This window comes from Cygnus olor, chromosome 1 (assembly GCF_009769625.2).
Source record: "Cygnus olor isolate bCygOlo1 chromosome 1, bCygOlo1.pri.v2, whole genome shotgun sequence".
In the NCBI taxonomy this organism is placed as follows: domain Eukaryota; kingdom Metazoa; phylum Chordata; class Aves; order Anseriformes; family Anatidae; genus Cygnus; species Cygnus olor.
Genome location: NC_049169.1, coordinates 74,366,515 through 74,654,872, shown reverse-complemented (window position 1 = coordinate 74,654,872; position 288,358 = coordinate 74,366,515). Strand labels below are relative to the sequence as shown.

Sequence of the window (288,358 nt, the reverse complement as noted above, 5' to 3'; positions counted from 1 at the left end):
CTGAACAGGCCTAGCTCTTATAAGCCTTTCTTCATAGGAGAGATGCTTCAGTTCCTCAGTCACCTTTGTGGTTCTGTGTTGGACTCTTTTCTCTATCCCGTTGTCTGTCTTGTACAGTGGGGCCCGTAACTAGCCACAGTAGATGCCAGAACTGGACACAGTAGCATGTAAAATATGTCTGAAACAGGCAAAGACAGATTCCTCATGTCTGAACGTGCCACAGAGCAACAGCTCTCAAAACTTTGAGCATTAGAACATTGTCAGTTCTCAGAACTTCTGACAGGAGCTCACATAACAGAGCTTACAACTGCAAATACTGTTTGAGCTGTCTGGTTGCACAGAGCAGATGCAGACTACTTAACATTGCCTAGCAGGTCACCAGTGAGCCACACTTATGAAACTGTTGAATATGCCATGCTGTACTCTCTCTGATTGTTATGTTCCTGGTTAGCTTTTCTGTTTATACTTACGGTATAGTTTGCCTCAGATTTCCTGGTGTGGAAAATTCATAATAGCTTTTCATAAGGCAGAGTAATTTGTCTGATGAACTGGTGTCTGGTACATGCATTTTTGACATGCAAAAGCCTAAAAGTGTAAACATCTAAGTAACTGAACTGTTTAATAGAATAGCAGGCTTTAACTAAAAGGTTATTGGGTTTTGTTTGCTTTTTAAGACTTTGAGAATGCTTTAATATGCATGTACTTCAAGATGATGGCTAAAAAGACTTTTACTGATAAAATTCTCTGTTATTTGGCAAAGGAGTTAGAGTAGGACACTAGAGTGGTAGACTAAACTGCATATTTGTAAGTGGTAGTGTAGGAGACAGATCTTGCTGACTAGCAGCAACCAGATGAAAGGAGTCCAAAACCTCTGCAGTTGTACTGGATACTGCCTCAGTCAAAACATCAGTGAATTAGGTATTGTGTCAAGAATATAAATATATGTATGTAATGTATGTATATATATCTGTTTTCCTATCATTGCTGTTGCCAGCCACACTGCTTCCTTTCATGTCCTATATTCTGATGATTCTGTTTTATTCTGATTATTCTGTTTTAAACCCAGTCATGGCCAGAGTGACAAATGCAGAAGACTTCAGTAACTTACACTCTTCCTGTCAAGGAATCACATTTACCTCAGGACCTCAGTCTATGCAAAACAGAGCATTGTTGCGTGGCAGCAAGCAGCACTCTATTAAATCAGTTGCAGGTTTGTACTGAAATCTAAATTTTCATAGTCCTGGGACTCTGAGCAATAGAAGGATTTTGATTTAGAGGGCAAGATCTGTGTAATTCATAGGTAGTCTTGTCCACGCAGTACATTCTGCCATATTTGCATCAGTCAGTGGTGCATTTTAGGGTAGCAAGCTGCAATAGCCAAGGAACACTTGTGCCATTTGGCATTTGGGACACAGTTCCTTCAGCACTTTGAGAGAAGTCATCCCACACAAGTATACCATATTTGCTGGATCCTGTAGACATTAGATCCAGATTGATTTTTTTTTGTACTGATGGAAAGAGGGTGGAAGAGGAAGCCATGTCTCTTCTCACCCCACACTTGTTCCACTTGTTTGTAGGGAAAGAGGGTCTTAACTTTATTCCCTTCTCTGAAGTCTATTGGTTCTTTGGACTATTGTCTCATTTATATTCTTAAATCACTACAAGTTCACTGTTGCCAGTTAAATCATATTACCAAACTTGATACATGCCTTGTTGTTTGGGAACTCATTTTTAACGACTGTAAACTTACCACAGAAAATTCATTTTCTGGAGTTCTAGGATTTATAGTTTGTGCCAATCAAGTATGAATTTGCTGTTAATCCCAAAGTGGACATTCCTCTTGCAAGTAGTTTTTAATTATTATCATTCAAGGCTTCCTCCTTCATGGCTCATGTCACTTTTCTTCCTCTCCTTGCCATGTAGCTTAAGATTTAGGGTTAGTCATAGCAGAGGTAAGCTGTGACAGCTCTATTGAATTCATCAAAGCTGTATCCAGCTGTGCATTTGAATACCTTCTTTTGTCAAAAAGGCTTGGAGTCAAAACAAAATGTACAAGACATACATGATCGTATCCTTTCTGTGCAAGAAAGGGATGAGCATTAAAAATAAATAAATAAATAAATAAATGAAACACTTGGCTCCCATAAAACTGCAGCAAAGCTGTAAATAACAAGAAGCTGTATTTTGCCATCTTGCTTCTTGTAAACAAATCTTTTGAAGGCAGTTATGTTTTGTTTAACAGCAGATCCTAGATTAAACTTTGGAAAAAACATAAATGTATATGAGCTGGTCTCTAGGTTCAGATTTGTGCACAGAACCTCCATTGATTCAAGTGGTAGGTAATTAAATGCTCATAGCTGTGGCTGAACTTGGCTCGTGAATCCGAAAGAAACAGACAAAACCTTCTGGGCCTTATGTAGTTCTCATTCAGGCCCAGCAAGAGTGGGAGGTGTAACACAAGGTATCTCTGTAAGCTGTGCTGCACTGTCAGGTACATCTACTCTTTCTGTTGCTTGGCCTGTTTTTTGAAGGAAAGAGGCTGATGTGCACTAATATACATGTCGACTGTAGGCTCCACATATGAACAACAAATGCTGAACCCACTAGTATGTGATACCTGTACCCAAATCTCAGTAACCAAATAAAATACAGGGCAAAGAGATCCTGTCTGAGGTGGCAGGACACACCTATGTGTTGTACTTTATAGATTTTTAACTTTTAAAACTTAAGTTTTAAACCCTTACTATTTTGGTTGTAGTTGCAGAAAGACAGACCTTCGAATCTGATGATTTTCTTAGAATATGATGATTTTATAATAGTAATGTCCAGAAATGTTTTTTATTCTGTTGGAAGGCAAACAAACAAACAAAGCCAGAAGACGGTATATACTGCTTTCAGGAATGAAAGATCTCTTAGTAAGCCATTACAATTGTGTTTGTTTATTTACTGCCTTCAAATAAGTGGACAAGCAGCAGCTGATTTGCTTATGTGTCTGAAAACTGATTTTGTTGAATTCTCAGAAAAAGATGTGACTTTGCCAGGCTTAGGAGAATATGATGACTACCTAATATACTTTAAATATATTTTACAGCTATGTCTATGAGTTTTGTCCCAGATCCTACATTATTCTCCTGGGACTTTGGGCAGATCTTACTTCAAAAGACAACTGAAAAAGATGAACTGAAAAAAAAAGCATTTTAAATGCTTGATGTTGCTCAGACTCTGACAGTCACAAAGGATGAATTCAGGAGAGTGATTGAAATCTTTCTTTTCTGTCTAACAGAAGCTCAATTTGATGCTGTGCTGGCAGAGGTATGCTAAGTCATTGCTGTTTATAATAATTTAGAGACACTTCCTGTTTCTTAGGTGCAAAATTTCCCCATGTTTCAATGGGAGCAGATTCAAGACAAATATTATTTAAAAGATGTTAGATATGGTTGAAATCTTATATGAGTAGTTGAAGTGAAAGTAATAGGGAATTTGCAAAAGTAATGTGAACTAAATTCTAAAATTTTGTTCTAAGAGGATTTTGTCTGTGGCTTGTCACTCTAGTTGAAAGAGTTGCCATTTACTACCAGAATTTGCAATTAAAACCAAGGACACTACTCAAAGCTTAGTCATAAACATGCAGTGTTATGAGTGTGCATAGATTAGGTTGTGAACTCTAAGACGTACCAGCTGCTTTTTGTCTTGACGGGGGGGGGGGAGGTTCTTAGCACACTTCTCATACTTGTGAATTTATAAACCATAGTCAGAGATAGGACTTGAAGGAGTGTTGGGCATTTATATGGTAATGTAACTGACACACTGAAAAATGGGGAGGATTCTCATGCACAATCTGCACCAGAGTTATTGTACACCTAAATTTTTGTCCTGAAAATGTAGGAAACCTTTATCTTCCGCGCCCCCCGCCCCCAGTCTATCTGCTTTGTTTTTTGTAGTTTAAAATGCAAACATAATAGCTCAGCTCACCCACATTAAGCAAATCAGTCTGTAAAAGGCTAAGCACATTTCAGCTAAGCTTGATGTTAAATTCTTTGATGATATAGTCCCTAAATAGTCTTTAGGGGGACATATGCACCTGAAACACCTTAAATATTATTTTGGATCAAGAGAAGGTGCTGATGAGAATGAATATGCTTTCATATACGCACATGAAAGATAAGAGCTAGAGATGTGAGAAATCTCTATTTCACACTATGAAAAAACTTGTAGACTTTCATGGGGGGAGTGGTTACCAAGTTCTGCTTAATTGTAGACAACTTGCTGAGAAGCAGTCATGCAAAATATACATAACAAAAGCACAATTATAAGATACTTATTTTTCTTAAGGAAAAGAATAAATTAGTAATGCAAATGAAGTATTTAAAAATATCTGATATCACTATAGCACTCACTCATGTATTTATGCATGTATTGATCTATGTATTTTGAAATACAGATTCCAAGTATTGGCAAAGTTACTGTGCCCTATCTTGACTTCCTGTCAAAGTTCACTAAAGTTGCAGAAAGTAGCAGCGTGCTAAAAAGGTAAGTGTTCCATATTATGCAGTCAAATTGCTCCTGACTTGTAGTCACAAATCACTTGTGAGTTTTCTAGCTCTCAAAGCAGGGTCTAGCTGCTGATGTGAGCATCTAGTAAGGTAGACACTCAATAAGTTCTTTTCTAGAAATGTTTTTCCTGTATGTGTAATTGCCATAGTTGCCATAGGAATGTTGACTAATTGCCAAAGGGAAAGGAATGCTCTGCTAAGCCACTGATCTGCTACTGGAAAAATATGAATCTTTAACACTAATCCACCTGTTAACTAAATTAACATTGTAAATTATTGTGTATGAAAGAAATCATAGCCAGTGCAGTTTGATAAGGATTCAGAAACATGCCACTCAACTTGAAATGCCTTTAAGTGAGACACAGAAGCCAAGATAAGAGACCCAGTAATGGGAAAGTCAGGATGTTTCAGAGTTCAGACTTTCAGGAGTAAATAACTTGATTTTGTCATCATTTCCAGTGCAAGTAATTTTTCTACAATAAAACAAATAAGATGCCATCTATGTGTGAACAGGGGTTAAGTTTGGATTCTACCTTTTAATGAAGGATTTTACTTCTTAAGTAGTAAAATGAAAAGTAGACCCATATTCTACATAAAAATAATAATAAAAATAATTTAAAAAAAAAACACATTTGCTCTCACAGCAGCTTTCTTAGTGGAGCACTAATATTTTTTCACCACCACCCCTTGCTACTCCCCCCAGTGAAATATAAAGAATGTAGTTTTGAAAAGGGATCTGCAAGGAAATTGTTCTTCCTCCAAAAAAAATTTTTGTAAATTCCAGTCCAACTTTATTCCCAGCAAGTGCAAAGCTAAGAAAACTCTCAGACAAAGAAAGAATGAAGGAGTGTAATACCAGGAATACAAAAATAGGATTAAGACTTTGAAAGGAGGCAGGAAGAAGAAGAGGAGCAGCAACAGAAAAGCAGGAAAAAAAGGAGGGACTTTTTCCTAGAGAGACAGAGGAACCTAAAAATTGTAATTAATTAGTGAAAACTAATTAAATAACAAATGGGGGATCTTTTCTGGAATAAAAGGTTAATCTTTTCTTTATTACATGGGACATAATAAAATGGTAAATCTTTTTATACACTTAGGGTTGGATTTTCCTCCAACATTCAAGGAGAATAAGATGTTACTCTTGATTTCCTTTTAAACTCACTAAAATGTGGACCGGATCATTGTTTGAAGATTTGTTTTTTGGCCAGATAGAGATTTTTTGTCAGAGATCTTTTCTGAAACTCTGTGCAGTGTAGAGAAGTAAACATAACGGTAGGATTGTGAAAGCTATCAGAAACAGATATCTGTACTTCGACCACTGGAGGGCAGTACAGGTGCTGTTTTCCAGAAGTTTGCTAGGAGGAATTATGAGATACATTATCTTCCTATTTAAAACTCGAGCAATTCCACTGAATTCAGAGGCTGAAAATATAGCAAAAGCTGGCTTTGAGGACTCCATACCACAAAACCAGATATGAATAACATTGTGCAAAGCTTTTCAGAACCAGTTACTTAAGGCTGAAAGCAGAGACAAATACGCAGAGACTAGAATTTTGCACATGTAAAGCCAGCTGTAGAAAGTAGACTTGGCTGGTATTTAACTCTGAAAATGACCTGGCCTGTTGCAAGTCAATGGGATGAGGAAATGGAAGTAAAGCAAGGTAATATATCTTTTTATTTTTAAAAAGATTTTTCAATTTTTCAAAGTTACTGGTGACAAATAGGTACAAATAGATTTCAGTTGTGCTCGGGGAGAAGGGGAGGAGGCATGCTTATAATTCTGAGGAACACTTGATGAGAGAGAAAAGAAGGGAGAACTAGCACTATAACTTTCTTGACCTTGGGACTCCTGTAGCATCCCAAGGGCCAAATACAGCAGCATATACATATAGATATAACCTTGAACAAAAAATATTCTACACTAAGTCATCACACTGGTGGAAGAGGGACAGCTGTCACATCTCTGTTCTGCTCAGGGATCCAAATTAGTGATTTTTTTTTACGAGCAGTGCAAAGCTGTGAGGAACAGCTAGAATGAAGGTAGGATCGAGCCACTTTCTTGCATTTGTAGTTCTTTGCATGCCAAGCAAAAGCTCTCCCATTCATGTCCCTACAGTGGTCTTCGACAGTACTATTATGCACTTGTGGTTTATGTTTATCTATCCTTTTTTTGTGTTTTCAGATCAAACAGCCAAGGTTGCCTGACAATGACATTAAGGCAGCTGGAATTAACTGCTCAAGGAGAAAGTATGTTGACCAGGGTAACAGCAGAAACCACATGCTGGTATAGTAGTTCACTTCAGATAATAAGTAGATGGTGCTCTTGATTTATTGCTGTCAATTTAGTAATGTGCATAAATGGATGTTGCCCTATTGTTGCATTATGAAGATCTTGTCATTTAGGTATGCTTAAAGTGTTGGGTTTATTATTATTATTATTATTATTATGCTAAAGTACAAAGTGTTTTAAGTCTCCTCTCTCTAATCTATTCTATGAATCCCTTTTTAGCATCAAAAAGCTAAATACTCTTCTCTTTCAAGCAGTCTCGTAACAAATCTCTGGCATAGGACTGGCATAGTCCTACTGTGATTTTATTTCTTCATTACTAGATGCTTGTGGCTTGAGTAACAATGCTTGTTTTATAAAAGAAACTAGATTCTCCATACCAGTACAATTTCTGAAATCATTTAGCTCTTTGCAAGACTGGTATAAAACATTCAGTCACATCACAAGAATAGTATTTTAACCATTTTGTACTCTTAAAATTATTCATCCACCTGAGAGCTCAGGCTACTTAAATCTCAGACAGTGTTGAACAGCATCAAAATACTTCTTTAAATTGGGGAAGATGTGGTGGTGTGACTATGGGAAACCTAGACTTATTTATTTCACAAACTGAGCCACAAAAACCTGTCCATCAGTGTCACGATCTTATTATATTTGGACATTTTCAAGTTAACCTGTAACCTGATGTCACATATCATGTCTGACTGAGAGAGGGAGTTAGGAGAATCTTATCAAGTAGAGACAGAGCGCTGACAGTATTAAACTAGTGGATGCTACTTAGTGTCTTTGCTAACTATTGTACATTGCGCAAATTAATTAAAGCAAGAAGCCTTGGGCCCCTTACCAAGGTTAGTCTCTTGATAAGAGTGTGAGCCTGTCTTAAGAAACTGGCAGAAACCGGTCCTGCGGATGGACAAGAGCCAAGGAGCAACTGAGTCTGTGCAAAGAAAAGAGGTCAACCAGAGGTGACGAGGAAGAGTCACCAACTTTCATCCCCATGACCCCCGGCAACCACCACCAGGAGATACTGAGCAAGCGCAGATGGAAGGAGCTTATGGAAATGACTTCTTGAACTAATTTTAATATGAAGCGGGGACAGGTTATGCATATGTATAGGCGCATTGTGAAACTTCATGCGTATGTAATGCTTTACTGCATATAACCATGGCAAGTTGCCGCATCATGTGTGCACAATTTTGGTGGGACTGCTGCCCAGCGCTGAATAAACATACCTACTTTACAGTCTTACTGATTGTGGAGTCCGTTTTCTGCTAGTCAGTTTGGCGAGCCAGCCAGGAGACGCCCTGCTTGGCTGCGGGATTGACTGTGGAGCGGACACCCCTAGGTGCACCCCAAGTATTTTCCTCGGAGGAGCCTCCATTCTCAGCTGCTCACCACAGGAGCAAAGACCTCCTGAAGCCATGGACAAATGGTATGTTTTACAGTACAAAGGGCCTGTTAGTTATATGTGTGGCCGGGGCAGCTGGTAAATTGTGCAGAGACGTTTGACGTGCAGCATAGTCCCCATAAAGGAGGAGGGTACCCTATAGGCTGACTGATAGAGCAGTCAAGGGGGTTTTGCTGACTGGCAGAACAACTGCTTTCAATCTTGGGAGTAGATTGAGCAAATCCAAAGTTACTACTGCATCAGTTTTGGGAGCCAGGACGGACCTGCTAATGACTGTATAAGAAGCAGGAGAAGGGTAAGTGGGCCCTTCACAATTGTGACAAGGTTACCTGGGTAATATTTGAAGCTGCTGGAGAGATATTAATTGGAGTGTTAAAAATTGTATGTCTTATTTGTAGATGTTTGGGTATCTCATGTTGAAAGCATTTGTGTAAGTGTATGTGTTTGAGACAAAGTATTGTTGTGAAGTGAGTGACTCTTCGAGGAACTCGGCCAGAGACAATACAAACAAGTTTGGTTATTGTTTTAAGTGATATATTCTTGTGGTATGAACGAGAAGTGCAAGGGGCCTCTTTGTGTGATTGTGCTGTGTGAGTGAGATGCAGCATGGCTGTGAAGCAAGTGTGCAGTTCTGATCTGTGGTTCCATATTCTCCGCGAGGGGAACAGCCGGAGATGAACGAAGCGCATGACAGACCAAAAGGAAGTGTTGTTTTATCCAACTGTTGACTGGTGGTGCCCAATATACGGGCCCGGAGGTGTATCTTGTAATCCTATTTTTGTTCTTAAATGTTTTGAGTGTGACAAGGTGACAAGGAAGAAAGCAGGAGCATTATCTAAGTAACAGTTTAGAAGTTTTGATATATTCGCTGTGGTGTTTGGTCAGTTTGCCAAGTATCAGGGGTGGTGGCTGACTGATTGGACTGACTGGTGGAACGGAGAGAGTCACTTCTTTGGTGGTTCAGGCTTGAGTCTTGGGAATTTGGTAAGAAGGGGGACAGCAAATGTATTTAGGAGGAGTGTATTTAACACCCAGCAGACAGAAAGTGGCCTTAGATTGGGAACAACCTATCCTTAATACTTTTTAAACCCTAATATTGGCGGATATGTAGGAGTGATTCCTTGTTTTGTGTGGGCTTACTAACAAAGTCCATGAGAAAAATTGGCATTCGGCTTGGGTCCTGTTGAAATGTAAATTTTGTGAAAAAGGTGGTATTTTTTGTTTAGAAGACAGAAGGATGAGTGCTCCAGGTGTTCTCCCGGAGTCCCATGGGTTTATGGTTGGAACTGGGCTCATTAAGAATCTGAAATAGTAAAGTTTGTATGTGGAAAGAAGAGTTTAATCCTGGAGAATTGGGACGTTTGGGAAGAAGATTAGGAAAAGATAGTAAAAACCTGCAATAAAAAGGTTTGCGTGGAAATTGAAAAAAGGGACAGTAACTAATAAGGAATAGTAATAAACAAACATGAATAAATAAATAAAAGGGAATAGAAAATCAAGGAAATGGGTAATTCCAGAACAAAGACATTTTAAAGAAAGCCTCCTTGGGTGCGTATTGGCACATTGGAAGGATATCGTTGGAACTGGGGGCACAGAAAGTGCCCCCCTCCCCTGACATTCAAAAGCAGCCCCTAGGGAGCACAAGTGACCAGGAACACAGTGACCAGGATGGGCAAACAGGGCGTGGCGCATCAGTCAGGGCGTTGCGTGGCAGTTTGCGCAGGCAGGGCGCACTCAGGCAGGGCAGAGCGTTCTGCCCCACTCACAAGAACAACTCATCTACCGGCTGTTTACCTATAGTTAAACTGTCATGGTCTCCACTAGGCAGAAAGCTCTTTCTAGAAAGTCTGTGGCCACCCAGATTGACTGCCTGCTAAAAAATGCGGCAGTTCAGGTCTCTGGATGCACGGAGTGCCTGAGTCTGTTTCTTCCATCTGAGGGCGGCAGAGACACCATGTGTGTGAGGTGTGAGCAGGTGGATGACCTGGTCAGCCTGGTGGCGGAGCTCAGGGAGGAGATGGAGAGGTTGAGGGCCATCAGGGAGTGTGAGCGGGAGATAGAGTGTGAGTAACTCCCTGCAAAGCCTGAAGGAAAGGCACTGGAGTGAGACACCCCAAACAGTGGTGGACCCCCTGCCCTGCCACTGTCATGCAGAGGGAGGAGACCTAGGAGATGAGGAGGAATGGAAACAGATCCCTGCTCGGTGTTGCAGGCAACCTCCCTACCGGCCCCGCCTTCCCAGGTGCCCTTGCACAACAGGTTTGAGGCCCTGGAGCTTGAGAGACCGGTGGGTGAGGATGAGGTGAAAAGTCTACCCAGAAAGATGCCTAGGGTGAGGAAGTCAACTCCACGCCTCAAGACTGTCTCCACTAAGAAAGAAAGAAGGGTAATCGTTGTAGGCGACTGCCTTCTCAGGGGAAAAGAGGGACTTATTTGTCGGCCTGACCCTACCCATAGGGAAGTCTGCTGCCTCCCTGGGGCCAGGGTCAGGGACATTGCCAGAAACCTTCCTAACCTGCTTCACCCCTCTGACTACTACCCTCTTTTGACAGTCCAGGCTGGCAGAGACGATATTGAAGAGAGAAGTCTGAAGGCTATCAAATGGGACTTTAGGGGACTGGGACGATTAGTAGATGGAGTGGGAGTACAGGTCATGTTTTCCTCCATTCCTACAGTGGCAGGGAGGGGTACAGAGAGGACATGGAAAGCCCACCTGATAAACACATGGCTCAGAGGCTGGTGCCAACACAGAAATTTTGGTTTTTTTTGACCATGGGGTGCTTTACTCGGCACCCGGCCTGCTAACTGCAGATGGGTCCCACCTGTCTCTAAGGGGAAAACGGACACTAGCCCAGGAGTTGGCAGGGCTCATTGAGAGGGCTTTAAACTAGGTGAGAAGGGGGACAGGGATGAAACATGGCTCGTTAGAGGTGTGTCAGGGGAACAAAGTCAGGGCCAGGGGCGAAGGCAATGGCCCAGCTGAAGTGCATCTACGCTAATGCATGCAGCATGGGCAACAAACAGGAGGAGCTGGAAGCCATCGTGCAGCAGGCTATGACTTGGTTGCCATTACTGAAACGTGGTGGGACACTCCCATGACTGGAGTGCTGCAATGACTGGCTATAGGCTCTTCAGAAGGGACAGGCAGCACAGAAGGGGTGGTGGTGTGGCTCTCTATATTAGAGACTGTTTTGATGTTGTGGAACTCGAGACTGAGACTGGGAATGATAAGGTTGAGTCCCTATGGGTTAGGATCGGCGGGAAGGCCAACAAGGCAAGCATCCTGGTGGGGGTCTGTAATAGACCGCCAAACCAGGATGAGGAGATGGATGAGGAGTTCTACAGACAGCTGGCAACAGTTGCGAAATCATCACCTCTTGTCCTCGGGGGGGGACTTCAACTTCCCTGGAAATGCAATACAGCTCAGAGGAAGCAGTCTAGGAGGTTTCTGGAGAGCGTGGCAGATAGTTTCCTGACGCAGCTGGTTAGTGAGCCTACCAGGGGAGGTGCCCCAGTAGACCTTCTGTTCACAAACAGAGAAGGACTGGTGGGAGATGTGGTGGTCGGGAGCTGTCTTGGGCAGAGTGACCACGAAATGGTAGAGTCCTCTATTCCTGGCGAAGTCAGGAAGGGGATGAGTGAAATTGCTGTCTTGGCCTTCCAGAGGGTAGACTTTGAGCTGTTCAGGACACTGGTTGGCAGAGCCCCTTGGGAGGTAGTTCTGAAGGGCAGAGGAGTCCAGGAAGGCTGGGCACTTTTCAAGAAGGAAATCTTAATGGCTCAGGAGCGGTCTGTCCCCACGTGCCCAAAGATGAGCCGGCGTGGAAGAAGACCGGCCTGGCTGAACAGAGAGTTGTGGCTAGAGCTTAGGAAAAAAAAGAGGGTTTATGGTCTTTGGAAAAGAGGGTGGGCCGCTCAGGAGGACTATAGGGACGTTGCGAGGCTGTGCAAGGACAAAATTAGAAAGGCCAAAGCTCATCTGGAGCTCAATCTGGCTACTGCTGTAGACAGACAGAAAATGACAACAGAAAATGTTTTTATAAATACATTAACACGAAAAGGAGGACTAAGGAGAATCTCCATCCTTTACCGGATGCGGGGGGAAACTTAGTGATGAGAGATGAGGAAAAGGCTGAGGTGCTTAATGCCTTCTTTGCCTCAGTCTTTAGCAGCAAGACCAGTTGTTCTCTAGATACCCACTACCCTGAGCTGGTGGAAGGGGATGGGGAACAGAATGTGGCCCTCACAATCCACAAGGAAATGGTTGGTGACCTGCTACAGCACTTGGGTGTATGCAAGTCGATGGGGCCGGATGGGATCCACCTGAGGGTACTGAGAAAACTGGCAGAGGACCTGGCCAAGCCGCTTTCCATCATTTATCAGCAGTCATGGCTATCCGGGGAGGTCCCTGTCGACTGGTGGCTAGCAAATGTGACGCCCATCTACAGGAAGGGCCGGAAGGTAGATCCAGGAAACTATAGGCCTGTTAGTTTGACCTCAGTGCCAGGGAAGCTCATGGAGCAGATTATCTTGAGTGTCATCACACGGCACTTGCAGGGCAAGCAGGCCCAGTCAGCATGGGTTTATGAAAGGCAGGTCCTGCTTGATGAACCTGATCTCCTTCTATGACAAAGTGACGTGCTTAGTGGATGAGGGAAAGGCTGTGAATGTGTTCTACCTTGACTTCAGTAGGCTTTGGACACTGTTTCCCACAACATCCTCCTCAAGAAACTGGCTGCTCATGGCTTGGACTGGCGTATGCTTTGTTGGGTTAAAAACTGGCTGGATAGCCAGGCCCAAAGAGTCATGGTGAATGGAGTTAAATTCAGTTGGAGGCCGGTTACTAGTGGAGTCCCCCAGGGCCCAGTACCAGGGCAAATTCTTTTTAATATCTTTATAGATCTAGATGAGGGGATCGAGTGCAACCTCAGTAAGTTTGCAGATGACACCAAGTTAAGTGCCTGCGTTCATCTCCTCAAGGGTAGGAAGGCTCTGCAGGATAGGCTGGACTGATGGGCTGAGGCCAACTGTATGAAGTTCAGTAAGGCCAAGTGCCGGGTCCTGCACCTGGGGCACAACAACCCCAAGCAGCGCTACAGGCTGGGAGATGAGTGGTTAGAAAGCTGCCCGGCAGAGAAGAACCTGGGAGTATTGGTTAATAGTCGACTGAATATGAGCCAGCAGTGTGCTCAGGTGGCCAAAAAGGCCAACAGCATCCTGGCTTGTATAAGAAACAGTGTGGCCAACAGGACTAGGGAAGTGATTGTCCCCCTGTACTCAGCTCTGGTGAGGCCACACCTCGAGTACTGTGTTCAGTTTTGGGCCCTTCACTACAAGAAGGACATGGAAGTGCTCGAGCGAGTCCAGAGAAGGGCAACGAAGCTGGTGAGGAGTCTGGAGAACAAGTCTTATGAGGAGCAGTTGAGGGAGCTGGGATTGTTCAGTCTGGAGAAGAGGAGGCTCAGGGGAGACCTCATTGCTCTCTATAGGTACCTTAAAGGAGGCTGTAGCGAGGTGGGGATTGGTCTATTCTCCCACGTGCCTGGTGACAGGACGAGGGGGAATGGGCTAAAGTTGTGCCAGGAGAGGTTTAGGTTGGATATGAGGAAGAACTTCTTTACCGAAAGGGTTGTTAGGCATTGGAATGCCCAGGGAAGTGGTTGAGTCACCATCCCTGGAGGTCTTTAAAAGATGTTTAGATGTAGAGCTTAGTGATCTGGTTTAGTGAAGGAGTTGTTAGTGTTAGGTCAGAGGTTGGACTAGGTGATCTTGGAGGTCTCTTCCAACCTAGATGATTTTGTGATTCTGTGAGAAGATTGAGGATGGAGCTAAATGGCCACTTTATGGATTAATCGACTATAACACTATCTTGCAATTAATGTTGGTTTTGATGAGAGAAGGAAAATGGGATGAAATGTTGTATACTGGTATGTTGTTTCAGCATCCTGGAGGGAAAAGGTATGGAATCAAGTTGGCTCCTGATTGAGCCTTTGGTGTTAGCATTAGAAAAGTACATGCTGGAGAAAGATAAAAAGAAGTGTTAAAAGGGTTGTTGAAGGTGTTAAAGGTGTGGCATGTAGTATTTGACTGAGCTGTTTGAAGTTGAATGAGCAGGGAAAGAGGATGTAGGAATGTTAGTAGTTCCAGGGTTGAGGTGGAGATCTCAAAATCACGGGTGTGAGCCCTCTGTGGCAGAGGGATCATGATGGGTCCAAGAGAGTTGTCATGGAAACAGAAAAACAGCTAACTCTTAAAACAACCTGAGTTCATGTGCAAGCTCAGATTGCCAATGGAACCACTCAGGGAACTGTGAACAATTGCATTCCCCTGACCAACCCCCCACTGAGACCCTAATCACCCTGGAAATTATGAACAGTTACATAAATACCAAAATCTGGTTAAACTGGGAATTGAGAATCTGTTCCAATAAGGTCCAAAAGAAACCCCTATGGAATTTTTGAATTTTTGGACCAACTTTGAAATGCAATGAAGAAAAAAAAAAAAAAAAGACAAAAAATTTGGACCTGGCTTCAGAAAACAAACAGAGGCAATTGGCTAGCCTCTTCCTAGGGCAATCAGCCCCTGATATCAGAAAGAAATTGTCTTAGGTTGCAGGATAAACTTGCAACAGTCGCGAATGACAGGGACCTGGGGCATCTACCCTAGCAGGTCCACTGGTTGAAATAAAGCTAGGAAACAAAGAAAGGGGCTTGAATTTTTTGTTGGTTGCAGGAGCTTCTTTCTCTGTATTAATTCAAAAATTGATTCTGGAAAAACGTTGAGTCTGTATATGTAATAGGAGCAACTGGCCAACAGGAAAAGGCGTTTTTTGCAATGCTTGATATTTAAATTGGGAAAAATGATTGGAATTCATCAATTTTTATACTTACCCAGTTTGCTAAGGCCCTTATTAGGAAGGGACTTGCTGGGAAAATTGGATGCAAAAATTTCTTTTGAACAAGGAAAAATGGAAATCATATTAAACTCTTAAATCTATGTAATTATGAACCAAGTGACCAGGAGTCCGGGCTACAGGAATACCTGGGAGAGCAAAGAATGTAGTACCTGAAAAAATTGATTTAAAGGAAAATACTCCCAAGACATGCCAAAAGCAATACCCACTAAAGGTGGAAGACGGAAGAGGAATGGAAGGAATAATTAAAAACTTTCAGAATATAACACTTCATATAGGCCTAGTTAGAAAGGCAGATGGAACATATCGTATAGTCCAGGATTTAAGGATACTCTGTAGTAGCCAACCCCTATAACTGTTTGACAAAAATGGAAAACAGTCAAGTTTGGTTTACGGTACTAGATTTAAAGGATGCCTTTTTCTGCCTGCCTGTGGCAACTGAAAGCCAGAAATTCTTTGCCTTTGAATGGGAAAATCATACTAAAGGACAAAAAACTCAGCTTACTTGGACTGTGTTACCACAGGGGTTCAAGAATAGCCCCACCATATTCGGGAAACAACTAGTCTGTGATCTTGAAGCTTGAAAGACCCCTTCGGGAAAAGGGGACACTGTTGCAACTGAAGAAGAAAAAGAATGTGTAGAATGGACCATTAGTTTACTACATTTTTTTTGGCACTAATACTGTGAACCCTGCCTCTTAGTAACAGAGTTTCCAGATTACCCATTCACGATTGCATCAAGACCATGGACACAGTATACTCCAGCTGACCAGACTTAAAGGATACATCCCTAGAAGAGGGGGAGGATTGGTATATAGATGGCAGCAGCTTCATCTGCTAGGGATTTCACCTCACAGGATATGCGGTAACAAACATCAGCCCAGAAGGTGGAAAACATCGCCTTGATAAGAGCTTTTGAGCTGGCCAAACATTTGGACAGATTTGAAATATGCCTTTGGTGTGGTGCATGCACACGGGTAATTTGGAAGGAGAGAGGACTTTTATCTTCCTCGATTAAACATGCAGAAGAGATACTGAAGTTACTCCAAGCAGTATACCTGCCTACTAAAGTTGCCATTTTGCACTGTAAAGGACATCAAGCAGGGGATACTGATATTGAAAGGGTAAAAAGACTGGCTGATGCAGGAGCCAAAGGGGTGGCAGAACGGGAATCTGAGAGTCAGATTTTGGCACTAGTACCAGGAACAGAAAACCAGGCATTAACAAAAGCTTTAGAAAATGAAGTAGAATATTCTAAGATGTAAAAAGAAAATGTTACCTACAGGTTTAATGTAAATAAATGATGGGAGAATTGATACCATATTAAATTGAATAGTAATTGGAGAACATAATAAAGTATGCTGGGGAGCTGAAGTAATGTAACAGTTTTTAAATAGAAAATGGATAGGACCTAATTTGTATACCGTTGTTAGACAGGAATCAAGCTCCAAACAATGGTAAATTAATTTTTTTTGAAATCCCAAGAAAAGTGGGGTATCAGTATTTATTGGTATTAACTTTTTCCACCTTTATTAACCACCTTTTCAGGATGGCCAGAAGCATTCCCGACCAGAACAGGCAAGGCTCGGGAGGTAACTAAGATATTACTACAAGAAATAATACCTCGTTTTGGAGTTCCAGCAACTATATCCTCTGGCAGGGTACCACACTTTATCTCAAAAGTGGTACAACAAATTAGCCACCATTTGGGTATAGACTGGCAACTTCATACTCCATATCACCCTCAGTTGAGTGGCCAAGTAGAAAAAATGAACCACTTAAACAACGAATTGTGAAACTGGGACAAGAAGCAAATTTGGTCTGGCCTCGGTCTCTTCCTTTAGCCGTTTTGCATATACCAAGGGCAAAGGAAGGGCTAAGCTCCTTTGAAATCTTACATGGACAACCCTATGGAATACAAAGAGGAATGTCCTTGCAAGCTGGGGATGAAATTATGACCTCCTATATGGTGGCCTTAGGTAAACAGCTCAATGAAATTGGAAAGCATGTGAGTGGGACTCGGGGTAGAGGGTTGGATGGACCAGTGCACAATAGACAACCTGGAGATTGTGTGTATGTAAAGTCTCTTGCAGAGAAGACTTTGGAACCACAGTGGGAAGGACCATTCCAGATACTCCTTACCTCTTTCACAGTGATCAGAATCAAGGAGCAGAATGCCTGGATCCATCACACCAGAGTGAAAAAGACACCCAAGACCCCATGGAAGGTTACTCAGGTGTAACCTGGAAGGTGTAACCAGGTGTAACAAGGAAGCTGGACAGTGGGAGCACAGTACCTAAAAAGTGGAACATGTCCATTTGGCAAGGTCAATTGTGAACATCTAGGGCAGAGATATGAACTACTCCCACTTGAAAATGTTAACATATACACCAGATGCTAACTTCCTGTGTATATGTTAAGAAACAAAAACAGATTGAGGCTGCAGTAGCTCAAGATGATACATCCTGGGGATTTACAGATTTGGTACAAAAATTGACTTCCTGGTTGCCAAAATTAACATGGCTGATGCAACTGTTTATCACAATAATCGTGGTCGTATTTTTATCCATGGTTCTTTGCGTGGTGAACCGATGTACCTTATGGTGTTTTAAGAGTACAGGAAACTCCTACAGCAAGTGGAAAAAGAACCAGCTCAGACGGAAACTGGAGTCTAACAAATATTTTGAAAGAAAGTTAGATAGGGAAACACTGTATTGAACCTAGAAATAGTAAAAGAATTTACTTTTTAGAAAAGGGGGGACTGAGGGAGTTAGGAGAATCTTAGCAAATAGAGCGCTGACAGTATCAAACTAGTGGATGCTACTTAGTGTCTTTGCTAACTATTGTACATTGCGCAAATTAATTAAAGCAAGAAGCCTTGGGCCCCTTACCAAGGTTAGTCTCTTGATAAGAGTGTTAGCCTGTCTTAAGAAACTGGCAGAAACCGGTCCTGCGGATGGACAAGAGCCAAGGAGCAACTGAGTCTGTGCAAGGACAAGCGGTCAACGAGGAAGAGTCACCAACCTTCATCCCCATGACCCCCGGCAACCACCACCAGGAGATACTGAGCAAGCGCAGATGGGAGGAGCTTATGGAAATGACTTCTTGAACTAATTTTAATATGAAGCGGGGACAGGTTATGCATATGTATAGGCGCATTGTGAACCTTCATGCGTATGTAATGCTTTACTGCATATAACCATGGCAAGTTGCCACTTCACGTGCGCACGACTTTGGTGGGACTACCCCCCTTGCTGCCCAGCACTGAATAAACATACCTACTTTACAATCTTACTGTTTGTGGAGTCTGTTTTCTGCAAGTCAAAACCACCAACCTTATCAGTCTCTGTTAATATGTCAGCCTGTACATTACAGCAGCTGAGGAGCCAGCACACATTTGTGTCTGCTGTCACTCCTCCATGGTGGCCATTTCTGGCAGGGAGGCAGAGGACAGCTGGAGGTTGTGGCTTCTAAAATTGCTCTAGTGTGCATTGCCAGGGCTTGTCATCTGTGCACAGGGAGAACTCCAGCAAAAGTTGTTGCACGGCATAACAATTTTACTCACTGATAAGTGGCAAAATCCAGAAAAACAACACTGGCAGTTTGTTACAGGAATCTCATTTAGGTCCCTGCATTAGCAGGGAGTACAGAGGCTTCTCCTCCCTCTTCTCCACTCCATTGGTGTAAACAGCTTCACTGTTTCTGAAGCCAGTTTATAGTAAGGAGTCCTAAGTTACTAACAAACAGTAATTCCCACACATTGGAGTCATAAAGTACACAGAATTTTGCATACACATACACTGCATTTTTGTAAACTTTTCTTGCATTCATGTATTCTTGCAAGTCCACACAGCTCAGATGTTATCAAGACACTGGATATTATATGCACCTGTGTATAAGTTGAGCCTGGTATCTGAAAAGAGGCTTTGTTCCAGTCTGTCTGCAGAATCTGCAATCATTCTTCCATCTTTGCGAAGGATAATTTATATACAGATAAACTAGAACAGAGTGGAATTGGTGTTGTTGACTTCCTAGCCACTCCCTGAAGAGAGAACAGCAATTTCCACTGGAGTGGGACTCAGCATTTGAGGTCTAAACCTCATTATGCTGATATCTGTGCAAGTTCTATTTTTAAATGAAGGCATTCATTTTTGCAGACACCCTTTCCATCGTCAGAATAAAGCACATAATTGGTTGCAATTATTTCTGTCTTATCTGATATACATATACACCATCACAGGTAGCAGAAATACTCATCTGCATGTTTTGTGATTCAGACACTAGGAGACACTGGTCTGCAGATCCTGTGGTGAAGAAGAATGGGTTATTTCCAGGTCTAGAAAGCAGATTCCTAGCACACAGCAACTTTGTCTAAAATAAGGAGCTACAGTATAGCTGTAGATACACAATAGATTGTCACAGAGGCTATTCCTGTTACATTAAGTAAAGTTTTTTGGCTTGTACTAGCTGTTCCTCCTCCAGCTTGGTAGCTGGTGGCTCTCATTCAGCTAGATTCGGCATTGGCATGTATATACACTTGGGTGTTAAAAACATGGCCTTAGACCCCAACAGCTTTGCCTTTAGGGGCTGGCAGTGGTTTTCTCATGCAGCAAAGGAGACAGACTGTGCCTAGGAATGGGAGTAGGATTCACTGCTGTCTTTTGAAACTTCAGAAGCCTTTTGGGCAGGTGGTAAGGATGTATTGCTCTTATGCCCTCAGGATTAAACAACTTCAGTGGATTTTTGATGCCAATGAAGTTTTCTGACTCACATTCACAGGAACGGTGGGAAAATTCTGTCTTCCTCTGCAGAACTTCCACTGCAGATGTCTACTCTCTCTAGTCGTGTCTTCTTGTGGCTTAGCACATTTTGTAGGTTGTGGTTTTCTGTATGACACAGACTAGGACTCCTCAGCATGGAGCTGCTGAGAGCTGTAAAATAGAAGTCTACAAAATCCCAAGTGAACAGTGGATGGAAGAGTGACTGTATCATCTGTTGCAATGCAAAAACAAAGGAACATCACATTACACTATCTGTTGGCAGCCTCTAAGAAGACAAAAGGAGTCCTTTTTCACACAGTGGGTATTTAGATGAAGAACTTAGGCCATAGGATGGTGTCAATACCAGCACAGGGGAAGAAAAAAAAATTAAGTACTATTAAACACAAAGATACTCACATAGTCCTGTGCTCTCAATTGTATTCTTGCACAAGCATTTCTACTATTCCCCCTCTACTCTGCCCTGAGGTCAGGCCTCACCTGGAGTACTGTGTCCAGTTCTGGGCTCCCCGGTACAAAAAAGACAGGGATCTCCTGGAAAGAGTCCAGCAGAGGGCCACTAAGATGACACGGCCTGGAGCATCTTCCCTACAAGTAAAGGCTGAAAGACCTGGGTCCGTTCAGCCTGAAGAAAAGAAGACTGAGAGGGAATCTTATTAATGTTTATAAATATCTTAAGTGTGGGAGACAGAGGGATTTGGCCAACCTCTTTTCAGTGGTTTGTGGGGACAGGACAAAGGGTAATGGCCACAAAATGGAGCACAGGAAGTTCCGCACCAACATGCGAAAGAACTTCTTCATGGGAAAGGTGACAGAGCACTGGAACAGGCTGCCCAGGGAGGTTGTGGAGTCTCCTTCTCTGGAGATATTCAAGGTCCATCTGGACACCTACCTGGGCAGCCTGCTCTAAGGAACCTGCTTCAGCAGGGGGGGTGGATCCGATGATCTCTCGAGGCCCCTTCCAACCCCTACAATTCTGTGATTCTGTGTGATTCTGTGATTTGTTATAAGCTGCTGTCAGAAACAGCTCACTGGGTCAGACAGTGGTTTGATTTCATGCCATCTATCTGCAGTTCTGTCTTAAATTAGGAGGTGTGGGTAGTGAATAGGACCTGTGTCTGAAGACTACAAGGCTTGAATTGGAGGTCTCCAAAATGAGCAAGCCATAATGCATGGAACACATCTTTTATTCAATAAGCAAGCAAGCGCAGAAGTATAATGTGTAGTGCTTAATATTCATACAGTACTAAAAATATAAAAATAGAAATAAAATTTCACTGAAAGCATTTTCACTCACAAATATACAAGGAAAAGTGCTGTCAAGCCACATCATGCTACACCACTTGCCAGTTAAACTGACAGTTTGTTTCCCAACAAAACTGAAACACCAAAAATCTGCTAGTTTTTCCTCGTGGCTTTTGGTGAGACTGAATATTTGACTAGCAAAAATGGGCCTCCTGCCACTGAGAACCTAAAAGGCATTGATGTCATTACCTAACAGAATAAAATAATTCTGTAAAGTTTTACAGTAATAGGAGCCTGCTTCAGGCTGTTTGTGTACCTGTCATCGAAAATAAAAAAAGAAATCAACTTTCCTCCTGATCACAATCCAGACCAACAAGCCATGGCTAACAATTACTGAAACTATTCTGCATGAATATTTGTACAATACTCCCACCTGGTGGTGTATTTTTAAACTCTCTTCCCTCATTGCTGCCATTTCCTCTGCCTGCTTACATTGTCACACATATCCACTTTATCTTAGGTCTGAGGGAGTCCAGTAGCACAGAGAACAGTGCTGAATGCCCTTAACTTTTGGTGGAACAGGAGGATATCCAGCACCTTATCTTCTCTGACTGTATCTAATCGGTGAAATTCAGGTCTGCACAGTAAACCAACATGAGTTAGAGACTGATTCCTGAAAAAAGACCTCTGCACCAGATGCCTTGGTCCCCATTTTGAGGGACTAAGCTAGAGCTGCAGGCTGAAAGCTTCTGTTTGCTGACCTTCTGGATGGAGCTGAACTTCTTCCATCAAGAAGACTGCTGCATGCAGCCATCCATGAAAGCATGCATGAGCTTGGGGATTAGTGACAATCACAGCTATATTTCATAACGAGGCCTGTCTTGCAGAGTGCACCAGTACACAGAACCTACTCAGAAATTATAGAGATAAGGGTGTGCAGAACTTAATGTGAATCCGACTTTGATCATTTATTTTGGAATGGGATTTATTTATACTTGATTTACCAGCTATAAAAATAAATGTGATGATTAACCCCTGAGATCATTCTAGCATACAGTTTTGGCCTGTTACTTGTTCCCCTCTGAAATAATTTATTTGGTTTATGGACATTTATTTAGGTCTTCGTGAAAAGCTTTATAAAACATTAAATAAGCAAGATGGGCCTGAAAAGGTGTACATTCTAGTTGCACATATGATACATACCTTATACATAATACAATTTCTTAACAGCTGAATGTTCTAGTGTTGTCTAGGAAGTTCTTGCATGTGGACAACTAATTAAAATACCAGAAAATGAACAGCTGTTTAGGATCAAAGATAATCATATCTGGTTTACACTTAAATTGTTTAAGGTTTTCTTAGATTGTTTACTTGATCTACGGTTTATTTTGATTGTTTTTCTTTCTTTAAATCTTGTTACACATAATAGCTACAGTAGTTTGTCCAGCAGGTAATAAATGAATGCATAAAGCACTTCTAGCTACATTTGGATATCATATGCATGCATTTTTATAAATAAAAATCAAATGTGAGGTCACATTTTCCCATCTTCTGTTTATAAACTAAATCAAATTTCTCATTCATAGAAACAGTGAAGATGTCTTTCCATAGCCCAACTCGACCTGAAACACAGAGAGGGAACAGTCAGACAGTGGAGAGAACACCAAATTTTTACAGTCTAATTGTGCAGGGCACCAAGAATAATTTGTGAGAAGCTGATCAGTCTTAACTTTCACTGAAACCTCAATGAGACCTGATACTATTCATTATCTTCCCCAATCACCCCTGCCATAACCTTTGTGAGGACTTAAAAAAAAAAAAGTGCCCTATGCCTTGTCATCTGCACTGGAAGAGTATTATAAAAGAAAAATTCAGATTTTTATGAGATACTGCTCCAGCCTTAATTAACTATACAGACTTTGTTTTGGATATTAACTTACAAGTTGATTTCTGGTGTCAGTTCAAAATATGGATGCTTAATAATGCCATCAGCTAACAATACATTTCAAAATGACCATGCCTTCACCATATACTCATTGGAAAACAATTCAAAAGGTGCATGAAATACAGAACATTAAGCTGATTATTGAATTTTGATCACTGAGATAAAATACTAGAAATCAACTATGCTAAAATTTCATGTTTAAAGGTAAGTTCAACAGACGAATTTATGTTTCTTAGAATGGAAAGAAATGATTTGTAAAATACGAGTGAATGTCCAGATTGTATCTATTGACAAGATATTGACAAGAACACATGCCATGCAACCAGTTTATGACATTTAAGTTTTAGTTTTGTACATGAGGAAGAGGAATCTTTTGGTGGATACAGTATGGACACTGAACACTTTTACCTTGTATGGAGTATTCTTCTACTTTACTGAACCCAACTAGTAATACAACCTGATGACATTGCTGAAGTCACCAGTCAAAGGCTACAGTCCCCTTAGCAACTGTTACTCTGCAACAAATTTTAACTTGTATTCTTGTTGGGTTACTTATTGATGAATAAGCCCCATGGAGTAACCAGAGTGAGATAAACAATTCTCTTCTCATTTATACTGGGTATAAATAAAGACAAAATCCAGGCTTGTTCAGCTGGAATAAATTAAAGGAAAACTGAGACTATGCTACCACAGTTTAATCATAACAGCAAGAACAAAACTACATGCAGGGAACTTAATTAAACATCTGATGCATAAGAAGAACATCTATTTAATTAACATTGCTTTTATGCAGCAACTCTATCATTGAATCCAAAGACAAAACTGTCTGAAACTTCTATAAATTAGACATTAACATGATGATATAGTATGTGTGACAAGGGCCATGTAATGAAATCAGGATTTTCCTATAACTCCTGAAGGTATGATAATGTTGCGGTTTGTTTCAGGATCAAAAGGGTCAAAAGAACCTGAAACTGACTAAAAATGCATCATTTTGTTTTTGCCAAGTTTGTCCTGTATCAAACAGACCATTAAGAAATGTCTTGCAATCAGAAACATCTGATAGTTTTATTCTGGTAACTCTAATTGCATAAAGTACAGCAGAAAACATAAAAGCCTGTATTTATCTTTCAATAATGTTAAGAAGTATTGTCTTCCTCTACTTGGGAAAGAGGAATGTTTTTATTTCTGAATCTCCCTAATAGCACATATGAACAAATCACAGGTTTTACAAAACAAATGCAGTGGATTATTTGTAATTATTTTTTTTTTAAACCACATGAATTTACAGGTTGTCAAAAAAAGTCACCCACCTGGTTTATGATTTGAATCATGCAATTGTGTAACATATGATGTGATATGAGTCAAATGTAAATAATATATCTAATCATTGCTCTGCTTTCACAGCAGCTCATGGTTATCTTCAGAGTATAGATCAATGTGCTAAAAGAAAAAAATGAAGAACTAAAATAAAGCAAAATAAATGTAACTAATGACAAATTAAAAATATTTGAAACAAATTCCAATAAACTGTCATGTAACCGCCACAATTGTCACAGAAATGAACAGAAGAACAAAGCACTGTTAATGAAGCTACATTCTGAAGTAACAAAATATTGTAAAAGCCAGAGACAAGTGAACAAAAGAAATTCAAAATAAGGATTTATTTTTTAAAAAGCACACAGTGAACAAGTGACAAAATATTAAATCAGCTGTTGTAGCTCCCTTCCTTCTTTATTACAAAATGGAAGTATCTGTTTGAAAGGTTTGTTAGAAGAGAGCAGTAAGAGGCTCTGACCCTTGACTGGGGCTTGCAGGCTCCACTACAGAACAATGAACACTAACACCATGCACAGAATGGTACGTGCAAAAAGTGGGCATCACCCAGTTTATCTGGATGGAGATGACCTGGGGAGCAGTGGCAGTGGTTGACCTTTCTGCGTGTTGAAGGACTCAACAGCAGCTGTGTTCCCTTCTCTCTGGTTTCTGATATTGCAGCCTCACCTTTCTCTCACAACTGCCTTGCTGGCTTTCACTGGGCAAAAAGGAGGGATTTTAGCTGTGCACAGCATGTAGCTGTGCTGCTGCTCCACAGATCTCCAGGTAGCAGAGGTTAGATACAAATCTAGGTTTTTGTGTTACTTCATACAATTGAACTGAAGAAAATGTGGCTCTGTTGTTTGTAAGATCTTAAACTTATATCAAACACGTGATCTGAGGCATTCAAGATGCCTTACCAGACTCATTTTTTGATCTTGCCTTCACAGCAGAGAAGTGAGATGATAATATGAGTTTGGTAATCTGCTGTAAAATTCTATGGCAAATGAGATGGTCTCTGTTTTTTATACAAGATACAACCTGTATTACATGTTGAATTTTTCAGTTTGAAAAAGCAAGAGGAGGGCAGGATGAGAGTTGAAAGTAAGATACCTAAGAGCAGAAAAACACACTATGCAGTAGAGACTACCAAAGACTACAGAGATTGTTTTCCAGTGAAACTACAAACTTCTTTGTCTTCACCAAAATTTTTACCTCAAGCCAGCAAACTTCAGATAGTTATTTCAAGAACTAATTATTTATCATAACATAACTGAACTGGGACAAAAAAAGAGGTGCCACATCACAGTTATGGCAGAACCACCCACAGGAAACCAGGTTCCAGGTCCTACAGTACTAACTGGAATGTACAGCTCCTATGTAACATACAAAAAGCCTTTCCATACTATTTTTACAAAGTCACAGATAAAAGCAAGGAGGTCTGAGCAATAGCTTTTGTAAAGTGTGACATTCTGAAATGTTTGTGCCAACATACAAACAGCACAAGTTACTGAGGGGCAGTTACCCTGACCACAGTCTGTGCAGTGGAATGAAAATTGGCATAAGGCTCTGCCAAGAAAGACAAAGGTCAAAGAATAGCAGTGATCTGCTTCTATGGGAAACAGATCCTCTCAAACAAACCTGACTGAATGTTCATAAGATTACAGTCTGACTGAGTAAAGGTGAATGCAAAGATACAATGGACTTCTGTAAGGCACGTGATGTGTTTTTTTAATGCAATTACATAATGTTGTATTGGATTTACGTGGAAAGGTTTGGGGAGGGTGAAGGGGGACTGCAAGGCTGGCTTCTGTGAGAAGAGATAAGGAGCTGCCTGCCATGTTGGACAGAGTCAGTTCCAGCTGTCTCCAAAACACTGTTGGCCAGAGCTGAGCACCATTAGCTGGTGGTACCTCTGTGATAACATTATTAAAAAAGGGATAGAAAACTGCTGTGAAGCAGCTGTGAAAAAAATTAGAAAAATGCAAGAGAACCAACCTTGCACACAACAAAGTCAGTGAAAAAGAAGGGGGTGGAGGTGCTTCACATGCCAGAGCAGAGATTCCCCTGCAGTCCATGTAGAATACTGTGGTGAAACAGGTTGTTCCCCCACAACTAAGGGAGGACCATGTCGGAACACTGCCACGCTGCAGCCCATGGGTACCCAGTCTCTTCCTAAAGGACTGTACCCAATGGATAGGACCCATGCTTGAGCAGTTCTTGAAGAACTGCAACCCACTGCAAGGACCCATGTTGGACCAATTTGTGAAGGACTATATCCTGTGGGACAGACCCCACACCAGAGCAGCAGCAAAGTGAAAGGAGAAAGCAGCAGCAGAGAGGAACTGTTATGAACAGACCACAACCTCCATTCCCCCTGCACCACTCAGGGTGGGGAGGAGGTAGAAGAGTCAGCAGTGAAATCAAGCCTAGGAAGAAGCAACAAAAGGTAGGTTTAGTTTTGTCTTTGTTTCTCACCATCCTACTCTATTTTTAACTTGCAATAAATTAATCTTCTCCAGGTCAAGTCTGTTTTGCCTGTGATGGTAATTGGTGAGCAAACTCCCCAACTTGATCTTGACCCACAAGTTTTTTCATCCTTTTTTCTCCTCCTGTATCACTGAGAAAGGGGAGTGAGAGAGCAGCTTGGTAGGCATCTGGCAGCCAGCCAAGGTTAACACTGCCTCCCCCCAAGTCAATAAAATGCATGATAAATGAATAAACAATTGGCTTACTCAAAATTAGCAGTGAAGATGGACTAATGATGTTTTATATTCTTATCAGAGATTTGAGAATTATAAAAATTACAGCTAATAAAATTCGCACATAAGATTGGCTGCGAGAAGTAATATGGAAGGGGCTCCTACACAGAAGCTTAAGAACAAAGCATTCAGGTCATGCTCCCTGAATAAGGGACAATAACATTTCAACCAGTTCCTCTGAAAAGACTGTGTGGTCACGATAAGCGTGAGCTTCATGTTTGATGCTGTAGCAAAAAGTGCTAATGTGGCCACAGATGGACAAAATAGGGAGAGGGAAACAAAGTTAAAGTTAAAACTGAATTAAATCAGTGGATAAAGTGATTTTTATCCTGAACAAGGCACTTGTGACAATGACATAGGAAATCTCCATCTCATTCTTTATGCTCTTGTTTTTAAAAAGAGCTCTTAAGTGTTGTAATGCAGCCCACAGAAAATAAGTAGAGGGAGACTTCTTGAGTCCACTTTCCTATGCTTATCAGAAAGAAGACTGAGAAAGGACTTGATTTCTTGGCATTGTTGAAATACAGATATATCAGCAGATCAAAGGACACTTCAGGTTCCTAGAGAAAGGCCTCACAAGAATAAACATCTATAAGCTACAAACATTTTAAATAGCTGAGATAGACAATGAAAAACAGACATAAGGAAAACTAGAAGTTCTTCTCATTTGATACCTTGAAACTAGAATGATTTACTATTCTAGAAAATCTGATATAACGAAACAAGGGTTTAGGCCAGGACAAATGAAGTTGTATGGGCTTTGGCATACCAAATGTCAGAAGGAGCCAAGCAATCTTCCCAGCATCAACAGCTCAATCAGTTGAAGTAAACCAAAGACATCTTGTCTTCTCCAACAGAACAGTTTGGATGATGCTCAATATGCACTGTTGATCTTGAATGTTTCCATTCTTTTAATCACTTCCACCTGACTTTATTCCGAAACAAACCTCAAAATTGTACCAGTTTCCTCACATCATTTATAGAGCAATATTTTGCAAACATCTTAGAGTATCTTGGATGTTACTAAGCTGTCAGATGCTTCTTGCAACTTCCACTCTTAAGTTTTACTGTGGGTTTTAAACATACCCCTGCCAACAGGAAGCGCTTCTGCATTACAGCACTGATCGATGAGTTGATGGCAGTGTTCCACCATGGATTCCAACTGTGCTTTGTCATAAGAAACTCCCAAAAACCTCACCAGTTGCTCAACCATTGTTGCTAGGTCCTGTAAGAGAGCATTTAAAGATGAGTTTATTTTACAGTATTTTAAATGATTTTTTTGTATGAGTTTAAATACTTCAAAGTGAATTACGTCCTGATGAGTGGGAAAAATATCAATGAAAAAGTTGCAGAAACATCACCGTAAAAATTTTCCCACCTTCCTATTTGCTGAAAGTAAACCCACATATTCCAAGTAAATAGGGGAGAACAGATAGAAAGCGGAGTGATGCTGTGATGCCACCAGCTTTCAGCAGCATCCCTCACTGAGGGGTTAGGAATATACTGTTATTCAAAATAATGGGTTTGAAATCATTGTTACTGAATTATTATTCTGATTATATTACAACTTTTAGCATCCAACTCCATGAGAAGGTTTAAGAAAAAATACAAGCTGGAATTTATATAAATGTGCATTTTGAAATATTCTCACTAATTCTCAAAAATATATTATTGCAATAGGAAATGGAAATTGATGTTCTATGTAGTATTTCCATTACATTTCTGATTTAAAATACAGTGGATTTGTTAGCCAACGCACTGTAAGGACGTTAGAATTATGTTCACCTTATGCTACATGATCATCCCCAATTAAGACTGATTCCCATATGACAGTAAGAACAATCAAATAATCAGAATAAGTGCCAAATATATAGGATAAACCCCCTGATGAGAGAGTGATACCTCTGTTCTCATTGATACAATGCACACAGTAAGACATTTATTTTAAGTGAATGCCCAATGTTGAGGGTACCAAGCATTGAGCAGTTACACCTCTCTGCCTTCTGTGCGAGCAACGGAGCACCTACACATGCAGGTGGATTCCTGAGTAAATTACTGCTTCTACAAAAGTGCTGACAGTACATGGAACAAATTGAATGCCAGTGCTTTAAAAATGGTATCAGACATTAGGAAGCTCAACTATGGAAACATGAACGATTTTTTTCCCTTCATATGTTTTAAATGCTACAATGCTAAAAAGCAATTAAAATACCTCTTTGCTACATGTAACCTACCTTGTGCATATCTTCATACTTGAGGAAAAGCGTGTTGGCATCCATGTGATGTTCCCAAAACTCTTGGACATGTTCAAACCAAGAGCCATATCCTACTACAGGTACAGGAGATATTATGATAGGCATATACAAAAAAAATACTGTTATTAATTCCTCTTCAAAAAGTGAAAAAAATAATTGGAGAGGTTCATAGCCCCAAAAGAACCACCTAGTTTTGACCCATTGCCATGCACATCAATTAATTTAATTGAAAAAGAGTGTTTCTATCAGTTTGGAATATTCAAAAGAGCTAACCTGTCATAAAAAATGTTCAACTGAAAATGTAACTATATTTCACTATGAACCTCTCTAGAGCTCAGTATTAGTTATGCTTGACTACTACACAGAAGTGGAGCCAACATAAACAAATTATATAGATAGTTTTGCAGAAAGCAGATTTTCAGTGGCTCTAACCTGTGTGAATTCCTGCAATTAGCATTATCACACTGCACCTTCCATCATCTAGAAGCTAGATACTCATTAGTGGAAAGTTCCATAGAGCATCTTTTATGATGGACAAAAAACCTGCTAACAACCATTATCTTTTCTTAATTAGTTAAGTATTGAGGAAAGAGACTTAAGTTTTCTTCACTGTCATTCTCAGAAAACTGAAGATGTACTGACAGAATATTCTATTTATCATTACATCTTTTGTCCCCTCTAAAATTTAAGACCTATTCTCTTCTGTTGTAACTTCTAGTACTTCCATGCAACTGACACAGTTATGCCAGAACATGGTCTCAGGTATACTGTAGCCAAGGTGCTACACTGGGAAGGCCTACGTTCCCAGTTCTGCTCCAGCAGTGGTTACTAGAAATTCTAACACGCACACTACCCCAAATTTTCTTCCTTTATTTTCCTATTCTGATAAAGTCCATATTTGTGCTGATTTCAGTCCATCTGCATGTGTGTAGCAGAGGTACAGACACTAGCATTTATTACCCAGAGAGTATCTTTTGCTGCTAATATTACCAAAATGAAACCTGGAAGAGAAATGCATTCTGGATATTACTTTCTTACCAGTGATAAATTCCCCAAAAGTATGTCAGATAATCAAGGCAGGAGCTAAGCAAATACGGTGAGCAGTTTTACACATTTTCTCAGTATTTTTAGTCACGTTTATCTCTACAGCAAACATCACTACAAAACATTTAACTTTTTAGCTTTGTATTTTGAAGCCACCTTTTCCCTTTGAAAAAGAACAATTTCATTTTGGTATATGAAAAGTTTTCAATGCACAGAAGTCAGTTTCATATGAAAAAGAATACAGAACTTCCCTTCTATATTAGGCCTTTTAATATATCTTTCATATGTCTCCAGTCTAGAAGTTCCTGCTCACAGGCTACAGACAAGATTCCCATTCCTGGGGAATGTAGAAGAAAAAACTGAAGGTGCACTAGAACAGAAGGAGATCATTCACCCTCCCTGCACAAAAGAAAATGACAAAGGTTATAAAGCCTGTTAACTAACCTCCACTGGCAGGCTTTTACTTTTAAATTCCCTTTAGTATTATATTGCTTCTTTAGCATCAAGTCCTCCATATTCCAACTTTAAGGAAATTTGGATCTAGAAGAGATCCTGGTCTCAGAGCAGATCACAAGGTGTTGGGTGGCTTCTTAGCATCACATTAGGGTATCATAGAGAAGATTTTGTAGAAAAAGAATACAGTAAAAAAATTGCTAATTTTTTTAATCTCACTAGCTACATGTAGCAATCCACTGGCAAAAAGCCCAATGATAGCCAGTTATGTGAGAACATAGGGCTTGCCCTCCCCCCAAGTTTACTGAGTTGGTGCAGAGTACTTATGGTAGTGCAGTTGGAATGGGAACAGTTGGTGGGTGTGTCACAATACAGCCCTTGCTCAAAGGAGTTACTGGGTATCCATCTACTGAGCTGCTGTAATGCAGGTTACTGTATTCTCATTTCAGTGGTATATTTTCAGACAGTAGCAGCCTACAGCTGCTTTCTTACAGGGGCTCACTTCAACTTACTGATATATTTCTACTGATGTACTCCATGCAGTCTCATGCAAAACTAGACATTTTTGTGCATTAACTGATATCTTGCTAGCAACTAATTTCAAGTTCCAGAATTAAATAAAAATATTAAAGGAATTACCATGGCAAATGTTTCTTGAGGAGCAGAAAGACTACTGAAGTAGGTAAGCATAGAGAACTGAAAGCAACAGGTGCCAGACACATTCACCACTTTTCACAGGGTACCTGCTGCCTTGCAAATGGAATTTTAAAAAATAGAGTAGACCAGAATTTGCCTGAGTGAAGTAGAATGGTATTAAGCCCATGGGGTGAGTAATTGTAAGGCAGTTATTAAGAAGGCATGGCCACAGTCCACATGGACAAATCTAAGTCTATGCAGCACTGTATCTGTAGCAACCTCCCTACTCTATAAACAAAACAACTGCACCTTTATCCACTTCATTTCTGTACTTGCAGAGGGAATGCAGAGATGAAAATACATGTGTAACAGCATGTGCACGTGCTCCTTACACTTGTCATTCATAAACCTTCTGCAGAACTCCTGAAATGTTCCTCTGTAGCTCATGGTTCTTAGGGAGCGGTGAAACTGGTAATAGGACACCACCAGGTCTTTGGGGTTGCGAGCCATGTATATTACCTACAACAGCGAGAGAAAATCTTAAAAGTTTTTTTTCCCCCCCATTTCCCAAAGCACATAAACAACTGCTGCTGGTTCAGTTAAATAAACATGAATTTTTACCTTTGAATTGCCATTATGGAGGTCTGAAGGCAAAAAACGATATGGTAGGTGACTTTTTATGAGGCGAGGAGATGTTAGTTCCTAAAATAAAGCAAAGAAACATTTATTGTGTGTTAGTTCTTGGCACATCCTGAGCTGTCCTGAGCCGTCATACTTGACGTCCTTTACCGTCCTGAGTCACATTCACTAAGTCACTTATTAAGTTAATAGGGGTCTGCGACTAGATAATAGGTCAGGGAATTGCATCTTTTTTTTTTAAATCAAAAGGATGGATAATGCATATGTGCAGAAATTGTAGAAATTGTTGTGTGGGGTTTGTTTTTGTTTTGTTTTGAAACTACTTCCATTTGTAGGACCTTCAAGAAGAGTGTAACTGTAGCATTATTGGTGTAACACTAACTTTGTTTCCTCTGATACTTCCACTAAAATTCTGTGAAAAAAAGAAGCTCTAAATAAGGAGCTACAGAAAATCCTTAACTTCTTAACTTCAAAATTATAACCCTGCAATTTTATCTTCAAAAATAGGCCTAGACAGTCGAGAGGTTTATCTTGAGAATATTAACACTTTTCAAACAGAAAGCACTTTTCTATCATAATTTCAGAAAAAAATGTCTTATGACACAATCTCTCAGGAGTCAAAAGCTGCATAAACTGGTATTAGATCAAGTTGCTAGCACATAGTATTCATGATGTGTAACCTCAAACTAAACCGCTCACTACTGCCACCACATATTTGCTGTGAAGTAGCACTGAGGTTTCACTGGAATAGGGTGACACAGTGAAAAAGAAAAGCAACCTCTGACCCCTAAATGTTCTCAGCTTAAAAGCAGGCTGATGCTGCAGTTGTCAGTGACCAGAACTAGCTTAGATCTATCCATGCCAGCCTTAGCTAGCACAACTCATTAAGCACTGTAGAAGTTCTAGAATGGAGCCTAGTATTTTGGCTAATCATTCCAATATATGACTGTATTTAAAGTAGTTACAGCAATAATAAAATCACACATGCCATGCCACTAGTCTGAATAATTCTTAATAACATGGAAATCATTTCAAGGAGAATATTCCAAACTCCTCTAACTACACTACAGAGTCTACAGACTCACAGACCCTGGGTCTCTAGGGACCTAGATGTGCAAATCCAGAGTACAGGGTCTATAGATCCACAGATCTCTGTATGTGTAGTTCTTTTGCAAATTCAAGAAAGGAATCAAAGCAAATCAGTCTTATTTGGGGAGCTTCCAAGGAAAGGAGGCTTAGAACTCTTATTCAAGAAATCCATTCTCAAGATATTTAGGATGTTGAGAAACATGTTTTAAGACATTACATAGAGTATAAACAAGCTTAATAAAAGCAACTTCAAAATAACCCAATAATATTCTGAATCATTTCAACAAACTGAGCAAGTCCAGTGATGAAAAGGACAAGGACACAGGATGAGATGAAGTGATAAATATGGAGCCTACAAAAAAGATATCCAAATGCTGAAAGACTCTTTGCAATACATTGTACCTTGATGATGTCCAGACCAGGCTGAGGGTACTCTAGGACTGGAAGTTGTTCATCTATATTCATTAGTCCAATCTCATCTGGATCAGCTCCCTGACTCACTAGATAAACCACTTCCTGTAGCAAGCCTGTGCCTGCATAAACCAAACAACGAAAGAGAACAGATTGTATTACAGTTCTTATCTAAACAGAAGCATATGAAGGGAGACCTAGACATAGAAATAACGATAACTTTTGTCCTTAAGAGTCTGCTCTGAACTCAGTCCATAGCTACTGTTTTAATGTAGTATGTCTGCTCCCTTTGTTTTTTTGTTTTGTTTTTAAACACATGAAGATCTTTCACATAGAATATCTGAGGTTTATCTTTGGTAGTAACTTAAATAGAACTATATTTTTGTTTCCCAGTCCTTTTACCTGACTTGGAAAAGTATTTTTCCTGAATTGGAAAGCATTTTACATATACTGAGTCTTACCCTATGAATGTTAGTTAGGCAAATACTACTATCTCACTTTTAGAAATTAAAAAAAATGAAGCTGATAGAGGTCATCCAAGTTCATAAAATGCATTATAGTGGCCATACCAGGAAACAGCCACAGTGTCCTCTATTCTAAACTGCAGGCAGTTCTACTGTTACATAATTATTTGAGTCTATTTATACTTCCATTTTATAGATTGGATAAACCACTGACCACATCAATATGTAGTGAGTTAGTCATAAGCTTTAGAAGCCCTAATTATGTACCTCTCTCCGGTCTGAAGACACTTACAAAGCAACTAATAAATAATATAGCCTTAATGACTGCACATTGGAAAGTTAAGAGGTATTTCAAACATAAGTTTGAACAGGAAAAATATTTCAACTGATTTCACCTTCAGGCAGGTAGGAACACTCTAAACAAACTAACAAAATTCAGAGATATTCGCCAAGGCCTTAAAAAGAGAAAGGCACGGGCTTTTGGTGAGATGGAAAAACAGAATGAGATGAGATCAAGTTGATCTAACAGGCAAGGGACCCCATGGTTTAAAAGACAAGTCACATGGATGCGGGAAATCCTGGATACTGTGACAGACTTATCAATTCTTTAAGAATTGTGAGTAGTAAAGAAAACGAGACCAGGATTTATTCTCTCATGTTACCTAAAGGACCAAATAACCCAAACCTATCTGCTTCATGACCTTGGAAAGACTAGCTGCAAATCTAGAAATCATGCTTTTGGTCCCATTTATGTTGAAAATAATTTGCAAGTTGCAAGTAATTTGTAGATTCATTAAGTAATTCATGTTAGCTATTATGACTGTACACATGAACAAAGATACATTTTGCACAAATTCCTGTATGTTCTTCCAACAAAAAGAAAATTGCTGTATTATTCAGATTTTTTTAAATCTACACTAGGAGTAAGGAAAAAAACAGACTCACATACTGTAGAGACTGGTTAGAGTGAACACAGTTTGGATGAAATATGAAAGAACACACCTCTCTAAAAATTGCTTTGGAAAATAAGTACTTTAAGACTTTGTTTCCTGACTGATTGGTGAGTAAATTAAAATTGCTTGAAAAAAAAACTTTTACATTATCATCACCCAGAGACAGCTGTCACAGACTTAATACACACTTGCCCTTGAGGCTGTTCACTCTACATTTTTAAGTCCAAGCATATATTTTATGTATTAAAATTAACATTCATAGGGTACTTCAGTATCAGTCCTTGTGACTCTGAATAAGCACAACCCTTGTTCTCATTAAATATTTATTCTGACAGAAGACATCCTGGTTCTCTATAATTTATTTCTGTATTTCCAATTCTGCTTGCAAAAAAATGCTATTACAGCAACCTTGTTCCATGAAAGGAAAAGGAATAACTGTGTAGGGATAAACACTAACACCAAGACTTTCTAAGTCTCAATCTTTCTCCTCTTAGCTGCTCTCTAGACAAAAAGACGCCATTTCCACTGTGCCCCTGAATACAGGATGGATGCTGGGTTGAGGCAAGACTATGCTGAAAAATTCAGGAGAGCAGCATGTTCCCACTCAGCTCTTCACCAAGTCAACCAGGTAACTAGGAGGTAAAGGCTGCGAAGAACATTCCCCATGGCCTTACCTAGTTCTGCTCAGACCTGTGGCCATGTACTAGACTTGCCTTGGTTACCAGCAAGATCCACAGAGCACTGGAGAGATAGGAAAAGACCTACTAAATGTCTTAAAATCCACACAGTTTGTAGGAGGCATGGGGAAGAAGGTTTCTGATTTGGAGGAAAGTGAGCCTCTGGAAGCTCAAAAGTCTTCACTGTTTTCATCTAAATGTGCTTCCATCAAAAATATTCATTAAGAGTAATGCTGGGCACATGGCAGACAAAAATAAAAATCTTGATCAAGTACGAGTTCTTTAAAACAGTACTTTGAATCTATGAACCTCAGTGCTAATAATAAGCACCCACATGCACATATACATAAACTACTGTAGCTATGCATGATTCTATGATTCTATAGAATGCTGCACATACTCTAGCATCCTATTCTAATTCATATAGTGATAACTTTCTGCAAACTCTTCTACAACAGGGAGGACTGTAAACTGATAGCATAGATATTTGGCTTCTGGCCAACCAGCAGGTTAGTTTCTCCTCCCTACAGATGCATTAGGATCTCTGATCCTGAATCATCCCACCCGTGAACTCTGTGCTAGTTTTCACTTTTTGTGTAAAAAAAAAACTTGTTTACAGAGAAAAAATAGCTAAAACCATTTATATAAAATTATATATATAAAACCTCTTCACATCTCTATTAGGATTAAGAACAACTCAAATTGAAATTACAGATATCAGAGCTGAACATTCTTTTGGTTTAGAAATGGTGGCTTAGCTTAGCAAGAGACAAATGGCAGTCCAAATTCCAGACCTAGATCCTAGGGCAGGATCTTCTACTCCATTTTCTAGATGCCCAAGCCTAGACTGGGGCTAGCAAAGTTTATTAAATTTGCCACCGTGGAAGGTGAATGCGAGTCTTCCATTGTTGCCTCTGACTTCCCATCTGGGTATAAAGCATATAGAAATTGTCTGTTTAAACCAACTGACAAACTGATGTCTGAAGTGTGAGAACCGCCATTTTATGGGGTTGGACCTAGAGTAAATTGCTGAAAATGAGATTTTCATAAGAAATTATGTGAATTGGGTATTAGAGTTGATTTAATCCCTCTGATAAACCCTGTGTATCACCAAACTTGGGCAGATCTAAATGATACAGAAAATTTCTTAGTAAAAGGGGCAATAATGACACTTGTTTGAGAGAAGAAGAAAGCTAAAGAAAATTAAAGAAAAGAAAATAAAGGAAGCTAAAGAAAAAATAAAAGTGTAGAGTTTACCTTTATACTCCCCAGATTTCTGGCCTGGCTGCCAACCATGATGCATTGTCACTTGAGGGCTCCTCACTTTAAGTGAAATTAAAGGACCAGGTCACTAAGTGGAAAAGCTATCATTTATGTACACAAAGCCAAAGTTTTTTCTTGGAGCCAATCAGTGGATCTTGTGAATTCTCTAGTATTTTCCATCACCTTCTCCTTATGTTTCTGAATGCATGCACTTGTACGTGCATGCCTCACCTGGCATGGTACAGAAAGAGTGAACAGTCACAGACAAACAGGATTAATCTGTCAGCCTTTGGGCATGAATGTTGCATCTGGTGCCTCATAAGTACCCAGTGATTCTATCCTGCCTTCTTCCAGCTGCTGCAGATCCACATTTCATCCTGGAAGAAGACTACTGTCCCTGCTAACTCCAAGGTCATATTGCCAAAACAGACGTGGAATTCATTAAAGCCTATCCAATTTCAACTAAAATGAACCTAGTCAGCAGAGGAACTTCAGAGCGCTGTATCCGAAAAACACTCTTCCCTGAGAAGCTTTTCTGTTATGTCTATACAATGCCCCAGGAGAAGTAGTGTTCCAATTTATCGTATAATATCTGGAAAGAGATGGGATGGGAAAACAGCAGCAATAAGCTACTGCCAGAACCTGCAGGTTTTTAAGAGATCCTTTTAAATTACCTATGAACCTACATTTCTACTCTGCATAAGGGCATGTACAAAAGAAGCCCCATCACAGCAGTTTGAAACTATGCTAGTTGGGCTGTGCTGTCCTTTGCAGCCTAATGATATACAGAATCAGGACTCACTAAGAATCCTTCCACCCCACAATCACCCCTACAATGAATGGGAACCCTCTTGCAAGGCCAGTGCCTCCGCAACACTAGCAAGGTTAGTTCATGGCCATAATGTCTCTGCTTATCAGTAAGCCTAACTGCTCCAGCAGCAACCAGACAGCATAGCAAGATAACCAGAACTTTGAAATACCTCGCAGCTATTCCTTTCTGTTTCTATACGTTATTTTCAACATCAAATACAGCCTCTGTAAGAGAGAACATTATTTTTTAGGGCAAATGTTCTCTGGCTCCTCTCAGTACTTTCTGGCCACTGGCACACTCACATGCAGCTATTGCACCTCACAGATTTGTTCCAAGTGAAGTGGCAGATACAAAGATGGATGCCTCCTGTGAAATTTTCCTTCCCTCCATTGTTTCTACTGTAGTTTATTTCAGTTTTCTCCCCTCCACATCAGCTAACATGGGACAAGCCTGCAACTCAAAGATGTGAAGGTCTTTCTTGTAAGGAAAGTCATACTGAAAAACATAAATACTAACGTTAATACTAACAATTTTGTAGCACTCCCAATTAGTTGCACCTCATTTGATCTACCAGTGCTTGATCAAGTTTCAACTAATACAATGCAACAGACCCATTATGACTCATAGGTGTTATTTTTTTTATAGCATTGGTAAACATAGCGTGCTCATTAAAAATGAGGGCTGCAAAAGCTGTTACAGATTGGTCTAGCAAGTGCTGTAAACCAATTCCCCACACAATTCTAATTGCCTGCAAGGTCATTCCCTTTTCACCAATTTCAGTGTACATCTGCAGGTAAGTATGGCAAATTCATCTTTGTCCTACAGTAGTGGAGGGAAAGTTAGATTTTTCCATTAGAGGAAAATAAATAAAAACAAACCATAAAAATCTCTCTTCTTCAGGTCCATATGTCCTTGTTCTCCTACACCTTGGAATTCCAACTGTCCTAAGAATATGGATTTTTATTTTTATCACTTAGGGTTTTAATAATAAAAATTATATGTAGACCTTGATACCATATATTCCAATTCTTCTGTTCCTAGATGAGACTCATGATTCAGAATGAAGGCTGAAATTATAGTGTTATATTGCCAATATTTTTGACTGCCTCATTAAGGTGCTGATTTTCAGAAGGAACTGAATACTCATGCTGAGATTAATGCCCCCTTTACTTGGCCTAAATGCCTCTAAATTCAATATTCACCTGTCAAAGCAATCTGTGGAACATGAGGAAACTGAATCCAGATCCTGAAACTGATAGCAACAGCTTAAACATATTTGGATTTAAAACAAATGTTAACTATATGATTTCCAATAACATTCAGTAAGTAGGGTCTTGGCTTTTTAGACTTATTAATCAGTTTACTTTTCATTTAAGCTAATGGCTTTTAAAAACAAAACTAATAGGCTAAATTCTGCTCGTCTTTCGCTAGACTTATATCAGAAAATACAGAACTGGGTCCATTAGGTCTGAACTGTGTTTTTAATGTGCAGCACCAGAGGCTGTAAACAGTATTCTATAAAAAGTGTATTCTACTTGGAGCTAAGAGGTACTTTTATTTGGTAAAAAAAAGCTATTGCTGAACTGTTTACACACATTATCCTTAGAAGCATTACTACCATGTATAAGACAATAAATGGTTACAAAACAGTGTTATTTTCAGTTCATGCATTAGTACTATTTTTAAAAGATGGCCCAAGTCCTAATTCTCCCTTACGTTAGGGCACTAACTACTCAAGTGAGTGTGGGATGAGAAGTGCAGAATGAACCACGGTGCATCCCAGACCAGGCACCGACTGCAAAGGCTTCACCATCGCCAAAAGCAATGCAGACGATGTGGTGTTTTCCACTCCTAGCAACAGCAACAGGAGCAGCTCAGAAAAAGGCCTCCTTACACTAGGAAGTGAAACATGCCAGGGCCTGTTCTCTGGGAGGACATGCTGGGCAGCCAAACCCGCATCCATAGAGATGAATTTCCCAAAAAACAAGACAGCCTCATCTGTAGCTTCCTGGGACCTGTCCCTGGCTCCAGCTACTTCCCACCCCATGTTGGGGAGCCTACTGTCTGGGAAAGGGCAAACCGTGCCAGGGAACTGGCTAGCAACAAAGCTATGTTGATGACAGCCTACCACTGTTGGAGCCTCTGTCTTAGGTTTACCAGTGTAGACATGGAGAGCAGAAAACTGGATTGTCTGTGTTCCCTACTTTAGGCTTCATAAAACCAGAAGAAAAACAGCTTGAGTCACAAGCTCCCTAAAATCTCTATCCAAACCATGGTTATGCCAATCCACTCCAACAGGCAGTGGACCACAAGGCAAAGGCCTCTTGCTGGGGACAGTTGGGACAAAAAAATATTTCTCTTTCCCTCTCAAAGAAGCCACAACATCCTCACAGCCTCTGGAACTGCAGCAAGGAGTAGGTGCATACTACCAGCACTACAAACCAAGAGACAGGTCCACAGATTGTTTTTTTATCCCTAGATTTTGAGTAACAAGACAACACTGGTTTGTCTCTTTGCCTTTTGAATGATGAGTCAGGATTTATGCTCTCAAGCTTGTCCCCATATCCATGATTTTATCATACCTAGGTGTCCCAGAATTTGTTACAGGTTCTTCACTGACAGCTGATACTGGTTAGTAGCTGAGAGGGGAGAAGGACTCCACTCATGGCCATTCTCTTTAGGCCTTAGCTGGTCTGGTAAAATATGTCCATGTCCACGGATGCTTGTCATGTCAGTACCAGATGTCATCACCAATGGAGCAGCTTGTGTGAAGTTGTCCCAATTCATGTGAAACCACATCAGCCAAATTAGCTTAAGGAGTTTATCTTTTTGGCATAAACTCACCTACCTAATTCTCCTTGGGACAAATGAGAACACATTCACACAAAATGCTCTGCAGGCAGTTCTTTAAGACAAACAGCAGGCTAAGGACACTAAAATCCTGCACTACTGCAGATGCTTTTAAAAGAGGTCATCTACCCATATCCTTAGATTAATCCTTGCTTTCTGTTTCCACTCACCAAATAAAATGTGCTGCCATGGTACAAGATACCACAACACCCACCTTGTTAAAACAAAAAGAAAAAAATGTATGGTATAAATGTATGGTATAACATCTCTGGAAGGAATATTACATGTTGGGAACATGGAAATAACACCTAGATCAATTAAAGCTGCAGTCTTGCTTGCTGCCTTACTATCTGACAGAATTACATCCCTCTTTACCCTTTCCACACTTATTCAAGGTTGACCAGGTCTAAAGTCAACCTAGTCCATTCAGTTGTCACCTTCTTTCCTTGGGCTTCTCTCTGAACATCCTACTTTGGACATCCTCATGACGCAATTCAGAGAAACAAGCCCCTTCAAAACAGCAGTGCGAGCACCGGATCATGCAGTCATGCCAAAGGGTAGGCCACCAGGAGAGTAATTCATAGAGGAAAGACTGCTTTTATTGCTTTTATTTTATGCTACCAGGCAGATTCTGTCTCAAACATCTGGAAATTATCTGGCAAACTCTGGCCATATAAACTAGCAATGATAATTCTTCACAATGTGCCAATGGTGTATTACTAGACTTTCAAGTCCCACTTTCTCCCTGGAGCACACATAAGATACATGCAGTTACCTCAATCTTACCTCAGCTATATCCCAACCCCTGCTTTCTCTGCAGTCCTATTCCCCCAGTCTTTTAAAGCCTACATGAAAAAGATGACCCAACTGCACCACTCGTTACCCCAGCAAGAGCTCAACTTAATCTCCAGCAATAAGTCCCCCCATAGCATCAAATTCACCTCCATTTTCACACAGGTGACAACACTGTACCAAGGATAAGGCAGAAAAGAACACTGCTGTAATGACAAGTCATTGTTTTTTAAATCACCCTGAAGGTAATCACCTTTAATCATATTAAAGAAGTCCTTAATTACCCTTAGCACCACTGATTTCTAGGACAACTATATCACTTTGTCTTGTAATGTTGTAATACAATACAATGTTGTAATACAGACTGCAGCTAAATGCAGCGAAGGCAGGAGACAACAGGGCTTCCATATCAGAAACTTGTGTTGAGGTTGTTCTCATAGCATTTGTGGTGACTCACCTCTTGAAGTGCTTTGGTTGGCATTCAGACTTGTGTAGTGAACAGAAATGCAATTGTATGCCTCCGTTTCAATCCCTTCCAGGAAAATTGTTGGACAAAGCTTGCCTACACATTAATGTATATTTGCATATATTAGGTGGTTAAATCACAAGAAGGCAGCATACAGTGTCACGTGAAAGCACTGAAAATACGAGCTGTATGTGCAAAAAAAATGGAAGAGAGGCATATTGTTGTTTCAGAATTTCTCGGAACATTTTTAACCTTCCATGCATGAGACTATGTAGTCTCTTTAGTCAGCTATTACTTGTATAAGATCAGGGAGTAAACCATTTTGTCTCAAACAGAATCACCCTCAAATGAACGCTGCCCATCGTAAGAGCTGCCCTGAGCAAAATCATTCTTTGCAAGGTACCCATGCCCCCACTCATATTTAACACACTCTCATTCCCTCTATCTGCTGAACTGAAGTTTTAGGCAAGCTACAGTCATTTCTATTCTGCTATTGCTCTTCAAATTAGAAATGGATATAGATCTAATCGGGAGTACAAAAGGGGATCTGCCAATCCGTATCACCATGGGTTCTCTCAGTATTGCTGCAAAATCCTTGAAGAGAGCACACTATTTCTGATAGAAAGCGCTGTTGATCCAACAGAAGCACTCACATTGATCATTATTAATGTGCACTTCAACTACATATGCATAGAGCAATCCAATTTTAGCAATGCCTGCAGCAGTTCTGTGCTACTCTGGCAACCCTGATCAGCAGTAAACAGGCTTTTAACTGGATAGTTAACCTGGGTTTATGATTGCCTTGCATCAGCAGGACATTGCAAATCAGCCACTGTACTGGCAAATCTGAACTGCTGTGTAGGTAGTCAGTGTGTATCTTCTGAACATGTGTCTCATCTCGTCTGCTTCACATTTGTCTCATTTTGTTGGCTTGGATGAATTGATTACTCACATACTTGGACACAGTGAGGGGCTAATTCTGCACCCTTGTCTGTATCCCATATGGTGATCCGATATCATTATACATCATCCAGAACTTGCAGCCTTATACAGGATGATGGCCTTCACATCCTGCACTATAAATGGTGGGTGGGTAAAAGCACATGAAACTAACTTGCATTTTTTAAATTATAGATGTACTGTGGCATTTATTAACAAAAACCTCTTGGTAGGTGGTTCTCCACTGCTCCTCCTTTCACTTTATATCCTCTACTATCTCAGCCACTGCCTCAGACTTAGCTAGCTAAACATTTCTTACACACTTTCTGCCTCTGATATGCTTCCTTTCTGCCATTTCTCAGTACTGTGCATTTTCCTCGCAGTGGGTCTCATAAGCCTATAGTCTCATTTGACCAAAATGAGATAGATGAATGTTTCCAAATGTTTCCTCTGCCATGCCATGTGTGTCTGTGCATATATTGAGCAAAACATTCTTCTTGCTACTGAATCTGCAATGTGTTACAGGATTAATATATAACATAAATGGTTTATATGGTCTGTATCAGTCTGTAAAGGACTTTGGTATACAGAACCCTAATTATTTCAGCTCTTAAGCCCCATCTCTCCAGATTCTCCAAAGTGTTACTGAAATTTTGAACAGGCTGAAAGTGATTAGATGCTGGGTGCTTCATGTTATTAATCCTTTGTTTGTTGCTCCCTTCCACCAAGCTAAAAAATAAAAACATTCCCATACAGTGGTATTATTATATGCTCAGCTCTAATACCTAGATGTTTGATTCAAATTTAGAGCTATAATTTGCTAGTTTATCTACAAAAATATAGATGGTAGATGATACCTTTTCTCTAAGAGAATTTCTAGTCATTATACATGAAACAAATTCTGTCAGAGATGAAATACATCCATATGCCTCCAATGGAAAATGCAGACAAAATGCTTAAATAACTTATCCAAGGTCAGAGAATCTGCAGAGAAATCATACCAAATGTCCAGCATACAAAAACTTGCATCACTTCTGAAGCAGCACTGATGGGACAATGCAGGCAGTAGTTTCTTCTCTCCAATATAGGGTGTTCAGTTGAGTAGTAATTTAAAGAAGAAAGAAGTCGTTTAATAAAAGATTGCATAATAAGAATGAAGAATCACGTGTGCTTAACCTAATTCAGTCTAATGTTCAAGTATTTTGCTTTCCTTCATTAACATCTTCACTATGAAAGATGAACATTAATCACACAATCACAGAATCGTCTAGGTTGGAAGAGACCTCCAAGATCATCTAGTCCAACCTCTGACCTAACACTAACAACTCCTCCACTAAACCAGATCACTAAGCTCTACATCTAAACATCTTTTAAAGACCTCCAGGGATGGTGACTCAACCACTTCCCTGGGCAGTCCATTCCAATGCCTAACAACCCTTTCGGTAAAGAAGTTCTTCCTAATAACCAACCTAAACCTCCCCTGGTGCAACTTGAGCCCATTCCCCCTCGTCCTGTCACCAGGCACGTGGGAGAATAGACCAATCCCCACCTCGCTACAGCCTCCTTTAAGGTACCTATAGAGAGCAATGAGGTCTCCCCTGAGCCTCCTCTTCTCCAGGCTAAACAACCCCAGCTCCCTCAGCCACTCCTCATAAGACTTGTTCTCCAGACACCTCACCAGCTTCGTTGCCCTTCTCTGGACTCACTCAAGCACCTCCATGTCCTTCCTGTAGTGAGGGGGCCCAAAACTTAACACAGTACTCGAGGTGCGACCTCACCAGAGCTGAGTACAGGGGGGACAATCATTTCCCTAGTCCTCCTGGCCACACTGCTTCTTATACAAGCCAGGATGCTGTTGGCCTTCTTGGCCACCTGAGCACACTGCTGGCTCATATTCAGCCGACTATCAACCAGTATTCCCAGGTCCTTCTCTGCCAGGCAGCTTTCCAACCACTCATCTCCCAGCCTGTAGCACTGCTTGGGGTTGTTGCGCTCCAGGTGCAGGACCTGGCACTTGGCCTTGTTGAACTTCATACAGTTGACCTCAGCCCATCGGTCCAGCCTATCCAGATCCTCCTGCAGAGCCTTCCTTCCCTCGAGCAGATCGACACACGCACCTAACTTGGTGTCACCTGCAAACTTACTGAGGGTGCACTCGAACATGAAATGAGAATGAACTGGGTTGAGCTGATTTACATAATTTTCCTAATTCTTTAGTCTTTGAGGTCGTTATCTATCTAACCCAGTCAATACTGATTTCACATACGGGGAGGAGGTGGGCAGGCTGAGGAGCATTCGGGATTCGGAGAAAGAGGTCAGCTGGTGGGATCATACTCTTACCATCCCTGAGACAGAAGCATCAGCTAACCACAACACAAGAAATGAAGGATCTCCTACTCTCTCACCACCAGGCAGTAGAAGGGGACTTAAGAGATGGGGAAATGGAAGTAGGTTTCTGTTCAGGGTGGCTAGTGAACCCCACTCCGCTACTTCACCTTCCCAGGTGCTTTTATCCTACAAGGTATTAGGCTCTGGAACTTGATGGACATGCAAATGATGATGTGGATGAAGGTCAATCCAGGTTAGAGGGATCACCTGGGGCAAGTCAGCCTACCCCCAGTATCATGACTATCTCTGTCACAAGAAAAAGAAAGGTTGTTGTCACAGGTGACTCCCTTATGAGGGGAACAGAGGGCCCCATATGCCAACTGGACCCGACCCATAGGGAAGTCTGCTGCCTCCCCAGGGCCTGGGTAAGAGACATTACTAGAAAACGCTAGCCCGGTATGGCCCTCTGATTACTATCCTTTATAGTTTTTTCATGTCAGCAACGAGAACTTTTTTCATGTAGCAAAAAGAAGTCCAAGGACAATCAAAAGGGACTTCAGGGCCTTGAGGCAATTAGTTAAAGGATCAGGTACACAACTAGTGTTTTCTTCTATCCCTCCAGTACCAGAGAGCAACATTAAAAGGATTAGGCAGACCTAATACGTAGCTCCAAGGCTGGTGTCACCATCAGAATTTGGGGGTTTTTGATCATGGGATGGTCTGCACAACACCAGGCCTGCTGGTGCCTGACAGGACACAGGCTTCTCAGAGGGTGAAAAGGATGTTTACTCAGGAGTTAGCATGGCTGAGTTTTAAACTAGTTTTGAAGGGGGAAATGGACAAAAACAGGCTTGCTGGTGATAAGCTACAGGACAGCATGCCAAAACAAAGTGTGGGGTACAGTGAAGCACATTTGAAATAATTCTACACAAATGCATGCAGCCTGAGGAACAAGCAGGAAGAGCTAGGAGCCTTGGCTCTGACCCAAAGCAAAACCTGGTGGGAAGTCATGTGACTGGTGTGTTACAACAAACAGTTACAGACTCTTCAGACAGAACATGCAGGACAGATGAGACAGGGGGTTGGCACTGTATGTAATGGAGGGCTGGGCTGTACAGAGCTTGCCATTGGTGATGACAACATAGTTGAGAATCTCAGGGTAAGAATTAAGGGACAAAAAAGTAAAGCAGATGTCACTGTGGAAGTCTACTACAGACCACCCTGCCAAGATGACAACACTGATGAATTATTCTTTAAGGACACCTCTAGATCTGCCACCCTTGTCCTTCTGCGTGACTTTAACTTGGCAGATATTAGCTGGGAATACCACACAGCTGATACAAACATATCCAAGAGATTCCTAAAACTCCTTGATAACTTATTGGCACAGGTACTAAGGGAGCCAACCAGGAAACGTGTCCTCCTTGATTTGTTGCTTGTAAACAGAGAGGGTCTCATGGGTGAAAAGGCAATTGGTGGCTGTCTTGGCCATAGTGACTATGAAGTAGTTGAGTTTAAAATCTTTGGTGATAGGAAAAAAGCTGCCATGACAACTTGAACCCTGGATATGGGAAGAGCAGACTTCAGGCTCTGCATGGAACTAGTTAGTAACATCCCTCAGGCAACTGCTTTTGAAAGTATTGAGATCCACCAGTGCTGGTCACTTTCTAAGTACAACCCCTTAAGAGCACAGGAACAGACAATTCCAAAATATCAGAAGTCAAGCAGGTGGGGCAGAAGACTGGCTTGGCCTAGCAGGGATCTTTTTCTAGAGCTTAGGCAGAAAAATAAAGTGTATGGCCACTGGAAGCAAGGTCAGGTGACATGGAAGGACTACAGGGATGCTGCTTGCATTGTAGACACAAAATTCACACAGCCAAAGCTCAGAGTTGAAGTTGGCCAGTATCACAGGAGACAATAAAAAGAGCTTTTTAAAATATGTTAACAGTAAAAGGAGGACCGGAGATAACATTGGTCTGTTACTTGATGAGAATGGTCACCTCATAAACAGGGACATAGACAAAGCAGAGACATTTAATACCTTCTTCACTTCTGTCTCTGGTACCAATGATGGTAGGACCACGACTGCAGTAGTGATAAACTCCCAGTGAGCCCCCAACTTGTGCAGGATCTACTGTTCCAGCTGGATGCATTCAAGTTTTTTCCTCTTCCCTGAGTCTTCTTTCACAAAGCAAGTCACTTGAGTTTTACACTACTTCACAGTAGGGAAGCAATTATGCTAGAGACCCAGCAATACCTATTAGGTAACTAGAGAATTCTTCCTCTTCTGAACCATTTGTTCTTTCTCTAGTAAGATCTCTTCACTGTCTTGAAGAATGACTCATGAGAGAAACATGAGAAAAACACTGCTAGCTAGATAAAAAACAAGTTTTCCTAATGACAGATCTTTCCTCACCACCTTTAGCTCCTGCTTTACGCGTGTAAGGACCTATTCAATTCTACTCCCACTGAAATCAAGTCAAATGCATCAGTGGCAAACATCTCATTGTCTTCAATTCCTTATTATTTGACATTTTTATTTATAATTTCTTTGCCTAGTAATAGTTAGGACTGAGTCAATACCAGATGATATTATGAGCTATATACAAATAAAACAAAAGATAATCCCACTTCAAAAGGGTTTTCAAAGCGCAGGAACCCAATGGCCCTGACCCCTACAAATAATTGTGTATTGGTCTTGCTTTCCTGCACCTGGGTGATCCTCAATGGAGTGAGCTTAAGAAGCAGTGTACTTACTCTTTTAATTGTTGGAAAGAATAAGGCTTCAGTCACCAAAAACCAAGAGCATGAAATCAAATTCAAATGTACCCTATATATCAGTCCCTATAATGACAGCTCACAGAACACTTCTCCATCACCCAATGCAGTTTGCTGACTCCTTTTTGTTTGCGCAAGAAGTCCATTCTTTCTGACTAGCTGGAATAGAACTGAAGCACATTCATACCGCATTAAAGATGTTGGATATCTGAGCTTTACAAATTACTTAAGATAAGGAGAAACTGAAAAAATATGATGGGATTGGAAGAGAGAAATAGTAAGTACCACCATTCTGACTTCCAAAATATTAACTTGTTCATGAAACTAACAGAGGCATGGTATCTTTGTAAGTCACAGGGAAGAGCTTGTAAGCATGCATAATATTGCCTCACAAAACAGAGGACAAAGGAAAAAAATCCCAAATGTATTTTGTGTAAAAATCTCTCGATTTTTAAGCCAACCTCATGATTTCTCAAGGCATGTCTCTGGGCCAGTAACACTTGAATTCCTTCTTAAAACATAAACCAATTTAAAACAAACTGATTAAACTCAAGTGACCAAAATCCTGCATAGAGAATAGGACTATAAATCCAGAATAGCAGAATGTGGCTGTTTTGCAAGATAAGAAACTGTTGTCAAAAAAATATAACAAAACTCTTGGGAAGAGTTCCTTATGAGAACACTGGAAATTAAGGCAAATCAACCAACTTAATACACAAAACATCCACGTGGACGCCCTTGTTCCCTGAGGAGCCTTACTCCAACAGCATAAGGCTTTCTTAAACCTGCTATTAACCAGGGTAAACCTCTGCCACCCACTGCAGCTGACTCTTCGCTGTCTGACAGCTCCCACCCCAGAAACTCCCACAGACTGGGCACATCCTTGGGCAACCTTTCAGCCTGATCCTCCTCTCGTTTATGTCTGCACAAATCAGGACTGTCAGCAATGTTGGCCCTGTGTATGTCTGGGTCAGTGTGAAGAATCCGATTCCTTGTGCTCAGGCTTATCAGTCTGCCACATTATGCAGGGGCAACTGGAATGCGTTAGCCAGCGAGGCAGCAACATGGGTACCTCAAAAAAGTACAACTTACCAAGCCACAGCTGGGGTATGCTAATGGGCAGGTAAGAGGACACAAACACTCTGATTCCCTGACATAATACAATCACCGCAGCTCTGTGCAGACCTGCCACCTACTCACTGATTGCTATGTCAGGTCACTGCAGATACATTAGCTAGTGAGCTAGATGTCTGCAGAGTGCAGGACACCCCTACAAGCACAGCTCATGTGCAGCCATGTAAACCTTGCCAAGCAATAATGCTCTTTATATTGAAGGGTATTATTATGCAGTACAGTAACGTTCAAATACCTGAACCAGAAACCAGCCTTGCTAGTTAAGTGTAACATCCCTGCCAAGAAATCACATAATCTGAGGACAACAAGAAGGATGGTATTGGAGAAGACAAAGCACAATTTCCACAGGAGACACAGTCATTTGGTATAATTTTTACAGTATATTTATTAAAGACATTTTTCCACTGTATTTTATAATGTAGTCCCACAGACAATTGAAACTGATCAGAAGGTGAAGGGGAAAAAACAACTGCCTAAAAATAATAAGTCCCTGAATGAATTTCACAGCCAAAGAAAAGCACATGAATCTCCATCCCCAATGGTTCAAGCCTCCCTTTGCCTGAAGTGTAGCAGCGTGAGTGCTGGGTCTGATACAAATAATATTCTAGATGTTGATTAACAGAAGGCTGTTGATTTTAAGAGGAAAATCAGACAAGCAAGGAAAGTGGGGGTTACACTGAAACTTCTATGTCTGGTTCACAGCCCAGAAGCTTCTTCCACTGCTCTAACCGTCAAAGGATCTAAGAACTGTTTTCCCTACAATGAAAGAAAAAACATGAGGCACATGGAAAGAATAACAGATTACACTACAAGGGAAATGGAAGAATGTAGACAGAGCCCCAGCACGTGGCAGGGAAAGGGGATAGACAGAACAATAAACAGAGCTCCTCCCGGCCAGGGAAGGGAGGATGGGAGGGATATCACTGTCCCAGCAAGAGGTGTTAGATTCAGGAGCACTGGAAATAGAAGAGGATAAGAGACTGGCGTGCCTGCAGTGGGAGAGGTATATACAACAGGAGGAGGCACAAAACCCATGATGCGTATAATGCACTTTATCAGCAGGTACAATGAGAAGCAAGACTTTCTTCTGTACATACAGAATCTTTTATGCAAATAAAATAATGGCAAACTCAAACAAACCTTCTCCAGTTCATTTCATACATGACTGAAGGTAAGTGTTAAGAAAGAATTTGAAAGATGAGAACTCAATGAATGTACACACAGGAAAGCTGTCCTTGAACTGATGTGCAAATTTACTGTTGGTACTTCATTAAGCCTAAGGCCTGAAGTCAGCCATCATATTCCCTACAAACTATTGGGTAGTTACTGAAATTCAATGCTGCAAGAAAAATTCAGAATGTTGTCTATAAAAAGACAGACCTACAGACAGCTGAAGTCCATATCCAGCACTCACATTTCACAGAGGACAAGATGACAGAAGAGCAAGAGCTCTCAAGAACTGACTGGACTTAAAGCTGATACTTGCCCAGCAATTGACATTTTCCCACACAGAACTCCAGAACATTTGACAAAATAATCAAAATTGGAGAGACAACTCTGCTATTAATGTAAATAGCTCACTTTAACAAATTACCAGTTTTGCAAAAAGGCATTAATTTGTGGGCTTTTACCCAGGAACATAAAATGCACACTGATGCAGAACAGGTACAAGAGGGTATTAAGAAAGCTTGCCACTGCACATCAGTTATGATTAAAGCAAACAGAAAGATCTACAGTCAAGGGTTAGCATCATAAGCCACAGCAAAATACCTAAGTGAACTTGGAGTCAGTACTATACTTTAGGTGCTGATTTAATTCCACTGACATCGTTGACCTTAACAGACAGTCTAACTCTTGGCATGGTGACTGAGGAAATACCATGAAAGAATTTGCTTGTTCATTAATTCTGTAGTTTATTACATTCATAGAAAAGAATTTTAATTTTCAAGTAGGGTACAAAACCCCCACAGTATGAGAGGGTTCCAGGAAAGTTATTACAGAGGTACAATGTGCTTCCTCTCTAACACTGCATCTCATCTGTGAAGCAACCTGTTGTGTGGGCTCCAATTATTTAATGCTATATAGAATAGTATTACTATACACTTGCAGTTACCATAAATCTCATTGCACCCTGCTCAGCCTGCCCCTTCTACACTACAAACTTGCATGAAAAATGAAACCTGTGACTTGATCTTTTCAACAGAGCAGAAGCCCACCTGATTTTAAATTATGTACCATGACAAAAAGGGTTTCTGTAATTACAGTCCTAATATATACATATGTAAAAGCATACATGCACACTGACATATTTACATATGTCTGTTTAAATGGGTCTCTGGGTTTTAGGCACAAGCTCATCCCACTCCAGCAGCTACCAGAAGTTGTTACCATTGATTGGATGCACGTGTTAGGATTAAAGATGTAAGCAGTATCATTATTTAAGCACCCATCAGTGGAAATCACATTAAAGCAGAGTCATCTTCCATTAGGCTTATTACATTACTCCCAGTAAGGCCACTGGTACATTCAGTTTTCTACCATTATTGGACCAGCTTTTTCCTGGATCACTCCCAACTTGTCAATATCCGTAACTATTTCCAAGCAATGTCTCCATCTCATGTTTAGAGCAGCAGCATCACCTAGTTGTGCAGAGCATGTCTTCAAAATGGCATACATACTTCTACATCAGTCACTAGGAATACTGAAGCAGTCCTGACACCCCCACCCCACCCCCCGGAAACATAGACCATAAGCCACTTGTATATTTTCTTTGCCAGATAAACCAACACACAGTCAAAAGCTACTGATAGAGCCTTTTGATATTAAGTTATGGTACAGGGCTCAGTAGGAGCTAGAAACTCTTGCCTCTCTCACATCTAGCAGAAGGGCTTGTTTGTGTATTTCTTCCACAATTTGAACAGATGGAAAGGTGGTGAAACAATGAACATGATTTACTTTCATAAAAGTTTTCCATTAAACCTATCCGAAATTGCTGTATTTTTCTCTTCCTGAATTTCTGTTGTCAAAAATACTCTTGAAATTTTGTTCAAATGTAATTTATTAACAGAAACTAGGTAAGTGGGTCCCAAGCATGTTTTACATTTGAAGATTCCCCAAGAATGCTGAGGTATTTCATCCCTATTAACTATATTTTGTGCATGAAACATGTTTTGTAAAACTACTTTCTTCCATTATGAGAATTCTGATCAGCTCCAGTTAACAAAAATCTGTCAATGCTGTTGAGAGACAGGAGGATGAAGCTGTAGTTAAGGTAACGGAGAAGAGCATGTGGTTCTGGATTCAGTTTCTGGCTTTGATGTAGACTTCCTCTAGGGCCTTGGGTAAATCCATGGAAACCATATTTGGGTTGTCTAATTTCTAGTGACAGGCCTGTCCCTAGTCAGCAAACCCTTTCACAGTTGATTCAGAAACCCTAAATAAGGCACCAAGCCATAAGCCATGTAGGATCAGTGGACAAAACAAGTTCCAAGGGTTTCAGAAGACCTCAGGCCACCTGAAGGTGGACTGTTGCCTCCTGGAGCTTGCAGACATTCATTGTGTTTTAAAGCCTACTCCCATGACAAGAACAGACTCAAGACCCATCATAAATATACTCTGTCCTAGCAAGTAAAATACTATGGCACCTATTTTATCACAAGGTGAGGCTGCCCCTCCAGTTCCTCCACACAACTCTGTACCTCCAGCTTTGGTGCTCCAGTCCTCCACCTCCCTTTTCCTCAGCTTTCACACTGTTATTAAACTCTCCTATAGTAAAGCACTGCCTCTAGCTTTGTAAGTGAGCAGTTGCTTGTCACTGACCTCAGCTGGGGTCCTGAGGGACCTACTCTATTCACAAAATAATAGCAAATTACACATGATTATGCAAGTTGGCTTTCCATGGCCAACTGTATAGCCATCAAAGCTAAATTATTCCCAGGTGATGTATTACAGCTATTTTGTGCCTGGCTGCTAGAAACTGAGGTTAGGTGAGGATATTTAGCAATTTGTCAGTGCAAGGTTGGGGTGCTGTACTAACAGAGGTGCACAGATTCACAAAAATAAAGTCTTAAAACTGAAAGAATTAAATTGTGTGCTTCCTGTACGCTATATAAGTCTTTACAAGAACAATAAGGATGCTGTTACCTTGTCCTAGTATTCTGGGGGCCATTTGCCAGCCTACAAACTAGCCCTATCCTCTCTAATGCATGCATCTGTCAAGCTCTAGCTTGTCTTTAATAGCATAATTTTTAACTAAATGTTAAAAAAAAGTGAAGATATTTAAAACTCCTTGAGAAATGGCATCGTAACAGATGTTGCTTTTTTGAAAACGTATTTGTGAGGCAGCAGACTGAGGAGAAACAGCAAAGAACCCTTTGTAAAGCGAAATAATAAGAGCTAGTCAGTAAGCTGTGATACTGAAACATTTCACAAGGGCATTTACAGAGCTAACATCTGTTATCTCCAGTGGACTTTGAATTTTCTAGAAAGCGATCATCCTGTTACCAGGAAAAAACCTCACTCAAGAAAGGGCTTCAGCAAGAACCCGTTGTGTTTGCTGCTGGTTTGCTCGGCCGCCTCGCCGAGCTACCATATTTCCGCCTCCGTGAGGGCAGCACCGCATCCCCCCGCACCACTTTTAGCCGTTTCTGCACAGGAATCCCGGAGCTAGCAGCAGACGCCCCGGCGGCGTGGGGCCGTGCCGGCGGCAGCGCAGAGTGCCCGGGCACACGTCCCCGGGGGGCTGGTGCCCGCCTACCTGACTTAGGATAGGTGACGATCCAGACGTCGCTGTCCCTCACCGGGAAGTTGGCGATCTCCTCCATCTTCCCCCGGCAGAAGGGCGGCAGCCGCACGCCATTGTACTCGAAGTACTTGCTCTCGAACTCCCCCGGCGTGCTGGGGGTCTCAGCCTCGCTCTCCGCCATCCTCGCCCTGGCTGGCAGAGATGGAAGGGACCGGGAGGGAGGGAGGTGCCGGAGCTCCTGGCGGCAGCGGGCAAAGCGAGGACCAGGCCCCGCCCCCGCCCGGCGAAAGGGGGAGCGGGAGCGCGCGCTGATGTCATGCGCGGCGCCGCCAACAGCCGCCAAGCGCCGGCCGCGGGGCCGCACAGGGGGATGGGGGGTCCCGTCAGCCCTGTGCCGCTGACAGGGTGCAGGCCGTCCCCCTTTTCGGCAAGGCAGACCTCAGAGAAGTGGCTGTCCGTTTGCATTCCTCGTACTGCCCAGGCTGAGCCCCAGAATTGTTTCTTACACAGCGCAGTCTTCATCCTGCATCCCTTTTCCCACTCCTTAGGTGCCAGCTCTGTAGGGCAGCAGCCCAGGGGGGTGCTGCATACTGGCTCCAGCCTGATCCTGCCCCAGCAGGCACAGCTGCCCCCAGCAAAGCCCTTTCTGACTCGCTCCCTACAGCACAGCTTACTACCAGCACCGCTGGTACTGCCTGATAAAGATACAGCCATTATCAGCTCCCACTTGACCCCCACCCCGAGGGGCAGCCCCATCCACACAGTTCCTAACACCTCAGCTGATGCTTGGGCCAGAGCTTAAATAGCATTTCCCTCCCTGAGCCTGTGGGTTAGCACCCAGGTGCTGCTGTTCAGGGTATTTAAGGCCTGCTGGCACCTGACAGGAAAGTATAAAAGGTCTACCCCCCAGTTAAACTCTCTTTATATTAAAGAAATCAGGAGAATTTTAGCTCTTTTGCCTGGTATGGATGAAAAGCCAGCAGTTCGATAGACTTAGGCCTCTGTTAGTTCCAGGAAGGTTAGTAAAGAATTTTTATTTGCTTCTTTTAATAGCTGTTTGGCTGTGTGTATGCTTCTAAAATGATGTTAAAGTATAACATTCTTTGAAAGCTTCAGAGACAAAGTGTCTACAATAAGTATAAACTTCCAAAAAATCATAAAGAAACAGGAAATTAGGGGAGGAGGGTGCAATTGCATAACAAATACGTTTCTGAGGGAGTAAAATATAGCTAACTTCAAGTTAATGCACTAAACTGTGAACAGCAACCAGATGGAAGTTGTCAAACTGTCCCTACTACAACCTCAGGAACCTCAAGGAAAACAACAATACAAACAGCTCAGAGCAGTAACTACTTTGAGCCTTTATAGTTCCATCTGTTATTGAGTAGAAATCAGTATCTTTACTGTAGTTTACTTGTTCTTGCCACTACTAAACTACAGGCATTAAAACTATAGGTGGAGCAGGTAGGAAGAGTTCACAAAAAGCTATTATCCAAAAAAAAAAAATCTCTCCCTTGAATGAAAATAATTTGTAGAAGTGGGTCAGTTTAATATATATATATATGCGTGTGTGTGTATATATATATATATATATATATATACACTTAGAGTAATTCACCCTGGAGTGTTTTGACTAGTAAGAACTGCTCTAGAAGTTGATAAAACATGTTTAAGTCCCTGTGATGCCAAGGTTAGTTTTGAAACTGTTCCTTCAAGATACCAAAGTCAAAATTCTCTCTAGAAATCTAAAAGAACTTTTCCAGCTTAAATAAAGAAATACATATTTGTGAAAGGTGGGTTAACAAGATTGGAGAATCCAAGGAGCTGGGTGGTTGGCATTCTATATTTCAAGATAATATTGTAAACTTAGAAATAACTGGTATTCTGGGGCTGGTGCTTCTTATTTTCTTCCCAATGGTGTTTCAAGTGGTCTCTTTTCTTTTTATTCTTCCATTGCTTAAAAAAAAAAAAAAAAAAAAAGTAGTTCAAAGCTGCAATTTTCTACGGGAAGCTGAATTGTGGGGTTTTCTAGATAACCATCAAGGCAAGATTTATTAATGTTTTCTGATGCTTAAAATCATTAAACTGTATCAGTGATAACTTCAAACCCCAACAAAATAGACAAAGACTTGAATTCTAGACTCTGCTGCTATTTATTGATTTAATTTTGCTTCTAGAATTCCTAACTTAGCCCCCAGGTGTTCACACAGACCTTGCTGCATATATCACGTGGAGGGAGCCATCCTGACAATAGAAAAACTGTGTTTCTGTTTTCCCTTTAAGTTAATAGGAGTTGTCCACATGAGTCTTGGGGTGGAATTCCTTTATGTAGAGCAAAAAGCCCAGCAGACATTACCACAAGGGATACAGCAATAATTGGAGCATCCTTCTAGCACTGAATGCTTTCACTTACCTTCTGTTTCGAATGAAAGAGCAATTGGAGCCCAATGGGGATGAGAAATTGGCTGTCATGGATTAACTGTCCTTGCAAAGATCAGGTACGGTGAATCCTAATGTAGGCACATTGGACCTATAGTGCACCAATTGCACAGCCAATGTATGCATGTGAATATTCAACATACTGGATTTGCTGCAGGTATACAGATCACCTGCCTGGCGCTTACCAAGGTCTGATGTATGAGATGTGCACCAGACTTGTTGGGAACTCAGACTACTGGACTACAGGATGTTTGAAAGACTGTCACTAGAAGTCACTGGACCACCCTCTGTATAAAACTTGGATGAGACTTGGAAAAGGAGATCCTAGAATAAAAATGAAATGCTGACTTCAGGGAAAAGTTTTCATTTTAAGATCAGAGGAAGCAGGATTCAAGCCTAGAAACAGATTAACTGTTCCTATGCTGTTTAGGTATGTCTGTATTTTTGTGTTCTGTCACTACAAAAAGCACTTCTGTAACCTTTGTGCTCCCGAAGCGTTAGATGTCCTTGTCTTTGCTATCAGATTTGCGTACTTATCAGATGAAACTATTGTAAAGAACATTCCCGTCTCAAGATGTGCGTATACTGTTGCAGACACAAATAGTTCTTTCAAAAATCTATCTGATGAAAAGATAAACTTGGCAATGTTCTGCCTTACCTTTTTATTAAACCATTGTAACAGCAACCCGCATCAGGGTTGGAGAGATGAGCTTATTCAGAAGGAAAGGGTTCAGAGGAAGCTAGACCGCTCCCACATGTTGAGGTGCCAACTACTGTTCAGTTTTAGACCTGAAACCTATAAATGCTGTCACAAGTATGTGATGCTTATAAAACCTTGCTTTCTGAGAGGTGCTTGTTTGTTCAGGGAATACACATGAACTTTCAGGAATGTTTCTTACAGTCTCAGCCCATATATGAGTGAGAGCAATGTGACCTTCAAGCACACAGTCCTAGTCCAGCATCCTAGTTATTTTAGTGAATGGGACTGAGGAATAAGCCATTGATCGTCACTCACTGTCTTGGGTTTTGTCTCTGGTACCCCATGAAGAGTGAACACTCTGGCCTCAGCCAGGACCCTAAGGAATAGTATCTCTTTTCTGCATAACATTAACAAAGTCTCCCTGTGCTTAAATTCCCACCTCTAAAACAGTGCAAGTACTCAAGCGCTATCTGAAGGGATCTCTTATTATTATCCAAGTGCAAGATTCAAGGTCTTTCTAGGAGACAAGATTGATGCAAAGCATACATTTCCCTGATGTAATCCTGTTCAATACAGTCAGAATGCGAGGGTTTGTATTTAAGTGTTCATAGCTGATACTTGAAAGAGACCGTTGCTCAGTGTCCCAGGTTGTGGAAGACCACTCAGCATTAAGTTCAGAAGTATTGCAAGTCACCTTCTGGTGTTTCACTGAGACAGGTCCTTGCAACATAGCATTTTTTATTTTTATACTTTTTACAAATTTAAAATGCTTCTAAAATTATAATATGGAGAGTTTCAAAGTTAGCAGACTTGTATCATGAATACTGGTAGACTTAATGCGTAATCTTTATTCTTAGCACTACACTTCCCAGAAGGCCATGTAGGAAGACATGTAGACAATAGGAGCCTGTCTTACTGCCAGCTTAAACAGTGTAAGAAAGCATGTGATCACTTTGCTGATGCGTCATATGCATTAAGCTTGAAATGAGGACAGGGAGACAAAAGGCAAGTGACTAAAACCAATCATCGTGCTGTGGGATCACTTCAAAAGTACAAATGGAAGAGGTGCACCAGTATTTTGGGTGAGTCAAAGCAAAGATCACATGAGAAGATGATGAGCAGGAAACAAGTCAACACTGCATATTAATGGCTTTCCTTTCCTGAAAGGTCAGAATGGGAATTTCGTAAACCAGCATCATCACATCACATAAATTATGCAATGATAATTCCACCAGGCAAGACAGTATGGGATATCTAGCATGCCTCAACTAGCCACGCTGCAAATACTTCCCCAGTGCGCTGTAGATCACTTTAGCTATCAGCATATTTCCAGCTGTATTCCATCCTCTCAGAATTTTGAGCTTGGAGCTGTTTTTAACATAATTTTTTTTCAAAAAATGACCATTAGGGATTATTTTTGAGGCACAAATGTTTGTCTGGGACTGAGCCATAAGGAAAAGCAGATTTCTAACTTAACATGCTCTATCTTTCACTGGAAATCTTCTTGGAAGCCAAATGGCCTTGTAGGCACAGTGCTGGCCTGGGACATAGGAATCTAAACTCTATTGCAAGCTCTTGGTACTTCCATAGGTGAACGTGGATGTGTAGCTTCACCACCTTTAGCTTCCATCAGCCTCCCTATAAAGGGGGACAGCAACAGTTGGTCATATTTGTTCGTGGGAGAAAGTATAATCTGATATCAATATATAACAAGGCTATCATTGATGCTTAATTATGATTATGCTTGTTACTTATGGCATTATTAAAGTTGAAGACATGGTTTGCGGATAAATAGTCTCTTTAGCAAGATGAGGGCACTGGAGGTAGATGATCATTTCAAGACAGCAATTAATGTGGCTTTCACTGTATTCTTATGGTAACTATTTCTTAATTCTCAGTGTATTAGGAGAGGCAGACAACTGAGTAGCCTTTGGGTATACTAGTTTCACTATCTTGGCATAGTAAGGGTAGTGTATCTATATCTTATAAAATTGCTTTACTTTTGAAGGACCAGATTTGAACATCTCCAGTGATCCAACACTACAGATCTACAGGATTTCTTGTATTTACGGTTGTAACCCCACAGAAACGGTAGCCAAATAAGCAGTGAACTGGATATGGCTGCTTTAGAGCTAGGGTCTCAGATTTACTTTCCTTTCTGAATGCTTCTGAATTTAGCTGGAGAAGTTATTTCTCAAAGCAATCTGTTCTAGAAATGGCACAGTTGCTGTTGTTCCTGATGAGAATTAATGAGAACATTTTCATATGTTTTATGCTTCTAAAAGTATATTAGATTTTTTTCATATCTAAACATTGGCTTAGAGATATGATGGATAATCTTCAAATCACAGAACTTAAACACATAAGACCCTATGAGTTCCTGAATGGACTTCATAGTGCATGCTTTCATATCAGTTTTCTGCTATTCAAACAGCTGCAGAATGTCAAGTGCAGTTAACTGGGAGCATGTGTAAATGAAAAGACAAATTTGAGCTGACTCCACACAAGCCAGGCGGTGGTATAGTCAGGTTTGTGTAGTGATACAGGGAAGTTTCAGTGCTCTCAGGCAACAGCTCAGCTTTCTGCTTACAGCTAAGCAACTGTGTGGATTTGAAAGCTTGGGATGGTAGTGGATGAGGAACTCTGCACTGTGCTTTGCAATCCGTACCCTTTATGCACTTCCATAAAACCACTCTGATATCTGATGAGTGTCTAAGCAACTAGAGCTTAATAAATCTAGCTCTAGACTAGAAAGTTGAAAAGATGTGTTAAAAGGAATTATCTGCTCTTCCTGTGTAGTCATTTTCACATTGAGGATACAGATATCAAAAAGAAGGCCATAGCAAAGAAGGGAGTTGCCCACCTGGACTTCTCAGGAACGTCCAGAGTTGCTTTAATCGTCAAAACAGGTGTTGATTGGGGTTTAGACTATGTACCTCAGAAAGCAGTGAATGTCATCCTCCACAGTCTTACATGAGTTCAGAGAGGTGAAGAACAGTCTCCACTACACGTTAATTACAGATACTGCCTCACATCAACACAGAAAACAAAAATGGGTATGCACAGCTGAGAGTCAGCTTTCTACCTCATTTCTTAGTGAATTAGTGGGAAAGGAAAGGGAAGAAGGTATGTATTAGATTGAGGAGAAGGCATAAAAATAGAGAAACTGATCTCTGCTACTGGGGTGAGCAAGCTTGGATGACAGGGAAGAAACAGGATGACCAGAGAAAGGCAATATGAAAGTAGTCAGTGTAGGAAGAACAGAAGTGACTTACGAGATAGGGATGGAAGAATCTGGGTGCTGAAATGAATGTGCAAAGTTGCTTGCAAGTCGGTGATGTCATGGTGTGACACCCTGCTGTAGTCAGGAGCATTAAAGGTCTCAAATGTAAGACAAACTGAGGGTGGTGGGAAGTGGGAGACCACACATAGGGCCTGAAAGAAGGTAAAAATGGAATGATATAGTAATGTGATCTCAAATTGAACTAGTCTGATGTTGACTAGGACTGTAGATGCATACAGTGAAGCACATGTGACTTGAATTACATAATCCCCATCATCATCAATATGGCTATTTATACATTTAAAATGACCATGTGCACCATTACTTTATTGCATTGGTGAGTTAATAAAGGCATTAAAATGTGCAAACTTGAGTAGAAATTGATAACAGTAATGTCCTGACACAACTGACATAGTATTCTGTATTTTCATACATACATGTATCACATACATACACACTTAACTAGTCATCTACTACTTCAGAATGGATTTGTCAAGTTAACTAATGACCAAGAAAATAGTTGCTGTTGGTCTCAGTCCTGACAGTCCCTCTGTCAAGTCACTGTCTTGTTGCTCTACTTTATATTCTGTGCGTGAGCATGTACCTATGATGGTTGTCAAGGTTAGATTCATTCTCAAAGGCTTTCCCAGAGAGTCTGGTATTGTAACTTAAATCACCTGAGCTGCAAAACATACACCTCAGGGAGTGTGATGAGAACCTTTCTCTGGGACACTGAGCAACTGGTTCACATGGTTCTCTCAAATATTCTTGCTTATTAACTGCTGGGGTAAGGATTCAATCCTGGGGTAGTTTCATTTCATATGTGGGATGCTAAATAGCAACAAAACACATCTATCATGTAGACAGCCTGTTTGTGGTGTAGTAGAAAACAGAACGTAGCTCTTAGAGACTAGAATTGATGAAAAATCCTCCTTCCTTCTCTTTGATCAGCATCTTTGGGGCAGGTGAGGCCTGATACGTATTACCTGCAAACTTTAGATACAACAGTGCCTCCATGCAGCACTGTTCTCAGCTGAACATCTCACATTCTCAAGAAAAAAAAACAGGTAGTACCATATATGACTTAATCATACACCTAGAGTACTACTTTCCCATCCTCAGAGGCAGCATTGCTTTTTGTTGCCTGAGGCCAAATTTTGTCTCCTGAGCTGTTTTCTAGTCACTCGTTTGGTTCATAGGTGCATAGCAGAGAAAGACGATTTGTAAGGGACTATTTTTATTTCCTCTTCTCTAATTCTAGGCGGTCTGGGATGACAACCTCTACAGGGCTAAATATCCTGGAGACCTACCAAATTGCTGCTACTGCAGCTAATTTGAGGAAAGGGGGCTGGTAGATTCTAGCAGGAAGCTCAACAGCAGGGAAATGGCATTTGGAAAGAACTTGAAAAGGCAGAAGGAAATGTGACAGGTGCCTGGAGGAAAGATAGTTGCTCAAAAATGTTCATACTAGAGTTCACGCTAGAGAGTACAAGTTGCAGGTGTGGACTGTTACCTTGCTGCATGGTGAACACAGGGCAAAGTAAATCTTCCTCACAGTTGTTCCAGGCATTGGTGCAGCAGCAAGCATATGCTGCTGAAAGGAGGAAAATATTTTCTCGTACAGTTGTTTGAACTACAATTATGTAAATAACAACAGATAGAACAGCTGCTAGCACATGAGAAACCGTATGCTGGGCTTCCCCTGTGCTTTGCTACGGCAGCTTGTGTGAGTGGCAGTAGACATTTCATGACATCTCCTTTCTGATCCTCTGTTGCATCTCCTGCAAAGTGCACTCCCTGAAGGCCTTTGTGGAGCAGGAAGCAGAAGCTAGGCTCTTCCTTTCTTCCTACCACAAAGAATCTGTTCCTCAGGGAGCAGGACAAGCTGTGAGCAGTGCCTGCATGGATTGTGTAAGGCACAGGGGGAAGAACCCACAGGTTCCTATGAATAACTACACAAACCTGGCAACCTTCCGTGTGTAAGAGATGCCATGACTGGTTCTCTAACACTAGCAGCTTTAATTCATGGTGGCCTGATTGTGGCCAGGTGTATGTAATGGAGACTAACAAACTGTACATGGCTATATGCCAGGCTTCAAAGCCACTCTGCCCCACAAATTCTGAAGTGATATATGAATGGATGAGCAGGCTGATTTTTTATTTTTTTTCAATGGCACTGTTTAGATCACAGGCAGCATTTGGAAATGAAATAGCTCATCTTTCAGCTTCTAAATCCACATGTTGACTATTGCAAAGCTCAGAGATTTTGGTTGCAAACCATCTTCGGCTACAACCTCATCCTAATACTTACAGCTAGCGATATGGTTCTTCAGACCAAAGAGTCACAAGGACTACAGCGCAGTATCTGCTGGCATGTTGGCGGTATCATGATAACACTGGATGTATCATCAGCTGTGTCATGAAATCACCTGTAAATAGTTCAGATGTAATGTCTTCCGCGAATGGCTACAGTCGTCTCTGGTGGGTGGACCTTTAGTGAAGGCAGAGGTCACAGTGTTTCAAGAATGTCATCTGTACAGGTGTAATATGACTCAACAGGACTTCTTAATTTTACTGACAAGTAGATCTATGTTTTTCTGAACGCTGTGCATTACTGTCAGTAGCAAGCCTAGCTGTTAGGTATAATTTAGAGCCTTTGGAATATAGCAACCTGGTATTCTTCCTAACTACCTTTATTATCATTGTTTAGGTGCTGAGGACTAAGAAAACACAGGTGCTGGGTTTAAAAAACAAACAAACAAACTTCAATTTAAATGCTTAAACTTTTTTCTCACTAGTTTCTGTGGAACTCTATCATACGAATTAGGGATGTAGACTTAATTTCTAGAAAGAGAAACAATACAAATCAGTTATATTCCAGGAGACATAGTATTTTCCTGAATTTTAAGCACATGGCTGGTAAAAGGAACTCTTAATTTCTAACCCCAGTTTTGCTCTAATTTACTTGACTTTTCAACTCAAGTTCTTCAACCTCTTCTTTCCCTACTTATGAAATACACTGAATGCATTTGTCTCAGGAGTCTTTATGATGGATTTGCCAAAGCCTCCTCACTTACAGCAGCCTCTTCAGAGCTAAATGTAAGAGTATGTTTACCAGAATATGTTCAGTGCGAAGTTCTTTCCAGCACAAACTAACTCGCAATGTTTCATGGTTGTTCAACCTTCAGCTATGTGGCAGGGCAAAATGGAATTTAAACTTGTTCGTATCAAAGACTGCCACAGAGGACAATTGCTAGGGAAAGAGGCTGGTAAAGAAGCTGTTGCCCAAGAAGTTCTGTATTAACAGGTTTGGGAGTCTGACATCATACTTCAAGCTATTCTGGTTATGTCCAGTACCTCATGTGGTTTGTGCAGGAAGCTGTTTGAGGAGTAGAAGGCAAGGTGTGTGAGTCTGCCTGTGTTCTGATGCCATCTAAAGCTACTACATTAAGCCTAAGAAGCATCTGATTTTCTTGCAGATGAGCCTTTCTTGTGCTTACGCTGAAGAAATCTGAATGAGGGTCTTGGTAAACAAAATGCAAAACACATTTGTGAGATGTTCAAATCCCCATCATCCACCTCCTTGGATTGTGGCCTAGTCATCAGATTATAGACTAGGTAAGAATGGACTCCCATGCTTTCTGTGGATGCTGTGAACTAGAAAATTCTTTGGGCTAGAAGCAAGAAAAACTTCAGAAGCGTATCCCAGGAGTCTGTCTTCTTTCCCCTGGTACTGGGCAAACAGAGTGCTGGGGATTCTTGTGTGTTTTAGTGACCTGATTCTGAGCAGGTCGGGACTTAATACGCAGCTCTAGGGCTCTCCAGGTAATGCTTTTTATAATTTTAATTATTTTTTTTTAGTTCTATTAAAAATCATGATAGAGTTCCTCAAACTGAATGTCTTGAATTACACTAAATAGAGTCCTAACAAATACAGCTCAGATCACAACTGCAGACATTCTATATGTAATTGAAGATGGTCTACTCAAAGTATTAAATAGCAGGTAGAAATCAAGATGAATAAGCTGTCACTGAATCTTTCTCACTGCTTTGAGACAGGTAATAAAAGTGATTTCTTTGGATATGCATGAAAAATCAACATGAAGTAAGACAGCCTTGAAGGAACTATGTGCAGATGAATACAAAGGGCTTTCAATTGCTGTTAGTACAGATAAATCTCCTGGACAACATAGCTCCAAGCCAGTAATACTAAATCAGTAACAAGCATTCTGACAGGCAGTGGCAGATGGCTATGATGGGTGATTTGGAGAGAGGTTTTCCCTAATTGCAAAACCAAATCCAAGGGTCTTCTCTTCTGAATCTTTCAGAGTCAGAAATAGAATGACATGAACTTCTTAACCCTGGTTATTCAAGCTAGCACACTATGGAGAAATTTGTTCTGTAAGTCTCTAAATACCAAGGTGAAGTGCCTTAATTTTTCATATTGCCGCTGTGAAATTCATATTACTATGAGGTAGTGAGGTGCAATTGGCATTGACATGCACATCATTTTATGCTTTACAGCAGCTCGTTTGCTTTTTTGCTTTTTTTTTTTTTTTTGTAACAGTCATTAGGAAAAGGGAAGCTTTAACAACAGTGAATTTGCTCAAGTCCTTACTGTTTCCTTGCTCAGCCATAGTTTTTCAAAGTACAGTTCTCCCCTCCCCAGAAGCTCAAGCTGAGGTTAATGTCCTGGACTGCAGCTGAACATAAGGCCTTCCTTTGAAACAAGGGTAAGGGCTTCAGCTGTGGTGGTACATCATTGGGCAGGAGATGCTCTTTGGGTAGGTCTGCTCTGCCTTTCACACATAGGCCCAAATTTATTATTGAGCTTCAACTTCTTATTCATAACGGAGGGCTATACATTCAAAAAGCATTCATGTTTCTTAAACTTTTTAGTATTTACAGCATGAAACAGTGAAAACTGTAGATAGCCTGTACAGAATTTCTGGAGCACCACTGTACATTCATTACAGGCTGTGCTGAACAAGTAGCCTGCATTATTCTTGTCAAAATTATTTTTTTCAAATGGAACTGTATCTTTGATCAGTCATTCTTTATTCATTCCTGATGTGACCACCACCTGAAGAAAGAGCCATCTTTCAAATGATGGAAAGTTGCCATGTTTTGGATGAGTGTTCCTGTTCCCCTCAGCAAGAGGTTTCCACCGTAGCAATGTATGTTCACCATGTGAACTCTCCTCTGATCTATTTTACTACTAGGTCATCCAGGCTAGTTCAGTCACTCTTGTGCCTGTGTAGCAAATAAATTAAAATGAGTCACTTTGCACTGAAGCAAATAAGGTATGCTTCCACTCCTCTCAACAACTTTGCTGTGGGAGCATTGGCCTTCAGAAGAGGATGACAGAGAGAACTGCTCTGTAGATTTATCACATGAACTTGTGGCCAGGCTATTTTACAAATTAAGTAGCAGGTCCTTGTTCTTCATTTTTTGGTTTGCACTGAAAGTCATTACCAGAGTCAGACCTGAATGTTTCAAAATGAGTACTTTTTTGATTGCAAAAATAATCAGGATGTACCCACTACTCTTATTTAATCTGGTAATAATTTCCAATGCTAGAGAATTCACTTAATACTAGTATAACTCCATGCAATTTAAAAAATGTGTTGCAATTTCAGACAAATCAATCTGCATTCACAGACTGAAATTGTAGTGCCTGATGCAACTTTAGATGCTGCTTTCTTTTTCAGTGGGGTGGTTTCCTGTTGAGGGTACAGATGTGACTATCATATGCCTTAACACTAGGGATGCATATTGAGCATAAACTGCATTGCTTTTTACCTCTCCTGTCACAGGGATGAAGAAGTCTTGGATTTAAATATGGTTTTCATTGTTTTTTTCCTTAAAAAAAAAAAAGACTCATAAAGTAAGCAATATGTGCAAGGAGAAAGCAAATGAAAGAATGGAGCTTTAGCTGTAATAGGGAGTCTGTTTTCCTCACTAGTTCTAGGTACTGTGTGACCTAACCCTTGTAACTCTTGTTCAAACTATCCTTTAATTATATTGTTGCACTTCCAAAAGCCAGTCACGTGTCAAATGGGGCTGTCAGAACATCGTCATGCAATCATTTAGCAAGAAATTCAGCCTAATGGATTTTGAAAATCTAACCTAAATGGGAATGTTTTTTCTTTCACAACAAGCTAAATCCATTTCTTAGTCCTCTTGCACCTGTTTTTTTCTCACATGCTTAAACCAGCATTACTTTCCATACTGTTACATGTAAATGAAGCCAGAAAAAAAAAAAAAAAAGGGAAAAAAAAAAAAGGAAGTAAAAATTTGTCTTGATAGATCTGTTTCTGGAACTGAGAAACCAGAAGACCTATAGCCCATGTATGGGCCTTTTAGCTACTGAGTCTGTAAACTCTGCTTTCAGAGCAAGACTGTGTTAATCTGTGTTATAACTACTTCCTAGATTACTGTTGTTATCCTTACAAAGGAAAAGCTACAGAATTAAACAATGGTGGTTACTGGAATACCTGTCACACATTTACCTGTAAATACTGTAACACCATTCACTTGTATGTTCTATGCCAATTTAGCTCCTCTAAATACTTGAGCACTATGTTTTCCCCCCTGTAAAAGTGTAGTGATACATTGCCCATCAGATCATACCAAATCTTTGATTCAAGTAAAGCCTAAAGCAACAAAGGTCTGTTTGTGTGATTCCTTGTACCTTGCAAGAAGTGGTTGACTGTTTAAGTCTTAGATGTGCTTTTTTGTTCATTCTCTGTAAAGGAAGGTAAAAGGGTTAGAACTTTTCCATGCATGTATTAATAACAAATGCAGAGGAAACATTCTGTGGCTCTTTGAATCTGCATTTAGAAACCTAGAAATCAAACTGCTGAAATTTCAGAAAATGGGCTACATGTCTTACAAAACATTCAGAGATGTAACTGGTTCTTATGATCTGCAGCAAGTTTTTTTCTGTTATTCTGTAGATTGTACTTGCAAATTCATATATGCTTCAGATGTATGCCTCAACTTATGAAAATGACTACTGCAATGCAGTGTTCTCAGCGCAGTGTTCTCCTCTGCTCTATCATCTGTTTCCTGTTATTTTTAAGAGTTGTTTCAAGATATAAAGGTCACTCTGCTTTGGTCTTTCTTTATCCTGTACTCTTCTAATTATGAAATGGACATTTGACAGATGCAGTCGCATTGCCAAGATGTGTAGTGTTCTGAGAATCTAACTCATTTTGCCGTTTCAGGAAACTGCAAATTAATTAAAGTTGACATTGGGATTTTTTAAACAAAAGATAAAATTTTCAGATAGAGTTAGGATGGTTTATTAAACTTGAAGCAGCTGTTTTATGTGCATTACACATATACACATACACATACCATTTTTGTTCTGAAGCCGTTTCAGACTGCCATTCCACCATACTTTCTCTTGAGCAGCTACTTCCCCATCTCCTTCCTTTACCCAACCTCAGCTGTTCATTCTTGCTTATTTGCTTCTGTGCCAGCTTCTTGGTTATTTTGATTGCTTCTGTAGCTGCTCTTTTGCCTTACAAAACAGAAAATGGAGAGGATAAGCTGCAGTCTTCTGTAAATTGAGAGTTTATTGGGAGGAGGAAATAAAAGGTTCAAAGATGTTGATAGTAAGTGCTTCAATGAGAATTATTTTCAATTAGGGAATCAGGCTTGATGTCAGAATAGCAGTATATAAGTTAATTATATGGTATAAGAGATATTCCTTTACAAGAAAAACAAATATATGTATTAGGAACAATGCAACGTAGAAGTGGTTCCTATAGCTGCTGCAGGGCTCTGTTTCTTTAACCTAGAGCCTGTGTGCTACTGACAGTCCCCAGTACATGAAACCAAATGGACAAAATCTTGGCATAAATGTAAACAACCTCACATTAATTCTGTTGCGGAAAATAAAGATTTTCTAGTCTAACATTTACTTGACACTACCTGGTGACTATGATGGCAATACTGAAAAAATTTCCTTGGGTTTATTTTGAAAACAGCTAAGTAGTCATTCAGTTGTTTCTTGGCATTTTTAAAGGTGATGGGATCTGAGGAATTAGTCATTTAGCTGCAACTTGAAATCACAGTGCGATCTAGTTTTCACTTCCTTCTTTCACCTTTTTCATAGGTGTTTTCATAGGTGCTGAACCTGAAGTGTGCACACTTTCTTCAGAACTAGGAAGTAATATGTTTCTAGCTTTGAAGTAATTGCTTCAGTCAGGAGGTTTGCTATAATCTGAGGACAGACAGCTTTGATTTGATTCCTCAGGACAGAAAAAAATATAATGGAGTTGGCATCAAGCAGGAGACTGGAACTTAAAGTTCTGGGATTACTAAAGCTAAAAATAGGTAACAAGGAAAGGAATGGATGCATCCCCTTAGGGGACACATCACAGCCAGCTCACAAGATTAGGAGCTGTAGGAATATATATATTGGTGTTGATTGGATTTTGAAAGGTTTTGAGATCCTCGGCTGAGAGCTGGCTGAGTTCTCTACAACTGAGAATCAATGAACTGCTTGGGCAGCTTGGGATATATACTAGGCAAGATGTGTGCAATAGGTTTCCTTCATCTGACATTGGACCTCTTATACTTTTAAGATTCATCAGTGAGTGATTAACAGCTGGACAACCAAGAGCTTCCACTAAGGCCTTCACATCAAACTGTAGGGAAAAAACATTCCATGTACTCTTTCTGTTGGACATTGCATTTGGAATGTAGATTACATGAAATTGTGTTTTATGAAGTAGATGGTAACTTTAGACTTGTCTAAAGACTGTTTCAAACTACTTGCATCCCCCATCATCCTGATTTAAATGCACATGTATGTGCACGTGTTTTAGAAATGGAAAAAGAAATGTGGCTTGTCTCCACAAGCTCCTTGAAAGAATTACAGAATTATAACTAATCTGAGTTGACCCATCACTGGTGACCTCCATGAAAATATATTTAGCTGGAGACTGAGTAAACCTGTTAAGGCTTAAAAAAAAAAAAAAAAGTCCATGTAAATTTTTTTCTGGATTTTGTTTTCCATGCGTTGGACAGTTCCTGGAGTATTGATGTTAGGGTGTAGCTTTCACAGTTCACACATTGCTAATAGACATTTTATATAAAGAGAATAGGTTGCTTGCACCTGACAACAGGAGAAAGTCCTATCTTTATCAACATTTTCTCTTTGAAAAGCCTTTTGGCCAGATTAACAAGGACAGAACTGTAGTGTGTGCTAGAGGAAGGCTGGAGGGCTGCCTCGTGTTACGGCAACAGAGTAAGGAGTCTGCTCCCTACAAAGGCAAGGAAAAAGGGGTGTTCAAGGACAGGCAGAAGTACAAGAATTAGCAGTCCTAATGCCTGCAAGAATGCAGACCTGGTAACAAAAGCCCAGCTGGTGTCACCTCTGCCAGCAGTCACTGTAATGAGTCACCAGAAGAGCAGCTGATGAGCCTTGAGCAGGTGCTGCAGTTTGTTCAGCTGTCTGAAGTCATGAGGAGTCAGCCTGGTTGGCTATAGCAGGCTTCATGAGCCTAGAAGGCAGAGCCAAGGGTCTGCAAAACACAGGGCACCCAAGACTCATATTTGTTTCCAGTCTCACCTTCTCTGATTTGCTCTCTGACCTTCATCCTCTCCCTTGTGTAGCTTTGCCTAGATAAATATGCCCCTAAGCTAGCCTTCTTACTTCTTACACGCACCAGTGTGCCTTAACTTTCTGACTTCAGAGCACACAGGTGTCAAGTGCCTCTTCAAGAAATAACCTCTCAGGTTGGGATAGCAACTAGAAACTGGAACCTCAACTTCAGTTATTGCTTCTTAGAATGTTAATTATGTTACCCAACATACCTCAACCTCAGTAACTACCTGATGGGAAATGCAACCATTAGATAGATGTTTATACAGCTCTGGATATGAAAACACTTGCTGTAGGGTGCAGTGTGGTCTCCTGTCTGCCTGTATGGCTGTGGTCAGGGAGATTTGCCAAAACTGAATTAGCTGCCCAGTAACAGCCAACAGGCGTGGAGTGAGATGAATTGTATTAATCTCTGTGGCAGCTAATCCCAACTGAATCTTGGTGGTTTTGGATGCTGCATCTTGCTGTTTGGGACCAGGTTCTATGCTTGGAACACAGAGCAGCATTCTCAGTACTCAGAAAAATATGAAAAAAATGTAAGCAGACAAGGTTCAAGGTTGAAGCATTCGTCTATAAGTACACAGGCACATACATAGTTAAAGCATTTATGCTAATAATCTCAGATCATACAGCTTGTCACACAAAGTTTACACAGGTATTTGAATGCCCAGAAGGAATTAATTTGTGATTGGGTAACACCTCAGCTTATAAAACTGGGGCAGGGAAGACCTTAAATTGTACTTCAGTACTTACGCTGCTAGTTCTGTACAAGTGTGCATTTCTATGGTACAATGGAGGTGGAAAGCCGTATGGAAGTCTTCTCTGAGTAAAGAGAAACAGCTTACCCTGATATTAGACTGAAACTTTATGCACATAATCATGATTATCTAACTGAACTTTGAAATAAACCCATGAAATCATGCAAAGCTTCTAGTTCTGCTTGGCAAATTTAAGGCAATATAAAGATAAAAGCTACCAAGAGTGTTTTTGTCTTCTGAATATGCAGAACTTGTACTTATGTTGATCTTGGCAACAAATGAGATTAGAAGAGGTCATCTAAAGATAAGATTCTTATCCCAACTACCTGTATTCTTTCTTCCCCCTAGTCTCCCAGTTAATCTTCACTTGTATTGCTGCATGTCTAGGGGAAGGAAAAGTAGTGGTGTTTCTTCTGCCCTAGTCTAGAATTGGGTCCCCCTTTCCATGGAACATCCAGAAATGTTGAAGTGTTTTTGCTGTGGCAGGAAAAAAAAATGCTGCAGTGCTGGGGGTGGGGGTTGGAAATGTAAGAATTTGCTGTAGGAGATTGAATCCTCTTCCTGGCATGTGTTGTTGTGTTTACAAGCTTCCTGTGACCTTGTGTTTTTTCTTGGGAATAATCAGTATTATCTTCACTTAGTGTGCAATGAGATATGTTGCCCCTTTTAGAGGTGGCAAAGAAGGGGTTAATCTAGCAGGACTGTATTACTCTGGGTTTATCTTTGGTTGAAAAGAGAAGCACAGTTTACCTCTAGGTTTTAGGGGTTGGGGACTGCACTGTACCTAGCTGTGTGCACATCTGGAGGGCTGAGTGGGAAGTCAATGGGTAGCAGACAGATACAGCCCTGCCTCAAAGTGTGGATAGAAACAGGGAATTTTCTTATTCAGAGCTTCACTTTGGTGAGACTAAGCTGCATTCTTTGCTTTTGAAATTGACTGAACGAAACACCTTGTTCTCGTGTTGACCAAATCAATGCTGTAGTATTATTTGGTTAGAGAGAGGTTGTTGTCTTTACTTCTGTTTCTGGAGTAGTATAATCCATTCCATGTGACAAGTCAGGACCAGTCCTATTAATGGAGTAAAGTTAAAGATAGGAGTTTCTCTGAATCTACCAGCTAAGAACTGAGATCAGTTCTGGCTGTTTCACAACCTAACTGACACATCTATCACTCCACAGTCAAATTCCCTTTAGTAAGTCAACATTTGGCAGATGGGAAGCTGGGGAGGGGTGGGGGAGAAACAGTGATCTAGATTAGTAAACAGGAATGGATTATGGGAGGGAAGAGATACTGTGCATTCTCATGCCTTAGATTCTTTTCCACATACTGAGAAGACGATGAAAATTACTGTGTTGTATATAACTTAAGACTTAAATTTTACACAGGGTGGTCCACTGCAGTATTACAGCCATCAGAAGTGCATAGGGCTGCACCTGCATGTGCCTGGGTTAAACAATGGATTTGGGGGTGCAAGGGAGGGATAGACCAAAACAAATAAAAAAATCCAAATTATTTTTTCACAACTCTTTTGTCATGGCAGAAATAGAAACAAACAACAACAACAAAAGGCTTCTGAAAGAATTGAAGTCAGATACAACAGCCGTCTGTTTTCAATGGCATGTTTTTTGGGAGTGAAAGAGGGCAGAGGAGGTAAATGCCAGTCACTTCTCATACCAGACGCAGCTGACTGACCCACTGACCAGCTTTGGCTGGCACTGTGCTGTGCCTTTTGCCCCTCACACCCGAGGGAGGGAAGGAGGGGCTGTCCGTAGCTCACAAGATGAGATCACTGTAAGTGCATCAGCATCCCTAGCCTCACTGCACTGGCCCGAGTCTTAAGGTTAAGTTGTGTTAGACTGAGTCAACCAACCAGTTGGCTCCTGACAAAGGGAAAAGACTGTCCCTGTTTGTCTAGTTCTTGCTAAGCCAATTCATCTTTTTAAACCAGCAAGCTATTCACTCCTGTTGTTCTGAGCTTACATGGCTGAACTGGGTAAGCATAGGATCAGAGAAGTGGCAGAGCAGTGACAGGAGGAGGAAAGGAGACTGGGGAGCATGTGAACATGGAAGCAGAAGAGGAAGGAACACAAATTGGAAGGATGAGGGGCAAAGGGACAAAATATGGAAGCGCCAGGAAGCTGAGAGTCCTTGGTCTTGCAGTAGAGCAGAGCTGGGAAAGATGTCAGTACTCCTGGTCCAAAGGAACACCTGCCATAAGCTACATAATTACTTGTTTCAGAATAAGAAATCTTACGAGGATGAAAAGGTGAGGAAAGTCCATGAGCATGGGGTGTCCTTCTACATGAGGGGCTTGTGCAAATCTGAGAAAATGGACAATGAACCATTATAAAAGTGTCAGTGAAGTGATGATAAACAACCACCCATACGTTCTGGGATACATTCACGTATTTCTATTATGAAAACTATTGTTGTCCAAAGATGCCAATGGCCCCTTTTAGTGAGGAAAAAACAGCTGAAGTTGAGTGAAGGCGATGGCTTGCTGAATGTGGCTCTGAGCTAATTGTCACTGTTCTTGTCTATCAGCACAAGTGAAGATCAAAAGCAAAAGTATGAGTAGTTAAACATTATCAATTTATATCAGTTTCAACTAAATAACACACAACATAGCATCTTTCAGAAACCCAGCTTCATGGAAATACTAGTAAATCACAGGAATGTGACAATTTCAGCAGTATTCAGTGGGAAAAGAACAAAAGAATTGCTTCTACACTTACATTTAACTTCAACAACCAATTCATTTCCAGTAGGGTAAAATATTTCATTTAAACTTATTTGGTTTTAGTTGCATATTACTCTTCATACAGCTTAACATTACCAAAATCTGCTTATTCAAAGGAAACACTTGCATTTTCACACTGAAGTATTTCCAAATAGCCGTTTTTTCTGCATTGTAAAGAAAAAAATAATCTGGGTTTAAATTCTGAATCAGAATGCAAACACAGTTAACAATACTAGACTTTCTCAGAAAAAAGGAAGCTGTAAAATCATTAAAAAGGAGTGTGAAACAGCCATGAGGGTATGCATTCATTCTGTTGTTATTTTTCAGCTTTTCTTTTGGTGATACAAGAATAGGTTTTATCAGATATGAGTATCAAGTCAAGAGGAAAAACATGCCAGGGAAATGCTTATACTGAACTGCAGCACATACTTCAGTGTAGCATCTGATCTTCATTTAAATAAATTTAGAACATCAGCTATAAAAAAATAGAGCATCAGTGTATGAATTGACACTGCTTGCTTGGGAAATCTTCTGTATTAGTTTTCAAGAATTTAGCCAAAACTTTGATGTATGAATCTATTTCTCTAGTGACAAATTCTGAACATATATGCTTACCAAAGTAAAATCTGTACTATAAAAGGTATATTACTGTGGGAGATTCACTTAACACTAGTCAATGAACTGTGCAGTATGAATTTAGGACTGAAATAACTGCATGTCCTGGTTTCAGTTAGGACAGAGTTAATTTTCCTCCTAGTAGCTGGCAGGGTGCTATGTTTTGGATTAGAATGAGAAGAGCGCTGATAACATGCTGATGTTTTAACTGTTGTAGAGCAGTGCTTACACCAAGCCAAGGACTTTTCAGCCTCTCTCTGTCCTGCTAGCGAGCAGGCTAGGGATGCAGCAGGAGCTGGGAGGGGACAGACCCAGGACAGCTGACCCAAACTGGCCAAAGGGGTATTCCATACCATCTGACGTCATGCTGAACAATATATAGGGGTGGCTAGCTGGGGTGGAGGGGGGGGCCGGCTGCTCGGGGATAGGCTGGGCATCGGTCAACGGGTGGTGAGCAATTGCATTGTGCATCACTTATTTCGTACACATTATTACTATTAATACTATTATTATTATTATTATTACTGTTGTTATTCTTTTCCCTGTCTTAATAAACTGTCTTTATCTCAACTCACAGGCTTCACTTTCCCGTTTCTCTCCCCCATCCCGGAGAGGGAGGGGGGAGGGTGAGCGAACGGCTGTGTGGTGTTTGACTGCCAGCCGGGCTAAACCACAACAGTGCATTAGAAGTACAAAAATAGCAAATGTACAATGGAAATGTGCATGCAATTTTTTCTTGAGCAACAGCAACAATAATATCTGCAGCAGGCAGTACTGACCGTTTAAAAAAAAATTCTCTAAACTGAACTCTCTGAATATACAAACTCAAGCTCCTGGATCAGTTACAGGAATTAGTTTCAAAATGATTCAGTTAGCAGTTAAATGAGATGTTTGTATTTTAGCTGAAGTATCTTGGGATGGGCTCTAATCTAGATAGCTTTGGCCTCCCTGGTGTGTTAAATGAGGCCTTCAATCTGTTCCTGTGGAGGCCAATAGAAGTTTCCCAAATGATACAGGCTCTTACCATTGCTTATGCAAATTGTCTTTAGCCAAAAATGTAACCCTACTTACATTTTGATTATAAACACTAACGGCTAGAAAAAGTCCATCTTTCAGTTGTCATCTTACATGCTCTGAAATCCTTCATTAATTTGTTCAGTTGTGTTACTTACAAGACTGTTGCACAACAGTGGGAGAAGTGGCAAGTCCTGACAAATGCTTGCTTTGTCTAGAGATTAGTTGTTTAACTGCTTCTTCACCATCACATCCTACATTTTTGTCATGCGAAAGCCAGGCTTTAATCCTCCAAAGCCCTATGCCTCTACTTAATGGATGTGTTCCAGGGTCTCTAGTTAAAAGAAAGAGTTTCACTGACTTGATTTATTATAGGATTAGAGTGAGCTTGAGTACCATTAGAAATTCCTTCTCATGTTTCAAAATTGATAAGGGGCTACATAGGTCAAGCACACTAATCATGGACTAGGGACATTGGGCAGCTCTTCAGTCTTGTACATGTAGGAGAGAACTGATGTGACTACATATGTTTTTTCTCTCTCCCCTTTGTTTCTTTTTGCTGTTTTCTTTGAGGGAAAGTGGACCTAGGGTCCCTTTCGCTGGACATATTTGAATGGCAGTAGTCCCCATGCTGTCATTCACCATCTAGGACAGCATGTTTGCTCAGCATCACAGCTCCCTCCTCACCTCAAACTATAGCACAACTACATGCAGCCTTTTTTTTCTAGTTACCCCTGATCCTCAGCTGAAGTTCTAGCAGACATACCATGTAGGTGGTAAGTCTCTTTTCAGTTCATCACTGCCATCCTATTTTATGGGTATAGAACATTTTGTCTTTCTGGCACAAATTTTATACTATTTTTTCTCAGTGAAAAGCATCACTGAAGCGAGGGGGAAGCACTGAAAGTAAAGGTGTTACTCTAGCAGAGCAGTTGGCCAATTTCTAAAACTAAATGCAAGTTTGCCAGAAGATCTGAACTGTGAGTGTGTTGGTTTGCATCAATGGAAGATCTGGACCTGGCAATACAAACAGATAACGAGTTGTTGATTTAGAATGGCACTCAAACAACCAGTGACATTGGAAGTCTAGAGTAAAATTTTTGCTGGTAGTGAACTTCCATAAGATTCCAGGGAAGCTGGGAGCATAATAGGTTCCCACTTTCTGCTGTGCATATCATTTGCCTGTTGAACAGCTAAACAATTAGCTATTATCTAGTGCCAGCTAGATGAAAATGAAATAATTAGACCTGCAAAGGGAGATGGGTGTTCTGTTTGCTGTTTCAACTTGAAATGCTTGATGCCTGGGGCTAAAATTTACAGCACCGAGTTAAAGCTAAGCCTAAATTTCCTATGCAGCAAGAATTTTGAGGAATTGTGAATTCTTCAAAATGGGATTTATAATAGCCAGACCCCTGCACAGTTAACTGCCTGAATTATCTGACAGGAGAATGATGAGGGCGGATGTTTACTTTAAGCCAATGAGACATGCATAGCTTAGATGGCTTCCTTGATGAGCTTAAATAACATCTTTCCTCTGTAAACAAAAAGGTCTCTATTCCTGTTAAAGCATAGCTGCAGGGAGATGAGCCTTCCCCATCATCCTCCTCACACTAATTCAGAGATTAAAACAGAGGTCCAGGCAGAGGAAGGTCACCGAAGATCACTCCTGTAACAGCTTGTTGACCCACAGATGAAGCTGTAGCCAACTGTGATGGCTTCAGCCACTTTCCTCTAGCAGTATTCTCCACTATTTGGTCCAAACTTCCAGCTCTGCAGCTTATGTCAGTAACAGAGTCTATGGGTGACCCGTTCGGTGATAAACTGGAGCTGATTGATACGGCAGTGTGCTAAGGGTTAAGAAGAAGATTACTCAGGGGCATAGAGTGGTAACCAGGCTAGAATAAGAGGAAGTGGGAACCAATAAGAAGTTGCTAGGCTCGGACGGGCCTATAGAGGGCTACGCGTGATCAAAAGGAATGCACCAATCAGAAGTCTGTAACTACGCTCGCTAGCCGCGTGCAGCGCGTGTAGCTGGCTCAGAAAGCTATGTAATATCTGGCATTAGAACAATAAACATGAACAGCAGGTCTAGTGGGGCATTCTCCCAGTAGGCTCACTAACCACCTGAGTTGGGAAGCTGTCTTCCACATACTCCAGGAACCTCCTAGACTGCTTCCTCGGGGCTGTATTATATTTCCAGGATCTCCATTTCTCGACTATCTTGGAGTCCGTGTCCTCATTCCCTTCAAGAATCCTCCGAGACCTTTTGGGAAAAGGCAGACCCACTGAGTTGTCTTTGCTTTTTCATCCCCATTTTTAGGAGAACTAGAAGCCTCCAAGTTGCAGCACTAAATTAGTGTGAGTAGTCATGATGCATACAGAGTAGTTGTCCAACTTCTCCATAACACAAAGATAAGCTAAGACCCCGAGCCTACAACGTTGTTGTTTTGAACAGAAGGGTCCCTAAACACTGTGCAGCATAGCATACATCATATCCACCTAGGCTACCCCCAGCCTCAACTTCCTTCCCCCGTTGTGTGGTGAATGCTCCTTCCTTCTGGGGTTCTTGGCATGGTCCCTTTTCTCCAGGTCACCCATTTTACAAAAACAGCACGGAAGCTTGTCCACAGCAAGGCCATGGGTTTAGTTGTTGAGAAGCAGAATTGTTTAGGTTGAGAAACACCCCAGAGGAAAGAGTTATTTCTTGGAAGATTAATTCTTCCAGCCACTCCACTGTGCGTAGATGCTCATACGAGCACAGCAAAGGGCAGTGACTGATCAGGTTGGTATTACTACCCAAAAGCTCACTAGGAGTCTTTACTTTGAAAGACTAAGACCATCTGAACTCCTTTGGGCAACCTTCTGTGGCACCTGAAGTCCCTGCTCCTGCTGTGCTGGCATTACATAGCTCTCATCCAGTCTGTGGTTTGGTTTAGCCATCTGCAAGGTACAACTGTTTGGTATCAGCTTCTTCCTTTCTCTAACTGCAAGAAATACAGAATTTTTCAAATCTCTGGTATTTAAAGAATCAAGGGAGCCATGACTACTACTATAACAAAGACCTATATTCATGCACCTTGTATATGTTTGAATCCCACTGACATACTCTGCTAATAGCATCTTCACCTGTGTTCATCTCCTTAATCCTTTCACCATAATTTCTTACCGTATATTCAAATGTAAAGAATAGGGCTAATGCATGCTAAGCAGCTTACTAGTTACTATTTACACAAGCAATATTTTCCTTTTATTACAAATGTTAATTCCACAGTTTTCTCTTTCCACCTCTCAGTGGTGCTGAATGAAGGACCAACTGTTTCTGTGACCTGTTTCTATATAGAATGGAAACCTCTGTAAGTAGGTGAATATAAAATAATCTTCAATCTTGTCTTGCAGCACAACAAACCAACCATCAGTAAAGATTCCAAATGTATCATAACTCTGGGGAAGTTTTCTGCTAGAGAAACAGTTCATTATCTACATATCTATCTCTAGATCAATTCTCTGAATATTACTGGTCTTGGAGTTGGGAAGACAAATATCTAGTCTTCAGAGCAATAGCAAGTTTGAAGTCTTCTCTTAGGTCAAGACCACAGAGGGAGGCTTTGAGTATCTCTCAGTTGTTGTAAGGTGCTGATTATTAGGCCTTTTAATGATAAGATGTTAGGTCTTTAAGGTACATTATTTGCCACAAAGCAGTTACCATATATAGTTATATCCAGAATTGCCATTAAATAATAAATATAGCTAATGTAGAAACAGCCGAAGAGGAAACAATACATTCTAATAGCCCCACCACAAACAGAAAAAGGAACTCTTTCTCTACAAGACAAGATTTGAAAAATCTTACTCTGGTGGCTGTCTGAATTTTCCTCAGAGTTTGTTAGCCATTCTCTTTTTTTTTCCTAGCATCCTGTCTTTAAACAGTTCCAAGTACTTTAAAAATAACTAATAAGAAGAGCTAAGGTTGCAAATTGGCAATGGGCATGGTCATTGCTGTATCTCATTTGTAGGATATATAAAGCACCAAGGGGTCTTTGGCAATAAACTATTGCTACATACAAATCAGGCCACAAAGTTGTGAAACAAAAATGCTGTGAAAATATAGCTGAGTTAAAATTTGACCTTGTTAATGTGAAATAGTTTAAGCTATTTGTTCTGTGCAATAGTTATGAAGAGTAAAGGCAACAGCTGTGGTATCAGACCTGAGAAGCAAATTGTTACCCTCAAGATTTAACTTTGAGAATGAAAACCACAGATTGCACCAAGGAATTCAAGATAGGAAATTTCATTTTCTTCTACCAGAACCAGTTACACTGGTTTCCGGACGCCCTCTAAATATGAAAATATGCTATGTGCAGGAGAATTTCTATTGACTTTTAGAAATAAATTGACAAAGCAAGACTCTATAGTCACATAGTTCAGTCACTGTTTTAATTTCTTTAGCATGCAGTGGATAGTTCTACCTTTGATTATAGCCACCTCTTGATTATCAGTGAGTGGGTTGCATGTGCTGTGGGTTAACAAGACTCCTGCTAGCAGCACAGTGATGCAGCGTGCATGATGGAGTGCTTAAAACCTGTTCTGTTCTTCATAGAGACCTATTATCAAACAAGATGGTCAAAGCCAAACGCGCTGAATGTTTTGTTACTTAGCACATACTGTGTATTATCTTTTCAGAATTTGGTTTGCTTCATTTCCCCTTCCCACATTGCTTTAAGTGAAGGTTGGCAGTAGAATTCAGCATTTCAACAGAAAGCATTTTTAGAACATGGGATGCACCCAGATCTAAGAATCTCCTGTCTGTTTTGAGGCTCGGTCCACTATCAACTGAAAATCAGAACAGGTCTCTTAGCTTTAGTTCAAAGCATGCATTAGGATTATCCTGTGAAGTTTAGAAGCTGCACTGAAATTGCTCAAACTATCAGCATCTGTGTTAGCTGCATACAGCACAGTTTTTGAGAACATACTCCATAATTTGTACAGTTTTACTACTCCCTGCCATAATAGCTTAGGAACATAATTACCAAAACATTAACCCAATCCCAAAATCTTTCCCAAAGGATAGCAGGATCAGGCCCAAGGGAAAAGCAGGTCAGTATCTTTCACTAAAATGACCTACTTTCCATCTCTTGCCAATGAAACCAGAGAGTAGTTAACCTGAGATGTCTGCAAGCTTAATGAGCCATGCTATGACATGTGAACAGAAAAAAATAACCACACAAACTGCCTGTGTCTTTGCTCGTTGATACCACTGTTTTAGAAAGAACTGGAAGCCAGTTATGGACCAAGAATGATATTTTTGCCAAGAGCAAATTCTCTGCAAAGGCTAATATAGAGTAGAGGATATTTCAGGTGGTGCTGCAAACAGATGATAAAGTGTAAGAAGCTATACTCAGGAAAGTTTAAATAATGTTCTCTGTCCTTGCTCCCCAGAAATGCAGCCCGGTGGCAGAAGTCAGGGAAGAGAGCAGCACAGTGTGCATGTGGAGCCTTGGCATGAGGAATGTAATGGGATTCCTTGTCCAGGTTATGATTAGTATTTGTCCTCAGCTCACCTCCCTCTGTAATTCAACACTCTTCTGTCCTTACCCTGTGGTTCCTCATGCATTTTTAACAGTTAAGGTTTCAGTCCTCTGGCCACCGATGTAGTAGGTATTCCCTTAGGGTGTGCCCAAATAACACAGGATGACTATAAGAAAGAAGTAAAATTCATCTGTAAAAGATTTAAATTATTCCTCTGGTAAATTAGCATATTCAGGGGTGCATAAAAAGGAGTCACCTGAATAACAAAGATACCAGGGCTCATACCCTTTCTTCCCCAAGATCTCAGACCTTACCACTTGTCACCTGTCCAGTAACGTTCCTTTGTTGCCTCCTATTTGTGCTCAGTCCTATGTGGTTCCTTTACCTATAAATTATATGCCTTCATTAAACTTAATACTTAAATGGTATCTTTCTTCTAAGGAGTTAAAAGCACTTTACAAATGCACTATTGCTTTTCTCTCTTCTTTTCCAATATATTTAATCAGTATCTTAGGAAAATGACATACCTAAATCGTAATTAGTATTGTAGCTACATGGAAAGGATTAAGGGAGAAGCTTTCAGCAGCTAAATGATGGACAGATGGCACACCTGTTGAATTTATATGCTCAGCCCCTTGACTGGGCTGGGTTGACGTCTGTTTACAGATGTTTAAGCTGCATGCAGGTTTCCTGGTAGATTGTATCCCCATCAGACTTCACTAAATTTCTGTTAACTTGCTTGAGGCTTTACTTCATTTCCTTGTATTTACTGGGAAATTATTATGGAGTAGATTCAGTAAAGGATTTAGTATGTCTGCAACACTGATTGCAGCACAGTGTATGTAGTGATATGTGAGATAAATGAGACAATTTTGAAACCATGTATTGTACAACCACAGTAGGGTTAGTTGGTAGTGCTTGTGATGGGTTGCATCATCTTTCTCGGATGGCCCAGTTTTTAGAGCTAGCTTGAGGATTTTTATCCTAAACAGCTGTGTGGTGCAGGATGGATAAACTTGTACTTGGAATTAAATGAGTAAACTAAAAATGTGAAAAACAACAACAACAAAAAAGAATTAGAATAGGTTTTGAGAGGAAGGACAATTATCTTTATAGGCCTGGAGATAAAAGGGAGGTGAAATAGACAAGTGATTAGCCAAAGGTTCAGTGTGTCAAACTAATCTATGCTTTTGATGAAACAGTTGGTTTTCCAGGCAAGGGAACTAGCAGCCATCTTGTCTGTGTACCTCTGGTGATATTTTGCATGAAAAACTATGCACTAAGCTGGAGATGATGTAGTGGAGAAATTGTAAGATCTGTTATGGAGCAACCAGAGGAGATAAAAACTGGTACTGAAAAAGAATAAGCATATGCAGGAAGGGGAGTACAGTGTAGAGAGAAAACTTGGTGTTGTGTACAGGGGAATTGAATTTAAAAAAAAAAAAAAAAAGCAGAGATGAGGAAGGACCTGAATTTATCAGCTGATCATAATATGACTATAACTAGTCAGAATTAGTGATTCAGCTTCCCTAGGCTGTACGGCTCTAGTGATACCCCATCTGAAGGACTGGTTACTGGACTGGTCAGGGCACATTTGTAGTGCCTTTCTGGTGACAGAGGGATGGAGGAGCCCAGCTACCCGAGTGTCATGCGTGAGGGCTGGCTGAGAATAAGGTTCATCGCTCCAAGCATTGCCAGTTAAAGAAAGGAGTTACTAAAGTCAAAGGACAGTGAAAAAGTAGATGGTCATGAACTGGCTGTGTATCATTTTATGGTAGAAATGCAAAGACTCCTCCCACCTATTAAAGAAATGAGGTTCAGGAACAGCTTTCTAGTGACAGGTTAGGACTAAAATTATTTTTTAAATGGAGTTGATCTCAGCCTGCAAAACAGATTAGTCACGAAAAAACTGATGTGATAATCCTTTGAAAATCCCCTACCGTTTAACTGGCTCTCCATATCTAATTAATGAATCAGGTTGCCCAGAGAGGTTGTGGATGCCCCATTCCTGGAAGTGTTCAAGACCAGGTTGAATGAGGCCCTGGGCAACCTTATCTAGTGGTTGGTATTCCAGCCCATGGCAGGGGGTTTGGAACTAGATGATCTTTAAGGTCCCTTCCAACCTGAGCCATTCTGTGATTCTATGCATTTCTGCAGTTGGACAGAACTGTTCCTCTCTGAGCACCTCTGTGCCTCTTTTCCAAAAGTATGGATTGAGAAATGGTACTCTACTGTACATAAGCTCTGAGTAAATACACACATATGGATAGAATACAAAATACAGGGGAGCTGGCCTTTTAGAAGAAAATGGAAGAAAGAAAGAAAAAAAAAAAAGGTGGTCACTATTTTAATTGAAATAGGACTCAGGAACTGTGGGATGTGGCTCCCTCTTTATTTACAGCTCTCTCCTTCCCTGTGAGCTGAAATGGGTTCAGTCTCACACCTTCTTCCCTAAATGAAGAGAAATGCCTCAGTGACAGACATGTTTGGGATTAGGACACTCTGCTCTGCCTATTGAAATGGTGAGATGACGAATGGATGAAGATGCATGCCACAAATAGATGTAGGTGGCTGGAGAGCTAAGTTAGAGACAGGAAAACTGAAGGTGTGACCCAGTGCTTGTGGTGTTCATTCAGACAAAATCCAGAGTTTCTCCTGATAGTGTGTGTTTTGTCCAAGGATTATTCAAGATCTTGCTGGTAGAACTACCTAGTAATTTTTCAGCATTGGCTTCAGGCCCACTCAGACTGAAAAAGAGCTCGATTCCCTGCTCTCTCTCTCTGGCAGTGTGCCCTGCAAATAAAAAATTGCACAACACAACCTCTCTCCTAGGTGTATTTTGGAGGTGTGAGCTCCTCTGTGTCTCTTTCAAGATGTTTTTGAATTCTGTTGTTAGGATATGATGGTGTATGCAGATAGCTAAAGAGGGTTTCATTAGCCCTGACCAAAGCAATTAAATCCTGAAAGATTTCAGATATGTTGTTCTGTTTTTCTCATAGTCCAGCCCTGGGGAACTCTGGGATTTGTGGAGAGCTGTCACATACAACTACCAGTTCCTCTTAAACTATTAGAGGAAACCAGCGCCTTTCTCCAGGGGGATAAATCCTGCCTGGAAGCAGTCAGGTGCATTTGAGACTTCCAGAGCACTTGTTTTCTAAATGTTTCTGTGCACCCCTCTGGCCTGCAATGGCCTACTCCACAGAAGTATCTGGGCTAGCAGGGAAGGTGGTCTACAGAGCTGACACAGTGGCATTGCTACACTGGTGCAGACCAGAGTCAGGGCTGGCTGACACCTCTTCATAGGTGTGTTATGTGGCTGTGAGACAGCTCTTCCATAGCATGTTGTCCTGGTTTCAGGTAGGACAGAGTTAATTTTCCTCCTAGTAGCTGGCAGGGTGCTATGTTTTGGATTAGAATGAGAAGAGCGCTGATAACATGCTGATGTTTTAATTGTTGTAGAGCAGTGCTTACACCAAGCCAAGGACTTTTCAGCTTCTCGCTCTGTCCTGCTAGCGAGCAGGCTAGGGATGCAGCAGGAGCTGGGAGGGGACAGACCCAGGACAGCTGACCCACACTGGCCAAAGGGGTATTCCATACCATCTGACGTCATGCTGAACAATATATAGGGGTGGCTAGCTGGGGTGGAGGGGGGGGCCGGCTGCTCGGGGATAGGCTGGGCATCGGTCAACGGGTGGTGCGCAATTGCATTGTGCATCACTTATTTCGTACACATTATTACTATTAATACTATTATTATTATTATTATTATTGTTGTTATTCTTTTCCCTGTCTTAATAAACTGTCTTTATCTCAACTCACAGACTTCACTTTCCCGTTTCTCTCCCCCATCCCGGAGAGGGAGGGGGGAGGGTGAGCGAACGGCTGTGTGGTGTTTGGCTGCTAGCCGGGCTAAACCACAACACATGTGTTGGTCAACAGGCCCGTTTGCTGCTGGGCTAGATGTGGTGACGTGGTGGGGCATTAAGCAATTCTGTACAGGCAGTCGCAGGTGACCCTATGGGGAGGGAGGTGGGTTAGCGATGGAACGTGGTTGGATGTGTGGATGATTGGATGTATCCAGCCTAGATGGTGCTATGGTTCTCTGTTAATCACTGATGGCCCGGCAAGCTGTCAGCACGTTCCAGGCTTTCTGGCAGCACTCAGGCACCTGAAGATGCCGATGTGAAACCTCCGGAGAACCCTCTGTGCCTGGCTCCCGCGGTCGGTCGCTCAGCCCGCCGGGGACTTCACAAGCTCCATCAGACGATGCTGGTTGTTTGGGCTGGGAGTGGTATTTACCTCCTCTGCCCATGCTTCTGTCCCTAAAACGCCGTTGGGGCGTGCCACCTGAGGCTCTCGGTGCCGAACGCAACCTGTACGTCCATCCTCCCTTTACTATTTAGCCCGTCATCCCCTCAGCCGGGCCCCGCCTCACAGTCGGGTGGGGGACGGGGACACCGGGTGGGGGCGGGGCTTCATTTGCATCCGCCCCGGGGTTGGCTGGGCCGCCGCTGTGCCATGGCGAGGCGGCGAGCGGCAGCACGCCATTGGCTGTCCGGCGGGGCTGGGCGGGGCCGCGGCGGGGAGCCGCAGGATAGCACCGCAGTCGCGTACCGCGCGGGGTGACGGACGCTGCGGTGGTTGGAGCAGCGGCAGCGCGAGTGGCTGTAACGGCCGCAACGGCTAGCTGCTGGTGGCCATGCTGGACCGCGAGCGCGGCTGGAGCGTGTCGTTCGCTGGCTGCGGTTTCCTGGGCGTCTACCACATCGGCGCGGCCACCTGCCTGCAGGAGCACGCCCCGCACATCATTCGCGACGCACGGCACATCTACGGCGCCTCGGCCGGAGCGCTGGCCGGCGCCGTGCTGGTCGGAGGCGGCTCGCTGGGTGCGGGGCGGCGGTGCGGGGCGGGGGGGGGAGTTCCTGGGCAGCTGTAGTCTCTCTCGGGAAATAAGCGCTCGTTATCTGGCGGGAAGAAAAGCCGTATACCTTACTTCAACTTATTTGGGGCTGACGAGAACCCAAATAGGTGTTTATCTAGTAAATTTGATGTGCTAGACGTTAAAGCAGCCTGATGCGTGAAAAATATCAAGCTTGTTTGGTAGTGACTAAAGTGCATTTTAAAAGGTGTATGAAACATCTGAAAATTATTTTCCTTTTAAATCAGAGATCCACGGAATAAAGGCTTGGGATGCAAAATTGATAGTTTTTGTTCACAGGAGCCATAAGAGGTTTAGAACTAGGAGGCTTTTTAAGTTCACGTTTCATCTTGCTCAGAGGTAGAGGAGGAAAACCACTTATGTTGAATTTGGAAAGGGTTTGTTGGTGTTTTTAAACTTCTGAGCTCATCGCTAAAATGTGAAGAAGTTCTCTGTACCTGTGAGGGACTTGTGCTGTGAAATGCTTGTCCCTGCTGCTCGATCACTTACCTGTCACTTACGCTGAACTTCTTCAAAGTTTTAGCAATAAACTTGTATTACTTAAACATTTTAATTTAAATTTACTTGAAGGTACTAGCACAGCACGCATAAATTGTTATGAGCCTCGTACCGGCTTTTAAAACAAGCCATGTTTATCCACAGTAGCTGTTTAGTTTTAGTACATATCCAGTGCTAAGTTTTAAGATATTGTAAATGATTCAGGAAGACTTGGAAGCTGCTATAAATATAAGAAGTATTCTAAAGCACACAAATATTGTTTACCTGGCCATATGTGATATTAACAGCTTTAAACATTTTTAGTATTTTAATAATTAAGAGTTGTAAACTTAAAATTATTCCAACGTCTTTCTTATATGCCAAGTGGAATTTTCACTTTTCTATAAACACTAGATTAACTAGTGTGTTTGTCACCACTGCCCAAGGTATTATATTTTATGGACAAGTGTATTTCTTCTGGAAACATTTTTTTAAGTCACTTGGGAGTATTACAAGACGATTCAAAAACAGCCATATTCTAAAATCTTTGAGTTATTAGCAAGAATTCAGATGTTAACTCTGCATCTTTTTAGTTGTTAATTTTATGTTAATTGATATAACATGCAGTATTTATTTCTGCACTTATGGTTCCAAGTCCCACCTATTTTCACAGTTGCGTTTCCCTGTGGGAAGACAGGGCCAGGCTCTTCTTGGAGATGCCTGGTGGAAGAATGAGAGGCAGCAGACACAGTGGGAAAATGGGAAATTCTGATTAAATCAGAGGAAAAGAAAAATGCCACAACGGTGACAAAATACTGGAATAGGTGCACAGAGAAATTGTGGTATCTCTATCCTTGGAGGTGTTCAAGACTTGACTGGACCCAGGTCTGAATTACTATGCTTGTCCTCACACATAAAACCACAAGTGTGTATATGTAGCTCTGAACAGGGTTTTTGACTAAACTTGACTTGCATTTTTTACCTCTTGGAGGTTTGTAGCCAGATGTTTTGACTAAAGGGATTTCTTTTTGTTACCTGTTGGAAAGACCAACTTAGAGTCTGTAGGTTTTCAAGTTTGACTTACTGTGAACAGACATTAAATAGAGAAAACAGAATTGGACTGCTCTAGACTGAGGGAGAAGCTTCCTTCATTGAATTTATGGGAAGATTAAGGTAGGAGCTCAGAGGTGGCTGTTCTTTTGAGGATGATATGCATTTTGGGCTGATCCAAATTGGAACTGTTGAGGTGCGCTCATCTTAGATCTTCTCCATAGATGTCTTTGGACATCCAGTATTTTTGTGGTGAGGTGGTAATCCGTTCTAAATCTATTGGCTCAGGTTTTTTTGGGTGTACTCTGTGAAGCATAGGTTTTTGGTTTAGTGTGCTAAGAAAGGCTGAGGTGTTCCTACTCGAGAGGAAAAAAAAAAAGCTTTGTAGAAATACAGTATTTTCAAAAATAAATCTGAACTCAAAAGCAAAGTTCTTTTCAGTGCAGTGTTCGTGGTTAGCTTGATAAGTTGAATCCTATCTATTCCAGAAAGAAGCTATGCAAGTTAAAATATGCAAATTCTGAACAGATTTTTGAATGACCTTGTAGTGTATCACTCAGGTTAAACCTGTTATTTTGACCTTCCTCCCCCTCTTCTTCCAAGTTGACTTGCTTATTGGGCAATATCCACAAAGTATGCCCTGGAGAAGCATAATACTAAATATTTAAACAAAACCTTGACAGGAGGATGAGCTGTTATTCTCATTAAGCATGACTAGGTTTCTGGCTGATAGAATGGTTTAGCTGTTCTTCAGGAACAATCATGTCCTCTGTAGTGGTTTGATCTAGTTCCTAAATGCTGATTTAATTGAAGAAAATTTAATTATGTCTGTTACATATTGGTAAAAACACCTATTGAAATGGAGACCTGTGTGAGAGGTGTTGCAGATCTCCCCCACATTCCTTATCCACTAAGCAGTGGGTAAATTTTTAAAGCTAAAAATTTCCCTCTTGAAGCTCCCTACTGGAAGTTCCCATGTAATGGTTCCTTTATTGTGTTTATGTATAAAGGAAGATAAATGATGCCCTGAAATTTTAAGTTGGGTTAAAGTCCAGCAGGTATTACTAGTGGTGACGAACCCAGGCTGTGATGAACTTCTTCAGCAGAGATACTGTGGAACTAAAATCCGTGCATTGTGTAGTTTTTATGGATTTTTTTTTATGGATGTTGCATGTGGAATACTTCTATGCATACATGCTTATGGAAGGTTACTCATCTTTCTTTCTTCTTAAAGAACATGTTTCTAGAATTAATAATTCCAAACAGAAGCATATTATATGGATATTCTATACCTATACTCAGAAATAACAGATATAAATAACTTAGTGGCTGGGTCTTCATGAGAACAAGTTCTAACTATTTGAAAGTCTTAGGTGACTACTTTTTTCCTTCTCAGAAGACTTTTCAACTTGCAGTTAAATGCTAGTGGACAGTTATTTCATGTATTAAAAGCTCTTGAATTTTCGTATTGGCAATCAGAAAGAAAAGTTGGAGCTCTAGAGATGATTTAGTTATAAAAGTTTGGTTTGGAGGGGTATCTTTTTCTTTCTTTTTTTTTTTTTATTGGCATATTTTCTATTAAATGAAATGCATTTTGTTTGCAGCTGAAGCTTGTGCAGATGTTCTGGCATTAGCGAAAGAAGCTAGAAAGCGAAATCTTGGACCTCTTCATCCTTCCTTCAACGTGATAAAGATAATACAAGATGGACTGATGAGAAATCTTCCAGAAAACACTCACCAGTTGTCATCAGGCAGACTGTGTATTTCACTAACCAGAGTATCAGATGGTAAAAATACATTGATATCTAATTTTAACTCTAAAGAAGAAGTTGTCCAGGTATGTTTATTTTGGCAACTTTTTGACGTTTTTGTAATCTCAAGTCCATTTCACATCTTCCATTGGGTTTCCATTTTAAAAATTTAAAGACATTGTTACTTTGAAAGTATTTTAAAAATTAATTCAATCTTCATTATGCCAAATTTATTCTGTTTTCCCAGTTAATATATCCGTGAACTGAGGGAGTAGGTATGTGAGATCAATCTTAAAATGGACAAAGGCCATTTTAAGATTGGACAAAAGGACAAAGTGCTGTGTATCTAATGACAGTGTCTTTCATGAAGAAGGTTTTTTAAGGTTGTTCTTATAAAAGCAGTCATCAGGAAACAGTCAAAAATACCTTTTTTTTATTTCTTAATATCCATGAATAAGCTAGTTCTATATTATTACTCTGGGATCATGCTAGTGTCCCCAGTTAGTTACTTTGGTTACTCAGAAGAGTGCTGCTTCCGTGCCCAGGGAAGCAGTTGAGTCACCATCCCTGGAGGTATTTAAAAGATGTTTAGATGTAGAGCTTAGTGATGTGGTTTAGTGGAGGACTTGTTAGTGTTAGGTCAGAGGTTGGACTAGGTGATCTTGGAGGTCTCTTCCAACCTAGATGATTCTGTGGTTCTGTGAAAATGTGTAGCTTGAGGGAATGATCATAAACTTTTTCTTGCTAATTAGCATTTCTACAAATGGTCTTTTAGTGAGTCGTATCTTTTTTTTAATGGATTGGGGTTGCATTCCATAAAGAAGTTTGAACACCCTCAATTGTCTATGTAAAATAATGCTTGTTAATAATATATATTTTTTTTTATTTAAGAATACTTCTGTTGGTTGTTTTTTGATTCAGTTGTTCTTGCCAACAGCTAAAGAGATAAAGATAAATGATAAATTTAATAATGGAACAGTTACCATTTAATTTATATAATCTCATTTTTCTACAGGCTTTGATCTGTAGTTCATTTGTCCCCATTTATTGCGGCCTAATTCCACCATCATTTAGAGGTGTGGTAAGTCCTAGTTTTTGATTTTTAAAAACACTTGTATCTATTCAGAAAATAATAAAAGACAATGTATATACTTTTTTGTTGTTGTTATCCTACAATAAAATAAATAAGCTCTCATCAGAGCTTTTAGTACTGTAGCTGTATGTATGTTACTACTTTTCAAAAGAGCAAGGGAACAGCAGATGTGTTGGAAGTAGAAGATATGTATGTCTTCTCCATCCTGGAAAAAAAAATCCCCCCCTCAAATGTCTCATTTGCTGATGTAGTAATTAAAATAGAGTATTCTAAGCTAGCAAAAGTGAACATTTAAGGATAAATATTTAATGAAGACAGTGATGCTCACTTACATGCATGAATTGATAGGAAGGATCACTTTTTTATTTTGGGGGAAAAAAAATCTGAGAGATTATATTGTATATCTGCATGTTCTTGGTATAGATAAATCTGCCTTAAAACTGAATTTCAATTCAATTAGATATAGCCAAAGATTTTTAATGTCTTGTCATTGGTGTTAAGTGTGAAAGAGATTGCTCGTCAGTCTGTTCCAATTACTTCACAGGAACTCTTGGTTACAAAACCTCTTAATACTTCATGGCTGTACTGGGTTTTCTAAAATCCCACATTAAAGGGGCAACAACTGCAAAAAAAATCAGTATAGTTTGCAGATGTTTTGATTAACAGGTCTGAAAGCGGGCATGCACTTCATCATATTAATGGCTTTTTTTTTATGGTGTTGCACTAACTTGCGTTTTCTTTCCTTCCAAATTTGATGTTCCTTACATAAGGAGAGGGGAAGTATGTTGAAAGAAAACTCAAAACTTCCTTAACATTGTTTGATTACAGACTGTTCTGAAGGCTATCTGGAAGTGCTAAAAGGTCAAGGATAGCCATGGAATGTATTTTCTTCTGCTGCTGAAATTAAAGCAAAAGTGATTAGAACTGTGTAGGGATTTATCTTTATCTGTATTTCTAAACCTTGTATGTCTTCTTAAAATCCTCCAGATTAAAGGTGTTATGAAAACAGGACGTTGGACTGAAGCCAAGGTTTAGGTGGATCCAGGATAATCTGGCTACTCAGTCCTTGTCACCAGACAACAATGTTATTTTAAAAGGCTTAGTTCAGAGTACAAAAACATACAAGAGATATTTGATTTGGTTCTGTTTTGAGGCAAGGGGAAAGAAGGAATCTTATCGTTTTGTTCTTTGCGATTATTTTGATATGATTTTAATGCATAGAAGTCATGTTGTAACATGGTAATAGTATTACACTTGTGTATGCTTGGTATGAGTCCTGTAGGGTGTAAACACAATGGAATGTCTAGTATTTAAACTTTGTAGCATCTTGCTGTTTATTGGCTTGACACTTTGTGCCTATATACCCTGTCTTCCAAAGACTTGAGGATAACTTCCAATAGATGTACAATACTAATAATATGCAACAGCTCTTCTGTGTGCATCTACTGCAACAACTGAAGCTCAGAGTGTTTATAGAGCATTACTTTGCAGACCACGTTGCATTCAATAGCATGGTAAGCGTCAGCAAAAGAAACAGATTTGCTGAAGTTTATTATATAACACAACTTCAGTTCTGGACTAGCTATTCTGTAAGCAGTAGAAATGCCAAAGGCTAGTTTCTGTTGGATTTGAGGTGCTTCTCCAAGATGAACTTTTTCCTTTTTTGCGAAGTGTTTGGGTGATGTGTTTGTTTTACACCTTTCAAACACAGTGTTTGAGATTAAACATTTTGTGAGGGAATAAATGGACAGAAACTGAAGAAGGAAAAAGGCAAAAAATAACAAAACCACAACCAACAAGTATTTATGTAGAACAGTAAATCAGGTGTGTGCTTCCATCCTTGAATAATTTAATGAGAAGACTGCATGCTATGATTCCACCTTTGCTTCTTGACCAAACAGCTTGTATGGTGCTTGATAATTCCACAAAGGACTTGGTGATTGCCTGAGTACCTTAGTGATTGCACTATACACCTGGAGAAAGTTTGTCAGCAGCTGCATACTGCTGAGTCTAAAAAGTGTTTGAGAAAGCTGGTAGGTAGGAACAAGCTGCTCTAAGAGTATGTTGGATAAATTGCTCTGAGGCTGTCCTCTTCCTCATTCCTAATGTGTTTCTCAGAATGCTTAGGGAGCTAGTATCAAGACGGATTAAATGGATAATCCAGGTCGCTCCTGCTCAAAACATTACCTTACTTTTACATTTTATAAAGGACCTTCAGTTCTCTCTGACGCCTAGTTAGGAAGGAGGAAAATGGAGCCAGTAGAACAGCAAAGTTGGTAATGAGGAATGGGCTTTCGACATTGTCAGAACAAACTGGCTAAAATTCATCCTACTGGAAAGAAGGCTGTTGTGAGTGACCCAATAAGTTGTCTTTGGTCATAGCAGCTGCAGCACTATAGATTTATTACCCCAATATAGAACTCCTCAGTTCTTGAGCCTTAAAATGTCTGAGATGATGATGCACTAAAACTACAGGCATGGGCAGTTAAACACAAAGACTAAAGGATAACCTGGAACAGCTTCTGAACTTGCATGCAAAGTGGAGCGGATACCCACAACTGATGTCAGGAATCCTGAAGCTTTTTTTACTTGCTGTTTCTTCATGTACAAATATTTATGATGCTTTTATATTAAATTCTAGTTACTAAGAGCAATTTTAAGTAACTCATATTCTAACTATATGGATTAATATCGAGGAACTTGAGATTCAAAGTGTAGAGCTATTCTTTTACTTGTGTTCTTTCTACAGAGGCACCCAGGAAGCTCTTAGTTTTGTGCTGTCCTTTGAGGAAGACGAGACAGTTGCACTAATATTTTTAGTGCACGTTGTGTGGGATTATCATCCCTAAAATGGACTTTTTCTTTCTTAAACATCCAGAAAAGTCACAAATAGAATGCTCTTAGACTATCTATGGAGCTACAGGTACAAATGTTTAAGTGACATAAGAGGACAAAACATACTACTGAAAATGTTTAGACTGGGAGCGTAGACAGAGACTGTACTATTATTCTTAAGTGATATTTAGTTCTCTAATGGGAAATCTGCTATTTAGAAAATTTCAATGTTCTTTTTACTTCCTTTAATATTTGTAGCGCTATGTGGATGGAGGAATCAGTGACAACTTGCCTCAGTATGAATCTAAGAATACAATCACAGTTTCACCTTTTGCTGGGGAGTGTGATATCTGCCCAAAGGGGAATTCAGCCAATTTTCATGAAATGAACTTGACCAACACCAGCATTCAGCTCAGTTTGGGGAACCTTTATCGTTTAACACAAGCACTCTTTCCACCAGAACCTAAGGTAACTTCATGTAGTTACTAAAACATTTTTCCAATATATAGGCTTTGTTTTTGCAGAAAGCTACAGTAATCTTAGCACTTCATCTAGTCATATAAAGTTTTCTGTTGACAACTTCTCTTGTTTCTATTTTATTCGTAGCCTGTCTTCATTCTAGAAGAATGAAGTTAGAACTAGATGATCTTTGAGGTCACTTCCAACCCAAGCCATTCTATGATTCATTCTCCTTATTTTTAGTCTCTCTGACTAAAAATGGTATTGGCTTTCTCTGTTTATTTAGGAATTAACACAGGATTCTATCATAAAATCAACACTGGTAAATTAATAACAGGCAGTTTAGAGTCCTTTCATGTTTACCTGCTAACCAGGTTCTTCAGAACTTTGCAGTTCTAAAGCAACAGGTCTTTGTAAACTTAATACTTGATGCAGGCAGCTTGCCTTTAAATTTTGCTAAGCACTTGTAATTGCAGATCTGATGAGGGAAATAGCTTGAATTGCAGTTGCTGAAGCTGAAAAAATGAAAACAGACTTTGCCAACTGGCTTGGGATATACTACAGAGGAGAAATGTTTCTGACTACTATAGTTGTGTTTTTTTTTTTTTTTTTTAATTGGGAGGGTTTTGACCATTTGGAAAAAAAAGTTAAATTTTACTTATGTATGTGTTAATTTTTTTCTTTTGTCTAGGACTACTGTGTACATTAGTAGGTGAGCTGGTGTTGCATCTGGTGAAAGATGTTTTCATGTGGAAGGCTAAGTTTGAGCTTGAACATGCGAATTGCACAGCTGACTTCTCACTGTTTTGGGAATTGGGAAGCACAGGGAGGGAACGGGTGAATTGGCATATTCTACTAAGCCACCCTGTTACATTGCTCCTGACATAGACTAGCCAAAGGAGGAAACTCTTGTGAACAGTTAGAATGTTGTCCTTTAAGCTGAGTAATTCAGTACATCTATGATAGTTGAAAAATAAGCTTACATATGCATGATCACATGTGTGTCACACAGTAGGTTTCTTGATGTGAATCTGTTGAATTAGAGCAATTGTAAGAAACTTCTAGAATTATAAGGATGAAAGGTAGATGTAAATGGCTTTGCATTCTGTGAACTCTTGATCTTAAATCTCCTTTTATTTGGCTGACTCATTTACCCTCTGCTTGCAGGTACTTGGAGAGATTTGTGAGCAAGGATATTCAGATGCTTTTAAATTCTTGAAAGAGAATGGTATGTTACACTTGTGGATAATTACTGATGATATGGTCTTAACCTGGGTTTAAAAATTAAAAAAAAATGGGTGAAGCGGTTTTAAGTAGCTAAGAGGGGCTAAGTCATAGAGGCTTTTTGAAGGTAAGTTATATTTTCATTCTGAATTTCATTTGATAGAAATCATAGTAGTCACTAGTCATCTGAGGCAGTTGTGCTGTCATGTAGAAATTGCACTTCTGGGGTTTTGTCAAACTTGTATGAAGTGAATGTTACGGTATTGTTAAGTGAAATAACCAGGGAATTCTAATTCCAGGAAAAATGTATTACTAGTTTCTTCTGTGTTATCCTTAAAGGATAGGAATAGGCTATTGTTACCCACTCCTCTGTAACCTGCATCTTACCGCTTCCTCGTCTGTATCATCCAAATAAATTTGTAGGTGAACTCTTATAGTCCAGAACTGGGAGCTGGCTAACAATATAAAATCAGTAATGGACAAATACTTTGTATTATGAAAGACTTTAAAAGAAGAGGACTTGTACTGTAGCAGTAACTGGGATCTGGATAAGTTTGTGAATAAGAATTAAAACCTGCTTCATTTTGCTCTTCAATTCTAGTAACATAGTTTATATTGATAAATGCTATTCCCTGATCAACTTGGGGACGGACAGGTTAAAGACAATAACTTAATATTATCATGAAATTAACCATATGTAAGGTATGCCTACTCCCTATATTTGTTGGAAGCAGAAGCAAATTGGAGATAGTACTTGGTCAGATTAGAGGAATGGAAATTGAATTGTGATACTTGTACTATTAAAGCTAGTGCCACCTGCAGTGCTGTAATGTAGTCATAGCTTAATGTGCTCATTACTCATTCTCTGTTATAACTACGTATTAAATATTCAAGTCTCCTTGAAACAATTTCGTCACTGTTAAAGAACATCACAGTTCAGGTTAAGAGTTTCATTTCTAGTAATATTATTATATATTTACTGAGAGAGTCCCACTTTAGATCCTTTATGAAGTGATTAAAAGCACAACTTTTACAAAAAGAACCCGGCCTATAATTTGAGGTTGCTTGTGCTAAGATGGGCTGTGTTGCTGTACTGTTTCACAAGTTTCCTGTGTGCACATTTCCATCTGACACTGTCTGAGATTGCTTGCAGGTCTTCCATGGTGTCTTTCCCACACATCTTCTCTGTATTGCACTATTGTCCTCCTTCTCGTACTACTGATACCTTTGTCCTTATTCCGTCACAGGTTTGTGAATCAGTGATAACTGTAGCCTCTCCAAACTCATTCATTATTCATATCCGTTCTCATTGAGCTATTTCAACTGTAGGAGCTATTTCCCCCTCCCCCCCCCCAAAGAACACGTTGATTTAGATAACTCTCTGCTATATTCATTGTATATTCTTTTGACATTTATCTTTTAGGAGTACTTGTAAGTAGGATATAGATTCTATTGCATGTAGGTGTGGGTCCTAGTTAAATTTGGTAGTCTTTATATGTAGTAACTTCATGTTGTTTTTCTGGAGACTGAATGTAAATACTCTTTTTGTTATAGTTCACTTTCTGCTTATTTTCTAATCCTCAATTCTAAGGCAATTAGAAGTGCTATTTGTTAATCGGAATCCACCGCTTTTGCAAGGCAACCAATACTGATTTATATCTATACTTCGAATATATCTTTAAACAATATTGCACCCTACTTGCTTTCCTTTTTTGCTTTATTGTGACAGTAGCTCAGAGTACTCTTGTGAAAACTGCCACGTCAAATTTCCCAAATTGGTCTGATGTATTGAGGATGTTTTCTTTCAAGTAAAAACAAAATCAGTTTTCTTCTTTTCTAACTATTTCCTTTGTTGCTGGAAAACAACTTTGGCAAATGACTGTGTTTCCAACGCAGTTTCAGTTAATTGTTCACTTTTTCATTTTCTTTAGAACTCATTTTAAAGTAAGACCTAAACCTCCAAAAGAGTATTCATCAATACGACTAAATGTTTGTAGACTTATAAGAGCAAGTGTGTTGGACATTGGGTAGATAATGTTTCCTCAGGATAAGGACTTCTGTAAAGATACAGAGTACAGGTACTCTGAAGACCTGTGGAGTGAGCCTAAGTGGAAGCTCTTGACTCTTTCAGGTATTCTGAATGACTCAATTTATGTCAGCTTGTCCTTCACAAAAAGAAATCCACATGAGGCTGTGCAACACGTTGACTATATGAAGAAAAAAAATATTTCTGAAAACAACAGAGTGGAAACTTCAAAAGTGGAAGTACTCAGTAACCAGATAAAACAAAATTCATGGCCTTTGGAGAAGAGCATATTTGAGAGTCTACCTCCTAGGCTTCGTAAAGGTATGTTCTTCAGACTGTTCTGTAACTTTAAATGACAAACTTCGATTTCCCAACTTGCCCCCCTGCCTTACTCTTATCTTATAATTTGCATGAAGTGTTTTTTATTTAATCTTGTAATTCCCTATGAAATTAGAGACTAGCTCAAGCCAAAAATGTTGCTTAAATGCTCACAAAATGTGAACGTGTACATCTTGATTTAGTTACAAAAATAAGATTGAGCTTAGAAGGAGCTACTTTTAACACTGTGGAGTCATGAACAGGATTCTTATTTGGTTTTGGATATATTTTGCTCATCCACAGTATCTTTATAAGTGTATATTTCACAACAAATTTGAACCTCAAATCCAAATACCAGTTACCACCATCTTATTTTTAAACCATACTTCAGTAGATTTCTAATTGTCTGTTTTTCTTGACTTTTTAATAAGATGTTAATAGACCAGGAACACTTCTAATATTTCTTAATCTGTAATTTTTACCAAGGTTTTTTGTAGATGCTGAACAGTATTTTCAAGATCAGAAATTCCTAGTTCCAGTGACCTAGGAGAACAAAATCTGAAGTGTGAAACTTCTGAAACCATATATATAACAACTAGAACGTGTGGAACTCTAGAATTTAAACTCCTTAAAGTTACACAGTCTCAGATAAGACAAGAATGCTGTATAAAATATATAAGTATTTTTTGGAGAGGGGAACCTTACATCCTCTCATCATAAATTAATACTTATATTTATTGCTTAAAATTTCAGGGTAATGCCTTTTTGTCCCTGTGGTATTAGTCAGTGCTTCACATATTTTAAAGTAGCATAGAGAAGGTTTATGATAAGAGTGCCTTGAGATTACCTTTTTTAGTTTCTGTCTGAGCATTGCTCAGTAAGACTTCACAATATTGACTGAAGATTACCAAACCTTGAGCAAATTATTTAAACAATTTTCAAATAATCTTTTTTTTTCCAAAACAATTATTCTTAAGCACTGCAGGAAGCCTGTAAAGAACCAAATGGATTCTATGCTCAGTTCTCTAAACTCTTCCCAATACGAGTGATATCTTATCTGATGCTACCATATACACTGCCTGTGGAGTCTGCTTATTCTGCTGCTTTACGGTAAAACTTTTTCATGAACAATTTTATATTTATTATACTTGAGTATAAATGAATGCTGATTAATTTTTTGTAGGCACTCTGGTACTCTATAATTCAAGTGTTAACTGTCTAAAGTCCATAATTTCTACCTACGTAATATATTCTCCTAAAACCTGTATAGTCTAAGGCTAGATAAACATATTAAGACTTCTAAAAACAACAACAAACTACTAAAAGCTGTCTTTTAATTGCTCAAAAGAAGTCCCCTTAATTGTGTTTGCCAGGAGCAGATTCTTTACTACTACTGCTATATTGTGCAGTAAAATATTTTTCTCTGCCACTTAACATGGGCCTTCTGCATCATATTTGACAGATGAGAAGCAGTCAACAGAATTACGTGGTGTTCCCCTCTCCCCCCAGTGTAACTGACTGAGGTTAAGAGCATTATAAGGAAAAAGAATGTATTTGTGACTTTGTTCTATTTCTGCCTTACTCTTGTTCTTCCTTTCCCATGTAACATTAAACTGACAACCAAGTTCCTACTATGCAGAAAGGTCTCAGAGACCGAAAGTTTCCTTCAGTCTTCCTAAAAGTTGGTAACGTTGTATAGAATACACATACTGGTCAGACACTAAGCATAGATCAGAGACATAGTGCTGTGTGCTGCACTTCTTTTCTTAGCTTGTAGAAAAGAGATGAGTGAGATAGATGAAAATTTAGAGAGGTTGAGAAGACCTGGAGATATTGGTAGGGGAGTTAACACAGCTTTCATTCTCGCTGAGTTATTTTGTTGGATGTGGGACTCGGTGTGTGGAAATATAATGTACGTTAGCTTTACTGCTTACAAAGTACCTTGCGTATTTTGATTTTGATTGTAGGTTAGTGAACTGGTTTCCTGACATGCCGGCTGATGTTCGATGGATGCAAGAACAGTTTTGTCAGATTGCTGGTACAGTTTATTCCCAGGCCAAAAGGAGGCTTTTCTGTACATCCAGGTAAACTGGTGTGCTGCTGCATGTAAACGATGTATTTTTTGGAATTCTCTCTTATCAGAGTTTCAAGAACTACTAAGTTTCCCCCTTTAAACAGGATTTAATCATTTTCTCCAGGGTAGCACAAAATGGTTCTCACTGCTTCTAACCCTTATCTTTGTTTTTTAAGAATATTGTGTGGAGTTTCTTGTTTATAAGTGATCAATGACTGCTACATACCTGAGATGTAGAGGTGTTGCCTGTTGGTATGCTTATGCTTTTGGGGGTGTTACAGAACAAGCATTGGACTGGAAACAAAGACCGTGTTTCTGCTCTGCTCCATAGCAGCTGGAACAATCAGTAAGAAAAGAGGAGAAGGTTGCTCAAGAAATTCAGATGTGGGAGTTTGGAACTGGAAAATGTTGGGAGAAAGGCTTTATGTGGAAAGAGCAAGCTCTTGGTCATAAAACAGGGCATGGTGGTCACATGGCTTTTCCTCCATGCTTTTATGGTATCTTAAAGGTGATTGATTGATTGTCCTGGTTTTGGCTGGGATAGAATTAAATAATTTTCTTCCTAGTATCTGGTACAGTGTTGTGTTTTGGACTTAGGATGAGAATAATGTTGATAACACCTGTGTTTCAGTTGTTGCAGAGCAGTGCTCACAGTGAGCCAAGAGCTTTTCTGTTTCTCTCACTGATGTGCCAGTGATGAGGCTGGGGGTGCACCAGAGGTTGGGAGGGGACACAGCCAGGACAGCTGACCCAGGATGACCAAAGGGACATTCCGTACCATGTAATGTTGTGCTCAGCAATAAAAGCTGGGGGGAAGAAAGGGGGCGAGAGGGGGCGGACATTTGGAGTGATGGCATTTATCTTCCCAAGAAACTTGTGTAATGGACCTGTTTTCTAACAAATGGCTGAACTTCTGCTTGCCGATGGGAAACAGTGAATAATTTCCTTGTTTTGCTTTTGCTTCACCTAGTAAAGTGTCTTAATCTCAACCCACAAGTTCTTGTGGCCTCTGACTTCTCTCCCCCATCCCACATGGGGAGAGTGAGCAAGCAGTTCCATGGTACTTGGCTGCCTACTGGGATTAAACCACAATAGTGATCAACTCCCACAGAACTGTTTATATTGTCAAAAACTCTCAAAGTTTTCTGACGCCTTTCTTTAAGTGGATTTCATCTTCAGGTAGCTAGGTCCCAAGGCTCTGTATGTAGAATCCTGCACTGTATTCTATAGGCGACTGTGGGCATGTACTGTGTTTCAGCATCCATCAAGAACTTATTGCTGCTTTTGCAGAAATACCCCCACTGTTTTTTTCCTCTCTTCTTGTTATGTCATCAGATATAGATTCTCTTTTGCAATCAGACCTAAATCTTGTGAAAATTTGAGCTGTTAACAGTTTGGACATCCTCTTAGTAAACCTAACCTTCTGGATGGTATCTCCTAGTGCAAGTGAAATTCAAGTGTGGAAACTGAAGTTGAAACGTGTGATAGGGAGGGAGTTTGTTTGGAGGGGGGGAGTGGTGGTTTGATATGTTTTTATAGTTGTTGGGTTTTTGTGTTGTCTATTTGCAAAGACACTGAAAGAGAGAGAAGACAGAACTTTTTTTGAAAAAAAGATGTGTATTCTTGGTGACAACTTCAGTTCCTGCTTCTCAAATTACAAAGGACTAACCTGGTGGTTCAGGTGCTGTTGTAAAGCTTAAAGTTCTGTTCCAGCTATTTAAGTTGGTGATACTTAGCTGGTTGTGAAGTGTAATGCAGAGATGGTGTTCATGAAGTCGAACAACTATCTTTGCTTGTGAATGTTGAGACCATGCTAATTAATGTTTGCTAACCACTGTGACTGGTAAGTGACCAAATACTCCAGGTGGATAGCTGGGGGAGATCAGAACTCCTCAAGTGGTAATGTATGAGGTATGAGCTGCGTCTCTCCATCTAAGCTTATCAGAACAGTACGATGATTTTTAACGTAACAATTTTATACCTATTTCTATGGACAATACATAATGGTAGATTGCCCTTATTCTAGGTAAGATTGCTTTAAGATTATTTTCCTGTTGTCCTACGTCCTGACTCATTAAATGCATTTAGTATTAACCATTTTCCTGTAGTGTTCTTCCTCATGGAGATTCCCTGTAAAGTATCTGAACAGTAATAGAATTGTCATTGAAACATTAGTAATCTTTTTTTTTCTTCTTAAACAGGAAAGACAATTATGCATCGTTAAGGAAATGTCGAACTGCCCCATCTACTGTGGAATTTCATTCCTCATACTGTCATCTTAAAGTGTCTCACTCTTCTGTGGACATTGAAACCTGGCTCTGGGAGTCTTCACAATACATGGACTCAGTTATGAAACATGTTTCTGCTAATCCAAAGGAGCAGTCAGACTCCTATCCTAATTTTCTCCCAAATTCTGATGAGTCTGGACTGGAAATAGATTTTGACTCTTCCTCAGAGACAAGTTTCCAAACTTGTCCAGAATTAATTCCAGAAAATTAATGTGGAAATAGATTCCAAGCTTCCAAAATTCCAGTTTGGCAGAGAAATTTAAATCCTAAAAGACTAAAGGTCACTTTCTTTATTGCCAATAAGTCTTGGAGTATTGTTTACAGTTTCCTAAAAAATCTGCCTTTAGAATTCTTATATTTTATGGATTATAAAAAAAAAAAATAAAATGTGGTTGCTATTACTAAGTAACAGACTGCATGTCTGTCAAAGCACCAGCTCAGTGAACTATAGTAAGGCTTGCAGTAAACAGTGTCTCTCTGGAAATTAGATTTTAAAAAATCTACTTTCAGAATAAAAAAAATCAATTCTGTAAGCAGCTTGTTAGACAAACAAACACTGAAAACAAAAGTTTTTTTTTAAAATACAATTCCTAATGATATGTTTTAGGATTACTTTTATAGCACTTAAATGAAATTGGATGTGTACTACATAAAGGGAATTACACATCTGAGCTTTTTAGTGGCTTCCTATGTCTGTTTGCCTTATGTTTGAACATACTGGTCTATTTATGGAAAAGTTGTCTGCATGAGATACTGTGGGAACAGTATCATTCTAGGTTATTTTACATACTGCACAGTTCATATTACTGCTCAAGTTCCTCTATGGCTCTTCCTTGTTTTAAATACTTCAATGGAAAAAGTTGTACGAACTGGGACACTTTCACATGAAGTGTAAACAGGTACAGTTTCAGTGACTTCATAGGACTTTTGTGTACTTAAAAAGAGCTTAATACTTGACTAAGTATTGAAAAGTAGGTAAAATAGTGGCTGTGATTAGTAGCACAAAGTAATTTGAGGTGTTTAACTTTATGGCAAATGTTAACGTACATCAATGTATAGAAAGTGGTAGATGTTGTTTTGGTCTTCTAATTGCTACCCAATCATTCTTGATAATTTCCTCCCCCCCCTCCTTGCTTGAGATATTTTTTCTCTCCTTTCACTTCCCTCTTGCTAGAGGGGTGAAGAAAAAAAGGTCTTTTCTATCTCAGTGAGGTATGATAGCCCAAAGGAAGTTTTCCAAGAACAATTGCTGGAAGAAGCAAAAAAAAATTATTGAAGTAACAATATCCAGGGCCATGTGCAAAGGCCTCAAATAATGATTTGAAAATCAGCCAACTCTTATCTGTGTTGAGTGATGAGGATTTTAAATACCCCCCTACAAACATTATACATGATTTTAATAAAGACAACATATCAGTGTATGAATACTTCAGGAAAAATAAGTAACTGCTGAGATTTAACTACCCTTTTGATGTTTTGGTATCATGTCTTCGACATAGTTGTTTTTACAGTAGAAGGAAACAACTGTGTCTTCAGAGGTCAGGTTGTGCATGTGGGATGGGGCAGGTCTGTGACATTTGAAGGCTTCTCTTTCAAGAATATGAGTTCTGGGCAGTCCAGGGAAGAAACTATGCATGCTTACTGAAAGCATCCTGTAAAAGGAGTAGCAGACTTCAGGAATGTGATGCTCAGGAGAGAAGAAAAGGGAATGTCTGTTGCTGTAGCGTCAACTATGCTACGTAGAAATCTTTCAGATAGCAAAATCTAGCATTTCTGAATTGGACCAGCATTTAAATGGTTTATCAGTTTCTCAGATTTCCCTAGGCTCGAAGTGCTAAATTTTACAACATTAAAATGATTAAAATGAATGGCGGGGGACGGGAGAAACTGTCAAGCTATCAATTTTATGTTACGGAAGACTTTTACTTCAACTGCTTTATTCATTTATTGTGTGTATGTATTTTTAAATTTGCAAGAAAATTTGGAAGTGTTATTGTAACCACAACTAAAAGATAGAAGTTCTGAGTTTTATTGTCTCAAGCTTTTTGTAACATTTAACAGAATGTTATACAATTAGTTTTACCAGTATCTTTTAGAATTTAAGCATGATTGACAAGTTCTGCTTTCTGTGTACTGAGGTAGTTCTACTAAATACATTTAAATCAATATTACCCCCTTCTTCCATTCTGCATAGCTCCAATTTTCTCTAATTTTTCTAAAATAAAAAGACAATCTCTTTTGTTACCACATTTTCTTGTTACCAAGCTTTCTGGGGTATAACTGACCAACTACAACTTAATGCATTTTGAGTTAATTTCATAGAATCATAGAATGGCTTGGGATGCAAAGGACCTTAAAGACCATCCAGTTTCAATGCCCCTGCCAGGGGCAGGGATGCCACCCACTAAATCAGGTTGCCCAGGGCTTCATCCGACCCGGTCTTGAACATCTCCAGGAATAGGGCATCCACAGTTTCGCTGGGCAGCCTGCTCCAGTGCCTCACCACCCTCTGAGTGAACAATTTTCTCCCAAAATCTAATCTTAATACACCCTCTTTTAGTTTAAAACTAATCACTGTTGTCCTGTCCGTTATTTGCCTGAGCAAAAATATGCTACCTACATGCCCCCTTTAAGTATTGAAAAGCTTCAATGAGATTAGCCCAGAGCCTTCTCTTTCATGCTGAACAGCCCCATCCCTCTCACCCTTTCTTCACGGGAGAGGTCTCCAGTCCTTTGAGCATCTTTGTGGGCCTCCTCTGGACTCACTCTAACACCCCCACATCCTTCTGGTGCTGGGGACCCAAAAGCTGGACACAATACTCCAAGTGGGGCCTCACAAGGGTAAGGGGGATGATCCCCTCCCTCGACCTGCTTCTGGCCACCCCTCTGTTGCTGCAGCCCACAATGCAGTTGCCGTTCTGGGCTGCAAGCATGCACTGCTGGCTCATGCCAAGCTTTTGGTCCACCAGAACCCCCAAGTCCTCTCCGCAGGGTTGCTCTTAATGAGTTGTTCTCCCAGTCTGTGCTCATGTGTGGGATTGCCCTGACCCAAGTGCAGCACCTTGCACTTGGCCTTGCTGAACATCATTAGGTTCATGTGGGCCCACTTCTCAAGCCTGTCTCTTTGATAGCATCCCTTCCTTCTCTTGTATTGACTGCACCACTCAGCTTGGTGTCACCTGTGAACTTGCTGACAGTGCACCTAATCCCACTGCCTATGTCGTGGATAAAGATATTCAACAGTACTTGTCCCAGGACAGACCCCTGAGGGACACCACTCATCAGCCTCCACCTGGACACAGAGCCATTGTCTACCACTCTCTGGGTGCGGCCTTATGGCCAACTCCTTGCCCACTGATTGGTCCTCCCTTCCCATCCAGATGAGAGATCAGGTTGTCTTATGGGATTGTGTCTAAGGCCTTGCAGAAGTCCACGTAGGTGACACAGGTCGGTCTTACCTTGTCCTTGGAGTGATGCTTGGAGTGATGCTGTCACTCCACCACTGAAGGCCACCAGATCGGTCAGGCAGGATCTGCCCTTGGTGAAGCTTTGTCTTGCATGTACCTTAACGTTGCCTCTAGGAGGATCTGTTCCATGAACTTCTCAGGCACAAAGGGGAGGCTCCCCGTCTGCAGTTCCCCGGGTCCTCCTTTCTACCCTTTATTAAAAACGGGAGCGATGTTTCCCTTTTTCCAGTCATCGGTGACTCCACCTGACCGCCACGACTTTCCAAACACGACGGACACAGCCCCGACACCTCCCGCAGCCCGTTCTCCCCACCCCCCTCCCCATCAGGCCCCACGACCCCGACCCCGCCCGTTTCCCGTAGGCGCCGAGCGCCGCCATTTCGCGACATCCGCGCGCTGCCGGCTCCGCCCCGCCGCTTCCCCCCCCTACCACCCAATGAGGGCCGGGGGCGGTGCCGGCTGGTATGGCAGCCCAGGCGCCGCGGCGTTGAGTACCAAAGGTCACCGCCGCCAATCCTGCCGCTGCCGCCGCCGCCATGGGCACCGTATACGCTCGGGTAGGGGCTGTGCCGCGGGCAGCGGGAGGGCAAGGACCGCGGGAGGGCGGCCTCGCTGCCGCCAACAACCTCTCCCTTCGGCGACCTTCGGGCGGGTCCGGGCGGCTGCACCCGCGGGCTGAGCGCCGGGGGCGGTCGGGTTCGCTCCGGGGGCATGGGGACATGGGGGCGGCCTGTCCCGGCCGGGGGCTGCCGGCGCTGACCTTGGGGCAGTCAGCGGCCCCGCGGAGCGGCCCAGCTGTCTTTCCCCTAACGCGGCCCCAGGGAGCCGACCTGGAGGTGCCTGCAGCCGCGACATGAGTAACTGTGGTTGTAGTCCCAAATCAGAGGTGCTTCAGCCCTTTGCGCGTCTTTGTGGCTCTCCTCTGGACCCGCTCTAAGAGGTCTACATGCTTCTGTTGCTGGGGGCCCCAGAGCTGGCTGCGGCACTCCAAGTGGGGCCTCACAAGGCAGAGCAGAGGGGGGACAATCCCCTTCCTCGACCTATATCTGGCCACCCCTCTGTTGCTACAGACCAGTATGCAGTTGGCCTTCTGGGTTGCAGGCATGCACTGCTGGCACATGCCGAGCTTTTGGCCCACTAGAACCCCCAAGTCCTCTCCACAGGGCTGCTCTCAATGAGTTGTTCTCCTAGTCTGTGTTCATGTGTGGGATTGCCCTGACCTAGGTGCAGCACCTTGCACTTGGCCCTGCTGAACCTCATTACCATGACTTAAGTTATATTTTGATATTTTTCTCATATTTTTGGTTTCACATTCATCTGTCAATTGCTATTCAGTATCATGTGGATGCAGAGCATTCCATGTTTGCCTTAGAGCTATCAGGAGCAAGAAAGGACTCTGTTTATTTAACTTGTTTCTGATGTGTAACAGGAATTTGCCATTCCAGCAATCCTTAAATAATGCAGCAAGTACTGTATTAGTGACTTAAGACTAAAAGTGTATTTACAAAGTTACCCAATCCTGATTTCTGCTTTTGCAGGTAAACCTATATTCGCTCTTGCTCGATTCCATTGTCTTCTGTTAAGAGTCTTATTACTTTAGGACTCTTTCAAGTATAGTAAATAAAGCCATATTGTATTGCAAAACATTTTGATTACAACACTCACCTGAAGAGCTCTGATGGATGGGGCCTGAGGTTCTCAAACACTACTCAGAAGGATGCTTTTAAAAGACATTAAAATACAAAAGTATGTAAAAATGTACGTGAAGAAAAGTAGCGCACTGAACACACCTCTTTTCTTCATCGTTCATCATTTGCACTCCTCTTGCTCCCAAAAACCCAAGCTAAGTGTTGCCTCGCTTATTTTAAAATAATAACAAAACAACAACAAAAAAATGATAGAGTTCATATTTAACACAGGATGCATGCTTTAAAAATAAGGTTATTCTTGGAAGAGAGCAGTATTATTTTGATAAATCATGAAAGCTATTTAGCTTTCACTAAAATTGTCAGCAAGCATGTAGTTAACAAGTGTGCTGGTAATTCCCCTCACTTTAGTTGTTCTGTTTAGCTTTTTTGCCCCCCTGTGACCTGATGAACACAGGGTCAGAAACCATCATTTTTCTTTACAGAAGACAACTTGCAAATCATGGACTATATTAAATGGAGCTTTCTTGTATGCTTTCAGAGTTTGGAGCCCCTTCCAATGAGTGGGCCAGACTTTGGTGCCTTGGGAGAGGAAGCTGAGCTGGTTGAAGTTGAACCTGAAACCAAGCAGGAAATTCTTGAAAACAAAGATGCAAGTACCACATCAGCATCCTGATGTTTTTTTCTCAACAGAAATGTCTTAGTGCACTGGCATGTTTTTCCTGAGGGAATTTTCTAAACTGTGGTGTGAGACGTGAAAGAATTAAATTTAGTGCTGTAAATTTAATCTGTTGTTCTCTAGTTTCTGTCCTTTTTTAACTTGCCACAGGGATTATTATTAAGCTTTGAGCTAATAGACCTGTTTCCAGATGCTGATTTCTCCCTTCTTTCATAAGAGATTTCTGCCCTGCAATACTGTTTAGCAGCAAACTATGTAACAGTCCTTAATCTGCTTGAGTGCAGTATTAGGGGCATAGTTTAGTGGGGGATATTGGTGGTAGGGGGGTGGTTGGGACCAGATGATCTTGGAGGTCTTTTCCAACCTTAATCATTTTATGTTTAGCCATGTTTGGGTAAACTGCCACTGTGTGAATTATGTCACGATGGTAAATACTAACTTAAGCAAAAGATGTTTTTCTGTTCTGTTTTGCTTTTTATTTCATATGTAAGAGCATGTCTGCTTTGGCCCATAATAGTTTTAACCATACTAGTGGGAACAGATATCATGCATCATCGTAGTTTCTATATAATTTTCCTTATTCAATTCAGAGTTATTCCCCCTAGAAGCTTGGTAATAATTTTTTTTAATTATTATTTTGTTTTGTTTATTACATATTTATTCTGATAGCTTTTTAATTATTATTAAGTTTTAATTTAATTATTAATTTAATTATTATTTATAATTATTAATAATTAATAATTTTATAATTTATTTAATTGATATTATTATTAATTTAATTATTATACATTTGCAGTAATGGTAGGTTGTTCTTATTCTGCTATCTTATTCATTACAAATACATGAAGCATTTGCAGAGTTTTTTGGTAGTTATCCCTAAAATTATAATACACTGAAAAGATTGGAAAAATAAGGAAAATACAAATGCACTACAGTTATTGCATCAGCTAACCTGGAATCTGTTGTAATTTTTAACATAAAATGGTCTCAGATGATGAAACAGAAAGGCGAATATTTTTAAGAAAAGAGATAATGCTGTGATATTAATATGCACTTTAAACTACAAAGCTCCAGTGGTAGTAAGAATTTTAATAGTTTAAATATATATGATTTGAGGTGGGTTTTGTTTCATTTTTTTTCCTTATGTGTAGCTGATACAAGAAATGGCTAACTAAAGGCAAAGCATGTTGTTAGCTGAAGTGTCTAAATATGTTAATATGATTTCTGTGGTGACTTATTTCACCGTCTAACACTTGAGAAACCCCAGCAGCAATACTCCACTACTGTCTCTTCTGCTCTAAACAGTATTAGATTTGGTATTAGAGTTTTTTCTCTTTACTTTTCTTGTTAAAGGAACAGTTTTCCAGAAACGTAGATAGCACTGATTTCTCATGATGTAGGCTAGCAGTAATTAACCTAGGAATCTTCAGGATTTTTTTCACTTAAAACAAAAAAAAAAAAGTTTTTTTTATGTATAGCTGTTTTTGATGCTCATTGTTAGATGCAAGCTCAGTATTTGTGTTTCAACATGTGTTACTTTTAGGTGGTTGTTCAGCATGTACACTTAGATGGACTTGGAAGGACCAAAGATGACATTATCATGTATGAAATCTCTGATGTTTTCAAGGCTAAAAATCTCATTGATGTAAGTACTATAGTGAATAACACCTCGTATTTAAAAATTCAGGTTATGGTTTTCTGTCTTCCTGCATTGGGCTACTCTCCTCAGATGTGATGCAACTTTGCCAAGTTTTGTGATGATTCTAAACTTGTCATGTGGAAGACAAACTTAAATGTGCAATACTGGCAGATATTGTATTTTCTGATGTGTTGAGCTCAAAGGCATTGAGACATGGCAGACAGTAATCGCATATTTTCAGCTTCACCATTCCTGTTTGAGAATTGCTAACTGTGTAGGGGACATTTTCAATTAATTTGCTTAAGAAAAGTTACTGGAGCTCAGCAAAAATGACCAGTGGCAGTCTCCACAATGGATGAAAGCGTAAGTTAGGCTGTGTGTCCTTGCACTTCTAGGTGGTGATTTCTTCTGGAGTGCAGCTGGCAGTAAATTATCTTGCTCTGGCTGTGCAGGTCAAGTACACCATGAAGACAAAATTCTTGTTTTGTGTGTATTTTCTGAGTATATGTCCCCATGTAGTGCTTGATTATGCAACTGAATTCATCATGAGATTCACTGGGTTTTATCTCCAGTTGGGGCAGAAAAAGAGTATGTGTGTGAAATTACGGATGAAGTGTGCATGCCAACTTTTAATTTAGACATGTTTCCTTTTAGTACTATAAGAAGTGCAAAGGAGTCATCAAGTCTTTACGTGTAAGCTGGTCCAGATTTTAATAGATTAGGATGTGTTTGTTTTGTTCTGCTTTTGTGAAAAGCATGGGTCCAGTAAATAGATGTGTAAGATTTAAGTACTGAAACCAATTTGAATAATAGGTTTAAGCATCCTAACAATTAGGATGCAAGCTAGGTAGGAAATTAAGCCAGATGCTCTGGGTTTAATTGCTTGATAGATTTGAATGTTAAAGTGGGTTGTGATTATTTTGAAGGCACATATATATATGTATATATCTGTGCATACAAAATCTGTGAATATTGCGTGACTTAGCAGTATCTTGTTTTATACTAGTTATTTTAGTAAGCTGAAAGACTGAGCTTCTTATCTCATCCTGTAGGTAATGAGAAAATCACATGAAGCTCGTGAAAAGTTGCTTCGTCTAGGAATCTTTAGACAGGTAGAGGTTTTGATTGATACCTGTCAAGGTATGTATTGCCTCATTAATTCTCACCTTTTTTTCATACACACATAGACACACACATACTTATAATGTACATTTCCCTGTGCTATAGGTCAGGCATTTTTTGTGTATATAACTTACAAAGGTATATGAGAGAGCTTTGTATATTTTAGGTATACATGTAGGTGTGCTATATATAAGGATGTATGTGCCTACATCCGATATCTGCACGAAAAAGATGCATTTGCCTGTGGCTGCATATATGCGTATGATTATTACTTGTATATATGCAAAAATGAGTGAATTTCAAGCATTGAAATAATTACAGTACACATCCCTTAATGCAAAATTTCAGAGGAAGGATAAATGCTTGAGGAAAAGCTTGAAAGTACCTCCTGTACTTCCATGTATTAAACTCACTTAAGTGATATTATATCAACACATTTGTTGTGCTTAATGGAAATACTAGTACTTGTATCAGTGCTTGTAATTAAAAATGGTCTTATACATATGGGGCAGCTGAGTGTGTGCAGGTTGCTCAATAAGGCTAATTTGGCATGTCCAGTCTTGTAATTGCTTTGCAACCTCAGTGTTCTTTTCAGCAGAACAAAGTGGCATTATTGAGAAGGAAATGCAGTGCAGTTGCACAGGCTGTTAGTGATGGGCTGCTGTCCCAGTTGCTTCAAGCAGAATTAGGTACCCCTGACAGCTGTATTTTTTGAACAGCTGCCTCAGCCAGAGTCCTGAGGGAACTGGATAGCTTGTGTTGTCCAGCACTTAGCCACAAAGTGCTGGGAGCTCTGCTCTAGTTGACAGCATTATTCTTGACATGTCTGGACCACTTTAATTTCTATTTCTTGTAACATAAGAATTTGTGTATGGCTTTGTTTTTAGTGGCTAGGTAATAAATCTTGCTAATTCATTATTAAATTAGCATGTTGATGATTAAAGCCAGACACGCTTTGAATGAACGAAATTCTGAATGCACATCCAAACAACATCTCAGAATCATAGAATATCCTCAGTTGGAAGGGACCCACAAGGATCAGTGAGTCCAACTCCTGGCTCCACACAGGACCACCCAAAAATCAAATCAGACCCCATGTCTGAGGGCGTTGTCCAAATGCCTCTTGAACTCTGGCAGGCTTGGTAGTGTGACTGCTTCTCTTCCTCATACATCTGGCCTTCTAGACCCTTCACCATCTTTTCCTCGATCTGTTTATCTTTGTAATGTAGGGGTTTTATTATTGTTCAATTCAACCAGTTTTCAAAAAAAAAAAAAATCAAGGAATCTTATGTCTGTGGGTTTGGTTTTTTAGTTGGTTGGTTTTTTTAAGTAGCCCTCTAGAGATGATGCTTTTTATTTATTTAGGAGATGATGCCCTTCCAAATGGTTTAGATGTAACCTTTGAGGTAACAGAATTAAGAAGACTAACTGGAAGCTATAACACTATGGTTGGCAACAACGAAGGCAGTATGGTATGGATCATTTCAAATATTTATTGATTCCTTTTGATATTCCTCTTACTTTCATGCTTCAAACCTAGCAAGGAATTTGATGATTAAATAAGTGAGGACTTGATCGAAGCCAAATTATTTTCTTGATCCAGCTTTACTAAGGCTTTGTCAGACTTTTGTCTGTAAAGAGCCTTTGTATTAGTCAGGCTTTCACTCAGCAAAAGCCTGTTTCACATGAGGGAAGAACTTCGTATAAACACAAATTAGTTATTCCACCTCAGTATGTTATTTTTTTTAATTGTTAAAATTACTTTGGTTATTTATTGATAGTATTTAAGATGCTTTATCTACTAGAGAAGCCATTAAGCAGTTTGGCATCTAGCTTCTATGAGAATTATTTAAATGTTTTTTCTTCTCAATCAGAATGCTTTAGGTTTGACTTAAAAATTGTTCTAATTTTTCACTTATTTTAGCTCAGTAGCAGTTATTCTGGGTTGCAGAATGCTAGGTTTTTCCATGACCATTATAAACCATGGAACTTATTTCCATTTTATTCACTTAAGAATGCATCAGATTAAAATACGGTGTGAGAAGTATTTACCAACTGACACTAAAAGTAACAGACATACTGTTCTGTTAACATGACTTTAACAGTGGCGCTAGTTTAAGTAGATCCTGCTTTCATGTGCTCATTCCTGCACCTGTTGTGCCTTCTCATGTGCACAGTGCAGCTCTTCTTGGGCCTGCTAGATAAGCCAGATCAAGGGACTCATCCTTTTCTTCTGAGGGGTATTTTTAACCTGGATAAGATACTGCACAAGTCGGGTAATGGTGTTTTGTGAGTGCAGGGCAAATAGTAACTGAGTGAACTGAGAAACGGTTATGCAGTTCTGCCACTGAGATCAATGCCCAGGATATCATGGTCTGAATGAAATTGGTACAGAATTCTACTGGAACTGGCTCTTACCTGATTTGGGGCAGCTCCTGGTCTTCTCTTGGTGAGACCACCCCTGCAGCCCCCTTGCTATGACAACCTTGCCACATAAACCCAATGCTCGGTTCTAGTGCAATTTGAAAACAGTCTGAAAACTACTTTGGTTTCTCTTTTTTTACTCAGCTTCCCTATCAATTTAATTTTTATTTGTTACAGAGAAGTAAAACACTTGAATAATATAAAAGCATGTTCATGTATACACTAGTTGTGGCAGCAGGGATTGTTTCTTTAAGAGTTAAATTGATTTGACATCTATTCTAATCCCTTAAATTCATCTGAAGTCTGTTGATATAATATTTTGTACTAATAGCCCTTTGGATTAATGGTTTCTGGTTGGATAATTGCATAGTAGCCACCATCACAAAGTTCAGATGACTGATTTCCTTTCAATAGCTGTTAGCTTTAAAAACCTGATCGACTTTGTCTTTTTATAGTTATTTTAAAATAGCGCACACAACAGAACAATCCTGGATGTATCTGCGATTGGGGGAAACTTGTTCCATCATTTCTGCCAAAGGGCCAAGTACTGTGAATAGGATACAGGGAATTTTTGTCTGAACAAGAAAACATTTAACTATAGTTTCTGGAAAATTGTGATGGTACGTTGTGCTGCTGTCAGGACTGATTGCAAAAATATTTTGTTTCTCAAAACAAAAATACCAGGGAGTGGCTCTGTATTGATGATTCTCCATCGGCTTACTGATGTGGTACCAATGAACCCTACCTGGCAGGTAGTTTTCCTGATGATCAGCTGGAAACTCTGCAGTTGCCAAATACTTGTTATCCTGTGCTTCCAGACTGGCTGGGAAATTTTGCTTGAGATAACAGCAGTACTGATGATACAGTGAGAATGCAGGTTATGTCAGCAGGTATTGGACAGCACTAAAAATTGGATGATGATACTAAATGTAACTTGTGCTACTGCGATGGCTGCTGCCAGTGCAAAGAGAAACCTAATTTACAAGAACAACACATTCAGTTACAAGTATTTTTTAATGTCTTTATTTCTCATTCTTAGGGTAGATGCGCATACCTTCAGCATATGATTAAGACACAACTTAGCGAACTGTTAACTATGTAATGTTGGTTTTTTTTTTTTAATTTATGTAGGTACTTGGGCTCAAGTTCCCCAATCTCTTTGGACGTGCAGAAAAGGTAACCTTCCAGTTCTCATATGGAACAAAGGAAACTTCATATGGCCTGTCATTCTTCAAACCACAGCCTGGAAACTTTGAAAGAAAGTAGGGAATGCATTTCTAAGTATTTCTTTTTTAATGAAGAAATATAAAACAATTATTAAGATATTTCATTGAGTAATAACTAAAATTATTCCTTTGCTGAGGGTCTGTTAGTCTTTAAGTAATGTAGTAGGTCTGGTTTCTTAATTTTTTTTGTGATAATGTAAAACTCCATCTACTTAAGTAGTTTCACTTTCAAATCTACCACTAATGTTGTTTCAGTTTTTCAGTTAACCTGTATAAAGTAACTGGACAGTTCCCTTGGAGCTCTCTTCGTGAAACTGATAGAGGAATATCAACAGAACTTAATGTAAGTGTAGCAGAGGCGTTTGTGGAATACATGCTTCATTTACATTTAATTCAGCTCACAAATATTTGCAAATATATTGCAAATATTTGCTTTACTTTGTGAAAAGTGACTGAAACACTTGTGCACAGGGCAAATTTGTCATTATTTAAAAGATGTCAATAATTTTAAAATGGCAGAGGTAATACATTGTAAGTCTTTCTTAGAATGTAATTTTATTTTCGCCATATAAAAATGCCCAATGTGTTTTTCTTCACATTTTTAATGTTTAAAGCAGCATTTTAGAAAGGCAGGTGGTTGTCGCACTCAATCCAGTTCAAGATATTTTTTTTCAAACTCTCTTGGTTGGAGCAGAATTATTCCCACATGAAAAATTATTTCTCTCTGATACGAGAAGTTTGGAAAGAAAAAGCGTAGACTCATGTATAAATAAGACTTGAGAGAGGGAGATGTTTATTTTAATTTTGTAGCAAAATTGCCTTTTTTTTTTTTGTAGTTTCCAATCTGGAAGACCAATCACACACTGAAGTGGGAGGGTGTGTGGAGAGAGCTTGGATGCCTTGGTAGAACAGCATCCTTCTCTGTTCGAGAAGAAAGTGGACACTCTCTGAAATCTTCCCTCTCTGTAAGGCTTTTACCCATTTTAAACGTGGCATGTGTTATTGTGAGTAATCTCATATTTTGAATGATTGCAAAGGAGCTTTTTGTCTTATTTCCTAGTAGGTAGTATGTTTTATTTCAGATGTCTTCTGCCATGTTTGGTCATTCACACAGAGTCATCCAGGAGGTCCAAAGAGAAAACACTTTGAAAAAATGACTGTTGCATTTTAACTGTTACATAGGCTGGCCCATTCTTTCTTCGAGGCTGTATAAGAGAACCTCCTTGTCATCTGCCATCTATTTTTGCAGTATTATCTTACTTTGCAGAAGACAGGATCAGTAATGTTCTTCATCCTATGGTTGTACTGCTGTTTCTGAATATTGTTCTGCTGTTTCTAAAGACAAGCAAACAAAAATTGCTTGTAATCTTTGATCTGTAGGTCACATTGTAGGGGATGAATTTTGTGACGGTAACTGCAAATAGTTTGTGATACACACTGAGGCGTTGTTGCCATATTTCTGATGTTTACCACGACCCAAAGTTATAAATATATATGATGTGGCCTCTAAAGTCAAAACGAAGTTATTCTGTAGGAATATTGTTTCCAAATCCACAGAGTTACGCAAGCCTTAGCTGGAGCTGTGGTTGTCTTCCACTATGTGCACAGGTTTTGACTGAAAATAATAGTGTCACTATGTGGTATTCAATAGATAAGAGAACTGAAAAATAATCAGTTGATTCTTTTCAGCATGCCATGGTAATTGATTCCCGGAACTCTACAATCTTGCCAAAAAGAGGTGCTTTGCTGAAAATTAATCAGGTAGTATTAAATCATTTATACATAATTGGATATTTTATGTGTGTTTGAGTAACTCCTATTTTATCTAACTACTGTTCGTATTAAAAAATGCCTAAAGTTAAATTAATTGTAAATTGACTAGGATACAGTGAAGGCTAGTAGTTACTTTTTAAAAATCATGATTTTTTTTAATGGAAGCAAATTTTCATTTGTATACCATTGGTAAAACAATGCAACTCATTTCTTGCCATTAGCACTAAATTATTTATTAGCTGAGATGCATTATCACTGACGGTTTCTACACTCGATGGCAGATATTAGTCTCCTGTTTCCTATCACTGCATTGCAAAGCTACCAGACTGTGGTCATATTGCTACTTAGGAAGTTTGCAAATCTTAGAATTACAATTGAAAGATAGGGTAAAAATAACTCTCAAAGGCATATACACATGTATCATTTTAACACAGAAAATGGCTTTTACTCTTGTTATGTTTAGAGCTTTTAGAAAAGCTGGCTTTTCTGCTGTATGGGTTAATGCTTCCAGAAGCATTAACTTCTGGAGTGTTTCAGAAGCAGACTGCTTTGAAATGCCATTGGAACTAGAAGTGCTGCTGTTCTGTAAGCAGCAGTGAACTATTCTGATTGAGTAAGAAAAGGTGGTTATAATTCAGGATTTAGTTAGCATATTGTTACGTGCTGCCTGTACGCTGCTTCAGTCACTTATTCTATTCAGCTAGCGTTGGTGTAATACAGTCATTTGTCTTTGGTTTTTCAGTCCTGTTTTAGTGCGTATGAAATCTCAGGTCCTAGGTAAATAAAATGAGGTTTGATTTCAGGTGCTGAATTTTCAAGCTCTATTCTCTTGTGCCCTCATTTGTGGAAATGGTTTAGAAAGCAATAGCCTTGCACAGTATTTGGGGGAAAGAAAAAGTTCTGAGGGTTATGCATGTTTTTTCATTGCTCCAAAACTCAGGTGTCTCAATATCCAATGTCTGTGTTTCTTATTCAGAAAACACTGCTTATGATGATGCAGGCATGATGAATTTGTGTTGGAAGAAACACATAATACCCTTTACAGCTTTAAATTTCTGTCTTTGCAGGAGCTGGCTGGCTATACAGGTGGAGATGTGAGATTTCTGAAAGAAGATTTTGAATTTCAGTTGAATAAGCAACTTCTCTGGGATTCGGTAATTTTTTAAAAAGATATCTTATTAATTGAATTAACAAATGAGGTTATTGAATCAGTGTCTTATGATGATTTTCACCATGGATTACAAAATATGATGAAAGTGAAAGATTGATGATGTTGATACTTTGATTTGTATTTTTGGAAATGAAATACTTTTATTTTATATGTTTTAACTTTTATATGTTATAACCATGTACAGTCATGTGAGAAGTGGACAGTTTGTAAAGGGCTTGTCTGACAGCTAACAGTAGAAACTATTTTCCTTTCAGAGGGAATGCTGGGCATGTCTGTTTTTTGTAATCATTCGTTAGAGTGATTTTTGAAAAACTGAACTACAGCCTTTATTCTGTCTTTTTTACCTGCTTATATATAGTCTGGCTAATCTTGATTTAGTTGGCTTTTGTCATCGTAAATTATGAATATATGCCTACTAATTCTGGAAACATAGTGTGTATTATATGGTAATTATTTCTTCTATGTAAAATTATCAGGAAGTAGTGGGAAAACTGATTTCACTACAACACTAAGCATGAACCACAACGTTTTGAACTTCTTCGTATTTATGTACAGTGAATGATAGAAGCTTCAATAAGAAAAATACATGGAAGTGTAAGAAGTCTGTGTTAGACTCCAGTCTGCCACCCTGTAGGCAGAGCACATTTTATGGTCTGGTATCTATATTAGTTCTTCGGTTTGGAGTCACTGTGCAGTTCTGAAGCAAATTCCTGTATCATCCCCCCTTATGATGTCTTGATTAGATTGACAGAGCAGTTCTTGTGGACACCAACCAGGTTCTCTTGAGAGGAAACTACACTGGATTCTACATCAAGTTCACGCTTTTGTATTCTAGTTTCTTATGAGAACATAGAGCTCTTAAGTCCCAGGCAGCTTTAACAGTATAGACATAATATTAGGCTGAAATGGGTGTTTTTCTATTTACTGAAATAAGAATTTCACTATGTCCTAGAAATATTTCTGTCTGTATATAAAAAGATGTTCTTTATCACATGGAGATTATGCAGTATGTTCCTGATAAATGGGTGTGGAATTAACAGAGCAATTTCCATTGTGAATATTTAAAAGCAGAACTAACAATAATTTCTACCCCAGGATCCAAAAATAAAAAATAAAAAATGTTGAGACAATCTTTGCCTCTTAATAGCATTTTAAGAAATATTTGAATGATGAAGAAATTTTAGGAGCCTGGGAAAATGTTAACATAATGCCAACACAAACTGAAAAACTCAAAGCTACTTCTGTAGTGCGCATATTTATCAACCAGTGCTGTAAGGAACTGTTGGTCTGCTCTTCCATGCTTTTATTCGGAGTAGACTCTGTGCAATGCAGTTTTAAGAATTATCAGTGAGACCAACATGAAAGAGCATTTTAAGGCAATTTGCTATACCCTTTTCTTATCACATCATTATATGCGCACCTTTCATGTGATGGAAGAAAGGGCATTGCCTGATGTGTACTTCTAGGCATTTTATATATATTTGCTGACCTTCAGCTGATCAAGACAGGATATCCTACTATGAAGTAACTCAATGACTTCTTGGTTACGTAAAAAGGATTTTGTTCTTTCCCATGGCTACTAATATGGCTACACTGTGAATGAAAGTGAAGCAAATCTCGTCATAACGTGTACATAATTTTCTGTAATCCATTGTCCATGAGTGTGGACTTGGGTACAACTGGCCTTTGCATGTGCTGTGTAATGAGATGTGCTTGTACCTCATGATGAGTTCACATGTGCTTATGACAGGGGAGGTGTCTGGGACTCTCAGGGCAGAACATAGCAGGAGTGGTGTGTAGACCAGGGGAATTATCCAACACTTGTAGCCTTGGTATTACCAATAGATCTCACCATTTGGTAGTAGTACTTCTACTTTGTACACAGACAAGAGGCAAACGATTAAATGTGTTTGTTAGAGTGTCTGGCCCCCAAGAACTAGATAAATAAGCAGTAATTATTTATATGGAATGTATGTCAACATAGTGAGTTATGGAAGATAGTTTCATTTACTTACAAGGCTAATTTGCAGGCAGGTAATAATTGTACTTTACTGGTAGCTATTTGCTTCTACAGGTTTAACGTTGCCAGGAGTAATTTATGTCAACAGGTGTTGTCTTATTTCAAGGCATGAAAATTGTAAGTAAGTAGGAGCTGCATGAGCGTTTCCTTAGCTATTGTGAAAGTAGCACTTGGTTTAAAAAGTCCTACTTCAAGATGTAGCACTGCATAGTGTAGAAAGAGGGCAGCAACGATCAAGAGTTTCCTGAAAATACAGTTATTGAAGGTGTGATATCCATGCACGCACTGTGATCATTTATAACTTTCTGTCAGACTAATCGGAGCTCTGCCTTCACTAAGCAATGGAAATTTACTAATACCATTTTAGGGAAACTAAATAATATGTATGTGTTAAAAAATAATAATTTTTTTTTTTTCCTCCAAAGGTTTTTTTCGGCATCACTTTGGGGTGGAGTGGTAGTACCTATTGGAGACAAGCCATCCAGTATAGCTGATAGGCAAGTTTCTTTGTTTGTTCATTCTAAATGTTTCTTAATTTCTTGCAATCAACCCAGGTAATGTATGAAAAAGGGTATAACAGAAGAGAGAAGCAGAAGTAGCTCTGACTTTGAGGATAATAAAATAAACTTAAAATTTGCTTTAGTTGCATATTAATAATCAAACAAGTCTTCTGTTTTCATTTTCATATTGGGGAGGGATAAATTTATAATTTGCTAACTAGTAGCTCTGTCTGCCAATGTTTGCAATTGCAAACGAGTATTTACCATCTCCAAAATTTCATATGGGCATAGTTAACACTGTAGGTATCTTTACCTAAAAAGTCAAGTTACATTATAGCTTTACTTCTAATTTTGCCCTCCGACACCTCCTTTTAAAGATCACTAGCAGAAAGCATTTAGACTTAAATTATTTACAAGAAGTGCTAAATGTCAGTTGTGTTAACTTTGCATGTAATGGATCTTAACTAGAGTATTTCTATCAAAATTCTTACAACAGACTGAGATTCAGGGTTCCGATTCTTCGATTCTTCCGATTCTGGGGTACCTTCCATTTTTGTCTTTATAAACGATGGAAAACTAGTTTTGATGTTTAATACTTGATTTAGTTTGAAATTTTTGCTAAATGTATCAGTATTTGATTTTTATATAATTTCTTTTATTCTTTAAATGCACTTTACAACGCTTTTTATAAGGTCACCTGTAACTCTGAAAAGCAATGTTAAAAGTATGAGTAGATAGTTTCAAATACACCCTTACAAGTAAAGCATTAAACTAAATCTGACTGTATTCGCTAGGTTTTACCTTGGTGGACCAACAAGTGTGCGAGGATTCAGTATTACAGCATTGGACCCCAGAATGAAGGTCTGAAACATTTATATCCCACTCTTCTAACAATACTGAAAATATTACCATGTAACAAAGACATAAATTCTATCCTTAGCTTTTCATAGCTTTAGAATAATTGCTCCCTTTCAGGGCTTGTTAGGTCTTTGATCTGTCATTATATATTAGTTTTCAGTGGAAAAAAAGTCCAGTAGCTCTTAGTTAAGACATAGTTACTTCTATAAACCACCACCTGTGTTGTACTTGCATAGGTTACTGTTACATTTGTTTCTCTTTGTACTGACTTTTGTGTATAAAAAAATACACACCATTTTCTAATGTTTCTTAAGGGAATTTCACCAGAGCATATTTTTTTTCCTAAAATAAGTCAAGTAGGTGCCAGAGCTCCCTCTTCCCCCTTCCTTCCTCCCCCTTCCTTTAGGAACAACTCGGGGATGTACCTTCCTTTAGGAACAACTCGGGGATTGTACCTTTAAGAGCTGGGTCTTTTCGTGTATTCCACAGTAAATGCTTTGATTTCTGCATTTCCATAAATAGGTGATTACTTGGGAGGAGATGCCTACTGGGCTGGAGGCTTGCATCTGTACACTCCTCTACCTTTCCGGCCTGGTCGGGGAGGTTTTGGAGAACCTTTTCCGAACACATTTCTTCCTCAATGCTGGAAACCTCTGCAATCTTAACTATGGTAAAACTCAGTAGACTTGTAAAGTAGAAGAGGACTGTTTGAGTATTTATTCAAAAGCAATTTGTTTACTACCCATATTTGGAGGCTGTCAAAAAGCTGTTGCTGTTAACTTGTATGTTTGACAGATTGCCAGTGTTTTGTTTTTGTTTTTTTACTCCTTGCATAAATCATAGCACAACTTAATATGAAAGAGAGCTAGGATGGCAACAGCAGAATCTGTGAATTGGTGGTGTTCATAAACTAGTGTGGGGTAGTTGATTCATGCCTGCTATTTTATAACATTCTAAAAGGAGACTGGAAAGTGATGTTACAGTGATACTCTCATGTTTTTGGGGATGGACTAAATAAAAAGTGGTGGCATTAGAGGATAGAAGGAGGTATGGTAGTTGAAGGGATTTTTCTTTGATGCTCAGCTAGGCCCCAAACAACAGTAACACTGGGCAAACTTCAGCCTAGTTTTATTACTGAGAGTGATGTTACATGGTACAGAACATCCCATCAGTTGGTTTTGGTCAGCTGTCCCAGGTGCTTTCCCTCTGCTTCTCATCCATTGCCCACCTATTTGCTGGGGGGAATGACAGAGTGAGATATGGAGAAAGCCTTGGTACTGGCGTAAGTAATGTTCAGTAATAGCTGAAACATCAATGTGTTATCAACACTGTCCTGGTTACAAATCCAAAACATAGCACCATAATACCTGTATGGGCTGCTATGAAGAAAATTAACTCTATCCCAGTACAGGGATATTGTGATATTTGATAAAGTTTCCTTTGCTTGATGAAGAGAGGTGGCATCCATGTGGGAGGGTTGTACTTTATGCAGTGAAAAAAAACAGATGAATCAGATTTAAAACTAGCAGAGAGATGCTAAAGACTTTTAGTTCAGTTTTAGTACTCATTTCTGGATTCATGCAAGTAAGTGCCCTGTGGTGGGAAAGGAAGCTCAAACAGAATCTTAGAAGTGGGTAGTTTGAGTCCAAACTACTTGGCATTTACAAGATTCGTGGGTAATAAATTTGTAATCTGCAGGAGGTGCTCCCAAGTAGTCTGTTTCCTAGCTCTGGCATTGAAAGCTTGTCTTTGAACATCTTGGCAATCTACTTTGATTCTTGTTCTGCTGGTCTTTTGCTTTCAGGTGATGGTCCCAGAGCTCACCTGCAGAAGCTGGCAGAGTATATCCGATGGTCTTATGGTGCCGGAATAGTGCTCCGACTTGGAAACATTGCTAGATTGGAACTTAATTACTGTTGCCCCATGGGAGTACAGTCTGGTGACAGGTTTGTTTTTTACACCAATTTCTTTAATAGTAACTAGTTTTAAAAGTGACTGCACTTCTGTATGGTTTTGGCAGAGAGAACTGCTGTCTTTTGTTTATTCAGTGACAGTTTAGAGATTTTTTTTCAGTACTTGATGCTCTTTTCTTTCAGCTGGTTATATTATGTTGGTTTCACAATACTTCTTAGCTTAAACCTGTTTATATCAGGTTTTAGAGTTCATTTAACTTGAGATCAGGTGTTGAAAAGTATGAATAGCTATGTAGCAGGTTTAATTTCTTTAGGGGAAATGATCACTCAAACAGCTCATGGGATTTTCCTAAGCCTTCCAAAAACAAATGATTGGATAAATAGCAAGGTCACGTCTTTGCTTGAAAAATGAACGCAAGTGTAACTGTATAGATAAAGGGAGAACAAATTAATTTGTTAGCAACCAATTATCCTACACCAAGCAAATATTAAAATATGTAATAGAAAAGCTTCATTGGGGTTGCTCTTGCCTGCGAAGTACCATGAATATTGTAGGAGAAACTCTGTTTTGTACAGGAATCAGATTATGTTCCTACTTGTCATTCATGTGAAATGTGAACAAATAACAGCAATTTGAAAATTATGGGGCTTTATTTACAAATGTAAGCGCTCCATATGGATGACAGATTGGCAAAGCATTTATTTAAAAGAGCCTTTGTCAGCTGAAGTTTGAACTGTAACTTTCCAGAGACTGAAAGCCTTGGAAATCTGTGGGTAAGGAGAATTAATTTTAATTTCATCAGTACGCTATAAATCACTTATGTTGTTTATTATTTGTGTCTTTCAGGATATGTGATGGTGTTCAGTTTGGAGGCAGGAATCAGATTCCTATAATATAGAAATGATTTACATCAGTAATATGAAGTTGAGCTCTGTAATTGAAATTAAGACTATAATACAGCTCGATATGGTCCTATTTTTTTCTTTAAATACTGATACACATTTGAGTGGTTTACCTCAGACTCCACAAGAAACTATATTAAAAGAATTATGCTCTGAAGGTTCATTGTACCTCTGATTCTTATCAAAGATGGGAGAATGTTCATAAGATTCTAGCTATTTTAATTTATAGTTTTACTTAGTAGTAGTTTCTTAAAAAGTTAGACAGTTGTGTTGGAAATTGGTTCTTGAATACATTCGACATGACTGTAATTGTCATTGGCCTGCATAGCCTTAAGTCTTCCAACTGCAAGTCTCACAAGTGCTGGGATGACCAAGTGCGTGTATGGTCAGAGTGGAAATTAAGGGGTAACAGTTTTTCTCCATCTTCAAAATGCATCAAAAATGATACAAAAAATAATGGTATTAAGTGAAGCAGAATGTTCTGATTCAAGTATGTTTCACTACTGTAAAATCATCCATATGTAAATGTGTCCTGTAATCTGAATTGCGTACTATAAATGCTCAAGTCCAGCTGCCTAGCATAGTGAATGCTAAAATTCAAGAATAACTTTGAAAGATTTTCAACTCTGAGGCAGTTTTGAGTCTTTAGTAATCTTAGCCAAGCCATTGATTTTGGGTCTTGCTGGTTAGATCTTCTGTAGCAGTTGCAAAAACAGACATCTGGAAGTGATCACATGATGCTGCCTTGTTTGCTTTTGTGTCAGAGGCATGCTTCACTACTACCTTTTTAGATGCTAATCACAAAAGTGGCCTCTGAGACTGGAGTAATTCACTAGTTCAGTCCTAATGACTCAGCTTTGAAGATAGTTTAGATAGATATAGACCTACATCAATCTTTAGTTATAATAGAGTGAATCTGTAATCTACTTTTCCTGCATCTAAATTTACTTTTGCTGTTGTTGTTTTAGGCGTTGGAAAAGATAAAATTACAATACAAATAATATTCTGGGAGAGTAGAATTTCCCAGGTTTGTCCAGTCTGTCCTTGACTCTAAATCTCCTCATGTAATTGTCTAGCACTGGTTCTTGAGCAGAAGTATACAAACTATTATACTCCCACTTTCTTCTATCCAACTAAAGGCATGGGTTCGCACATACTGAGAAGCTGTGTGACTTTGCTGAATGATGTCAGGACTCATGAAATCTTGTTCCCAGTCAAGTTAGTGCTGGCAGGCACTCCGTTCTTTAAAGAGGCTACAGTTTTATGCATTGCTTTAGCAGTGGTATATATTGCTATTGTACTAATACAGTGACTAAATCTGTTCATGTTGGTAACTCACTTTATAAAATACAAAGCCTAGAAACTGGTCTGTGTAGCTTTGCAGAGCTTCACTTGACTGAACATCCTTCCCCTTTTATAAAGTTATCAACAGGATCACAGATGTTCGAAACAGAAAGTGTGAATTACAGAAATCAGATCTACTTCAAATACCAACATTTAATATAAAGATTTTTTGTGTGTTTATCTAACAGTGTGAGAAACACTCTGTAGCCAACAACTTAGGCTCAGGCGAGGATCTCAGTGGAGTAGCAATTTATTCGCGATTGCAATGGCGGGCATCCCACAAGCAGGAGCGTGCCTACTAGTCACACAGTATGGCTTATATACTTTATTTATCGATGGCCAGGACCCTCCCTTGTTTCCCTGTTGACTAGGTAATCCAGATTCACAGCCTATTCGATGCTTCAGAGACAATACATGGCCTTCAGTTGCCTGCCTGTTAAATTTCAAATTTCTTTTGACTTTTTTTACTGTTTGAAGTGGTAATGTTTTCTTCATTTATCTGACTTAACTTGACACCATGATTTTCACCTAATTGTTCTAAGGAGTCTGGTTGTCTGCATTTTACAAGGTCGCCTGCTAAATTTTCTTATCACTGCAAGCATATCTCAATACCGCATTCCTTACCTTTAAACAATGTTACTTTGCAAAAAACATTTTTATTCCCACAACAGCTCATGTGGCAAATACATATTTAACAAAGCATTTCTGATGATTTTTTGTTGTTACAAGATAAAATATGACGCTATGTTAAGAATGCCAACAAATGTAACTGTTTTTTCTCCAGCACCATCTACATTTTGACATACAAAAATATTTTTGGTGGGAAGAATGGGAATGTTTAGATACTAAAATACTGTTAGGATTTTCTCCCAGGAGTTCCAAGTTTATTTTGGTTATGTTGAGAAAATTAGATGCATTCTGATACCCTAGGAACTCTGTTTGGTGCGCATTGTTATTAAAGTCTTCTCACATTTAGTCTTTTAATATTGTGTGGGAGTCCTAAACTAGTATCAGTTGTCCATTCTAGAGGGCAAGGTGTCCTTCCTGAGTAGAAATAGTCTTAAGTTGTGCACTAAGAATCTAGCTTACAGTTAAGTTTTGAGAAAACTGTGATCTATACAATAAAATAAGGGATGAATGGGGAAATTTTGTTGAAGGCTGAACAAACAAGCCTTTCAAGAACATCTGCTGACAGACTATGCTTTACTGAATACCATAGAATTGCCAGTAATAATAAAGGGAGGAAAATCCTGAGTCTTTATCTGGGTCACTGTTTCCCTACCTGTATTGCACTACATTAAAAGATAATGTTTTCTTACAGCATATAACAAGTGCACAAAAAGGAAGGGAATGCATTCCAGACTCTGGAAGCAATGTCTGAATCACACTGTTACTTGTATAGAATATTTTGAAATGAATAATATATTCCCACTTGAAATTTGTTGCAGATGCTTATAATTAGGATGGATAAGATAGAAAGTAGAATCCCAGTAGAATCTGCTCTAGCACTGAGCAAAATCAGTGGCAGAATGAATCTGAAATAATTTTCTTCTTAGTTGATTGCATTTCTGGACATAGAGTCTGGAAAAGGATAAAAGGCATAAGGAAGGTCTGCAGTAATAACTGTGATTCCAAAGGATGGTGTTTGCTTAAATGGAGTCTTGGATATTGGTTTACTTACTGAGTAATTGAGATGCCCTTGCTTTTATAGCCTACTGTGTTGCACCTGAAGCTGGACCACATGCCCGAGGAGCCTTTAGGTGTATGTTAACAGCACTGAGGTGGCAGATGCCATCTGAAGGAGAGTTTCTTTGGCTGTGGTGTTTCTTCAGTGCCTACAGTTCTTTTCTATGGGCTAAAAAAGACCTGGAGGGGGGGGAAAGAGCACCTTCATTATAGTCAAGAAGTAGCAGGAGCTTCTGGGGACAAGGACTGTGCAGTCTTACTGCTGTATTGAGGGCACCTCTGAGCCAGTGAGAGCAGAGAAATGTGTCAATAACAGGGCTAATGTTTCTATCATCAGTTCTAAGGCAGTGATTTCTTGGAGCTGTTCCACCTGCATAAAACAAAGTTGTGAACGTTCTTTATGTTTGGGAGAGCTGGTGGCATGAGGTAATGCTAATAAGTAAGCTGTTAGGCAGACTTTGGGGGAAGGTGGATGAGGAAACAGGGAGGTTGTTCGAGTGTAGAGGTCAGGTTTGTTGTGATATTGAGATCAAAACTGCATTTGATTTCAAAAATACAAGCTTTAAAAATAAAATAGGATGCCAACTTATAATATGGAAATGTGCTTCAACAAAAGTATGTTTGCTGTTGCCCTGTGCCTTTCTTAATACAGGTCTGTACCTGTTAGTGAAGATCTCAGCAGAGATGTAGCAACTAATGTCTGATACTCAGTGCCTTGCCAAAATACCTATTGAATTTTGTAGAAAGTGCTGTTCCTGTCATGTCCTTGGAGGGGAATGTGCAGAATTGTCCTTTCCCATGTACAATAAAATATACAGACAGAAAAGCGAGTATGGGTCAGACTGGGTCTCCCTTCCCTGGTGTGCATGAGCAGTTACTTGAATGAGAAAATACTAATTTGTATTGATGTTGCAGGGGGAAAAAAGCCTCATTCCTTAATGGGAATAGTGAAGTTGGTCATATGCCTGGCATATTATCTTGAATTTTGTATGGGATAACATAAGAAAATAATCTAAAATTACAGAATTTCAATGCACAGGATTGCAGTATTTTTCTGCCATTCTCATCTCTTTAAAAGGCCTAGCGCCTGGCAGCCCCAGTGCTAACGATAGATTTGAGGAGGATTTTTACACAATTACTCTGCCATGGGAAGGTTTTTGAAATTGTGGAATTTACTGTATGATTTACGTCATCAGTGCTAAATTGCTGTTAGCAACTGCAGTGCTCTTGGTGATATTAACTTAATTGGGACAAGACTTTATGCAGAATGTGGTCTGTGCAAGTCAGAGCACTCAGCTTCCTTCCATTGTTAGAAAATACAAACTGGTCTGCAGCTGTAGAGCTAATGTATGCATGGAATAAATGGTCTTTGTAAAAATTTTCAACTAGAATACATAATATAAATTATTCTGAAGCAAATCAGTAGCATCAGTTAAGAGGCAACACTTCTACCTCAGTAGTGAACAAGTACCATTATTTAAAAATAAAACCAAAATAACAACAACAAAAAAAGCATTTTCAATCATTTGGTAGACCAGAGAGAAAAAATAATAGCATCTCGTGTCTAAATTATCTATCATCTGAGAAAAATCAGTATGCATATTATTATAATAGAGGAAGACTGTATGGAATGATTTTCTATTTTGAAAAGCCATGTGGTTCTGCTTTACTTCAGTATGTGAAGAACTATGAGAGATCATTGCCCCATATATCCCAGATCACCATTACTTTGTGTGTGGGAATAAAAATGTTGTTTTTGCAGAGTTACATTGTTTAAAGGTAAGGAATGTGGTATTGTGATATGCTTGCAGTGATAAGAAGCTTAACAGACAACCTTGTAAAATGCAGACAACCAGAATCTTTAGAGCAATTAGGCAGAAATCACTGTGTAAGAAACATTACCACCTCAAAGAGTATAAAAGTCAAAAGAAATTTGACTTAATAACAGGCCGACAACTGAAAGCCATGTATTGTCTCTGAAGCATCGGATAGGTTGTGAATCTGGATTACCCAGTCAACGGGGAAACGGGGGGTCCCAGTCCTCGAGAAAAAAAAAAGTATATAACTGTCTTATGGAACTAGTAGGTGTGTTCTCCTGCTTGTGGGGCGCCCGCCATTGCAATTGCGAATAAATTACTACTTCACTGAGATCCTCGCCTGAGCCTAAGTTGTTGGCTACAGAGTGTTTCTCACATGTGACACACCTAATTACAGTAATCTCGTTTTGAATGGAGTATCAAATGCTAAAGTAGAGGAAGCAACAACAACAACAAAAAACATTGAAAGTCTTTTTATAGGCAAAATGAGCAAATGTCAATCCAGACTTTTAAGTGTTCAGCAAAATGTTAAACCTACAATTCTGGGCTGAAATTAAAATAGATTTTGAACTAGATTTGGTCTTTCCAGTGTAATTTTTTGTGAAAAACATGTTTCTTAATGAATATACTCTCACAGGAATCTCCTGACAAAGAGGGTACCAGAGAGAATTTTTCTGGGTCATAACTGCTGGTAATCTCATTCAGTGTGGAAGGTTTCAATGAATAATGTAACTGGCTGCCTTGGTACTCCTCTTTACACAGAACACACACTTCAAATGGAAGGCCATTCAACTCATGCGGCAGCAGCTGTGTCACTTTGAATGGCTATCAGCCAGTTAAATTATTAAAGACTAACAAACACTTGAAAGTCCTCACATAAGCTCTTCATTTCCTATTTAGAAGAGCACTGTTTGTTTGAACTTCTTGTTTTCTTTTTTTGAAGTGTAATGTGCCTTTGCCATAGACACTCTCTTCTTGTCTCAAACAATCCAGTTTCCTTTTATTTTACAATAGGTTTGACATACTTTCCTACTTAGGCTGTAAATTTAAACATTTCTGTTATAAACATGTAGGATATCAAAGTGTGAGGCGAATGGATGTATTTGTGTGTTTTTCTTTAAATTATTGAAAGATATTTGCACATAAGTCGTTAAATTTCAAGTGCTGTACTTAGGTTGGTTAAGATTTGTATGCTGTTTGGACTGTGTGTATAGCTTGTGAACCAATTTGTGTGCTTTCTTGGTTGGAGTTTGTACTTACAGATTTTCAGATTACAATTTCATAAAAACATTCTGGTATGTGAACTGATTGATTTTTTTTCCTCTAAAAGTTGGATAAAAAGTTTTTTCCACAATGCCTTAAAGCTAAGTGTAATCTAAGACTTCAGTGTTAATTTTATGAAATGAAACAACCACTGTGGTAGTCCTGCTGTTAATTTAACATTTGTATGTGCTGCAGTGATACTAGTGTTTGTTTTATGGATTCAGGTTTTGTATGCACTGAAAATTGCATTTGTAAGCTATCTCACTTGGCCTGTGCCTGTTGAATGCAGGTAAATTCCTTGCTAACTATATAATTTTGCAAACATATATAATAACCTTAAATGAAATGGCAACCTAATCAATGAATAACTTTGTGTACCTCTTCAGCATAAGTAAGGTTACCACTCCATTTCCCTCCCACCATTGTCTTTGTTTGTTTGTTTGTTTTCCCTTCTGTTTATTCAAAATACTTATTTTAACATTAACTTACGAAGTGGAAAGAACTGCAGGGACTGTTCTCTGTGGATGCAGTGTATGCCTGGTCTTTGTCCTGAGCCATCTGCTGCACAGGAGTTAATTTTACCACCAGTGCTTGTATTGTAGACCAAGTCTTATAGATCACAGATCTTTCATTCTGTGAAGATTTTGAGAGCGTTCCCTCAAACAGCTGGAGGAGCTGTGTTTGAACTGACTTATTTAATAAATTATGCAACTCTTCAACACCCACGGTACTGGCACTACCACTGCTAAATGATGCAAAAACACACTTGACTGGCCAACTTGGTACTGAGGGATTTAGGCAGCTGCAGTTTTGGATAAGTACACTCAGAACTGTGTGAAAGATGCATCTATTCATAGCGTATCTGAGTCCGACTGGCAAAAATGCATCTCGTTAATGACTCTAAGTCTTGAAATGTTCACTGGAAAAATGTGTATTAGTTGAATTAGTTGTAGTATTCTACACAGTAGAATACCTGTATTTTTTGGTAGTTAATCCTTTTTTTCCTCTAACAAATGAACAGGGTAAAAATCCTCTGCTATGGGCAATACACTGTAGTTTCAGAAAACCAAACTTATTTGTCCTTCCCAAGAAGCCATATCAATAAACAGTATTCATCAAAAGATCCTTCACAGGCAAACACAAGACAGGTTTTTCTTGCTGTGAGGTATAAAGATCAAGCATTTGCTGGGAAGGAGGATGTTTGATTAAGGCTGGGGCAATGGGCTGTCTAACCAAGAAAAACTTCCTCAGTTTTTAGTTTAGATTTACCATACATTACAAAATCAGAGTAGCAGAGCATAAAGTTCACAGATTTTTAAAGGCAGTGTGATATATGGAGTAATAATTCCTGTCAAGAAGATGGTTGATGTTAATAAAGAAGGGGGAGATGTGGGAGTGTGGCCATGGGGGTCGACAAACCCCATCAGACTCCTAACGATGAGGCCATCAGGAATGTAAAGAGTTTAGAGGGAACAAAGAAGGGTGATTCAGGAGACGCCATGCCGTCTTGGGTTGCTTGTTCTCCAGCCGTTAAGGCATGGAAGTTGCTGGGGGTTTGCTGGTTGCCGGGCAAAGTTGTTTGACCAATGAAGAGTTAGTGGAACAGGACTGCTGTGGGGCGAATAGTATAAGAAGGGAGCCTGTCCTCAATATGGGATGCAACACGATATGATGAAGTTCTGTCATCAATAAAGTAGTAGCAGTTACTGATCCTAAAAGAACCCTGGTGTCCGTGTGGTCATTACACCACAAATGGCACCCGAACAGGGACCTGAAGAAAACAAACAGGGACATGAACAGCAGGGACAGGCTAGCAGAACAGGGACCAGGACAGGAACAGGGACATTGATCGCCTCATGAAGATAGGTTCGGTCAAACTCAGCAAACCGCTCAAAGAAGCTCGTATAGAAGGTTGCTGGAAATAGGAGCACCGGAGCTGGAAGGAAGCTCCAGCTGAGAGAAGCGGACCCGCGCACAACAACTGCCCCTCGCTGGCTGAAGGTAGGCAGTTACGCATTATGGGGAATCATACGTCCTTAGAAACAAAGACTGTCCTGGTAACCTTACAGCTTATTCCTTTACTAACAATCAGACAGTTTATGATCCTGAAACATGGGACCAAATTGAGGTCAAGGTGTGGACTCTGCTACTAGAGACGACGGGGTTGCGGTGGGATTGCTTGGCCCCTGGCGAGCAGTCTCTGAGGCCTTAAAGAGCCATGTGCGACCACAATCAGAAACGTGTGGTTTGCCAGACAGTGAAGGAGCTGCGGGCTCGCCCACCGATCCTTCTGCTACACCATCGGCCCTCCCCCGCCGCTACTGCCATCGCAGGCCTTTGCTGTTATGCCCCCTGGTGACCTGGACGTTCCTTTTGATCCAGGCCCTATAGGCCCTGAAAAGGAGCTGGATCTGTTTCCCTTAGATCCGGGAGGAATAGGATACATAAGGCCAGGAGGTCGAGTTGCTTATCAACTTAAAGCGAGACATATTGTACCCATGACTAGCCCTGGACTTATCCGGTGTTTGTAATCAAGAAAAGGAATGGAAAATGGAGACTTGTTATATGATCTGAGAAAAATCAATGAAGTCATGGAAGATATGGGAGCACTTCAACCAGGATTACCAACTCCAACTATGCTCCCTAGTCATGGACGTCATAGTACAGACTTAAAGTTTGTTAAACACTTGCCAGAATTCAGAAAACTTTGCCATGTTTATGTTTCAATTGATACCTTTTCTGATTGTACATTTGTATAAGCATACTCGGGTTTCTTATGAATATGTAAAAGCAGGATTTCCACTTATTGAAATTAATTTCTGAAATCAGGAGAAAAAAAGAAAAAAACAACAACTTTGGACAGGAATAAGAAAACAAATTCTGTGTAAGCTTCAGGACTGACCAGTGCTTAAAGAAACAATTTAAACTTGCCCTGTGTTTGCATTCTATTTGGACACCAATTTATCATGTCACTAGAATCACCTTCTGGTTGCTGTTCCCAGCTTGTGCAGCTCTTCAATTTGGCAAAGTTTTTTGTTTGTTTGTTTGTTGTTGTTTTGTTTTGTTTTTAAATCCAGGCAGTGCAACTCATATCCCAGGGCTGCACATGGCTCCTCACAACTGTTAAACCGCTTCGTACCTTTCCAAGGCAGCTCACAGGCTACAGTCTGAGTGAGTTGTGCCAGTGATGGTCAGTTCCTTGGGTGCCTCCGGCCTTTGCTGTGTGCAGAGCCTGGGGAAGAGGAGGTGGTCACCACCGGTCTGCCCTGGGGGCTAGACCTGCTGGAAGCTGGAAATTGTGCAGAGCATACTGGTGGTGCACGAGTGCATCAGGGGACACCTCACAATGCTCCCTGAGGGCTTGGGAGGGAGCAGGGCCACTGAATGCAACAGACCAAGTAGGCCTCATTTCTGTGCTCTTTCTAACAACTGTCACTTCTCTCTACCCAAACAAAAACAGTTAAGTTTTATGACAGTTTTCAATATGGAGTCTGTGATCAATCAGAGTGAATCTATACGTTGTACTCACGTTTGGGCCAGAGGTGAGGGGTTGCCCTAATGTACACTGGGACTTGCTGTGCTCCCTGAAGGTCTCAAGCATGGGGTGTTAACAGCTTCGTTTTGCCTCATTTGTTTTTGGAGAAGTCATACTTTCTTCAGAGAGACTTTGTTCAGGATTTCCTGAGAATTTTGTTTGTCACCAACCCATTTTAAGCTCAGAGTTCCCAGGGCTCCTGAATGGAGAAGCTCAGCAGCCTGGCCAGAGGAGCTGAATGCAAGAAGCATGGCTTGCAGGAACAGCTACTGCTGTTAAAATCTGCAAAGCATATTATTTTGTGAGATATTTGAAGTGTGTGGAAACACAGAACGTAATGGTAGTGTGGGAAAATTAGAGATGTGGCAGTATTGCTCAGAGAACCTTATTAATATGAGGAGAAGCCCTGGCCCAAGCTCTGCAACACAGGACGTTGGCGACACGTGGCCAGTGCTCCCAGCTCTCGGTTGCTTTTGCCAGCGATGCGCAGCAGTGCTGTGGGTGACTTTGTCCCTCATGTGCTGGAGCAGTGGGTGGCTTGAGCAGAGGGACATTATAGCCTGGAAACCTAATCCATTAAACGCTAACATTCAAAGCGACTGCAGGTCCTGCTCCAAACCTGTGACTACCCCTTGATTCTGTGTTTTGCCAGCCTTTGTTTTTCACTCTCCCATTGATTTGCAAAATGCAACAGCAGGAGTGGAGACCCTATGGCGAAACCCATGGTTCAAATGCAGATAGAAAACCAATTAGAGACACAATGACGTGAGAAAGCATTGTGTTCTTCAGTATCATTAGCTATCATGTTAAATAATACTTTCCACACACAAAACAAAACAAAAACAACAACAAATATTTTTATACAGATGCAACATAGGTAATTAATGGTGTCTCTGTGTTTAGAAAACTGCTCCAAGTAACTAGTTACAACAGAAATGCAAAACACTTAGTCTCCTTTCTTGAAAACACAAGGCAAAGTCAAAGATGCGTTGTGTAGTGCTGCTCCTGTGGCAGGTCAGGCAGGAAAATCTGTCCTTCAAGCTGCCCTAGGCTGGGTGCATGGACCCTCTGTCAAGTCGCCTTGACTTGACAAGTTCTGTGCTGGGGTAAGGGCTGCTGATGGGGAGCTGTGGCAGGATCATGGCCAAGGGCATGTGCATAACTTTAGGTACCCAGCAGTCTCATTAAAGTCAATGGGATCCCTTCAGGAGCTTAAAGTTAAGTATGTGCATCAGACTTTGCAGGATCAGAGCCTAACACTAGGAACTCTTTCAGGATGTTTCTAACGTGTATTCCACAGAGCCCTTATCACGCTCCCTGATGCCGTAATGAAAACTTCTTTGGGATCACAACTAACTGGTTTCGGCTGTTTCTCTGCCTATACGCTTTGCTTACGGTGGCGGTGCTCCCTCTCCGAGGTGCCCATGGAGTCCCTCACACCCCGTGCCGGGAGGGGAAGTCACAGCTGCAGTCCATTCACCCCCTTTTCTAACCCCTATCAGCACAGCTCTCCTCCTCAAATTTGAACATTTGAAATCTCAAATGTTTTTATTTATTATTTTTATCCTCGAGGCTCTCCGGGTGCCCGGTGCATCCCCCCGGAGCGGCCGCCACCCGCGTCGGGTGACCACGTCGTCCCACCCCCGCCGCCTGCGGCCTTCCCCGCCGTGGCAGGGCGCTGTGGCCGGCGGCAGCGGCTCCCAGCCCGCCCCCTGCCCTCCGCGCCTCCGAGGCTTGCACGCCCCTGCCCCCACCGCGGCCGGCCGGGAGCTTTCCCCCTCCTTGCCGCTCGCAGGGCTTTGTTCGGCTCCGCGGGACGCTCCAGACCTCCGCACAGGGCACGGCAGGGCTCGGGCCGGCTGCCCCGGTACCCCCCTCCCCAAGGCGAAACCCATGTCCTCTGCTTCCATCCGCTCGCCGACGCTGCGGCCCCACAGGATGAAAAAAGACGAGTCGTTCCTGGGCAAGCTCGGCGGCACCCTGGCGAGGAAGAAGAAAGCCAAGGAGGGTGAGTTCGACCGGGGGGGGTGGGGGGCAAAAAGTGCATCCCACCGGCGCCCCCCGCAGCAGCCCCCGAGCAGGGCAGAAACCCCCTTTGTTCTCCAGCCGGGCAGCGCCACCCGGGGCAGTGGAGGGGAGGGCGAAGGAGCAGCTGGGTTGGCGGCGTGCCAGCCTGCCTTGCCCGCCCACCCGCTCGCTCTCAGGCCTGCGAGCGGGCCCTGCCCCGGCGGGGCGTGGAGCCTCAGCCGGACCGGGGCTGGGGGCCGGGGTCGGCGGCGAGGCGCGGAGGAGGAGCGGCCTGAACCGCCGCGGTCGGTTGGTGGGGGGCGGTTGGTCGCCGAACGCCGGTCAGGCAGTCAGAGGGGCGCCCTCGGCCGCTGCCCGACTGGGCCGCTCGCCGTTGGGAGGGGAACCCGCGTAAAATAAACTGCTGGTGACAATGTGGGAGTCTTTTTTTTTTTCCCTTTTTTAATCTAGTCGAAGTGTGAGAATTGTAAAAGCTGCGAGGGAATGATTAAATCCACCTGTGTTTTGTGCCTGGTTTATTCATGCCTTTTATATTGGCACAGATATTTTGCCCAGGGGATTTCAGTAACTGACTAACTTAAGCAAAAAGGTGTCACCCCTCACACGACAGAATTTAGCATGGGGCACCCTCATAGGAGAGCATGAAGGGGTTGGCCTCCCCTTTCGCATGGGGCACCTGGAAGAAGCTCTGTCAGCCGTAGCACCAGCTGATGCTGCACCCATCTTAGGGGTGTGCAGCTTCATGGGGTGCATGCTGCTAGCTGCCCACAGCTGGCCTTCTCATCTAGATACTCCCACAACGTGTTTTCGTAGCTGTCTGTTTACACCAAAGGCTGTGCGGAGATAGTACTGCTTGCACTGAAGCAACACGTCTCCCTATCTACACAAAAAAGTTGTCTTCTAGCCAACAGGCTTGATAAAGATGGTCCAGCCCTGTATGAACAAACTATAACTTTCCCCTGAGCATTGCCTCCTTGAGGACAGTGTACACTGTTGCCCTCCGATTCCCTGACTGACCAAACACATTCTTTTTGTGGAGAAACTCATCCCATTGTGCACAAAGTGGTGCCTTCTGCTCGCAGGAAATCTGAGCATGGTTTCCTTATGTTGAGATGCAGCTCTGGCTTTCTGGCTGGTTAAAATTGGCCTTGGCTCTATTGTGGTGCCAGAGGGGTGTAGGGTAGGAAGCAATTCTAGTTTCAGTCTCCTTTGACTAGCTGTTGAGTGAGCATGCTTTGCCCATGTTGAGTCTATTAATTGCCTGTGATATTTAGAAGGCAGATTTTAATACTTGGCCTCAAAAAAAAATATTTGGCCTCAAAACCCATCTCAAGGAAATTGCTTCCCTTTCCTTCTCCTGGTTGTTCTGGTGTGGCTTACTGGTATTTCCTCCATTATCTATTTTAAATCAAGTTTCTCTGTTGTGGTTCTGCTGAGGAGCAGCAGAAGCAGTCGTGCCTTTACCGTGATGTCATTTACTTCTGAAGGAAGATGGCGGAGAAAACCCATTTCCAGCAGGGGATGGCAACTGCACGCTTGGAAAGAGTAGTTCATTCAAAGGTGACTTTTAAACCTAAACAGGTTGGAGGTGCCTCTTCTTCAACAAGAAGTGTCAGTGTTGTGAGACCGTGTTTTTAAGGAGACCAGTCACTCGGTCAGAGTGCCGCAGTCACTCAGCTGGGGCCATTTTGCTGAGTTTGTGTGTTATTTTTTGCCAGATCCTGTGGCCACAGCTCCCCTTGCTGTAGGATGGCCTGTTGTAGTTGCTGCTTTGGTGTTCACTGGGGAACTGATGCTGTGGTAATATAGAAAGCATGGCCATGCTTTTGCCAGCATGATGTGAAGGAAATGGAAATGTGTGACTCAGCTTTTAATCTGAGTATTCCTTCCAGTTTGACAAGGGAAACAGAGAAAACACGGTTCCCACCCCTGGAGCTGCCTCTTGGTCATGATGTGTTTATGCACAGCACTATGGTGCTGCAGGCCATTGAAGCCCTTCATTTTAGAGGAAAATGGCTTACTACCCTTCTGCTTTTTCCTCATTAGGAAGATTTAAGGCCCATGAAGGCATGCTTTGAGCTGTCTTGTGCATTGTGCTGGGGTGGCTCTCATGCAGGTCATTAAGATCGCAGCCCTGAAACTGGAGGGGACCCAGGGCTAAGCTGCGAAGAGGTGCTGGGGTGGGATCAGTGTCAAGGGAGAGAGGCTCTTCAAGCCTTGTGCTAGGACTTGGCCGGCCACCAGAACAAACTGCAGGGCTAGAAGCTAAATCTTGGTATGAGACTGTGAAACAGAAGCAAATTGGAAGCTCACCTGAGTGACACTGAATGAATTGATAGACCACATAAGAACAGTATGGTCATGTGCTTGGGAACTGCTTCACCCTTGAGGACTTTTCTGCCTCCCTGCAGGCAGTTTCTGCTCAGCTTCTCTGAGTGGACCAGCAGAGGTCAGAGTGATCTTCCGAGACTGTAGACTGCCTTTTATAGCAGCTACTCTCCACAATAATTGAAATGTTGTTTGCTGACTTGCCACAACCAAACTATCCTTGCTTCCTCTTCCCCTAATAGCATGAGGAGTAAGCAGGCCAGAGAGCTCTTAATAAATAATTCTTGCTTTTGCTGGCCTGTCTTTTTTATCGTAGTGTAAATACGAGCCTGTTATCACCATCTCGGCTGTGTATATATACAAGACCTTTAACTTGGTCCATGCAGCAGTTGCAATGCAGTTAAATTAATCCTTTTAGTCTTTGTGCACAACTCATCTGTGAGCTACATAGCTCAGAGATCCGTAGAATAATATTGTTTTGTGTTGTTTGTTTTTACTTCTATGAGTGTCTTTTTTTTTTTTTTTAATCATAGGTGGCAGCCATGTCATAAATAACCATAATATGTGGCTGCAGACCTATAAGCAACTAAGTGTAAATATTTTTTGGCAAGCTTACATGCTGTGATCCATTTTTAGAGAGGTTGTATTCAGAGAGGAGTGTTCATTAGGCTTATCAAAATTGCCACTGTAAGCTCATAACCTTGCTTTATGATGGGACAATAAATACAATTCCTAGGTATGGTGGAGATAGTAACTATGGTGGTATTCGAAGTATTTACTGTGACGTGTAAGCAACTTTGCTGTTACTCCTGCTTTAGCAGTATACATGGTATGGTGTTTTGTAAGCAGGTGCCTGGAGATCAAGTATGGTTAAGATTTCAAATTCTAAAGCATTTTAAGAGTCAAAGTCTATACGTTGTTTACCTGTCCGAGGAAGTCTTTGAATTTGTACCTTGAACCTTTGCTTCGTGCTGTTGAACATTATATTCCTGTTTCTGAATTTTTATGGCTGAACTGACTTATCGTTCAACCCTGACTTAAAAGAAACAACCACAGATGTTTGTTGGGAAAAAACATTTTTAGTCTGATTTCTTATGGCCATAGTATGTGTGATCTCACTGTCTGTTTGACTCCTCCCTTCCTCTTCCTTCGCAGTAATGTTTTTCACCCATCATTTGGCTAAAAATGGCCCTGAGAGAAAACTACCTTCAGGATTATTAAATGACTACAGGTTTTGTCAAAATGAGCAACCCAGTTAGAACAGGAAGACCTTAGTGGATTACCATTGCAGGTAAAACTGCAAATGAACTCGACCTGTGTAAGATATGAGAGTCCATGTGGGAGCGAAGTGATCAGAAAAATGAACAGTCTATGGGGAGACTGCGACAATGAGCATTTCTGTATGTTACAATCAGTCATGGCATACATCCTGAGGAAGGCGGGATGCATTAGTTCCAGTGCTCATGTGACCATGTGGTTTATTTTTCCCCCCCCCACATTAGGTTATATGGAAATATGCATGAAGTCTTAAGTTTGCCTGGTGTTACTGTGAAATCGTTCTGTCTTGGTATATCTTGGGCTTTCAAGACGTGCCAGATCTGCGTTGTGATTAATAAAACTTCAGCACAGCTGTTCAGATGCTCCAAAATCTGCTTTAAATACTTAGGAAACTATTGGGGTGCTGGCAGGGCTCATAGCAAGGTACAGTTTTTAAGCTTCTTTTCAGACCCTGTACAAGATGCTGTTTTGGATAATGCTCTATTTTATCTTGCCCTATAAAAGGAACTTTAAAAAACTTCCCCTTCCTGTCGGTCAAAGAGTGATGTCCTTGAACTGAAATAAAGGAGGTGTTTTGCTGCAAGTGTCACTTCTGGGTTACTTGCAGTGCTTTGTGTTTTTTTTTTTTCTTTTTTTTTTTTTTTTCTCATAACACACCATTGGAAAGATTTGGGTAGCAGGTGTTTGGCTAAATAAACCTTCTATTATTATCTGTTCATGTGTGTCTGTGTATATTTATATATAGTCTGTATGGAGGAGTCATCCAGAGAAATACAACAGACTCAATTGCTCAGTTGTTTCCCAGTGGCATGATGGAGGATGAGCACAGAGATTTCAGAGTGCTCCAGAAGAGAGCAATTTGTTGTGCTGCCTGATGAAATCAGTGGTGGTGGGGGAAAGGAGGGAAAGGAGTCCAAACTGACCGCTACAGAAGGCAGCAGCTGCAGGATATACAGATTTTATGCATATCAAAGTAGGTTAAAGCACTGTAGTTAGGGTCTGTGCCTCAGTATAACAGCCAGATGGTGTGGTCCTGCAAAGTTTCCTCCTCCTGTGTTGCCTACAGGCATGCCAGCTTGGTACATAGGTTGGTGGGTGTTTCTCTAGAGGGCAAGTTCCTTTCTCCCACAGAAAGGCAGCAGTCCTTCCCTCTGCCTTGCAGCAAGAAAAGCTGGAGGGTGAGTAATTGATATGCTCATGGTCACCTGTTGAGCCAGTGACAAAGCTGGGGAAAGAAACTTCATGAGTCCTCTCTGGTGCCGTGGTACTTAGGTAGAGGTGCTGCATCATCTGCATCTGTGCTTCCCACAGCTCTACACAAGATAAAGCCCATCTTCAAATTGTTCAGGTGGAACTGTTGCCCACTCCATTTTGGCTTTCTTGAGGGAAGAAGATAAGGAAATAGGCTCAACAACAGAATTAAATTGGAGCAAATGTTGTTTTTTCGTTTGTTTGTGTTTTTTTTTATCATTCCTTTAAAATTGATGGGGCTGCTTCTGCACGTAATTGTTCTCTGAACGGAAAAGAGGTTCAGAAACAGGTTCCTCAGATCTACTTCATTGCCTTTGTATGTGATAAGCGCATCACAACTCAAAGGCATCCCCTTGAACACAACAGGATAGCAGAATCGGATTTAGCTTGGAAAACGGATCTCATCTTTCATTTGAAGAGGGTATACTAAAAATCATTAAAAGCTCTCTTTTTAATGCCATCTGTTGTGTAGTCTCTAGAGGTGCATCAGTGTGAACGCCCTGCAAAAAATCAAACTTCTCTGTTTCAACATGCTGTGGCTGCGCTTTAGCCACTGATTAGTGTCTGCTTGAGATTTCTCACAGAAATACTTTGCTTGAAAATCACAGAATCATCTAGGTTGGAAGAGACCTCCAAGATCACCTAGTCCAACCTCTGACCTAACACTAACAAGTCCTCCACTAAACCAGATCACTAAGCTCTACATCTAAATGTCTTTTAAAGACCTCCAGGGATGGTGACTCAACCACTTCCATGGGCAGCCCGTTCCAATGCCAAACAACCCTTTCAGTAAAGAAGTTCTTCCTAATAACCAACCTAAACCTCCCCTGGCACAACTTTAGCCCATTCCCCCTCGTCCTGTCACCAGGCACGTGGGAGAATAGACCAATCCCCACCTCGCTACAGCCTCCTTTAAGGTATCTATAGAGTACGATAAGGTCGCCCCTGAGCCTCCTCTTCTCCAGACTGAACAATCCCAGCTCCCTCAGCTGCTCCTCATAAGACTTGTTCTCCAGACACCTCACCAGCTTTGTTGCCCTTCTCTGGACTCGCTCGAGCATCTCGAGGTCCTTCCTGTAGTGAGGGGCCCAAAACTGAACACAGTACTCGAGGTGCGGCCTCACCAGAGCTGAGTACAGGGGGGACAATCATTTCCCTAGTCCTCCTGGCCACACTGTTTCTTATACAAGCCAGGATGCTGTTGGCCTTCTTGGCCACCTGAGCACACTGCTGGCTCATATTCAGCCGACTATCAACCAGTACTTCCCTAGGTCCTTCTCTGCCAGGCAGCTTTCCAGCCACTCATCTCCCAGCCTGTAGCACTGCTGGGGGTTGTTGTGCCCCAGGTGCAGGACCTGGCACTTGGCCTTACTGAACTTCATACAGTTGGCCTCAGCCCATCAGTCCAGCCTATCCAGATCATCCTGCAGAGCCTTCCTACCCTCGAGCAGATCAACGCACGCACCTAACTTGGTGTCATCTGCAAACTTACTTAGGGTACACTCGATCCCCTCATCCAGATCATCGATAAAGATATTAAAGAGAACTGGCCCCAGTACTGAGCCCTGGGGGACTCCACTAGTGACCGGCCTCCAACTGGATTTAACTCCATTCACCACGACTCTTTGGGCCTGGCTATCCAACCAGTTTTTAACCCAACGAAGCTTACGCCAGTCCAAGCCAAGAGCAGCCAGTTTCTTGAGGAGAATGCAGTGGGAAACGTTGTCCAAAGCCTTACTGAAGTCAAGGTAGACCACATCCACAGCCTTTCCCTCATCCACTAAGCGCATCGCTTTGTCATAGAAGGAGATCAGGTTCATCAAGCAGGACCTGCCTTTCATAAACCCATGCTGACTGGGCCTGATCGCCTGCTTGCCCTGCAAGTGCCGCGTGATGACACTCAAGATAATCTGCTCCATGAGCTTCCCTGGCACTGAGGTCAAACTAACGGGCCTATAGTTTCCTGGGTCTACCTTCCGGCCCTTCTTGTAGATGGGTGTCACATCTGGTAGCCGCCAGTCAACTGGGACCTCCACTGATAGCCATGACTGCTGACAAATGATGGAAAGCGGCTTGGCCAGTTCTTCCGGCAGTTCTCTCAGTACCCTCGGGTGGATCCCATCCGGCCCCATCAACTTGCATACATCTAAGTGTTGTAGCAGGTCACCAACCATTTCCTTGTGGATTGTGAGGGCCACATTCTGTTCCCCATCCCCTTCCACCAGCTCAGGGTACTGGGTATCCAGAGAACAACTGGTCTTGCTGCTAACGACTGAGGCAAAGAAGGCATTGAGCACCTCAGCCTTTTCCTCGTCTCTTGTCACAAGGTTTCCCCCCGCATCCAGTAAAGGATGGAGATTCTCCTTAGTCCTCCTTTTCGTGTTAATGTATTTATAAAAACATTTTCTGTTGTCTTTAACAGCAGTAGCCAGATTGAGCTCCAGATGAGCTTTGGCCTTTCTAATTTTGTCCCCGCATGTCCTTACAACATCCCTATAATCCTTCTGAGTGGCCTGCCCTCTTTTCCAAAGATCATAAACCCTCTTTTATTTTCCTAAGCTCTAGCCACAACTCTCTGTTCAGCCAGGCCGGTCTTCTTCCACGCTGGCTCGTCTTTGGGCACGTGGGGACAGACCGCTCCTGAGCCATTAAGATTTCCTTCTTGAGGAGTTCCCAGCCTTCCTGGACTCCTCTGCCCTTCAGGACTACCTCCCAAGGGGCTCTGCCAACCAGCATCCTGAACAGCTCAAAGTCAGCCCTCTGGAAGTCCAAGACAGCAGTTTTACTGGTCCCCCTCCTGACTTCACCAAGAATAGAGGACTCTACCATTTCGTGGTCACTCTGCCCAAGACAGCTCCCGACCACCACATCTCCCACCAGTTCTTCTCTGTTTGTGAACAGAAGGTCTACTGGGGCACCTCCCCTGGTAGGCTCACTAACCAGTTGCATCAGGAAACTATCTGCCACGCTCTCCAGAAACCTCCTAGACTGCTTCCTCTGAGCTGTATTGCATTTCCAGGATATGTCTGGGAAGTTGAAGTCCCCTTTCATGGGGGGGCTTGTGAATGCACTTCAACTGGGCCATTGCCGGCTCCTCAGACCCTGACATTGTTCCCCCTGGCACACCTCTAATGAGCCTTATTCCATCCCCATCCCAGTCCCCCTTCCTACCTAGTTTAAAGCCCTCTCAATGAGCCCTGCCAGCTCCTGTGCTAGTATCCGTTTTCCCCTTAGAGACAGGTGAGACCCATCTGCAGTTAGCAGGCTGGGTGCCGAGTAAACCACCCTGTGGTCAAAAAAACAATATTTCTGTGTTGGCACCAGCTTCTGAGCCACCTGTTTATCAGGTGGGCTTTCCATGTCCTCTCCATACCCCTCCCTGCCACTGTAGGGATGGAGGAAAACATGACCTGTACTCCCGCTCCATCTACTAATCGTCCCAGTCCCCTAAAGTCCCATTTGATAGCCTTCAGGCTTCTCTCTTCAATAGCATCTCTGCCAGCCTGGACTGTCAAAAGAGGGTAGTAGTCAGAGGGGTGAAGCAGGTTAGGAAGGTTTCTGGCAATGTCCCTGACCCTGGCCCCAGGGAGGCAGCAGACTTCCCTACAGGTAGGGTCAGGTCGACAAATAGGGCCCTCTGTTCCCCTGAGAAGGGAGTCGCCTACAACAATTACCCTTCTGTCTTTCTTAGTGGAGGCAGTCCTGAGGCGTGGAGTCGACTTCCTCGCCCTAGGCATCCTTCTGGATAGACTATTCACCTCATCCTCACCCACCGGTCTCTCAAGCTCCAGGGCCTCAAACCTGTTGTGTAAGGGCACCTGGGAAGGCGATTCCAGAAAAGGCCTTTACAATAGATTTTAGAGAGATACAAAGCTGTAAGGCACTCTATCTTCTTTCACCTTGCAGGCAGTGCTCATGTTGGTTGTATTATTTATGCCCGGTATTTGTCCTGGTCACAAGTGTTCTTTGCCATTGCAGATGGCATTTTTTGCTGGCTGTGCCCAGGTGTCCTTCTTTATGAATGGGTGCTGGCGGAGTAATTGCTCCAAACTCTGATTGGACTTTGTCATTCATCTGGTGCCTGTGCTTTTGTCATGAAGCATGTCCACATTTCTAAATAGCAGTGAAGTGCCAAGTAACTTGCAGGATGTTGGCTAGTCTTGTGGTGCTTCTCACCTAGCAGGAAGCTTCGGGAGCAAATCAGCCTCTCGCAGATCCTTGGGGTACAATGTGATAAAAGCTTCTACTGGCTGCTTCCTACTATCTCCTGACATACTCAATGTATGTTCAGGCTGTTCCCTTCAATAGACTGGTGTTAGAGCTTGCCCCCATCTGAAGTTACTCTCAATGTCCATAGTATGGGGCAGTGAATCCCAAGTTGGCTGGAGAGACAGAGTCTGTGGTGTCTGGTTCTGTGGTTCTGGTTGACACAGGTACTTTTGCTGCAGCCGGAGAGGTTACTTGGTAGGGGAAGTGTATTTGTGCATCATAATGCAGTTGCTTCTGAAGCACTTGAGCAGAAGGTGAGATGAATGCTGGCTAAGCAAAACTACTTGCTTTTTAAGAGAGGAATTAGCATATAATTATATTAAATAATTATATATTAATATATAAATATATATATTAATTAAATTATATTATATACCTTTCTAGATATGTCTATATATCCATGGAAAGACTGTGTGCAGACATGCAAATTCAAGTTGAACTTATTATCCTTTCTAGTATTAATTTAAACAGAGACTTAAATTTCCAGTCAGAACCTGTGCAGCCCAATTGCTGAGTTTTTCCTGAAGGGCTCATTTGTTCCTCTGACTAGGTCTGTCTTCAGTCTTGTCTTGCTGGAGCAGTGCCAGATTGTGCTCTGATACTGAGTTCTGTTCTGGCAAAAGTTTTACTGTAGATAGTTTATGTCAATGTCTCCACCAAAATAAGCTTAATGTGCACAAGAATAATCTTTTTTACAGTGTCATAAAAACACATTTTGCTCCTGTAACTGCATCAAGGCTGGGATGATTTGCCCACACAGCTCTAGGCATAGTCTCAGTGAGACGGTAGAGTTTTTAATTACAGTTGAAAGTTTTTCTTCCAGACAGGATGCAGCAAAAGCATGCAAAATAGCTCTGTAGCTCTTCAGTCTCAATTGAAAAAAGTGACTTGCTTTTATTTAATAAAACCAAACATTCTAAAATTGTTAATTTTCCAAGTTGAAATCATTAAAATGAGCATAATTGTAAGAACATTGGTATGTTTTATCATAAAGCCTTAGCAAGGTGCTTATAAAGACTTTTAGTTTTACAAAGCCAGATTCCAGAATTTCTTAAAAGTACTAATTCAAGGAACTGGAAAGGTAGTTCTCTTTTCCTTAAAAACTAATCTACACTTAAAGGCAATGTTCCAGTGATATCTGTTTCTTTTCATTTCTTCTAAAGGATTCATTAATGCTAATATCTTGGGAGAGGCTTCTAGACACAGACATCTGGCTGTTTCTGTTTCGAGGAGCGTGTGTGTGAGTCTTGTGAGACTTTGATGTGTGGAGGGCTGCATGCAGACCTGATAGGAAGCGAGGCAGCTGCGAAGTTGTGACCTCATGCAAAGTCCGTGCAGATGCTCTTTGCTGGACAGTGGGAATGGGGCATTCCTGGTCTCGTTGGTGAATCTGTGTGGGGAGATTAGGCTGTGTGCTGCAGTGCATGGCATCATACTGTCTTAAGTGCTTGGTTTTAAGAGTTGTGATACTTTAGAGCTCTGTATAAATACAAATGCATCCTACTGATTTACATGCTGGCAATAGTCCAGAAGACTTACTATTCTTAGATATAACAGTGCTAAATGTCTTTTTGTGTACTTTAAGAACTGCTACAGGTCAGCAAATCCAAAAACCAGATGAAGCTGGTGGAGTTTTTCAGTGCAGTGCATGGGCTTTGGATCACACCTTGATGTTAGAAGATTTGGGAGATTATCTGGCAAGCTCTTTCAATTGCAGAAGCATGACAGAACAACTTGTTGCTAAGGGATCCAAGGTTATGTGGTCTGCAGTGAGGCCAGCGTAAGGCAGAGTCTTCTGTTTACAGGAATTGGTGTTTCAACAGTTACAGCTTTGCTGTTCAACTGAGATGAGAAATTTTTGTGTGTTCCTTATGTGTACAGGTGTCATCAACAGAGCTGAGGAGACTCAAGTTTGTAGCTGCAGAAGCACCAGTTGTTGCTGGTACTTCAAAGCTGCTCACGAAGTGGCTTAGTTTTCAAAGGAAATTGTGTTCAGATATCTTGGGCACCACTAGAAGTCCTGGCCTGCCAACAGGTACCTCTGAGGTGTGGTTTCTGTCAGGGTTCCTGGGACATAATGTCTCAATGGGGACGTAAGAGAGTACTGACATGCAGACATAAGACACCAACATATAAGGAGGGCGAATTTTCCACCTTTCATGTAGCATAATATGTTTTGTCATTGCCCTTGCTGCTGCTGGTAATGCAGAAGGCTCTGTACTTTCCTTATAACCCTGTAGTCTTGCTCCATTTCCAGCATTTTCAGCCTTTCTGTGCTCTTATGCCAGTGAGCCAAAGTCTTCACTGCAGCAGCACGCCAAGGGCCAGCCCTCAAACTCTATTCAGTTATTTCTGGAGACCTGAAGGCCACCAAGAAGGAAGGAAGGGGAGGCTTGTCTCCCCAAAGGCTTTTTCTTATGCTGACCTCTGCTCATTACAGCAAACATCCATGTTCCTTGAACAAATGGGTATTTTACTGCAGAAGGCAGTGACTTAAAAGTCAACCACATGGCTCCAGAGAAAGATCTGACCTGCTGTCAACCCATGCCAGTGCCTGGATGTGACTGATGGTACTGGTCATCTGTGATGGTGTCCACTGAAAGACGCCTTATTCTGCACTGCCCTCCACTTGAGCTCTTTGGTGTGGTGGCTTCAGTAGTTGCTCATCCTCTCTCTTGTACATTCTCTGTCTGCTCTGTGAAATGTGCTGTACATGCGCATTGTCACTGATGAAGCTTAGTTTGACCCTCAGGGCACTGCAAAATCAACTGATGTAGTCATCAGAGCTGTTGAATGTATCTTGTAAAGTGTGCATCTCGGTGGCAGGTGTTCCCCTCAGTGTATGGCACATACGGGGAATGGCCCTTGCTTTACGTGCTGCTCTTGTGGCTGCGGTGTACCTGCCTCAGGCAGTGACCAGAGGTGACGTTAGCACTTATCAGCCTTGGCTGAGGGACAGGAGGTGGAGGGAAGTGCAATGTGTGCTGTAGTGCTGCTGCTTGCCAGGGGCCCTTCTGGGCCGCTCTCAGGAGGAGCGCTGGCTTCCTGGGAGCTCTGCTGCAGGACAGGCCACCTGGTGACAGTGCACACTGACTGCACCATTGCAGGCAGGGCTGTGGGCTGGGGAGCTAAACCAGCACGTCTCTTGTGGGTGATGGTGACCCCGGTTTGTCTTCGGGAGCGGGCTGAGAGTGGAGGGGAAGTGGGAACAGGAACCTCTGTATTGCAGAACTTGTAGGTCAGTGGCCAAGTGATTGCTCTGGGGTGAAGTGTATTCAGCCTACTCAGGTGTCAGCTTCCCGATTTGGACGCTTTCGTTGGCTGAGTAGAAAGCTGCAAGCCAAAATTCGTAATTTCTGTTGTAGGTGCGTGTATATATATATGTAGATATAGTTTAACTGGAGAAGTATTGTGGTTAATATATGTGGTTTTAGGGTTTTGTAGTTTGAATCCATCTAAATCTTGCTCTGAAAACCAGATGTGGAGAGAACATGCACACCTGGCAGAGTGTGCTGGCCTGGAGCTCTGGGCTCTTAAATCACTGTCACTTCCTTGTGGGGGAACATAGATCCACACAACGAAGCTTCTAATTATAAATGCTGGACATGCAATTTGTTTCCATACACCAGCTGTGGACTTCTCTCCAGAGCCTTTAGGGTCAGAGGGGAGGCTGCAGAACGTCATTCTGCTTGTGGCTTTGCCAGTGGCAATCAACAGGATCTTTGGGAATTCAGGTTTGCCTCTCAGTGATTGTTTCTCCAAGTTAAAAGGCTTTTTTATAATCCCTGAGACCTGTCTGGTGATCAGATATAGCTTGCAGTTTGGTTGTAAAATAAGCAAACTGTTCTGGCTCCTGGAATTCCAGTTCCTTCTTTAGTCCTTCTTTCTCTGAGTAGTTGAACCACAATCATAGAATATATGATTATGCTATGTATATATACACTAACCATAATGGAATAAACTGAACAAAGAAATAGTATATTTTCTATTATAGCTGCCATGTAGCCTTGCTACTTTCTTTTTTTTCAGCTGAGGTGGTTGCATATACAGTCAGTGAGAGCTGGATGAGGAGAGTGATTCTGATGGCTACATGGAGCGTGGTGTCTTTTTCACTGTCGTTAAATAGAAAAATGTGTTATTGCTCACACAGATTCAGATTAATAGTTTCCCTCTTGACCATTTACAAGATTGTGCTGAGATTAGACCACTCTCTTGAAAATGCCCACTTTTGCTGCGGTACTGCAGCTGTAGTTGTATTAACGTAGTGAGGGGCCAAAGTTTAAATCATCACCTTGGATCCTAGGTATCATTTAGCTTAGTATTGTTTAATGTAAAAAATTTACCTGTGGCGGTTGTTCTCTGCTGACATTAGTATTATGAGCAGTAAGAAGGCTAGGGAATGATGTTTGACCAAGCCATGACTCTGACATATAAGGTGTTTGTTTTATACTCTCTTTCCAACTGTATATTTCTGTTTCCTTAATTCCTGTCATTTACACATTACCAGACAGCTCACAGGCACCAACATTTGCTGATACAGTTCAGGACCTGGCAAAGAGCCTTAATCCATATGCTCTTTAACCAAGGGGGAATGAGCATGTGTTTCTTTTCTGTAACTATAATTTTTAGTGAGAGACTTTTCTTCCCATTAATGGTGTCACATGCCAGAATCCTGGCAGAAGCATCCTCGCTTGTCTCCATTATTTGCTCAACAAAGGTGATGTTGATCCAGTGGTTGGTAAGAGGATTGTCTGAGAATGAAAGTGCAACTCCTTTGAAACTGTCTGAGCTGAGGAATTCCAGTTTTATGCTGAATGCACAGGAGATGAGCATTGCTGTCCCAGGGAGGCTGACCAATTTGCTGTGTCACAGCATAGCTAGCAAGACAGAGTGGTACTGGGAGTGTGAAAGATTTCATATCTGTTATATTGGAAGAGTAAAAGCAGAACAACCAATTGCTGTGCAAGAGAATGGGCATAAAGGTGCCTGCCTGGGGAGCAGCTCTGCTGACAGGCCTTGGGGGCCTTGGTGGGCAGCAAGATGACCACGGGCCAGCAGCGTGCCATTGCAACAAAGATTCCTAGGCTGTATTAACAGAAGCACAGCCAGTAGGTTGAGCAGGGTGGTCACCTCCCTCTACGCAGCACTCATTAGATTCCAGTTCACAGAATCACAGAGTCATTAAGGTTGGAAAAGACCTCCAAGATCATCTGGTCCAACCATCCCCCTACTACCAATGTCACCCACTAAACCATGTCCCTAAGCACCAGGTCCAACCTTTCCTTAAACAACCCCAGGGATGGTGATGCCACCACCTCTCTAGGCAACCCGTTCCAATGCCTGACTACTCTTTCTGAAAAGTAATGTCTCCTAATTTCCAACCTAAACCTCCCCTGGCACAACTTGAGGCCATTCCCTCTAGTTCACTAATAATTCCACTAGTTACCTGTGAGAAGAGGCTGACCCCCAGCTCCCCACACCTTCCTTTCAGGTAGTTGTAGAGAGCAATAAGGTCTCCTCTGAGCCTCCTCTTCTCCAGACTAAACAACCCCAATTCCCTCAGCCGTTCCTCATAGGACTTGTGTTCCAGGCCCTTCACCAGCTTTGTCGACCTTCTCTGGACACACTCCAGGGCCTCGATGTCTTTCTTGTAGTGAGGGACACAAAGCTGAACATAGTACTCAAGGTGCAGCCTCACCAGAGCACAGCACAGGGGGACAATCACCTCCCTGGTCCTGCTGGCTACATGATTCCTGATACAAGCCAGGATGCCGTTGGCCTTCTTGGCCACCTGAGCACACTGCCGGCTCATGTTCAGGCAAGCACCGACTAACACCCCCAGATCCTTTTCCTTTGCACAGCTTTCGAGTCACTCTGCCCCAAGCCTGTAGTGCTGCATGGGGTTGTTGTGACCAAAGTGCAGGACCCGGCACTTAGCCATGTTGAACCTCATCCCATTGGCCTCTGCCCATCAATCCAACCTGTCCAGGTCCCTCTGCAGGGCCTTCCTACCCTCTGGCAGATCAACACTATCCCCCAACTTGGTGTCGTCTACAAAAGTTGATGTACTGTGTCCAATTTTGGGCTCCTCAGTGCCAGGAAGACACGACTAAACTGGAGCACATTCATCAGTGAGCCACCAGGATGGATGGCGGCTGGAGCACTCCTCCTGTGAGGAGAGGCTGAGAGAGCTGGGCTTGTTCAGCTTGGGAAAAGAAGGGATTTAGGGAGATCTTCTGTAAGCAGTCTGCTAGTACCTCTGAGGAGATCACTGAGAAGATGAAGCCAGGTGCTTCACAATTGTTCATAGTGGAGGAAAGAGCCAACAGGAATAAACTACAGCAAGTGAGGTTCAGACTGGATAAAGGGAGAAACTTTGTCATGATGGGGACTATGAAGCAATGGGACAGGATGCTCAGAGAGTTTGTGCAGTCTCTGTTCTTGGAGGTTTTAAGATGTGACAGGATAAAGCTCTGAGCAACTGAGTTTGACCTCAGAGATGACTCTGCCTGGAGGAGTAGGGTCCGATTGAGACCTCCTGAAGTCCCTTCCACCCTGACTTTTCCCTTTGAACTTATGTGGCTCTCTGGGAAATTAGATCCTTCTAAGGCTGGAGTAAGTACATTTCTTGAACAGCATGACGGTGCAAAGTCTGCGGCACAGTGATTTCTGAGCGTGTGAATACAAGAGTGTGCAAGGACCTGTTTTCTCATCAGAGACCTTTGACTTTTTGCACTAGCATACTAGTAAGACTACATTTTTTTTTCTTTTTCACTGCCTACCCCTTTAGTGGGAAGGAAAGCATGGGTTCTACTGGACTGCTGCTCTGGCTGCTTCTTTATGTGAAGGTGAGTTAGAGAGGCTGTGTAGTTATAAAGCTCTTTTAGGACTGACAAGTAGCTGAACTTGAAGGTCTCTAGGATGTTTGGCCCCACTGGCAGACCATGTTTTCTAGCTCATAGGACCTGATACTGGCTGTGCAAATTCTTTAAATGAGACCACAGAAAGCTAGAACTGCAGACTGTGTGAAATGTTTGTGTGCTGTTTAAATAAACAGATAATATAGCTACAGGTCCTTTGATACTTGGCAAAATGTGACATTATCTTGTGCCTTGGACTTGTTTTGATGTGATTCTTGGGCTGGCTGTTGTTTCATGATTTAGTTTTGTTATTCCTTATGGGCTGTGTTTGGGAGACTGGACTGGAACAGCAGTCAGAGGCCTGGGCTCCTCTTTCTGTGTGGTCTTCAGCAACTTGGTTAGAACATGGTAGTGTCTATTTCTTACTTAACCCAGGCAGAGTTAAGCATCTGAATACTTCCATGGGAGACATTATTTTCACTATACTTTTCCCTCATGGACTAGCTCCAGACTGGGCTCTGAGATGCAAACTTTCTTTTACTTTGAGGTTTGTAGTTCTTATCACTGAAGTGTTTGTCTTTGCAGACTCCCCTGGTGCTGTAAGCAATGTGTAAAATAATTTTCCACATATGACTGGTCTGGAAACCACTGAGAAAACTTCTTGTATTTTGCAGAGTCTGCTTGTTTAGTGAGATATTTCAGTTCCTTTTCAGTACACATCTTTGGTGCCCTGGATGTAGACAGGAAACAAAAGGTAGACATGGGCAAGAGTAACCTTAGTATACAATACTCTGAAAAGTTTGTATTGGTAGTTTAGGATAAGGTTTCAAGTCTCAAGTACTGCATATCCCTCCGTCGGTCCTGTGTGTTCTCTTGAACTGAAACCTAATATTCACTAGAAAATCCTAAATATTTGTGTTGCAAATATATGAGTTTTTTTCAGGGGTTTCCTTATCTTTCTGGGTGACATTTGGGCAACTCCAGCAATTAGGCACATGCGCTTTTTGTGGTTTGCATTTATCTCAGCTTACTCTTCCTGTAGAATCATGTTGCACAAGCAAAAAAAATGCTTTTTTTTTTGAATTGCAAGTCATAGGTGTATCCTCCTTTCCATTTGTGAGAAGCCTGCTTGTTGAGCTCTGTACCATCAGCTGGAGAAGACTGCCTTTCTGTTTCTTCTTGTGTTCACCTGCCATCACTGCCTTCAGTAGTGAGTCTGCTTTTTACTGCCTTTTTACTGCTCTTGACATGTTCGGAAGAAAAGGCAACAGCAAATGTTGTTTGTACAGTGGACTGCTTTTGGTGGTTGTCAATCTTTTGATGCCTTTGGAAAGTAGGGTGAAGGATGTGGGGAAAGCAGTAAGCTGAAGCATGTAAAACTGCTCAGGTCATTAGTTGACTGAATTGGTTTCATTCAGGTACCTGCAAATGAAGCCTCAAATTGTGAGGAGAAGGTGGAAAGAAGGCAGTGGAGGGATGGAAATGAGCTCAGGTGTAAAACATATTACCATGTGCAGTAGTAGTGACTTTTTTGATACCAAGTGTTCTGCTTCATAAAGTTTGAACGGTTTGATATGTATGGGGGATCAGAGAAAAGACTGTGGGTGGTGGTAAACTTCAGTGCTGTTTTCTCTCTGATTTTGTCATGATAGAGAAAACAAGAACTGAATGAGTGGACTAGGCATCTCTATGCCAGAGTAATGCTTTCAGCTCTGCTGCTGCCTCTCTCTTGTTGATTGGCTTTGGCTGGACCCATCAGACTTGGATACCTTAAGTAATGAGTTGATTCTGTTTTTTTTCGAGTTGGTTTTGGTTAAGGAAGTCTTTTTGATGCTTGGTGCTCATTGAAATCAGTCTGCTTAGGTAGGGATCTCAGACCAAGTTCTAGACGGAATGTGTGTTTTCCTGCCTGCTTGTGCCTGTTATCTTTGGTTATAGGAGTACACGGAAGCCTTGAAGTACTAAGTGCTGAATAGTGGAATACACCATTTCATGGAGAATTGATAGCACGAAATTTAAAATACCTTGCAGGTTTTCTAGTGGGGGGCATATTAAAGCCAGAAGTCCCCTTTGGTTCTTTCCTCTTCTTGTCAGACTTTTTCGTTACTTGTATTCTCATCTGCCAGATTTGATTCTGCATCTTTCTTTCAGGTGGAAGTTGTTGAGGTGCTCGTGCAGTGTGTGTGGGAGAACAAAATCCTCCACCATTGCTTCTTGGGAAGAAATGACCTTCTGTACGTTGTGATGGAATTTTAACTAGGGGGACTGAAGAAGTGCATTTTCTACATTTTCAAGTAGATTTTGTGTGCAAAGGGAGTGTAGCTTTCCCTAGCCACTTTTAGGGTGCAGTTACTACCTGTGATATTTGAGGACGCAGCTTGTCTTTTTCATGTCGAAGAACTCTGGGCATCAAAGCAATTTTTTTACAATCTCAGCACAATACAAATGCCAAAGGTACATCCAGTTTATGTCCTGGAGTGTAGAAGCTGTCTAGTTTTGGTTTATGTTATGTTAGTGCTTAAGTGAGCCAGGCAAGTGCTTTAGAAATAAAATACACACTTGAGGGCTTGAGACCCTCTCTTTACTGGAAAGATATTTCCATTTGTTAGCAAGACTGTGCAAAAACTAGTGCAAGAGGCAGGAAACGGGAAGGAAATCTCATGTAATGAGTGGATAGATGATGTTTAACTTAAGGAGATCTGCTCCTAGCCAAACGTTAGTTCCAGACTTCAGAAGTGCACGTGATCACAATATTGAATTGTAGCAGTCAACATGCATCCTGAGAATACTGAAAGATATTACAAATTAAAATTCAGTTTGTTGTCCTTTCCTTGCTCAGCTGCGTGAAGGGGAGCATTGTTTCATTTTGGGCAGGAAAGACAAAATGTCAGAAATGTTTGCTATGACCTGCTTGAAGATATACTTGAAAATACACTACTATCCTTGAAAATATACTACTATCTGGCAAAAAGAAAGGTATTAAAACCTTGTGCTATTTTCAAAGCTCTGGGATTGCTGCTGTATGGCCAATGCAGGAAGAGTGAAGCAGAGCTGACCAGGTTGGCATATCTGTTCAGTGTGCTACTGGGTGGCTTTTTCCATTCTTGAAAACCCGACCTCTGGAGCTGTAACTCTATAAACACTTTAAAACACCATTCCTTTCTACAGTCTTACTTCTGCAATATTTTTTTTTCTCAGCCAGCACTAGTGTTTGTGCGTCTGCACAGTGAAAATTAAATTACTATTTTTTTCTGTCTTAGCTGGTTGGTTTTCAGCCATGCTGTGCCCCCACACTTGGTCATGGCATGGCTTCCGCAGACAAAGAGGAAGGGGTGAGTGGCAGTTAGGGATGGAGGGGAAGTCTGGAGTACCCCTTGGCTGACAGCGTGGATGCCTACCAAATAAAACAGTTGCATAGCTATGGCTCAGGGCAGTAATTCAGGAAACAGGAAGCAGGGGCTTACCACAAAATGGAGAGTCCTGACTTAGACTTTTAGGTTTAGCTCCACAGCTTTCTATATGCTTCTGTCAAAGTCTGCGTCTTGCTTTTCTGCCTTGCAGAACTGATTTCTGAGGATTCCTGGTTAAGTGCTTACTCTGTGGGTGTTAGACCTGTTGCATGAGCTGAGCAGAAGGGGACTGAAACAGATGAGATGAGCTCTGGCCTTGTCCTGTGGCAGCTGTGAAGCTTGGGAGGATCGATTTGACTGCTTTGAAGACCCAAGCACTGTACTGATGCTGCGGGCTCACCTTGGCTCATAGTCCTGCTGATTTGTGCCCATGCAGCTGTGGTCTGGCTCCAGCTTTGTAAGTTGTTATCAGAGCCAGATTAACAGTGGGGCGGGGGGCTCTTCTCAGATACCTCAGCAGCAGTAGCAGTGGTGGCCAGTTCTGCTTTTTCTGTTCTGTTGCCCACAGCGGATGGGCAAAGAGGAGGTTACCAGCACAGGTGCTGGCTGGAGAAGGGCAGGAGCTTCCACTCAGCCAGGCAGGGCAGCGAGCTGAAGCAGAGAGTTGGTTCAGAAGGCAGCAGCTCGCTTTTTGTAGGATTCCGCTTTCCTGCTGTGTTGAAGTGTGATGTGCAATTATGGCTAAAAATCTTTCTACTTAGTAATAACAGATTCTCATTTTGTTTGGTTTGGTGTTTAGTTGCCAGCACTGGTGATGTTGAAAGCTGCTCGTGGTTGCTGCAGTCTGCTTTGGTCTCTTTTCTCCCAGGCTATTTCTTCTCTCCCCATTTCCCCCTTCTGCTTTAGCACACCCTTCCTTTTTTGAAGAGAGCTCATACATGTGAAGGGCTTGCCCAGGACAGCTGCAGCAGTGTTAATATTATTTGACTCAGCATAGGTGTCACCAGTCGAAAATGCAAATTTTCTTTTTTTCACCACAATTAAAAACAGCACCATTCAATAGGTAAGGATTTTGACGGTAAAAAACTGAAAACAATATTTCATCCTCCAAAGCAACACAAAGGCCCAGTTTTTCATAAAAGTTTCTGGCTAGATCAAATGTTACATGTGCTGCTGCCACTCTAGATACGTATTTTCCCACTGACAAAAATACAGGGGTGATCTTTGTTCTGTCAGTCACAAAATAGGCCACTCATCTTTGTAAGTTTAACATGTCCATATAAGCAAGTGTGGCTTGCTCTTTGCAACTAAAACAGAAAGATTACTACAGCTCTTTTCTGAAAGCTGTCTTTAGCTGTAAATTTCTTTAAGTGACAGATCCTGGCCATTGTGAGTGCCTTCTTTGCTTGCTGAGGCATATAAATAATTTCCTTTACTACTGTTCTGTTTTGAGTGCAGTCCCTTGATACAGTGTCTTTATGTGAATGAGATCAAATCTTTGCCTTTGAACTGCACAGGGATTATTAATTCTCTATTGTAATTAATGGAGGCTTTGTCTTTCTCCTGCGTTCTCCACCAAAAGATCTCAGAGCCTTTTGTAAATGTTAAGCAATTAGTAATGCAGCAGCAGACTGGTGAATTGTGTGTGCAGTTTGCTCCTAGAAAAGAGACAGTCTAAAGTGTGTCAGCGCACACTATGTTTGGGGCTGGTTTGACAGGTGCCAGTACAACAGTTTTTCTTGGAAAATGTTTTTGCAAATGGAAAAGTTTTTGCAAAACTTTTTTTTTTTTTTTTAAAGCATTCCTAGAAAGCTTACAGTTTTGAATACTTCTTTTTAAGAAGGGCATTCAGGTGTCAGGTAGAATTTTGTGCGCGTGGCTGCATGTGATGGTATGCAATGAGCAAGGGGAGGAGCAGGCAGGCGCTGCAGGCCCTCGCTCCCCAGGGCACTATTGCCCTCTGGTCTCAGACCTCCCATGGGAAGTGGCAGCTCCAGGAGATGTTTGATCTTTTGTGCGAGGCTGGTCAGCTTCCTCAGGAGGAATCGTCCGGTGTCTGCCTCTCACCTGAGGTGCAAACAGATGGGGGTCATGCCACTGACCTGAGTCGGGTAGAAACGGAGTTTGACATTGACTTCCCAGTTTGCATGTGATTATCTGAACTCACAGGATTTGAGCTGCTGGTTGAGAAAGTGCAGCTGGCCGTGGTTTTGTCTCTGTGAAGAGCAGTAAGACTTTGGGAGCAGGAAAAGAGCTTCCTCTGCAGTTCTGGTTGTACATTTCTTTATTGTGTGTTGCTTGTACCAAAGAGGATGACAAAGTTACTTGAACAAGTCATCAGTAGTAGAGCCAACAGTAACAAACCAGTCTAATAGCTTCCAAAGTTAGGGTTTAATCATGAGATGAAAGTACGTAATGTAAAAGTTGTGGTTCAGGCAGTGCTGAGGAGCCAGCTCAACACTGCTTGAGTTTGAAGGAAAGCACCGTATCCACAGTCCCATGATGAGCACTATGGCAGCTGCTGCTTTCTGTGGGGTGATATTCAGCCCTGCAGTCAGAAATAACTAGAGCTAAAATTAAGTAGCATTTGCTTTTGTGAGAGGCAGAAGCTTGTGGTCAACTTTTTAATAACAAAGCAGTGAATAGTAAAGATTTAAGAGGTGAGCTGCGCAATGTACTTGATTTTCTTTTACATCATACTAATATTATTAAGAGTGAAAGTAGAAAGGATCAAATAAGTTGACATCGGCTTGCTCTTTGTTATAAAAAGGAGAAAGCAGGGACTTCTTGTTGCAGTGCTCCTGCTGACTTTAAAGGTCATTTATTTCCCTACTTGTGAGAAATACTCGACAGCCTTGGTGGTGCTTCCAGGTTTCTGCAGCTAATTGCTCCTGTTCTGTGCAGTTTGCCTGTACTCCATGCACTGAGGTGGCCTACCTGGCTTAACGATGTCATGCTGTGTAGCATGTGTGTTTACAATCTGCTCATAATATTAATTTTTTGGAAAGGCCACAATAGCTTCCGCTGTGACTAAACCATGTTGATTGCCGATACTGCCAGGAGCCTGTTAAAACATTGGAGAGCTTCCAGGAACCCTTGCTGCTTTCCAGGGGACTGGTCAAGAAGTGACCTTTTAGGTGTGAATTTAAATTTCTGGTTTAGGGAGATGATCGAGGCTGTTGCTGAATACCTTGGCCACTCGCCCATCCCTCCTTGCACTTGAATGTTGCTAGAGCTGGCTGCCGTGGTCCTGAGGTGGTTCAGAGGACTGGCACTGCCTGCTAATTGAGGATCAGCTCAGAGAGGGGATCCCAAGCCAGAAGCGAGGCAGGCTGTAACAGACGTCTTGGAGAAATCGCAGTTATTTCTGCCAGAGGTCTTTCCAAGGCATTGTCTTCTTGTGCCTGTGGTTACACCTGGCCCGCCCTGTGCAGGTTCACGGCAGAGTCATTAGACTGTCTGCAAGTGTTACATTAAGGCTGTGACCATTCAGCAGAGTCTTGTGGTGGGTCATGGTGGGGTGTGGTCCATCTGTGGGCAGGAGAGCTCTCCCTGGGTGCTGGGGCTGCTTGCAGGAGATGTGCTGGCACTGAGACCTCTGCTGGTGGCGTGATCAAACCAGCCCGGAGCAACAGATATGCATCTGCTGGAACCGGTCTGGACTAAGTGATCACTGTCCCAGCCTGTGCTCAGCGTACCTCTGCTGTCTTCCCCTGCTGCAGGTTTCCTGACTGACCTATGAAATGGAATTATTGGGTGTTATGGAAAGATGTTTTACTCAGATCTCATTTAGAGAGCATACAAAGAATTGCTCCAGAACAACAGGGGAAAATGTTTCTTGCAGGAAAGGGCAGAGGAAAAGAAGAATTCCTGCAAACAGGCAGGTAGAGAGCAGGCAAGGAGCAGCAATGCGTCATGTGGGACTTAACGTGGCTGCAACTTGGTATGCAAGCTGAGCTCTGATCTCGCAGTAAAATGCCCTTTTGCATGGATGGCTCCTTCCCTGTAAGAGTCCAGTGTAAGCCTTACAGCTAAACCACTGTGGCTGTTACAAAGTTAGAGAAATTGGTGTTTGCCAAACTAGGCATATTGCCATCAGTCTAATCATTCGGAGTACATCATTTGGGTTTGTGAAGCATGGGCTGAAAGACATTCTTTGGTGTGTTGCATTAAAGCATCATTCAGGTTCTTTTCAGAAATGTACCTCTTGCTCCATCCTGGCTAAGTTTTTGTTTGTTTGTTTGTTTGTTTTTTATCTGTTTCCATGTGCTTATATTTGGATTCTCTGTTTTATCTCCCAATGATGTCGGGCACTTTCCTTTTACTGCTCCTGTTTCTTTGTCTGTTCAACAGAGATAAGTGAGTACTGGGGGCAGTGAGCAGGGAAAAGGTCCTTAGCATTTCTTCAAACGCATTATGGAAAGCTTCTGGAGTTTGACAGGTATTGAGAATACCTGGGCAGATTTATACTCCTGAGCGTGACTGCTTTTCTGCATGCTGACTGTTGCTGTGTGAACCAACATGTCCTTGGGGCAGGCTGTGAGGGTGGGGAACCCAGCCATGCTTTGGCCAGAGGATGAAGGGGGCTTTCACTATCCTCACAAAATGCCGTCTTGGAAGGACTTGTCTCTGTCCTTGCCCTGAGGCAGGCAGAAGCAGGCCAAGCCAGGAACGTGGCCATCTGCAGAAGTGACGGGGATAGGGAGGATCCTGGCTGGCAGCAGTGCTCTGCTCACTCCCTTCTCCACGGCTCCTGCCCCAGCCTGACAGCTGGGAGGCCATCTGAGCGCCTCCTCCCGTGTCAGTGTCACCCTGCCCAAATTAACCTGGGGCTGGCGGCATCAAGGTGTCAGCCCCTCATCCAGTTGCTGCTGCCCCTTCAGCATGAAGACTGCCCACGTGATTCGTGTGCGGATGTGTGTGATGGACCTCCGGGTGCTGGGGGGCTGAAATGGCAGGGCTCCTGTGTAAACAGCGCAAAAAAGGAGGTATGACAGATCATGTTTCCAGCAAGAACCTCTTCCTAAGCTTAGGTCGTGGCATATGGGCTCTCTGTGGCTAGGGCTTTCTGGGCAGCAGGCCTTGGGAGGCTTTCTACCGAAGCAGCTTTGTTTGCTGTTAGCAGTAGGGCAGGATGCTCTGCTCTTGTTCTGGCCAAGTCTTGCTGGATCTGAAGGCAAGTATAAGGGTTTTATGTGGCTCTTCATGTCATGAGGGACACGAGGGAGGGGGCTTAGGGCACACATCCACATTGATGTTTTCTTTTGGTTTAGTGAATTGCTCAGAAACAAGGTATTTGCGTTAGGAAGAGTGTGGAGATCATTTCAATATTAAAAAAAAAAAGAGCAAATGTATCATCTTAATTGAACATTTGGGAATAAAAACAGTTTAGCTGCATTTAAAATTAGTCTGTCTTGAAATGTATGCAGTATTTTATTTATATAGCATACACTGAAGACAATACCATGCATTCACTGCCCTGAGGAGCTCAGCAGCTCTCTTCTGCATTTGCAAAACATTAGGTACACTAATGCTCTGACCTTACCAAACACTTGGCATTCCCAGAATGACAGAAGTGCTTTAATAATGAAAAGGAAGTTACATCTATAAGGAAGTTTAATTTAAGGGGAACTTGGGCATTTATAGTCCTAAGAGGACTTTAAAAATCTTCCCCTGTAATGTCTATTTCCCACACAACTTTCCTTATGCCTCCTTGTGGCTGTATTCCCGTTGGCATCACAGTGCAGGAGCTGCTCGAGGGAAGAAGCTCTAGCTGGGCAACGTGCAAGCAGGGCAGGGTGAGGCATGCTGTGAAAGCTGTTTGGTCTGATGTGTGAGGTCTCTTAGCTCCCTGACCTTTGGTTGGAGAGCTTTCCAAAAATAGGAACGAATGCAGAAAAGGGACAATTAAAGCTTTGCTAATAATGACGTTTATTCAGGAGGCTAAATCTCAGCCTGCAGATGCTGTTCTGCTCCCTTCCCTTTGCAAAAGGTGTACAATACAGAAAGAAGCCGTGCTGGTGGCTGGCAGGCCCCCTGCCCCCGTGGTTTGTGCCACCTCAGCTCTGACTGGCCTCTCCAGCACAGTTCGCAAGCTGTAAGGTCTCAAAATGCAAGACTGGTGTTTGCAGCTTGCAGAGCATAGGAACAGCTTTTCGTAATTGAGGATTTTAGTCATGCTCAATATCATGCTGTGAAACAGAGCTAGCTAATATCTTCGAACTGCAGTTAAGAGATGTGGTAAGTCATCTTAAGCGCCTTCATTTCAAGTATCTGTGAGAGGAAGAGTGGGGATTGCAGTGTGCTGTTGTTCCTGTCCTTTTCTGGGACAGTAAGATTGCTATCTTTTCCACTTCTATTGAGCTGGAAAAAAGTGAGTACTTATGCAGGATTTTGTAATCTTTGCAGAATGCATGCGTATGATTAGTCTGTGATTTGATTTTCCAACTGGAAAGGGGAATACTGACTATTCTTGACAAAAGCGCTTATTAGTACACTGTGAGTATTAGCTAATTGTCCTCCTTTGCTTCGCCCCCCCCCCCCAAAGCTTCCCTTGCAGATCTTACAATTATGTGTCTGGAAATCCTTGCTTTACCCATGAAAGAATATGGGACTTGGACCCCTCTCCCAAAGGAGACTGAAATACAACAATGTCGCCACATGTGATTTTAGTCCATGCTAACACAGATCTGTGACTGAATAGACGGGGTTATTGCAGTCTCCTTTTATCTCCTGCTTCAGATGCATGTATTTTAATAGGTTGCCTTATAATAAGTAGTTGTTATCTGAATTTAAGGGGAGATAGACCGTGGAGAGTGTAGAAGTGTTCTAGTACTGTTACTGATTTTCTTACTGTCGAGCTCTATAATACTAAACAATTATTATTTATTTATTTTTTTACTCAAATTCAGTTCCTCCCATGTAGCAACATGTAGGGAAGTATTTTAATATCCATTTCATTGATGCAGCGTACTCTACTGACTTGCCCAACTGTTACTGAGTTGTACGTTTGGGAACTTGAAAGATTCCAAATTTGTGTTCACCAGACCATGCAATATCTATCTTTAGCCAGTGGCAATGCTAAAATTAAATACGTTTTCATCATTTGGTAGGTCTCCCTGGGATTCTCTGAGGCTTTTAATGAGGCCAGTGGCAAATAGTTCTTGGTGCTCTGCAGTTGTAAAAGGTGGTAATGAGTGATGGTGGTGCTATCAGAAAGTGAGTTTGGTTTTACAGTTTGCTGTCTGCTGTAGATCTGGGCCATTCTGCAGACAAAGCTTACGTGCCTCCCTTCTGGAGAAACAAGCATTCTGACGTTGTTTTTACTACAGAGTTGAGTTTCTTGCAAAATATTTTCAGCTGGTAGTCTGATGGCTCAGTTTAATTAGCTATAGAAGGATGTTCTGTTAATTTTATTTTCTACTCTAGCTGCAGTTCTTCATTCCATAAACTTTGGGCACATTTTGAAATGGATCTACCAGATGTTTGTTCTTACTATCTGTTCTACCCCTACATATCCAGAAACTTTGCATTTATTACAATCTTTCTTTCTGTTTTTTCCTTTTCCTCAGTGAGTGACCTGCAAGAAGAAGGTAAAAATGCTATAAATGCTCCAATGAACCCAAGCACTGTGGACATGCATCCAGAAGATACTTTCTTAGGTATAGTATTCATGCTACAGAACTCAACTATGCTATTATTAATGAAGGCTGCCACTGTGACTCCATATCCATTGCTTTTCTGTTGAATATAGATGGCTACGTTGAAACCAAGAGAATTGAGAACTATTGTATGTCAGACATAGACTAGAAAATAGAGATGCTAAAATGGAATTTAAAGAGCAATGCCAGCTAGGCAGCTACACTTAAAGTAAGAGTAGAAGAAAATTGTCTTGCTCAAGGAATTGGCAGAGGACTTTGAGTTTTTCTGTGGCCATTCTGAAAACATAGAAAATTGGGATTTGCAAAGAATTAGATGGAAAATACTGCTGAGTTTGTCTGCTTAAGAGTTGCTTCAATGTCATTAATCCATTGTCTAGTTGCATCTCAGTCTTTATTTGTCCTTATGGACATCCTTCTTTGGTAAGGAAGTAGTATCTTTCCACATATAGATGCAAAACTGAAGGATCAACTCATAGAAAGTCTGTAGCAGAAGTGTGTGTTGTGGTTCCTATGGAACCATTAAACTGCCTCAACTCAATGTATGTGCTACAGTTTCGTTAACAGCTGGATGCCAGGTTCTGACTTTGGTTATTGCTGGCACTTTGCAAGTGATGTTGCAGCAAAATGGGACCTGATAATAAACAGATCAACATTTATGTTGTTGAAAACAATATGATTAGTATGGGAATATGTAAAACGAGGAATGCTTTATAGAAAGAAGGCAAGTATTCAATTTCCAGTTCCCCTCCCTGCCAAGTCCCTCAAAGAGCAGCAACATAATGTAAAAGCAGTAAGTGTTTAAAACTTGTTGGAAAAAATGTATTTTTTTTCTTTCCTGGACATAACTTTCTTAATCTACAGAATTAATTGAAGCAAGCTGTCATGGTGGCAAATAATAAAATCAGTTTTGAAGACCTCTCATGCAAAGCCATGACCACTGGTGATCCTTAAGCAAAACTTCGTGATGAATTGTGTACCCTTATGGGTCTCGTTCAAGATTTCAGTTTGCAGCTTTTTGGATGTGTACTGGGTGTCACTTCCTTACAGCTAGAGTGCCTAGCTCATCCCAGGGGGTAATGAGGAAGTAAAGGAACAGGGCAGGAAAAAAAAAAAAAAGAACAGCTGAAGAAATCATGTTTCTTCCTAGATTTGTGGAAATTTGTCAAGAGTGTTCAGATAAAAGGGTCTTGTTTTTTATTAATATTAAGGGCACTGCAAAATACCAAACCTAAACATCTGGGAAAAGCCTAAGGTAACCCAGTAGGATAGTATAGTTTGCCTTGTAGCTGATTTGCGAGGGTCATGTTTCCCATCTGAGAGCAGTGAGGTCTAGCACTGTATTAGCAAGTCATGGTAGATTGGTCATTGTCAGATTTTAGAATTCCTCTATGCAAAGTAGCAATGGCCCAATCTGTGGTCATACCCAAGACCCTCCCTTGTCATATTGGAAGGAATTGGGAAATCAAATGGAATACAGGATTTCATATTGTCTCTCTAGACTCAGCTAAAGATAAATCTACAGGGTCTATAAATTATTACTTTAGCTGAAGGCATGTGGATCTCCTCATTCGGTTGTGACACTGCCACCTGTTCTTGTGTTCCTGTTGTGTAGTAGCCAAGGTTTGCTCTCCACTTGAATAAATCTGACCTTGACCACAGCTGTCACTTGACTACTAAAGGAGCTAAAATGAAGGGTGCAGGGAGAGAGGTCTACTACTTGAAAGCAAGCAACAGAATTTAAAATACAAGACTTGCTCCAACTGTTTCTTAAATACTGATATACATATCTACAAGAGCATATAAACACAAATGTGATGCACATATTCACACATGCTATTGGGAAGATAATTCTGCCAAAGGCTGTTTGGTTGTTAGCTTTACAGATTTAAAGCTGATTTTTCTACCCATATTTTAGTATGAAATCATCCATTCTAAAAGTTAATCTTTACATTCCTACCTCTTATGGTTGGGTGGTTGGCCGTTGGAGAGCATTTCCCACGTCTTTCCATCCCACAGTAACAGAAGAAATAGAAGACTATATACCTGAGAGATGTATTTTATGTCCTTCCGGCACACATAAGCAGAACTGATGTAAATTGGGGTAATTTTCATTTTCTGGGTTAACCAGAGATTAAGCAGTTCCTGCACCCAGGGCCACATGTGTATGATCATTGCTACGTGTCAAGTTTTAGGGAAGCACAAACTGTCAGCCTGGGTCTCAGCAGCTGCACTAAGTGTAGTGCCATAAGCTTGCTTTACTTTTCAAGGTGGTGTAGTTTGGGAAGGATATTTTCAAATACAAATGACATACAAATTAAGGAGAGAGAGGAAAGTAATTGGCTGTTTTTTTTGGTTTGTTAGTATTAGTATGCCTGACAGTATAGAGGATGGTGATTTTTCTGATGTATTCTGCATACACAGGGCAGGATCTGGTTTAGAGAAGGTCAGTGGAAACAATTTATTTTAGGAAGTTGTATTATCTTTGTATGACTATTAAAAAAAATCCCTCACACTTTGATCATCAGATATTCGCTTGCCAGGGTGATGACTGGGCACTGTCATTTCTTAATCAGCTGACAGGTCACTTCATGAATAGTAATTGTTGCAGTATTTCAGCAATGTATATTTGATCTAACTTGTTTCCCATTTCACTCGGACAGAGGAGAATGAGGAGCGCACTATGATTGATCCTAACTCCAAAGAAGACCCCAAGTTCAAAGAACTGATCAAGGTAGGATGTCAGTACTTGGTCTTTTTTCAGATCTTTAAATACTGAGCTAGAGTCATTTACAAGCTGGTTACCATGGATACAGTTGAGGAGGAACAACTCATTACTGAAGTATATCTGTGAAAACTGAAGAGACAAACAAGGATGCTGTTGGTAAGGCTAAAAGCAACAATGAGAGAAACAAGAAAGCCTGAATGTCAGAGCGCCCATGGAAAAATCTCCGCTATCCATTTACATCCTTGTGATTATTAAAGGGAGGATCAATGCTTAGCTTTGATCTACTGCAGTCATTGCACATAAACATAGGTTCTTTCTCTCTACAAAGACATGAAAGGAGCCTTGGAAAGCTGTAGAGAGATTTCTGGGAAGGAAAGAGTAGGACCAAAATGAGCACGCGCATGGTAGGGTACACCAGGGAGACCTATGGTGTTATAGGAAGGTTGGAAATGAGGTTCTTCTTCCCTTATACTCTGTTGTTGTTGTTGTTGTTGTTTTTTGTTTTTTTTTTTTTAAGAAAAAAGGCAGAAAAAGGGTAAAGAAGGATGCTCCCATATATTATTAGTTAAAGCCGTTAGAATTTTTCAGCTTTCATACTGAATAGCATACTGATCTCCAGAGCGTGGATGGAGACCAACAGGTGAGTGAACTGATGGACACCTTAGCTAATAATGTCTACTTTCTGCCCATTGTGTATGTGAAGAATAAGGCATTCAGTGAAACAATGATTTTCAATTTCATGAGAACTTGCTAACTCACAATTTGATAATTCAGTTTCTCAAAAATTATTAAACATGAATTTGTTCTAATTATCTTTTGTGCAATTCCTACTGTTCTTACTTTAACAATGGATAACTCAACATTTGTGAAAAAGAGCCTACTCTCTTCTAGAACTTCAGTTATGTTTTTTTCAGTGGCTTCTTGGAGCAGAGAATTATCTACTATGTATCTACTTTACATTCTGAGCAACAGCACTGCAAAGTGACTTGTTTTGTTTTGTGTGGTTCTGCCTCTCATTATTCTTTTTCCTTGGTTATCACTGTATCTGTGTTTTATGTGGCAGGGAGGTAGAAAGTCCCTAGTTTACTTGTAGTCTTAGGCAAGGGCCACAGCATCCTGAGTCTGTATTGTTGCTGGAGACACTTGCCCAAGGTGCTGGTGATGTGTCCCCAGCTGTGCTGACATGAGGTTCGGCTTCCTCTCTCCTGGCAGTGCTTGTAGTTTCTGCCAGCTATGATGGAGGGTTTGATCTTGAAGGACTGCTATTTTGGAGAACTGTTTCTATCTGGTAGGTTGTTGAAATTAACATAGTGAAAGCTTGAGCAGAAACAGAAGTGCTGGCAATTCTGAACAGATATGATTTCTTCCCCAAAAGTGTTTGTGCTTATGTCATAATTCCCAGTACACTTCCTCTTTATTTTTTTAAAAATAATTAAAATTATATATATATGTATGTTTTAGAAATAGTAGTTCAGCTGTGGCTAGGTGGGTCTGAAAACTTTGGCTAGTGTTTACCCACTCCAGCCAGGTAGGGGAGTGAGCTGTGGCACATTCCTTTCAGGATACTGTCATGTCCTCTGTCTGCAAGCATATGCTTCGCAGAATGCCTCAGCAAACTGTTCACCTGGTACATCTTTAAAACAAGCCCAATGATCTTTTATTAACAGTGCAATAACATGTTTAGGATTACAAAACCACATCAAATAGGGTTTAGCAAGGAGCTGTGTTCAAATTTCTTTTTTATTCTAATTCACCTGGAATACAGTGTGTTTTTAAATTAGGTGAATTTGCACATTCTTTCTTTGTTAATACCCAGATCCATTAATTCTTTCAAAATGTATAGTGGTCTTGCACCACTCTTTCAAAGTACACTGTGGTTTCTTTGCTAGTGGAGCAGTAATATTACCATGAATAATTCAGTTGAACCAGAGTTGCTGCAGTGAAGAAACCAAATGCACTCTGTGATGCAGGAGACTTGATAGTGAAATCATAATTGTTTTTAAATTGGAAATTTTGCTTTTGAATTTAATATAAGGTGGTGAGTCTTTCTTGGAAGTCACAGTCTAGCAAGGTTATATTTTTCTTTTTGAAAGGCTGAAAACCTTCAGGAGGAATGAAAATCAGACTTAGAGCAGGACTAGAGATTGTGTCTTGAGTGCCTGAAGTGCATTGCAGAACTAGGCTCTGGTTCAGTACATCAGTTTGCACTTGCATGAAGTGAGGGTAACTTATTACCAATTAAACTGCAGCAGCTGGTGCAGGGAACAGCATGTAACTTCACATTGTTTCCTTGGGACCATCCTCCAAGGAGAGAGATGTGTCCTGCAGAGTGCCTACTTGAAAAATTATGTAATTTAGGTAATTGCAGAACATTTGCATACCTCTCTGCAGTTGAGTTTTTACAAGGATGTAGTTAGAAAAACATTTAACACTATGTTGTTATGAATCTATAAGGCAAGGAGAGGTTTGAATCACGTTGGCAAAACCTGTTTTATGCCACAGAATGAGGGTAATACAAGCAAACGAGCAATTTATTCCTCGTTTTGTGTTCCTCAGTGGTTAATGAAGTTTTCTGGCAGCCCCAGTGCTGGACGAGAATTAGCCATGTTAATGCTATACAGCAGCAGCCAGGAGAAGAGACTGTCTGCCCCACAGAGCTTGAAATCAAAGATCTCCATGGTCTCGCAAGGAGTTGAATAGATTGAGGTTGTTATAGTTCAAAGTAGTTCTCTCTCTTTTTCCCTCAAAGAGGAATGTGTCAATAGCAGCAACAGAGCCTGATGCCTCTTCAAATTTGGCAGTATAACTTAGTTTCATTGGTGCCAGCCCAAATCTCTTTCAACACCAGAGTAAGACATGCCAATGGTTTGCCATCACTGATTTTGAGTGTTTCTGTTCCCCTGTCAGTCACATGCAGTTGGGGTAGATAGAACTCAGTGCAGAAAGGAAGCAGAGAGATCTGTTGCTGACACTGATTTAATACCTCTTTGTCTCCGCAAAATGTTGTTTTAATTTCTACTAGCCTGGTGCCATAGGAATTATAAGCATAGCGAATTGTTTGGTGCAAGCTTTTGTGAGCATTTGGAAGCGATTTTGACAGAGCTGCTGGGATTCAAACTGTGTAACACTGTGGTGATGAAGAATCCAAAAGGAAAAAAAACAAACTCATTCTTATTAAAGCAAATATAGAGTAAATCCCCTCACTGAAGGCTGCTTAGTTGGGGATGCAAAAATACACGCTTTAAATCCTATTGCTCATATTAAAATCACTAGGAACTAAAATTACACCTTAAAGTGTTGTTTGTTATCAGCATTGACAGTATTCTAAAAATAGTTTGCCACAATTTGTCACTATGAAGTGATATGTTCATGTGTTCAGATAAGTTCCCTGCATGGCCTTGTTTGCCCTGTGTGCAAATGCAGTTTGGGACATGGCTAGACAGACACAAAGCTGAAAATTCAGATCAGGAAAAGATGTGTTGTTATTTATATGTATAGTATAAATAATTGACTCACAAAATACTCTGTTTCTAGTGTCTGAAATATGTGAGCTTCTTTTACATATCATCCAGTATTTGCCAAGTGGCAAGAGAACAACTAAATTAAAGAGTTTGAGTTTTGCATTTGGGCTGTTTTGTGACTGGACCCTGAAGTGTATCCTGTGATGTATCTGGAGCAAACAAGAAGAAACAATGTCTGTGATACTTAGAATCAAGTCTAGTTTGCTATTATGCTATTGCAAATCTGTTTACAGTTCAGTTTCCATTAATACCTATAATTCCCTTAGCTGATCCATGTCACTAATTCTAAAGAGTGTTGGTGGGCTCTTCTAGCTCTCTTTTTAAATGTGTTCAAAACTTAGGAGGCTGATCTATGTGCGCTTTCCTTGTTGTTCATGGATTTTTCTTTGTGTATGGAATGCAAAGGTGGAAGGAATCTTTTTTTACCCCCTTCTGGTTCAGATGCGACTGAGGTAGAAGATCCGAAACATCATTGTACTTAATAGGCTGTAGGAATTGAATCAGAATCTTAGAAATATAGTCACACATTTCTGATCTGACACTTATGCCACCAACATAAGTGGCAGATTTCCTAGGCTTTTCTCATGTATTTTAATAGATAAAATATGCTTCTACCATTTGAATCCAAAAGTATACAACAGGAGCCTGCAAAAATTGGGTTCTGTTAGTAAATGCCTTGCCTTGACCAAAGACAGCAAGTTAAGAGTTGCAAGGTGACTTGGTAAGATCAGAGACTTGATAAGATCAACTGATGCTGCAACAACCTTTGGCCCTTAAAGCTAAACTTTAATGTCTAAACTTTACATGGATCAAACACTGCTGCTCTAGGTACTACCTGAGATGAGTAAGCATTCTGAATTTGTAGTAAATAATTTACTTTCCAATAAATTACCACCTTTTCAATGTCAACACTTACGGCTTTTTAAAATTCACTGTGGTGAAGAGAAAACCAAAATGAAGCTGTTTCCTTTTGATAAGGTTTCATGTGTGACCAAATGAAACCTTGTTTCCTGTACGCTCTTTCAAAGGCCTGCTTTTAAAAACAAGAGGCCTTCTCTCTGTTTGCAGCTGGCCAGTGCTTTGTACTTAGTCAATAGTTTCCAGACCTGAGTAAGAATTTCTAATATTAATTTCTATGTTCAACCCTGAAGTCAGTTAAACCTTCATACCTTTGATCTGTGCTTCCTAATTCTCCCAGTAGTCAGGGGTGAAAAGGGTCATTAAAATCAGGGCTTCCTTTCTTTGCTGTTTTTGTGACTGGGTTTCCCATTTTCTCATTGTGCCAGATGCATTCATGCAGTTTGTCTTGTTTTTCATTTTGTTCATTATTCTGTAGAGTGGCTGTGGGGCCTTTATACCCTTGAACTCTGCAGATTAACTCTGAATGTGCCTCGCCACTATGGGAGTAGCAAACCTGCAGAACAAAAATGCTTCACGAAGCTGGTGAAGTTTGATATAAAAACCCATTTCATGAAAATTAAAAACTAAATAGGCCAGGCAGATGGCTTATTTTTCCTTCTGGATGTCTATCACTCTTTTCTCCCAGCTCTCTGCCTCATGGCAAATTTCAGTTTTCAACCCAGTGTTTAGTAATGCAGCATGGCTCATTAAATCACACATATACATTTGGCCAAAAAATGATTTAGTAAGTGGATGTGTCAGAATTTAAAGCACCACTGGAAATTTTACAACTACAAACGTGTCTGAGCATTTGACGCAATTCAGAGATGTTTTCTATGAGTGTGAATATGTGTGAAAGGACAGGCATGGTTTTGAGGACACAGGGATATTATATAAAAGTTTTAAAATCACTGCTAATCCCAAATACTATACTGTCTGCTCTAGTGGTTGGCAACCCTGCCCAGAGCAGGGGAGTTGAAACTAGATGATCTTTTAAGGTCCTTTTCAACACAGGCCATTCTATGATTCTATGAAAACTTCATAGAAAAGCAGCTTTTCATAAAAGTGTGCTCTAGTTAAGAGACATAACAAACATTTCCATGTACCAGCAGGCTACTTTGTGAGCCTGCAAGTACTGAACAAGGTGAGGTTGAGGTGAATTCAAGATCATTAGCTGTACGTGGGATCTGCTGGTGGTTTCACCAGCCATTGCATGTAAGGAGAAGCATGGTGTTACGGCTGACACTGGGACAACAGGCTTTGCAGTCAAGCAATTCCTCACTCCTTCTTACACACATTTTAAAGGCAGCAAATGTAGCCCTACCTTAGAAATTAATATTGAAGTGAAGATACATAAAGTACAGACACACAGACGTGAAGGAATGGGTAGAGGAGTTTGAGGCCAGAGAGATCCAAGTTAAGCGTATTTTCACACACAGGAAGAACTCTGGCTTCACCTTATGTCTGCTTCCCACAAGGCACTCTGTGCCTGTATCAAACGGTTTAAATTTTTAGAAATTCAGGTTATTGAACATTTTCTGCTTCTGTCTTTGCATGAAGGAGCAATTCTAAAGAGCTGGAGCATTGACTCTCCATGAAAAAAGTGTCACAATGTATTTCTGTGTGTTAGTCATTTCAATAAGCAAAATAGTGCTTTACATCCCTTGCAAAAATTAAAAAGTAAAAATAAAAATCAGTGCAAAAAGATTTTCCAGGCTCCTAATTAAGACAGACTCAAGAAATTAAGAGTTACAACAGGAAAATTGAGGGTGTGTGGAGTTTGTTTGTTTTAAATTGCAACATTTGTCACTCTTCAAGGACTGTATAAAAACTTTTTTTTTTTAATATAAATTGCAAATTTGTTTTCCCACCAGAGATGGAGTTGTAGTTTGAATACTAAAGAAGTTAGAACATTCTTTAGGGTATTTTTCTTTCATTCAGGTGCTACTCTATTAAAAAAAAATAACTATAGCTAGATCTCGTATCATTAGTATCCTTTTATGTACTTCTTTCCCAAAATTTTTTCAGTGCTAGATTTCTCTGAAACATTTAAGTACTACATAGTGTAAGTATTTCCCTTTTTTAACAATCTATACCCATATGAGAATATTTCCAAAGCTGCTTCATAATTCTTCTGTGCCTAAACTTTTGGAAATAAGATGTTGGCTCCTATATTAGAAGGTACTTCCAGACTTTTGTTTTTAATTCCTTGGCATTTTCTGGATTTTGACTTCAAAACTATTCAGCACAGGAAAAAATGACGTGTTAAGTACAGGTTTCAAATAGTTTAGCATCCTGAGTCATATTTAACAATGCTTTTGAGGGCTTAGGGAAATCAGACGTCTTCATATTAGGACTGTGAGGGGATTTGATTGTCATATGATAGTTTCAGCCTAATTTCAGGTGATTTTTTGAAAGCCTGCTCTGTAAATCTCTGTAGTCCCATGGATTGACCCAAATCTTCTATGACTTCAGGTGGTTTTCTTTTGGTGTCTATGTATGTCAAACTTTCATCATTTTGGAGTTGGGTGGTCACTATTGAAAGACTTCAAAAATCTCTTCTGAGATGATCTGTGACAAGAAAATATCTCATTACTTAGGAGTTGCTTTTCTGTATCACTGGTGAATAGTTTTCAAGGCTATTCCTCTTCTCATTGTCTTTCAGATAAGGCAGTCCTTTACTAACTTGTCTCATGTCCCTCTCCAACCATTTACCATAAATGTCCTGCTGTCTTCTGAAAAAGATTGAAAGAGACAAGAATAGCTAATTGGAGTTTTCTCTCCAAATGTAGTCGTGTTTTCCCACCTGCAGAGCAGAGCTCTGCTGCTTTATTTAGACTGCATCTTCTTGCATTTAACTTTTGCTGGCTATAATCTCCAATGAACTAATTTTGTTTGGGGTTTTCAAAGGAAATACAAAGGTTTCATGCCCTGTTCCTGGTGGCAGATGACATGTCATGATTCTTCAAAAATCCTAGCTTTGAATCTAGAAGAGAAGGACTGAGCAGGGAGAGTTTACCTGAGCCAGAGACTGTTGAAGAGGCATCCTGAGAATGGTAGAGGATGAAATGCCGAAAGAGCAATTGTCTTGACATTTTTCTCTCTGTCTGTATGCAATATATATGTGTGTGTGTGTGTATATCAGGCTATGTGACACTAGAACAAGATGGTTTCCAGGACACATTGGAGCATCTGCTGGGAGATGGGCTTCTCAGCCTTTCCCCTGTGACTGTAGTCAGAGTGGGAGCTTGGCTGTAGCTACCATGGCACAGTGCTGCAGTTCCCTGCTCAAACCAGGACTCCAGGTGCTGGGGGAGCAGGCTGTGTCTGACACAGGCTGCTCAAGCAGAAGTGCATTGTCAATTCACTGAAGCCACAAAGGTACTGCAGCAGGGAAGCATGAGGCAGGAGAAGGAGAGAGAGAAAAGATACCCAATACTCTGAGCTGGTGGAAGGGGATGGGGAGCAGAATGTGGCCCTCACAATCCACAAGGAAATGGTTGGCGACCTGCTACAACACTTAGATGTATGCAAGTTGATGGGGCCGGATGGGATCCACCCGAGGGTACTGAGAGAACTGCCGGAAGAACTGGCCAAGCCGCTTTCCATCATTTATCAGCAGCCGTGGCTATCAGGGGAGGTCCCAGTCGACTGGCAGCTAGCAAACGTGACACCCATCCAGAAGAAGGGCCGGAAGGTAGACCCAGGAAACTATAGGCCTGTTAGTTTGACCTCAGTGCCAGGGAAGCTCATGGAGCAGATTATCTTGAGTGTCATCACACGGCACTTGCAGGGCAAGCAGGCGATCAGGCCCAGTCAGCATGGGTTTATGAAAGGCAGGTCCTGCTTGATGAACCTGATCTCCTTCTATGACAAAGCGATGCGCTTAGTGGATGAGGGAAAGGCTGTGGATGTGGTCTACCTTGACTTCAGTAAGGCTTTGGACAACGTTTCCCACTGCATCCTCCTCAAGAAACTGGCTGCTCTTGGCTTGGACTGGCGTAAGCTTCGTTGGGTTAAAAACTGGTTGGATAGCCAGGCCCAAAGAGTCATGGTGAATGGAGTTAAATCCAGTTGGAGGCCGGTCACTAGTGGAGTCCCCCAGGGCTCAGTACTGGGGCCAGTTCTCTTTAATATCTTTATCGATGATCTGGATGAGGGGATCGAGTGTACCCTCAGTAAGTTTGCAGACGACACCAAGTTAGGTGCGTGCATTGATCTGCTTGAGGGTAGGAAGGCTCTGCAGGAGGATCTGCATAGGCTGGACCAATGGGCTGAGGCCAACTGTATGAAGTTCAGTAAGGCCAAGTGCCAGGTCCTGCACCTGGGGCATAACAACCCCAAGCAGTGCTACAGGCTGGGAGATGAGTGGTTGGAAAGCTGCCTGGCAGAGAAGGACCTGGGAGTACTGGTTGGTAGTCGGCTGAATATGAGCCAGCAGTGTGCTCAGGTGGCCAAGAAGGCCAACAGCATCCTGGCTTGTATAAGAAACAGTGTGGCCAGGAGGGCTAGGGAAGTGATTGTCCCCCTGTACGTGGCTCTGGTGAGGCCGCACCTCGAGTACTGTGTTCAGTTTTGGGCCCATCGCTACAAGAACGACATCAAGATGCTCGAGCGAGTCCAGAGACGGGCAACGAAGCTGGTGAGGTGTCTGGAGAACAAGTCTTATGAGGAGCGGCTGAGGGAGCTGGGATTGTTTAGTCTGGAGAAGAGGAGGCTCGGGGGCGACCTTATCGCACTCTATAGATACCTTAAAGGAGGCTGTAGCGAGGTGGGGATTGGTCTATTCTCCCACGTGTCTGGTGACAGGACGAGGGGGAATGGGCTAAAGTTGTGCCAGGGGAGGTTTAGGTTGGATATGAGGAAGAACTTCTTTACCGAAAGGGTTGTTTGGCATTGGAATGGGCTGCCCAGGGAAGTGGTTGAGTCACCATCCCTGGAGGTCTTTTAAAAGACATTTAGATGTAGCCCTTAGTGATCTGGTTTAGTGGAGGACTTGTTAGTGTTAGGTCAGAGGTTGGACTAGGTGATCTTGGAGGTCTCTTCCAACCGAGATGATTCTGTGATTCTGTATAAATTGGATGATCCCCCTGCCCAACAAATAGCATTAGGTGGGTGTGAGAGCATGGGTCTTGGATGCATGTGTCGAAACAATTGTGGTAGTTATAACCACACAGAGGATGCCGTCTGATGGAGGCATAGATGATGGAAGTAATAGATAAGGCTCCTGTAACATTGCAGGGCAGCAGTAGAGCAATTAAACTGGTGTGGAGCATATCCTTTTATATCCACATCTTTTTTTTGATGTCACTTTATCTTTCCTTTACCTGCACTAGAGAGGACCACTTTTGATACTATATTTTTATTATTGAAAGTTTTTCTCCTTCTGTGCAGTTTAGGGGGCAAAAAGGATTTGATTTACGTCTGTGTGCATTGATGATGATCCTTGCTTTCTGTGAATTGACTGGTTGCCATATCACCCAGCTAAAATTTGCCGCTTATGCTATTTAGAGCTGAGTTTCAACCCTGCACATTTTCAGCATGCTTTGTAAGTACTGAAGATACAGGTTAGAGATGAAGCATAAGCATTTCATATTTGGATTGTAAACTTACTTTTGAACATTAAGCCTAACAAAGCTTCCCTAAATTTGGTAGACTCAATGAACCTCAGTAAGTAAGCTGAATTACTTAAATATCCATGTGACCAATATACTCAAATATTCGTGTTTTGTAGGATTGCCAACGCATGTGTTTCAGTGCAATCCTATATATGTTTTATTTACCTTTTTTTCATAATGTCTTGAATATTAAACAAAACAAAACAAAAAGTTCTTAGCTATCATGACTGCCAAAAAGAGGCAGAATTATGGGGCCTGATCAGAAAGTGAATTTAAAGCATCCACAAGTTGTATGTGAAGCAAATTAAAAACTGTAGACTTTTTAATTGATGCTCATTATTTTAGGTAGCTCCCCTTAATGTATTTTGCACATTTGTGGTTGGCAATACTCTTCTCCTCTTATGAATCAAGGATTTAGCAGTAACTTTACATCTCTTCCCACAGAACTATATTATTTTGCAAGTCATTTAGTTTTCCAAATAATAAATTGGAGGAAAACACTCCTGCCAACTTAAAACAGTCAATGTGGTTTTTCCTGTAACTGTTTGGAAATTATTATCTTTGGCACCTGGAAAACTTAACTCAGTTCCTTTTCTTTTTAAAGGTTCTTTACATTCATTCCTGTTTTGTAGGTGACAATGACTTTTATAGTTATGGTGGTCAGCATAAGGGGACTATTACTTACATATATTGTTGAACGGTTATCAGACCCAGTTGACCAAAGTTTTAATTACAGTCTTCTGTAATAGCTGAAGATAAAATGTGTAGTCCTTTTGCCTAATGGCAAGGATCTATCTAGTGGGTCTGTTTAGCTCCTATTAGTGGGAGCATTCACTCTTTCCTCTCTGAAGCTCTTCTTCCTGGTCTACTACTCATGTCTGTTCAGGATAGAGATGACAGTGGGCGTGCTGGGAGCCTTCGGGTTCATGGGACTCTTGTTCTCTACTGGCAGGTGTGCTGATTGTGTAAAACAGATGACAGGAGTTTTTGGACCCGGAAAGCAGGTTTGTTAGATACTAGCAAAGGTGATTGCTGTAGAGCTGCTAGTTGCTACTTGCTTTAGCATTGGTGGAATGAGGAGAGGTTTTAAAGAGGAAAAATAGAGGGCACTACAGTTACCATGTTGCCAGACCTGAATTAAAAACAGAAAAAGCAAAAATATATCTTTGTTTTTTCTCTGTAACTTGGAAATACATAAATACGGTTACTCTTTCTGTTTACTATTCCTGATTATTGCATGGAATATATTTCTATTCCTGATCACTGCTCAAAGGAACGTATTTCAGTGTTTTTTTTACACATTTGCCTCCTCTTTCTATACTTCCAGGTTCTAATTGACTGGATTAATGATGTGCTGGTGGAGGAGAGAATCATTGTCAAACAGCTTGAAGAGGACCTTTATGATGGGCAGGTGCTGCAGAAGCTGCTAGGTGAGTTCACACAAGAGAAGGTGGCCCCAAAGACTGAAAGGAGTCCAAAACTGATCCCTTCCAAAGCTGCAGACAGCAGGGAGTCTGTGCAGTAACTTAGCATCTCACCAGGGATACAGTTTATTTCAGTGATAGCTACAGTGTCAGCTTCTCCATCTGTTCTTCTCAGGCGGTCTGCTGAAAGGGGTGGAAATCAGGATGATTCTCAGGTAGCAAATTTGTGGACTAAAAATAATCCAGAGAGCTGAAATGTGGCAGAAAAAAGGTGGAGAAATTTGTGTTTACAGCGGGAGACCAAGCAGGAGACATGTGGTCCAAAATTTTTTCTGCACCGTTTGATCCTGAAGGCTTTTTGGACTGAAAGCTATTCTTGAGGCCATAACTGAATTACTTTCAAGAGAGAAAAAACAACAACAACAAAAAAGGATAAAAGAGAATGCATGACACTAGACACATACTTACAATGTGCTCTTCTATGCAAATAATACATGAGGGTATATAGTCAGTTAAGCAACTGTGATTTTGCAACGCCCTTACATCTCTGCAGTCGGTATGTGTGCTTATGCGAGAAGCACAATGGAGAAGAACTTTAATGAAGTTGCATTGATTTATAGGGGTATTTTTAGCAAACAAAGAGACTTGAAGCTTCAAGTGCCAGTGTAGATCCACACAGTTTCTTGGAAACAGCTAAGTAAGCTGAGAGCTGTCTGCCTATGGCATGTTTTCAAGAGTGGGCTGGGTTATGGATATATGTGTCAGAGTGGGGCAAGAGGACTTAGTGTTGCTAATTCCATTGGTGCTAACTGATACTTCTTACTGAATTTTCTGCATATGCTCCTTAAATAAGTTTTGCAGTGTTTTGGTGAACATAAGCTTTTACAATTCGTTAACAACAATTTGTGTGCAATTAAAAGTAGCTTGAGGAATAAAATGACAGTACTTCTAATACTTTTTGGTTAGACTGTAACTGGGACCTTCCAGCCATAGTGTGGTGAGGTGGGGTATTGTTAGTTTAGCTGAGGAGTATTTGTGTGAATGCAAATTAATTCCAGGTCTGGGATAGCATCTGGTGGTTAGTGTCTCTTACAGAGAATTTCCAGTTGAACATTGCTCTGGTACTCTTACATAAAGGCATTCAGAAAAAGGAGCTGAAGTCTTACACTGTTACTTAAATCTCTCAGTGAATTGCCTTGCCAGTCTTAACACCAAGGTGTTGTGGGTTTACTTGACAAGGTTTTGGTAGTGGGGGGACTGCAGGGATGGCTTCTATGAGGAGAATCCAGCAGCTGCCCCATGTTAGATAAGTGCCAGTTTAAGCCAGCTCCAAAAGGACCCACTGCTGCCCAGAGCCGAGCCAATACGTGATGTTGTTTGTGCCTCTGTGAGAGCAGATTTAAGAAAGAAGGGAAAAAAGAAAAACACAAAACTGCTACACAACAGCAACTGGGAGAGCAAGGAGTGAGAACCAGCCCTGCAGCCCCCAAGGTGAGTGCAGGAGGTGCTCCAGGCACGCAGCAGCTGTTCCCTTGCCGCGTGTGGAGAGGCCCCTGGTGGAGCAGGCTGTCCCCCTGCAGCCCATGGGTCCCATGGTGGAGCAGATCTCCATGCTGCAGCCTGTGGAGGAGCCCCCCATGGAGAAGGTGGACCTGCAGTGAAGGAGGCTGTGGCCCATGGAGAGCCCCCACAGGAGCAGGCCCTGGGCCGGAGCTGCAGCCCGTGGAGAGGAACCCACGAAGGAGCAGGGGGTCTGGAGGGAGCTGCCGCCTGTGGGGGACCCAGGTTGGAGCAGTATGCTCCTGATGGATAGACCCAGTGGTACAGACCTATGTGGGAGCAGTTCTTGAAGAGCTGCTGCTTGTGGGCAGCCCACGCAGGACCAGTTCGGAAAGGACGGCATCCTGTGGGAGGGACCCCACATGGAGCAGGGGCAGAGAGTGACCGTGAAGGAGCGGCAGAGATGAATCATTGGGGACTGACTGCAGCCCCCATTCCCCTGCGCCACTTTGGGGGGCAGAGGTAGAAGAAGGTGAATGGGGGGATGGTGTTCTAGTTTGTTTTCTTTGTTTCTCAATTCTCTAGCTTGTTAGTAATAGACAATAAATTTTATTAATCTCCCTATGCTGAGTCTGTTTTGCCCATGACGATAATTGTTGAGTGATTTCCCTGTCCTTATCTCAACCCTTGAGCCCTTTGCATTGTATTTTCTCCCCCTTTCCCTTTGAGGAGGGGAAGTGAGAGAACAGCTGTGGTGAAGCTCGGCCGCCCACATGAGTAAAATCACCACAGGTGTGCACCTTCTTACTGCTGCTTCTCTGTAAGCTCTTCGAAATAATTGAGGTGAGCTGGCATTGCTCTGAGTCCTTTCTGGGATGCAGGGAGAAGTATTGCAAATGGATTTGCAAATTGGTCTCAGTGCTGAAGATAGTCACTGGTGTGTGACATCAGTCTAACATTAGAGGATAAGAAGAGGGCAGAATTGTACCTTCCTGTGCTTACATGCCAGTGTTTGGGCAGGTGGTAATTTATTTCATAATAGTCATTTGCTGTTGGGAACATGTCTGTGGAGGCCTTGGTTTCCACCCTCTGGCTTGCATATGTGTAGAAAGAGCTTAGTTGTCCATACATACATGGCCATATAGTTGGGCTTAGCTTAACTTACAGGAGGAGAGGTGATCACGTACATCTTGCAGGCTTGAGACTTTTGATTGGACTGACTTTTCCTTATTTTCTTACTGTTGGGCATCTGACAGGAGACCAAATACTTCTCCCCCAGCCTGAAGCCATCACAACTCAGCCCCAGTCTTGTGTTGTCTCAACATGACTTTTTCAGTGGTACCTTGATTTCTTCAGCAAGACTTCCTGAATTTATCTATCTTCGTGTTCTCTCAGTGATGCAAGAGGCAGCAAAGCATGTCAAAGCATGGTGCTCCTGGTGCTTGAGGCCTCACAATTAAGTCACCCCACTGTTTTGTAACAAGTCCTTTTACCTACAGGAAGGGCTGACAAGCTAAGATCATTAAACCTCAAGTAATAGTTACTACTTCTTGTATGTGAGAGATGTTTCAAGAAGATCTGTCTTGATGGGCAGATGAAAGACAACAGCTTGTTAGTGGGCTTACTCTGAAGCTATTTGGAGTAAGAGATTTGCAAGTGGCTGTTAGATCGATTCAGGTGGGGCTCCTTGCTTAGTTAATTTTATCAAGGTACAAGTTGCACTACTGAGAGAGGCTGGAGTGGCTTGGTGTACATGGTGTCAGGGTAAAGAGAAATAAATTTCTCCCTGCTGACTGGAAGTTCACCTGGGCTGAGAATAGATAGGAACAACACATGACCACAAATGAATCTTCTAGGACAGATTATTTAAAAAAAAAAAAAAAAAAAAAAAGAAAGGCTCAGATACCTTGGCTGAAGAACTTTTTTTCCTGTTAAGATTATTTAGATAGTGATAAAAATTTCTTAATGTAGATTGATAGAAACAGTCAAAATGTTGAAAGTACTCATGAATTGATAACTTACAAATCTCTTCTTTTTGGGTTATTAAAATACTTCTGTTTTTCTGTCATTTTAAAATATACACAGCTATGAAAAATGTTCAGAAGACACACACTCTTGAACTTGAGACCAGAAATATTTTCGTTATTGGAATAATACGTTTTGACAACTTAGGAATGTTTCTGAAGCCCATCCCATTTTGTGAAAACTGCTTTGATTAAGTATGTTATTTTCTTTTTTGTTTTAAATACTGGAATACATAGTTGGAATATATTGATCCAGTCCTGATTTCCTAGTCCCATCAGCACAGTGAGTTTGACTCTCTAGAGTGGAAGGAGAAAAGAGACGAGTGGTTTCCATTGCTCTGGCAGCTGAAGAACTCTCTGCACCTTCCTCAGCTTTCTTTTTTTGTGAGGGGGACATTCAGCTCCTATGTCTTTGGCATGAGGGCCACAGTGGAGAGGAAGAGAAGAATTGGCTTGTCTGATTTTGGCAACAAATAATTACATTACAGAAACAAAGTTCAAATTTTAGTAATGGTGTTTTACAAAATTTGCTTCTTTAGTTCACTTGTGCAGTTAATCAACTATGATGTGACAATGTCATGACAACATGACCATATTGTACCAACGTATTTTTCTAAATTGATTCCAGTAAGTCACTATAAATCTGTGACTCTTGATGGGTTGAGGAGGCACACTTTCCTTTAGATTCCTTTAGACCTTCAGCTAACCTGAATTAGATCTCACTAAGCTGAAGTAAATGTCCACCCAAGCATTTCCTTTTTTTTTTTTTTGTCCTAAATTAACTTCAATTATTAGAAAAGTCCATTGAACTAGTGGAAATTCCTTGCGTAGAGAAGGCTATGTTGTGCCACATGTTTTTCAGCAGGGAAAAAAAAGAGGAGGCACAGTAAGTATTATTACGAACTTGTTGCCAATCTGAAAGTTTTTATATATTTTGACACCTGATTGGTGAGCATGTTCTGCCAGACCTTACCAGTTTTCTATCACAGGGTTTATTGGAACTGACACACTTTGATGAAAGGTTTGCTTTCAGTGGAAAATTACTCTGCTGAAAAAATTCTATCAGAGCACAGCTCTGATCCCCACCGCTCTGTGGTTGTTATTCCCACCCAGCTCCTTGTTTAATCTGATATTGCCTGTTTCTTTTTTTGTTCCTTTCTTCAAATACAGAAAAATTGGCTGACCGTAAACTGAATGTAGCAGAAGTGACGCAATCTGAAATTGGTCAGAAACAAAAGTTGCAGACTGTTCTGGAAGCTGTCCATGATTTACTTCGACCCCATGGCTGGACAGTCAAGTGGAACATTGACTGTAAGGACATAGCTATGCTTTCTGTCTCAGCTTCACAGGCAGAGGAGGGTGTGATAATCAATAGCTTGATCATACTCTTTGTGATTTACTATGTTTTTTTATTTATTTGCATAGAGGGTGTTACCAAATCCATGTGTGGATTTTAACTGGTACCTTCTTCTGTGATTTTTGTTTAAGGACAGACATACATGGCTGTGGGATAATTGAAGTGCTGTTCCTTTAGGCATATGCTTTCATTAGAAATTTTTTTGTTTGCTTCCTGAATTTGAATCCTACAGACATGCGAATTTTTTTAGTCATTCAATTACAAGAGGGTGATTTAAGCCTTCAGGCTACCACAGTGAGAGTCAAAAAGATGCTGCATCCTGTGTAAGGATATTGTTTCTGACAGGCTAAGCAGAAAGTGCCCTGTATTCCAGCTTGGCCTGTTATGATCCAAAAGTGAGAATGAAGTTTAGGAAGTTGATTCACCTAGGTTGTGGGTGGTGTTTGTCTCTTACAGCCAGGTAATCTTTTGTTAACACTTTGAACATCTTCTAAAAACAGAATTCTCCAGTATTCTCCAGTACAATGGAAGGAAAGTGATTGAGTCCACTTGTTTTTATTTCACTGACTAGGGAGGGAGCTGAAGTGTCTGGAATCCTAAATTTGTTATGTAGCTTGAAGGGAATTAAATCTAGGCTCCGCTACCTGTAAAATTATTTTGTAAACTTCATTAATTTAGGAAAAGGAAGAAGGAAAAAAGAAGATTGTCTTCACCAAAACCATTTTTTTAATTCTTTTACCTTTTTCCCAGAGGTGTTCATTTAAGATAAGGCATCAGTATTCTTTTATTTGCTTCCTTTTCCTTGTTCCCTGCAGCAATACATGGCAAGAATCTGATTTCCATTCTTCACCTTCTGGTAGCTTTGGCAATGCATTTCCGGGCTCCCACTCGACTGCCTGAACATGTGTCTGTACAAGTGGTGGTTGTACGGGTGAGTATAAAGTCATATGAAAATTTAATCAAAACAATCACTCTAATTTTACGCTACCAGGCTGCTCCTATCTGCTCCTGACTTATTTAGGAAATGATTGTCCTAGTTGTTCAGTGAGTCCCAGTCCTGGGGATGTATTTTGTGTACTTAAATGTGATTCCAAGAACGTCATATCTCTCATATGCTTAGGACTGCCTTTTTAGGACGTGAGGAAATGGCCTCAGGTTGTGCCAGGGCAGGTTTAGACTGGATATCAGGAAGAATTTCTTCATGGAAAGGGCATTGGAACAGGCTGCCCAGGGAAGTGGTGGAGTCCCCATCCCTGGAGGTATTTAAAAGACATGTGATTGTGGTGCTTAGCAAAATGGTTTAGAGATGGACTTGATAGTGTTAGGTGATGGTTGGACTTGATTTTGAAGGTCTTTTCCAACCTAAATGATTATGTGATTTTCTAATGCAATATGAAGCCAAAATCATGTGATGGGATTTTGTATAAAATAGTTGTGTCTGTAACTTTTGGCACTTGAAAATGGTTTTTGCCATGTTTTTGTTTGTTTGTTTGTTTGTTTGTTTTTTTAGAGAAACCATTGACTCAAATAACACAGGATTTTTAGTACGTAGAATCTCCTCAGTCTGGGAAGCCTGTTACTGGTGTTGTTTTTCCCCAGTGACTTATTATTCAGACTTAGACACGTTGTTTTCCTTGGCGTACTAACGGAGTTTCATCATTTTTTGCACAGCCTTGTGTTTTTGTTAGCTTTCCTTAAATATGGAGAATAGATCTGACCTGAGGAACCTTGACTTCTTCCTTCCTGCTCTAGATATTGCTATAGTTCTTCCTTTCCCTGCATGGTGTTGACCATTTCCTTTCAGTGTACAAAGACTCTGCTTTCAGAGTATACTTACTATTGCTTTTTATCTTGCCTTCTATCCCAGCTGAAGCTGGGTGGTACCATCTGCAGCAAGTGAACCCAGCTTTTCTGAACAGCTGTTGGAACACCAGACAGATCTGTTGCAGCTGGCTACTCTTTCTGATCATGCCATGACTGTTAGCTGTGGTGCTCAGCACTGTTGTCGCGAGGCAGGCTCAGCTTGTGGCAGAAGGCTGTGGAAATGCCTTCTGTACATGCCAGTTGCTGTTAGAGCTGTCAAGCTGTAGTAGGATTCCTTTAAAAAATCAAGAAGATAAAGTGATATTAGACTCTATTTTGCAAATGTAGATCCCCTTACCAGATGCAATTGCACTGTGGTTGGTTAGGCAAGCCCCATTTTGCTTTAAGTTTAAATAATGGCGTTTTCCAGGCTGCATGCCTGAATGCTCTAGAGGTACAGGGTATAATGTAAGTGGGTAATTGACAGATATTCCCTAGCTCACAGTAAATGTTATGCATTCTCTTTAAGAGAGGATTTTGAGCTGCTTTCAAGCTCCTGTAGTTCTCTCATTTTAGGAAAGGTGAATTAGGTATAAAGTAACATGAATGTAAATAGAAGACTAATTTAATTTTATTTTTTTCTTGACTACCTTAGAAAGGTAAGGATATACAAATATAAGGTGGTCTACAGTCTTCTGTCACCCTGATGCCTGAAATTTCCTTCTTCCCAGTAGAGTAAAGTGTCTTCTGTAGCTGTGATGTGTGAGGAGAAAAAAACACTTAGGTAAAGAGGGAAAGCTTCCTTTTCCTCATCCTTACTTCACAGCTTCAGGACCCTCCATCTCTGTAGTGTAGGCAAGTCTGTGGAGAACGTATTTTCACTTTCCTGTTTTATATAATATTATGTATATATGTTACGTATATATGTTGTATATGTATATATATGTTATATATGTATATGTTATGTATATATGTTGTGTATATATGTGGTATATAGAGAGGACACCTACAGAGAGGATCTTGTTCCCCGGGGCCTCTGAGTCTCAAGATTAGACAGGGCTGAGATGAAGATGGAATGAAATGAATGCTGACAGGAGCTAGGGAAAGAAAGGAAGGGAGGGAGGGAGGAAAGAAGGACAGGAGGGAGGGAGGGAAGGAAGGAAGGGAGGAAGGAAGGAAGGAAGGAAACTCTCATGTTATTTACAAGGAGGGTTAATTTAAGCTTGAGAGCTGTAAACTCTTGCCCTTGGACCTAGAGCCTTGAGTCCTGGAGATAGCTATGGGAACTTCTGGTTCTGAGCTTACCTTAGCTGAGCCTGTGTAAGAGGAGACTTGTTTCATTGCTAGACTTCAGTTTGTTTAAGTGGAAAGCAAAACACAGCATAAACTGAAACATGTTTCTTCTGCAGCGTTCCTGCAGAAGGCAATTATTTTGGCCATAGAGTTTGGTAAATTGAATTTTTGTAGTTCAGCATCCATAATCTAGTCTAAAAATGCATGCTGGTTTAGTAACACAAATCTCTTTAAATGGATTTTATTTAGCGTTTTTTACACTGACAAATAGAAAAATGGTAATGAGGTTAGCATTATTCCCAATCCAAGTAAGAAAACTATTATTAAGGAGGTTATTATTATAATTATCAATTTAATTGTTAAATGATCTCTTATTACAGATCCCAATCATTATTAGGATTCTGTCAAGCTAGATCACAATTAATATAAGATAGCTGTTCAGAGAGGTTTTGGGTAAATGCCTCTTCTTGCCTGCATATGCATTTAAGGGGATCAATCAATAACTTTTAGAGAGACTTTTTTGTTTTCTTTGCAGAATTGGCCCTGGAGCAAGAAAACCTTGAAAGATATGGGAGTATTGTGCAAGAATGCACTTATACTGAAGTTTTCAAAACTAGATAAGTCTCACTTTCATGGGTGTCCTTGGCACTTAGAATTAACATTATCAGTTTAGTCGAGCTGTTCGCACACTGTACAGATCTGTGAAGTGCTTCTTGCCCAGAAGGGCTGTGTTTACACTGTGAAAATAACTGTCATACTGGCTTAGCAAGTTACTGCTTAATGAAGCTGTGTACATTTTCATAGCCCATCCAAGAGCAATGCCAAACACCTTTTTGGCTTGTGGAAGTGTGGGCTTTCTCTTCTCTAATTTTTAGTGACCTGGTCCACAAAATGGAATAGTATTATGATAGCACCATGCTACATGAGAAGCATTTATCAAGATCTCCACAGACTGGTAGTGATTCTGCCTTCCCTTGAATTCTACCCTTTCGAGTCTTGAGGTGACAGACTGAGACTTTCCTCAGTTGCTGTTCTGAGAAAGATACATAGATGGATCTTTATCCGTCAAATAATACACTGTCTTCTTTTGGTCCTGCACTGTGTAGTTTGCTTAGAAAATCCACAATTGTTTTGGAGAGAACTTTCTGTTTTACTTTCCCTGGCAGAAAGAACCTTTATCTATGTATCTATCTACCTACTGTATTACCCAGAACAGTAACAAGACTAACCCAGCAGAACAATACTACATTGTTTTATAATGGGCACCATGAGGTAGCCCCTCTCAAGAGTGAAGCTCCTGAAACCGAGTTACTTTCAAACCTGTTTTGAAATCAACCCCCAGATTTGTGTTTTATTTTTATTTTTTATTTTTATTTATTTTTATTTTGTTTGGTGTTGGCTGTTGTTGTTGTTGTTTTTTGAGTGAAATAGAAAATGTGAGAATGGCAATAGAACTCCGAGTTATATCTGAAGTGTCCTAGCAGAGCAAGGGTTTAGGTGGGTCTTTTACTTAAGATCCTGTTGACAGCTACTTCAAGTGCTGAGTTATGAATCTAAGATGGTACATGTTTTAATACTAGTATCAGTGAGCATTTTCCTGTTCTAGCCCTCCTCAGTGAGGGCAGGAAGGGTTGAAACTTTGTGATTTCAGTGTGTGGCTCCAGTGAGAACTGAAAATCCTGCGATTTTTCTTCCAGCTGACTTTACCTTCTGATAACTGAAACATGAACTTGTATGATGAAGGAATACTGTAATTCAGGAAAGCAAAAATGTTCTCAGGAATAAGTGTAAAAATTGTTTGTAAGGCTCTCTGCTTGTTGGTTATTTTTGCAAGGCTCAGTAACTGCTTTCTTTCGCACTTAGCTTTCCTCTTCCCCATTTTAAAAATTGCAGCATGTCCCACCTTGGTGCTGCTGGGAGATCTGAGGTATTTTTGCAGTAATTCCCTTGTAGTCTGAGCTGCCGACTGAAAGGTCAGAGGCAAGGCAGCATGAAGAATAAATGTGTCTGGTGGCGCTTATGCAAAGAATCCAACTTTTATCGAAGGATGACATTTGTTTTTGGATTGCAAGGCCAGGGGACCTAGGCTCATGCGAGCAGCATACTCAGCTGCCTCTGAGAGAGGTGCATAGAAGCGCTGCCATTTCCACCCACTGGGGAATCAGTGTGGGCATCCGTTTCTCTTTCTTGTCAGCTGCTTGGAGGCATTACTCACTGGTCACCACTCACTGAGCTTTTGTTCACAGGGCATAGCATCTTCTCCCTGAGGTACAGGGTGACTGGAAGGTCCAGAAACTGGTGCAAGTACAGCAGAGACTCGGTGGGATGCAATAAAGACAACATTGTTCCATTTGCAAGAAAACATTGCCTTGTCAGACACTTCCTCATTTTCCCATCCATGCTGTCATCCTGGCTTGTTTTACCAAACTTTCTGGTGCTGTTCCCCTGGCTCCCTCAGGGGAGCAGAGTTAGATGTATTTGTGATATGGAAATAAGGCATTGAGAAGACACAGCTGGCGGGCTGGATTCAGCACAGGGCCTGGCTCAAGTGGGAAGCTGCCACAGCACAGCAGTGGGAGACAGTGCCTCCCACCCTGCTTTCAGCCAGGCTCCCTGGGTGGCTTGAGAAAGCAGCGCTGCCTTCTTCTGTTGAATAGGGAGTGGAAGGGAAGGAATTCTTGTTACTGTTTTTTTTATTTCAATTTGTATTTCTTAGATTGCTTGTGGGGAAGGATGTGCTTCTCTTCAAAGCTGTTCTCCATAATAAGTTCTTGTTTGGGGTTCAGCTGGTGAAAATGATTGAGATGGCATATGTGTAAAGAGCTTGTGCCTGGGCTTGGTTGTTTCCCTGCTTACCAGAGCTAGCAGCTTTCTTTATTAACTGTTTTGTCAGTTATTCTGACAGGACCCAGTTCTTAGATGCCTGCTGAGATTTGAGCTCTTGTTGTCGGCTTTTTCAGCGTAAAGAAGGCAGGGAAGAAATTCCCCCTTTCAGGCATAAGGCTGTGTCCCATAATTTTAAAAGGGTCCTACAGACTCAGTGGAAAGAGGTGCTGAGAAGGTTTTTTGAGTTAGGTAAAAACACTTCCAGCCTCCAAGAGGTGTGTGCCATGTGTCCAAAACTCTGGGGAGACTCAAAACCATTTGAGTCCCCTCGTATCAAGGGGCTGTGTCTTACCATGTAGGAAGCTTCTTTGAAACTGGGTTTCAGCACATGCTAACTCTGTTGGCTTGTAGAGTTCTTGCTCATGCAGAAATCTATCCCAAGGAAACAAAATCCAGTAACAGGGGAATGCTATCTACCGTGAAATCACTGGTCAGGTCAGTCTTTTTATGTTCCTTGTGTTTCCATGATGGCTCCTGACAGGAGTGTGACTAGTGGCCTCAGTAGCATGTCTGCTCTAGGAGAGCCCCCTTTGTGCATTGAGAGCTTTGCCAGCACATCAAGGCCCTGGCACAGGGGCAGCAGACTGTGTTACTTCAGCCCCAGACCTCTCCTGAGAGCCAGGCTGCTGGTTGTGTCAAATTGTTGGTTGACATTGACACAAACAAGTATCCCTGGGGACTTTAAGATGGGGCTGACATACTCTCTCTAATTTGTGTTCCAGGCATGATGTTGCCTCAGGTCTCAGGAGGAGAATTGCTAATGAGTTTATTGGCTGCAAATATATACACATTTTCCAAATATTAATTTGGCTGTCAGCCTGATAAATGCCGCTGTTGTAGGATTGAACCCTCCCATGTCAGCTGTTTCACCTCTGTCCCTACAAAACTTTATCTTAGCAAACATATTTTACTCAGTTTTCTCCCCCAGGATTCTGAAAGATGATGAATGCTGCAGAGCCCCTGTTCATCTTCTCCTGTACTAATGCAGTCTCTGTTTCTAACTTCATCATCATTTCCAGAAACGCGAAGGCCTTCTTCAGACAACTCATGTTACAGAGGAGCTGACGACTACAACAGAGTAAGTACAAAATGCTTTAGTTTCAAAGCGTGTTTCTGTGGTGCGTGTTGTGAATTTCCTTACAAGAACAAAATGGAGGCATAATCTGCATCACCTCCCCCTGCTCCTGCTAAATTAACAAAATCCCTTAATGTGTTGCTTTTTAACTATATGAAAATAACTTTGTCTCTGGAAATACGTTCCAAAGGACAGAAGTATCTTCTTGACGTTCTTGTGTCACAAAAGCTTTTAACTGGATGTTTCATTGACAGTGATCCTTGTGGGCCTTTTTTCCTGCCTGCTGCAGGTCACCATTTTTAACTCATTTCTACCTGGTGCTGTTGCCTCTCTTAAATAAAGGGCTGTTGTAGATAATTTGAGGACAGATTAGTTTGACAAAAGGCAGTAACTCTCAAAACTGAAATGATACTCTAACAAAGTTATAAGGAGAGACGAGATTGCTATTTTCATGTAGTACCTGAGGACTAGAGTTCAACAAAAATAAATAAACAAAACTCTTCACTCTCCAGATTTTGCAATGGGTTTACTATGCTTTATATGTTTACAATTCTTTTTATAAGGAAAAGGCAAGACATACACTTCGGCTGCAAATAAAAGCTGAGATTCTCCTTCACGTGGCCTGAAGGCAACTTATCTCACAGGGGCTTACATGAGCCCTCCTTCAGTGTATCTGTGTATTGGCTCCCTGTGGAGTTGGCTCAGCTTTCTCTGACTTTGAAGATTAATGAAGTACCATGTGGCTTGCTCAGTGGGGAAGGTCTTTCAGATGGAAACATTCAAAAATGAGATCATAACATCTATGTGTGGACATTAAAGTTCCATAGTGTTTTTGTAGGATCTACGTTCTGCCTCTGTATTGTGGACCAAAATTCTTCCCTTCTCTCCTGTGCTCTTGAACAGTATAGTTAGCTCATCCTCTCTTTCTGATGTGGTTTGTGAGATGTGATCTGTGGAGTGGGGCTTGGACATTTCTTAGGAAGAAAGATGTTTACAGATACTCCTGTGTGTTTGTGCATGTGTTTTATTATGAATGTGTTACTTAATATTATAGAAACGTAGGTTACTGTTTAATGTGTTGCATACCTGCATAGGTACAGGAAATGCAGTAATCAGCAGAAAGCAACATTCATTGAATACTTTTTAAATTCATCTGTGCAAATTGGGGCCTGATTCCTAGCTGGTAAACATCTGCATATGCCTGGTGATGTCACTGGACTGTGTATATAATTCATATGTGGCAGTATTGTTTACATTATATTCATATATGATAGACGTTTTATTTCTTCAGATAAAACAGATTAAAGTGAGATAGGTAGCCTTGCTCTTTCTGAGCTGTGTGGTTTAGCTGGTGTGGTTTCTGCTGACCCTATATGTGGAAACTGTCCACAGAAACATATGTATTCATTCACTCTTCATCATAAAAATAGTTAAACATAAAAAAATCACAATTCTGTATAAAACATAAGTATGCATTTCCATTCATTTCAAATGCATCTCCCTGACATCGCTGGTGGTCTGCTGAGGACATTTCTGCAGCACTGTTGGGTCTGGTCTGCAACATGCTCAGCCTCCTGACATGGGAGGAGTGGTTAGCCCTCGGCATCTTGCAGGAAAAGGCCCATTAAGCCCATGGTCTTGTCTTTTGAAAGTGATTATTCATGAACTAACCCAATGTCTTTGAATGCTCTGACTTGCAGGATGATGATGGGAAGATTTGGTAAGTAACAAAGTTGACTGTTTCATTTTTTTTTTAATTTATGTCGGACACAGAAATCTTGTCTGCTTTCCTTCAGCAGATCAAGACAATGGATTAAGCAATTGCGCAGGGTTGGAATGTATTGTGGGGGCAGGTTTTCTTACTCCACACAAATGTGGAGCATAATGGGCAGAACCAGATCATCCAGTGTGCTGCTTTTGCTCTTTAGACTCATCTCTGTTGGTCTGTTTTCATTCATATGTAACAAATAGCAAAAATGCTACACAGGGCAATAATTCCTAGTACCATTGTTAATGGCTTTCAAGCAAAAATCTTTGCAATCCCCAGCAGTAAGTTACACCTTCTTCAGAATGTGACCATTTAATTTATATATAAGTGAACATGTGAATATTACTTAAGCAAAGGTACATGCTATGAGGTCTAAGAAAGCACTTTTTATCTGTCTACTTTCAGTGACCAGTCCTAATCGCTTTGCAAGGAGTACTGTCTTCTCTTCTCCATGTTCACCAGATTTTAGAGACTTTACCCGCCATAGATCTGGTCTTCTAAACAAAAATTAAGTGTTTAGCGGTGCTTCTGAGAGACTTCTCTTTCTTTCTGTCTTCTCAGACAAAATCTGTGAACACTACCATTTTCCTGCCTTGTAGAATATCTACATTAATATGTAATTAGGTACCTGGAAAATAAGTAATGTGAGGGGGCTAAAAAACATATTTTTAGATACCAAAGGAACTTGGATAATAAATATGTTTATTTAGCAGCAGAGAACTATTAAAATCTACACTAATGCACGCAGCATGGGCAACAAACAGGAGGAGCTGGAAGCCATCGTGCAGCAGGCTAGCTATGACTTGGTTGCCATCACTGAAACGTGGTGGGACCACTCTCATGACTGGAATGCTGCAATGACTGGCTATAGGCTCTTCAGAAGGGACAGGCAGCACAGAAGGGGTGGTGGTGTGGCTCTCTATATTAGAGACTGTTTTGGTGTTGTGGAACTCGAGACTGAGACTGGGAATGATAAGGTTGAGTCCCTATGGGTTAGGATCGGCGGGAAGGCCAACAAGGCAAGCATCCTGGTGGGGGTCTGTTATAAACTGCCAAACCAGGATGAGGAGACGGACGAGGAATTCTACAGACAGCTGGCAACAGTTGTGAAATCATCACCTCTTGTCCTCGGGGGGAGTCTTCAACTTCCCTGGAAATGCAATACAGCTCAGAGGAAGCAGTCTAGGAGGTTTCTGGAGAGCGTGGCAGATGGTTTCCTGATGCAGCTGGTTAGTGAGCCTACCAGGGGAGGTGCCCCAGTAGACCTTCTGTTCACAAACAGAGAAGAACTGGTGGGAGATGTGGTGGTCGGGAGCTGTCTTGGGCAGAGTGACCACGAAATGGTAGAGTCCTCTATTCTTGGTGAACTCAGGAGGGGGACCAGTAAAACTGCTGTCTTGGACTTCCGGAGGGTAGACTTTGAGCTGTTCAGGACGCTGGTTGGCAGAGCCCCTTGGGAGGTAGTCCTGAAGGGCAGAGGAGTCCAGGAAGGCTGGGAACTCCTCAAGAAGGAAATCTTAATGGCTCAGGAGCGGTCTGTCCCCACATGCCCAAAGACGAGCCAGCGTGGAAGAAGACCGGCCTGGCTGAACAGAGAGTTGTGGCTAGAGCTTAGGAAAATAAAAGAGGGTTTATGATCTTTGGAAAAGAGGGCAGGCCACTCAGAAGGATTATAGGGATGTTGTAAGGACATGCGGGGACAAAATTAGAAAGGACAAAGCTCATCTGGAGCTCAATCTGGCTACTGCTGTTAAAGACAACAGAAAATGTTTTTATAAATACATTAACACAAAAAGGAGGACTAAGGAGAATCTCTATCCTTTACTGGATGCGGGGGGAAACTTTGTGACAAGAGACGAGGAAAAGGCTGAGGTGCTCAATGCCTTCTTTGCCTCAGTCTTTAGCAGCAAGACCAGTTGTTCTCTGGATACCCAGTACCCTGAGCTGGTGGAAGGGGATGGGGAACAGAATGTGGCCCTCACAATCCACAAGGAAATGGTTGGTGACCTGCTACAACACTTAGATGTATGCAAGTTGATGGGGCCGGATGGGATCCACCTGAGGGTACTGAGAGAACTGGCAGAAGAACTGGCCAAGCCGCTTTCCATCATTTATCAGCAGCCGTGGCTATCAGTGGAGGTCCCAGTCGACTGGCAGCTAGCAAACGTGACACCCATCCAGAAGAAGGGCCGGAAGGTAGACCCAGGAAACTATAGGCCTGTTAGTTTGACCTCAGTGCCAGGGAAGCTCATGGAGCAGATTATCTTGAGTGTCATCACGCGGCACTTGCAGGGCAAGCAGGCGATCAGGCCCAGTCAGCATGGGTTTATGAAAGGCAGGTCCTGCTTGATGAACCTGATCTCCTTCTATGACAAAGCGATGCGCTTAGTGGATGAGGGAAAGGCTGTGGATGTGGTCTACCTTGACTTCAGTAAGGCTTTGGACAACGTTTCCCACTGCATTCTCCTCAAGAAACTGGCTGCTCTTGGCTTGGACTGGCGTAAGCTTCGTTGGGTTAAAAACTGGTTGGATAGCCAGGCCCAAAGAGTCGTGGTGAATGGAGTTAAATCCAGTTGGAGGCCGGTCACTAGTGGAGTCCCCCAGGGCTCAGTACTGGGGCCAGTTCTCTTTAATATCTTTATCGATGATCTGGATGAGGGGATCGAGTGTACCCTCAGTAAGTTTGCAGACGACACCAAGTTAGGTGCGTGCATTGATCTGCTTGAGGGTAGGAAGGCTCTGCAGGAGGATCTGCATAGGCTGGACCAATGGGCTGAGGCCAACTGTATGAAGTTCAGTAAGGCCAAGTGCCAGGTCCTGCACCTGGGGCATAACAACCCCAAGCAGTGCTACAGGCTGGGAGATGAGTGGTTGGAAAGCTGCCTGGCAGAGAAGGACCTGGGAGTACTGGTTGGTAGTCGGCTGAATATGAGCCAGCAGTGTGCTCAGGTGGCCAAGAAGGCCAACAGCATCCTGGCTTGTATAAGAAACAGTGTGGCCAGGAGGGCTAGGGAAGTGATTGTCCCCCTGTACGTGGCTCTGGTGAGGCCGCACCTCGAGTACTGTGTTCAGTTTTGGGCCCATCGCTACAAGAACGACATCAAGATGCTCGAGCGAGTCCAGAGACGGGCAACGAAGCTGGTGAGGTGTCTGGAGAACAAGTCTTATGAGGAGCAGCTGAGGGAGCTGGGATTGTTCAGTCTGGAGAAGAGGAGGCTCAGGGGAGACCTCATCGCTCTCTATAGGTACCTTAAAGGAGGCTGTAGAGAGGTGGGGGTTGGTCTATTCTCCCATGTGCCTGGTGACAGGACGAGGGGGAATGGGCTAAAGTTGCGCCAGGGGAGGTTTAGGTTGGATATTAGGAAGAACTTCTTTACCGAAAGGGTTGTTAGGCATTGGAATGGGCTGCCCAGGGAAGTGGTTGAGTCACCATCCCTGGAGGTCTTTTAAAAGACATTTAGATGTAGAGCTTAGTGATATGGTTTAGTGGAGGACTTGTTAGTGTTAGGTCAGAGGTTGGACTAGGTGATCTTGGAGGTCTCTTCCAACCTAGATGATTCTGTATAATGTGTTCTGTTCTGTAAATAAAAATAATTTTAAGTGCAGAAAAACTGTTAAAGCTATGTTGAAAAATTTAACAGCATAAAACCAGCACACTTCAACAGTGTTTTTGATATATTTTTTAAACATAAATGTAATTGGCTATAATTGGTTATATTTTTAGCTTTTTTCTTGTTTCACCTGATGATGACAGTTCAATTTTAAATATCATCCAAACAACTCAGTATTTGGAAAATTTCAGTCAGCCTTGAAATGCCACTATGTGACACATTGCAGAAATCTTTTCACTTTAGTAGATTTTAAGATTGGATTAGATGTTGTGCAATGGTAAGGCTTAACTGTTCTACAATAACTTAAATCTTTATACTGTATGTAAGCTTTGCTCTTCAGAGAGTGCTGAATCAGGTTTTACTTATGTGGTCAGTTTTAAGCTTTGATGAAGTCAGTGGTACTAAAGGTAGGCTTAAAATTAACTATAGGAGCATCTGATTTTGATGCTGACCAGTGGGCACAAATGTAGCCATGATTGTTTCTGTAGTGCAACAAAACCAGATGATGTTTCAGTGGCTCAGTGATTAGGTTATGACTGAGTAAAAATTTGTTTCATTTTAAGTTTTCTTCCACCTACATTATTTTGTGTAACTATTGTGAATAACAGGAAAGGGCAGTCAATGAACTATATGTTTATTTGCAGTTACTCCTAAAATTCCCAGTGCAGTTTGCTTTGGTGTTTAGTTAGACACCAAAATGGGGTGACAACTTTTAGCTTGAGTCTCTGGCTTTCTAAAACTGGCCCTTAAGCTTGTGACATGTAATCTGCTTCTCATACTTGGCTATTAGAGGTGTATTGATTTTTTTTTTTTTTTTTTAATTTTGTAAAACCAGAGCGTGATGCCTTTGATACACTCTTTGATCATGCACCAGACAAACTCAGCGTAGTCAAAAAGGTAAGAAAAATAAAGTAAGATTTCTAAATTTTTTTTTCTTTTAGTAGGATATCCAGAAAGATCTGGAAATGGCAGAAAATGATTGTGAAGTAGTAAAAAGGGTCGCTGTTTCAGAGTCGGGTGATACCTGGATTCATTGGCTTCAGTCAGGCTCTTCTTTGATTGCTCTTGTTTATTGGTACAGGCTCTTCTGTGCAGTGCCGATAGATACATTGACTCTTAGGTTGCAGCCACACCTTATTTTGGCTGCCCATAAGCAGGATGAAAAGGTTACTGTCCCCAGCCAGCTGCTTGTCCTTTTATCCCTCTCCTGCCAGAGATCAGTGCTTCATGTAACTATATAACTGCCTCAGCAACTGCTCCTTTATCAGATTCAGTCAAAATGGTACAGGTTAGAAAAGCTACTCTGCACAGTATTTGCAGTTATCCAGATCATTCTGGCTGGACAGTTTTACAGACTTTTATATCCCAGGTGCTGTCCTCCAGCAAGGAGGGGCTGGGCTGCAGGGTGACAAATATCTGGTGGTGTCAGAAAGTCTTCTAGAATAGTGTTGCCAAAGCTGATAGAGAATTAAGTTAACTGTATCCGTGTGATAGAAATGTTAACTTTCAACCGTGTGTCTGTCCCCTTGGAAGTGTTTTAAGCAGGCTGACAGATCTCTGCTTTGATATGTTATCACCTGTCTGGCTAAGCAGGATCTTGCATGTCTGTTTCCTGCAGGAATAGAAATACGTAGTACAGATCTGGGTTATATTGCGACTGTCATTTGGAAATTTATAAGCGCACATCACTCCAAGAAGAGAGGTGCGTGCAGAACTGTGCGCTGTTGGTATCTTCTGTTGGGAGTCTTAGCTCAGTGCTGCTGATGCCTTGCTTCCAGGCAGTGGATCTTCTCCAACAACCTGAAGAGAGCAGTGTGGACAGTAACTGCACCTACTGCTGGCTGCATCTTCACAAAGAACTTGCAAAAAAACCAATGTCATCAAGTTTTTTTTCCCCACAAGACAGAAGTATGCTTTCTGTGCTAGAAAAATAACAAGTTATAAGTATGTAATAGCACCACCTGGTGGCTTCCGGCTTATGTTGCAAGAAAAATGACTACTATGCTGTTTTCAGTTTTAAGTACTTACTTATGCCAAAGCAAATAGCACACAGTCATATTTATTAAGCTTAAAAATGCCTTATAAGAGTATGTTAACCCTTTCACATAAGCATTGTCTGTAATTTCTAACATCGCTGGTTCTGGTGTTCTCTTTTTGTAGTCTCTGATCACCTTTGTGAACAAACACTTGAATAAACTGAATTTGGAAGTAACTGAGTTAGAAACCCAGGTAGGAGACTTGGTCTTTTTATTTGTAATCTAACTGTGTAAATTACAAATGTAGGTCCTCTCCCCATAAAACTGTGTTATAGAATTGTTTATCTTTGGGCATGTTAATTTATAGGATCAGGGCTCTGTCTTTTAAGTAGTAATGACATTGACTGATGTTTGCTTCCCTTACTCATGTTTACATATGCTTCATACTGTTGTTAATTTGCATTGTAAGGTAAAATTCTTGGATATTCATTATGTCTATATTAATGACCGTAGAATATGGCTGGGTCTCTGGGCAGCTTGTCTCCTGGATCAAAGTGGTGTGCTGTAAAGCAGTTGCTGTAGTTATGGGTGGATGGTGGGTTTGTCTTTCTAGCAGTGAGGGTTCATAATGAACCGGTGTGAGCTCTTAAATAGCTGGCTGCCTGGGGCTCTCAGGAGGGGTCGGCACTGGATTGTGCAGTTCATCATAGAAATACCAGTGCTAGCTTTGATCGCATCAAAGAGGGACTGGAAACAATTTTGATGTTGCAGCAAAGGCCTTCGTGTCCTCCTCTTTATCCTGCTATCTTGTGAGCATGTGAACTCTGCTTGCTTCTCAGCAGTGTGGATTAGCAACTGAGCTCATGTACTGCCGTGGCTTGACTGCCATTGGTATCCAAGTTAGTTTATTTAAAGCTAGCTGAGGTAACTGTCTACCACCACAGTCAGCTCTGTAGGAGTTCCCTCCCTCTAGCACATAACCAGGCATGGAATATGCTTAGAAACCTTAAGCAAGTGTGAAGTGGGTTTAGTTCTTCAGTGAAGTGTCAGTGGGGTTAGTTCTCACTTTGCAGGTCAAATTATGCAATTTTCAGACTGGTTCTTTGGCTGAGTTTTACAAACAGAAACAAATATTCTTTCCAGAGTTCGGTGAGCTGTGGAGAGAAGGTTACCTTATTGTCCTGGAAAAAAAAAAAAAAGAAAAAAAAAAAGTAGCATCTAGAGAATTATTCCTGGAGTATTGGTAATTGATTTTGAGTCTGACTTGGTTTAGTACCAGTCATCCACTGCTATTTTATAGCTTTGCTGAAATAAATGGGTGACTGGATCTGATTTGTCACAAGAAATTATTGCTTAATGCCTTGGAAGTACCCAGCAATTTACTTTCGAAAAGGTTAGAGAATGTCACATACACCATATCAGGATCACAAGTGAGAATTCTGTTTGAATACATAGCATCAGCCCCCTCCTCCAGCCAGTAAATAGTCTTCCTGTCTGGTAGGGATACTGAACAGTATTGCTGAGAGCATTTGGTATGGTATTTAGTATTTACAGAAACTGTGAACATTCTATTTTGACTTGAAACAATTTATTTTGTGAAGTTAAGCTTTTTACCTGTGACAGGGGAGATTTAATTTCAAGTTCAGATTAAGGGCAGTGTATAGAATCCTCAACACTCACAATTTGAGAAGAGAGGTTGTGATTGAAACTGTCATGTACTGTAGTAGTAGGACTGGAAGTATATAATATGGAACAGGGTTTCCCCGGAAGTCTTTTTTTTTTTATTGAAAAAAGCTTTGTTAAATACTGCAGTGAAGTTGGAAGATTCCTCAAAAAAATAAAATGAGCAAAAGCTCATTTTTAAAATGAACTTTTTAAAAAAGTGAGCAAAAGCAAGAACAGGTATATGTACTTTTACCTCACCCCAGAGTATTCAGTAACCTAATAAATGGAGAACTGGCTGGAGATACAGAAGATTTTTGTTTTGGTCTATGCCTGTTCAGATTGAATACTCAACACCCCTACGGAGTGCAAATTGTATATAACTCCCAGGTGAATTGCTTCTAATTTCTACTGCCTGGAGTTATTTACTATGTATAAGTAATTAAAATATTTGTTGGCACATGCTCTTGAATGGGTTAGTGTTATAGCTAGCGGGCTTGTTTTCTTCAGGAACTGAGGGTAGAGGAAATAATGCTACCATATGTAGGGAGAAAGCCTTGTATCCTGTTTTGTTATTGTTGTTTAAGAACTGAGAAGAAAGCAGCTATAGCAACAGGCTCCTAAAACATGTCTGATTCAGCTTGCTCAGCTGCACTGATGATTGCAAGGGTATTGGTGAATCCAGGGAGCAGACAAAACAAAGCCCTAAATGCTTGTTACACTTGCTGTCAGTTTCTTGCTATGCCTGAAAGGAGCAGTCAGTGACTTCTGAACTATCTTACGCCTCTGTGCTAGCAAACAACAGTGCTAGAAATCAACGTGCATAATTTGGTCCAAGTATTCATTGTTCTGCATGTTTGTGAATGCTTATTTGAAAACAGATGCTTCCACCTAGAAATGTCACTAGTATTTCTATTTAGTTTGCAGATGGCGTTTATTTGGTTTTGCTCATGGGTCTTCTTGAAGACTATTTTGTTCCACTTCACAACTTCTACTTAACGCCTGAAAGTTTTGATCAAAAGGTGGGTAGAAATTCCGGGTTGTATTCCTTTTGCTTTATTACCACATGATATTTTCCAATCATTGTGTGCTTTCTCTTTGTGCCCAGTAGATACACTCTTCTCTTCAGGAGCAGTAGCAAAGGTGCACTGGCTGTGACACTTGATAGTTAATACTACAAAAAGTTGCTTGTGAAATAAATGGGTAAATTCCCCATAGTTAAGCAAGAAAACATCATATGCCACATAAGACTCATGAACATCCAAAAGGAATAAATCAGTAATAAGTGCTTTGTACTGTATAGTACTTTTCATAATCAAAGTGATTTATTAAATTGCAGTACTGCCTGAAGTCTTTTTGTGCTCAGGGATGCTTTATTGTGCTAGACAGCAGAGATGATGCCTGGCATTGCCTAGTGTTTACCACATAAATAGAGAAGAAAGACAAAAGATGAGAGTTGTGAAGCTCCACTTCATCTGCATTTTGTACACTGGGATTGATGTAAAGATAGAGCTTCTTCCTAAGGTCACAAAGTGCCAGTCCTAAAAACTAACCCCTGATCTCATTAGTATCAGTTGCCTAACACCCAATGGTTCTTTTTCTATAGTTTATTTAATGTTCCTAGAAACTAAATATCATTGGTTGATATGTACTTGATAGGCTTGATATGCGGTAGTAGAAGAGGTGGTACATGGGCCATGATCTTTGGTTGAACTAGGATTAGAAATTGTATGTCGAGTGCCCATGTGTTTTGTAGCTGATCTAAAGCCAAGAAGGAGGCCCTAATCCTGCCAGGGAGGGAGCATGCAAAAAGTTGCCTGTCTGAAGTCAGTCTGTGAACACAGACATGTTTTTGTGTCCAGTTCCTGGCAGGGTCATTGCCAACATTGCTGACTTAAATTTGTGACAGAATGTACTAGCTTGTCTTTTTGTTGTTGTTGTTGTCGTTTACTTCTCTTTGGTCAGGAGTGAATGACTTTCTGTCTAACAGTACCTTAGACATAATGAGCTTTGTGGAAAAAGAATGGGTTATTTGAAGTCTTAGATGGTCTTAGTCTTAATCAGGGTATTAGAAATGGAAGGGGACAAAATAAGTGTCTTGCTTTTAGCCATGCACTCATTGCACTGTCCTGTGTCATTCCTAGAATTAGTGATGAGAGTCTTAACACAGCATGTGTGCTTTATTATCATATGCAAAAGTTTGCCTCTTTCTGCACTTGTTCCTGGACATGCATACTTATCTGAGTATATTCAGTACCTGATATTGGAATAGTCTGAGCCTGGTTGTGCTGGAGTAACGCTTTGGCCCCCTGCTTTTTATTCGGCTAGGTTCTGTAGTGAGGATGATATAAGTCTAGTGTTGGCTGAACTGGAGCCAGGAGGTGGTTAGGTCAGGAATGGAAGCATTGCAAGAAGTGAGAGGATTGAAAAGGCTTTGTATGGTAAGGGCTGCTTACAATGGTGGGTATTTTGTACAACTTCAGTGTGCCCCTCAGTGCCAGTAATGCTCCCTGAGGGACAGGATTTATCATTGGTACAATAACCCAGCTTTGCCTATGTGGATCATCTCAGCGTTGCAGGAGGAAATTGAGGTGTGCCAAATGAGAGCTGTTACAAAGCTAGCCTAATGCGTTGAGCCTGCTGATTCTATGGGTTATATAGCATTTGTTGACTTCCTCGGTAGGTGACTAGTTGCTATGTGGGAGCTTAAAGAGCTTCTCTGAAGGCAGACTCTGGCAAGAGAGCTTCATTAGGTGTTACGATTGTGGACAGGATGGGGATTAGTTCATTTAGAATGTTGTATACTGTACATGAACTTGATAGAGCAGTGGGAACATGTTTGTCTATTATCTTCTAAACAAGCTCACCTTTATAGCTTTCTCTTGCTTTTTTATCCCAATAGCTTGAGTTTTCTGCCTTTTAGAAATGCAGGATGCTGAGTCATAGCCAGTACTGGTTCAGTCAAGATTTTGTTGTTAATAGTTTAAGTTCATAATAATTATCCAGTATTCCTGAAGTAATGTGGTTTTGTGTGGAGACTTTGCCTTGAGGAAAGGGAATTTGTAAATCAAAGTAAGAGTTTAGGCACTGTGTTTTGGGAAGGGAAAAAATATCTTCATCTGGAGGATGATTGTTTTTGTCCCAGTGAATGAGGGGAAACTGAAGCAGGTAAAAAGAGATTAATAAAGTCCTGAGCAATAAGTGCCAGTGAAGGGGGCCTTCCTTCCTCGTTGCAGGGAGCTTTGTATGCTAAAGTCCCTGATTTCCAAGATGAGTAGCTTTAATTAAATCTCTTCCTCTTGCTATGTATTTCCAGAACTGTTATTTGCAGAGACAAAACTGCACAGAATTCATAATCCAAATTACCTTGCTTAAATTTCATTAAGCATGACTCAGAAAGCTTCTGTGCAGATCTCTCTAAGCTATACAGTTCCTTCCTCATTAATGTTTTCTTTTAGTCTCACCTCTTTTTTTCATTTTTCCTTTTTGTCTGTTTTCTTTTCTTTGACTTTATGTTCATGTGTGGTCCTTGGAGGCTTGCTCAGGGAGCTGTCTCCTTTTCTGCACAGTTGTGCCTAGATTGTTTTGCAAGTTCACTGCACAGTCTGCCTAGCAACTGTCACCACGAACCATTTCACTTACCTTCATTTGAGAAATCTGATTTGAATTTTATCTCTTTTCAAGCAGAGGAAGCTAAAGTACTAAGATGCCTCGCTCCCTGGTGATGTGATGTTTGCGTTGCTTAGTATACAGCTGATAATGCAGAAAAGAGTAATATTAATTGAAAATACTTAGTTTAGTGTCCTTATTTCTGACACACCCATGTGTATTTTGTCATCTCTGTTCAGTTGTGTCACTTCTGTTAACATTGCTTTTTGCCAGGACTGCAACAGATCTCTTGCTTTGTAGTTGGAAATGCTGAACTTTGGGTACAAGCAGAAAGATCTCTGCAAAATGCAGCTCTGTTCCAGTTGTTACTGGGAGCTCTCAGGCCTGTGCTATAGAGACTGAGATCAAGGCTCACTGGGCTTTTTTTTGGTATTTTTTTACACTTGAAAATTTGAAATTACTTCCTGTGTATCAAAAAATCAATATTTGCCCTATAATGATACAAGCTTTAATTTCTTAGTCCCTCAAAAGTACTTTCAGTCATGCACAAACATGTAGATGTCTTTTATTGATTTAAATGGAATTGTCATTTCATATTCCAGTGTAGAGAGAACAAAGCATTTTTTTAAATTTCATAAAAGGTTTTATAATGCCTGTATAACTTGAGGGTTCTAAACAGTTTTCCTTTTTCAGGTCCACAATGTTTCCTTTGCTTTCGAGCTGATGCAAGATGGAGGACTCAAAAAACCAAAAGCTCGTCCTGAAGGTACGGTTATGACACATGGCTTTAAACCATATATAAATACATAATAGCAGGTGCAATTCAAGTACAACTGCATTCAAGATAACAGGGCAGTATTAAAAGGTGGAGCTGTAAATGTGCACCTTGACAGTTTTCCAAAGGATTCATTGTCTGCGTCTGGGGTATATATTTACCTCTGTTTCTTGTCTGGAATAGGTTTACTGAGGTGTGCACATCTAGTTTTAGTGAATAATTCAGAAGCTGTTCAGTGCTATATTATACATTTACCTGGTATTCTCGATCACAGTCCAAGCAGGGAGCTTTGCATGGTCTAATTGTCATAATTGTTGCTCTGATTGTCAAACTGTTGCTTACACTAGGGATAAAAAGAGGAATTAAAACTTTCTGACTGCTAATTTTTATTCCTAGAGTTACAAACTATTATATGTATTAGAGGCTTCTACAGAACAAAGTGAAAAATGAGGAGACCCCAAGAAATGTTCAGTCTGACTTAAAATAAGACAAATTGGTGATAGTAAATAGATTAACGAATAGTGGAGTTGGTCGTTGTGGTTAAAAAAAGACAAAAAACAATATTAAGTGAATACGTATCCTGTCAAAGTGCTGTTCTTTTAAATTTTGGGGATGAAAAGTGCTCCTGAAAAAGAATTCAATGAAGCAAGACACTAACTTGGAGTTGAGTCAATAGCTGTGTGAGGAAGACAGGGAAAGTGGAAAAATATGAATGCAGGATTGGGAAAGTAAGGTTTTTGAGTGGAAGGGTTAAAAAGATGACAAAAAGAAACCAGATAAGCTAGATAAGCCTGTCTCCGGAGAAAGATTTTGTTAAAAACCTAGAAGATAACTTGTCTAATTGAAAGCTTGCCCCCCCCCCCCCCCCCCCCCCTTTTTTTTTGGATTATATTTTCATCGGTTGTTCTACAGAGGAAATTACCTTCTTGTAAGTCTGTCTTATATCCTTACCCTATCATGACTGGTATTCTACCATAGCAGACTTTTTTTTTTGCTCCAGACAAGGTGTGTAGATTCAGTAGGCAGCAGAATATGTTTAAGTGTTTTTCTGACTGAAAATTTAATTACTAATAGAAGTCAGAGCCAAATTAGCTCAATGAACATTCCTTTTTTGCTGCTGCAGGATTTGTGTGTATTCCTTTCTCATCTGTCTGTGTACCCCTTCTGATTAGCAGTGGTTCACAGCTGTAGTGAGTATGCTTGTGTGTGTGGCTGGAATTTCCTGTAAAACTGACTGTTCTTGAAGAGCTCCTCCACTGGGCGAGACAATAACGTATTGGGCTCTGCTTGTCACTGTACTTTTATCAAATCCTCTGTAGGATCAGGATCTTGATAGTACAGTCATGTAGTACATGACTGCTGGAGATTAGTAGGAGTCAGCTGTATATGCCTCCTACAGCATTGTGAGGGTGGACGGACAGTGTCTGCCCAGCACAGTGTCACTGGTCTGGGCCCCCTTCCAGCTCCTGCTTGTGCCCCAGCCGAACCCTTAGCTTTTGCAGCAGCTCTTTGCTGCCACTTAATCCCAGCACATCTTAGCATGTGCCCTGGTTTCTGTGCTTCTAGCTATGTTTCTGTTCTACCCTCTAGATTTCTATTTCTCACCATTAGCACCTTGATCTTGGTTTATATCATAGGCAGTTCCTGCCTCTGAAGCTGGATGTCAGCCAGAGGCAAGAACTGAACCCCACCAGGCTTGATCACACCTCTTCATGCCATGGCAGCTGAGATGGGGGTTAACAGTGGCTGGGGGAAAAGACCCACCTCGCTTTCAGTGGAAGACCGAAGATGTGTGGCATGGGGAGAAGAAAAACAATTAGAAGGAGGGGGGCAGATTCCCTAAAAATCTCTGACCACTACATTCTCACTTAAGGCTGACTATTGGGGCCTTATTTGTTTTTATTTTTATTTTTTGGGGGGCATTTTTTGTAGTGCCAGGAATGTTTCATTTAATTGTTTTGCAAACAAAAGAGGCTGCCAGCATCCCTGGTCAAATCTGCTGATAGATGTCCCTTAGAATCATAGAACCATTAAGGTTGGAAAAGACCTCCAAGATCATCTGGTTGAGCTGTTCCCCTACCACCACTATCACCCAATAAACCATGTCCCTAAGTACCACATCCAGCCTTTCCTTAAACAACCCCAGGGGCGGTGACTGCAGATACTTGCCTTGATTTGCCAGCTTTATAAGTGCATGGCTGTTGCAAGATGTTGTTTCTCATTTGGGAATGATTAAATTTATGTATACATTTTAAATCCATTCAGAGGGAACTGGGTTTTGATGCAGAGGAAGCAATGATTGATTCTGCTCATGTCTCACTGGGAATGCTATGGTAGTAAGCAGCTTTCTGTGATACCTGGAAAACTTAGAAACATATTTCGTATATCCAGGTAAGATCTCTCTTTTTTTCAGGATGTATTACTTCACAGCAGTTAGGATCTTACATTTCTTTAGGACAGCAGAAGATTCTTTTGCAAATGCAAAATACAAAATCATAAATAAGTTAGGTGAAACAATACGTGCAAAAAGTTCGAGAGGTTACTGAAAATACCAGATGGAAGTGTGGAGGTTATAGACTGTTATCCAGTATGGGGTGGGGGGGAAGGGTGGGGAGGACCCGGCACTGATTCTTCAAAACAGGCAGTAGGTGTTTCCCCTGGGCCTCGCATTAATTGCACTTAGTCTTTAGAATCAGAAAATCATAGAATATCCCGAGTTGGAAGGGACCCATAAGGATCATCAAGTCCAACCCCTGGCACCGCACAGGTCTACCCAAAAGTTTAGACCATGTGACTAAGTGCACAGTCCAATCACTTCTTAAATTCAGACAGGCTTGGTGCAGTGACTACTTCCCTGGGGAGCCTGTTCCAGTGTGCAACCACTCTCTCGGTGAAGAACCTCTTCCTGATGTCCAGCCTAAACTTCCCCTGCCTCAGCTTAACACCGTTCCCGCGAGTCCTATCACTGGTGATAACAGAGAATAGGTCACCTGCCTCTCCAATCCCCCTCGCGAGGAAGTTGTAGACTGCGATGAGGTCCCCCCTCAGCCTCCTCTTCTCCAGGCTGAACAGGCCCAGTGACCTCAGCCGCTCCTCATATGTCTTCCCCTCTAGGCCCTTCACCATCTTCGTCACCCTCCTCTGGACGCTCTCCAACGGTTTAAACTTTGCTGTTTGCTGTCTTCCTCGTTCCATGTGTGACTGTTCCATAGATAGTTTTTCCTGTGTATCTTCGCTTCCTCTTCTGCTTCCTTTTTTTATGTATTTCACCCAACCTTTCTTTTTACCTCTTCAGCCTTCTTTGCGCTATGCCCACACCTACCCCGATGTCCCTGGATTACATGTTTGTGGCATTTCCTGGCATTTTTTAGAGTAATAGGATAGGAGGTGCTAGCAGAAAAACTTTACTTGAGAACTGTTCCAGAATTGTTCTCTGGCCTAGCATGGTAAGAAAAGACATTAGATAACAGAAAGCTTCTGGTCTGTTGAGAGAATTTAAGCTTTGTTTATTTGTGTAGTGTATCCCTGCAGAGTTGTGGGTGTATGAGGTTCAGGATCTACTATGATGTGTGTGGCTACTTCGCTTCTTCTCTGGCCAGCAAAGTCATTGGTGAAAACTCAGAAGATACTCTACCAATGATGTTGCCAGAAGGTGGCATTTCCCAGAGGCTTTATCCCAGTTTTCAGGCAGAAGCAGGCCTTCTCTGTAACCAGTATTAGATGAGGAAGGGAATTATCTTTCTTACATTTCCCAGAGAAGTTATCTGTGACTGTAATATCATGAGGGTGTTTTGAAGTGCATCATGTATAACATGTAAAAAGCTTGGCTTATGGAGATCAGAACATTTTTGTAGCTGTTCCTACAGGCTCAGAGATGTGAGGACTTTTGTTCCTTTGAGGGTAAATGGTGGAGAACAAAAAGCAAATTAAGAATTTCTCCTTTTCTTCCACAGATGTTGTCAATTTGGATCTGAAGTCTACCCTCAGAGTTCTATACAATCTGTTCACAAAATACAAGAATGTGGAATGATCCTGGAATCTGCTGAGGTCTTCATCATACCAGCCTCCTTAGGCAAAAAATACAATAAAAATACCCTCTGCACACTCCCTTTGTGCCTTATGCTATACTTCATGCATTCTTTCTACAGTTGATGTGGTCTCTCTATAGCTGTTTGTATGACAATCCCACTAAAAATAGTGCACATGTACTCTCTACGTCACTTGAAAATGTGTAGATATTTCACACTTTTACCAGAAGATACTGTTGGGTCTGATTTGTTATGATCAACAAATGTTCTTTTGATAAAAGAAATATACCACTAACTACTTAAATAAGCAGGGACAACATGAGAACTTACTAATGTCTGTCTGTAGACTCTGATTTTATAATAACCTTTCTTTAGCAAACTTCTTGGTTACCATTACCATTTGAAGATTTTCCAGGCTTAAGCATTAGCGATAGAAAATCAGCATTGGAATTTATTTAGAAGCTGAGCCTTTTCTTTTAAATAAGGTTTTGTATGTTCTGTTGGGTGGGTGGGGTCAAGGGGAATTACAGGCACTATCTGAAGCTACATGACAAAAGCTTCAGTTTTTATGTTCAGTTTTGTTGTTGTTGGCAAATTTGCTCAAAACACCTTCTAGTCCTACATCCAAATCATTTATAAAAACATTGAAGAGGACTGGCCCTAAAATGGAGCCTTGAGGGACCCCACTAGTGACCATCCGCCATCCTGATGTGGCCCCATTTACCACAAGCCTTTGAGCCCTGCCCGTCAGCCAATTGCTCACCCATCGGATGAAGTTTTTGTTTAGCTGTATGCTGGACATTTTGTCCAGTAGGATCCTATGGGAAACTGTGTCAAAAGCTTTGCTGAAGTCCAAAAAGATCACATCAGCTGGTTTCCCTTGGTTGACTAGATGGGTGATCTTATCATAAAAGGAAATCAAATTTGTTAGGCAGGACCTACCCCTCATGAACCCATGTTGGCTGGGACCAATGACTGCATTTTCCCCCAGGTGCGCTTCAATAACTTCAAGGATCATCTTCTCCATAATTTTACCAGGCACTGACGTGAGACTGACAGGCCTGTAATTGCTAGGGTCTTCTTTCTTACCCTTCTTGAAAACTGGCACAACATTTGCCAGCTTCCAGTCCAATGGGATCTCTCCAGATTCCCAAGATCATTGAAAAATAATTGAGAGAGGTCCCGCGATGACGCCAGCCAGCTCTTTAAGCACCCTGGGATGAATCCCATCGGGACCCATGGACTTGTATGGATCCAGGTGGAGCAGCAAATCCCGCACACGTTCAGGGTCGGTTGGGAGTTTGTCATTCCCACCATCATGGTCCTCCAGCTCAGGGCACCCTGGGTCCCGAAGCCCAACATCAGGGTTGAAGACAGAGGCGAAGAAGGTGTTAAACGTCTCTGCTTTGCCTATGTCATTGTCTGTGAGGAGACCTTCCCTATCAAGTATCGGACCTATGTTTTCTTTGGTTCTCCTTTTTCTGCTCACATATCTAAAAAAACATTTTTTATTGTCTCCCACAGACATGGCCAGCTTCAACTCTAGTTGGGCTTTGGCCACGTGAATTTTCTCCCTACAAACACGAACAGCATCCCTGTATTCCTTCCTCGTCACCTGACCCTCCTTCCAGCAGCCGTACACTTTCTTTTTTTGCCTAAGCTCCAGTAGAAGATCCCTGGTCAGCCAGGCCGGCCTTCTGTCCCGCCTGCCTGACTTCCGATGTTTTGGAATTGCCTGATCTTGTGCTTTTAGGAGGCAGTGCTTAAAGATTGACCAGCACTGGTGGACTCCAATGCCTTCAAAAGCAGTTTCACAGGGGACCTTGTTGACTAGTTCCTTGAGCAGCCTGAAGGCCAAAGCAAAGGTGAAAGGAACCAACCCAAAGGTGAAAGGAAGTTTCCTTTTTTTTTTTTCCCCTGAAAAAATTCAGGCCCATCGCTCCTGTGAGGCTCTGTGGGAATCATTGCTTGTTTGTACTTTAGGAGGAAGCTGACCTCTTGCTGTTTATACAGTGCCTAGTACAATAGGACTTGAATTTCAGATGAGGCCCTTAGACTCTACCACGGTGCTTGCATTTATTACAGAGGAGACTTGCAGAGGCACCAAGGCCAGGTGGGTCAGCTCTGCTGGCTAGTTAATGAGATTGGTCTAACTTTTGTGCTGTGAAATAGGTGTATCATGAGGCTGGGAAATGATTGAACCAAAGGGTCTCTCAAACTTTTTTGTTTAATGCAATGTACTTGTGGGAAACAAGTCTGTTAAAGAGCTCTTATTCCACCTACCTCCCTTCAGCTGATGTGGAAGTGCCAGTGCTATTTATATTCTCTGAGATGTTGGCAAAGACCTCCAGAGAGTCTAGTTTTAAAATTACTGGCAGTATTAATATCAAAAGCAAACAGAAAGTAACAAGAGGAGATTGATTAGAGCAGTTTGGGTTTGGGAGAAGGAATGGCTATTTCTGAGATGGAAATTTATAGCTGATATTTAATTGCCTGTGAGCAGATGTGAACATAACACATTTTAAGAGTCAGTATTTTGTTCAATTAGGTGTTTCTGGTCACTATGCAGAAACCCAAATCCCTCCTCTGCAACCTGAGGCATGGGTCCCTGCTAGCATTCCTTATATTAATATTCCAGTCAGTCGAGACTGCAGGCTTGATGCATTGGACAGGCTGGGGGCAGGTGTCGTCTTGTGGGTTGTGTTATGTTTTTAAGTCTATTGGTAAATGTTGCAAGTGGAAAATGCATTGTTCATTCCCTAGCTCCTTGCTGTCAAGCCAGGTCACTCTTAGATGCTGTCTTTATTGCTAACTGGGCTGGGAGGGGAGTGGATTTAACTGAACTGGAGCTTCATCCCAGGCAGTCCAGTTTACAGGAAAAGCAATAAAGGTAAAGCCATCTCTGAACACCTGTTTTTGGCACGACTTTGTTACATAGCCGTGATACTTACTCTCAAAAGGTAACTGAATGGTAAGAATGTTATTCATGAACTCTGCATTACTGAAATTTTAGATATGTTCCGCGAGGTACCAGTGGGTAGATCTGAATCTGGTTGAGTTCATCAGGAATGCTGAATGCTTTGCAGTGTTAAAGCTTCCATGTTTCTGAGTACTTAATGAATGTCTGTCTTTTCAAGCCCATACAGCTTTGCCTGTTAGGTGTATCTGCTTGACATACTCAGTTCCAGTAAGCTGTATTACCACAGAAGAAGCCCAGATATTATTCAGCTGCATCCTGTTTCTCAGGCTGAAAAAGCAGCAATGGCAGATTTTCTTTGATCAGTTTAAACCTTAAAGAGCTTCTCACACCTCCTACCCCAACCCTTGTGCTTTCAGTATGAATGTATTTTTTAAGAATCTTTTTTACTGTTTTTAACAGTGTTTACTCTGGATTTCATACTAAAAACTAGCCTTTCAGATAAAATTCTGGACTTGTCATATGTTGGACACATCCAGCTTTGTGACGAGTTGTGTACTGTAAGCAAGTTACAATGCAATGCTATGTTTGCTAGAGATCACAGTAGGAGTGTTGTGCATGGTTTACGACAATTGTACTATTTATTCAAATAAATAAATGATGATCACTTGATTTTCTACATCTTTTTTTGTCTGAATGGACAAGGCAGCGGGAAGAACTTTTGAAAGATGGGCTGCAGCTGTCTTCTTCATCAAGGGGGGTCCTAGATACATGGTGATCCATGTAGACCTAGCAAAGCAGCGCTCTCAGGCTTTGGTACAGGTGATGCGCAGGCAAACCAAATGTGTCCGACTCATATGTAGGTTTCATCAGCTGTTTTTTTGGTATTTCCCTGCCACTGGACATGATCAAGTTGTTCACCTTCTCCCTTCCGTAGGAGAAAAATGAATTACACCCTCTAATACCTTTAGAAGGCTCAGGGCCAAGTTCTGCAGCCATGCAGGAGGGAGGCTGAAGTCCTGTATGTGTCTGCAGAGCACTTGCGAAGCCAGAAGCACAACCAAGAGTGGCATGACATCGAAAACGCCTGTATTCTTGCTCTGGTATGAAGGGAACAGAGAGTGGCTCCCTTATAAAGCAAGGCCATGTGGGAGAACAGGAAAATGCATTATCAGAACTTGTTATTAGTGGGAGTACTGCTGATTCCTTGAATTGTTCTTCAGTTGTTATTTCTATATGAGGGCCAGGTGTATGGGGGTGTGTGCATATGAGGTGTGCTTTGGGAGCGTACAGAGTTTTGTGGGGGGAGATGGGCATGAAACCAAATGCAGCTCTGGTACAGAATTTACTAGTGTTGTACTACTGGCTACTTCGTGCACTTCTGACAATATTTTGGAGGAAAAAAGTGCCTGTCTACCATGTGTGCTTGAGACTGCTGTTCTTTTAGTATTGTCACATTGTATTGTGAATGAGGAAAGAAACAAGATGAATTGCTAGTTGAAGCACTGAGAGACCTAGTAATTAGAGATCAATTTCCCAATTTTTAATTCTTTGTATTTCCTCTGCCTGCTGGTATGAAACTGGATTTGTCTAAAGGTTGCAACAGCATCTCCAACTGTACGTTCTTTTTGGTTTTTCTCTCTACATTTCTAGGCTGTGGCAGGCACTCCTGCATAAATAAGAAGGTACTCTAGGTCTTTTCTGATTTGCTGTAATGTTGTGCTTATCTGCTTAGAAAATACAGTTAAGTTTTCACTTTGACCTTTAGATGAAAGATTTGGGATTACATTCTCAGTCACTAGGAATTCATGGCAGCTGGAAATCTGTTTTCAGCACACTTTCCTTTATCCCATTTAGCTCATGCAGAACTATCAGTTCTCATCTATGGTGTGGAGCTAAACACAGGAGTCAGTCCCTTAATAGCATTAAACCAGACCAGCTTAATTAGTGTGGCTGTCTACTGTCTCATTCTGGGATTTCATGGAGGACTGCAGAATCACTGTTTTCTTTCCGAAAGAGTTAACAACTGTAAGTGATATCTGAAGGAGATGTCCAGGGAAAGTGATGGCTGTGGGGAGCTTTCCCTCTTTAATCTGTGATAAAAAAGGGAGCGCAGAGCATCAGCACTGCCTAGCGGAGGTAACTCTTGTAACAGATGAGCATTTTGGACCGTGGTGTGGCTAACTAGCTGTCCAAGGACAAATGAGTTCATTTCCTTCTGCCTTGGTTCCCTCTGCCAGGTAGAAAGAAAAATGACGATCTGCCTTAGAAAGTGCTCCAAGGACCATGAGTTAAAGGTGTAATGTAGCATGATGATTTTATCTGCTGTTGGTTGTTCTATTATTAAATGCAAAGAAAATTTGCTCTGTGAGCCACCCCCAAGAAGCGGACTAGTAAACGGTGCAGTACTGTGGAAGAATGACAGTATCTTGCTATTATTTTTTGGCATCTCAGGAGTTGCAGGGATGCATGTTTCCTGCATTTGTATTTCTGTTTATTCCAGTCTCCAGCAGGGACCAAGCACACAGACAATGAGGTTCCGGATGCATCTCTGGTTTCATTTTTGAGCGCAGTCAGTACTGCGTGGTGCAACTTCCCTCGCGCACAGTGTGTGTGCTTCGTGCTGCCCTGCACGGGAGCTGCAGCTTCAGCACGGAGCCGAGCCTCGGGGGCAGCCTCAGCTCCTGGTAAATTGCATCCCACTTGCCGTGAGAAGATCTGCCAAGAGCTGCCGGAAAATTACTGAAGGAGAGAATAGTAAGTTTGGGAAAGGGACTCTTATGGGTGCAGTTTTGATTATTTTTTTCATCTGTAAAACTTCCTGCATCCACGTGGATTGTTCTTGCTGAGACAATGTCTCTTCTGATGCTAGTGAGCAAAAATAGCTCTTGAAAAGTCTGGTACTGAATGAGGAAGTAAAAGTAAGTTTTAAACTGGGTGGACAATGCATGTTCTCCTTTTTTTCTCTTATTTTTTAATTCAGGTTTTCTGAAGGCAGAAATATTATCATTGGCATTCAGAATTGTTTTTTATTCCCTGCTTTGTCTGATCTACTTAGAAAACTGTTCCTAGGAAATGTGTTTGTGCTAATGCGGAGTAGGGCTTTTGTGTTTTTCAAACAGGAAATTCAACAGTTGAAACAACTTGGTAACGTCAGTAAGTGCCTTGCATATATTCTATGGTCAGTTTGGATGTCAGAGACTGCTGTTCACTTGTTAATGCTTTATATCATATGTAAAGGATATCTGGGAGCCGGACTGTGTGAAGGCTCAAGGAGAAGTGAATTGATCTGGCCCACTTAGAGAATTAATTGTTTTATCTGTCATTGTTGCATTGCAACATTATGCGATAGCCTAGTTCTTGGCTGAACTAAAATTCACTTGTTTGTACTTCAGCAAGTGGCACAGGAGAAAGACAACACCTGTTGACTTTAAAATGGACAAGTATGTGTACCTGTGATGTCTCAGTAAAAGACGAAGGACCAAATTAAGCCATTTCATTTGAACAATTAAATAATTAAATAATACTTTCATTTGAATAATTAAAGCTGAATTTTATTTTAAAATTCCATTGTGAAATGCCACTACAATCTATATTCAAGCAGTTGTCTCCTACAATGATCACTTCTCCGAGTAGTGGTAAATAATTCATGCAGGAGGCTGGAGAAAATAGAACATCAGTAACAGGCATGGACAGCAAATTTAAGTGATGATCTGCAAAGGTTAGTTGCAGCAAACATGGAGGCTTGTGGTTAAGAATCAAATCTCCCATCCCTTCCTATTTCTCATTAAGCAGCTAAATTCAGGGAGGAGTCCAAACCCTGTCATGTTCCATTTCATGCTCTTTCTGCAGCAGGTTGTCTTTTGAAAGGCTACTGCCTTGGATCAAGTCTCACAGCAATGAGTCTTGCCACATGAGGGACTGCTTGAGAACACTAATTATTAGTAATAAGTAATGAGTCTATTAAATGCTAAGGAGCTGCAGTTCTCAGGCCCTGAAATGGCTGTTGGAAATCCATGTGGATAAATGTGAGGAGGGGGAAAGAAACAATACAAGCTCTACAGGTAAACGATGGGCTCAGAGCGGAGTGTTGCTATTTAGGAATAAGATCTTGGGGATATAATGGAGACTTCCATTAAAGTGTCAGCTCAGCAGTGATCAAAACAGCAAATGACATAAGGAATTGGGAGGAAAGGAGTGCAGAATAGTGCAGTGAACATTACAGGGCACCTCCCTAAATCTGCATGGTTCTCCTTCCCAGCAGTAAAAAAAGCATGTGGTAGCACTGGAGAGGGTTCAGAAAAGGGCATCTGGGATGACCGATGGGTCAGACTGGTTTCCCTGCAAAGGATGACTAAGACATAGGCTGTGTTTCTTCCTCAGCTTTGGAAAGAGATGACTGTTGAGGGTGTAGGGTAGTAGTACAGTAACAGTGATGTGAAGAAGGTGAATCAATGGGTCTCCTTTTCACCATGTGTAGTGGGGAGCTTCAGGGGGAGCTAGCCCAGGTTCAGAGCGAGCAGAAGGGGGTGGTTCCCCATGCCAAGTGAAGCCACACTCTTCAACTCCTTGCAGCTGAATGGTAAGAGATAAACACCTTCAAGGGCTGGCCGGGAAGTTCATGGGAAGTAAATTTATTGGCAGCATCTACTAGGACCCCACTTCTGCTTTAGGAAGGCTGAGCTGCAGGCTGTTGAAGCTCATGAGAGTGTTTTAGGGAAGTATCTTGTGTATGCTCTGTTTTTTGTTTGTGTTTTGTTTTTGTTTTTCCCCTAAGCATCTGACTTTGGGTGCTGTAAGGGTCTGGGTATAAGATATTTTTTCTCACTCAGTATGGCCATTTTAACATTCTGACCAAGTAGGGCACACGGGACTGAGGCCCTGGAGTACGTTAGCTTTTGTTGTTGCAAATTCTCAATTTCAGACCCTTTCTTACAGGCTTCCAAATGTTAAAAGAGTAGCTTTCTGATGTTTGGGTTCCTTGGCCAAAAGAGACTGAGGATGTGGCAGGCAGTATGCATTATTTTGATGTGTAAATATTCAAAAAAAGTGTAAGAGAGACACAAGCTAGGTATTGCAGCAAAGCTGAGTTGGTATAAGCTGTGGTTTACATGGACTATTACATAAGGCTTATCAGTGTGACTTCCCAAGGCATAACAGATGTCAGAAACCTAATTTAAAAGTAAGTTGGACTTAAGTTTCTCTGTATTAATTACTTTTTCCCTCCCAGTTTATTCCATCTGGACAGTCTTGTCTCAGATTGTTCAGTTGCTCCTCAGGCACTAAATGACTCAATTTCTCCTAACTATCTTACATTACCAACCATGTTTCTGGACACATCATTCAGTTTTGCAGCCACTATAGTGACAGATTCTCTTGTGACCCTTCTTCCCTAATGGTTTGCTGGGTATTTGTTTATATCGGTTTGTTTTCCAAGACTGATATGCAAAAGCATTTAATTGCCATTTTCTACCAATAGTTTCAACTTGGCAAAATCTGTGATAAAATACATGTTCATAATGCACTTTGACTGGAGCTTTTAATGAATACTGAGCCTGCGGAGTGGCACTGTGCTTTTTGGAGTATAAAGCTATCAGAGAAATGCCACTTTGGGGACCATCTCTGGGCAGTGTGAATAGCAATTGCGGAAACTCTCTTGCTCCACTGTGCTTATAGGGCTGGGTAGTCCTCATGTCTAACTGCAAGCACCTGCTTTAGCAGCTCAGACTGTCTTTTTGGTAACAGCATGAAGGAGTAGCTGAAAAATGCAAGCTGGGGCAAGACCCTCATTTAAATGCTCTGGATTGCTCTTTAAAGGTGCCTGTCCATGGCTACTGACTACATAGGGAGCCTTGAGAGACACAACTCCTAATTTAGGTGTCTCAGGTAGACAGTAGGAGCCCTCTCCTGTGTGACCCTGCCACGTGAGGCATCTTGCTTTCTTTTAAAAAGGAACTAAACCTGCCTCCTCTCTCCTTCAGTGGCCCTGCAGCACTGAACCTCAGCAAGCAGAGACTGTTTCCCGTCCACAAGGAGGTGGCACTATTGATTAGTGGCACTATTGGTTAGTCTATCCTCCTTGGAGCCCCACTTCCACCAGCAGCTGGGAACGCATCGTTCAGAGGAGTGTAAAAAGCCTTCCTGGTGCTCATATTGCTGTCTGCTCTACTCTGGTTTTTATGGAGATTAGGACTATCAGGAGGGATGTGACCTCTGGCCTGTGCTAGTGCAGATGCTGCCGTGATAGTCCGGGATTCAGAGACACAATCTGTCTGTAGTCCTCCCACCTCTGCAGGCCATCGTTTATACATACAGTTGCAGTATATAACTCTGCTTTCTTCTGCACTGAAGTTAACTTACCTTTGGTTTAATGATGAGCCATCCTACTTTTTTGCGACTGTTTTTAAAAGAGACCACTCAGGTACTACTGTCCCTAACTTTTACACTTTGCCAAGCTGAAGCATCCTAGTTTTTTTAGTCCTATAGGCTTGAACGAATAACCTTTACATGAACATGAAGACTACAAAAGCAAGCACTTAAAAGTGAACATTTCTTACTCTGTAAGATGCCTGTAGAGCCTGGCTTTAGCTTTTGTGCTGCGTAGGCAGCATGGCACAGCCTTATGCACGGAAATTTATACATGTGGTTAAAAATTCAGACTTGTCATTGCTTGCACTGTGGTTGGATTTGAGGCTTTGAGAAAAGTAGGAGATAATCTTTCCAACCTCTTATTTGTGAACTTCTGTTTGATGGGACTTCTTTGGAGGGTTATATGGCCTCTGCCCTGCTCCCACAGCCCCATTCTCTGGCTTCTGCTGTCCTTCTGAACGACTCCTAGCCATCTTGGAAAACCTCACCCACAGTTCGGGGTTTGTTGACTGTGTATGAAGTACAAATCCTGGAGACACTACGCAACAGCTTGTGCTTCTAACATGAAGTTGGGGTTGCATACCCAGAAGTATGCCATTCTTTCTCCACAAATATGCCAGATGGTCTAGTAGGGGAAACTGTTTATATTTATAAGCTTGTCTCTAATTTAACTACCACATTCTTGATTTAATAATTCTTAAGTATTGGTCATTTTTATAGCATATGTGTATTGACACCAAGAAAACTGATAGCTTTTTCTTTTCAATTGAAATAGGATTTTACTAAACTAATTCAAATGAAACAGTTGGAATTAAGGCAAGTTTTAGTACTAAAGGGCTTTTTTCCCCCTATAGTCTGATTATTAGCAGAAAAAATGAAGGTATTTTCAGATTGTTTTTAGAAGTAATCCATAGGTCATAAAAATAGTAACTAAAAGAAACAACCCTTCAGTTTGTTTTCTTCCTAGCACTCACTTTGATCTTTTCATATATTCTTTACTCCTGTTTCCTTTCCCCTTTATCTTTTAACAGTTTACCAGGAGTGAAAAATACAATGGATCCAGACATCTTAAATGTGTTTACACAGCCTGCTGCCCTTAATCAGTTCCTTGTTGAGAATGTCATCACTCCAGGTACATACTTTGTGAGCCAGGACAGAAAAAGGTCCAAGGAATGACCTGAATTGCTAAGCAGAAAACTTGCAGTACAAATGAATTGTTTATTTTTCAGCAGCATTCCCATGGCTTTATCAGCAACAAATAAACTCTGTGTGTGTGGTTAATTTAGCATCTGACTCTCTCAAGGCAGATCATTAAGAAGTGACACAACTTCTAGCTGATCCTTTAACTGAGATTTAAATTTTATACATGCCCAAGTTTTTTTTCTTTGTTTCCAGAATTGTCCCTGTAGATTTTATTGATTTGAATTATATTGAAACTTAATTTCTGACAGCAGTCATAATAGTCTGGTAAGCCATTTTCTTCCTCACAGAGAATCAGTTAAAATAAAAAATGACAGTTTCTACATATGTCAGTTAGTGATACTGGATAATGTAAAACCAACAGCAGATTTTATAGAAAACTTGAGTCATGTCTGATAATTGTAATGGATCTTGTTTGCTTCCTTTCATAGGAGAGAAGAAGAAACTTATAAAACCCACTGCAAGCAACAATCCCAAATTGGAGGAGTTAAAACTGGTACTGTTTCTTTTGCTATAGCATTTAACCCTCACTTCGGGTTGCTATCATCTGCTGCATGGCTGCTCAGCCATGTAAATTACCTGGCTCCTTGGCCCTGGTCCCACCCTCTCTGAGGACGTGGACATGTCCTGGTGCTGGCACTTGATCTGTGCACGAGGGAGCCAGGGCTTTTGCCAAGTGCAACGCCAAGATTTTGAGTGCTGATATTGCACCAGAGTGGTCACTGCTGTGTGTGAAATGGAGGGTAGGTTTAAAATCTGAGTTCCTTGCATAATCTCTCTTGTAACCTGGGACATATGGATGCGTTGCACCAGAAGTACCTGGTTGTGACTTCGCTGTATCAGTAGCGTAATGGCAACAGGAATCCAACTGGGACAACTGGCTGTAATTGAAAGCAAATCCACGTCAACACTTGCTGTGACTAATGGGAGATGTTTGAATACATGCAGGTTGGCTCTCCCGATCCCATGAAAAAAGGCTGTGGGATTGCTGTGCTGATTGGCAGCAGTCTTCTCTCTTGTCTTCTGCCTCCTGTCTGCTGGCTGCCAGTGACCGCCAGCTTGGGGCAAGCTGTGGTGCAGCCTGAAGGGGATAAGACAGAGCAGAGAAAGAAGGGATGAGGGTATGCAAGTCACCACTGGAATTCAGGAGTAAAGCCTTCAAGCAGTTGTGCAGTTCATTGTCTGCTTGAGGTAGCTGTGAAGGATGAATCCTATTTCACAGGAAAGTGCTTTATTTCCAAGCAATTTTGAAAATTCCCCCTGTGCATTCAATCACTGTGTTTTTCTAATGCCATAGCCCAGGGGAAGGCTAGCATACTGAAATTTCCTGGAAGAAAAGTGGCATGTCTCTTTTGAGACCGGCACTTCTTGCTTTATGGAGATACTGAAAATGTTATGAATATTGCAAAAACAAGCTTAAGCTTTGTGCTGATGTGTGTGTTATATGGCATTCATAAATCCATAAATATGTATGCTTCTATATTATGTTTTCTTAAACCTTCATGCATATTTGATCAAAAAGATTTAATTTTTGTGTCAGGCTTTCACAATGTTTTTATATGAAAGAGAAAATCTGAAAGGTAGTGCTGCAAAATGCAATTATGTTGTCTACAGAGACACTGAATTTGTTCTTTTCAGACTGCCAAAAATGAAGAGATTTCCTCACTGTATGAAGATTTCTGTGAGCTTCAGTGCTTAATCCATTTCCTCTCAGAGACTCCTGAAAGAGTGTTTTTCCTTGTCTAACTTCCTCTCTGTAGAAGATGGGGAGGTAGAAATTGGGACCCAAAGGAGGGAATCCTCTGGGTGCCCACCAGTGCCACTGCTAGCCTTCTTGATCTGAAGAGTTTGTGGCTCCTTCAGAGAAGAGGTTGGAGTGGGGGGGACATGGAGTTACCTTCAAGAGAAGAAAAAGGGAAGCAAAGGAACTCACTTGGGAAAATAACTATTTTGCATTGCATTTTTATTTTGAAGGGCTTTTGGGAACTAGGAAATGTGAAATGGCTCGCTGTAGTGACTATAAATATTGACCAGCATGTAAAAGAGAACATGGTTACATTTAGAAGCCAGTAGCAAATGTCTTTAAATATTCCTTTTCTGATTTACTCATTTTTAGACACAACTCTGCTCTACAGCTGAGTAGAGCCCCAATAACTGGGCTTGAAAGAATTGTCTGAGCTGTAGGCTATGGCCATGGCTGTGAAGAGCTGAGGTAGCCAACAAGGAATCTCAGACATCCATGTCTAACAGTACTTTCTGCTTTTCTGACTTCCACCTGCCTGTACTGTGACACTTGGGGTGCAGGTTTATCCCTTGCACATCTACAGCATCACCAGATCTTAACCTGCAAGCTGAGGAGCACAGCTTTCTGCTTTAGAAGATGGTGTATACTTCTTAGTTGAGGAAGTATGCTACACATGCTCACATGCTTTGTCAGCTCCTCGGTTCAGGGAAGTGCCTGAGCTAGGCCTTTTTTTTTTTTTTTTTCCTCAAGCAGTTTAAAGCATCTCAGAGATTTTTATTTTATTTTTACAAACCATTTCTTATATTTTTGTTACTGTTGGCTAGCTTACAGGGATTTGCTATGAATTGTCTTCTGCTTACAGCAAGTAAGGAGGGTGTTGTCAGTACAACAAACTCCAAATATTCGTTTGCAGTGATAACAATATCAATAGGAGCAATATCCGTCCCTTTGAAAGAGGTTCTTATTAACAGCCGGCTGGTGCTGCTGCTTTTCAGTTCTGCTTCAGCAAATCCTCTTCCCTTTATATTAGCATGTATGGGTAAAGAAGGTACTTGGAGAAATACTGAGAAGCTCTTCTGGTCTCCTGCTTGCAGGAAACAACTCACAGAATGAGTGAAGCCTCTTTTCCTACAAACTTTTTTCTGTGTGTGAATTCTCTCATGTCTAATATAGGCAGAGGGTGGAAAGTCTACTCTGAAGCCTTTTCCCTAATAGAATTGGGAATAGGGTCTGCTTCTCTATCTGTGTATCTATTTCTACAAAATTCGTAGGAATATAACTTGAGGTGTATACCACACTTAAAAATTTGCCTCAAATTGGCCAACGAGCCTGGTGTTATTAGGGAGAACTAACTGCCACTTAACTTTCCTTTTCTTTATAAAAGAATCAAGAAGCACAAAGGAAGTAGAGGTTGAAGGCAAAATGAGATGTGATAAGGGATGAAAGAAAGAGGTGAAACACAGCATAGCACTGAGGACTTGTCCAAACAACAAGAGTCTAATTCTCAGCTGCTTTGTTTTCCTCCACAGTTATTGATTGACTGGATTAACACAACTCTGAAACAGGAGCACATAGTAGTTAAAAGTCTGGAAGAAGATCTGTACGATGGGCTGGTACTTCATCATCTCTTGGGTAAGCTGCCTCTTTGACTTGAGCTTCCAAATAAATCTTGGAGGAACTTTTTGAAGAAAGAATAAACATCCTCTTGAATGGAGAAAGCTATGAACAAGTTGTGATAATGGTAATTCTGAACAAATGCCTGATGATCCACTATTGTTTTATACAATTATTTTTCTTCTCAGAAAGTCTTTTTGGCTGCTAGTTAACATAATAAAAAAGTTAACTTGGAAGTGTGAAATTACAGTCCTTTTGAAGAGAGGGAGGAGTTCATAAGCCGAGAGTACAAAGGTGACTTGTGATGCTACCAGAAACATTGGATGGGATCATGGGATCAGCACTACAATTTATATGTTTTCCAGCTTGGAAAAAAAAAAGAAAAAAGAAAAAAAAAAGTAGGAAAGAAGGAAAAGGTTCCAGGTTTAATACACTGAGCTGGAACTGGTGAAAATCTAAGAGGCTCTGTCTGTATACTACAATGTGCTTTTATATGTGCTTTTTATATGTGCCCTTTTGGAATGGCCTTTTGAACCATTTCTGTTTCTCCATCTCTCCTGTTTCTGCTTTATTTTTCTTTCTCCTTTCACTCTCTTTGGGGATGCCTTTCAAGTCATATTTCCTTTTTCCCAAGGCTGAAGAGAGCAGTGTGAATTGGATTGGCTTATTTTCATAGTTTTCTTGCCTGAGCTGGGATTTCTTCAATATATGTGAGTTGGTATGGCCTTTGTGCAGTATCCCCAGGAAAGATTCACTCGTCAGATTCCTGTAGCTTCCACTAGGAAAAGGAGCAATGTGGAGTGCGATGTGTGGATGGGGGATGCTGCTGTAAGGAATGGGCTGAGTACTTCCCCGTGAGTAGAGCTTCACTGATTTTACTGAGGCTTTCAGAGAGTTCAGGAGTTTAACAAGGCATACGCCTGTGGGTCATGGGTCTGTGCCATGGAAGCTATTAAATGGTATTGGGATTTAAAACAAGACTTTGTGTGCTTTATTATGACTTTATATATATTTTCTTTTTCTCTGTGGTGGTGTTAAATGCTTCCTTATTCATATGGGCTCTCTGTCAAAGAAAAACTAGGATCTCTCAAGCTGGATGTTGACAAGATCGCATTAACAGAAAAAAAACAGCGGCAGAAACTCTCTGTGATTCTGGAAGCTATGGATAAGTGTTTGCAACTGGATGAAAGTCAGCTGAAATGGAGTGTGGAATGTAGGTTCCGAAGTGAAATGGGACAAAATTATTCATCCCAGGGCTTCCCTGGCTATAAGACTGCTGTGACGCAAAGGGGTGCCAGAGCAGTAATTAAATGATCTGTTTGCAATTACTATTTGAATCACAAGTGAGACAGGAATATCTGATGCTGACTGGGTGCAACTCCATCCTCTGAGATTGTGGCTTAACAGCCCTCAACATCCTTGTGTATGTCTCACAGAAAGGACTTTTAATTTGTGTTATTGCTGAATCATCATATGATATAAACCCCAACTTAATGTCCTGCCTGTGCTATAGCCCTTGATGACTCTGGGATGCTCTGCACAGGGATATTACTTAGTTTATTATGATGAGGTTTAATTGTTTTGCACACTAACTGTTGTTTCTTTTCTTTACATGGAATAGCTATCTTAACAAAGGACTTACTGAGCACCCTGCATCTTCTGGTCACAATAGCAAAGCACTTCCAACCCAGTCTGGCTATTCCTCCAAATGTTCAAGTGGAAACAATCATCATTGAGGTAATTATAGTTTTAATATTTGTCACTGAAGATCCTAGAGACCATTCACAAGACTTAGTTTGCTTAGAATTAGGGAGAAATGTGTGTGCAGCTGTAAAAGAGAGACTTTTATTTTCTGTGAACTATGCCTTTTAATTTAATGACAAGACCATCATTTTGTGCTCAGTTCAGATGCTGTAACTTTAAAAGGATGGAAACACTATGCCATTTTTTTCTCCTTGATCCAAAAATGGACAGTTCAAACTGAAAACAGCTGTTGATCTCTGTAAAGAAAAAAAAAAAAGAGGAGGAAATTTTGCTGGTTTTATCTCTAAGTGTTTTAAAATAGAAGCCTGCACTCTTTGATCATGACATTGGTTTAATGCTGAGGATTTATTTCTGTAGTGGAAGGGAGTCTTTACTGTCCATTAGGGTCACATTTTTATGTTTTTCTCTACAAGCTGAGATCTACATGCTTTCTTCCTCTATTGTGTTTCTTAAAGGCAGCTCTGGGACTTCAAGAGAACATCAGATAGACCACAATTTGGGATACAATTGCAAAAATTAGCACAGCTGTGTCACAGTTTTAACAGTACGGTTGCAATTCAGTCATGTTGGAAGCCCTGCACACTGTATGGCATTACCTAACACTTTGCCTCTTTGGAGGATCATAATTGGAACTGGGACCATGTATGCACTTAAGCTGTGTATTTCACTTCAGGAGGTTTCAAAGTGTCCAGCAGGGACAGCCTCTTCTGGGACCCCATCCCAGCCTACCACTTAGGCACAAATAGACCCTCTAATTTCTAATTGGAGTCTAATTGCTTGCTGCTGTGCCACAGTCAGATGCTCCTGTCATGTGGATCCATCCCATCAGTGAAAAGTCAGACTCTGTAAAAGAGCCCTCCCTCTAGTGCCCTGTGTGGCTGCAAGTGCCTCAGCTGTGCAGAAATCAGGAGGGATTATCTATGAAACCGCAGCATCGGCAATGGATATTAGCCCTGAGAGATAAACAGAGAGAGAGAGAGAGAAGAGTAGCTACAGGGATGATGGGGTTATGGTTATGAGCTGGTTCTTCATAGGAGAAATTAATGTACCCAATGGAACAGTAATTGTTAGGTGAAAAGTGAGGAAAGCCCATGAGGCATAGGCTTGGAAGAGGGGATTGAGAGTGTCTTAGGGCAGGAAGGGAAAATTATTGAGGAAGGTGATATATACAGAGGGAAAAAGGTACAAGATCATAAACACATTGTGCCCAAAGAAAGGCAATGAAGCTGGTGAAGGATATAGAAAACAAGTCTTATGAGGAGTGGCTGAGGGAGCTGGGGTTGTTTAGTTTGCAGAAAAGAAGGCTCGGGGAGACCTTATTCTACTTTACAATTACCTTAAAGGAGGTTGTAGCAAGGGGGAGATCGGGCTCTTCTCTCAAGCACCAAGCGATAAGATGAGGGGAAATGGTCTCAAGTTGCACCATGGGTGGTTTAAGTTGGATATTAGGAGAAATTTCTTTACTGAAGGGGTTGTGTGGCACTGGAATAGGGAAGTGGTTGAGTCACCATCCCTGGAGGTCTTCAAGAAATGCTTAGATGTAGAACTTAGTAGCATAGTTTAGTGGTGGACTTTAGTACTAGGTTAAGGGTTGCGCTAGACGATCTTGGAGGTCTTTTCCAACCTGAATGCTACTATGATTTTGTGATTCTGTAAACAGAGGCCCAAAGTACCTCCAGAAATAGTGAGAATCACCATCTTAAATCTAAGCAACCCACCTAACCTAAGTCGTCAGCTAGAGGATTTGTTGATGGGTGGCAGGATACGGAGCAAGGTCGTCACAAGACAGAGGTGAGCATTTCTGGTGCTGTAAAACTGAACACTTAATGCAGGGAGACTCGCAAAATAAATCAGTGCCTGCCCTGAACAGATTATTACATTCGTCAAGGCTCCAAGTGAACACATCAGTCTCTGAACTTCACCAGCTGAGGGGCCTCATGCTTTTCCTTTGGCTTCCTCTGCTGGGGAAACAGGTCATTTCTGGTTGAGGAGGGAAGAGAGCAGAAGGGAGCAGCAACCTCTGAAAGTGCCTATACTAATTGTACTGGACTTCTTAAATAAATGCTCTCTGGTAATCATTTAAGACAGCAAACAGTTTGTGAAAGTGTGTTTAATGCTTTCAGATTTTTTTGTGTAACTAAACCAAAAATACTTATTTTTTGTTTAACAGAACACCTCCGAAGGATTAAGGATGACAAGTGCGGTGGAATATATCACAGGAAGCAAGTAAGGAATATATCTGGTTTGTACACTGTCAATCAGAAAGGAAATACTGTGGGTATTTTCTCCCTTAGAAAAAATAGCTGGGATCACGATGATGACAAAAATCATGAAACCAGACATGCATATATGTATGTGAACTTTCTGGTTTCTTTTCTTTTTTTTTCTTTTTTTTTTTTTCTCTTCAGATTGGGTATTAGGTTATAATACCCTCCTCTTCTACTCTTTATTTAAACTTCTGTAAGAGAATGTATATAAGTATTTCTGAGGTTGTTATTGCCATGGACTATAGTAACATATAGTAATACACATCTAGTACTGTAAATTTTTATGTCCCCAAATAAACAGGAAATTTTATAAAGCCACAATTGTTTAAATCTACTATTAATTCATTGCTATTGTGTCCATAATTCAAGATAAATGAGTCAGTTTTTTCCTTATTTTACTGTTGAAGAAATAAGGTTTGAGCTTGCTGAGTTTGTGAGGTGCTGTGATTATTAAAGGAGTTGAGTAGTAGGATACCGTTTATACACTGAGAAAATATGGAGATCATTCCAAGAACTAGAAACAGATTTTTCTACTATCATCTTTTATACGTTAGAACATCTTCAAATTCTAATATCATGAGCAGCTTATTGAAAGAGGTTATTACAGATTGTGCTTATAAAATAAATGTTTATTAGGCCAGTTAAAAACTCATACGCTTCCAGGTGCCTACACAGATATCTAGTGTGTTTAAAAATGTCTGTTGGAAAGCTACTCTAACATAAAGTTAATGGCACTTTGCACTGTATCTCCTGTTTTACAAGATGCCTGATGGTCCAGATAAGCTTTCTTTATGAATAAGATTAATTCTGCTGAATGCTTTTTCTAATTCTTTTTTTATTGCACGTCTAGAGAGAATTTAGAAGAGCAGTCAAGTAAGTATTGGCATTGCCAAATTCAGTGTTGCTCTATTATGCTCTATTATGTCTGAGATTCTGATCCATTTTCACCTCATGAAAAAATCAGTGTGTTCCCACTACATTTAGTGAAGATTCATGGATTTCTCCTAGCACTTTTTTCCAAATGTCTCCTGTTAAGGTCTGTTGAGATCAGCACAACAGTTTGAAAATGGGGTGGTTGCTTTGCCCATGGGTTGCAGGCAAAATATGGATGGGTTGTGAGACAGGGAATGATACAGTGGGTTGATGATCCAGCAGAGAAGCCCCGAGTAAGGGACAAATTATGCCTTGAATTAAAAGAAATAATCAGTGTGCACTGATCACATTCTCTCTGTTGGAACTACTTATGAGCACAGTGCCATGAGGATTGTGCTTCTCATTGCCTGTAAAGAGTTCCAATGTCATTTCCTTTCTGCAGCCTGCAAATGAGATTCTGGAATCTGCTGGTGGGAGGCAGCTCAGTAGAAAAAGCAGCCTCCACAGAGATTTTACCCTTAGGGCTTTTGAGGGGCATGAAACACCTGAGGTGAAAAATGTCCACGTGTGCAAAGCATGTAGGAGGTATGGGCACTGCTTAAGCTTCGGTGTGAGGCTTTTGGTTTGTATTCCATGAGCTGCTCCTCCTTTCTGGAAAGGAGCACATTTCATCCCCAGTGAATCAGTGCAACTGTTTAATTCTCTGCTGTGCCCTTTATGTTAACATTTTAATCTTTGCAGAGGTGCAAAATATATCATTTAATATGTATTTATCACTTCTTCTGCTAAGTGGCCTCTAGAGTGGGCTGAAATAGTGAAAAAAAAAACATAATTAGGTATTTCTTCCAGTAGGCTGATTCTGCTGGAAAGAGAAATCTGAAATTCACTCTTCAGAATGCTGTCTCTATTTTTAAAGCAGCTTGCTTAACAAAGAGCAAAGTCCCAGAGCATGGCTCCAGAAGAGGGCTCTCTAGTTGGCGAGACTGTTGCAGGCTGCAGACTGTGGCTCAGAGCTGCGATGGATCCACCTGTTTCTTAACAGCGCTCCTGCAGCAACACCCTAACAGGGAGGGAGGGCAAACCCAATGAAGCTCCTTCACAGCAGGGGCTTCTCTGTTTCTGGCTTTTAGGAGGAATCTTCCAGTTGTTCCAAATAATACCAATTAATGTTGTTTTGATACAGCGGATGATGCCTTTGATGAATTATTTAGCCGTGCTCCAGATAGACTGGATGATGTAAAAAAGGTAATTTGTTTATTCTTTAATAGACATTAAAATCTGTAGGGTAAAACATAATTCATAACTTCACTGAATAAAATTCTCCTTCCTTTCCCTCTCTCCTCCCCTTATTTTTTCTTTAGGTATTTTTGCAATTCGTCAACCAGCATGTTGGAAAATTAGGATTAAATGTGAAAGACATGGAATCTCAGGTAGCCTGCTCTGAGCTGTATGTCAACATGTTTTGTCATTCAAGTGTTTCCTTTTACCATTATGTTTCCTCCTTTTTGTTGTAGCAATTTTAAACTTGGTGACATCACAATTATATCTAGCTTTAGGTTAGCATGTCAGGCTTCAGTCTCTGAAGTTTCTGAAGCTAATAAGTAGTGGTAAAATATAACGTTGTATTGAATACTGCATGGTCCTTGTAATGCTACACGGAGTAATTTTCAGAGTCCTGCTTTTCAGAGTACATTTTTCAGAGAACTCCTGAATACTCTTTCTGTCAGGATGGAAATGAGGCTTGTTCTGACAATTACACTGAAAGCCAGGTTGGTTGCTGGTGTTTAGTGATCCTTAATGCTGGATTTGCTTTAGGGTAGGAAGGCCTGATTTTCATTAAATTTCAAAACCCCATCCTCTGAACATCAAGCTTCTTTAGAGTCCATGAAGTTGCAGAAGTGCTCATTGGGCACCTGAGGATCACCTTCCCAGGTCCCATAAACATACCTACGCTGTCTTTGGGGAGCGAGCAAACGTGAACTCGGGGACATCCCCGGTGGCATTTTCTTTCTCTGCTTCTGCAGACACGTGCACTGTAATGGCAGAAGAAATCAGCCATCAAGTCCTGCTTTACTTCAGTCACTCAGCCCCTGGATGCAGTGTCAGTCCCTGTGATTTACACTGCATAGACGAGGAGTGGAGCCATGCTCCATTGCTCTTCTGGGTTTTTCTGGTGGGCAGCTGTGAGGAAGGAAGTTCTGAGAGGGTTTTGTCATAAATCTCAGCCCCTAGGCATAAGTGTAGTCATGTGTTTGCTGCTTGTGGTCGTCTGAAGTCTTTTCACATCTGGAACAATTTGTTTTAATAGCTGTCCTTTTGCAAGGTCGTATTTTTACTAATATGAGCTTAGCAGCATTACGTAAGTACATATGAAGCTCACCGTCTAAGAGGTCAAGGAAGCTGAGTCATTGGACCGTCTGGTTGCCAGAGTACCATTGCAATTCCTTTATCACTAGAATGGCATTTATCTGAGGAATTTACTAAAAGCCCACATAATAAATAATATTCAGATTGTTCCTCTTCTAGTTTGCAGATGGAGTTATCTTACTTCTGTTAATTGGACAACTGGAGGGTTACTTTCTGAATTTAAGGGATTTCTTCCTGACTCCAGCCAGCACCACAGAGATGGTAAGTTGTTATTTAATCACTTAGAGCTTGAAGCTTCAAACATCTTGTGTATTTATTGCTTCCATATGCCAGTGAAGAGCCCTATGTCTTACTGTTACTCCTGCTGCATATAAAGTCATATGCGTGCATGGTGTTTGCTGGTAGTTCTTTGGGACAATCCAAAAGCAGGCACTAGGTGCTGTTGAAGTACTTTGGGACAGGTTGTTTTCTCCTTCAAAAACTAATTATTGTCTCATGTGAGGCAAACTATTGTTACTTGCATTTATTTAGGTAGATACATGCTTCTGAAGCCTTCCAGTGAAAATCAGAGGCTCTCTGTGGCAGGGAACTGATGTGCTATCCTCCTACAGGTCTGTCCTACAACTGACATCTTTAACCAGATGACATATTGTGCAAAACAGAACTGGATCCATATAGCTTTCCTTACACCATCCTAAAAATATACCTTAATTGAGACATGACCAGAACATTTTGAAAGTCCCCTCTGTGCTTCAGAAGCTCTTGAGAATCTTTTCCTCCCCCAAGGCTGGGAGCTGTAATCTACCCAGCCAGCTTTGCCTGGCTCCATTCTCAGCCTCCAACAGGCATATTTTATCAGTGCTTCCAAAGAAAAAAGGGGATCAACCAGAAGGTAGTGGATGCTGGGATGCTGCTGTGAAAGCCTCATCCACAGATCCATGATATTGAAATATTTTGGGATATTTGAGATCTTTTCAAGTTGTCTGTTGTGTGGCTAGGATCACAGAGGAGACAAAAACTCAGTTGCTGACCATGTTGGATCACTGGCACTTCTAGGAAGCTGACCAATGATAACCATTAGTTGATGGTTTTGTATGCCTGCACACCATAAAATCAGTGAAAACTGCGGAACTTTTTTCCCATGAGTCACTGGATAGCTCAGAAAAATATCAGACCCTGGCTGGTTTTTCTGGATTGTGTGAATTTAGATCTCTGAAGGTGAAATGTGTCAAATCCTTTTTGTTTGAGAGCTGGCTGAGATGGGAATCTCTCCTCTGATGTGATTTGCATTTGGGGTTTCCCACACAAATGAATCTTTCTCTTGATTCCCAGTCTAACCACAATTAATCACCCTGGGCACTATTTATCTGTGATGAAAATTCTCAAGGGTCCCTTACTAAATAATAAATACTTCTATGGGGCTTTTTATTAAAACATTTAAAAGCACAACTGTCTGAGACCTAGGTTCAGATTTTGTCAAAAAGTCATTGCTGTAAGCTGATGACTGTTAAAGGTATTAGGAAAATTTAGATTTTATATCTAAGATGATTCAGAACAGGAAAACATATTTCAAAGGGTTGAGTCAAATAAAATCAAAGCACTTACTTGCATTTGTTTTCCTTCCCTTTCTCTTCTTCTGCCCTGTTTTCAAAATTGTGTGCTCTGGTTCCTTGAATTAGAAGTAAACTTTTAACGTTTCTAGTAATTTCATTCAGAGGATGTCGATTATTGTTTTTTCATTTAATATTTTGTAGGTAATCTTTTTCTTTTTGGATTAGCCCTATTCAGGCCTCACAGATCTCTTTCAAGAAATGAGATGTCCTGAAATGTTAGGTACAAACCAGAGCTCAGACCTTCTAGTTCTTACATTGTTGCATGTGCTGTTCACTGGCCCCAGAGAAGGGGATACAATGGGATTGTGTACTGGTGCCATACAATACTACACATTCTAGCAATGTTACTTTAAAGTATTGGACTTGCAGTTGAACATTTTGCCCAAGTGATATTTACCATTTATTTCTTCTCTGTTTGTTCAAAACAAAAAAAAGGCAGGATGACAATATAGCTAAAAATATTGAACTACCATGGTTCAACTGTCATTTGTACATAAAATGTCTTTCAATTCCCATTTGGCATCTTCCTCCCTGTCATTTTTGATGTTAATTGGTACAGTAAAGTGTGAAAATATAACCTTTGCTAAGATTTAAAATATGTCATTTGTGTTATAAAAATGGTGACAACCACGCACGCCATTGAGATCAGTGCAGTGCATCAACTTTCACTCAAGCTGGAAGCTTGAAGCTCGAAGCTGATACGTACACCTCGTGAATCACAAGGAGAGGGAACTGGGATTAAAGCAATGGTACTGAAGAGGAAAACAAAAACAAAAAATGAAAAGGGCAAGGAGGACATTAGAGGGGCTGGAGAGCTGAGGAAAGAAGGAGCCAAAATCCTGGAGGTGACTGGCCTGCAGGTGCAAGAAGTCCATGTTGTGAGTGGGTAGATTTGGTGCAAGTTTTCTGGGTGTTCGTTACAAACAATGAAAATTATAAGAAATTGCAAATAAGATCTAGACCTATATTCTCATGTTGATAGAAAAGCATGTGTCCTGAGACAAAGGATATAATCATGAAATATGTCAGGCTGGAACCAGGGGTGAACATTGGTAAGGAGATGAAACCTGGGAGGGCCCCTATGTTTATTAAAACTGCGGACTTGGTTTATTTTGTCAAAAGAGTCCTGGAGTTGAAGTACCCCGAACGTCCCAGTCTCTGTCAGATTGTAAATCCTAGAGAATTTGCCAGCTATTTTGAGTCTGGAAATGCAGCTGGATGGAACAGCTTATTTTTCTAGGTTGCCTTTCTTAGGTAGTTATCAGTATTTCTGTCTGAAGGTTTATTTTGAAATCTGCATGTTATCTTTCCTTGTAAATCTCATATGCTTACAAGGGGAAAAATGTGACCTTTTTACCTGTGCCGATTAAATAAGAAAACATTTTATTTATTCATTCTGATCAGAAAATTGTTTAGATGTGTATGAGCCTAAGCTCTCCTGTGTGCTGACTATGAAAGGAAGAAAAAAAGCTTGAGTTCAAACTGTCAGTCTCAGTTACTTGTATATCACAGAACCTGGTAAAACAGAAATCTGTTACTTCACTTCAGAGCACACAGTTTTTTCTTGGCTTATGCACGTGGGACCCCAGTGCTTGTTGTCAGAAGATAATAGGGAACAGCATGGCAGCATTTTATGATGTACCTCCTGAAGGATAAATTGCTTAGTAGCTTAAGGAATTTATGAAGAAACAATTTGAAGTTCTTACACGTACTTCATTAGAGCAAGGGAGCCTACTAATTACCATCCAAATAAACAGCTGCCCTTAAGCTAGTAAGAAGCTAGTAAATGGGATATTATATCATTTTAAAATATCATTCATAATTACTGTATATGCCTTTGGTGCTACTTTTATGTGGGGACGTGAAAGAAAAACAAGAGAGAAAAAATAATCAGGAAAAGAACCCCAACCTTTATTCATAGAGGTATGCTTGATTTCTCTTGAATAATATTAAGGATATCATCACTACTGTTATCATGCATATACATCTTCATACATTAAAGCAGAAACTTCTACCTCATAAATGTAGCTGATCAGAAGATTTCTAATCTTTGTAATTCTTAATGAAATATAGACATCTTTTTTATTTCATTTATATATAAATATATATATAGTTCCAAATGCAGTAAGCATATGGACTTTTTTTTTATTAATTTTTAAAAATAAGTAGAAATAAATTCCATGCATCTATTAGATCCAGTTATGAATCTAGCCTCTTTTCCCCATGGAAACATCAATTAGCACAAGGCTTTCACATGCAAGGTCTATTTTTAAATAAATGGATTGTTCTTCCCACCTCATGGGATACATTTTGTTGGAGATGGATTTTACATCTGATTTTATGTGATAATTGATAGAAATCCTGAAGAGCACCTCCATCAAAACTAAAGAAGTGAGTACGCATTTATGAATCAGTATCTTACTCCAGCTATTAGAGAAATGCTTTCAAAAACATCCTGGGCACTGTGCTGCTAGATGGAAAGTACTTTCTGTTATATTGATCTCTCCCTTTCTCATCCACAGCTTCACAACGTTAACCTTGCATTGGATTTGCTGACAGATGGAGGTCTTCTAAATTTTTCTGTGAACTCTGAAGGTGAGTCATGACACACAGACTTGTCTGGAATAGAATTGCTAACATCCTGGCTTGCAAAAGTTAGAGTAATTGAAGAAAGTAGGTTCTGCAGTGTGGCACTCATGCATTTTATTATATGACTGCCCAATAGTTCCTCATTCAGAATGAATAATAATAAAGCTGAAAATTGTTTTTGAACAATTTTTATTCCTATGCTAAAAATGTTGCATTGCTATAACTTCAGTAACTTTACACGAAACTTAAACCATTTAATAAGTCAGTAGTTTTTACAGATTTAGAACAGTGACAGTTCTTAGTGAAAGTGCAGCAGCTGAGCTGGAGGGAAAGCCGTTTTCCTATCTCAAAAAAAGTTTTAGTGATTTAAAAACAAACTTGTTTCATATGGGAAGACACATTTCAGAAGATGTCCTGAGAATCAGAAAGACTGACTGCTCTACCTAAAGCTAGAATAGCTGGTAGGTCATGGGGAAAATCCTCAGCTAGTGATTGAATTTAATATGATTTAGAGGTACTTATTACAGCTACGCTATTTACTGTTAAAGGATCTCATCTGCTGGTGTTTCATTGTTAGTGTTTCTTCTGGTGATTTACAACAATGTAAGAACAGTAAGCTCTCTAAAGCAGTTATCGTCTTCCTTCGTAATTATTAAACACAAGAGCAGGTTGCCTAGCTAGAACATGGAAGCTGAAAACTAAAAAAAAAAAAAAACAAAAAAAAAACCTACAGCAGCAAAACATGATAGAAACATTACAAGCAAAATATAGTGTAAGGTAATTCCCGACACGAGTCATGCCACAGAAGAATCATAAAAAAAAAAAGGTGTAAAGTTCTATTAAATTATCTACTCTGTCCTCTTGTTCTGAGCTAGGTAAGAATTATTTCTCACTATGCATTATTTATCCTGTCTTCCAGCAAGATAGTGCAGCAAAAGGTCCCTTTTCCTTATGTTCATTTAATACATAAATAAATTGCTAATTCTGTGGTTCCTGTTTTGGTTTTTGTTGCAATTAGACTGTCTACGTTCATGTTATAACTAGGCAAATGTGGAAGATTCTTGGGCAGTTGCAGCCTCCTCCTCTTCCAGGGATTGCTAACACTTCCCATCTGTTTTTTTTTGTTTTGTTTTGTTTTTGTTTTGTTTGTTTCTTGTGCATCCACAGATATTGTGAAAGGAGATATGAAGTCTACAATGAGGATTCTGTATTGCTTGTATTCCAAATACAAGACTAAAGAAACATGAAGAGCAAGACCAAGAATTTGGATGCTCTGTTTGCCGCTGTGCATGCACTTGTGTTTGACATTTGCTGTATTAATATTGTATATTCAAATATGTGTTTCTGCAAGGTTTCACACACCCTGAATAACTGGAAGTTAGTGCATGTTCAGGGCCAGTGAATTGTGTAGTTCTGTGTCTGTAGCTCTTTCTCTCTCTCTCGTTCGTTCGAGACTCCATAATGCTGCAAAGTGTAACACATGCTTGTAAAAGATTCTGGATTCTTTGCTTCTGGAAATGAATATGGAAGATGTTATTACACCCACCCTGTGTTTCTGCTTCTGGTTTGCTCTGGAAACAGGAGAAGGGGAAAACCAACCATGGCATCTCCAGGAAGATTACAGACACTATGAAAGTTCAGGTTCAAAAACTTATTTACACGAGTGGCCAGCTGTTCTCAGACAGGAGACTGTGGATTGGACACCAGATGAATAGGTAGCCAAAATGAAATCGGAATTTACCTTTAATGACATAATTGAAGTCTTTGATAAAAGTTTCATTACTTGCTCACTCGAATCTGGAAAAGGGACCTAGGATCACATGCCGATGTGAGACTGTAGTAACAGAAGGGTCACCTGCACAGCTATGGAAAGATGCCCTGATTTTCTTGCTAAGCTAAGGCCAAACTGGCCAGCTTCAGGCTGTTGCAGCCCTAGTGTAACATGCAGCTAGCGAAAATGTTGATGTCAAGCATGTTACAGGAGAGACTGACATGACTGCATTTCCCTCCAGATAGAGGTGGACAGACCCTGGCTTGGCTTACTCTGCAGCTGGTGGAAGAGGGAAGCATTGATGGAAGTAACAAAGCTCAGTTTCTGCCACTTCTGACAGCATAGTCATGATGCCGGGGCTCTCAAACTCTTGTGGGACTTTCTTAGCTGCATTTGTCCAGCAAACATCCTGATGCAACCCAGCAGGCCCCCCTGGATGCAGCTAGCTAACCACAGTTCATGTCAATTGTCACCCTTGCTCTTTCTCTGAGGTTTTAAATCTGAACTCCTTCAAAAACTTCATCTGCTCCCTTGACCTTAAAATTATGTCATGTTTGTGTTACATAAAGCTTGGGATGTGATTAAAAAACAAAAAGTTTTGATATTATTTTGGCTTCCATCTAAACTGATTTAATTTCCTGCAGTCAGTGGCTCTGACACTTGGCCTCTGATCTGATCCTCCATCTGTGTATTAACAGGACACCAAAGCACGCTGAGCACAAGTGGTGACATTAACAGATGAGAATTTGTTGTCTAGTTCTTGATCACTCAGCCAAAGAAAGATCCTTAGATAGCAATGATGATGTCTTCAAGTCCTGCCTTTGAAAATGGTAATAATGCACAGCTGCTAAAGGAAAGCATTCTACAGACTGCTATGAGCATAATCCCTTTTGCACCGATAAATACATTGTTATATTTTTACAGAGAAAAACCAAATGTGTGGTGCAAATGAACTGCAAGATCAAATTGCTTCCCTAACACAAGTTAGTTGTATGTGACATTTTGAAAAACTTAAATCAGAAATACTTGTTCTTTCATGTGCAAGTCTCCATAGGTATCTTGCTTTATTCCTTAATGGGCTCAAACAGTTTACCGGGAGACTTTTAAAGTTTGTTCTGGCTTCACAGATCCCCGCTGCCATTGCTGTAATATTGTAAGCAGGTTGTGCAATACGTCATTATTGAGCAGGTAAAATTGGGCTGTCTCTGGTGGAGGGTAGGGGTGAGGGAGCAGGAGAGCAATTGGCAGAGATATGGTAGCAGTGCAGCCTTTTCCACCAAGTCTGTTAACCTGAATTTCATAACTGTTGCTTGTGACCAGAAGTCATTTCCAGTGTGTGGCTTTTTTTATAGCCTCTGGACTATGCCTTGGGTAAAGGTGGCATGGGGGGGAGGATTAGCTGGTGCTGCCTGGTTGGGAGGTTATCACATCAAGGAAACGTTGATTTTTCTCTGCGTGCTCTGAGTTTTGTGGCCCACTCCTCTGGTGTAAGTAAATCTGGTGTTTGCACTTCTGCAGATTCTTGTCAGGGGAACCAAATCTGGTTCTTGATATTTAATAAAAGAAAGGGTTGTATTCCCTTCCCAACATCATTTTGTCTAACCCTGTTATAAACAAGTAATTCTTTAGAAAACAGCTGGTTGAATAAAAAATACAGCAAGACCAAATAAGAATGTTTTAATCTGTTTTTCTATTCTATGAGCCAATTTATAACATGCTTGATGTCTCTGAACACTTTGATAAAGAGCCTTTGTTTGATTCCTAAATCATGCTACAGAATTTTACTAATCCATTGTATAGGCACCCACTCCATAAACCAGTGCAGAATATACAAGCACGTTACATTTGAGATACAGTCACAGATTTGGCATGGTTTGAATAGTAAATATAAACTAACAGAGCTAAAAAGAATATTCCAACAGTATGAAACTGGGGAAAATGGAAATACATATTATTGTTCTCAGATGTTACTTTTGCCTTACATCAAGATACCGTGTTTCCCTTTCCTATTTGAAGTGTAAGTTAATGAAAAGCAAAGCTGCTTACTGTTTAAGCTTGCAAATTAACTATATTTTGAATAAACTAAGCTTTGAGCAAGCTTTTTCATTAACATATAATTAAGTTTGCAATATTCATGTTTAAATGCTAGACAGTAAACCATTTCTGATGGAAAAGCATTGTGGACTATTAAGGTGTTGAGGTTTTCATTTATTGTGTCTGTAGCTAGGTAAGCAAGTTTACCTGCAGTGACTGTTCATTTTTCCAGTGGGGTCATTGACTGACTGTGTCAAAGTTTTTCTGAGAAAGAAAATACAGTCTGTTTCTCTCTTAAATGGCCAGTATGTTGTCCAGGAATTTTGGAGCCAGAGAAAAGCCCCACAGCAGCTTCTGTTGTTGTCCTTTTCTCAAATGGAAGTGACTTGTGGCTGGGTAGCAAGGTCATGACTTGGAAGAGATCTGAAGTGTTTTTGACTCCTGCTTAATTTCATTTTTCTGTTGTCCTGTATTTCCAAAACACTCTGCCTTTTAAATATGAAGGTGTCTTTGCAGAGGTGAGGTGGCAAAGGTCTGTGGAAAGAAGAGCAGGTGCAGGGGGCAGAGTTACCATGATGACTTTAAGGGAAGTGGAAGATGCACAACAGCTTTAATTACAGGGTCAGTGTAAGGAATGGTCTAGCAATTCGTGTCACTAAGGGATTTGAAGGGTTAACATTGAGGCCCAAGTCTAGGTGATAAGAGAACAAAGCGGGTTTTTAGAGAAAACTGCTGACTACTGCACGGGATGTTGCGAGAGTTTCTGAAATCCGGCCCAGAGGCTACCAAATAACGAGAAAGGGGGAGCTGAAGGACGACTGAAGGACAAAAGTCTGGGAGGAAAACCACCAGCCTTCAGCCCGAGCGACCCCCGAGAGACCACCAGAGACTGATACGCAGGCATCCCTGGGAGGGTTTCAGATTCCGGAAACCAATTATAATAACCCTGCCTCTTATAGAAGTAGTAATGAATATGTATTAGCCTAGGAGCATAAAAACCAGCCGCCTTACGTAACAGGTGTGCATCCTGCTGGAGCAGAGACTCCCGGCGCACGCAGCGCTGTTTGCTTGCCTCTATTCGTTTAATAAACTGTAAACTTTGATTGTAATCGTATTTGGGACTCAGTCATTTATAACAGTCAGGTACTGGTGGCAGACCTGGGAAAGCAAACTGGAGACTGCAAACTGGGCTTGTGTGGCGTAATAACCACATGTACACCAGAGTAAGTTTAAGGATCGATAACTTCAACTACAACTTTATTGAGGACGGGCTCCCTTCTTATACCATTAGCTCTACAAGCGGTACTTTCCCACTAACTATTCATTGGTTAACAACTTCGCCCAGCAACAGCAAACATTTAGCAACTTCCATGTCTGGCAGGGCCCATGGCAACGGCGGGGCTGGCGATGGAGAGCGCCGGGGGCCAGGGCACGGCCGGCGGCGGGTGAGGGAGTGGGGTTGGCGGGGCGTGGCCATGCTGAGGCAGCGCCACCGGGAGCGAAACCGGAGGGGCCGTAGCAGGGGCGGCCTCGCAGCCGTTCCCTGGGCCGCCTCCCCACTGTGGCTTTGCCGAGCACTGCGGTGCCGTGGCCGTGCCGATGCGAAGGCAGCCGGCGGCAAGGAACGGCTGAAGCATAAGCATAATAGGAACAACGTGTCTGTTAAGTTTGGGGATGAGATTGTGGAAGGGGATTACGTCTGTGGCGTTTGAATAGCAAAAAACACTTGAAGTTAAACGTGAGGATGCAGGCAGCTAATGTAGAAGAGAGAAGGTGTTTATTTTTAGTTGAGGAGGGTGAAAAGAGGCAATAGAGTGAGAAGGGATCCACTAATCTCTTGGGTCAACCAAATATGCTGTGAAATATTAAAGTCAGCAGAAAAGAAGAAATCTTCTAAGATTGAGGTTTGTATACCAATTCTAGAACCTTTTTTTTTTTTTTATGACCTTATGCCAATAAATTTTCTTGCATAGACATTAGACTTTAAATTTTGACAGAATTGAAGCCACAGGAAACAACACTGCTTTTCTGTAAAGTTGTAGTAGCACAACTTCTTTCTGCTAAGAATCTTGTTTTGCATGTTTATATGGGTGCCTCACAGAAACAGCCTAACATTAGTGCAAGTTCATTCCTCTCAGCCCCAGTTTATTAAAACAATTAATCTGTTTTCCTTATTAGTCTCCATTGATTAAGGTAAGAATACTAGAACACGTGAACCTAAATAAATGTACGTAGTCTTTAAGTAGATATTTAAGGCCTATTATTTTTAGGGTTTTGACTTCAAATGTTCAGGAACACTACAATAAATTGCAGGAACACAAAAACAAACAAACAAAACCCCCACAGCTGTATTCTTAGGAAGGGTCGTTTCCTAAGAAGAGAATAGTAAAGTTATCCATAAATGACTGATGTAATAATTACAGGTCTTGTTTGGCAAAGCAAACTGGAGAGGTCCCACTTGACTGGAAGCTGACATTTGCCTTTTTTGAAAATTGGAATAGAAAGAAGACCCTGGTAACTACAGACCTGTCAGTCTTGTGATATATGGAGTAATAATTTGTGTCAAGAAGATAGTTGATGTTAATAAAGAAGGGGGAGATGTAGGAGTGTGGCCATGGGGGGTCAACAAGCCCCATGGTTGGTCATAACATCGGACTCTTAACGATGAGGCCATCAGGAATGTAGAGTTTAGAGGGAACAAAGAAGGGTGATTCAGGAGACGCCATGCCGTCTTGGGTTGCTTGTTCTCCAGCCGTTAAGGCATGGAAGTTGCTGGGGGTTTGCTGGTTGCCAGGCAAAGTTGTTTGACCAATGAAGAGTCAGTGGAACAGGACTGCTGTGGGGCGAATAGTATAAGAAGGGAGCCTGTCCTCAATATGGGATGCAACACGATATGATGAAGTTCTGTCATCAATAAAGTAGTAGCAGTTACTGATCCTAAAAGAACCCTGGTGTCCGTGTGGTCATTACACCACAAATGGCACCCGAACAGGGACCTGAAGAAAACAAACAGGGACATGAACAGCAGGAACAGGGACAGGCTAACAGAACAGGGACCAGGACAGGAACAGGGACATTGATCGCCTCATGAAGATAGGTTCGGCCAAACTCAGCAAACCGCTCAAAGAAGCTCGTATAGAAGGTTGCTGGAAATAGGCGCACCGGAGCTGGAAGGAAGCTCCAGCTGAGAGAAGCGGACCCGTGCACACAACTGCCCCTCGCTGGCTGAAGGTAAGCAGTTGCGCATTATGGGGAATCACACGTCCTTAGAAACAGAGACTGTCCTGGTAACCTTACAGCTTATTCAGACAGTTTATGATCCTGAAACATGGGACCAAATTGAGGTCAAGGTGTGGGACTCTGCTACTAGAGACGACGGGGTTGCGGTGGGATTGCTTGGCCCCTGGCGAGCAATCTCTGAGGCCTTAAAGAGCCATGTGCGACCACAATCAGAAACGTGTGGTTTGCCAGACAGTGAAGGAGCTGCGGGCTTGTCCACTGATCCACCTGCTACACCATTGGCCCTCCCCCGCCGCTACTGCCATCGCAGGCCTTTGCTGTTATGCCCCCTGGTGACCTGGATGTTCCTTTTGATCCAGGCCCTATAGGCCCTGAAAAGGAGCCGGATCTGTTTCCCTTAGATCCGGGAGGAATAGGATACATAAGGCCCGAAGGCCGAGTTGCTTAACAACTTAAAGCGAGACATATTGTACCCATGACTAGCCCTGGACTTATCCGGTGTTTGTAATCAAGAAAAGGAATGGAAAATGGAGACTTGTTATATGATCTGAGAAAAATTAATGAAGTCGTGGAAGATATGGGAGCACTTCAACCAGGATTACCAACTCCAACTATGCTCCCTAGTCATGGACATCAATAGTAACAGACTTAAAGGATTGTTTGTTAAACACTTGCCAGAATTCGGAAAACTTTGCCATGTTTATGTTTCATTTGATACCTTTTCTGATTGTACATTTGTATAAGCGTACTCGGGTTTCTTATGAATATGTAAAAGCAATGTTCTATATATTTAGAAAGTTCGATGGTTGTGTGTGCATGTTGGTAGAGCGTAGACTCTCTGCACACCCAGCGCTGTTTACTTGCCTTTTATAAATATTACTAAATTCAGATTGAATTGTATCTTCATTTATAACAGTCTCATTTCAGTGCCTGGTAAAATTATAGCAAAGATTTTTCTGGGAGTTGCTGAAAAACACCTGAAAGACAATACAGTTGTTGGTCACAGAAAACATGGGTTCATGAGGGGAAGGATCTGCTTAACGAACTTAATTTCCTTTTATGACAAGGTCACCCACCTAGTTGACCAAAGGAAGGCAGTTGATGTTTTTGGATTTCAGTAAAGCTTCTCACAGTATCCTTCTGGGCAAAATGTCTAGCATACAGCTAGGTAAATACATAGTATGAGTGGTGAACAACTGGCTGACGGGTCAGTCTCAAAGAGTTAGAGTAAATGGGGTTACATCAGGCTGGTGGACGGTCACTAGTGGGGTTCCACAGGGCTCCATTCTGGTACCAAGCAAATGGCATGAATCTGTGACAGATTAGGTTCAGGGTGGATATTAGGAGAAGGTTCTTCACCAATTGGTTGTCAGGCACTGGAACAGGCTCCCCAGGGAAGTGGTCACAGCACCAAGCCTGATGGAGTTCAAGAAGTGTTTGGACAACGCACTCAGACATGGTTTTATTTTAGGGTGGTCCTGTGTGGAACCAGGATTTGGATTCAGTGATCCTTGTGGGTCCCTTCCAACTCAAGATATTCTATGATTTAACGGCTGGAGAACGTGCAGTTTGAGACAGCAAGGTGTCTCCTGAAACACCCTTCTTTGTTCCTTCTAACTTATTTACATTCCTCCTGGCCTCATTGTCACCAGTCCGATGTTATCACCAACCACAGAGCTTGTCGACCCCCATGGCAACACTCCCACATCTCCCCCTTCTTTATTAACAAAGAAAGCACTATTAACACAAATTAAGACACAGAGAAAAACTATCAGGCATACTAATCCTATCTTTAACAAGCTTTGTAACCACATCCCTGGGAGAGGCATCACATCCCCTGAGTGCTGCCCAGCTGAGGGGCTCTGGCTGCCCCTTCAGCTCCTGGAGCCCCTGTTTGTGAGTCCTGCATGTGCCAGCGGGACCCTCCCATATGTTGTTTTTTGTTGAGCTGGAGTCCAAATCGCTGAGGAGAGTGCTGTGATCATGTTAAGGCAGATGAGACTGACAACACCCATCTTGGACTGGCTCCTGTTGAAACAGAAGCATAACCTCCACCCCAAGTTATTAGAGAGTAGGGCCCTTCCCATTGACTGGTGCTTAAATTTTTTACCATGACTTGTGCCCTTTCTTTAACTGAGTTTAAGGTATTATGATTAAAACATCTGTGAATCGGAGGACCTTCCTCTGTCCATCGATTAAAAAAATTAAGAACATAGCATGCTTTAGCTATCCTTTCCTGGGGGATCATACCCATACTACCCCTTTTTTGTTTTTGAAGCATAGCTGTTGTGGTTTAACCTGGCTGGCAGCTAAGCACCACACAGTCATTCGCTCCCCCTCCCTCTCTGGGATGGGGGAGAGAATCAGGAAAATGAAGCCTGTGGGCTGAGATAGAGACAGTTTATTAGGACAGAAAAGAAAAGAAAAATAATAATGATAATAGTACTACTACTAATAATGTGTACAAACAAGTGATGCACAATGCAGTTGCTCACCACCCATTGACCGATGCCCAGCCTATCCCTGACCCGGTCCCCCCACCCCAGCTAGCCACCCCTATATATTGTTCAGCATGATGTCAGATGGTATGGAGTACCCCTTTGGCCAGCTTGGGTCAGCTGTCCTGGGTCTGTCCCCTCCCAGCTCCCACTGCACCTCCAGCCAACCTGCTGGCAGGACAGAGCGAGTAGCTGAAAAGTCCTTGGCTTGGTGTAAGCACTGCTCTACAACAATTAAAACATCAGTGTGTTATCAACATCAACATTATTCTCACCCTAAATCCAAAACATAGCACCCTACCAGCTACTAGGAGGAAAACTAACTCTATCCTAGCTGAAACCAGGACAATAGCTTTTAGGGTACCATGGACCCATTTTTTTTTTTTTGCTTGACCCGTGGGAGAATGGGGTATACCCGTCAGATGTTGAATGCCACACTCTTGAAAAAAAGTGGGTTTCGTGGGCCAAATATCCTGGCCCATTATCTGTTTTAATTGTTTTTGGGATTCCTAATGTCACAAAAGCTGACAAAAGATGTTTACACACATCCTTTGCCCTTTCTTCTGCATGGACAGATGCAAAAACGCAGGCAGAAAAGGTATCAATTGAAACATAAACATAGCGAAGTTTTCCAAATTCTGGCAAATGTGTAATGTTGAAAAAACAATCCTTTAAGTTTATTACTATTCATGTCCATGACTGGGGGAGCATAGTTGGAGATGGCAATGCTGGTTGAAGTGCTCCCATATCTTCCATGACTTCATTAATTTTTCTCAAATCATGTAACAGTCTCCACTTTCCATTCCTTTTCTTGTTTATAAACACCAGTAAGTTTCAGGGGCGAGTTGTGGGTACAATATGTCTCACTTTAACTTGTTAAACAACTCGGCCTTCGGGCCCTATGTATGCTATTCCCCCTGGATCAAAGGGAAAGATCTGGCTCCTTTTCAGGGCCTATAGGGCCTGGATCAAAAGGAACATCCAGGTCACCAGGGGGCATAACAGCAAAGGCCTGCGATGGCAGTAGCGGCGGCGGGGGGGCGATGGTGTAGCAGGTGGATCAGTGGACAAGCCCGCAGCTCTCTCACTGTCTGGCAAACCACACGTTTCTGATTGTGGTCGCACATGGCTCTTTAAGGCCTCAGAGATTGTTTGCCAGGTGCCAAGCAATCCAGCCACAACCTTGTTGTTTTTAGTAGCAGAGTCCCACACCTTGACCCCAATTTGGTCCCATGTTTCAGGATTGTAAACTGTCTGATTCGTAATAAAGGGGTCATTCGTGGTAGCCCATACAAGCATTTGCTGCAAGGCTGCAGAGGGCACAGTTTTTCCCTGTTTTTTTGAGAATGAGCTGGAAAGTTCCCAGGACACTCTGTTACTGAGGCCATGTTCCCCATGGTGTGCAACTGCTTACCTTCAGTCAGTGAGAGGCAGTTGTGCGCGCGGGTATGCTTCTCTCAGCATGCTTCTTTCAACAATGCTTCTTTCAGCTTGAGTGCGCTTCCTTTCAGTGTGGAGTCCGCTTCTCTCAGCAGCAACCAGAAGTCGCTTCTTTCAGCTTGAGCTTCCTTTCAGTTGGGTATGCTTCCTTTCAGCTTGCTGGGTTCGACCAAACCTATCTTCGTGAGGTGATCAGTGTCCCTGTTCCTGTTCCGTTAGCCTGTCCCTGTTAGTTCATTTTTGGTTTTGTCCCTGTTCTGTTAGCTGGTCCCTGTTCGTTCATTTTTTTTTGGTCTCTGTTCATTTAGGGAGTCCCTGTTCAGGCACCATTTGTGATGAAATAACCACATGAACACCAGAGTAAGTTTAGGGATGGCAATGCTCCCACAGGTCTGAGATCAGGACCTGTCCTCCTCCTTAGGAGCTGCCTCCTGCAGGGTGACAAGGCCATTTCTTAATGCACTGTGCTGGCTAGAGCTCTCCCATGGGGACCTCGCTGGTGTGCCTCGCTGGGATCTGACCAGCTGAATTTTGGAGGGCAAGCTCTGGCAGATCCTAAATGCTTTTGGCAAGGAGAAGCACCTGTACTCCTCGGAGGGGATGCCTGTTCTTCATGTCTGTCCTTTCCTTATTCTTTTTTTCCTTCTCTTGTTCTCTTCCTATGATTTCTATTGTGTTGCTTCTTTCAGGAAGACATCCCCACAGTTGCTTGCAAAAGTCTCCTCAGCAATTAGGCTTTCAAACCATGCAAGCACCTAATTCAAATTCTTCCTCTCTATGAGCTCGAAGGGTGCGTGCACATGTGTGTGAAAAGATCTTGCTGCTATGTCTCAGGCTTCTAAAATCTCCCCAAAGAATAGCAGCCATTGTCAGTTTTTACACACTTTTTTTCCTTTTTTTCCTAGTCGATTAATATTATGATAAAGAATAGATGAAATTGACAGTTTTTACACACCTTTTTTTTCTTCCTACTTGATTAATATTATGATAAAGAATAGATCAAATTGTTACTTTGCAGGCTTCACAAACAAAATTGTGTCCATCTACTTGCCGTGGAAATAGATGTGTTTCTTGCATTACTCAATATTTTCTAGGATTATGACAAAGTGAACAGGACACAGTAAAATATGGAGAGATGAGTTTTGAGCCTAGAGATAATCAAATCAAGAGAACAGTTCTGTAGGCTGGAACATCCTCTCCCCCCATCTTCTCTGCCAGCTGGTGGTACTTTCTGTAATTTTAAAATAAAAACCCCACACTTCTATTTCATTGGCACTTTGATTTGAAAAAGGCATATCAGGGCACCTTTTGCCATTGACTATTCCCCTTAGTGCCTCCGGATGTCTAAACCCATTTCCTGTGGCATTCCATGACAACTGGAGTCCCCTAAGCCATTCTGTTCCACCCACCACCTAAAATTAAAAATTTTAAGGGCATTATGCACTGATGTTCTTTCTCAGGGTGTACTAATTTCACACACCTTGACAGGAAGTCAATGTAATAATATGAAATAACAGATAAATGTTAGAGGTGAAGGGAGGAGCTTGGTCAAAAGCTGATGAATTTTGTCTGGAGAACAACAGCTGGCTGCCTGGGTGAGAGCTGTCAGGTTTGGGGATCTAAAATCCTCCTGTCATGTAATTCTGGGGAATTGCAGTTGAGGTGCTTTATGCTCTCCCCTTCACTTATATCCCAAGCACCCATCAGGCTTTACTTCTTCTGGGGAGCTACAGCCCACACTGGGCTCTTCCTCATGTTGTGGGGAGGAAGGGCTCCACAGCAGTTTTATGGTTTAGTTTTTCTTGTGAAATGGAGCCCAACTGTGGAGTTGTGCCCATGATGGAAAGATGGAAATTTGAAATATAAGAACTCAAATGTCTGTGGTGTACTGCAAATACTTTCCCTTCTCCATTGTTCATCTTTCCCCCGACTCCCTCGCCTCCTTTTTGTGTTTAAGACCATTTTTCCCATAGGGGAAGTATTTTATTTTAATGATGAATATCAACCATCACATTCAATCATCCCTTTCCTTCCAGGACAGTACAGGGCGTTGATGGGTGCAAGGTTGTCCCTGAGCGTGGTTACCTTTCTGAAAGACTTGTTGCATAGCCAATTGCCAGCCCCAGGCTAGAGAACATGATAAATATTTTAGAATCTGTATCACTCAATCACAGAATCACAGAATCGTCTAGGTTGGAAGAGACCTCCAAGATCACCCAGACCAACCTCTGACCTAATACTAACAAGTCCTCCACCAAACCAGATCACTAAGCTCAACATCTAAACGTCTCTTAAAGACCTCCAGGGATGGTGATTCAACCACTTCCCTGGGCAGCCCTAACAACCCTTTCAGTAAAGAAATTCCTCCTAATATCCAACCTAAACCTCCCCTGGCACAACTTTAGCCCATTCCCCCTCGTCCTGTCACCAGACACGTGGGAGAATATACAAACCCCCCACCTTGCTACAGCCTCCTTTAAGGTATCTATAGAGAGCAATAAGGTCACCCCTGAGCCTCCTCGTCTCCAGGCTAAACAACCCCAGCTCCCTCAGCCGCTCCTCATAAGACTTGTTCTCCAGACCCCACACCAGCCTCGTCGCCCTTCTCTGGACTCTCTCGAGCACCTCCATGTCCTTCTTGTAGTGAGGGGCCCAAAACTGAACACAGTACTGGAGGTGCGGCCTCACCAGAGCCGAGCACAGGGGGACAATCACCTCCCTAGACCTGCTGGCCACGCTGCTTCTTATACAAGCCAGGATGCTGTTGGCCTTCTTGGCCACCTGAGCACACTGCTGGCTCATATTCAGCCGACTACCAACCAGTACTCCCAGGTCCTTCTCTGCCAGGCAGCTTTCCAACCACTCATCTCCCAGCCTGTAGCTCTGCTTGGGGTTGTTACCTCCCAGGTGCAGGACCTGGCACTTGGCCTTGTTGAACTTCATACAGTTGACCTCAGCCCATCAGTCCAGCCTATCCAGATCTTCCTGCAGGGCCTTCCTACCCTTGAGCAGATCGACACACGCACCTAACTTGGTGTCATCTGCAAACTTACTGAGGTTGCACTCAATCCCCTCATCCAGATCATCGATAAAGATATTGAAGGGGACTGGCCCCAGTACTGAGCCCTGGGGGACTCCACTAGTGACCGGCCTCCAACTGGATTTGACTCCATTCACCATGACTCTTTGGGCCCAGCTATCAAGCCAGTGTATGCACAGCACCAGCCTGGCTTTTAGAGACAAAAGCTAGGAAAAATAAAATGTGTAGAGTTGAAAGACCGCAAGTTCTTAGCATGAATGTTTTTCCTAGAAATAGTGTTGCAAATATATTATATGACCTTAAATAAAATCTAAAGTAATCTAAAGAAATCTAAAGAAATGTGTTTCTAGTGCAATTTCACCTCTAGAAAAGAGGTGTCATAGAAAAGAGTTTAGATAATTTGGACCACATTAAGTTATGATGCAGTTATAGGAATATCAAGAAGTCTTAGTGAAACTAGGTCTATATATTTTGTCAGGTTATTCTGCAGACACACCAACTAAAGTCATGCAAAAAATGAATAAACCTCAAATCACAGCCTCCTTCTAGCATCTGACTTCTCTGTGTGTTCTTTCTCCTTCATATTTCAATACTTGGGCATTCTGACTCCTTGCCCCCCAAATTTTCTTTCATCTTGTGGCCCCCTTGTGCTGCTTGCCTGGGTGGTCAAGCAGCTGCCTTTTTGCAGTGCTTACTCCTTCCCCTCTCCGTGTTCATTGCTTCGTGTCACTGGGAAGGTAGAGAAGTCACATTTGCAATGCAAAAAAGCTGTGAAAAATTTCTGGGAACACCAGCTACCTGCTGTGTATAAGAATTTAAAATGTTTCTCAGTGGTATGCAAGAATAATTCCTTTGTCCTTCTTCCAACATTAAAAAAAAAAAAAAAAAAAAGGATGTCATAGAGTTTTGACTGAACCAGTATGTTAGGGATGCAGATCACATATCCAGATCACACTAATGAGCTAATTTTCCATCCTCATTTTACCTTCTGATTCAAGGCAGCGAGCATGTGTGCGTGTGTGTACTTTCCCTGGATGTGCTCTCTTTGTGGCAGGAAGATGTTGAATAAGGATGTTTTGAAAAATTCTGAATGTTTGAGAACCCCAGCAGATTGGAATCCTCTTATGCAGTTGTACACCAGGACTTTTTGTGTGTAGGATATCTGGATGCTGTGAGACAGGGAACAAGATAAAGGATGGTGATTCCTAGGTCTTAGCTAGCACAATTATATGTTAACGACCCAAAGATAAGGGAACAAAAGACTGTATGAGTAGATAATGGAACCAGAAAGAATTGGCTTGACTGCTAAGACTGTCAAAGACAGGAAAGGCCAGAAGATAAGCAGCGAGGAAGACTTCTGGCCTTCAACAAAAGACCACCAGAGTATGCCAGAAGACCGACCACCCAAGGATGCCAGTACGCATACAAATAGAGACGGAACCTATGTTAATGATTCATTGGAGACCTGATGAATATACAAGAGACTTATGGGAAATTAAATGAATATGCATTTGTCCCACTAATATAAGCACACTGCCCGTACCCGTTGGTGCGCAAGTTAGGTGGAGCTATCCCCCTTGCGCCCGGCGTGTACACGCGCCGAATAAACATACCTACTTTACAACTTTACAGGTTGTGGAGTCTGTTTTCTGCAAGTCAGCTGGTCTCCCACTGGTGGGAATGTATCTTCTGCTGTATTGTTACGTGTAGTAGTGTAACTTCTATAAGTGTCAGGTTTGCAGTGTGCAAGTAGAGTTAGGTATGCGTAGAATGTACCTCAAGAGCTGACACCTCTTGTTTACTGTACACTCTGCAGATTTTTTGCATGTTTACTGTGCGAGAAATCTTTTAATGACAAGGGACTTTATCAATATCAAACAGTGATACCAGGATGGGTATCTCCAAGGCAAAGCTTTCAGGTTGTTACTGGGACAACTACAGCACAGACAAGAGGAATATAGCTCTCACACTAAGACTCCTCCCAGTTAGAGTGTCTTAGGTAAGAGAAATCTAAGCATGTAATTTCTGTACCCAACCATGTGTAAAGCTTGTGTCCTTACAGAGTTTGAAGAGCCACAAGTTTAATCTTAGTGCTTTCTTAACCCTTAGAGTTACTCATGAGATCACCAGCGGAGATATGCTTTGAAACGTATTTTGGTCCCCCTGAGGGTATAGAGTCTGTAAGGAAGGGCAACAAAGTCTACATGGAAAGGGATTTTCCAGGATCTTGGACATGAAGCCAAAAGGGCAAGAATTGTTGATAAAATTTCTTACAGGGGATCCCCACTGTGGAAGTGTTGTCTCTGGCTCATTGCTAAGTTTAGAAACCACATAAAACATGTACCATGCACTTTATATAGAGCAGATGGTACAACAGACTCTACTGGTTGCAGTGTGTCAAATAACAGATTGTCTAAAAAAGTTTGCTTGCTTTTGGCAGACAATTTAATTCAGCTCATAGTATGTTACTGAAGTTCATTTTGCATCTCTGCAAAAGTAGGCAGCTAACACATTTTATGTCATCTGCTATACCCAAAGTTTCTTAAATAATAAAAATGTTAGAAGTTGTGCTCTTGAATGGAGGTAGGGGAAGGAGTCTTGAGTGTGTGAGTAGAAAAAACAATCCGAAATCCATGAAAATGATTCACTTTCCAAAGCCTCAGTCTCTTTCCAGTTGGTACAAAACTGTATTTTCATTACCTTTTTTTATACTTTTTGAAATAATTCCTCCCTTCTGTTTTGGAATGGGAGCAACATAAAACACCTCAGAATTTATTGCAAAAAATACAGTTTCTACAAACTCGTCATGTCCGTGCAGGATGGTATATTAGATTTAGTACCAGGTATGATCAAAAACATTCAGTAAACCATGTTAAGAGCTAAGCACACATGGATCTTAAACCAATATTAAAGAAATCTTTGTGTACAGCTTGATCATACTGAGCATGAATGATCACATTTCTAAGGGATCTTAGGACAAACTAGTTTCTTCGGGTCCTTCTGTGTGTATCATTGCATGTTTTTCTCTTCTCTGAAAGAGTTTCTTGAAAACACCATAATGTAATCCAAACAAAAGTACTTAGTTGAGCTGGCTGTCACCTGGACTGGTCTGATATATCCAGCAAGCACGCTCAGTTGTTCTGGCTCTTGTAATCTTCTTTTAGCTTTGTCAGATGGGTGACAATATGTAGCTGCTGTCAAGTTACGTGCTTGTCCTGGAGCTGAGCTAATATATTGAACATCCCAAAGACCAGGTCACAGTAATGGCAGGCCAGACACAGTCTGCTTTAATGTCAACTTACACCTGCTACTAAGGGCCTCATCTTGTACTGCTTCTGCTGGCCAGAGCCTGAGAAAGGTGTCTCAGGTCTGAATCTTTGCCATGGTCCTACCTTATATAAGCTGACTTTTACATAATGTGGTTGAGACCACGTTGTTTAGGGAAATGATTGCGGACAACCAGTACTTCCAAAGAAAGTTTTTAACTGATTTGTAATCACATATGGCAAAATCCATCAGCAAATGAATTTATTTAGTGTGCTAGGAAATTCTCTATTCTCTGACTTCTCACAATCTTGCTCCATGTGAGTATATTCCTATAGAAACTGCATATGAAATGGTGCCAGCACATAAAAGCAGTAATTCACAGTCAGCTTTGCACAGGAGTTAAGTGACCTTGCAATATTCAAGGCAGAAGAGAAGAAAGTCTCTCAGATGAGACCATGTGCAAGAAGAGATGGAGTATACACTGGAGCATGCTATGCCTTCTGTTCTCCTCCCTCTGCCCTGGGGAAGAATTGACATTGTGCAAAACTTGTACTTTTTGGGTCCTGTGAATGCTTTTTTCCAAGACACCCACCATTGACTTAATTCTAAGTTCAGTGGGAGTAGAGCCAAATTTAGAAGACTTTAGAAAATTCTTTTCGAAATATACAGTCTGCCATTCATAGGGATGTTGTCTGGATGTCTTCCAGAGCAGCTCCCAGGCCAAACAGGACTGTCACTGAGTGCTTGTGAGAGTGACAGACACCATCTGTTAGACACAAATGGAAGCAAACGTAGGATGAGTGGGGGAACCTGGGTGCTTACCTGCTATGGGGGGAGCTACTAGCGTGGGTGCTGAAGGTGATTCCACCTCCTACTCGCAACTTTCCTCTGGAACAAAATATGTTATAAAATTTGCAGCTCTAGAAAATCCATTTGTTGCTGGCTTGGAGCCAGTCAAATCAAGAAACACTCATTTGCAATACTAGTAGCAGCATGAAATGTTCACTTCAATTTTACTCAAAAGCTATTTTTGATTGACTGCAGACATTTGTGCTGACTTTTCTGCTGCAGCCTATTCACATACTTAGCCACATTTGCATGTAGCAAAGGGTATTTGGGCATGAACAAGGGTATTTCCTTACTTTCTGATATCTCAGATTTCCTCTCATCTGAGTGCAGAAGCAAATCCAGTATTAGTGGTTTAAGAACTAATTGTCTATCAGGCAGCTGAAGCAAACAGTTTATAGAAATCCTGTTTGCATTATCTTTGGAGAAATGACTGTAGACAACCAGTACTTCCAAAGGAAGCGGGGTGGGTTTTTAACTGATTGGTAATCATACATGGCAAAATCCTGCAGCAAATAGCCTTTCTTAGTGTACTGGAAAATTAACTAATAGCTGGAGGTATGTTCCTCTCCAAAAGTTTTCTTTCTGTGATTTGACAGCTCTAGTAAGCCAATAGCTGCTAGTCTAATTTCATACCTGTCTGTCTGTGAGGATGGATTTTAATGGATGCTTTTAGTGGTTGCTGCCCTCTAATGAGGAATTTTATTTTTTTTAAGGAAGGTGCTTTGCAAGCTGGATTGTTTTGTAGTGAGTGACATACTGGAGAAGACACCTGATGTCTCCGGATGAGGTGGTCCCCCTGCCCAACTCCAGGGGTGGTGGTGAGGTCTCTGAAGGTGGTGAGCACGAGGCGTGAAGGTGGTGAGCAGCCCTCAGACAGCCTCCTCTAGGCTGGGTGCAGCTCACCTGGCCCCTTGCCAGGCTGGTGGTGGTGGGGAAAACCCATGAAAAGGGATTTTCCTCTCTGCTGAGCTGGTTTGATGCGTCTCTAGCAGATGAGCGCATGGAAGAAGGTGTGCTTTTGGGCATGCGGGGAGCACGTCCCTTTGGCTCTGTGATGCCCAAAACCTTGAAACCCATGACGGGGGAGGCAGCCCTGTTGCCACCTTCCTCACACTAGCAGACTTGCTTCTAACTGGGAGCATCTGCTCACGAAGGCATGTGATTAATGTTGTTGGGTCTGCTTGCAGGAAAAGCGCCTCACTCAGCCAACCACACTGCAACACCTGCCTACGCCAGAGGAACAGCTTCACCACCTTGGAGACCTGGAATGAAACCCCTGCAGCTCCCTCCTTCTCCTGCTCTCCTGAAACTGCTCTTAGAGTTATTGCTTCTTGTTTTCTACCTTTTTGTTTTGCTTATTTTTAATTCAGACTTGTAGACGAGCTTTGTTTTGCTTTGCAGCAAGTGATGGCCGAAGCGTGGCGAAGTGCAGTGTGCCCACACAGACTGCACTTCTGGGGAGTAGGCCTGGTGGGGTTTGTCTGGGAGGGATGGGAGTTTTCCTAGGACTCTGTATGGGAAAATATCTACCAGCTTTGGAGTCTCAATTGGCACACACACAAACAGGTCAGATAACTTTTAATCTTATTTTAGGTTTTGTTAATTTTAAAATGTTCTTTCCTCAGGTATCTGTAGTATGTGACATTGTGTATGACTATGTGTATGTGTGATAATGCTTTAGCGTGCTTTCTTCATGCTAAATTCTCTCTGAAATCCCATTTCAAAGTGCCTAACTGTGAATAATGTGCCTAAATTGTGAATAATGCAGTAAAAAAGAAATTTCAGTAATCATTTTCAGCTGTGTGAGGTGAGAATCCAAACGCATGCAAAATTAAAGAATATTTCCTGAGGGTGGGGGAAAAATACCAAGTTCTCTGTAACAATTATATTAACTTGCAAATCCATGTACCTCCATACCTCCATAATTACAAGTCAAGGCAAATATGCCCTTTTTCCTTGAAAAGAAGAAAAAAGTACTAATGTAAAATGATGTCTTTAACAGAGTTGCTTTATAGTGGCGCTGTGTTAGACATTAGAGGACAGCTATATTTGGGTAAAATCTCCTTCTACCCATCAATGATGAGAGAGTGGCTTGTGCACTGGTGCATGAAATATCATGAATCTTTCAAAGCAAACATTGGTTGCATATGAAAACAACCCCCTGCACATGAGAAATGAAGATGGCCCAACTACATATAATAAAGACAAAAGCAGAAGGCTCTGCAACCTGCTGAGATAAATATTTTCCAGCCTGGGAAATTCATAAGTCTGGAAATACTGTGAGGTCTAAGAAAGCCAATTGAGGCAGTTACTATATGAAAATTATTTTTAAGGCACAGCGGCCACACTTCATGCCTTTCTTCTGTTTCTTCTTTCTTCACCCAGTGTCTGAGATATATTCTTGATAATTACCATGGAGAGAGCCATTGTGATGGTGTTACTTTTGTATTCTCTTTTTTTCTTTTTCTTTTTTGTTTTTGTTTTTGTTTTAAAGCCTTTGAAGTAGTGATTGATTTTTATTTATTTTTTTAAACCTTCAGTCACTGCCTGAAGTAGGTGGGAGGTATGCGAGAGCAAATCTCAGATAATGGGCCTAGAAAACATGATAGTATTAGCAACTTGTTCCCAGTAATTCCTATTGAAATTTCTGAGCTTATCTGCTTTTCAAAGGGTATTTCACTGGCTTGCTATCTTAAAATAAATAAATAAATAAATTCTAATGACATTATGAAGTTATTTGTGTGAGATTTTTTTTCCCCACTTTTTTTTTTCCCCCTCCACTTCGATTTTTGCATCTAATTTTACATCATGTCAATAAATACACTAGGATGAAGAATCTGGCTACAGACTTATTTATTTATTTTGCCTGGCTTTGACTTGTTCTTCCCTCTCCACTACTGTCTGCAGACTGGAGGCAGGGGAAAAAAGACAAGTGGGGATGTGAAAAGAGGGGTATCTGACAGTGGTGCTGTAGTCCTGAGCTCTCACAGAGCTGATGGGGGGCTGGAAAGGGGCGCCTTGCCTCCTTTGTGCCTCTGCCAGTGTTTGAGATGGAGAATCCTTCCTCCTTCAGAGGTGTTTCAACCCCAGGTGCTGTGACACCACTAGAACAAGAGTTTCTATTCCTCTGCTATCATCCTGGCTCTCTTTACATTTATTTGCTTGGGGAAAATGGGCTTGGTAAATGAAACAGCTTTATAAATACCTGAAGACAGTTAATCGTGAAAGAGAATGGTTAAGGCAGACAATGGTAGCTTGCAGCTTTTGTAAGAAAGTCTTTACAGATGAAAGGTTGACAGATGAAAGGTTGTTTCTTGTTGGTATTGTACAGCTAAGATTTAAAACACTGAAACAAAACTCCATGTTTTTTTCGCACTCACATGGGGGAGTGAATTAACAGGGAAATACTCCATAAATCAAGGAGAGCATTGGTGAATGCTTAGTTTTTTGTAGACCAATGACCCAGCTTGATATGCTTAGTGCAAGCTAAGGATGCTAGATTTAATCTCAGTATGATAATTCAGGCTTCCCAGTACTGGAATCCACTGTGTGCTATAGGTGCTAGAACATGATGAGATGCTGTGAAGATCACCTGAGAATTTCTGCGTCCATTTTTAAATGACAGTCCTCAGGTAGAGACATAAAATGCTATGATGGAAGGATTTAGGGGTACCTAAATTTTTTGCTCATACCTGTATGAGGCATAGGATCCAGTCTTAGGTGCTTGAGCTTAGCCCTGGAGCTGTGCATACACAGCTCTGTGCAAGGCCACCAAGTGAAATTCATCCTGGCTTGTGGTGCTGTGTACATGAAGTGAGGCATGAGACATCCTACAGTTTAAGCTGAGTGTATTCACAAGTATATTCATTACGTATATGGCACTGCTGTTCTGTACAGGCAGATTGTGTCTTGGTACCTAGACCTAATATTCTGCTACCTGTCAATTTGTGCCTTGGATCAGCGGCAGGTGGTTTGAATAGAATTGGTTAGTTTTAAGACTTATCCCTAGTTTTTGGGTGGTGTGTGTGCTGTTATTATTTTCCCCAAATATATATTTTTCAGACTGCTGGAAGATGCTCTGCTGACTTTTCTTCTCTAGATTTGAAGGAGAGAGATAGTTCTGCTGGAGAATGTTTTGCACTTTATTACCCAGGAAGGAGAGAGGCACTTGTAGTTTAATGGAGATTGTGTTACTTAAAGACTCCCAGTGGTACTCACTGCCTTGAGGTGGACTCTGCTTTTAGTAGTTCTTGACAGTAACCAGCTATCTCATTAAAAAAGAATTTAACCATGTCAGCCAGGGGTTGCCAAAGCATGGTTGTCTGGTGTGGTTCACATCCTGCAAGAATGTTTCCGCTACGTTAACTGTATAGGAACTGGCTGACTGTGGTTCCTGGCCTTTTTGCCATGAGGTCCAAATGGCATCAGCATTGATATGGCTTTCCTCTGCAAAACTCTAGTCAGCTAAAATAGACAGAATCCTCTTAAAATGATGCTGCACTTTTGAGAAGGAAATGCATGTTAAAGTGATTTCCTTCACTCCAGTTCTGGCCCTGCACCGATATGAGGGCAGCACCTGACACTCCATAGAACGCACCTGGGGCCTTGCTGATTGCCATTGATTTCTTTCTGAGAGGTGCTTGGGTTGTGCCATTGCCCTGAAGAATAAAAATACTGCAATAGGCAGATAAGCACGGGCTTCATGTTTCATGACAGGAAAGTGCCAGGGTCTCTGCAAAGGAAAGAAACAGATGAACTTCAACCACAATAAAAGCAGCATAGCAGATATTGATCTAGCAGCCCTCCTCAGATGTGCCTTCAGGTTGTTTTTTTTCCAGGCTGGCCAAAGCCTAAAAACCTCTCCCGGAGCTCCTTTAGAAAGCAGTGATGAGTAATGCCGTGTGCCTTTTATGCCTTATTTCCTTATTGCCATGTAGGACTGAGGTGTAAGAGATGATAATGCCACACAGTGAACTTGAGCCATGTCAGCTGCACGAGTGCCACTCTTCATGAACACAGGTAAGCTTAATGCAGATATACTTATGTAGCACGGAGTAGAAACAAATGTTAGACATGCAGGAGATGAGCATCTATTACCTGGTTAGTGGTGTGCTGTTGGCCCAAGGACTGCTGTGCTGGGAAGCAAATGATTGTAGTTAGGAAACGATTTCTGCTCACAGCTCCTTTCTGCTTGCTAAAGCCGTACTTTAGGGGCAGCACTTTAATGACTGAATGTGTTTTTTATCAACAAGTGAATTATCAGAATGGTCTGTAATGCATCCCCACTGGAGTAGGGTGATCAGTGAGCACAAAATGCCCATGTGAGTCAAAACAAAGCAGTGCGCCACAGCTAGACAGGGACAGCTGATGGTGAGGAGTGACTCCATCAAGTGAACATGCTGATAAGGAAGCCTAAGGAAGATGCAGTCTGACTTCTGACTGCTCAGTTTATTTGCATTAGCCTTTATGATGTTTGCTTGACTTACCTTATTAAAGAGCAGCAGAAAAAGCAATTTCACTATTAATGCCTATTTCAGAGTCAGGTTCCCAAGGCCATGTGGACAAAACATGGAACATGGCTTATTAACTTGCTGGATAGAAGGTGAACCAAAATTGAGAATGAGTTACCTCCAGCAAGGGATTACAGAATCGGTTCTTTTGGCGTATTTTGCTGCCAGAAGACTTCTGGGGCCTCAAAGAACTCCCCCCACTAGTTCAAGTCCTCCATGTGGAATGAGAATGACCTCAGTGATGCTCTCCTTTCCCTGGGGCCTGTGGCAGCTATGGAGAGTAGGTTTCTCCTGGCATAGTACGAGGTCAATTTTTACAGTGAGTCCCTGCCATACCGTGGCAGTCACTGAGGTGAACATCACTGCTCCCATTGGCTCTGCAGAGGTTTTGATGGCTCATTGCCATATGCATTTTCCTCTTCTGTTACAAGTGTGTTCATGTGACCCATTTCCTGTCCTTGTTCTCAGTATCCAAATGGCAAGTGTGCAGGACTCCCTGCAGTGGCTAACCACTGCCAAGCTCTGTTTCATCATTTATGTTTGTTAAGTAATTCCCACACACAAACACTTTACATAACAAATTCCACTTTTCTGAGGCCATAAAGTGCTTCATTAATGTCAGTTAATTGGTCTGCACAGTTTTTTCATAATGTAGTCCATGAATATTATTCCCATGTTATTTATTAGCAACCTGTTGAAGACACAATATTGTTGTACCTACATCCAAGTTATGCTGATTTTGTACCCTACCTATCTTTTTTTTTCTTTTTTTTTTAACTAGAGATGCCCCAAACACCTACCTTCTACTCACTGAACTTATTACAGGGCTTTTCTCTGCTGAAAGTGGCCTGCATAGAGGACTTCACAATATAATAAATTCACACACACACTACACTTTGCAGTTTTTCACTGCCTGTCTTCAGTGTTACTTTACATGCTGTTTAGTTTTTCCTGGGCCTAACACATTTAGCTAGCTTTTTTTTTCTTAAGAAACAAGTTCAGTCTTCTCAATTGCTCCAAAACTTGGTCACTGTAATTTCATTCCTGCTTCACGGGAGACTTTATACTTCAAATGAGACTCTACGAGGGGACGAGATACAAAATATGTATAATAAAGAATAATGAAAGGTAATTGGAAAGAATAATGAAAGGTAATTGGACATATTAAATTACATAATTGGGCAAGAGTTGCTCTGAACGCCTGATAGAATGGTCATCTGTTGCTTGTTGCTGTACAGATCCAAGGGATCTGCAAGTATCGTGTTGAGTATTCATGTGTTACACCCACTGATACCCATGAGAGGGTCTTGGGTTGTGTAATGGGAGACAAATAGCCCTTCATGGTACACAAGGTGTTTGGGTGAGTAGGATCTGCAAATGAGCGTGGTAGAGACTTTGCACAGCGGGAGAGAAATTAAAATTCTGCATGTGCTACTGTCACCTGCCAACCCATTGAAAAGAACCCATACATGACAGGGAAATAACTGGGAGTTTTAAAATGAAAGGGGAAAAATGTTTTAGGGGAATGTTTTCATGAAGGATGAAATTTTGAGATTGAGTATTTAATTATGAAATTACAGATGATTCAGCTGGAAATGGGATTTTGAGGCGGATTGCTACAAGATACCTTAAGGCCTTGCAGTGGCTTAGCCCTTTACTCATTTATAGACATTTTTTTGTTGTTGTTTTTAATGCAAAAGGAGAATAAATCTGTTCCATAGCGAAAAATCACCCTGAGAGTGAGGCGGAAATGCACCTGGAATCACAGTCACTTCCTGTAACTGAGCTAATCGTGTTACTCCATGAAGTTTCTCATGCAAATAGGTATTTTCTCTAGTATCAGTTTAAAACAGACTTCTGCGCTCATTCAGTACTGTATTAGCAGAGGTGAAAGTAGAAAGGATCCAAACATAATCAAAGCTGGTTATCTGAGGATTCCATCTGTCTGGTTCTTCTTTCTCTGGTGCTCAGCTTCTGTAGTTTGAAAGATATAATGAAAGATCTTCCTCAAAGCCTGTTCACTTTCAAGGGCTTACAGATTGAGTTCTGTCCAGTTTCTTTTTCTAATTTGCAGTAAATTCACAGAAAAAACACCTAGGTACTACGGTTTGCATATCTTGTAAAATGGGTAAACTAATAGGCCTTCAGAATGGTACTAGTAGTTTGAGTTGCTACTTCTAATCTTTTTTGAGATTTTTTGGGTAACACCAGAAACTATTTACATTCAGTTCACATTTGTCTGATTGTAGGTTTCTAAGTTTCCTATAACTTGGATAAGAGTGAAAAGTATTGCTGGTATTCAACAAATAATGATGACTTACTAACACTGCAGTACTGTCAATAACGATCTCTCTCCATCTCTAGGACTCCCTTTTGAATATATTTAAATAGGAACATGTGCTAAAACATGACTTTGCATACCTCAAATGCTTTACTCCCATGCTATGGGAACCCTTTCAACTTGTTGTAATCCAGGGAAATCACTTCAATAGCAAAAAGCGTATTTCCATGATGATGCCTTCTGTCTCAATGAGGACAATCCTTTGGTGTGCTTTCTGAATCTGCTGTCTTATGGAATTAAGTATTTATTAGCATGCTGCAGAAATAGTATCTTGACTTAGCTCTCTCAGTTTTGTGTAGAAATGGCTTGGAAAGAGAAATGAAATTTTTGGTTACTGACAGATACCATTACAATAACAGAAACTCTAAATTGGGAGCCTCAAGGCATCAGATGATGGCTTCAGAATGTTTTATTCACCCGAATTCTTAGTCTTTTCTCACCACTGCAATGAGCAGTAGAAATCTTAGGCACTGGTGGTCAATGTGACAGTCTGTTTGGTGAATCCTGACAGTCATTTGTGTGACCACATTCCTAATCTGGAGGTTAGGGGATGAATATGATGCTTCACTCATGACACGCTCTTTTTGCAATTTGTATGTAGCCAAATATATACATGCATATACATATATTTATGCACACATATATACTTTATATGAATATATGTAGAATAAATATTTTATATATAAAATCTCTCTTTTTTTCTGTGATTTTTTTTTCTTCTGTGAAATATTGGAGTTTTGGAATGGGCACAGTGAATTAGATTACAGAGGTTCAAAGAGAGGCAGTGATAATCAGATTGGTTGGAATGTAAGTAACTTTGATCTTCAGTTCTTGCAGCTTCATCTGATTGTTCTTTTCCCCATCTGCCTTCACAGTGACTCTGTGGTCAGGAAAGGCCTAGAGGAGGGTCTGAGTATCAGAAACCTGTGCTGAAGGATGTAGAGCATCCTTTGATGGAGACATGAAGATATGCGGCCTTCTTGTGCAGTGTTTTTGTTGGGATCTGTGATTATCTTTTGTTTTCCTTCCATCCTGAGAGTTTCACATTTAAGTTTTACCCATAAAATCAAAAATTGCTTCAAAATAGGACTTGTCAAGACTATTTTGGAGAATTATCAGAATTTATAAAAAAGCTGCAACTTATTGTAGAAACATAAGCACAACATTGGGTTTCAGAACAAAACCTCTTAAAGTTCCAAGGTCAGAGAATGCCATCGTTTAGAAAGCTTGTTCAATTATCATGCTGTTTTATGTGTACAAGCTACAGAAAGCCTAACATAATCACATAAACATATTTTCCCCTGCTGTAGAACGTCAGCAAAAGAAGTTATCATGCGTGTGACCCTTGTGCATTTGTTGGATAGTTGGTGAAGCAGATGATTATCTAATCATGACAGTTTATTTCTGTCCTGGAGCTGTGGATTCTGTCCTTTCTCACAGCAAAACACTGAAAGAGCTTGGTTTCTGCAATTTTGGGATGAAACTTATTGGCTTCTTAGTATGAAATGTCATTTTTGTTGAAAACTGGCATATACTAAATGACATTAAAAGGTCTTCAACATAGTTCTCCTGAAAGAAAATTAAACAGATTGTTTCTACCTGAAAGATACTGTGTAGGTTGACTGAAAATTATTTTTTTTCATGTTGAAAATGTTTGCATCTGGTATATCTTTTCAGATATACCAAATAACATTGATTTTATATGTATAAATCCTAGCTCTGTCTACTAAAATATACTACTACTACTACTACTACTACTACTACTACTACTACTACTCAAACATGCCAAATTTTCAGGGATGGTCACTGTCTCCTTATTTGAGACCTTGGTATCTGGAATTGCAGATATGCTGAGCACAGCTGGAGTCAAGCTACTCTGCGTGTATATTAATTTTTATATTCATTGACGGAGTGGAGGCTATTTATTTAAAAATGGATACAGTACCACTGGTGGCAATGTTGCAGAGAAACCTTATAAGAACTAATTGCTGCAGTTTCAGCCCAAGCTGTGAACAGTGGGTGGTGCATAGAGCTTGGAGGCAGTAGAGAAGCAGGATGGCTGCCCGTGCAGGACAGCCTGTGTACACAGACCTTCGAAGGTGATTTGTGGAAAAACTGCCCAGGATCAGATATTTAAAGATTGTGCTTCCTGTGCATGCACGAGGGAGACAAATTCAGATTCCCCTCTCTGCCTCCAATTTCATACACTCCAACTTTTGACTGCCGGCTCCTTTGACTCAGAATATATTTTTAAAACTTTTTGTGTGTATTTTCTGCAGCTGTGGAAAATGAATTGGAAACGTTGGTGCGATGCTGACATGGGTCATCAGCAGGACTGAAGGTCCACCACCAGGAGCCAGAGGGCTAAAGGTGAGCCAGTAGCAGTGGTGGGTGGTTACACTCTATGTGAAGCAAGACCAGCAAGGGATGAGATAACGCTCACCAGCAGAGCCTGGGATTTACACTTCCATGCTTTACACTGGAGGGAAATGGTCTAACATGCACAAGTGCTTTGGCTTTCCCACTGCTCAACTCTCCTCTGCTCTTCCCACCCTCTTGTTCCATTTTTCACTCCTCTCTGCCTTCCTGCTGACTACTTAGCATGATATTGTTCTTCCCTAGCCCACGCCAGGCTTCAGATCCCAAACTTCCCATGTGGGTTTCCTTGCTCAGCAAATGTAGGCTGCCTTCCCTCCCGCCTGGCTGTGGTGCCAGGAGGCTGTGTCAGAGACAGACTGTCTGTCCTCTGTCAACAAACGTAAATGCTTGGTGGCACCAAGCTGATTGTGTGTGTGTGGGATGCTCAGCCCTAGAAACCTTGCAAGACGCGATGAGGCAGAGAGTGTTTGGTCATTTGTTAGCTCTTTCATCTTAGCTGTTTTACTGGTTGCCAGGACAACATGGGATGATGAAGAGGTACCTACTGCCCCAGCCAAGCTGCTGACCAAAAGCAGAAAGCATCAGTTTGCCAAAAAGATCACCGGAGAAAAACACATTTCCCATTCACAAGCCCACGTTTTCAGGAGCAGTTAAATTATCTTGTTTCAAACTTAAAAAAAAAAAAAATCTCCGTAAGGAAGATATCCCACATCCATCTGGATGGCTTAAGGAAAGATGGCTCTATAAGCAACTGCAAATGTGCTCTGTGTGGGTGATGCTAGGCAATATCAATAATAGATGGTATTATCAGCCCCACCTCCAACTGTTGAATGCATAATTTGAGATTACAGTACAGCACCGTTATTCAGCTGTTGCTGAGACAAAGAGAGACTACTGTTATTATGCGTTTGAATTATGGGACATGAAGATTAATGATGTGCAAATTAGCAGCATTCTGCTACAAGTAATTTTTGCTTTCATTTGCCACTATCATCCCTGAATGCCAACATTTGCTTACATTTATAATGTTCAAATGGTATATTAAATACCAAATTAGGTATTGACTCATCTAATTCTCTGTGCTGAAATGCATCTAATATGGAGAAAGTTTTTGCTTCTAGGAACCTCTGCTGCCCTTTTGTCAACAATTTGTATCAGATAACATTCACAATATACAACTTTATTTAAATTGCAGGGATTTGTGACTACCTGGTGTTCCTGAGCTTTTCAATTAGAGGCAAAGCATTAGCTCTGTCTGCAGGTTGTTTTGTCTTCTCAGTAATTCTCACCTTATCATCATCATATCATCATTTTCCATGTTTGCTGCATTCCTTAGGTCAAATAGATTTTTTTCTTGGGGGATAGATAAAGAAAATTATTGCTTTGACTGTCACAACAGACTGTTAGCTGCCAGGCATTTTTTACCATGTGATGCAGCTAGGAAATGGCAGCACTTGCCATCTTCCCTCTCCTCTGAATACATTGTCCACAGTAAAGGAACAGTCTTTCTCTTTAATTTAATTGTTAATTCTTCCCCTTCCCCTTCCCCTTCCCCTTCCCCTTCCCCTTCCCCTTCCCCTTCCCCTTCCCCTTCCCCTTCCTTTTAATTCAAGGGTAGATGTTGTGTGTACACATATAATGTCTGAAAATTATTGAGGTTTTGACTCTGAGTTTTCTATGTAAGGAAGCATTTTGCTCTATGAAAGGAATAATTAATTTCACTGGGACTATGAAGGCATAAGGACTACTTAACTGAGTTGAGGGTAGCAGAATCTGCTTTCTTATGCTACTAGTTATAAAACAAATATTAGTTAGCTGCTGCTCATGGTCCATCTGAAGAGAAAAAATATACACATAAGACTGTTATCAAGACAGCAAAATGTTAGTTTGGGGAAATATGAAAAATATTTAAAACAATTTTAAATGAAAATGGACTTAACCTTTGTACAAGCAGGAGAATGTACATGAGACACTGTGTCTGAGGTGACAGTGTGCTTAAAGCACTTTTTTTTAAAGGAGCGGCCTGGATTTAATACTTTCTCTTAATTTTATGGGATGCAAAAAATGATATATTTTTTTACTGTCTTGGGTGAATATAGTTCTATGCTAGATGTTGCTAAATGGTCTGCTAAAGAATGAAATGTTTGCCTTTCACCACAACAAATCCTGTTGCCAGAAATTTTAAGACTAAACTGTGACATGGATCTGCCAGTGTTCATGCCCTGATGTGGTATTTAGTAATTTTTAAAAAGGGTTAAAAGAAGGCTTTCCTAAATTAGAAAAACAGGGTGTATTTAAAATCACATGAGATAAAACATTGCAATTAGCATGCTTCCAGGTCCTCATGGATCATTTAGGTCGAGCAGATTGTATATTAAGATGTGTTATATGAATTGTTAATTGCTAGTTGCCAGTTTAAAGTCTTATTTGCAATGTGCTGGGATGATCTGAACTATCCTATGTTTCTCTGTGTATGTTTAACTTAAAGAGTGTTTATAACATGCTGCAGCTGCTCGTCCAGTATGAAAGGGTGTTTAGATGATGAAAATGTGTCATCTTTTTGGTCCTCTATATTCATGAGTGAAGAGTATAATATCTTTAAGTCACTTACAGAAAACTGAATTAAAACTCACAACATGCACAATTCCTGCAGTCACCTGCTCAACAAAATTTGTTTCCTTGTTTTTGGCATGAGGTTGAATGCCTGAGCATTGCCATACTTCCCTGTTAATCTGAAAATAAGTGACAGCTGGCTGGCAGTCAAGGCATAATTCAATACTTACACAATTTATTTTCTACTCCTTCTTTTGTTTTAGTCTGGCCTTTGCATGCCATTTAAAATGTCTGCAGACAGAATGCTGGGATATGACATTCCCTTAGTCAACTCATCTGATGTTGGAAGTATGTCTGCTAGTATTGATGTTGAAAACTCATTTTTGTTAATTCTGCTTATTTCTTTGGGCCTTGTGGAACCAAATCATTTGAGAAAAGTATGTTATATGAAGAGTTTAAATCTTCACCTAATTGATAGTGGATATAAAGTAGAATTAGTATTATAAGTGGTATAATCTTTAAAAGCAAACTGAGTGGGCAACAGATTATAACCTTTCTCCAGTAGTGCTAATCTTGGTTATAGGGTGAGACTAGATAGAAAACAGACTGTGATGGTCAGGAGTAGGGTGGTTGTTTTGGAAGACAGAAATTGTTGGGGTGGAGCTCATTTATGTTTTGTTGTTTTTTTTTTTAATAAATTTTGAAATATGTCCAAGAAATAAAAATCCAAAGGGAACTTGGATTTAAACAGACCAGTTTCCTAAGAAAGGTGATAATCTCTTCCTTCATGTATAGACTTCTGAGTGGAAGACAACTGATAGCTCTTAATGCCAGTCAGATTTGTAGGTTCTAAAACTGAAATCAGGCCACTTCAGCAACCTTCTGGAGAAGCCAAGCATATCACTGGGAGCTAAGGTATGTAACTGAGGTATTGTTTTTTTCTAATGTCTGAATTAACGTTGAGTATACATGCCAGCATTTCTGCTGGCTTCAAAAGGAACAGGATCAGTGCTTATGGAGGTAGTGTTGGCAGTTACTTTGACATGTTATGATTTTTCTCTTCTAATCTGCGATCTTATTTTTATTAAACCCCTGGAATTGTGCATTATTTGCATGACTGAAGATGACAGAGTATATTCATAGCAGAGAGGATACCTTCTGAATCAGTAAATCAAGGAGGGAAAAATAGCCAAAGCAATTAGTTGAGCAATCCTATAGGAAACACCAACATTATTACCAGCCAGTGTACTGGCCTGTAGCAGTTGCGCTGCCACACTTGGGTCACAGCCTGGAGATTTAGACTGGAGGTTGTATGCATGCATTTACAAGTCTCTAATTTACCACATAGGCTACTGTATAAATAAACCTGAAAAGGAGGGAATACTGTCTGATTTTCATACCCAGGTCTGAATGTGCAAAGCTGGTAATTAGAAGAAACTATACTTGCCTTTGTGAAATTATGTGGATGTTGCTGCACAAGTGGGTGAAAGGATGACATTTTTGGAGTAGAACCTCCCTTTTAGGATTAGCTCCCTATAAAGAGCTGTAGGTACTGTCAGAGTGTGTTTCCTTATCAGATGCACGTTTGTGTGCATCTCCAGCAAAGTGAGTTCATGTAACTCTGGATGCAGCTGGAGTTGTATTTTCGGCCAGAGCCTTAGTAACACATACAACTATTCAGTTAATCTGAATGAATTAAAAATCAGCCTGGTAAAAAGAATCTAAGCTGTATCTCGTGGCTTCTGTACAACCAATGCTTTCATCTCATGCAAATTAGCACTAATTAACATGCTCCTCCCCAGTGTACATTCAGCCATTGTGTAAGATGAACAAGCCAAACACAGTTATTATCATTTTAATTTGGTCATATTGTAGAAATGTCAAAATATTTGCTGGAAAAATTAATTCCTACAATCAAATATATGTTTTCCTGAAATGAAATCAAGGGTAGCAGTCATCTTGCTTCAAGTCCTCCATCATATTGCAAGAATTCTCTTCCAAAAATTGATCTGAAATGTCCTCATGCACTTAACTGGCAGGAAGTCAGAAAATATTTACATTGATATATTCCTTTCTGAACTTCCTTTCCAATGAAAGCACAAATAGGCAGGAAGTTGCCCAGGGGGGTGGTGGTGCCTACATTTTAGAGAGAGTCAAATGCTGGCCAGAGCATGCCCTCAGGCACCTTATTTTGGGAGCTGGCTCAGCTTGGAGGAACAGGCTTGGCTTGGTGACTGCCAGGCATCCCTTCCAGCCTAAGCCATCCTGTGATCTTCTGTGGTGCCTTCCTGTGCTGAACGGAGCTGGCAAGCCAGCCAGGATTTGCATCTTCAGTGCAGCTTGCTGTGGGAAAGCAGGAGACAATTCGTGCTGCAGCTCTCCAACAGTGGAGATGTTAATATGGAGGGAAAGCAGTTTGTACATCACATTGCAAGACAAGGTGAGAAGATACATGTTTTACTAAGGACAAAGTGAGCTCAGCTCTGTCTGAATTGGCCGTGCTTGTCCTTTGTTAAGCTGCAGCCCAGTACTCCCTAACAGCACTTCAAAAGCAGTAATGCTTAATTTTATGCTGTCCCAGACTGCCTGTTCCACAGCGTTGGTCTGCACCTTTGGACAGCTGAAGGTGAGGGGTTCCAGGAGGGCCCCTGCCCCACACAAGCTTCGGTTCATGTCTGGAGGGTCTATGTGCTGTTAGAGGGGGGAAAGGAAAGAAAGAGAGGGTATTCCTTCAAGTCTGAAAATTTGGAGGGTGAATGAATACCTCACTTACAGACACTTAAAACCTAATTTTAGCTACCTAACTGAAAGAAAAGCTGTGTGTTTTAATAATCAGGGAGATTGATGCATGTGACAAGAGGGAATGGCCTCAAGTTGTGCCAGGGGAAGTTCAGATTGGAAATTAGGAGACATTCCTTCTCAGAAAGAGTAGTCAGGCACTGGAACGGGTTGCCCAGGGAGGTGGTGGTATCATCGTGCCTGAGGGTGTTCAAGGAAAGGTTGGACATGGTGCTTAGGGACATGGTTTAGTGGGTGACATTGGTAGTAGGGGGATGGTTGGACCAGATGATCTTGGAGGTCTTTTCCAACCTTAATGATTCTATGATAGTATGATTCTCTTGCATCTCGGCTTGGCCTCCCATTTGCACACAGCAGCTGCCTGTATCTATGGTAAAAGAGCAGCCCCTGCCACTGAGCAGTCCTACAGCTTGACTGGGTATTTGAAGAAAAATTGGTGCCTCATTATTTTTCCATACAGGAGCTCTTAGAGTTGGAAGCTCTTGGTGTGTGTTTCTCTCAAAGTGCATGATTTCTTTCTGGGTCACATGACAGGCTCTTTTAAAATTGTATTTCCTTATGTTACTTCCTGGGCAAATATCACAGCTGTTTCAAGGTCTGGTGCACTTTTGTCCTAGAGGTGTCATAAATGTGGACTTCTTTGTGTGCATTCATTATATATTGGCAGAAGTCAGAACTTGGAAATAAAAAGCATTAACATATTCTAAAAATCAAGAATATCACATTAGATTGTTATTCAAAGTGATTATAGGGTTTACGTGTTATTTAGAACAATATTGGTTGCAGAGGACAGTTTGTGCATAACCCATACGACACATGGCCCAACTGAATGCAGGATGCGGTAGGAGCATTTCTCTATAACAACCTATGAATTGTTGCTGCTTTCTCTATGAAAGAGTGTTAAAAACTTGCTGGATCTTTAAAAGGACTGTACACGGTGGTTTGTGTACCCCGTCCCCCCTCACCCCAAGAATGAGCAATGCTGCCTAGAATTGACTTACGGCATCTGTATACATGCCTGAAACATCTTCATTTCTTTAAGCATAATGACAGAAGCCTGTATAGATATGAGCCAAATGTGAATCTCTCCTGTACGATCTTTTTTTTAGTACAGGACCATGGCATATTAGAGAGGGAATTGCCCAACACTTCAAATTGTAACTGTGGGGATTTGTGACCATTCAATTGTTGGCAATTTATTGGAGTATGCAATTTGAGTTAATTACACTTATTTTCAAGTGTTTTAGGAAGAGGACAAAGACTGAACCTTCTATCAGTTCTTTCTTCTATCACTTTGAAAATTTGTCTGCAGAAATAAAGTATTGCCTCCACTGGGAAGACAGGCAAGAATAAAGAAGGTTCAATCCAAACTAAAGGAGTCTGTTTCCAAATGCAGACATTTGGGAAAACAGGATTTTGGCAAACTGTAAACAGGAGGCTTTGCTTCTTCTAATTGGTCATGTGCAGGGAATGAAAACTTGCAGGTGTAAAAAACACTACTGAACAATTTCTACTCGATGTGCACAGGAACATTTTGTGCTGCTGCAGTGTTCACTCTATTGCTGTTCCTCCTGCATATATAACAAGCAGTATGCACCTTAATTCTTGAGAGGAAGATATTTTTTCAAAATTCAGTGATACTATCTGAGCTATTGTTCATTGAGGAATACTGAGAAAGGTTGAAACCTCCCTGGGAACAGGTGGCTGAAAAATTAAGAAATCAAACTCCAAATTAATTGGAGCTAATCAACTGATTGGGTGTCTGATCAGTACAAATTATCTGACCTTGTGGTTTTCATGGTTGCTAGGTAGCTAGTTGACGACAATCCTGAAACTGCAGCATGATATGATGAATAAATCTCTGACCAACAGGTGGATATGTAATCAGTGATACTTGCAGGGGTCTCTGTCTTCTTAGTCTGTGGTAGGAATGTATGCAGGCACACACAACTATTCATTGCTAAGGAGTGCTCTGGACTTGAGAAAAGACATTTTGCAATGCAAAAGATACATTCCTTTCCAAAACCATTACAGTTTATCAGTAAAAACATGTGAGGGAGTCAGTGGTTGCTTAAAATACTTGCACAACACTGAGTGACGTTGTATAATTTCACTGCTGGGGAGGAAAACCCAGGATGCAAATGAGTATTAAAGACTGGTGCACAGATGTGAGGGGGAAGGCAGTCTGGTATATTCTTGTGTTGTTGTCCTGGAGAGAATAGAGGTGGGCAGTTAACAGGGTGTTTTGTAAGAAAATGCACCAGTTGGACTTCATCACTTGCTTTTGTGATTATTTTCATTTAGTACTTTATTTAATGACACAGGCAGAAAAAGTAAGAGTACATTAATGGAATTTACTGCTGACACAAAGCTGGGAGCATATATTTATCTGTCTGAGGACGGAGGAGTAGCAGGCAGCTGGATGGAAAAAAAGCTGCTTGTAATGGAAGAGTAATGCACTAAGTAACAGGAGCTTGCTGGGTATGCATGTATTTTGGCTGACAATTAGAAGGTATTCAGCTGCCAGGACAATAAGGTTTTTCAGTAACCTTCCTGCAGGAGTAGTGGAGGATAAACTATTCTTGAGGTGGAGGCTGGTCAGCTATAAAAGTATTTATATAGCTGCCTGATAACAACAACCTTAATGCAGGAGACCCTTCTAGTTCAACGTGCCTGCTTTTCTAGCCACACCACCTCAGCTCCCCTCTGACCACACAATACCTTGTGCTTGAGGGACACAGCTGGGGAAGCTGGATTTGCCTCTGCAGGCCTATAAAGAGTAAGCCAAGAGCAGATAATACACTTGGGGAATGTAGCTTCCAAACTCTCTCTATATATACACCTATAGCATGTCTAAATTATTGTATTCACAGATGTGTTATTAGCCAATAGTTTTTGATATTTTGCTAGGGTGGCAAAGGCACAGACAAATACTGGAAAAATCTCTGCAAATTTGTCATACAGTCCTTCAAATTGTGGGGGATATCATCTCAATGATTTATCAATAAAACACTTAAAAAAAAAATTTAATAGCAACATTTTCCCCTAGCTTTATGCTAAGAAGCAACATTTTTCTTGTTGCTTTCAAAAAGCAGCCTTGGAGCTTCCTCTCCAGTGCTTTAAGTTCAATGAATATGTACGTCAGGGAAGAGTTTTTTAATAAGAGAGTCAGGTATCACCACCTCCACTATCAATAAAAAGACGATGAATAGCGTGTATTCATTTACTAGTCATCTATCTGTCATTAATAAGGAAAAAAGTTAAGCTGCTACTTGAAAATGAGAAAGGAAAAGAGGATGGAAAACGATTTAAGGTTGAGACTTTTTTTTTTTTTCTGTACTTCTATAGTTTCTCATGGCAGAGCTGGAGGCCATGTGGAATTTATTTTTCATTGTGTGAAGGTGAATTAATTTTATGTCAAATATTGAGAAGTCACCGGGAAGATAATGTACTGAGTAGAGTTGGGGGAGGGAAAAAGTATATACTGTGGTGTTTGGCTCAGTGACTCTAAGTGGCTTTGGTTTAGGTGTGTCAGAAACATCTAAAAACTGTGCTGCAGTCTTTGGATATTTTGTCACACAAGGCTGAATGTTGGATGAAGACTGTTAGAAATGTTAACCAGCTCCAGGGTGCTGTTTCTGCATGTCCTGGAGCTTTGGTTTCTTAGCTACAAAATGAGATGATTTATTTCTGCTTTTTTTCTTCATTTCTATATTTAGGCTATAACAGGGAATATTTTTAATCTTGTGAATAAGCAGGGCTTGTTGCAATGAGGCGCTAGTTGAAGCTGTGATTTCTACATGCAGTTGTACTACAATATTGTCATAATTTCAGAGCTCTATGGGAGCAATGAGGGGGAATTCTGACATGGTCAATGTGGAAAGGAAACCATTTTTGACAATAAGATTCTGAAACGTGCAAGCCCTGTGTGCTTTTTTTTTTTTAAATAAAGACATCTTGTTGAACGGTCAGGTAGAGTTAATAACCCAAACTGCAGTCTGTCAAGCCTCTTACACGTGGCTCCTCAGATTGCTTCTGTGTTTGTTCATGATAGTATTAGACTGGCTTGTGGAACCTCCCCCTGAAGGACTTAGCATCTAGCCATGGCATTAAAAGTGGTTGCAACTTAGTAGAAAATGAGGGAGAGACAGAAATTTAATTCCTTAGTTTCTTTGAACTAGAAACATGAACTAGAGAAGGTAGAAAAGATGCAAACACTAATCAAGTTAAGACCTTTGGAGTATCTACTTCATCCTTGCTCACCAAAATTACCTAACAGTGTCTTTCAAAATTTACTCAAAGAAGAGATTAACTGATGTCTGCAAAATGGTATTTTACTTATGCTCCTTTAAACCTGTCCCTTTCTGTATTTTGCCTCTAGTCAGGACACAATTTCTTGTATGCAGGTGCTCCTTTAGTGTTTTCAAGCACACTGCATGTCGCTACAAGATCCCATTTTGCTCTGTCATAAGCAGATGATACAGGACTAGAGCAGTCAAGGCTTTCTCTGTGGTTCTGTATGGTTAAGCTTTCTAAATCAGAAGATTTCACTAGTTTTCCTCTGACTTCTTAATTTCTCACTCTTAATACTGTTGGGGATAAGCAAACACTTAAAAATGTGCCAACACTGTTTTGTAACATTAGTCAACATGTTATCCTGTAGCAATGGTTTTAGCACTATCTTCCTTCCTTCCTTCCTTGCTTGCTTTTCTGAGCTGTATTTTTGGCCTATGTCCATTTTTTATTATTTTTTTAATTTTAAATAGGACATTATTTTAATGTGGATATACCGGTTAAAGTATGCCAGAGATGACTGAATATGCCTTCAGCCCTGCTAAGGAATACAGAGCTTTTAAAGGTACTGGGAGAAGAAAACACTTTCATGAATTTTCTGTGAGGAAAATAAAACTGCAGTAGTTCAGTCAGAACTGGAAAATTTGTAAAGGTATTGTAGAGGACGTTTGAGCTATGCATGCTCCCTCGTGGGCTGAGTGCTTGTTTCAGTCTGTGTCATCTGGGCCGCGAAAGGGTGAGCCCTGATGAGCACCCAGCCCTCTGGAGAAGAGAGGGAGCATGAGGTCGTGTCACAGACCTGGGAAGAAAAGTGCAGGTTTAGCGTAATGGCTCTATTTTAATTAACAGTAATGCTGGAGAAATATTGCAAGCTACCTCATCTAGAATTGCTTTTGAAGATATGTATGATTTTTTGCAATGAGGCATGTCTGTCACTTCCCATACTTTATAACCCAGAGGCAGCAAGATTTCATTGACAGCAGGGTCGGAGGACCCATTCTAGCTGATGCTGAGATAGGAGAAAACCTTTCCCACTGCTCCTAAAAGGCAAGGAAATTCCTCCTAACACAAGTGGAAGTTACCAAACTCTTGCTTCCACTAACTGAGAGGTCTCATCACTCGCTCAACTACTTACCTATAACCGTTCACAATAAAAAAAAAATCTGGTGACTGCTGGGTCAAACCTGGTGTCAGCTCAGCCCAGTTTCCCTCCTCACAGCCTGAACAAGATGACTGGGCTCTCGGAGCAGTCTAGTTCCACTGCTACTGCCAGCAGGGGTGATGAGCACATGCTGTGCACCAGGCTGACAGAGGGCTTACGCTACGTAAGAGAACTCCTTTAAACCAAGCTTGGATCTCTCTATAAAGTGCTGCAGCTCAGAGGACAAACATATAAGATATGTCATCTATCTTCCACTTTTCCCTACCTATCTGAACATTGTTTTAGTAATACTTGCATGTTTTAAAGTGTGTCTCTTTTGCCTTTATTTTTTTTTCCTCATGCCCTGTTCATTTTCTCTTCTAAGGAGATTCTTATGAGAAAAATAACTGAGGGATTGCATAATGTAAAAAAAAAAAAAAAAAAAAAAAAAAATGGAAAGTACGTCCTGGTAGAGGAAACCTGGTTAACAGCTATGCTTATCTGTCTGGAGAAGAGAAACACTGCATGAAAGCTTTGCATCCACCGGTACAACCACATGAGATGTGTGCGTGCAATGCTTATGCTTATCCAGGACAAAAAAGATTTGGGGACTTTCCACTGAAAGTAAATGAAAGCAAATAGATAAAGCATGTCTGGCATTGTCCCCAGCAAGGACCTGTGAATATTCATGTGCATTAGGCTGTACATTATACAGCCTATATCTGCCAATGTTCCTCAACTTCCCACAATCTTCTGAATTTGATTTCTCTCTTCAGTTTTCTGCATTGTTCCAGTCATTTACTATAGCTCACTGTTGAGACAGTGTGTGCTGTGATAACATCTACAGCTTTTGTTACTTTCTCCCATGTTTCTCCTTCTGGAATGCTAATTTTTGTTCTTGCTCTTCAATAAAAGGTATTTGTAGGCTTTTCCTCTAATCTTTGTTTATTCCTATGGTCCTATTTGATTGCTTTTATGTAACACAACTCAGTGCATTATGCTATGGATGGATCCTTAATGGAGGTGGACTGTCTGGAGTATGAGGAGCGGCGCTGGACCCAAGAGTTTACTGTGTAAGCAACAAAACAAAGGGCAGAGATTTGGTGTGTGTGTGATCCCTCAAGGTCTCAGACCAAGCTGTTTGCTGACTGCTAGCCCAGAATACCAAGTCAAGTGCTTCAGTGCCCTTCATTAATACTTTGTTTTCTTGCCTTTTAAGCATTACCACATTTAGTTCTGGTGTTTCTTCCTTCATAAGTCCACGTAGAAGATAAATTTTTTTCAGACTAAGTATTCGGGTATCTGGGTCTGGCTGCTCTAATTGATATTCTCTCTGCAGCTAGTGATCAGATTTTACCCTTTTAGCAGTCTCTAAATCTATGGTGAAGCTTGAGGTGACCCAATATTTTTCCTAATTTGTTGTTACCAGCTTGGTTTGTCCTAGTTCCTACCATCTCCTCCTGAAAAATAAAATTCAGTTTCCTTGACACCAGTTCGCATCTCCCCATGTGATCAGGAAGGTAAGCAATTAATTTACATACTCTGTTAACACTGCCTCTGCTATCATAATCTTCCTTCTACATTCCCTGAGTTTCTACTGACTCTTTCAGTTGACCTCTTTTATCTTATTTACTGGAAATGACATCTCATTATCTCTCAATGGGGACAGTGCAATCTTCATTCTGCTCCTTGCTTCATTTTTAACTGTAACATTTTCATCTCTGCTTTTCTAGGAATGCTCCCATTCTCTTCCTCTGGGTGATCTGGCATGTTATTCAGCTCTAAGGTGATTTTTTTTTCTTTTTTTCCTTGCTGCAGGTTACTTTTTGCACTTTGTTCCTCCAAGTTGGCTGTGGTCTACCTCCATCCACATTCATCACCATTTAGCAGTGGAGAACTAAATGGCAGACACAACACTGTGCTGTATCTTTTTGAATGCTTTTGTTTTTGTATCTTTTATTGAGTGTTTTCCATCACTTGCCTTATTCTTCAAAATGTGCCTTGAGCTTCAATGTCCTTCCCAAACAAAGACCTCTCTGTGTTTAAGAGCTGCTTGTTGCAAAAGAAAGTTGCAAAAGAAAGTTAGAAAGGGCCTGCTGCTTCTTGGCCTGTCCTCAGGTTCAAACCTGACAGTGCCAGCTGTGGTTTTGAAAAGAGCCATGCTGCCCTTTTACAACAGTTTGCACTGCCCCTCCTCAGGCAATATCTAGAAAAGGTTCTCTCAGTGGATATCTAGCACTTATTATATTTTTCCTCTTTTTCTTATTTGTAATAAAACCCATAACACAGGGAAGGAGTTTAATGCCATAGGCAGTGGATTGTGTTTTGTTGTAGGTCTGAAATTTTTAGAAAAGAGGAAATTGTCTGTTTGTGAAGGCTGGGTGCTGTATCTATCATCCCTAAGTATCTCTGTCTAGACAGTTTTTGTAATACATCATAATATCTTGTTGCCAGTGCAATCTTTGCCCTCTTTGTTGCCTGCCTCTCCATAGTGAAGTGTTTCTGTAGTACTGTGGTTAATTTGGAGCACAGTAAGAGAATTCAGCTCTTTTAGATCTAAAGCTGCAGCTTACCAATAGCCTGTAAATTTCATTAGATTTCTGAAAAGGAGATGCACATGTCCAACAAATATCACAAAAGATAGTGACATGGCAAAGAAAAAAACAGCTATAGTCACATTTGTAAATGATTCTAAATACATAAGGGAAAAAGTCAAGTGATTGAAAAACACAGAATGTCTTGAAAATAGGCTCTGATTGTGAGATCCTTCTGGGAAAAAAACAGGCTCCTGTGGAAAGATCAGAAGCATTTAAAAACTAGTCTGGACGCTGAAGCAATGTGGCTGTACATGCTGCTTGTTAGAGCTGTAGTAGGTAGTTGTGTATGAGAGAGTCTCTGTGTTATGAAATGTTTTCAGTTTAATTGTTCCAGACTATACCTCGATTTATTCCACTCTTAAATAGTTGTATAAAAACTGGCAGATGCAGTTTTGTTAGAATAAGATTGTAACATTACTGATTTTGTAATTGTTCTGAAACAAAAGGAGTTAAGGACTTTGTTGTCATGAGGCTAGCCTCTTTGCTCTTATAAACAATAGGATGACTCTTATCTCATAAAAAGTCAGATTGTCTTAAACTGGTTGGGGACATCCTCCACTTTTTTTCTTTATGTTGTCTTTTTTTTTTTTTTTTCTAACTTAGTTGCTTTTTCATCAAAGCTTTTTTCATCTGTTCTGTGAAGATTAGCATGGCTTTTGAAGCCCTGCTACATCCATCATTACTAAAGCTAAATTGTTGCCTAACATGCACACTCAAACACCCCTTCCCAGCTACCTTATGAATTTATTTAATCCAATTACTGCAACTATAGGGTAAAGCTAGCCTTTGAGACAGACTCATGAACTGGGGAGCAAACACCTTCCCTTGAGTCCTTTAAGAGCTCTTAGAAGACCAAGACTGATAGCCCTGCCAGATGCTGTCCCAGTCCTGATTAGATCCTGCCTCGCTATATCATCTTGTTTACAGTGAAATTTTCCTTTCGAGTAAGAAGAAATCAAACAGCTTCTTTTCTATCAAATCTCACTTGGGAAAGGTAGTGCTGTCAATGGATATTTTCAAAGTTAAGGCCAGAAGATCTGCTTTCTGCTTTCAATTCCCAGCTCTGCTATTCATTCCTTCTGAACTAAGGCAAATTACACATCCTGCTTTTTCGGCTGGGTTTCTGATATTATCATTTTTCTGCTTGCTTTTTTTAATCTGTTTAGATATTGTCTTGAACAGCATGCAGTCAGTTCCACTTTGCAGTGAGACAGCTGAAGCACCAAGACATCCAAAGCTGTGGCCTTTAATGCAATTTCATCCACCATGCAACTGGGAAGCGTTTCATAAAGTGTCAAGGCACCCAGTTCCTTTTGTAATCTGGTAGACGTGTTGAAGGTCACGCACTGATTAGAGCCTCAACAAGGAAGATGGGTCTCAGTGGTTGTACGCTGGTACCTGAGGCAGTCATCTTCCTGCCATTAGAGGCAGAAGGGACCTTGGATAAACAGGAGCTACAGATGATGCTGTGTGAATTGGGTAGAAAGACATAGTCCCGAAGTCTAATACCTCAATTCAAAATTGCCTGTAAGGCAGCAGGATAGATTGCTAGCAGAATTTAATGAGTCTCCTCTCTGACTTCATAAAGCCCATTATGCCTTAATCCTTTTTATCATCTTTGGTTAACACACAGCATCCCTTTGGTTGAAATCAGTGTTCAAACTAAGGAGGTAATTTTTTGGACTCACAGGGGAAAAGGAAAGCAAGGCAGAATAGAGAGGATTTTTTTTTTAATAGGTGTAAAATAATTTATTAAACAAAATTTTCTTAGAGCAGTAATTTTTGTGGTGCACCCTCTCTCTCTCTATTTTTGACTCACATTGTCCCACAAGTACTATATTAATTTCTGATTCTTACATTTTTGTTCATGCTGTTGTTACTGTTATCATTATTACTTGAAGTCAAATGAAGATGACATTCTGACCTGCTAGATTTCAAACCATTTCCTTATCTTTTTCATTCTTTTAACATCTAGCGTTTGTAGAAAACACTTGTTTCTGAAAATAAATAAATATATTTATATATTTATACATATTTGCATGTACCCAGGCAAAAGAGTGTATTCACCAAATATTTCTTCTGTACATGCTAATCAGCCATTTGGAAGTCTCTTGGGGAGGGGCGAAATATTTCTCAGTGACTTCAGTAATCAGCCATACAGAATGAATTGCAAATAACTGATACAGAACATGCTACGCCGTAACAGTGGTGATATCCAGCATATGGAAACATCCAACATCCTGTTCCTTTGCATAGTAAGATATTTCTAAAAGTTTGGTGGCCATTTCTAGGACAGAGCATGAAGAGGAGGAAGGGCTGAATCAGTTCATTAATTATTTCAGTAGGTATTTACTCTCATGCTGGCATTCTCAATGATAGCAGGACAACATGCTGTTATGGCCTGGCACACACTGGACTTGCAGAGCACCAGTAGTTTTATAGGAGTCAGTGGGACTTGTTCTTAGGCATCTTCACAGAACTGAGAATTTGGGAGCTGCCAGTGCCATTCCCAGTCAGATGTCCCAGTGCAGTTTTGGCCAAACTTTTAAAGGCTTATGTGCTGCTGTGGGATTTCCTAGTGCTTCTGATAATCTCAGTAGGCCAATAACTGTGTCTTTGTCTTGCTTAACACAGATTTAGTCTTGAATGACCTTATTTTTTAGAACCAGTTTGCTATTTAATTTTGATGCAAGGGTATAAGTTGAAAGACAAGCTGGAAATAATTCCTTTGAAATCCATGAATATACATCATTTTAAACCAGACCCAAAGATTAAGTTGCAATGCCCTATATGCCACATACTGTGCTTACCAGCCTCACATTTAGCCTATTAGTGCAAATGGTAGAAATAATTTGTCATGGAGACAAAGGGAGATTTTTTTTAGAGGTTTGCTGTTTGCAGTGTGTTCAGTAGCCTATATTATATTCATAAACTGCCATTTGCATTAGATTACCTGGTCCGCAAGCTTTTTCATTATGCTTAATAGATACATACAAGAGAAGGTGGGGGAACTATAGGCCTGTTAGTTTGACCTCAGTGCCAGGGAAGCTCATGGAGCAGATTATCTTGAATGTCGTCACGAGGCACTTGAAGGGCAACCAGGCGATCAGGCCCAGTCAGCATGGGTTTATGAAAGGCAGGTCCTGCTTGACGAACCTGATCTCCTTCTATGACCAAGTGACGCGCCTGGTGGATGAGGGGAAGGCTGTGGATGTGATCTACCTTGACTTCAGTAAGGCTTTTGACACCGTTTCCCACAACATTCTCCTCAAGAAACTGGCTGCTCGCGGCTTGGACTGGCGTACGCTTCATTGGGTTAAAAACTGGCTGGATGGCCGGGCCCAAAGAGTTGTGGTGAATGGAGTCAAATCCAGTTGGAGGCCGGTCACTAGTGGAGTCCCCCAGGGCTCAGTGCTGGGGCTGGTCCTCTTTAATATCTTTATCAATGACCTGGACGAGGGGATCGAGTGCACCCTCAGTAAGTTTGCAGATGACACCAAGTTAGGTGTGTGTGTCGATCTGCCCGAGGGAAGGAAGGCTCTGCAGGACGATCTGGATAGGCTGGACCGATGGGCTGAGGTCAGCTGTATGAAGTTCAACAAGGCCAAGTGCCAGGTCCTGCACCTGGGAGGTAACAACCCCAAGCAGAGCTACAGGCTGGGAGATGAGTGGTTGGAAAGCTGCCTGGCAGAGAAGGACCTGGGAGTACTGGTTGGTAGTCGGCTGAATATGAGCCAGCAGTGTGCTCAGGTGGCCAAGAAGGCCAACAGCATCCTGGCTTGTATAAGAAGCAGCGTGGCCAGCAGGTCTAGGGAGGTGATTGTCCCCCTGTGCTCGGCTCTGGTGAGGCCGCACCTCCAGTACTGTGTTCAGTTTTGGGCCCCTCACTACAAGAAGGACATGGAGGTGCTCGAGAGAGTCCAGAGAAGGGCGACGAGGCTGGTGTGGGGTCTGGAGAACAAGTCTTATGAGGAGCGGCTGAGGGAGCTGGGGTTGTTTAGCCTGGAGACGAGGAGGCTCAGGGGTGACCTTATTGCTCTCTATAGATACCTTAAAGGAGGCTGTAGCAAGGTGGGGGGTTTGTATATTCTCCCACGTGCCTGGTGACAGGACGAGGGGGAATGGGCTAAAGTTGTGCCACGGGAGGTTTAGGTTGGATATTAGGAGGAACTTCTTTACTGAAAGGGTTGTTAGGGCTGCCCAGGGAAGTGGTTGAGTCACCATCCCTGGAGGTCTTTAAAAGATGTTTAGATGTAGCCCTTAGTGATCTGGTTTAGTGGAGGTTTTGTTAGTGTTAGGACAGAGGTTGGACTAGATGATCTTGGAGGTCTCTTCCAACCTAGACGATTCTGTGATTCTGTGATTCTGTGATTCTGTGTGAAATGCTATCACATTTTCAGTAACAAGTTCATTAACTAAATTCTCCTTTATCCCTTTCTTTGCAATGTGGAAATTTTGCTGAGATACTTTTTGCCCTAAATTAAATATTGGAAAGAGCACTGTTTTTTTTTTTGTTTTTGTTTTTTGTTTTTTGTTTTTTTTTCTTCTTCTTTCTTATAAGCCACAAAAGTGACGAATATATCTTTTTTGATGGAAAAGGAAGGCTACTTCTTAGGACCAGTCTTTTGCTCCTTTGATCCTATTAAACATCCAGTCCTGGGCAGTGGATGTCATCCTTACTGTTATTGTCGTACCTCAAGGTATGGTGGCAATCTGGGTGATGTCAAATTAAGACCTTCTAGCCATTTCTGCTTTGTAGGGTCAGCAGTTTCAGACTGACATGTATTTATCAGTCTGATGCTAATTTGGATGCTAGCGTGAATAATTTTGGCTGATCAGTAGCTATTTTGATAACTTTTATGGATGGTCATCTAATGTTTTATAGCAGAATTTCCTGAGGAAATTAATATTTCAGATGGGAAAGAAGAATGGGAGTGTGTATGCATATAAGGAAAATAGAGTGGTTGTTTACATGAACATGTTTTGTAAGCAACAAAAAAGGGATTAATTATTCTGTGCATAACTTCTCACTCTAAGACAGTCTTTCAGCCTGGTTCCCAAGTGCCCTTTAACAAAGCAGCTGCTAGAAGCAGACCGGATAGGTAGATCTGCAGTAGTGCGGCTCATTTGTATAAATATGTTGCTACATCATGTGTGAATGATTTGGTCTCAGTTTTCCACTCTAATTCTCATTAGTTCTGTAAGAGTAATGGGTGTTTCAAGTGTTTCATTAGTAGTCTGTCACTCTACAACCAGTCACCCAGCTGTTGGTGTTTTGAGTGCATTGCCAGGTGTCTGCAGAAAAGCAGGGAGCATGTAGGGACCACGATGGGGAAATCATGGAGCCTGTGCATTTCTGCCTCATTCACAGCCCTCTGCACCAGCCCCTGAGAGCAGAGCTGTCCTTCTGCTCAGGCAGGTGAGAAAAACTCTCTCTCCCACCAGAATCCTGTCAAATGCAGCTTGCAGAGGAAGCAGTGGTGGCAGCATGCAGAATTGTGCAAGCTGACAAACTCAGTCCACCATAACTAAAAATTTAGAAGGCATTTCATGAGATTTCATAGTATTTCCCATTTGGAAGCAGCCTAAGTTAGCTAAACACTCTTCATTACACACTGACAGATACAGTTAAAGTTGGTGAGTTGATTTACAGAAATTACTAACAGCTTTTAGATAGGTCACTAATGTCAAAGATCTTAAAAAATAGACAACAAACATTGACACCACTCCTTGAATCAAACGTACAGTAGTCCTACAGTTAATCAAATGTCAGCATATGCTCTAAAACGTTTCACCACAAAGGAACAGGTTTTTTAAGAATTCTGTTAAGTGCCTGCAAAGCATGTGACAAAGATGGATAAGACCATTTGGTATAGAAAAAGCTGCTTTTTAGGAGCCATCTGTGTTTTTACTAATGAGAATGAATTTTAACTAATGAAAACTTCGGTAATAAATGTTGTGCATACTGCAGATACTACACAGTGTTTTTAGATTTTATGCAGTAACTTAAGAAAAAGGGGTGGAAAATCCTGCAAGGAACGTCTGCCTTATTTTGAGCTGCAGGTGTTTATTATTATTATTTATTTATTTGTTTTTATTTTATTTCCCCAGTCCTAAATTGATATACCCTGCTGGAAAATTTTAGAAAAATATTGCAGATCTTATTTAAAGAGCAAGTGATTGAAGATGTGGAGTGGACAAATCCTTTCCAGTGAAGTGAAGTGATCTCTGTCAATTAAGGTCGGGGTTGGTAATCATATTCCCAAATACCCCCAAATCTAAGCTTCTTTACATTGCAGCTTCCCAGAGCTCATAAAAATCATGGACAAAGGAAATCTTGATGGTGACTATTGATCCTGAAGCATATCAATACCTCTTATAGGATGCTTGGAGAAAAAATCTTATCAGAAATAATTTAGGTCACATATTGCTTATTTTCTGTGAAGGGGATGATGTGTTGATGGAATAGCTCATGTGTTGGGGATCCTAGTTTTTCATATGTGTTTGGCTTCCCTTTCTTGCAAACACATAGTTTGGGAAATACCTTCCAGGTACTGGCTGACTAGTCTCCAGACCCTGGAAAAATCCACAGGCTGTGGAATCTCAGTTATGTTGGTGCCCCTCATAACTGTACCTTTCTGAACTGCTAAGACTCCCCTTACAGCTGGGGAGAGAAAGGGGACTTTAGATGCTCACTGAGACAGGGGTACATTCACAGCAAAAGAGCCACCAGTGTGCCCCAGCCTGCAAACACTGATTTCTTTGTGTTAAATGTAAAAGGAGGAATGGATGGTGATGGTAGACAAGAATCCCACCTTACCTCCTTGCTCACCAATGTGGGGGTCCTCTGCCTGTCCCTTGTCTCCCTGGAAATGAAAAAGGAAATTATTGAATTCCTGCTTTAACCTGGGTGCCATTTTACAGAAGAGTTTAACTCAAAGCTGTCTCCCCTCCCTCTTCCCATTGTCACCATAATTTTCTAATCTTATCTATGATGGCACAACACTATAGAAATAGTAGCAAAGGTCCTGGTTGCTCATTTCTGCTTGTACATGCCACGTTATTTCAGTTCTTGGTGATGTGACCCTGATACACTGTTTCCACGCTCTCTGTAACCTTCCATAATCTATTGCTTTACATAAAAAGTAACTGTTCTGGTCAGTGTGTTTCTAGATAACTGCTGCTTATCTAAATGTGAAGCAGAAAAGGGCGGAATAAATTCAATTTTCAACTTTAAGCATGTAGAAAATGCTGGATGTTTAAAAAATGGGAGATTAAAAATAAATACTAGGGACTCTCAATTTTTCCTCTGAGCTTTTGAGCATTTGGGTTATCCAAAGTTTTCTTCTTGGCAAAATCTTAATTTTTTTTCCCTCTCAAATGAGTGTTAGGATTCCCTTGAAATAACGAATATCTAAGAGGTGGCATTAGAGAAAGCATGCAATGCTACTGAGAGAGCAACATGAGTGTTTAGGCCCACCCCATTGCACAGCACCTCTCTGGGACCTTTTTCTTTTAGCTCTGTTGCATTAATTTCTTCTGAGGTGCTCATCACCATTAGAGTTGCCAGGAGTTGCAACCATTTTCATGAAAAACGTATATCCTCAATGTCTTAATTATCAGTTTGTAAAGATATTTGTAATCAGTGTGGTGGGTTCTCAGTAACAGTATGACCCTTTAAATGTGCTGACACTATCATAAGTCTTCCTACTATTTGAATTGGACTGCAACTACTGCTTTCTGCCACACTGAGCTGATGCAGTCTTTCATAGGAGACCTTTTTGAAAGAAAAAAGAGGGGAATAAAGCTAGAAGAGGGTGGAAGGCTGGGAGAAGTAGCTTCTATTTTCCTTCTTTCCCTGGCTCTAAAAGATTCAGGAAGATGTGTGGAGAGATAAAAATCAGTAAGTTAAATGAAAACAAATGTTCTTGAATAGGGTCTTTGTTACCAGCCTCTAAAATGCAGCACTTCAATACTTCAGACTTCTGGATTTGGGTAAGCACAATTACTTCAACAAGGCTTATAAATTATTAGTATTTTGCAGGGAGATTATAACACATCATTAGAGATGAAAAGTTATTTTCAGAGCTCAGTTAAGTTTTAATTTGCATCCTTAGAGTCCATGGATGACCTTTTGGTGAGGTCGGGACAGACAGCAGTATCTGAAACGTGGATCAGAGGGAGATCTTGGAGCAAAGATGCCTCTCGTGGAGGGGCAGCAGGTCATTAGATGGGACAGTTAGAGTTTTGTGTTGTTCACATTCAAAATGGTTTTCAGTACACCTGTTAGCTGGCTTATTCTTCAAAATGAAAGAAAAGTAAAAAGACTTTTGTTGCTCCTGGTATAAAATTGTTCTTCAGAGACTGGACTTATGCATAGACTCACTCCAGTTAAGCTAATCATTTGGTAGGAAGAAGCCTGCACAGCTAATTCTAAATGGAGCACAGAACACTCCCCAAACTTTGTTTTAATCAAAAAGCATTTACATTTCTAGAATCCATTTTATGATTCTTTTTCTCCTACCAATCACTCAACAGTGATTATTCCTCCAATAAAACTTCCACTTATGTTTTTTAATTGGCACTCCCTTTACACAACTATTAACAATATATATATATATCTTTCAGTATGTTGTTTCTGTATAACTAACACTTCATAGTTCCCATACTTACGTAAATGCTGAAACCCTTGGTTTTAGCAGTATACACCCTTCTATATTGCTGCTGGCAATTCTCATGTGTGAGACAACTGGAGCTGCCTCAGACACTGGATTACAGTGGCTGCACACGTTGTGGTTTGGGCTAAAGTACGTACAGCTGACTGGTCACACTTTACCTGGTGAATAATTACGAGTGTAGATCCTAGCTATGTGAGGGAGCCATTCTTGATTTCTGGCTTGTTAGTGGCACTCAAGATCTTTGACATTTTATGGCATTTCAAGCTCCTTCTAGCTGGAGTAACTGCATCTAACCATGCTGTTCTGATTAGCTACATTTTCATACACCTAAATAATTTCAGGGTTTTGTGGCTGACTGAATTCCATCTTATTTCTATCATTATAATTGTTGGCTTGCTCACCACAATGATTCTGTTGTCGAGTTATTTTATACGATGACATGGAAATTTATGAGATGGCAAAGAAAGAGAATTGCCTTCTTATAGTATTTTGTTGTACAAATATGGCTCACTAGAATTTGGACTTAAAAGGATTTCTAATAATTCTTTTTCTAATTCTGCCCTTATGAATGGCTAAGTTTTCTGCTTTATAAATTGACAGACTTTTGAGACAATAAAAGACAAATATTATCAATTCTGATAGAAGAAACTGCCTGAACAATTCAGGAGCAGAATGAATAGGAATACAGAAAATTATGCTCTATATAGAGGAAGAGCAGAGCAAGGGATACCACAATTTTTCAAGCTTTTGAAGATTTTGTACTGATTTTTTTTTAAAGGGCATGAGTGGGAAGGGTGACCTCTTTGCCTGTTTATTATTAGGTTGTTTTGAACTGAAAACATTGCATTTTAAAACCTTGTCTTTATTTTGTGACTTGTGGTTTTAAATTGAATATATTTGATGTGGATACTAAGTTGTGAAAACAAAAAAAGTCCTCACAGCCTCCTTTTTAGAGCTGAGACAGTACACTGGCTCAGCCTTTCTCTAGAGCTTTAGGGCAGTACTGTGCCATTTTCAAAGAGATATCAGTGCTGTAAATACATTTTCCCTATGTGAACTCTGCATCCATAAGCAACTCTGTGTGCCAGCCATTTAGCTGGCTGTTGAACTATCCCATTGGTACAAAATAATCGTGCTTATAATTATCAGGCATAAATTTAGATGCTCTTTGAAAAATGTGTTCTTCAATATCAAAGCAATACAACAAACAGGTCCTTTTGTGTTGTTGCTGAAATGAGCCTGGATCTGCTGTTTAACTTGCTTATATAATGACGATTTTCAGTACATTTCTTCCAATGGCTCTGAAGATCATAAAGCAAGTGTGTGTTGCACTTGAACACCTTGCATTGAACTGATGTGATCTATGCCGATTCACTGCAGTGCCACATGAAATTAAGGACAGGAAGCAAAGATATCTTTTCAGACTGCAATCCCATGAAGTGATTCCAGGTGGGCAGTGGAGAGAGGAACTAGTGAAACTGGAGGGAAAGCAGAAAGCTGGAGAGCCCCATTTTAGAAAGGTTGCCAAAGGATTTTTAACCACCACCACAGGATCTTGATTTTTCTATCTCATCTCAAGAACAATACCCCTATCACCAATGCCTGCACTAGAAGGACTTTTGTTTTTGTTTAATGATCACTAGTCTAAGACCAGGATTTAGAAACAGTGACTGTTTCTGAAGCCTTTAAATAGATCTGTCAAATATAAGCTGTTTTTCATCATTTCTACATGCACCCACCTAATTTCAGCATCTGGTTTCTCACAGACTGCTGGAGTTAGAGACTAATCTTGCATGTTTTTCTGAGGGTTGGCACTCCATGTCTTTTTGTAAAGAATAAAGCATAAGGCTATTGCATAAAAGGCTATTGCAAAGCTAAGCAGTTGTGAAGGGTAAGGGCGTGACAAGCTAGATTAAGTTTATCTGTGGTCCGTGGCCCTCAGGAGAGACTGTTTTCCATCCGTTTGTCTGGGGCTGGGGGACAGCCCTAGTGCTGCTTCTCTTCACAGAATTATTTTGTGATCTAGAAAGAAAATGATTTTCTCCAGCTTCACCAGATAGATGCTAAAAAATGCTGCTCTTTGGCACAGAGAAGCACTGAGAGGGCCACCCTGGCTAGACAGGAGTGAAGTGATCAGTCCAGGTGGGAAATCTGAAGAGCTGGCCACTTCCAAGATGGCAATGTGGGGTGCTGTGATAAAATCCAGACCCTACCATAGGGAAGCTCTAATTCTGAAAACAAGACAAAATGTTTTGCTGCTGTTCACAAGGCATGGCAGTTTCTGAAGGCTTAAGAAAGCAAGCTCAGGAACATAACTCTCGGACCCCCATCTGCCATTTAGTGTCTCCTGCCCACCAGACAATACATGCAGGTTGTTGTAATTTTGAAGCTGTAAAGCTACTGTCTCCAGTCTCTTGCCTGTTCTGGAAAATGTGTTGCTGTGCTTTCCTCCTGACGGTCCCTCCACCAAGTGCTCTGCAGGGAAAGATGTTTCAGTGTTTAGCTGCTTGGCCTCAGCCTCTCATGCTGGGGCTGATGATGTTGAATGGTATTACAGGGAACAGAAGAGCTTGTCGAGTGGTTCTTAGCTGTGTAATAATTTCCTGAGTGTTAGTGCTCAAACCTCCAACAGATTAATTTTACACTGAACAAGGTACAACATGTTTGTGCATAAAGTCCCTGATCTAACTGCTGTAGCTAGAGCTGCACTGAGCTGGTACATTGGTGACCTGTTCTGTCTGAAGATTGGGTAGACTAGGACAAAATATTCCTGGAAAATATGTTATCTTATAAAACTGGTCTGAGAATACTGCAGTTGAACAGAACTGTCATTGACCGAGATATCCTGGTGGTTATTATCCTTATGAGATAATACAGTTGTAGGAATTATAAATTAGGAGAGACTATTGAAGTAATGTTTTACTTCCATAACAACAAAATGCTCCTACATCGCTCTTTCCTTGTATTTTATACAGCTATTAACACTTAGCCATCTGATATCATGTTAATAAAATTAATTCATCAACTTTATCTAACCCTTCTGAAAATAAAATGAGATAAACATTTAGTTCTCTGATAGTTTTTTGTTTTTTTTTTTTTTTTTTTTTTTGTAAATTAACTAAATTAGTTAGGTGAAACTACCTAATAGTGATTTTATTTGTTTATTTGTTTGTTTTTCCTGTAAGGGTCTTTGGATCATACATATCTCTAGTATTTAAGTTTTGTGATTGTAGTTGTGTTTGAAAGTAGACAAACTCTGCAAAAGCCTTTTAAGGAATAGATCCCAGGATAGGACAGAGAACATCCTGTCTAACTTCTGAGACTGTAAAGCCCTTCAAAAGGATCTCATATTTCTCTCCCATGCTGTGAAAAACCTTAAGCTGCTGTTTTTCCAGGTGAGCTTTAAAGTGTCGGCATACATTACATACCACCTTTTTTCCATGGCCTGACGTGACCAATTCTGAACAATCAGAATCATTTTGAAATTTTATCTGAGGCCTGAAAGATTTGAAGGAAATTTCTTGATGTTCATCCATCAAGACTATGAAACCTCAGATTTCTTTTAGTCTGTGGAAGAAGAGGATGCTCAACACCTAGCAAGAATAAGACATCCAAATTTTACTGCAAGTATTGGTATCAAGAATGTACCTGGGGAAATTCAATCTGGTTATGATCACTGCAAGGCCAGAAGCCAGGCAGAGCATGCTGAATAGCAATAACTGAGCTATAATATGCATCTTCTGCTTTGAAATGTTTGGCCTGGAAGGCTTGTTGAGAGTTTTCCTAACTCCCTCCAGTTAAAACCGCTTGTGTTGTTTTGTCTATTTGCATTCATGGCAATAACTCTTTATTTGTGAGAGAATACCCTCTAAATTTCAGAATTTATACACTGAATATTTATATAAATGTATGTGGGGAAGAGCAGTGTCTTGCTGACCTTTATTCTTCTTGAGCATGGAAGTGGTTCAGTTCTTGCTTCTGTTCAAAAAACCAAACCAAAACAAAAACAACTAAAGTGCATCCATAGGCCCAGTGAACCATGAATGATAGCAAGACAATTAGGAAAAAGTGGAGGAAAAATGTTGTGGTCAAAGTATTAGTCCTGCCACATACTACGCATGTGATAACTTGGGTATGTTATGTAAGGTGGGATTTGATTGCCCAGACCTAGGGTCCTGGGGCCACCAGAGATATTTTCAGTAGTCTGAGGTGTTTGGACTCCAATGGAAAACATCACAAAGATGATGGGATTTAAGGAATGCATGCGTCTTTCTGAAATGAGAGCAGCTGGAGATTGGGCGGGACACCCCATGGCATCTAAAATGATGCAAGATGGTTTGGTAACTGAATTCCACTTTTTATGGGCAAGAAGGGGGAATTAGCAATGCGTGGAATACTGGTACCTTGGTGTAGCACTTGGACAGTTACCTTCCTTAGGGAATTCAAGCACCCTGGGAAAGCGCAGGAGGAAATGTGGGTTGTCTCCAGTGCTGAGCACAGGGATATCTTTTAAATCTGATTGGCCTCTCAGATTTAATTTCATGGGATCCTGGGATGCCCAACGTCACAGAGACTTGCACAAATATAGTGTAAATTCCCTGATGTCTTACAGGAGGTGTGTGACAGCTGTTCCCCTGACTCCTTTTTCCAGAGGGATGCTCCATGCCCTTTCTCCAGAGAGATGAATGCAGATGTTTCCCAAGTCCTCCTCTCCCTATATGTGAATTCCTAAATGCCACCACAGCACTGGCAGAAGCAAGCACTCTTGAATTCTCCGCTTGGGTGTGTTTGAACACTTGTTTGATTAGACTAGCTGCAATCTGACGTGTCTGTACAACTGAAAATGGATTTTCACAGTCTGCTGGCCTTCAGGGAGGGTGTATGGGCTGAATGGATTGCTATCAAGTAGGGGTGCAAATGTTTGCTAATTTTTTTCTTTCTCCCTTGGGGAAAGATGGTGTAACAGTGATTAAAGTAAAATACAAGTTTTCCTTCAGCACAAGCTTCATTACAGCTACCTGTAGGCATCTCCTCAGTACCTTCAGTTGTAGACTGCAATCTAGCTTTCTGCGGTCTGCCACAGCAGCGCATTCTTTCAAATTCCTCTCTCCCAGTGACTTTGGCAGTAAGGAATGGATCTCTTTTTAAGAAGGCAGCAGGAACCTTTGTGTAATTTAGACTGTTTTACTGACAAGGTGACAGTTTTCTTCTGGAATTTCTTCCACAGTTAACACTATTTTATTTTTTTTGCTTTAAAGATATGCTCCTACCCCTTCCTTCCTTTCTGCTCTTTTACTGTGGCTTAAGCGATATCTCTCTGAACATCCAATGTTAAAGAATACCCTTATTTTATCTTAGTTGCAGATGTTTTCTGTTAAGTCTTGAAATCCTGCTCCTGTAGGTCTGAGTTTTCCAAACCCTGCTGCAACATTTTGAGTTTCTCTGAGAGAAAATGAGACAGCAACATAGAGGTGTGTGGCACCAGGCACCCATGATGATGTGTGCTCCTGTTTGGTAGTACCAATCTAGATTTTTTGATTTTTTTTTTTTCCCACTGAATACCAGAGATTTGGCACATGAAGTTGGGCAGATTGTGTGAGTGAATACCTAAAGCTGCCTTTTTAAAGACCATGTTTCTAGCCCAAGCTCTGCCAAACAGGAGTTTGTTCATCTTCTAAGCCAGCATATTTTGTGAAAGCAGAGATCTCTACTCGCTTTTCTGGGCTAGGCGTGTGAGGAAGGATACAGCTGAACAAAGGTCAGGTGATACCCTAGCATGGTCATCCGAGGGTGTGTATTTTCTGCTCAGCCTTCTGGTGCATAACACAGACATGTTTTTTCTGGCAGAGCAGGCAGTGGTGTTATACTGAGGGTTGGCTGTCTGGAAAGATGGGGCAAGAAAGCACTGTGACTGTCATGAGTCACTTCCTGAAGATTAACAATTCAGGTTTAATTTCAGCTGTTACTGGGGTTCCCCGTGGACAGTTGTGCTCCAGTTCTGTCACTAAGACTAAAACACCAAAAGAAATGCTAACTTTAATTTAAAAAAAAACACATAGATGGACTGTCCTCCTCTGCTGCCACCCACCCAAGACTGAATTTGAAAAATGCTTACTTCAAAGAGGCAGTGAAAGTGTTTGTTGTTTGTAAAACTGATTATTTGGCTTAAGGTAAAAGGTCCAAGAGGAAATTCTGAAAAAAAGGTGCTCTGACCAGGTTGCTTCATGTAAGATTTATTGAATTTCTGGGCTTTCAACTTATGAATGCTGTGTTAATGCTGATGTAATTTCTGCCTGCTCTTATAGAAAACAATGTATATTACCCATTCTTGTTATAATAATATGCCCCTTCCATTTTTAAATTTAAAACATGTCCAAGTAAAGAATAATAAATTCCAAAACTCATTTTCCTCACTTCTGCATTCTTCAGTTACTCCTGCGACAGATTTTGGATCTGTCAGTGCCAAAATGAATTCCATTTTGATTGCTGAAACCCTCTGAATTTCAGGATTATTCATACTATCTGGTGACTGTTCTATGGTATTTCAGCCTTCCTGTTGATTTAAACCATCTTTCTGCAGTGGGGATCTGATGCGCTTGGGGGCGCAAGGGGCGGTTGCCCCTGTGCAGCCTGCCATGGGGTGGTTGTTCCCAGTGCAGTGGCTGGGAAGGAGGTAGCTGCAGAAGCTCTGCGTTTCTCCTTGTAAAGAGGAAGGAATGCGAAGGAGAAGCACAGATTTCTCCAGTTCTGCCCCAAATGCACTGCTTCTGCCTGATTTTCTGTTACCAGTTGGAAAAGGCAGCTCAGGCAATAACAGTGATGTGCTCTTTTGCATAATCTCCTCTCCTCTCCTCTCCTCTCCTCTCCTCTCCTCTCCTCTCCTCTCCTCTCCTCTCCTCTCCTCTCCTCTCCTCTCCTCTCCTCTCCTCTCCTCTCCTCTCCTCTCCTCTCCTCTCCTCTCCTCTCCTCTCCTCTCCTCTCCTCTCCTCTCCTCTCCTCTCCTCTCCTCTCCTCAAAATTGAATCAATAAATTATTTTATTTAAACAAACAAACACAACCCACAGTGCTCTGCTGCTTTCAGGAGTAAAAGTGGTGGTGGTTATCAAATTTATTGTGCTAAGGCTCTGTTTCTGAAAGGGACTGAGTGGCAAGGCAGAGAGTTCTGCTATGAATCCACCCACTCAAGTGACAGGGCAAGGTGAAGAACGGGTGCCAGGAAGCCCTGAGGTCAGGTCTGGGGGTCTGCAATGAATAGGTGCAGTACCACAGCCTGGTGCAGGCCAGGGACATGGACACTGTTTGGATCAATGCAGATGGAGATGGAGGCAGTGACTTCATGTGTGCTAAAGTTCTGTGGTTACGTGGTTCAGATCCTGTGGGACTCAGGGTACAGGGCTCTTCTCAGTGAAGCAGTGGTTTTGCATAGAAGGAAGGGGCTGTTCCCAGCCATTTAAAACCTTGGGGAGAGATTTGTTTTTGTCCCCTTCTCTTGCCCTTCACTTTTCGTTTATGTCTTGTATTACCTTCTCCTTACACAATGAAATGGAATTCTTTTCCTTTTGTTTCTATCTGGTTTATCTCTCTAATTCTCAAGAATTAGCACAGCACTGCAAAGTCCGGACTGCAAATCAAGCAGAAATTAGGCTCAGAGAATGGGAAATTAATTCTATTTTGCTTTTTTTTTAAAAAAAAAAAAAGAAGTAAAAAAGCACATTATCTCAAACCTGAAAAGATGTCTATAGAAAACTCTTTCAGAGCATTGCTTTTAGATAGTAATTTCAATTTACAGGACTGCTCTTCGTCCCAAGTAAAGGCTAAGAGGGAAATACAGATGAAAAAATATTTTAAGTATTAAATCAGAATTTCATTTCCCAATTTTTA

General features: G+C 41.1%; 5 protein-coding genes and 2 long non-coding RNA genes across 14 annotated transcripts; 4 read left to right on the top strand and 3 right to left on the bottom strand.

Moving 5' to 3' along the window:
- Positions 1-21,113: 21,113 nt before the first annotated feature.
- SULT4A1 (sulfotransferase family 4A member 1) lies at positions 21,114-55,272 on the bottom strand. 5 transcript variants are annotated; one of them, XM_040565632.1, is made up of 8 exons: positions 54,319-54,874; positions 53,947-54,124; positions 33,727-33,857; positions 32,218-32,298; positions 31,989-32,115; positions 29,443-29,537; positions 28,295-28,433; positions 21,114-22,806 (listed from the first exon to the last, which is right to left on the bottom strand). In XM_040565632.1, the coding sequence occupies exons 1-8, from the start codon at positions 54,688-54,690 to the stop codon at positions 22,694-22,696; spliced, it is 1,236 nt and encodes a 411-aa protein (XP_040421566.1). In that variant the 5' UTR covers positions 54,691-54,874; the 3' UTR covers positions 21,114-22,693. The 5 variants fall into 5 exon arrangements, 4 of the variants coding, with proteins under 4 accessions (XP_040421566.1, XP_040421594.1, XP_040421573.1 ...); XM_040565639.1 differs by lacking the exon at positions 21,114-22,806 and adding an exon at positions 24,441-24,572 and having other exon boundaries at positions 54,319-54,869; XM_040565660.1 differs by lacking the exon at positions 54,319-54,874 and having other exon boundaries at positions 53,947-54,226.
- Positions 55,273-85,194: 29,922 nt separating this feature from the next.
- On the top strand, positions 85,195-103,412 carry LOC121073956 (1-acylglycerol-3-phosphate O-acyltransferase Pnpla3-like). The gene is made up of 9 exons (XM_040565536.1): positions 85,195-85,515; positions 88,700-88,932; positions 89,862-89,927; positions 93,033-93,242; positions 94,401-94,461; positions 96,589-96,804; positions 97,779-97,911; positions 98,769-98,885; positions 101,077-103,412. The coding sequence occupies exons 1-9, from the start codon at positions 85,329-85,331 to the stop codon at positions 101,372-101,374; spliced, it is 1,521 nt and encodes a 506-aa protein (XP_040421470.1). The 5' UTR covers positions 85,195-85,328; the 3' UTR covers positions 101,375-103,412.
- On the bottom strand, positions 100,429-104,941 carry LOC121073983. Its single transcript, XR_005822041.1, has 2 exons — positions 104,622-104,941; positions 100,429-102,815 (listed from the first exon to the last, which is right to left on the bottom strand). It is a non-coding gene; the product is annotated as an uncharacterized LOC121073983 (long non-coding RNA).
- An 88-nt stretch (positions 104,942-105,029) lies between these two features.
- SAMM50 (SAMM50 sorting and assembly machinery component) lies at positions 105,030-122,657 on the top strand. Its single transcript, XM_040565576.1, is given in 18 exon segments — positions 105,030-105,187; positions 106,818-106,928; positions 108,499-108,600; positions 109,647-109,734; positions 111,082-111,188; positions 113,272-113,402; positions 113,622-113,709; positions 114,203-114,331; positions 115,056-115,127; positions 116,207-116,294; positions 118,758-118,827; positions 119,625-119,662; positions 119,665-119,691; positions 120,211-120,302; positions 120,304-120,358; positions 121,493-121,634; positions 122,449-122,473; positions 122,475-122,657. Coding segments are annotated over 18 exon segments (1,407 nt in total). The 5' UTR covers positions 105,030-105,166; the 3' UTR covers positions 122,496-122,657.
- Positions 122,658-128,305: 5,648 nt separating this feature from the next.
- On the bottom strand, positions 128,306-238,535 carry LOC121073986. Its single transcript, XR_005822042.1, has 2 exons — positions 237,429-238,535; positions 128,306-131,122 (listed from the first exon to the last, which is right to left on the bottom strand). It is a non-coding gene; the product is annotated as an uncharacterized LOC121073986 (long non-coding RNA).
- Positions 133,791-204,808, top strand: PARVB (parvin beta). Of its 3 annotated transcripts, XR_005822035.1 has the most exons (14): positions 133,791-134,157; positions 161,085-161,174; positions 163,835-163,905; positions 175,266-175,368; positions 180,057-180,197; positions 181,059-181,174; positions 187,245-187,303; positions 189,001-189,020; positions 193,515-193,576; positions 194,840-194,908; positions 197,238-197,339; positions 200,620-200,692; positions 202,967-203,092; positions 204,655-204,808. XR_005822035.1 is itself a non-coding variant. In XM_040565548.1 (13 exons), exons 1-13 carry the CDS (start codon positions 134,043-134,045, stop codon positions 204,729-204,731), a joined length of 1,098 nt encoding a protein of 365 aa, XP_040421482.1. In that variant the 5' UTR covers positions 133,792-134,042; the 3' UTR covers positions 204,732-204,808. The 3 variants fall into 3 exon arrangements, 2 of the variants coding, with proteins under 2 accessions (XP_040421482.1, XP_040421495.1); XM_040565548.1 differs by lacking the exon at positions 202,967-203,092 and having other exon boundaries at positions 133,792-134,157; XM_040565561.1 differs by lacking the exons at positions 133,791-134,157; positions 202,967-203,092 and adding an exon at positions 151,198-151,373.
- Positions 210,053-234,960, top strand: PARVG (parvin gamma). Of its 2 annotated transcripts, none has more exons than XM_040565592.1 (13): positions 210,053-210,403; positions 215,047-215,147; positions 215,647-215,711; positions 218,489-218,591; positions 219,646-219,786; positions 220,195-220,310; positions 222,508-222,563; positions 223,455-223,477; positions 224,661-224,722; positions 224,839-224,907; positions 226,004-226,105; positions 229,980-230,052; positions 231,214-234,960. In XM_040565592.1, exons 2-13 carry the CDS (start codon positions 215,069-215,071, stop codon positions 231,291-231,293), a joined length of 969 nt encoding a protein of 322 aa, XP_040421526.1. In that variant the 5' UTR covers positions 210,053-210,403; positions 215,047-215,068; the 3' UTR covers positions 231,294-234,960. The 2 variants fall into 2 exon arrangements, with proteins under 2 accessions (XP_040421526.1, XP_040421537.1); XM_040565603.1 differs by lacking the exon at positions 210,053-210,403 and adding an exon at positions 211,236-212,828.
- Positions 238,536-288,358: the final 49,823 nt, after the last annotated feature.

Coding starts and splice junctions, on each gene's coding strand:
- PARVG (XM_040565592.1), top strand. CDS start 215,069: ATGGATCCAGACATCTTAAATGTGTTTACACAGCCTGCTGCCCTTAAT. Junction 222,564..223,454: donor GAATATATCACAGGAAGCAA/GTAAGGAATATA, acceptor TTGCACGTCTAG/AGAGAATTTAGAAGAGCAGT. Junction 223,478..224,660: donor GAATTTAGAAGAGCAGTCAA/GTAAGTATTGGC, acceptor GTTTTGATACAG/CGGATGATGCCTTTGATGAA.
- SULT4A1 (XM_040565632.1), bottom strand. CDS start 54,690: ATGGGGCTGCCCCTCGGGGTGGGGGTCAAGTGGGAGCTGATAATGGCT. Junction 54,125..54,318: donor CTGTCAGCGGCACAGGGCTG/ACGGGACCCCCC, acceptor TCTCTGCCAGCC/AGGGCGAGGATGGCGGAGAG. Junction 32,116..32,217: donor TCCATAATGGCAATTCAAAG/GTAAAAATTCAT, acceptor TCGCTGTTGTAG/GTAATATACATGGCTCGCAA.
- LOC121073956 (XM_040565536.1), top strand. CDS start 85,329: ATGCTGGACCGCGAGCGCGGCTGGAGCGTGTCGTTCGCTGGCTGCGGT. Junction 97,912..98,768: donor GCTTATTCTGCTGCTTTACG/GTAAAACTTTTT, acceptor TTTTGATTGTAG/GTTAGTGAACTGGTTTCCTG. Junction 98,886..101,076: donor AGGCTTTTCTGTACATCCAG/GTAAACTGGTGT, acceptor CTTCTTAAACAG/GAAAGACAATTATGCATCGT.
- PARVB (XM_040565548.1), top strand. CDS start 134,043: ATGTCCTCTGCTTCCATCCGCTCGCCGACGCTGCGGCCCCACAGGATG. Junction 180,198..181,058: donor AGTCAAGTGGAACATTGACT/GTAAGGACATAG, acceptor TGTTCCCTGCAG/CAATACATGGCAAGAATCTG. Junction 194,909..197,237: donor TAACTGAGTTAGAAACCCAG/GTAGGAGACTTG, acceptor ATTTCTATTTAG/TTTGCAGATGGCGTTTATTT.